This window comes from Gavia stellata, chromosome 2 (assembly GCF_030936135.1).
Source record: "Gavia stellata isolate bGavSte3 chromosome 2, bGavSte3.hap2, whole genome shotgun sequence".
Classification (NCBI taxonomy): domain Eukaryota; kingdom Metazoa; phylum Chordata; class Aves; order Gaviiformes; family Gaviidae; genus Gavia; species Gavia stellata.
Window position 1 is genome coordinate 60,884,443 of NC_082595.1, and position 288,358 is coordinate 61,172,800.

At 39.7% G+C, this 288,358-nt stretch overlaps 4 protein-coding genes and 1 long non-coding RNA gene across 6 annotated transcripts in view; 2 read left to right on the forward strand and 3 right to left on the reverse strand.

Annotated features, from left to right (window-relative positions):
• The first annotated feature begins 4,196 nt into the window (after positions 1-4,196).
• On the forward strand, positions 4,197-33,703 carry TRAF3IP2 (TRAF3 interacting protein 2). Of its 2 annotated transcripts, none has more exons than XM_059835272.1 (10): positions 4,197-4,541; positions 12,062-12,148; positions 12,400-13,143; positions 16,243-16,432; positions 18,673-18,848; positions 20,282-20,370; positions 22,560-22,628; positions 24,629-24,745; positions 25,922-25,996; positions 33,102-33,703. In XM_059835272.1, the coding sequence occupies exons 2-10, from the start codon at positions 12,133-12,135 to the stop codon at positions 33,246-33,248; spliced, it is 1,623 nt and encodes a 540-aa protein (XP_059691255.1). In that variant the 5' UTR covers positions 4,197-4,541; positions 12,062-12,132; the 3' UTR covers positions 33,249-33,703. The 2 variants fall into 2 exon arrangements, with proteins under 2 accessions (XP_059691255.1, XP_059691262.1); XM_059835279.1 differs by having other exon boundaries at positions 24,632-24,745.
• A 28,174-nt stretch (positions 33,704-61,877) lies between these two features.
• On the reverse strand, positions 61,878-69,920 carry LOC132318897 (uncharacterized). Its single transcript, XR_009484410.1, has 3 exons — positions 69,882-69,920; positions 62,781-62,906; positions 61,878-62,076 (listed from the first exon to the last, which is right to left on the reverse strand). It is a non-coding gene; the product is annotated as an uncharacterized LOC132318897 (long non-coding RNA).
• A 783-nt stretch (positions 69,921-70,703) lies between these two features.
• REV3L (REV3 like, DNA directed polymerase zeta catalytic subunit) lies at positions 70,704-195,857 on the forward strand. Its single transcript, XM_059827874.1, has 32 exons — positions 70,704-70,842; positions 117,656-117,845; positions 120,814-120,888; positions 122,362-122,522; positions 126,658-126,754; positions 137,480-137,574; positions 138,116-138,220; positions 139,183-139,267; positions 139,353-139,505; positions 139,808-139,926; positions 142,539-142,776; positions 146,713-146,852; positions 149,810-154,016; positions 154,395-155,377; positions 155,981-156,063; positions 157,086-157,211; positions 158,726-158,918; positions 161,352-161,463; positions 170,791-170,906; positions 176,037-176,155; positions 176,794-176,912; positions 177,930-178,071; positions 181,074-181,318; positions 182,325-182,433; positions 183,312-183,518; positions 185,061-185,170; positions 186,204-186,318; positions 188,121-188,258; positions 189,202-189,392; positions 190,294-190,540; positions 191,970-192,179; positions 194,685-195,857. The coding sequence occupies exons 1-32, from the start codon at positions 70,704-70,706 to the stop codon at positions 194,823-194,825; spliced, it is 9,510 nt and encodes a 3,169-aa protein (XP_059683857.1). The 3' UTR covers positions 194,826-195,857.
• Positions 195,858-199,882: 4,025 nt separating this feature from the next.
• MFSD4B (major facilitator superfamily domain containing 4B) lies at positions 199,883-207,103 on the reverse strand. Its single transcript, XM_059835174.1, has 4 exons — positions 206,888-207,103; positions 206,577-206,745; positions 203,452-203,568; positions 199,883-201,147 (listed from the first exon to the last, which is right to left on the reverse strand). The coding sequence occupies exons 1-4, from the start codon at positions 207,101-207,103 to the stop codon at positions 199,904-199,906; spliced, it is 1,746 nt and encodes a 581-aa protein (XP_059691157.1). The 3' UTR covers positions 199,883-199,903.
• A 3,442-nt stretch (positions 207,104-210,545) lies between these two features.
• The window catches only part of SLC16A10 (solute carrier family 16 member 10), an 82,109-nt gene continuing 4,296 nt past the window's right edge, over positions 210,546-288,358 (reverse strand). Inside the window, exons 2-6 of the mRNA XM_059835255.1 lie at positions 246,977-247,121; positions 242,235-242,673; positions 220,141-220,284; positions 217,199-217,427; positions 210,546-215,973 (exon numbers count right to left, since the gene is read on the reverse strand). Coding sequence (XP_059691238.1) covers positions 215,738-215,973; positions 217,199-217,427; positions 220,141-220,284; positions 242,235-242,673; positions 246,977-247,121 — 1,193 coding nt within the window. The 3' untranslated portion in view covers positions 210,546-215,737. The remainder of the gene's footprint in view (positions 215,974-217,198; positions 217,428-220,140; positions 220,285-242,234; positions 242,674-246,976; positions 247,122-288,358) is intronic.

The window sequence follows — 288,358 nt, forward strand, 5'->3', positions numbered from 1 at the left end:
GAAGGGACCTGTGGCTTCCCTGGAGACCCCTTTGGCTCCTGGAGCCACTGTGCCCCCAGCTGTTGGCAGCTGGTTGGGTATGACTGTGTGTAGCTGCAAATGGGTCTTGGGGTGACCTGGCCAGGGCTGTGTTGATACAGCCCACAGTCCCCTGCCCTGGTGACAACGGAGAAGCAGATGCTAACTCCTGCTCTCCTAAAAAAGCAGGGCAAAGAGCCAAATCAGGAACTGCTTTGCATCTTAAAGACAGAGGACTAGGTACGTTTGATCATACGAGAGCTCAAGTGTTCCCTCGAATTCCCATGCCTCCCAAAAGCAGCACGGCCGCCAGCTGAGCTTTGTATATGACCTCATATACTTCCAGCGTATAAAACATATACAGCATACTGAACATTTGCATATGTTACACGTCTTTTGTTCCACTTGGGTGGTCTTCTCCTCCCCTTCCCCCTACCTCTCGCCCCATTACTCGCCCACGCCGCTTCCCTCACGTTATTCTAGACGTGTCATTTCTGAAGGACTACACATCCTGGTCCTGCGGAGAGTGGGGGCTCTGTGAATTGTCAAACGTTGAGTGGGTAATGATCAATGGATGACTAATTGGAAGCAAGGGGGAATAAAATAGGTATTACTTAGCTTCTGCTCTTAATTAAGAGGATGCATAATGCTGTGGGGAAAACCTTAACAAATGGCAGGAGGGTTTTTGTCATTATGCAAGGTTTAATTAGAAGCATTGCACAAGCTAACATCCAGGTACTGTTTTCTTTCCTTTCAGGTGTCTTTCCAGGGTGTGACTGAAAAATGCCAAAGCAAGAGCCTAAAAAAAAATAAGTGGAAAATATTTTTATAGGCATGTGCCTAGCAATCTAAACAGCAAGACATGGAAGAAAGCCCCAGTTTCCCTCATAGGGCAAAAGCAGCAAGGGGTGAGCTGAATGCAGAGAACCGGAGCGAGAATGTCGTGCGCATTACGCTGAGGCAGATGGGATTAAATGCTCATTGCAATGTCTCCAGATGAATTCACAGCACCGATGTTAAAAGTGGAGCAACGTGACAGTGCTTTATTTCAACAGTTAATCATCTGGAAGCAAAAACATTTATCATTTATTTCTCCAAATATATAGATGCAGTAGAAAATACAAGAAGCTTTGAAATCCACTCAGTAGACAGTGCTGTTAACACAGTTAGCAAAGAGTATCTTTCATCTGGGGTTTGGATTTTTTTTCTCTTTGTCAGGCTGCTAAGAAAGTACGTGAAGCTCAAGTGAGAGGAACTGCTCCAAGTACCTGCTGCTTTCTGGGGTTTGGCAAGTTAAAGGGGGGACAGAGACTGGTCCCTTGGTTGCAGCTGCAGACAGCATTATGTCCATAGGTGTGACTTCTGGGCCTGGAAGGGCTCACACAAGGGCCAGTTTTCACAATGTATTTGCCAGGCATCGTGTCCTTAGCAGCCGGGCTGCTCTGGCTTCTTTCTTTGGGCTACAAATACCACTTCAAATGAAGATATGTATTCAGTGGTCAGGATGGAAATAACCCCAGGAGACAGAATGCTGAGTGAGCTAGTATTAATTCTCAGGGGCATTTCTAGGTGGCCAAGTAAAATGTATGATGTGGAGCTACTAGAGAGACCCCAGTGAAGGACCACAAAGATGATGAAGGGACTGGAGCATCGGACATATAAGGAAAGGCTGAGAGAGCTGGGACTGTTCAGCCTGGAGAAGAGAAGGCTCAGGAGCGGTCTCATCAAGATATATAAATATATGAAGGTAGAGTGCAAAGAAGATGGAGCTGGGCTGTTTTCTGTGGCAGGACCAGAGGCAATGGACACAAACTGAAACACAGGAGGTTCCCTCTGAACATCAGGAAACTCTTTTTTACTGTGAGCGTGACTGAACACTGGCACAGGTTGCCCAGGGAGGTTATGGAGTCTCCATCCTTGGAAATATTCAAAAGCCATCTGTTCATGGTCCTGGGCAACCATCTCTATGTGGCCCTGCTTGAGCAGAGGGTTGGACCACATGACCTCCAGAGGTCCCTTCCAGCCGTAACCGTTCTGTGATCGTGTGTGTGATTCTGTGTGAAAATTAACAGCCTGAGGCTTTACAACTTCTCTGACCATCCACATTCCATATGCTTGAAATGCATGCCAGCCCCCGGCACCCCACCAGACAGGCACCCTGGCCAAGCTCTGCTGGGGCAGGCTGATGTGGGTCACAGCCACAACCAGGCTCCTCTGGCCAGCTGGCAGCTGTCTACAGGGGACGTAGGTGGCCACGGTTGTTTTCTGGGTGTTGCAGCCTGGCGTCCAGGGTGTGACCAGTGGAGAATGGAAGACCGTCCATAACCATTGTCGGCAAGGGAGGCCACTCCACAAAGTGAAGGAAGAGGTGTTTAATGGCTGCACAGCAGAGGCCTTTAGAAACAAACCCCATAAATATGGGTACTGATGCAATGTCCCCATGGGACACTCTGCCCACCAAGTCCCCGTACCCAGCCATGGCTGCCAGCACTGCCTGGAGAGCTGGTCGAGGCACTACAAACAATATGCAAGTCCTTCGCGTAAGCCCCAGGAAGGCCAGGCACTCCTCAGAGTAGCGCTCCCTCCCCGCTCTCATCCTGCCTACATTCACCAAGGCCCCAGTTTTGGCTCCTGCACAGCCTTGGGCCCCTCGCTGCCCTTCCCCACCATGATGCACAGGCTGCAGCGGGGCCATCGCTGCTCCTGGGCAGGAGGCTGGTGCAGAGGCCAGCGTGTGGGGCAGCTGCCAGAGCCAGATTTGGCACAACTCAGGGCTCAGGCAGCCCTGCTGAAAACGCTGGCTGTCGGGGTGTTCATGGCACAAAACAGCGGTGCAGCAGAGCTGTGATGCCTGAGTCCAAACCGGAAGGATCAAACCTTGAGCTGACTCAAATGGCCGTGGTTGTAATGCAGCCTCTCCGGCCACAAGCATCAATGGCCATTCGCATCTGGGTCTGGCTGGGACCCGCTGGCAGAGCAGGGGTCGCCTGGGCAGTCTGGGGGCAGCAAAGGACAACTTTGGGATGCCCCAAAAGGGAGGCTTGGCTTCCTGCTGGCCTGTGCCTCGGCAGAGGAGGGAGGAGGGAGGGAAGGAGGGGGTCAGCACTGCCAGCCGGAGGGCCAGGCTGACGTGGGGTTTCTTCAGGAGGAAGGTAAGCTCAGGCTGTGGGGTGTCACTGCACTGCCGACGATACGATCGCATTTAGCGCTTGGCTGGGGGGCAGGCGTTGCTCCCAGCGGCTTGAATTTTCCCTCCAGAATTGTGGGCAGTCATTCCCTGACAAGAGGAAATAAGTGCTTGGGTCGTGGTTTCGCCCCACGATCACAAAGTGGGGCTGGTGGAGCAGCGGGCGCCCAGAGAGGGCCCGTCCCGGGGGGATGCCAAGCAGGCAGCTCCCTCCTCCACCCCCAGTGCCATGGGAAGGGCACAGGAAGGACAAGTGGCGGCACTGCCTGAGCGAGGGCCTTGGCGGTGGTTTAGATGTCCCCGCATGCACAGGCTGGCCGATCAAGCATTAAGGCAGCGTGCGGCGGCAGCCCACGGACGCCCAGAGGACGAAGAGCCGTGCGCAAGTTGCAGCCAATTCAGACTCCTCCTAGGGTTACACTAAGAAAATGTAGGCTAAAGATCAGGAAGTGCTTCTTGGCAGGGAGATGTGCAGAGCGGGGGGTCAGGAAAGTGCTGTAGGCTGGGACGGGCAGCTGCGTCCGGCGGGCGTGCGGGGACTGCTGCTGTGGAGCCTGGCACCGCACCGATGAAGTGGCCCACGTGGCTTACCGGGGCTCTTTGAAGCCCACCGCGCCGTGCCACTAGCGCCGGCATTACTCGGCTTTTAGGAGCTGTGCGAAAACGTAAGGGTTTCAACTTGCAGGAAACGCGAGTTTCTGCTCCTTGAGGGTGTAGAGAGAAACTTGGAAGTGTCTAGAAGTCTAACCTAAAAGAAAAAAACAGACAAGAAATCCTTTGTTTGTTCTTTATATAGTTCTTACACCCATCATGTGATTGTCTTCAGTAGTCTGAATCACAGTTGATTTACCGTTTGGCATTGCGAGTAAGCGACCGAGGACTGAAAGCAAAGGATGACTTTCCCGGCGAGGCGCACCATTTAGGAATCACACTGGGTTTCCCCTACAGTTACTTTTCTGCGGGGCCCACGCAGAGGCAGCCTGGCTTCCTACGAGAGAGGGAGCAAGCCGCACGCAGGCATTTCGAGAGAGTTTTAAGCTTCAGAGTGTCACTCCCCCACGGAGGCTCTCCCACCGCCGCCGCCACGTTGTGCCGTGCCGTGCGGTGCCGTGCCGTGCGGTGCATGCTTCTTCCACTTCCTGCTGCAGAGCCAGTTCTGCCACTTACCTGGGAGAGGCAGGGAGGGTGTCGTAAACGGAGGAGGAAAAAAAAAAAAGCCCGGCCGGCCCGAGGAAGGAGACCCGGGCACGCCAAGAGAGCGACAGGCTGTGCAGGAGGCACGCCAGCCCTCTCGCTTTCCTCGGTCAGCTCAGCGCGACCCTCCCTCACCCGCAAGGTAAGAAGTGTTAGAGATGCTGCCTTTCTCGGTCCTGTTTGTAATTAGCTGTTGACCCACTTCTGGCTCTCGGTGGGGTTGTTTTTCCCTCAAATTGCTGTCTCACTCCCTTTCCCCCTCTCTCGTGTAAAGATAGCCTGAGTTTCACAGATGGTTACAACATGTTTCAGCCATTTCACTGCAGTTTTGTTGGGTTTTTTTAAATCAGGAGGGTTTTGCGGTAAACACGGGGAATGGACACGCCTGGTGTCGAAATGTTGTCCTGCCTATTTACGTAGCTGCCTGGCAATGCCTGGCAGCCAGGCCTGATCCCGCTCCCGCCCTGCACGGCTGTGCAAGCTCAAGGTGGTTTGTTGGCCGACCTCTCCTCTCCTCTCCTCTCCTCTCCTCTCCTCTCCTCTCCTCTCCTCTCCTCTCCTCTCCTCTCCTCTCCTCTCCTCTCCTCTCCTCTCCTCTCCTCTCCTCTCCTCTCCTCTCCTCTCCCTCTCCCTCTCCCTCTCCCTCTCCCTCTCCCTCTCCCTCTCCTCTCCTTTCCTCTCCCCCCCCACCCCACAGCGCTGCTCAAGGCTGCATAGGACAGGTCTGCAGACCTGGTGAGGGAGAGGTGGCTGGAAAGCGTGAAGAAAACAGGAGCTTAGACCCCATTTGCACCATTCTCCATGGCGTTGGTATGGAAACAGTGGGAGCAAGCTGGTAGCATTTTTTTTAATTAGAATAAAATCAGCCGTATAAAACCCGCTCCCATTTCACACAGTAACTGATTGTTTCAGGACGCAGGTTTTGTAGGGCCAGTGTTGGCTGGGCAACGGGAACAGCAGATCTGGTCTTACTGGTCCTCGACTGCTGCCAGCAACTGCCAGACCAGAAATTCCCAGTTCCTGCAAGCCCTGGGCGGGTTCAAGCCTGGCCTGGCCTGGCCTCGTCCGCGCTGTCTCAGGCGGGCGGAGATACCCCACCACCAGCAGACAGGGCTGCGAGCCCCGCTGCCGGTGATGCTGACGACGGGGGTGCGAGGGGCGCAGGCGGCAGGGCCGGTGCCCCGGCGAGAGCTCGCCAACGCCGCCAGCTCCTGGCGAGCGTCTGCCGATTGTACTGCTGCCTGCGATGCTGTCAGCCTCTGAGGCCGGGCTTGCTCTTGCTGAGCACCAGCAATGTCTTGAAGCATGCTGTATTTTTTTTTGTAATGGGGTTGGGTTTTCCTTTTGTCTTTCTAAGGCAGGAAAGAAGGCATGTGCAATTATGGTGTTCGTGTCTGTCAGTGCCCTCCACCCCCTGCAGTGGCTTTTGAAGTTTGGCAGAGGGTACGCGTCTGAAAGATACATACATTTCTGCACGTTTCATGAAAGCGAGTGAGCGAGGCTGTTCTCACGCCAGCTGAGGGAGACGCGTCAGGTCCCACAGGCTTCCCCACGCCCTCCCACCATCCACACACCCCTCAGCCCTCGTGCTGCGGAGCGCGGAGAGCGGTTAGGGACGAGAGATTCGTCAGCCCCGCAAAATGACAGAGGTTTTCCCTTATTAGGAACAGGAGGGTCCAATGTGAGGCACGAAGCTATAGGAAAGCAGGCTGAGATTTACGCCTGTCGGGATGGTCCCCCTGTCCAACCCCACTCAACTAGCCCCAGTTTCGTGCCAGGATTTTCAGACATACCAGGGTCATGGGATACCCCAGTTTGGGGGTTATTCAGTGCCCAAGGGAGTTTTATCAGCGTCGGAAAAGGGTGGGAAGTAATCCCCAGAAAACAAATACATTTTTAAGGATACCTAAGATCGTTGTAGACATTTTCATATTTCACAAATATTAGAAAACTGGCAAGGCATTCTGCTTATATGTGAGATACCTGTTTGGATCCTGCTTGAGGGTGTTGCACTTCTAGTTTCTTACTACTGATTGCCTAGCATTCCTACTACAAGCATATCGAAGTCTACTCCAAAGACACAAAAAATATCAGGTCTACGCTAGCCTTTGCACCATGGATTGCCCAGTGAAGCAGCATGAGTGCTGCAAAAAGGAACGTGACGTTTGCCATGCAGGGAGGGTTGGAAGTATGTGCTGTTCTACTAGCGTATGTAGACTTTCATGCCATGGCTGCAGAAAATATATAAGAGCAACCATATAGTCAGTGTGAAAGAGGAACGTTGTTTTCATATTCTTTTTCTACTTTTTCCAGAAGTGGTAAAAATAAATATTACCTGCCCTAGAGAGCTTAAAGTCTGGGCTAGGAACGTGACACATTGCCTTGGTCTTCACTGTGGAGGGTACCCAAGGGAGAGGGTAAGCATCCACAATGACAGCAGCCAAAATTCTTCATGGTGAAGTGTGAAACTCTGGAGCTTGGATTTCCTTGGCTGTGTTTATTTAGGTTATAGACCCAAAACAGTTCCCACACTTGCACTTACTCTTCCTAAAAGGATTTGTCTCTGGGTTTTTTTGAGGAAAGTTGTGTCTAGTGTTTCTGTAGAGAAAGCTGCACTTAAGGCAAGTGTACTTACACACATACACTTATCTGACCCCATGGCAACAGCATTTGTTGCAATCTCAACGTGTGCATCCTCACGGCAGCTTGCAAACTCTGCATCCACTTACTTCCATCCTGCAGATGGGTATCAGCAGCACCAGGGAGCTTAAAGGATTCAGCCAAAGCACACAGGAATTGTTTCGAAATCAAGAAATTCCTGTCCATCCCCACCCCTTGTGATCTCAGCTTTGCCTTAATCTATACCCGTGCCATTTCGGAAACGCCGTGACCGGTGAATAAAAAACACTTCCCTTTTGTGTTGTGCACCAAGGAAGGTGAGGTTTCTTTCTCAACCTAGCATTTCCTTTTTTACCGATGTAGACAGATATAACTTTGATCAAAAGAGTAAAGATATTTTTCCCCCTCTCCAGAAGTGATGGGGAGCACAGCTATGCTCATGTTGCAGAGTCTCTCTGCTGTTTCTTCACCGACGGAAGTTTTCTAATCAAAAGCAGATAGATGGTTAGTGTGTGTTTTGGGACAGCATCCTGACAAGTCTTCATGCCGGGAAACAGATGAAGTACCTGACAGATTTTGCAATCAGCCACAAGAAGACTGCAAAGATGAGGCCGAGCCCAACACCCTTCCTTTCCCCGGCCAGCCATCGGACATATTTCTTAAGGGAGTTTGGCCCTTGCTTCGAACTTGGGTGCTCAGGCCCATCTCTACCAGCCTGCAGAATAATTTGTTCCCCTCTGTTTATGCTCTCCCTGCAGCTTTCCAGGAGCTGCCGTGGCCAGCAGCCGCCAGCCACAAGCAGGAGGGCTGGGCAGCCTCCCTCCGGGCTCCTTGGCAGGAGCGGTGGAAGAACCTCTCCAGGTCTGGGGAGCCTCACAAGGGAGCTGGGATGGGGTTTCTTCAAAAGAGCTTGGGTCGCTGAGCACCCATCTGGGAAGGGTATTTGCTGAATTACTGCACGTTACAGAACTGGGTGTATGAGCAGAGGAAGAAAGAGAAGGAGAAGGGGTGGTTTAAGGAGTTCCCTCAGCATTTTTGAGACCAGTCCAGGCCTGGCTACTCTGTCCCTTTAGGAAGGGCCTCTTCACTTTATTACAAGCAGGAATATATGCAACAGCTCCAGCTGATTATCAGTAATCTCCTGCATAGGTGCAGGGGGGATATTAAATTCTCAAAGCTTTCTGGCAATATCATGATCTGACTTGAAGCTGCAGTGTCTTTGGAAATGAGATTGGGCATGATCTACACTCTCCAGCAGCCTCCGTGCCAGAAAAGGGATCAGGCTACAGGTTTCTGAGGGTATTTCAATATACTAAAGCATTCCTTTAGCCTAATTCTTCAACACGGGAGACCCAAGCAAGTTATTTTTCTGTCCTATGCATAACTATACTTGCAGGATAAGCTAACTAGAAAAGTCAAGGGAAACCTAATGAAACTGCAGCATGAGGCAATACAAAATACCGGGATAATGTGTTCAGTGTTGGGTCTTTTTCCAAAAGCTGGGGATCTTCAGCAGAGCAGAAACAACATCCTGAAGCACTGCTGTCGGAGGAAGATGTTTCTGAACCATCTGTAACATTTCCAGCAGCGTGGGGATTTCTCTCGGGAATTCCCATCCACATACCACTGCCAGCATTGCTCAAAAAGTGTTCAGCATGTCCTGGGGTTAATTTATGCTCAGGGCTATCTCTACAGACAGAGCTCTGCTGTTGTAACAGCATCTCTCTCCAACCAGAGCTACCGAGGGAGGAGGATGAAGTCACTTTTCCTCCTTTTCAATGATGTGTCTGTTTTAACTCCAAAGCCCTCGGCCCCTCAGTGCCTCCTACCTCGGCCCTGCGGGAGCAGGGGCTGTGCGTGGGTATCAAAGCTCAGCGTTCGCTGCTCAACTATCCTGTAGCGGGGTCTAAGCAAAATCGTATTTAAAAAAACTAGAAGCTTTTGCAGGTAAAACCACAGGTGAAGGAATCAGGTCTCTCTCTTGTCTGACCAAATTATTTTTACTCAGATATTTGGAGCAATTTTCATAATGTTTAGCTCATGTTACACAGGAAGAAAATCAGGCTGTCATTTAAATTTTAAATTGATCTGAGAGATAAAGAGGCATTTATCCTTTCAGAGGGCTAAACTAATAGGAAAGACGTTTTTAAACTATTCTGAAGTAAGCCATTTGAAGAGTTTGGTAGCTGATCATTTGTAATACAGTTTAATAAAGTCTTAATATCCCTCCTCCAAAAGGCAGAGTAAATACACTAAATAACAAACTCAAAGAAAACAAGTCTGAATTTTTTCTGCCCATGTTCTGCCTTTTATTAGGTTCACACAGTCTGTGCATGATCCATGTCACAGATAGCCAGGTGTTAGCAATGGAACTAAAAAAAAACAGGCCAAAAACTTTGGAGGTTGTAGCCTCCAAAGGAATTTAGTAGCTTTTAAATCCCATCTGACACCTGATCCAAAACGTACTGAAGTCAATAGAGAGATTCCCATTTACTTCACTGAGCTCTGGACTGAGTTCTTGGTTTCTCCACAGAAATCTGCTCTTCTTGTCATGGTGCTAAACTGAAGGCTGTTGAACGTAGAGGATCTGAATTCAAGCTGTTTTCTAGCTTTTTGGTCTGAGTACTTCAGAGACAAACAAAGAAGCATCTTAGTGTACCAGGCATTGCAAATTTGTTTCTGAAAAACCATGTTTGGGTGTTTGCTAAGGATTGTATCTAATGGGGTGGGATGCTCAGACAATGCATGTGGCTGAAGAGGTGGAGCTGTACCCCAGTACCCCACGGCTGAGCTTGCGCTTTGTGAACACCAGGGAGAATTTTGCACAGAGAACCAGTTCACTGGAGGTGCTCAGTGGGGGGAATAAGAGTTTGCAATATGATTTGTGCTGCGCGAGTGTGTGTCATTCAGCCTGCAACCAAATGGACAGAGATATCCACAAGTCGAAGCGTGTCTGAGCAGGCAGGCGCTTCGAGGCCAGATGATCCAAGGGTCAGGTTTACAAAGCTGTTGAGATGAGCAAAAAAGCAGATGCATTGAAGGGAGCTTGACACCTAAGCTTCACAGGCACTTCTCTAGGTCTGGCAGGGGGCCGCTCGGCAGCTTTACGCCCTGTATCGTGTAAATCTGACCTTGCGCTGTACTGTCCTGGTGAGTCACCACCACAGGGCAGTCATCATTTAAACTTCCATCTGACCAAAGGTCCCAGCTAAATGACATTTTGCCATAGCCACACAGGACAGCACAGCACAAGTCCCTGTCGCGGTCCTGTGCTGATTATGAGAGCTCAAGGTTTTCCCTTTCCCATCGTATTGGTTATGACTGTCAGAGAACTGTGACTTAGCAAGCAGGGCTGGCATTAGTGACGTGGCATAGAGGAAAAGGGATGCAGACCGCAGGGAGAGATGTGTGATGGTGGTGAGCTGGCCATCAGGATTTCAAGCCTGGGTGCTCGTATGGGAAGGAGCCGGTTTGGCACCAGACCCGGCGGTCTTGCGCAGCAGGCTGCCGCTGTCAGAGCAGCAGCGTGTTCGCTGTGTTGGTGCAAATAATAGCTGCTCTGAGGACTTGCCTACATGGGAAAATTTACCAGCATAATTATCCCACTGTAATTATCCCAGGGTAACTCTCCCTGTGGACATGCTTATTATAACATAGGATATGTATGAATATATGGTGAATCTTCTTCATAGATGGGTTTTAAGTTACACAGAGGAGGAATATTTACCTTGCAGCCCAGCAGCAAAGCACAGTTTTTATGCTCCTTCCCAGCAAATGTTACACCCAGAATTTTCTATGCCAGAGGTACTTTCAGGGGGAAATACATGTCATTTCAACTGATCGGCATGAATGCAAAGCCTCACTCTTGCCCTATAGCACAGGATACATCATTTGCTTTTACAGAATCGCTGTGGGAGCCAGGGTAAAGATTGGGACACTGCCTTATACATCTCCTTGATCCTGTTCAACTGTTTTTAATACTGTGGTCATTTGAATATGTTCTTCATTTGACCTTTCTGTTCAAGCTACTGTGACTGAAGTTGGGACAAATCCTTGGATCGCTAAAAGCTTCTCAAATGCATTGTGATTTTGACTTTCTTTACCAGACTTTCAAGCCAGATTCTGTTGCCAAACGTTGTCATTCCCATTGCTTGAGTGCTTAGTCCATTCTTCTCTGATAACTCTCCTACTTGGGATTTTAGCTTCTCCAATGTGATAGAAGGAAAACGGCTGGGGAAATGATGAGCACCAGGCTTCTTTCTCTATACTCGACAGCAACAGATAAAATTTGCTGGGAGCAAGCTAATCTGCACCCCTGTATAAGAGGATGAACATGGCTGCACTTTTCGAAGCCCACTCAGCATTCACCCATCACTGCTGCTGTCATTCTGAATGAAGATGGAGCAGAGGCATCCATCATCAGGAATCGCTTGGCTGGACCAAATTTACTGACAGCACCCCCAAAAGGAAGTGATGATTTTTTATGTTTGGGCCCAAGCCAATTCCAAAGGAAGGGAAAAAAAATCCAAACAGTAACTACTGTGTCTAAATTGTCTTTTAATTTTCAAAACTTTGGAATAACAACAGCCATGTGATAATAGGCTGGATGAAGTGGTTTGATAAAATAAGCAGCAACACTTGGAAACAAGCTTTGGAGTTGAAATTACCCAGCTAGGTGTGTGGTGAAGTTCAGATCCAAGGCATCAGTGTGAAACTATTATTAGAAGGTCCGGAGTAAAATATTGCAAGTGATTGTATTCCCTGGAATATGCCTGAGCCAAACCTCCAGACCTAAGCAGCCTGCTCTTTTGTCAGGTGCAGAAATTACCTCTGAGAGACAGTTCATGTGCTTTCCCTGCTCCAGTCTCAGCAGGAACAGTAAGTTCCAGAAATCCCATAAAAGCGTCTGTTTTGTGCAATGCGATTTCCAGAACTCTAACTGGTATTTCTTTTCCAGTCTCTGAGATAGAGTTATTTTAGGATTATTGCCTGTGTGGAACTGTACCATGTTGATTGACAAGAGTACTTTCTCTTGTTTTCCAGTTTGCTGGAAAATCCTGGCCTTGCAGTGAGGCAGCTGACTCTTGTTTCCGGTGAGACTACAAAACTTGGAAATGGCCTCCATGTCAGGTTAGTCCAAATTGTAACTCTGTGCTGGCCACACTCCAGCTAACCCTCTACTTTCTTGCTTTGCCAAAATTCAGTCAGATCTTTCTTGCTGTTTTCTGCCTGTCTTTTTAAAAAACATAAAAATTATGAAGAATATAAAGAATACATATTGCTCTTCAATATTCCAGCTCACAGTCGTTGAGTGATGACTGATGACAGGCATTTGTCTGTGTGGCTGTCCATCTACAGTGTTTCTTCTCCCACTTTTTCAGGCACTTCTGTGGGTCGAAGCATACCTGTCGAAGTGGACGAATCCATGCCGTGGTCCCCATTTCCCGAACATGTCTTGGAAAAGGCTTTGGAGCCTTCTGGAGAGGGTATGGAAGATGAGGAGTCCCAGAGACCGTGTGTTGCTCGAATGCCTCAGCCTGTGGCCAATCCATCATGCCTCTGCAGAGCACCGGCACATCATCAGTCAGCGCTGGCCGTAGAGCCGGACAGCAGTTTGTGGTCAAAATATACCGATCCTGATGGAGATGGACACTTTTGTTCCCCTGGTGAATCAATAGCGGGAGCAGTTCCCTCCAAGATGCATCTTGTAGCTATGGACAAACCAGGCATGCAGCCAAGATCACAGCTTTCAGCTGACACCGGACACAACTCCAGTAAATCAGAGCAGAGTTTGTCTGACTCGCTGGAGGAGAGCAGCCAAGAGAGTTCACGGTCACGGCAGCCCTCAGGAAACAGACCCCCAGCAGAGCTGGGGACTGTGGACACGGGGTACAACTCCCAGTCACGAGACATCATGGGCATCAAGCACCTGGAGCCCCCCTTACCGCTGGTGTCCGTGCTGAACCCCCAGGACCTCCCAGGACCGCTGATCTCCAGAGAGTTTTTTGAACCTGAGCACCAGCAGTGCCTTATGTGCCAGCACTTGCCCCATCCCAACACCTCCTCGCAAGCCCACGGCTGCTTTGGGCATCGCTGCCAAGCAGAGCAGCACCCCCAAGGCCCATGTGAGTAGCACCACTCACCACACAGGAGGTTTTCTGATTCTGTCAATCACAGCCATCATTCACCAAGCTGGTGTTTTCCTACTATATTTCCTTTGCAGCATGGAATTATTGACCTTTTTAAACACCTATTTGCAGTCTATTTTATATTTCCAGATTTTCGGCTTATGCAGCCGGACTCTCTAATGCAGAACCTCAGAGCCAGATAAAAATTTAAAGAGGTCACAGTTACTCATCAAATGAAGGCTAATGATTTTGCCTAGAAACTAGCCTTTGTTGGTCATGCTGAGCATACACAGCCTTCTCCCTGCTGTTATTTCATATTCTAGTCATTTCCTTCCTGCTTGCATCAGTCATTCAGCAGCCTCCTATACCAACTTAATTCCTGTTGTTTTCATAGATTTCCTTGCTCCCACTTGGATCCCCAAAGTTGAGAATTTCCTGCCAGAATCAGGATGGGAGGTTACCCTTGATCTCCGTAAATAGTGTCTCCCAGCATTACGACCAAACTCACCATGTGTTTTATTTCTATGTGAAAAGAGCGTGACATCCATCATCCTCATTTTTTTCTGTTGTTAGCTGAAATGAAAGCTCATTACTTAAAATGGAGCCCTCTCAGCTGCTGGTGATTGTATCATTGAATGCTGATGTGACTCCGTCAATATGGGTGTTTCGGCTCTTGGAGGCTACGACACAGTTTACAGCCTGCTATTAATTAGTATTCCTTTTCAGTCTCTGAGATTTTTATCTGTTATGAAATGAGCTTTGAACATTCAACAGCAATATCATTGTTTAAATATAATTTATATCACATTAGACTCAGGTGAGCCCAACCTGTTTTGGGCTGGCTTTGTAATAAAAAGCTGTAGGCCTGTTCTGATAACCTTTTTTTTTTTAACTTTCTGACTCCACAGCATTTCTATTACATCTGTTTAAGGAGTTTTGTCATTCCAGCAATGAGCTATAATTAGGTATATGAGAGACAGAGGGTATCAGAGCCTTAGTTTTCACCTCTGATCTTTGTAACGGGGAAGGGGCTACAGATGGACTTTCATCAGTGACTACAACTGAACATTTGCAAAACGTCCTCTGGTTTTCTGTCTGTACCTTCTCCGTTCAGCTCAGCTTTAAACAAACAAAGAGCTGGTTGCACAAAACCCCTGACTGTTTACTTCCATTTACCTCCTCCACATGCGGGTATTGTGAGAAGTAGGACATTTACTGAATGAGGCCATTTTGTTTTTTAAGCAGGAACTCTGAAAGGCTTTCTTTAGAAAAATCACTGGCCTTTCAACCATATCCAGAGGGCAAAAAGAATAAAATAAACTCAGATGGCTGGAGCAGATTTGGTCAGGACCAAGAAGCTGGCAACTGTACTCCTGTTTCTCACATGCCCGGTACGGCGTAAATCACCTCCTGACAGCTCCTTGCGTTTCAGATAATTGTTGGGCAGTGGCAATCCACAACAAAGCTCTGCAGTTTGTGTGTTGCAACATGCCTCTCCCAGGGAATAGCAATAGCCTGGATTGCGCCCATAGGCTTTAAGCTGGCTCTGGACACCTGCTATTTGAGATACCACAGCAAAACTGCTTCTGAAGTCAAAGAAATCCTCGCAGCAATGCTATGTACCCAGGGACCATTATTTCAGATATTTACGTATGAGAGCTGTTGGGGTGTGTGGGTACGCACGCTTGGCCATGCTGTGCTTCTGAAGGAAGGGCAGTGGTTGCATCCATTAAAAATACTGTAGCATCAGATAGATCCAAAGGAAGCTGGTGAAACATTGGCCTAAAAACCTGTAAACCACACTGAATCTCCCAGAGCCCTTTCACCTTCCCTGGAGCTGGTCATGAGGAACCCATGAGAAAACCATATTTACTTTCAGTTTTGTTCTCCCAGCCTCTTTCATCCTGTCCTGTTGCAAATGGTTAAGAGGGGGAGCAGGAGAAATCTCCTAAAACAATCTCAACAAATATGATGTTGCCGACTCCCAATTTCATCAGGAATCTCTTTGTAATTGTGGGGTTGGTTGGGGTTTTTTAAAGTACTGGCTCCTGGAATTGGACTATTTCATCAAAGCTTTGTTTTCTTTCTTTTTATTTCCTTCCTCTCTTAAAAAAAATTTAGTCCTCAGGGCTGCTAGGAAAAGGAAAGCATGACCCCAAAATAGCTAACAGGATTTAAAAAAACAATCGGGGGGGGGGAGAGTGTTTGAGTACTGCAGCTTTCAGAGCCAGCTCATAACACCATAATCATGCAGCGCTAATAAGCCCTGCCAGGCTGGACTTTGATCTGCGCACAGCAGCTTGGAAGTGCACAGAGCTGCTGCCTAATGAAAACTGCAAGCAGAAAGACTGAAAAAAAAATAGTTTTCCCCAATTGGGGAACAAACAGCTTACATTGCTTTCTCTTTCAGTTTATGCCAACAGTTCCACTGTACGTTAGTTATTAAACAGCATTATATGTGCGCAGCCAACAACAGTAAGGTTTTTCGGAATTACTTGAGGAAAATTGTCACTTTGGGCTTCCCCTGCAGCCTCCTGGATGGTAACAGGAGCAGCAGCAAGGCCTTAAAAGGTCACTCAGGCAGAACATTCGTACAGGGTGAAGTAACAAACCAAGAGATTATTTTTTCTCTTTTCATTTACAACAATCACAGCCTGTTTAGCCTTAGTGTTGCTAACTGATTTGTTCCAGGATTTTGCATCTGCTTTCATGAGAACGTTGGGATGATTCATTTTGCAAGTTATTGCCAAAAAGAAATTTAAAAAAAAAAACAAAAAACCCACAACAAAAAACACCGAGGCATGGTAAGTGCAGGGGCAAAGCAGCCCTGAATGTTTGACTGTCAGTTGTCCCAACAGCCCAACTGAGGGCGGGGATCTGAACCCTGCCGTATGTGAATGGGAAAAAGGGAACTTCAGACTGTAAAACATTCTTTAATCTGGCTTCTTTCAGACCAAGTTACCTGCAAATGCCTCCAAACTGCTCAGTTTCCCTAGACATGAAGGAGGATGTGCCTGGGAAGGAATAAACATAAACTGAGGCAAAAAGGTATTGGCTGAAATGATAGTTGTTGCCTTTATTGTCTCACCCTCCCAGATGGCAGAGCTCCTTACCAACATTTTGCACATACATCGCAACCACTTCCTCCTGTTCCTGTACCTTGCATGAGAGTTATCCGCCCAGCCCAGCAAGTCATCCCAAATTACTCAAACCTTCGTGCTCCCAAGGGCACTGGCGACCGACCACCCCAGAGGACATCCTCCTCCCCTGGTCCTCCTCGATTCCTGTAAGTACGCCTCGGGGGACGGGGGGGGGGGGTGGTGGTGGTGGTGATGCGTGGTGGAAGCTCCTCTGATCTGATTTTGTGGGCTTTCAACCAATAATTCTGAAGCCTTATAATGTTACCATGCCCGGGCTGCAGCCGTACATGCAAGATGCTGGGTAGTTTTCTTTATTTGCTATTTTACACCCAGCAGGGTCCTGACCTTACCCTAGAGAACTTCAAAGCCCATTGTTACCCGATATGTTGTTACAGGGCACCCTGAAACGCAGGCCTTTAGGAAGATAAACGCTTGAAGGTTAAAGGGATGAGAGGTTGAAAAATATCTCAGTTGAAACCTTAGAGCTCTCCTGCTTGAGAGCAAAGGTCAATTTGGCAGCTCGCTGCGGTCTTCAGCTTTACGCTGTACCAGCCTGTGACACCTCAATCATTGGCTTCCAGTGTTTTCCTTCTTCTCTCTTCTGTAGCGCAGAGAAAAAGGGAGGAAATCTCGTCTGTTGCTGATATATCTCTGCGTTGCAGTTTGCAGCCTTTTCTATGTTTTTTCGTGTAGTAATAAAACACCACATGTCCAGCGCTTTTCATCCAGGGCTTTTTGACTGGTTTTCAAATATTAATTTACCAGGCCTTATATCTCCCTCCTTATAAGTATGATGTCATTAACAGATGGGAAATACTGTTCATGCAGGGTTTTCTGCAGACTCGGCTACCTTAAGACAAATTGAAGCCTCGGGTATTGAGGACATCTGAAATCAGACCATTTTTATTTAAGTGCCACAATACTTTGAGAGGTACTAAACTTACAGGCATCTGCGTTTGAAAATGTCCACTTACGTGACATGGTCTTGGCAGAAAACTGGGAGAACAGGCGGGACAAAAGAGGGCAGACAACTGAAATACCACACTGCTCTGGCCTGTGAAATGTTAGGGGCTGTGACAGAAAAGAGTTTGTATGAAAATGTAAAAATACTGAGGAATAGTGGGTATCCTTTGCAGTAGTAAAATTTAAAACCAGACCTCTAATTTTTGGCACGTTTGTTAGATAAGGTGAAGTTTGGGGAAGATCTGTAAATTAGCCAGAGGGTAGTTTTTTGTGGCTGTTGACGATGTACGTGTTGCTTTTCTTGGTATTTTTTTCTGCTAAAAGAAATCCAGAATGCGCGGGGTCTGTCCTGCGGCTGCGTGGCTGGTGTTCGCATGCTGATTCCAGGAACGGCAGTTATATGTTGGTAATACTTGCCTATAGAGTATTTTGTAACAGAAAACATCTGTACCAAAATGAACAAACCAAATCTTAATGTGACAACAGAAAACATGCTGTGACCAGCCTGTCATCATTCATTTAAGGAAGGCAAAGAAAAAAAAGAGAGTGGGCTTGATTGACTAAACATCACTGCTCCGTGGGGAAAAGCTCTCAGAGAAACCTAACACTCGTCCAACAGATTCAGCCCAGCAGATTCAAAGCACATCTCATGTAAAAATCTGTATAGGTTCCCCTTCCTATTGACTTAAACGGTAAAACCAAAGTGTAGTAGGACAAGAACTGCTATGCTTCCTAAAATCATTCCTTTCTCTCTGTTTGTTACAGACATGAGGTAAGGTTATTGCGGGTCCAGAGCGCAGTTACCTAACGTGAGAAATCCTTATTGGTCTGCTGGTGGTGGTCAAGAAATTAACTTTGTTTCCTTCAGCAAAACTTTGAGTCTTCTCCAAAACTGGAGGTCCTACAAGCTGTGCCAGAGCTGGAGCTGGAGTGCCCTGTACCCCTGTTTTTCCCAATCCCCACCTTGCGCTGTGCTTCCTGTGCTGGACAGGGCATCCTGAGAGCACCTGAGGTGCCATGAAGCACCCTCTAGATAATGGGAAGAGGTTACCCAAGTGCCACCCTGCTCCCATATGTATGTAACAACATCCACAGCACAGCGTTATTTCTCGCTCCGAAATGGCCTTTGCTTCTGCTAACTTCTGCCTTTGCAAACTGAAGAGCTTTCAGCTATGAGGTGCGTTTACTTCCTGTGGCTAATGTTGCTTCTGCAATAAACTGCATCTTGTGGTAGACTGTCACGAAGGTATCCGTTCAAAAGATGCTGTAATAACTAAGCAGAAATGTCGAGCCAAGCATTTCTACAAGAACTTTTCCTAGCTAATATGCAGATAAAGTTCTCAGTGTGTTATTGAAAGAAAAAAAATCTGAATTTTACCTGAAAAGAAGTATTTTAAAAATCCTCACTTGCTTTTTTTTGTAGAAACCAGCTATATAACCAGCTACCTAATGGTCAGCTGCCCCCCAAGGCATGTGGCCCGGATGAAGCATGCTGTTGTCCTTCTGACAATTTTCCATCTCCAGCTGCCGTCCCAAGACCTCTCAGTAACCCTGCAGCCAAGGGAACGCTGAGAACCAGCAATTTGCCGGAGGAGTTGCGTAAGTGGTTAGCAAATTTCTTCTGTGCCAGATTTTACAGTGCGGCCTGACAGCTTTAGGTGGGAAGGCTCCAGGGGAGCAAAGGCAGGGGGAATGCTATTAAGACACAAAGACAACAAGAAAAGAAAATACTGAGTGTCATCACATCTGTAGGGTGCGAGCATTCGTGTTTAGTGGGATGGAATTATCCCCTTGAATCCTGAAAACATAATTGTCACTAATTGCTTGTTATTTTGTTTACAAAAACCAAATACCGTTTAGTTGTTTTCATGGCTTTTTGCTAAACAGGATGTCCCTTTGAGGCAGGAGGCACTGAAGCTTACAGTAAGACTAATAACAGATAAAGCCCTAGGGATAAAGTGTTTCTGCCTGTCCCAAAACAGACAAAAATGTTGAGTCTTGACCTCAGTTTCTCCCTGATCTGGTGAATGGAGAGGACTTTGGGCCAGGAGCCCACAATGAGGGCTGAGGGTCACACAGGCGCTGGCTGAGGTGCTTCCCCTGCTGCCACCCCCTGAAATGCTTTCACCCTTCAACTCTTATGGAGAAGTCACATTTCAGAAAACTGGCTTCCTTCTTAATGCCATGCTGGCTAGCAGGCGAGCTATACCATTACTAAGAACCCTCCACATCTCTTCGGAGGTTTTGATTTTTCCTTTATTCTTCATTTTGTGCACCATCTTTCAAATCCAGAGAGTTGCATCTCTGGCCTGTAGGAGTGAGTTAGATATCTGACACCAGATACCGCTCTTGGCTAAACCCTACTTTGTCAGTTAGTGTGTCCTAGATACAGGAACTACTGGATAAAATAGTGTCATTTGTGATACATGCACAGCTGGATTAGATTAGCCAGCTGGTTTACCCCGACCTGCAAATCCGTGATTCTTTAATTAGTAAGAAAACTCCTTCCATGATGGCAAGGGCAGCTGAGGACATTGCTGTCATCAGCCAGCCATCCTGCCCACACAGGGGGTTAACGCTGCTATAAGGTGAGGCAGTACGGCATGCCTAAGGGCTCCTCCGGCTCTCAGTCAGATCAATGAGGTCTGGCGGAAAGCTGTGCTGGTTGCAGCCAGTGCCGGTGGCACGAGATCCGGGTGAGGGCCCAACCTCACGTATGCCAAAGGGCTGGGGAAGAAGCAGCTCTGGCCGCAGGGCAGGGCAAGCAGCAGAGTGATGTTACCCTCTCAGGCTTCCACAGGCGCTTGCCAGCGGCAAGGTGGTGGGGGCTTAAATCTAGAGTAAGGTTTCTGTACAGGGGGTTGAGTTCAACACCAAGCCACTGCGCTATCCCGCATCCATTTTGTAAATAATCCAAACAGACATAGGCGAGCAGAACCCACAGCATGGTGGAAAAGGAGGGCTATGAAAGTCTCACCCTCCAAATGGTGTATTTTAATGCATTGCATACTCATACAGACTGTCTCTCCTAGGCAAGGTCTTTATAACCTATTCGGTGGACACAGCGGTGGAGGTTATGAAATTTGTGAACTTCCTGCTTGTAAATGGATTTCAAACTGCTGTAAGTATTCCTTCCGGAAAAAATAACTTTCAACCAGGGGAGAAAAGAGACATTTTTTAAAAAAGCAGAGGCGATACACGGTCCATTTAAATTTTTTTCTGTTTATCATTGCGTTTTGTAGGTTAAAGAAGATACAAATAGAATGAACTAGCCTTGGCTTTAAAAGTTGGAACTTAAATGATTTGCCTTTTCATTTGCTCATATCTTAACTGAATTTTATGCTTTAAAATGTGTTTTAATAATGACCCTGGAAAACTTCATTTAGTGACACCAGATACCAGATGGGCAATAGTATGAGGTTTTGTGAGCTATTTCCATTAACATTGTCTCATATTTGATCTGTAATATCAATATTAAAAAGGTCAGTTTTCATGTTCATCCCATCCCAGCTTTTTTTCTGCAGTGCTATTACATCGCTGGTTCTTCAGATGTGAATACCTTTCTGCTAAAAAATGATCTAAAATCAGTGTATTTCACACAGCTTAATGAAACAGCCCATCTCATGGTTTCATTTGCTTTGTTATACTTTTAAAAAGGATTCTAAAATCACTGCCCTGAAGAGGTCTGTGTCCTACTGTTGAATCCCATAAGCCATCCAGTTTTTCATTTAACTTCTTGTGAGTTTGTTTCATCATAACAGCCCTTTCTAAGGGAACCATCCACAGAGGGTCTAGGATTCGGTGTTCATCAAAATCTTGATTCATATTTTCTTATTTCAAGTGCATATACTACCTGACCCCTCAACCTTCACTCTTTGGCTTCAGTTCAGGAAAGCAAGCGGCTATCATTAAACTGAATGAGACTCAGTGGGGGGCTTTGCACACGCTTATTTATTTTCATGAATCTGGAGCACATCTCTTATGAGGAACAGCTGAGGGAACTGGGGTTGTTCAGCCTGGAGAAGAGGAGGCTGAGGGGACACCTTATCGCTTTCTACAATTACCTGAAAGGGGGTTGCAGAGAGGTGGGTGTTGGTCTCTTCTCCCAAGTGACTAGCAACAGGACAAGAGGAAATGGTCTCAAGTTGCGCCAGGGGAGGTTTAGGCTTGGTATTATGAAAAATTTCTCTACTGAGAGAGTGGTGAGGCATTGGAACAGGCTGCCCAGGGAGGTGGTGGAGTCACCATCACTGGAGGTGTTCAAAAAGCGTGTGGACGTGGCATTGTGAGACATGGTTTAGTGGGCATGGTGGTGTTGGGTTGATGGTTGGACTTGATGATCTTACAGGTCTTTTCCAACCTTAATGATTCTGTGATTCTGTGAATTATACTTCGTCCAGCAGTTCTGTACTATGACCAATTCATAAGAAAGCTTTGGGCAGCACGGAAGTATGGAGTAGAAGGCTCATTAACAGCATTGCTGGACAGGCAATTCTTGGAGCCTGCTGAGAATAATAAATATAGCAAAATGGCCCCAAAGCAGGGAAACAAATATGCTCTCTACTTTCAAAAAGGGAAAAAGAAAGACTTGAGAGCAGAACATGACTCCTATCAAAAGCTTGGAGAAGTTAATACTTACTCCATTGGTCACCGTCATTGATTGCCAGTTTCTGGGCTTACTGAGTGTGCAGAGAAGTGAGCGGTGTTGGTCGTATTCAGTCCTATGAAGTCCTCTACCTCTCTGCTGTCGCTGAAGTCTGGGTTACTGCATCCAGTATCAGTGACCTGGCTGACTTTCCACCACACACCCTGAAAATTTAGTTCAATATGAAGCTCAAACTTGACACTCAGTATATACCATTGCAGCCAGAAAATAGTGGACATTTGCAGCTCTACAGATAGAGAAGGTGGGCAGCCATCCATCTTCACGAGGTGTTTAGAGGTGCAAAAAAAGCCGTTTTGCAAACATTGCATATCTAGCATTCACCGGTATTGGTTGTTTCTTGTTCCGTTGAGCAAAAAATGTCTGGGAGTTGGGAGCTGGCAGGGCACGGTGGCCAGTCAAATGGCCGGCTGAGCAGGAGCCCAGCGATGTGCCTGCAGCAGCCCCCCTCTGCCTGCCCCTGCCCAGGATGCCTGTCCAGCTCGACTCTGGACTTCAGGGAAAGGGGAGAAGTTGTGCGTGCACACATTTCTTTCCTAAGGGAATTAGGCATGCTAACTAAGGAAAAGAGCAGGCACCTTTTCAGTGCCACCAAACAGCGAGGAAAGGTGAAAGGGTGCTTACCACAGACTTTCATTCTCTTGCAGATCGATATATTTGAAGACACTGTGCGAGGTATTGACATCATTAAGTGGATGGAGCGCTACTTAGGTGATGTATGTAAAGGCAATTTAACCTTGTTCACAGCAGAGGTGACCTGAGGAAAATGGTTGAATTATTCTAATAGCAACAGGAGCAGAATCAAAATGCAAGACCCTACTATCGTCTTCCCTGCGCCTACAGAAGAGGCCTTGCACTGAGAGCATAGGAAATCCCTCTCACTTCTGCATCTTATGGTCCCAAAGCTCTTTCTTTAAGAAATGAAGTACTAATCCTGGCATTCCTGCCAAATCCCAATGCTGGCTGTTACATTCAGCCTGAAACTGCCATTGGAAAAGTTGTTCTTCCATCTCATTCTTAAATAGTGGGTTTTAACTATGCAGCACAGCTGGACACAAACTGGCAGTGCTGTTGCTCTACACATGCCATCATGGGATGGATTCCTTTGATTTGTGCTTTGCTGGGTAGCCACTGGGGCTCTGAATCCCTCTGGGCAGATCTCTATGGCTCAGGAACAGGATGACAAATTGGTGGGCTCTCCCCCACCTGAGCAAGGAAGCTCAATGATCTGAGACAGCACTACACAGGGTTCCTAAAGATGTCCAGCAGGACACCTTAGCTCAAGTGCATTACCACGCTGACATGGTACTATTGCATGCAGAACCACCTTGGGGCCTCTGCTGCAGCAATGCAGTCACACCTTTTGGGGCTTTCATCAGGACAAATTAGGCTTGGGCTCACCGTGTGTAACGGAGGTACTGAAACTAGAAGCAGGGTGAATTTGCTTTTGCCAAGAACATCATTATCACTTAAAATACAAACTGGCAGATCTCCTTTGGGACTCCTGCACAGTCAGTAGGAGAGACCAGTATGTGCAGAGAGCAATTCCCTGCCTCCACATGAGGGTCTTTCTCTGACTGGCCACCCCAGAAATGTTCGTTTTCCTCCATTGAGTGTAGAGGCAGTTTCTAACTTCAAAATCCTTACACATGCGAGGAAGAAGGGACTGCTTGGACACAAGCAGGGGGATGTGTGCAGCCGGGCATGTCTCTGCAAACCCTCAACATCTGTAAGTGCTTACATGCATGTCAGGCACAAGCAAAAGTAATTCTGGAGTATGTTAAGTCGGTGTAAGGGATAATGGCTCCTTACCGTATTTGACCCTGTGGTGGGGCAAATTCCCTTGATATTGCACAGAAGGAAAGAGTTAATTAGGTGCCAGGCTGACTACGAGCCACAGACTTGGAAGCCTTACACAGCCTGATGTGGCAGGGATGAAAGACAGGCCCTAGGTAAACACAAGTAGGAGGCTTTCATCTGCTGAGCCTCTTCACTGGCCCACCATTAAGGAGGAGGGACATTTCCCAGATATGAAGGATGGCCCCTCTGTGGAAACCTGAGCTCAGTGGGGGGCTGGGATTAAACAGGTCACAGGCGGGATCCGGGCTGTCCTGGCAAGGCAAGGAGCATCGCCCTCAGCCCACTGCGGCAAGAGCTGCTAGGTACCCCTAAACCTGCCCAGGCTGTCCGCAAGCAGCCCACCTCTCTGCACCGCCACCTCTCTGCACACTTCGCTACTAAGATCAGCAGGAAGAGTTGTCATTTCTGTTGCCCAGAGCCCTAGGTGTGGCTTCCGTAGACAAATGCCTTTAGCGGCTTTATGTATAAAAAGCCATAGATGGTTAAATAGATGCATTTTTGCATAAGCTGTTGGAAAACATTTAGGTCTGAATTTGAAGATAAAACTTTTCTGTGTCTGTACATAGACACTCTACACTGATAAAAAGTAGATTTTATTACAGGGATTCCAACTGTAAACTGGTAGCTGCTAATATATCTCTTGACATTTACATTTTCTATATTATGAGATCTCGAGAAATGGTGAGGAGAACGAGTGTACGAGTTCTCCTGTATTTCCTGCCAGAATGAATGAGATCCTCTCATGATTGCCAAGAACATAAAGATCACTTAAAACACAAACTGGCAGATTTCCGATCTGCCTCTACCAAACACGCTGCGTTTCCCAATTTCATAGAAGTGCTTTTCTCCCTAACAGAAGACGGTGATGATAATCATAGCAATCAGTCCAAAATACAAACAGGATGTGGAAGGGGCTGAATCCCAGCTGGACAGGGATGAACATGGCTTACATACTAAATACATCCACAGGATGGTAAGCAAGGACATGCATTTGCTGTTTTACAAAGACTCTCTCTCTTCTTCTCAAAAGACAAATCTGTCTCCAAATGGCAGGTTCTTTGCTTTGTTTTCCCTAATCCCCATAGTTAAACACCCCCCTTTGGAATTCATTAATCCTCCCTCTCATCAGCTCCGTATGCTCATTAACATCTGCTAAGAGGTTCAAGGAAGAAAAATCCTATTAAACACACTCATCTTATTTCTCCATATTCTTTATTGTTCGATGGTTTTTTCCCTCCTTCTTGAGCCCTTGTTGCCCTGTCGTATAGCCCTGAGCACAATCTTATCTAACACTGCCTGACCTTCCTCCCTATAAACCAGCCCCTGTTGCTTCGGCCATCCTGTGACTGAGGTCTTTTTCTGGGCAGCAGTAAAGCTGACTGAAAGGTGGAATTGCAAAGCGAAGGCCAGAGCTGCAAATGAGGGCTCCCGGTGGAGCAGGGTGGCAGGGGACCAGCGGGCGTCACAGGCGCCCATCTCTGCAGTCTGTCACAGGATGGACATTTAGCCCAGAAGAGCCCCCAGAGCCGTGAAACTCATCCTTTCTCCGTCAGTTCGCAGTTTGCTGTCTTTCTCCCCCTATAAACCATCTAATTCCCCAGTTTGAGCCTTCAGTCAAACTTCACAGAAGCTGTCACCAACAGATGAGCTCTCAGCAATACTTTGCTGTCCTTAACCACCCCTGGGATGCCTGTGTCCAGGGACACAGGGGACAGGCTGGGTCCCAGCTCAGACATGGAGCTGGGACACGGGGAACAGGCTGGGACCTAGCTTGGACACAGAGCTGGCCTCTGGCTGAAATCTTTCACCCTGCTGGAGGCTGAGCAGGGGCTTTAGTCAAGTCAAGCTTTGTCAGTTCTAGATGGATTTCGTGGGATTGCAACTGCAGCTAAACCCACAATTATTTCACACTACAGAACTAAATGCTCAAGAAATGTTGACAGATCTTTCCTGTATCCTTTCTGTAGTAATGAAGAATCAGATTAAGTGGCCAAACAAAATGATACTGAGTCCACCAGCAATAGATCAGATCACTTAACAGAAGAGCAGTTTAAGTAAGCAACAAATGTTTTTACGCATAGGATTCAGATGCATGTGAAGAAAAATTAATGTGTCATTACAATAAATCTGGCAATTTGTTCTATTCTAGATGCAGATTGAATTTATACAACAAGGAAGTATGAACTTCAGATTCATCCCTGTGCTTTTTCCAAATGCCAAAAAGGTAACACAGATACATGCATATATACTTGCTGCATGATTAAGCACATATTATTTTGATCACAATGCACCAGATGAAATCTTAAAACCCAAACCCTCAGTTTCTTGGTTCTTAATATCCCACTAGTAATATTCCAAAGCTACATTTTACATTAAAAGTTTATAGTTTTATGTACATACAAATAAAAAACATTTCATCCACAATATAAATCAGTGCATAAAAGTATTTCTGATTATGAATGTATCACTAAAATTTAAATTGTCTTGAGCATTGAAAGAATTTAAATGGAGAGAGACAATCTATGCAGCAAGCATGCTTTTTATATTAACCCGTTTATAATTTTATCCAGATGTAATGCTGATGAGTGAGATAGGAGAGATTTATGACTGATGCGAAGTGAGGATCTGGAAGAGAGTGGTTGAGAATATAAAAATAAAGAGGATAATAAATATTAAAGTACTAGGCCGTTGCTTGAACTTTGATGGGCCCATCAAAGGCAAACTATAAGGTTTTTTAGGACCTGCAATTTCATCTGCCCTCCTTATTGGTTTTGAAGATTCATTTCAGAATAAGTAATGCAACAGATTCCCATACCCTTCTTCCTCACTCTGAGAGAATCCCTTCGATTTTTACAAGGCCAGAAAAGTTAAACGGCTTCAGTTATAGTTGAGAAATTGAGAAACTTAGAATGGATATATTGGATTCGTGTTCGCTTTTCGTCGCTAAATGCTGTGTGCACTGTTTGGTAGCTTCCATGTTACCCCTAGGTACAGCTGCATTTTGGAAAAGTAGGGAAAGATTCTTTATATTTATTTGGGTGCCCAAATTTTGGAACGTAAGTCGAGATTTAAACAATGTTACCAATGATTGTAGGGCCATGAAGTCCCACAGCACTTGTGGATTTGAGTGTGATCAAGTTCTTTATTTAGGCACTGACTTAATATAAGCTCAGAAACTTGAAAACATGTCCCCGGGTTTGTAAAATATGTGAGGTCCTTTGGAATGAATGATACCTCTGGTATCTGTTGGAGGGACAACACAGCAGGGCATAAACAATCCGGGAGGTTCCTGGAATGGATTCATGATAACTTCCTTCTCCAAGTGACAGAGGAGCCAACAAGGTTAGGTGCTCTGCTGGACCTTGTTCTCACCAACAAGGACAGGCTGGTGGGGAATGTGAAGCTCAAGGGCAGCCTTGGCTGCAGTGACTATGAAATGGTGGAGTTCAAGATCCTTACGGCACCAAGGAGGGCGGACAGCAAGCTCACTACTGTGGACTTCAGGAGAGCACACTTTGGCCTTTTCAGGAATCTGCTTGGTAGAGTACCATGGGATAAAGCCCTGGAGGGAAGATGGGGCCCAAGAAAGCTGGTTAATATTCAAGGATCACCTCCTCCAAGCTCAGGAGCGATGCATCTCAACTAAGAGGAAGTCAGGCAAAAATTCCAGGAGGCCTGCATGGATGAACAAGGAGCTCCTGGACAAACTCAAACACAAAAAGGAAGCGTACAAAGGGTGGAAGCAAGGACAGGTGGCCTGGGAGGAACACAGAGAAATTGTCCATGCAGCCAGGGATCAGGTTAGGAAAGCTAAAGCCCTGATAGAATTAAATCTGGCCGGGGACATCAAGGGCAACAAGAAAAGCTTCTATAGGTACGTCAGTGATAAAAAGAAGACTAGGGAAAATGTGGGCCCTCTCCACAAGGAAACAGGAGAACTGGTTACCTGGGATATGGAGAAGGCTGAGGTATTCAATGACTTTTTTGCCTCAATCTTCACCAGCAAGTGCTCAAGCCGCACTGCCCAAGTCGCAGAAGGCAAAGGCAGGGACTGGGAGAATGAAGAACCGCCCACTGTAAGAGAAGATCAGGTTCAAGACCATCTAAGGAACCTGAAGGTGCACAAGCCCATAGAACCTGATGAAACACATCTGTGGGTCCTGAGGGAACTGGCGGATGAAGTTGCTAAGCCACTATCCATTGTATTTGAGAAGTCATGGCAGTCCGGTAAAGTTCCCAGTGACTGGAAAAGGGGAAACATAAACCCCATTTTTAAAAAGGGAGAAAAGGAAGACGTGGGGAACTACAGGCCAGTCAGTCTCACCTCTGTGTCTGGTGATTGGTGACAGCCAGCGTGGCTTCACTAAGGGCAAATACTGCCTGAAATATTTGGTGGCCTTCTACAACGGAGTTACAGCGTTGGTGGATAAGGGAAGAGGAACTGATGTCATCCATCTGGACTTGTGCAAAGCATTTGACACTGTCCTGCACCACATCCTAGTCTCTAAATTGGAGAGACATGGATTTGACAGACGGACCACTTGGTGGATAAGGAATTGGCTGGATGGTCGCCCTCAAAGAGTTGCGGTCAATGGCTTGATATCCAAGTGGCGACCAGTGACGAGTGGTGTTCCTCAGGGGTTGGTATTGGGACCAGCACTGTTTAACATCTTTGTCAGTGACATGGACAATGGGATTGAGTGCACCCTCCACAAGTTTGCTGACAACACCAAGCTGTGTGGTGCAGTCGACACGCTGGAGGGAAGGGACGCCATCCAGAGGGACTTTGACAGGCTTGAGAAGTGGGCCCATGTGAACCTCATGAAGTTCAACAAGGCCAAGTGCAAGATCCTGCACATGGGTTGGGGCAATCCCAAGCACAAATACAGGCTGGGTGCAGAATGGATTGAGAGCAGCCCTGAGGAGAAGGACTTGGGGGTGTTGGTTGAAGAGAAGCTCAACATGACCCAGCAATGTGTGCTTGCAGCCCAGAAAGCCAACCGTATCCTGGGCTGCATCAAAAGAAGCATGACCAACAGGTTGAGGGAGATGATTCTCCCCCTCCATTCTCATGAGACCCCACCTGGAGTACTGCGTCCAGCTCTGGGGCCCCCAACATAAGAAGGACATGGACCTGTTGGAGTGAGTCCAGAGGAGGGCCACAAAGATGATCAGAGGGCTGGAGCACCTCCCCTATGAGGACAGGCTGAGAGAGTTGGGGTTGTTCAGCCTGGAGAAGAGCAGGCTCCAGGGAGACCTTCTAGCAGCCTTCCAGTACCTGAAGGGGGCCTACAGGAAAGCTGGAGAGGCACTTTTTACAAGGGCATGTAGTGATGGGACAGGGGGTAATGGCTTTGAACTGAAAGAGGGTGGGTTTAGATTAGCTATAAGGAAGAAATTCTTCACCATGAGGGTGGTGAGGCCCTGGAACAGGTTGCCCAGAGAAGCTGTGGATGCCCCAACCCTGGCAGTGTTCAAGGCTGGGTTGGACGGGGCTTTGAGCAACCTGGTCTAGTGGAAGATGTCCCTGCCCACGACACGGGGTTTGGAACTAGATGACCTTTAAGGTCCCTTCCAACACAAACCATTCTATGGTTCTATTATTTCATGTCATTCAGCTCCCTTCCTGAATGATCTCTGTCTGGTCCTTGCCTTAAGTGTGAAAAGCTGGAAGACAGCACTGGTGGGAATTGGGCAGACCAAAGGCAGTGAACCAGTCAGCATTTTCAGTTAGTCCTTGCAGCTTGATCTGGGGGGAAAGGGCAGGACTGCTCCTAACTTTGGGGGCTCCTTGAGTGCCTGCCACGCAACCAGACCATACAGCCTGCAGCCACTTGGCACCTCAAGGGTTGCAGAGAGAAGTAGCCCAGCAGGCACTAGAGCTGCCTTTGGACCTTGAGGCAGACGCAAGAACAATAAATTTAGGTTAATTTTGGCTGAATCAAAAGACTATTTAGCATATAGCATTGGCACTCTCAGACAGTGATCTATAAGGAATTTCCAGGGTTGGTTTATTCAGCTGCTCTTATCAAAGCATCAGGCTCCAGGCAGCCTTCCTCCCATCCTCTGTAGTCCACATCACCCTTCAGTTCTTCGAGAGGTGCCTTTCTCATCTAAATTATGCAGATCAGCATTTTCTACTGCTGTTAAGCTTTGCTCTCTTTCTTCACACATTTCTTTGGTACATCATCTACCTTCATCTAACTAATTAATGATAATATAACTGAGGACATCATGGGTGGAAGGAGAGCACCAGAGCCTGAACAAGTAATGAAGTCTGTGGGCAGTCAGAGGAGGTGAGGTACCTGAAAAACGCCACGTATATGTACAAATGGATGATGTCGGCGGGCAAATTACTTTCATTTTGTCATTTTTATACTGTCATTTACATGTTCAAATGCTACTGTAGCTGGCAGTGGAAAAGAGCAGGGGAACAATGTTTGGAAGGTTTCGTTTGGGGACGTGGCTATTGGATGAGTTAATCTCATATGAAGCACATCATAAAGCACTGCTGGTGTGTGAAAGTTAGTGGACCTCCAACGGGAAGGGATCTATGTGATCCAAAGAGTGTTCATTAGGAAATTGAATAATGAGGGGAAAAACCACAACACACAGTTAAGGTAGAACTGGCATTTCCAGCTTCCCACCGTACACTGCTAAAGGAAACCTGGGTCTTGTTGGTTCCAGGCTTGCATCAAGCCAGCCCACAGAAATGTGTCCTCCTGATCTGGTCACCCAATGACCAAAGCATTAAGCCATCATTGCCCCACACTGGAGGCTCCCTCTGGCAGAGCAGAGGCAGCCGTAGGGGTGAGGTGAGCAGGGTCAGTGCCAGGGCAGCCGGGAGAGCTCAAACCATGCTCCGCCAACACAGCCCTGAATGCACAGCCCTGCCCTCTACACTAATACGCTCTGCCCTCTTCCTACCAGTTCAGTCCTCAATGTTATCAAATACTCTCTCTATGGCATAGAGAGAGTTTCCTCTCGGCTTGCAGATACACAGCTGAATAAAAAAATTACAAGTGCGGTAACCACTTTCCCATTACTCCCACCTGCAATGACATCCGGTAATGCGCGGCAAGGAAAAGCCCCCTTCTCACTTTCTCTGCTCTCCTTCTGGATCAAAATAGCAGCTATAGTCACCCCTTTACCCCTACATACCTCCCTCAAGTTAAAATTTTTGCCAGAGTTGATTAGCATGCAGGTGCTTTTTGCACTGGGTTCATTATGGAGGATATTAAATGAAATTGGCTGCAGGAGCAGTTCTGGAAGAAAGGCGTAGAGCATCTCTCTGGATGTATAGTGCCTCTCTCATTATATTCCCACTTGGTGGTTTCTTACCTGCTATACATTTCTCACACTAATTTCCATCTTTTCAAGCTTAACTAATGATTTCCCATGTGGACCTATATCAAATGCTTTGCTGAAGTCCAGACTGACTAAGTCTACTGCATTTCCTTCCTCCAAAAAATGTAGTTTCTTATCAAAGACAGAGAGAGGGCTCATTTGGTAAACCCTTGCCGTATTTCATTGCATTTCCTTCTATAGCTCTTAGCAAGATTTAGTAAAGAAACAAATTTTAGGTAGTAAGGGTTTGCATGTGCACGCAAACATAGTTATCTTTCTTTCTCCCAGTAACATTTGAATCTCTTGGCCAGTTTCAAACAGCTTTGTCAAAGGACTAAAGTTCACAAAGATGAAAATCCATTCCTACGCAAAACCAGACTTGCAGGTGGAGGCAAGAAATCTTATTTGTGCTCCTGCCAAAGCCAATGCTGCAGGATCTTACCCTTGTTGGGCAGTAGGGTGTTCATTTAAAACCTCCATGTTGGGGAGACCATTTACCAAAGCCTATGCCTTCTCAAACACTGGAGAAAGCAGAAAGCCGGGCTTTGTAAGACACCTCTGCCACTCACCGAGCCGCTTGTTTGGAAGCCTATGTGAGGTTGGACTAATGGGTCTGTAGGTGACTAGATCACTTACCTTCTTCTTATACATAAACCCTATAGAACTAACAAAGCGGTTGCATCAATTAACACAAACCACTCCCTGAGCAATGGAAATGATGCAGCCTCATTCCTACAGCTGTATAGGCCAAGGAAAAGGCAGCCAATTTGAGAAGCATGAGGCTTGGGAATGAAAGATTTGTACTGCAGCTAGGTTGGTTGCTGGCAGGCAGGACATGTGCTGCCCATGCCAGGGCATCCCCTGGTGAGGCGCCAGAGATGTGGTGTATGCCAACAGCTTTTTGCTCTGTCCTCTTGGAGCTAGCTCCACTGGCTTGATGAGGACTGTGCTGCTCCTAGCAGGGGCCACCTTGGGAAAATGCTGACCTGCTAAATAAGAGCTTGAGGGAGCAAGTGCTGGATGTCTTGACTGCTCATGTTGCTTACCTGCTGTCTCACTTTGGTGCTGTTCTGGTGCCTCCAACAGCAGCTCTCCAAAAAGAAATCTCCATCTCCACAGTGGACATGAGCTGGTTTTGGTTAAGGATCAGTCTTTGACCCCCTTTTAATTAGTGGTATGATAATAGCCCTTCACCCCTACACATCCAGGCTGTCCATATGGAAACCTCCCAAGGCTGTGAAGACATGGGAACATGAGGTGTGAGCAGGCTCCCCTCCATCAGCCCGCTGCCACTGTCCAGGGCCATGGTGGTCCCAGCTACATTATCTTCCAGGCATTAACCAACCACTCTGAAAGGCTGCATCTTTCCCAGGATGCAGAGAGTGGTGGAGGTTTGACCCTACTAATCTGGAGATGCATTAGCCTCTCCTCAAGCTCAGCATCAGCCTCAACCTCCTGCTCAGGAGGTGGCCAGAGGACACCACACTTGGTAAAGGAAGGTGCAAGGGGAGGGGGGAGAAGGCTACTAGGATGAGAAATGCTCCCCTGGAGTCCTGCTCTTTCCCTATCAATGCTCATCTCAAGGTTGAACATGTTGTGTGGATCCTTCAGCAGCTACTAAGGTAGCAGCCTTTCCCTGGTAGGGGCACTGAAATATCTCCCTTATCTCCTCAATGTTTATTTTCACGAGCCTTTAGATGCCCGTCATTGAGATCAGACTCCCTTTGAAACATGGTGAAATAAGCCAACATGATGGTAGCAAAGAAAGAGAGACAGGCAAGCTGTGAGATCACACCAAGTTCATTTATTTAGGAATCCAAATACAATTCTGAAGCCAAATTAAAATTTCTTGTTGTTACGGGAAGTGCCTAGAACAGACGAAATGAAATCTTGCTTGGCAGGCTCTGATGGAATCTGCAAGGTTCTAGTACAGATTCAGGAGGACTTATGGGATTTTGCTTTTTTTTTTTCTTGTTTTTCAGGAACACGTGCCTACCTGGCTGCAGAACACTCACATTTATAACTGGCCAAAGAATAAGAAGAACATCCTTTTGCGGTTACTGAGGGAGGAGGAATACGTGGCTCCTCCAATAGGACCTTTACCAACACTCCAGGTTGTGCCGTTATGAACGTTATTACGTAAAGTGCACAACAAGCAGTTGTTAAAGGGTTGCTCTTGGCCGGGAGCCAACGCTCTTCCAGATGGCTCTTTTTGATGACAGAAGACACTCTTTCTGCTAAAGGAATTGGTTGTCTTGGGTAACTCAGGCTCGGCTTGTTCTCTACCATGTTAAACATCTATTTCTGAAGCTGATGGGGCAGAATATTTTTCTCTAGATTTTTAAATAAGCTGCAAACGGAAAGAATGCCCAGTTTTATTTTAACATGTTTTTAATATATTCCTTTATTAGTCGACATAGCAAACAAATACCAGAAATAATGTTGCAATAAGTGTAAAATAAAAATTACGTCCTCCTTTTTTATCAGGGTTTCTTTAAAGATATTCCTGCCTTGTATAGCATTATCGAACAGTTAATTTGTATATACACTATTAAAGATATTTGCCTTTTGTAAGGCAACCTTATATATTGCGTCAGCTTTTATTATTGCTGGGAACAACGGAGGAATGGTAACTGTTGGGTAATGCAAGTTTTCCATAGCCTGTCTTGCACAAAAACACTGTCTTCAATTAGAGGACTCTCAGATCTGACATCTCCGGAGTTCCATTTCCTTACAGCTCAGCCCCTAACACCTTCAGCGTGTTGCAGCAATGGTCCACAAAAGGAGAGCTAAATGCATGACTACGTGTGTCCTGTCAATACCACGGAACACTACAGTATTTTTATAGCAGGCCTTTAGCTTCGTTATTGCTCTTCAGCCTTTATTTAGAACACAGCATGTCAAAGCACAACTGGCATTTGGAAAGCCAGCGATTGTTAAGAAAAATAACATTGACTCCTACAACGTGTATGCACTATGGAACAATAAAATAACCAAAGATGTTGGAGAGCCACGGGGTGTTGGCAACCGGGAAGGCTCAACAACATCACATCTGCTAAAATTTGAACTTTTTTTTTACAGAGCACGTAAGTACAACTTTGGTGAGGGTTCTTTTTTTAAACCTGCCTTAACCTTACTGAGGTAACAGTGGACCCTGTCGGCATAAAATTCTGCAGCCCTTATTCTTTAGAGTAGTCGTACAAGAATGCCCTGCTCTGACACAGAGCACTTCATGCCTGCTCAATGGAGGCTCTTTCCAAGATCCTCCTCAGCTTTATTATTTGTTGTAGAATGACCCAAACACAGCTTTATGAAAAAGTACATGTGTTTAGTAGTCTGAAAAGTAAATTAGCCCAGAAGTTGATACTCCTGTTACCTTACACAAATTATTTAATTAGCTTTCCATGAAGGTGGTGCCAGTGTGGTGTGTTGATACAGGACGTGCTTTGTGCTGCTCATGAGAAACAACTGAAGAACCACATTGCAGATACTCTCAGATTTCTCTTTAGCAGGCTTTTGCATAAAGAGTTGCAGCCATTTAAGAGAACTGGGAGAAGGGTGTATCCAGTGTTGCCAACCTTATAATTTTGACTGTATTATTTGCTGTGCTTCTTACAACTCCAATTTCTAAAGGGAAGCTCAACAACTGAAGTAGGCTAATACCTGCCATGCCGGCAGCTGCCTGACAAGGCACAATAAAATTGTGTTAGGTAGTGGTGCTTCGTGTTACCTACTTGTGTGTGGGGAGGGGAGGTCCATTTTCCATGTGATAAAATGAAAACCTAAGCTTCCAATTAAGAAAATAACTTTCTAGCATATAGTGACAAGCCTAAAATTGTGACAGAAATCCTTCTTAAAAGGTCAACAAAGTGAAGAAAAAAGGAGTGGGATGTGGGTACCTCAAGATCGACATAAATGTAGGGTGACTCGGAGTGCCCTACAGTATTGAGCTCAGCCTCCAGGTTGAGCAAGTCTCCTGAAAATGCGATGGCCAACTCAATATGGCTGTCTCTGGTATTTTAAGATATCGGAAGTGTTTTAACACTGTGGACTAGTCTGTCTCAAATGGCTTCTGAGCCCCTTAGCCAATTTCGACCACATTTAATAGGGAGACGCTCAAAGATATTAAGTACCTACGAGTTTCATGGAAATAATTACCTGAGCGAAGAGCTGGCCCCAAACCTGCATGCTGCGGAGGGAGAGGCCGCAGGGGTTCAGGCCTGCGGAGGTCTCTTCCCAGAGGTGGGCAGCTGGCCAGCCAGCACTCACAGCTGGCCGCCCTACCCCTGGGCAGGGCTGGCAGGGGGCTGGGACGACTTTCGGGGTGCGCAGCCTGGGTAAGGCTGGAGGAGAGAAATCTGTAGGGCACGAGGCTGTGCCAGTTTTGCTGCTTGCAAAGCGGCATATCAGGGAGTGCAGTTAAGCATTCAAACTGATTAGCCAGGCTGGGTAGTAAATTCCTTTCATCATTTTGGCTGTCATCCTAAAATATGTGCTCTAGATTTACCACAGATTTGCTTGGTTTGGGCCAGGGAATTTCATTAAGTAACTCCTGTATCATGTGATACACAAGGTTGCATTAAATGGTCCAGTGATCATTTCTATTCTTCTGTTTCAATGATCCTTTTCTGAAAAACAATGCCAGCAGAGTGAGGAAGAAAAACTAAGCATTGGTGTTTAGGAATTACAAAGAGCCCCATCTATTTAACTGCTGGGGCATTATTTTTTTTTAATTGAATAACAATTCCCAGGATTCATTGATCTTTACATTAGTTAGAGCATCCTACAAGGACAGAAACCATGATGGGGGGAGTGTGAGTAATGAGCTAGCAGCCTAGTGAATCATTTCCCCTAAAGCTTTGTATTTGTAGAGAGACAGATGGTGGGAGCTGTGAAGAGGGAGAGGGAGGAGAAAAGCCGTTTTTTGCAAACAACAAAAATAGGGATAGAGGACAGTGAAAAAAAGAAATAATCAGCAGGTAAGGGAGAAGAAGAGTCTGAGAATATACCGTTTGTTTCAAAACTAACACGTTAATGTTAAAATGGATTAGGGTTAAGGGAAAATATAAGAAGGAAATTACAGAAAACAAGAGCTTTGTGGCCAAGAGGGGAAAAATTTACCGAGAGCAGCCCTAAAAATATATTTGTAGATGAATTCTTGAGTCAGTTATTTCTGTGTAAATAATGGGGAAGTAGCTGAAAGTATCCAAGTCTCCCTCCCACATGCTGGCAGGTACCCACAGAGGCAAAAGGCATCGCTTGAACGGCGACAGTAGCACCGGGGCTTTCTCTCACAGTGCCTGTACATTTGCAAGGGGTGTGTGGGAGAGGAAATACACCATCCCTAATGTGGAAAATAAGAAGCAAAGCAAGAGAGTTACATACTTAATGCTGGGATGAGTGCAGCATTAAGATAGAGACAGAGATCATTGAGAAAGAGCCTGCTTTGCGGGCTTGCCAAAGCTCAGATGACATTAATGCATGTAAAGATTTTTTTATGCAAGTCACCTGTGTGACAAAAATACGGTTGTAAATATGGTTGTAAAGTGTACGGCGGTTTTCAGTTAATCCAATAAAGCCTTGCACGCAAGACATGAAACACTGCCCTAAGAGCTCATTTTCTCCTGGTGGGCTCTTAACTGCCATCATTTGGTGCCATTTAAGAAAATAAAGCAGCAGACATCCCTGCAGCCTCTCTGAGACCAGCAGCAAGGCAGATAACGAAGCTGGCTCATTAGAGCAGCCCCACCGAAGCGCACCTTGCTAGGAGCATGCCCCTCCCTCGTCTCCAGCCGGCAACCAGGCTGCGGGTTCTGGAGACGCAGGTATCTTCATAACAGCATCAGTCCAGACAGCAGACTTTGGTGGCGTGGTCAGGGGAGCTCCACAATGAGAGGTACTGATGGAGGAAAAGGAGCGATTGCCACCATTTATCATGCTTCTGGGTTGTCGGATTGGAGGTGCTGGTAAACCTGAGGGAGATACCTGGTCTTAAAAGGTAATGGAGGGGGAGAAGGGGGAGCTTCATGGCCTTGCAGTGCAAAAGGTCTCCCATGGCAATGAAGAAAAACACATCTCAGAGAGTTTCCTTGCCCTCAGCTTGCAGAGCAGGTGTACGTTATCTTTCAAAGCAAACATCTCTCTTGTTACGCTTTGGCTTTAATTTAACAGGTTCCCCGATGCCCACACCTGCAGGAGCCTGCTGCTGTTTAACGCATGTTTGGGAAACAGATCCTGCCTGGAAGGCCATGGCTTTCAGCAGTCTCCCCCTCCACCACCCTTTATCACGACCTTGCTGCAGGAAAGCACTCCCATAATACCGGGTTCGCAGTACCGATGGGCTGGTGCTGCTCTTTCCCCCCAGTCCCTGACACAGGTCGTCTGAAGTCCAAGGCTGGCACACAGCACATCAGTATCATTAGAAATCTCCACTGTGTCATTTCTGCTTGGGCTGTGCCAATAGCTGCTCACGCGGGTCCCCGCAGCTGCAGCCAGCACAAACTGCACGCAAACATCTCACAAAAGCCACTTGGAAAGCCCTTTCTGAGATGCTAGGCCTTCAGACACACACCTCTCCCACCTTTTCTAATGCTATTATAATTAGTGGAGGAAGAACAGTATCTATATTTGTGCGATATTAGTATTAAAACAGTTATTACTAACAGTGAGAGGCGTTCTCTGGTCTGTTGGAGAAGTGTGGAGCGAACAGAGACGTCCATCGCACGCCTGCTCTGAGCCACGGCCGCAGATGGGCACTGGATGCTGCTGCCCGCACAGGCAAAGCCAAACCAGGCCCCAAGACGCCGGCTCACGGGAGGAGGCAGAGAGTAGCAGCCTCTCCAGCACCAGATCCAAATTAAGGCAGGAGTAAGCTGGAAGAGCTCAGCCCCACTCCAGCCTTCGCAGGCTCGGAGCCCGGCCTCAGCCTGATCACGGAGCCGTGCACAGATCACCAGCTGTGTGTCCCTCTCTGTGGCCAAGATCACTTGTAAACAAACAAAAAACTATCTAAAACTAAGTTTCCCAGCCTGACCAGATCTGCCAGCTAGGCTACATTTAAAGGGCTCGCTGCTGTAGATAGGACCAGACAAATATAAACGCACGTATCTTCCATCGTGACTCTAGGCACTGCATGTTATTGTGCAGATCCGTGCAAACTGGATGAAATGCCACCAACAGCAAAGGGAAGGGGTTTTTTTTTTTAAACACTTGTTCTTCATTGAAAGGTATCAGGGACTTCTCCAGTTTCCAGAAGGGGCAAGGGCAAGTGTCTGCCCTCCCACCTAACCCTCGGGTCAGGGGAGCTTCTCAGCAACTTCTGCAGCCACCAAGCCCTCCGGTCTAATGGGCAGATCCCGGGAATATGAGGTGAAACACGGATGCACCCAGTAGGTGTAAATCCCTGCAGGACTGGCTGTTGTGGAAAGGGAAAAGGGGTGGCCCAAATCCTGCCAGGGAGTAAGCAACTTCCCCACACCTAATTTGCAGGTTGGGCAGATGAAGTCCTCTCTGTTGTATTGTACCACTCTTCTAACGGGGGGCGGGCGGGGGGGGGGGGGGGGAATGCTTGTGGTGGGAAAGCCCCAGAAAACTACAAAAGTGGGGGGGGTTTCTGGGGCTGCAGAAAAAGGTACTGTAATGACAGCCATGGGACAGAAATAATGATTAAAATAGTTAAAAATTAAAATTTATTTTAAAAAATCATGACCAGCACCACCTGCAGTGAGCTCATTCTGGCTGTATTTCATTCTTTGGATTTTCCACTTTTTTTTCTGACGGAGTGTATTCTGGAAATACTCTCTTGGAGGCTTTCTTCAAAGCTACCCTCCTTTACTTGGGCTGACAGTCCTTACAACAGGTCCGTTCTGGTTTTCATCAGCTACCTCCAGTTAAAATCCACTAAATGTGATGCTTTGTGACTGGCATGTTCGGCACTGCAATGCTCTCATGTGCTGGCCTCGGGATTTCCAGCAAGCAGCAGGTGCTGCAGTCTGCTGTTAAAAAGCCTGCAGTCTTCAAAGGAAGCAATTTAGTGAGACAGTCTTCTGAACAGACAACACAACTGGGGATTGAGTTGAATGGCCCAGGAGCAGCGAGTGCATTAAAGAGTCTTTCATCCCTAGGGTTGGAGAGAGAATTGAGCCCGGCTTGGCACTGACCAAAGCCAGTCAGGTTAGTATCTGGTAGCATCACTTCAATTCTCAGTGGGGGTTGTGTGCATCTCACTCACACGTGTGAATGCACACAACAGCCGTCATAGTCTTCCTCTGAGATCTTCCCCTCCAAGCAGGTTGTGCAGAGGCACTGAGATCCAGCCTCAGCATCGATACAGGCACTAGTGGTTCCTGAATGCCAAATTAACAGCACGCAGTGGACAACTGACCATTTCTTTTTACAGCAGACTAAAGATATCCCCCCCAACAATGATTCCAGATGCTCAGTACTGGCTTTCCCCATGTACAGGGCAGTGGGTCAGGCACTGAAAAATCATTTGGAAAACAGAAGTTTTATTCTCCACTTTACTACTGCATTGCTGCAGACAGCAGAAAATTACCAACTTGCTCTGCTCCAGTCTCCTTACCTAAGCAGCTGAGACGGTAACAAACTGGCCACTTAGGTAAAGTTATTGGAGTCTTACTGATGAAAGTACTACATGCATACAAACAATATTTATTTTATGGGTCCATTCTCCTCCCAGCCTTACAAGAGAGACACTTTTTTCTTGAAGCACTGGCTGTGTAGAAGCTGAAACAGCAGAAAGCCATCAGTAAGTCTGTCCCAAAAGAAAGATGAAAGAGGGCTCTTTAAATAGGCACAATAGAAACCAAGAGGACAGATGGGGAGTATGATGAAGTAATGAGACAGAGGAAGGGAACTATACTGTAATCAAATTGAAGGAAGCAGCAAAACTAACCAGCTAGCATAGATTCATCTTTTTTGGCTACATGCTTTATTTTAAAAGAGGTAAAATAATTTAGCATTTACTATATTTATACATTTAGCATATACTATACAAAACGGTGTTTTCCTCCAGGCTTTTGTGTCCTGTTTTAACTTATTAGTTGGAAACCAACCTACTAAAGCAGCACAGTCCCCCTTGAGGACACAGCCATACTGATGCCAATTTGGTATATCGGTGTATCAGCAGCCAAGGGACCGACAGCTGCATCAAGACAAGACAGCCAGGTACAAAGTACATGGAAAACAAAGAGGTTTCCTCTAACACAATGAATGAAAACTGCACATCTCAAACCCTCACATCTGTTGATTGATGCAGTCCAGACTCCTTGCTCACTCCAGGCTGGAGTTAATTACTCCCAGGAGTAATTAGCAGGTTGAATTTTAAAGTTCTAGGCTGGACGGACTTCGGCATTGGAGAGACAGGTTTCACCATTCCCTCAAAGTGGTGCTGGACAATGGCGTGAATTTTGTGACCTGTTTCACTGGCGCTACACTAGGGAAAAAGCATCATTCCCCATCAAACCATCTTGTGGTTTTTTGTTTCTGTTGTCCCTGTTTCTCAGTACTGCACACTTCCCTGTTTTTGATGTCTTACAGAGTAGCTTGTCTTGAACTGCCCAATGCTCCTTGTCCCAGTGGCAGTTTCCAGTACAAAAAAAGGTTCATCTGGAGACCCACATCAGGCTCAGCCTGTGCGTCCCTACACAAAATCGACATTTGGTCTGGTGTGACCCTGTACTGCCTTCACACGAGCTTGGAAGGTGAAAGAAGAGGTGTAGCCAAGCAGCACTATTGTATGGAGACAGGGTGGTGCTTGGGAAAATTATTCAGGGCATTTCTACATTAAGGTTGGTCCAAGCGTGGTGGTACCCAAACTGGTCTTTAGCAGATAGCAAGAAGGCAAGCCTTTATGAGATACTGTCTGTGAAATAGCATCAGTGAGAAAATCCAGTGAGTGCCAGAAAATCTGGTGTCACATTGCTTGTGACAGAGCTCGGTAAAATGAATGCCTTCAAGGAGGCAGAGCAGCCCTTGACCTACCTGCTCCCTACGACCAGAACAGTTCCTAGGTACGTCACAGGGAAAGGCATTTTATCCTACCAGATGTACAGTGTACAAACACAGGTTGCAAACAGCATGGCTGCAAGCTCTTAGCTTGTCAGACAAGTCTCAGTATCTCAAACCCTAGCTCACGCTGGGATTTAGCAGGCTCTCAAGGCATTTTTGCATCAGCCCAGGTATCGGCTGTGCTACTATTATGCAGCGTATGTGCTATCGCCCAGCTAAAACCATGGTTTCAGTTCTGATTCCTCTTTTTTCTCACATGCTTCTATTAGCTAACCTCTAAGCAAAAGAAGCAAGTAATTTCTCACGTGTCATCTGTATTTTACAACATTAGAGCCAGCTACATAGATAGCTGCTCTGCGCCTAGCACTGAAAACCAGAAGGCTGTTCTTAGGAAGAGCTTACAGTCTGACTCTATCTGGGCTTTGAGTGGCTAACTAAAATCCTTTGCAAATTATCTGCTGCTTCTTTGTAAGCCCTGCTTCCTTTCTTTACGTCTGAATTTGGACTGGGGATAATGAACTTCCTGTATCATAGACCAGGATACAAGGAAACTCATTGTACACTCACCAAGGAAGAGTGTATCAGTAGCTTATAAGGCAACTCTGAAGGGTCTTGTCAGAATGACTTATTCTCCAAGTTTCAGTGGTTTGATTAAGTAGATCATGTGATAAACACTTATAATGAACTTCTTCAGATGCTGCCAGGGGAAACCCAGCAGATAAAATGCTGAATCCCACGGCATTGCTCTCTGCATAACAAACTGATTACAAAGACGGAAAAATCATGCAATTCACTGGCTTCTCCTACTCAAGACAGCACAACAGTGTTATACAATTTTCTCTCTGCTGCCCCAAATTAAAATATCCTTGCGACTAAATCCAGTTCAAACTAGTGCAATTTTCCTCCTACAACTCACCAGATTACTGCTAAATGTAACCACTTGAGAGCAAGTCTAGTCATGCTTCTGAGTGCTTTCTTTCTTATTAAAGAAAACAAAATAAAATTAAAAAAACAAACACCCAAACAAAAACTGAGCAAAAACTCCCGAGTAACAAATGTTAGTTTGATTTGTTTAAAAAATAAAAATCTAAGTCAACCTGAATCACCACAGGGTAAACCTCATTTCATTGGCAACAGTGAGAGAGGTAAAAGAGCAGGCCATGTTCAAGAGCATTCTCTTGTAGTTTCCGCCAATATCTGTAGGACCAATGACCAGGGTAAGATACCAGCATCTACTATGCTCTCTCCTCACCCACAGTTAGCGGCTCGTTGTTTCTCCTTCTCAACAGCACAGCCTCTCTTCTTTATCCCACTCTCCCAAGTTGTCTCCACATAACAAGCTACAATGCCTCTCCAAAAGGCATCCTGGCTCAGGGACAAAGCATGGGCATGTACTTGTTCCTGCCCCATCAGTCAGCATAAATTATGGCACTGCTTCTCCAAGGCCAGTGCTGTATCCCTGACTCAGGTGTCAGCTGCAGCACGTGTGATGGATGGGGTGCCTTTAAAAAAGTCTTCTTCAGGTCCTGGGACTGAGATGAGGGAAAGACCCCAATAGCCTCTGCTCCCTGAGCAGCAATACCCATGTGCTCCTGCTACTACAGGCAATAGCTGTTTGCACCAGGACATGCATGTTGGGCTGGTCCAATACCTGATTAAATTATCTGTAAAGGCTCTGCTACACAGAAAAGGGCTAGCAGCTCTGCTGGCACTTTCAGGTGTCAGGGTAGAGAGGGCAACCATTTCAGCTGGGTATGGTACTGCTGTCAGTGAAAATGTGGAGAGATACACAAGTGCTGGGCTCTAAGTGAGGTAACTGGTTTTACTTGGGACCCTTAATTCAGCAAAGCGGTAGTGGGGGCATGGATAATGCCCTTCCTTTAAGCTACTGACTGACAGGGTTTCCCCCAGTCCAGATGCCAGACTTTACAAAGTGGTAGCTGAGATGGCAGAAGCTGCAAAGCCAGCCCCCAGTAATGCCTGTCCTCAGGCTACCTCACTCCATATCAGCCCATCGAGCAATCAGCTCTTTAGGGTCACTGGGTGAATCACCTTAAACGGAATTGCTTTGGGAGTTCAGGTGTCAGAAGAAACAAGAGGGTAAAGGGTGGTAAAGAGCATGTCACCTCAGCAGCTCTGGCCTGCACATCACCAGTAGGTCTGACATCTGTCAATGACACACGGTAGAACCAAACTGGCAGTGTTAATTCCTCTACGACGCTTACAGCCCTTGCATTTCCCTCCTGCTCTGCAGCCGTACCGCACAAGGCAAGAGTGGCCAGCCTGGCACAGAAGTGCAATCACTTGTGCATCATCACTAGAAAGCCTGTATGGCCAAAAGGCTGCTTTTGCACAGCACTTAGGAGAACGATCTTGGTTATGGCTGGCATCTCAGTGTGCTCCCCCCTCCAAGTGCTTCTCATACACACAAACAGTCCCACATCGCCTGTCTGGTGCACTGAGCAGCGTGTTAAACCACCTCACTGACTACCAATGTATTAAACCACTAGACATGCACAGATATGCAGATAACCTTGCAGGTGAGGTCCTGTGCTTGCAGTTTACATGGACAGTAGACCTGGCCCAGAGGCAAGCCTTGGAGCATCCTTGAAGTACAACACCAATGTATTAACATGCTGTGTGGGATGAGAGACTCATCACAGCTAGTGCAGCTGTTTGAAAGAGACCTAGGGATGAAACATCAGCCAGGTGAAGAACACATACATGAATATCAAACTGACTTGTCAAATGAATCGGAGCCTCAGACAGGTGGGGGAGATGCCTTGCTCCCTGGCTTGACCCATCAGAATACTTATCCATCAGTTTTGAGGAACTGTCCAGCAGTTATGGCATCTCATAGAAGTCCTAGGGGGTGATAAAAACTGTTTGTGTTTTTTTCAAGCAGCCAACCTGTAAATACAACTGCAGTTTAAAATGCACATCAAGCTTTGTATATCAGCTTTCCTATGCACCATTACTAGCCATTAAGTTTCCCCAGGACATGTTATTTTTCAATTAATGGGATTGCACAGGTGTAATCGAAGGGATAATACGATACCAATCAGCTCTCATCAGTTGTGATGGCATGTGAGAAAGAGGGCCTTATCTTGATTTATTTTGCAGCCAAAGGGAACTCATGCATCTAATAGTGAGAAAAAAAGTATCTTTAAAATATACTTTCTATGCAATCAGTAAGAATCAATAACTGCAAAATTACAATACTGCTATTAGACTCGGTCATCAGAGAACAATGGAATTTTAATTCTGTAAACCAAGTGAAAATTTGCTCTTTAAATGATTTTGTTTCCACTTGACAAGGAAGACTCCTGGAAATGGCTCATTGTCCTTAATCACATTTTGGTATTTTGAACTGAATATACTCCCCCAAAGCATTCCCTTGAATTCCACTTGCAAGTTTAGTATTTCAGATCAGGTATGGATGTTGGACATTAAAGGATTTTTTTCCCCCACTTCATACTTAAAAAAATTAGGACAAAAATCATTTAATTCTAGGAAGCAACTAAAAAGAAAAAAATCTAGTATGGCTTTTATGTTAAATCTGTGTGTCCCAAGCTCTGTGTGCCCAGTTTTAAGAAACTGAACCCCTCGAATTCCCCAAGAACTAAAGGAGAATCTTGAAAATCTGAGGTGTACTGAGGCTAGGTATTCCAAATAGAAAATCAGGCTATGGTACTTCATTTTTCACTCACCTAGCATTACATAATCCTATTACAAAGGTCTATTGTGAGACTTCAATATTTAAATATTTAGCAGCTGATGAGCATCAGTGAGCTTTAAGTAACATTTCTTTCCAACTTACTAATCTTTACCATGTCTCTTCCTTCTATATGACAAAACAGATAAAGGTGTTTGTGGTTTAAGCCACAGACGCTAACCTATCCACGATCTAGTCTGAAATTTTGAATTAGATCAATTTGGAGCACCATTCGGTAGCTGCTTTTTTACTATTCTCATACTTGTATGTATTAAATATCATCCACAGATTTCCTGTGTAGGCCTGTCCCCAGGGACTGAAAACCTGGTGTACACAACTCATAAATAAAGCTAGTGAGACATGAGCAAGAAAAAGCATAGCATACTTCTGGGAATCACTCCAGGAAAATAAATATGCAAGATGGCACATCACCCTACACAAAGCTGGCAAAGGTAAAATAACATTTGGGTTTGAACATTACGGAAAATAAAATAATTCTGTGTTCATATGTCCACTGAAACAAAAGGGCAAAGGTAAGACCGAAGTTTGACTCACAAGAAAACAAACCTGCTGGTAACATTTGTAGCTTATTTAACTAAATTGGGGGATCAAGTCTGAATTGATCCCTGGCTTTCAGAAGGCCCATAAATTCTCTAGAAATAACCACCATCATTTATTTCCTATCTCTGCGTTTCACAACTCTTTCTATCGCATACGCTTGCTTTTAAGAGCCTATCTAAATTCTAGGTATACCTTTCCCTCAACAGTCACAATGCACGACTCTATACAGAAGTAGCATTTAAACATGGTGAAGAACGAAAGAGGAACAATTGTTTTGCTTTCCTATAATGGGTTTGGATGAACACACCCTCCCGTTTCCATCTGTGCTTTACTCTTTTTTTTCTTAAGAGTAGGATATTACATTTACTGGCATTGACTCTCCTCAGAGCTTATCCTTTTGCCCCGCTTCTGCTCTGCTCTCATTTTCCCAGTCTTGTCTACTTTTTTGTGTAGTCTGAATCCTTATTTTCCTATCAGGCTTTGCAGTATCTAGTCCCCAGTTTTGTTTAGTGTTGTTATTTATGAGACATTGAAAAGTTCAAGCCACTTTATATAAGGTATGACAACAATATGCTCATTATTTAAGGGATGAGTTGGCAGAAGAGACATCCTGCAACTATGCAGATTGTAGACAGGTGTCTACCTGTGTCTTGCTTGGCTGTAATTTGGAAATGTACAGAATTCTTTCAGAGCAAATGTTATGTGTTCTTGCAAATTTTTATTTCGTTTTGGATTGGTCCATATTTTTGCTTTTAGGGATGAAGGCTTAAACTGTTTGCCTGGCGATGTTTGTTGGCAATTTTGCTTGCATTCCTAAATATTGTATGTGACAGTAGAATTGCACATTTCCTAGGCAGATATAGCTTTAAAACAAGCTATTTATTCTGTCACATTTCATTAGAAAGTCTTAAAATTTGGAGTTTAAGAATAATATCTTAAAAGTAGTAACTTACACTATTCCAAATGTATTTTGTTCAGGTACTCTTACTGTTGCTTTGTGTGTGGGTTTTAAATCGCTTTATCCTTTGTATTGAACATCCTTATGCTATCAGATATCGCCACCTTCACTGCACAAAGAACTATAGGAAAGCTTTTCATGCCTCTCCTCGAATCACATGAGAAGTTACTTATGATACAGCACCAGGAGTTTGATGAGAGGTATATATGCGTATCTCCTGGAGTTGCACATTTGCATATGGGACTGTGGGGCCTGATATACCTATATAGCACATGTAAGCCTTGAGGCTCCTTGAGATTTTAATTTGGGCAACAGCACACTCAGTGCACCTTGTGTGCATGAGATTCCCAAGTGTGCAGGAGTATAACAAAAAGAGAATGGGGGCTGTGTGGGATATGCACACATCTAGCACTGATCAATTACTGATAGGTAACTCATTTTCTGTTCTCCTCCTGGAAGTTATCTGTATGCAATATATATCTGTATTTCCAAGACAGCATACTCAATAGCAATCATTAGTTTCTTCGATAGCAGACTCAGATTCTTGGGAGGTTGTGGTTGGAATAATGCTTTATGCTGTATCCTATCAAGAGTTGTTAATATACTCTACGTAACATCTGTCGAATTGGGAAGACAGAGCTTCAGGTTGATGTTTTGTAGATGTCCGAGATAAGTAATTTTCTTGTTGAAATTGCCAGCACAGATGCTGCTCTGACAGCATACGATCAAATGGTTTACCCGGAATTGCGTAACAATCTCAAAATAGACTTGCAGTCTGGAATATAACTAGGTAGGAAAAGTCAAGTGAATATCTTAAAATACTTCACTTTTTGTAGTTAACAGCGTACCTGTTATATCCCAAGTGTGGAGAGATGACTCTGTCTCCAGGAACATGTGGTTTGAGAGAAAAATACAGAAAGATGAATTATCTAATCCAGATGGAGTTCCATAACCATCATTGGCAGAAATTGAAGGATGCCATTAAGTGCTCTGTATCCATTTAGAGGAGAGGAATCAGCTGTACTTCTCCCTCACTCTTGTCACCGAAGTGATGGCCTCCAGGAGGTCATCCTAGCTGGCAAAAGTCATCAAGGGCATAAAATTTTTGTCAAGGATGGGGACTCCTGGGACCTGACGGGTCCAGACACAGGTTCCAGTCTGAAGTGGGAGAACTCAGGCTGGATATTAGGAAGAATTTCTTTACTGAGACAGTGGTGAAACACTGGAGCAGGCTGCCCAGGGAGGTGATAGAGTGACCATCACTGGAGGTGTTCAAGGAATGTGTGGATGAGGCATTGTGGGACATGTGGGACATGGTGGTGTTGGTTGATGGTTGGACTTGATGATCTTACAGGTCTTTTCCAACCATAGTGATTCTGTGATTCTGTGAACTAGTATATTTACCTTGGTTGGACCCTTCAGGAAGCACAATTCAGTGAGATGGGAGAAGCCACTGAATATAGACTGCTGCAAGTTCAGCTTCTTTCTACCTTCCAGGATTGGCCACTGCTCTAAAGCCAGAAAATAGTTTAAAATGTTATGTAGCAATTCCTCAAATGTACTCAAGCTATTTCATACCTCTAGGAGGAAAATCTCATTTCCTTCGCCAATTAAATTTGCCTCAAAGAGGTCTTCTTAGCATCGATCAAGACTGAGTGAAACGCAGCACTTCCTATTCTTAACAGCCATGCAGCATGCAAGCTAAGAGAGGGAACAACTTTAAGTACAGATATCAAACCATTCCTTTGTTCTGTGGCTCCAAATGCAGGAAGTCCGTAAGTTCTGCAGATACTCTATTCAGGATATCTGGAAACCAGCACTCTTTTGGCAAGTGGAGATTAAAAAGGTTAATTTTGCTGAGTCTTACTTGATTTTGTCAAGTAATCTGGGCATTAGAAGGACTGACAGTTAAGCATAGAAGGAAACTGCTATCCCTGGAACACAGAAATCATTGTCTTCTTGACCTGTGCTGTGAAGATGTCCATTCAGGACAACTCTATTTTGAGAAGACGCCTTCAAATGTTTTTTATTTCCTGTCTGTGTTTTGAAGAGGAGTGTCTGCTGAAATCTTTTACCCAGCTATTCTGCAGACTAAGCACAACACAACAAATAAGATTTTATGCAAGTGCCATAATTGAATTTCTTCCTGGCAGAGAGAGTAATGCCACATTCTCACACTATTGACATGAAGACATATAAGAAGATTGCTAACAATCATGATGGCTTTTCTGTTTTAGATATTTGTCCACTGGAAACTGGTTTAAGGGTCTGACTTAACTGTAAAGAGGCCATTAAAAAACTGTCAGATGACAGTAACTTTCTGTCATGACTTGTGTGGTGTCAAGATCTAACCTATATCCTGTGAGTTACCCATTACCCACAGGAAATTCATCTTTGTACTATCATATAACAGAATAGCAACCACCTATTCTGAACTGAAATATTTGTCTGCTTTCTAGTGTTTCAGTCTAGCGAGCATAATTCCCCTGAATTGACAGTATTTTTAGAGTAAAATGAGAGGTAAGTGTTCTGTGGCTTGAGGAAGTCAAAGGGAAGTTCAATGTCTGATTCAAAAGCAGATTTCCTTGTGACAATGTGCAAATTGATGGATTTCTGTAGCTTGCTGTCTCCAACAAGAAAAAAATAATTGAGGAATGAATTGATTTGTATTTGGGAAATACTCAGCTAATCTTCCCGCTTGACTTGTAAGAAACTGAGTGATGCATTTTGTGTTTATTTTTTAATCCTCAGTATTTGGAAGCTCCATGTCCCAGGGTAAATGAGACCACCACAGCTACCTGTACACTGTAATGGAACAAAAAGTCCTTTGGACCAGAAGTAAGCATGGTATAATCTGTACCCCCTCTCCCCAAGCCCTATCTAGTCCAGATACATTATGGCAGCAAGGACCACCAGCAGACTGCTTGTGAGCATTGGCACGATAGTGTATTAACCCACCAAGATCACTCAGGTATCCAGATGCCAACATGCTCCAAAGAAAAGGCAATGTGCCTGTATCTGAGGTCAGTCCTGTATGCTTGCAGTATAAAATGTGGGTAAGTGTGATTTTCTGTAAGGTTTCAGGTCTGCTTTCATTTCAGTACAGATCAAGGTCTTAAGTGATTATGCAAATGTAGTAATTATGTAAATCTAGAAGACTTATGACAATTGGAATTAAGGCTGAGAATGTAAATGTGGACCTTGCTATTTGCATTTGGTGAGAGAAGTTTTATTTTTCTGAACAATGTAACACATGAAAACCTCAATTCCACCACAAATCTTTACTAACAAATCAGGTTGATGGGTGGTAGGATAAAAGTTAAGTATAATTTGTGATTTACAGTTTTCAAAGTCTCATACAAATCCCTATGTTCTGAGTGCTAAACTCTTATGCCCCATACATATGTTGTTTGTTTTATTAGACTACATGTGAATGAAAAGAACAGCTGTGACCTCCCTTTGTACTTTGAAAGGGCTCTGACAAAAAAACCCAAACAAATCCTCTTTAAGAAAAAAATTCTTCATTTGAATTCATTCATTCTGCATGTGTAAGGACCCACAGAATTAGTCCACATTTTCACTACATTAGGCAGCTAAGGTAGAATTACACACCTGTTCATATTCTGTTGTGGAGTTATCTCTTAACATTTCAGTTATACTGCATAGTTCACCACCACTGTTTTCTAATCTAGAACCAGACTCATTGTAAACTGATGTGACATTCATGTAAGCCTCTACCTGGGCTGAAACTGTGAGTTCAAGTAATGCCATTTCCTCTTTGTATAACCTTCGGTTACCTAAAATACGTTATTAAAATGAATTTTCTCTTTCCACATATAATTTTAACAATTCTTTGTTGGATTGGGTGTTATTTTTTAGGTGTGATCATTAAGTTGATACAAGTATTTAGCTTATTTTAATAAATTCACTAAAACTACTGTATCTGCACTGCAGGCTTATGTTGCTTTTACTACAGCAAATGATTTCCAAAATGTTCCAAAGAGTAATAGCTAAAGGTATACAAAACCTGGGTGTGCATAGCCCATAGTTAAACTAATGCAAAGCCCTATGTAGTCTTATAAAGATTTAGCTTGTCGATAAATGAAATAATTAATCAGTGTAAGTTTTGAATGCAACTAAAACATAATGATACACATATTTCACTGTTCAGCACTCACAGCAATTATTGATCACCATCCCTTCTCTATGCCTCCTGGACTGCATGCACTCCTTTTTTCCCCAGAAAATACAGATCCTCAAATACAAGCACGAGTAATGAGAATACAACAATAAAACAGAAAAAAAGGCCTCTGAACTCAGCTGAAGATGGAGGCTGCTGTCTCCCCATCAACAAGATGGTGTTGATCAGCTTGCCTTTCTGTGAGGCAGCTGCTCGCAGCTTCTGCTAAGCTGCACACTCGGTATCGGACGTGGAAGAGAGGAGATACGGGTGCTGGGACAGGAGTCTGAAACAGGCAATACTGTAGTTCATATTGTGGTGGGGAGGGAGGTAAGGAAGGAAAATGCAACCAAACAATTGATTTGTGACTCACTGACACTGTGTATTTTATTTGCCTTGTTCTTGGCCTGTACAAGTTTGATGATCTCTGTCTTTTGGTCTTCTTCCACATACTCCCACTGCTGTCTAAGCTTTCCCATGTGTCAAATGACCCAAATGTTTCTCCTCCACTGTCTGTCTTCCAATTTGACTGAGCTACTCCTGTGATTAACAGGCAAGAGGTACATGAACAGTGTGCATTTTCAGTAACGAATTCTGCAGCTCACTGAAAACTATCAATTAATAAAAACATTTTTAACATTTAGGTAGTAGAAGAGATTGATTTGGCGTCTACTAATTTTGTTAATTTTCTTATGTAATCATATTTAAAGAAATTGAAATTACATGATGACTTACTGAAGTCTGTTACAGAATCTCTCATTTTTAAGACTGGAGTAACAGAAAATTTGTTCATGCTTGCTGTATCACTGCCTGAAGAGATACAAGAACAGCAAAGAAAGCAAGCAGAACATAGCTGTAGCTGGCTTTGGTCACGTAAACCAAATATTTAGTAGCCAAACGTTCCTAACAATAAATAAGCAATAATAATCTATTCTGTATCAAAGGATATATTTGAACTCCCTGGGCAAGTTTTGGCTTAAGCTTATGAGGCATGTGCTAGTCGAAAGGAAATAATACACAAAAGAGAAACACTTTCAGAATTATTTTACGAACAAAGGAGAGGGGAGGGGGCAGGAATGACCTACACTGTTCTGTACTTTGTTCTTGAAACAAGCAGAGTAACTCCCCTTGAAGCACACACTGTGAACTGCACAGTCCGGGACAATGTACCAGGCCTGGCCAGATACCCAAACCAGCTCAGCGTGCCCACTTGGAGTCTCGTAATGTCAGTGGGCACGTGAGCTTAACGCTCAAAGGACTGACAAGAATGTATTTATCCAGCCGTGAGGGAAGTGCAGTAAATCTCTCTGTGTCATTTTCCCCCCATGTTCTTCAAACACAGTTACATAAGCCCAACCCACATTTCCCTCTTACTGTGTGGCAAATATAATCCTCTCCCTTAAAAAAAAAAAATCTGAATCTGAAATAACGTTAAAATAATTTGCAGCAATGATTAATAGTTCTGCTGACTGGTAAAAATCTGGTTAGAGCAGCTAGGGTATGATGGCTTTTTAGGAGCAGGATAAAGTTTATTTGATTCTCTGTAATTGAGTGTCCTCAGTTGAACCTACCAGCCCTTTGCTGTGCGAGGATTATAACTCACACTGCAGTTGGATCAGCCTTCATTTCTATTTTTAGTGCAGATCTTGCTCCTTATTTAGTCCTGATTGCATAGCCAGAACTGCATTCTCAGCAGCTCAGTGAAAAGCCTGCCTGTTCCATTTTATAACTTTTCCAGACAAAAAGATAGGAAGCCTGTAGCTTTTCAAACAGTCTTATTTTAGGAGCTTGCAATACGATACAGTCCAAAACCCAAGGGCCACATGAATCCCTGCTGAAATACTATTGATTTTCCTGGAGTTTTACACAACAAGAATTTGGCTGCTTCTAAGTTAACCAGGATATTTAAAAAAAAAAAAAATCAAAAACCCCAAAAACCTTCTTCACCCTAAATACTTAAAAGATATTTATTGAAACAGTAATATACATCTGGATCAAATTCTCCAGAAAACATTTTATCCTCCTTAGATTCATAGCTTATAAATCCAATTCATGGAGGCAACTACTAGCCAAAAAAGAAATAAACAAGGAAAAATGGAAAATGTTGGTTTTAAAGAATCTCTTAGCAGGGATGACCACACAGAAGTAATTTTCTGCCACTCAATTAAAACCATAAGAACATTTTTAGTTTTGAACACAGTTTTCCCACTACTGCAAGGAGTTGCTGTAATTTTGTCAGAATCAGCTACAGTGCTTCACCCTCACTTCTAGGATTTGTTTCTGGAATATCTCCTTAGTTATATATACTTAGTAAGTTACATTTCCATGTGCTGCACTAAATGCATGACTAAAAACCAAGATTAAGATGATCAAGGCCATTGTGAGGCTGTAAACACACAAAATGTAAAAACCTACACTGCTAATACATGTCAAATACATTTTTATCTACATGTACTGAAATACATTGTCAGTAATGGATCTTATTTCCATGTGTGAAGACACTTTGCATCTTACTACACATTGAAATTACACATACCTTCAAATAGGTCTTTTATTCCTAACCCAAGATAGAGAATCATATCCTCGCATGCACAGATCTCTTCTCAGATGTAATCCTAAACCCTTGCTCTCCCACCCTGCCATGAATCGCTAAAGAATTGTTATGCTAGTCAGGTAGTGATCACTGAATTCAACCATCTTTATTGTACGCGTAAGGAAATCCAGCATTCCTCCTGCAGTGGGGAGACTGATTGCAGACAGAAATTTCCCTCCACTGCCCCTGTATTCAGGCCATTGACTAGTCCTTTTATGCCACACTGAGAACACAAAGGCAGATTTAAAAGAAAATTAACTGGAAGAGTAAAGAATTAAAATCAGTGAAGAGAAGGATGGACTAATATTTTCTCATTGTAAATTCAGTAATTTAATTAGCCCTTAGTCAAACACTGGACAAATTACAAAGCCAATACAAAACAGAAGGGCCATAAAAATTATGTATTCAGCAGGTCTGAATTTGCATATGCTGTGTTCCCCAAATACCCTGTTAATTCTGTGAAAATGGAGGGTATTCCAAATACATTAAGTCAAGTTCTGTGTCTTGAGTTAAATGACACAGGCTTGAGAGAGAGAAGTTGAATGCCACAAGAAGTACTCAAGATCACTATCTCAAAGGCAGTAGGTTAGAAACTGAAAGGACTGGAACTTATTAACTGAAAACAAAAGACCTAAGTACTTGAAAGCCTGTTCATCCTAGCTCCTATCAGGAACATTGTACCCTTGTACCCTAAATGGACACTACTAAAATTTGGGTATTTGGGATATGGAATGTCATGGCTGTGCTTCTCAATGTGATACATAAAGTTGAAACTCTAACACATTTAGAAAAATATAATAAAAAAACACTGGCACTGAGGTGCCAATGCTTAAATCAGGGCAATGGAATCATGACGTGTGCCTATAAATTAGGAACAAAAATTTAAGCATGACCATTCTGACACAAAGGTAATTAAGAACAGAGCTTTATTCTCAGAGCCATGAAGGCCACTCAGATTTTTTTCAAGATTACACTGAAAGACACTGAACTGCACATGAAATCCTTCAGAAAATGCCTAAAAATATAATATAGCTAGAGACTATGCTAACTTCCTTTGAGCCCTGTTCAAGAAAGGGCTTTTGAGCTGATGCATGGCAGAGGAGCCCAAGAAGCTGATGCTGAGCTGCAAGGGGCCAAGACATAGTGTGGAAGCCTCTATACCTTTATGAGAATACGCCATTTTCCAGGAAGGTTTGGAGAGATCTTCCACAGGGAGACTCTATGTCTAAGAATAAAACTCAGAGGAAACACCTTAAGGAATCATGACAAGACTTTCTCTAGCAAGCCCCTGGCATGGACTTTTTTATAAAACACCACAGTATAGTGCAAAAAGTATCAATTTGCCCACAACTACATTCTGGACATAATTTTTAATAATAAAAGTGACTGCTGAATGCATTTGGAAGAAATACTGATCTAAGTGTATATAGCTTTGTTTGTAATTCAACACTATAAAGAGTACCCTAGCAAATGATGAGTATTTTGTGTCTGATGTAATAACTATTTCTGTGTTTTCAGTTAGGAGTGACCAGTTCAGTGTTTTGAGCTAGGAAATGTGCATAACATTAAAATAAAATTATTCAAGTGCCATTTTAAATCAAAATGAAGTAGGTTGCTTTGAAGTCAGCTTTGATGGACAGTTTTGTTGTTGGTTTTGGGTTTGTTTTTTTTAAATGAGAGCATGAGTCTGCTCCCTCAGCACCACTTAATCACTGGTAACTTTCATGAAGAGCAAACAAAAGGCCTCTTTTATTTATCCATTATGTTGCTAAGAGGTGAGAGAGGTGAGAACAGCTTGATGCAAATGAAAATCATTAAAGCATTCTGCACTACCATTAACTGTCTGAATATCCGTCTATGCAAATACAGTGCATAACCCACTGAAACTGCAGCCTCATGACCTTCTACATGGAAAATCTGTGCCTTATGACTCTCTTAACTCAACAGTTATAATACTCTCTATGACGTGCCTTTGTGTAAGTGCTTGGTTTGGATAGGCATGGAAATGGAGTGCAAGCCATTACCCAGAAACATATTCAGTTTCAGATACCCCTTCACCCAGACTGGGCAAGGGGTAACATCAGAGATACCTGATTTGTGACAGCGCTACAGTATGAATAATAAGCTAAAATGTGATTGCCCAGATCTGATCCTGCATGCAATTACAGCCATAACTTCAATCAAATGTGTAGTTCCATTTAAGGCACAATGAACATATAATAGCACAAAACCGTAAGTGGTTTGTGGGATTAGAGGCCTAATTAGATATGAAACCTACTGACCTAATTCTTTAGAACTTTGTCCTTTGTGTAGCCATTTATGCCCATGCAAATAGTGTACAGAATACTGCTATTTTCACTAAGCAGCACTCCACCCAACAGACAAAGATGGGTGAATGTATGGAGCTAGGGAGTTTAGCCCTCCAACAGCAGTACCTAGATGCAGAAATGCATCAGAAATGCACCAGAACTCCTGCATTCTTGACAGTTTTAACCAGAGACATACTTATGATAGCTCAGACAGCAGGTTACAGCAGGCCATTTATTGCTGTTCAGTCTGTCTCTCTCCTTGGTGAAATTTAGGTCAGTCATCAAGCACAAATTTACATCTGCTGCCTAAGAGCTTTTCTAGAACTAAGTCTTGGCAGAGGTTAAGGATATCTCTCCCTCCTTTGGGACACATACCTTTGTTGCATACTCTTACATAGCAGCAGAGTGGTTAGGACACCGCATTATTCAATAGCAGCTGAAGAGGAAATAGTAGATTGGATTCTAGGCCTTTCATTGCTTGAAGGACACCAAACCAGCCTCTGCTGTCTCCTAGGAGAGTGCCCCTATCAGCAGGTGGTTGCATGTGAAGCATCTCTTACCTCCAGCTTGGGTTTTTGCCAATCAGTGCTAAGGAATGGAAGACGTAGAGGCCAAAAAGAATAAGGAAGCTTTAATCTCCTAGGCCTGCTTATGTTTTTTCATTAAACAGTAATTATATAGTTCGCATACATAGTATTGAGTGCAGGGACTAAGGACTCTTAAGCAGGGGCCCTTATTAGTAATTTATTTGGATGTTATGAAAAGTAATAAATGTATTTGAAGCACTTAGAAAAGAAAGAAATCAGTGGAACCGAATACCCCTAAAAGTCTTGTTCTTAATTTGGCAAATTGGTACATTTAAAAAGCCTTATCTGAGACACTGCTGCTCTGCCTATACTGTTTAGTGAAATGGTACCAAGGAATAAGCTTGAACACTGGGCTCATCACCCATGCTGTTAAGCTGCTAGCATGCTGTGTGGCAGTTCAGGCCCATAACAACTAGTACCATCTCAAACAGTGCTCCCACACTGCTCAGGGGACAGCATTTGGAGGCAGAGGGACACAGCGGTCTCTCTAGCCCTTTTTTATTTCACAGTATACATGTAATATATGGTAAGGAACATTACAAAGAAGCCAACGATGAAATTATGAATTCTGCTGTCACAGTACAGTTCATGCCAAATCATTTAGAATTTTCAAACCTTTGAAGAAGCAGTGTTATCATTTTATACACGATAAAATTAAAATAAGCTTAAAAAGTTTTGGTTTTATTAGGGACATAGAAATAAATTATGCTAACAACAATACAATATTTACAGAAATGTTCTGCCTCTAACATGCTCATTCACCTCCTTTTCTATCAGAACATAAGAAATAAAGGATATGTTTCCAGGTAGTGCACTTTATCTCTTTTAGCAACTACTGCTGTATTTTCTTTTTATCTGAGCAAAATTTACATTTAAACATAACTATTTAATTTTAAAAATACTAATACTTTCAAAGTGTCGTAAAAAATAAAGCTACTCTGGTTAAGCTTGAAAAATACTGATGCTGTTGATTTATTTTCTTTAAAATAAGCAATTTCTGAAGCACTCCAGGCAAAAAGCAATTCTGTGCCAGTCATGAAAAGAATAAATTAGGGAACTGACTAGTAATCTCATGCCGGAGCAATAGAGAGAAACTCAAGTTACTGGTAGTGAAATCTTCATCACAAAACAGGTTTAAAAAGTTGCAGCTAGAACATGTGGTCTTTAAACATGTATTTTTTTCTTCAACAACAACTAAGAAAAGGTGGAGATTTCTTGGTAAGAAACTCAATTTCCTTTTCAAATAAATAGATACTAAAAAAAAAAAACAACCAACAACTTACAGTGATTTTAAAAGCTTATTCATTACAGTACAAAAATACAGTCTGGTTTTTAATGTGTACTTAAAGATTCACCCAGAATAGCCACCATAACTGCTATCTTTAGACAATGACAAAAAAAAACAACCAGGGGATGCAGGAAAGGTGTCGTCTAATGAAAGACATACCCACTTTTCTCAAAGCACAAGAGGTCTTGTCACTGACAATTCTTGTTTCAAATGCCCAGTCCTAACGCCTTATTTCAGAATGATACGGTTTTGCAGACAAGCCCACAACTACATTTGATTTACTGACTGACTCTCTTCTGTTTCCTTTTAAAGATAAAGAATGTGTTTAAAGCTGAGTGTGAGAATGTGATCACTTCTTGGAAGTCTTTCTTCCCTGTCTGAACAATCTGAGACTCTTTCAAAGTTATTTTTACAGCATAATAATTTCCTATTTTTCCCTGCATATTAGTACTCAACTATCATTTTCTTTTAAAAAAGCATGGTCCTAATGTGAACACATCACTTAATTATTAGAGAAAAAAAAAAATTAAATAGGCCAAAAGCCTAACTCCTGTCCTCAAAAACAGCTACACAAAATACTGTCTCACCAAAATAGCTTAAAAAGTAGCATAGGAAAAGGCAGGTGGAGGTGCAGTGCATGGGGAGACTGGAATATGGCATAGTACTTAATACTTTACAGATTTTGGGGGTAGTGTTATTTAATCTTATTAGCCAAGTCATCCAGTTCCTGCTTTTGAAGGAAAAGAAGTATCACTGATTTTCTAACTAAATCAGCCAAGATTACTCAAGAGACAGCAGGAAACACGCACCATATTATAACAGAATCCAGTCTCAGCCACTTAACTGCACAGCTTCCAGAGAGAATGTATCCGATCTCTGTATTTGACTAGGAGTCCATAAGCAACACACATCATTTTCCTCACAAGAATCTGGAAACAGAATCATGGTACCTCTCTTTTCAATCTTTCCTAACTTCCAATTAACATATCACATTAGATTAGCAGATCTACTCTATAAATTTGTTTTCTTCCCAAGTCTGTATCTCCAACTGTATCTATCATCTCACGCTTTGAGATATAAAATGATCAATATACTGGTAAGAAAATTAATTCTATTTGCAAGACTCTGAAATTGTTGAGGTAGATCTGGGTCCTGAAGAGGCCTTGCATTTTCAGTGCCATCCTTTAGTAGATGCTACTAGAATTGGTAGATAATAATAAATAACAACAGTAATAATAATATCTCAAGTACACAGATAAGTATTTATAAAGGGAATATATATCTAGGAAGACCATATTCTGGATGAACTTCAGCTCCAGTGATCTCTTTTGGGGATTACCTATATACCACTGTTTGCATTGCCTTTTTTCCACATGCCATATGCCTAGCAACATCTTTGTGCATTGCATTGAGACTCTGTAAAGTGAACTTACACAAATGCAGTATTATTAATTAGCATAAATACCAATATTTTCATCTTGAATGTAGGTGTGCTTTGATTTTGGAAAGAGTAAGAAGTGCAACTGTGTTTAACTGATGGGTGTCATACTAAAATAAAACATTACTAGTTTCTGGCTAAATATCATACAACTAGTAAATAGTTCCATGGTATTCTGTGGCTTTCTGCATTTTATGAAGATGCATTTGAGTGTACACAGGCCATTATTTTTTCCCCCTCCTGTTTATATATTCCCGCTAAGATTGCCATTGGAGGAAGCAAACCCTTAAAAAAGTTGGAAAGTCCCTTCTGAGCAAAAAAGAACACTAGCAAAAAGTGCTCAGTTAAGTGAACATTTTTGAAACCAGGTTTCAGTAGTCATAAAATTACTTTCTTAAATATCTAGATAAGAGCACTACCTTTGAAATTCTAAACTACACTAAACTTAATTTCAGGCCAAGCAAGCCTAAAAATATTAGCCTTAAAGGACAACAGAATACCAGGCAATATTTAGCTTACCATATAAGAAACAACAACACGTTCCCCAAAAGCCAGAACGAAATACACTGTGCAAAAGAAATCTGTACAAGAGGTACAAGGACACAAGAACTGTGTAAAAATTCTGAAACTTAAGGAAAACAGTGAAAATTGTAGGGCTCAAGATAAAACTGTGAAAACTGACAGCAAATAATCCGAGGATAAAGGACAAGTAGCAACCTATCTATATGTGTGGTGCCACAGGAACTGTTGTGAGACCTTGTTTTATTTGACATCTTCATTAATCCCTAAGAGGCCACAATGTAGACAACTTTGAGGACACTGAGATACCTCAAAGTAACTTAGTGTGATTAAAATGCAGCCAGAAAACAGTAAAATGAAATTCAGTACAAGAAAAAGCAAACTACTGCTATGGAAAAGACCAAGAGAAATATTCTGGAACAGATTCTGGAATATCTTCAATAGGATGGAAATACCCCAAAGGCATAATATTTGTAAAGGATCTAAGGATAACAAGGAAGCAGAAACTACAAACAGATTTGTAACAGACTACCAACAAAGAGACTAATTTAGGTTTGACATGCATAATTGGAAGCACTGTATCCTGGAGCAGGAAGGTAACAGTTTCTCTATATATAGCTGTAGGGCAGACTGTAGAACACTCTGTTGTGGACAACCAACAAAGTCCTTCAAGCTTCTTGGTGGACCAAACATTAATACCCTCAAGTAATTAATTCTGCCCTACACATGGAGGTCATATGGATGCCTGAAACAAAGTAAAAAACTCTGTCTGGACATAAACCATAAATTCTTTATCCACGCTCTTTACAACCATGCCTGGAATTCACCAATGAGTTCTAGGCATATTACAAGAAAGATCTCTGCAAGTTGGATGGAATTCACATAAAAATAATAGAAATTTTTTGGGAACTGGAAAGACACAAAAGGAAATGTTACAAACCTAAACAGGTGTTACCTTACTTGCTCAAGGTAAGCAAGTAAGAAGTTCAAAATGCTTTTTTCTTAACATTCAGTTTGGTCTGGAAAATTATCTCAAAGGAACAAACCCCAAGAAGGAAAAATAATTATTTGAGGTGATAAAAGGTTATATACATACTTAATTAGGAACAGAAAGATTTAGACAATACAGGAAACATATGCTGAGTTCTAAACTATAGGTAATTGTCCTGATAGAAAAAAATAGCAGACATCTGAAACTGCAGCATAATGTGTACATTCATATATTACAGGGACCAATACTGACAGAGATGGACAAAGCATTTAATGGAGCTCTGCTATCTCTAATTTAATGTTAAAACATTTTAAGTTTACTCTAATGGCGACACTCCTCTCTCTTTTTGGGTAACAGATGGTTTGTTTGTGATCCACATATTGGACTGAGGCTTCTTTCACTTCGTCTGCTGCATGAATGAGGAATGCCTCCCGTAAGACAGACTACATGGCAGAAAAAAATATAGCATCCAAAATTAAATGGATTTCACCACTTACCATCCAGCCCCATTTCTGTGATTCATTCACAGAAACACATTTCACATTTTAAAACAAAAAAAATTCAAATAATAACCACATACTCATATATATTTGGCTACATAAGTTATAGGAGACTGATAGGGCTTTTGGCAGTTATAGTACTTGAAAATTTTCCATTATGAAATCTTTTTAATTACTTACTCTTTGAACCATTTGGGCTGTCTTCACACCGAACATATTTCTCAATTGAGAGTTTCAACTAAATGCTTCAGCTATTTATCAGAACTAGAATATGAAAAATTATGTTTGCTTGCTTTATTAAAAACAATACTTAAAACCATTTACCTGAGCTGCATTGTATGGAATAAAAGTTTCAGAGTTTGGTAGGGATATGTACACATGTAGGTATGTGTACATATAAATTAAATACACTTTTTAAGTTAATAAACCCCACCCAGTCACATATGCTTTCTTCTGGGAAGACGATGGAAGGATCAACCACATGTAGCCTCAATTGGCACCTCTGTTGTAAAAATAAAAGCAATTGCTTTATTTTTACAACAAAAGCTATTCAAACACTCAACCATTTTTCCCTTTATATTCCACTACTTGCCAGTAACTCTCACTGTCGAACATGCCATTCCCACAAACAGTATTAATGTTCAAATGTTGTATGTCATTACACACAATTTTCTCTTTTAAGTCCATACCCAACTTTTATAGTTATTAGACCCAAGCACTAGACAGCAGGTTTTTTAATTATGCTGATTCAGCAATGCCACCCATAAAAACAGCTCTAGCACTACTCCTCAATTATTTAAGACTTAATCAGTTCATCTTAATCAAATTTCAGCTACGAAATTCTCATTGTCATACATCCAATCACTAAACTTCACTTATTACTATACTGTTCCCCAACAATGTGTGTGTTCTTGTTATACTAAACTTAATTCCTTATGCAATCGTATAAATATTTTGCTCTTGACAATAGGTCATTCTCCAAGCATGGGAGGGAACCTCAATCCCTTCTTGACATGTAGAATGCTGTCAGCACAGAACAGATCAGGAATCTCAACTTTAGAATTAAAATTAAGTGTTTACTGTCCATTTTCTTACATTATGCATATGTTGCTTCTCATTTAACTACACTTTCTCAATTTTTAAAAAAAGTGATATAGTTCTACATTGTTACACGTGTAATTCTTTATTAATTTTTACATTTCAGTTTATATAATTTTCTTGAATACTTATGCATTCTCCTGTACACCCGTTCACTGGTAGGTTTTTCTGATATGAGGCAACAGCAAGACCTGAAAATGTTGGAAAAAAATTGTTACTTTCAAAACAAACGAAAAATTGAATAACTTTCAATCAAAACTTCTGTTTGAAATATAAGTTGCTAAATGCAAATACAACCCCGGAAACAAAAATGGTCAGAGGCAGCTTTGCATTTTCATATAAACATTATGTATGTGAATTTGTATACACAACTCATTTACAGATATGAACATATACATAAGGCCACAATATGTGTTGTAACAGGGTTGCATTTTGTGCTACAGTCAAGGTTTTCTTAAACAGAAAGCTATACCATATCCATGGTATACAATGTGTTTTGTACAATGATGATGAAAACCTATTTATCCTAATGGCTAAATTGTCTGCATCGATTAGCGGAACCCACTATCGAAATGTTTGGTGAACTACATGCAATTCTTCTAGAATTTTGATCATCAGGTGTAGTCATGTGCGATAACCAGCAAACATCATATAACGCTTTTCATAATCTCCTCAGCCTCTGTATTAAAACTTGCTAAAATGCTCTGCCCTGCTACTTTTACTGAGAGAAGAAACTCATTCCTCCATTGGTTAGAAACCTTCTTTCATGGCCCATTAATTTCCAGTTTATAACTAATCATTCTACATCAACATTATTCTTTGGCTTAAATATTTTTTCTTCTTGCTTATTCCAAAGTTATGGATGTACTTACAAAGTTCACTTACATTCTCTCACCTTTTGTTTTTCTACATGAAGCCAACCGATTTTTATCTTCTTGGTAAAACAGGCTTTTCACATCTATGATCATTTTCAGAACCTCATTCTGTACCTCTTCTAGTTTAAATTCATCCCTCCTGACAACTTAAAAAAAAAGTCCAAATAAGGTATGACCAAGATCTTGTATAATCACATTAATATATCACTTGCTTTGATAGAAATAACCCACTTTATGCAGTTTAGGATTGTACTTATCTTTTAGGACCCATCACAGGGGTAGATTCATACTACTCTGGCTCCCAGATCTTTTATTCTGTCATTTCTGACATTCTAGTTGAGAGCAGAAAATTCATAGCAATTTTAAAGTGCAAGATCTTGCCTTTCATATGTAAGATGTTATGACATTTCTATTATTCCAATCCAAACCACACAATTCTTCCTATATGATATGCCTGTTCTCCTCCAAACTTAAGGTTACCAGCAACTTTTATTTATATGCTAAATAGGACTACGCTAAAGACATTAAATGGGCGGACTCTACCTGTAGCCAACTTCTAGTTTTATAGTCCTTTTTTAAACACAATCCACTGTCATTTCCCATTAGCAATTCTTTATGTTATGCATCCTACTTAATTTCTCATATGGCACTATACCGAATCTTTTTATGAAGTACAGATGAAATCTACTTCCTTTGTCAATAAATTATTTTATCAAAAAAATACCCAGTTACCCCAACAAAATCTATCTTTACTACACCAAAGATTTTTTTTTTTTTACTTCTATGCCTTTGCTTATCCTATGTTATAATTTGCTTCCTATGTCCCATATACTGCAACAGTTGCATGTAACACTTCCTTGGGCTCTCCTTCAAACACATTTGTTACTTTCCAATCACATGGCACCATTCTTGCCCTGATAGGTTTATTAAGAGTCTTTGCTAAAAGACTGTTTTGATACTTCTAATATTTTCATAATTGAGACCTAGGTTAGTTTTCCCATCAGGTTTCTAGTGGCAAGACATTGTTGGTGTAAGGCCATTGATTAAATGTGTGACTGCCCTGGTTCTGACAGAACCTGACTGCATTACACTTGAGAGCCTATTGCCTAGCCTGTATCTATTCACTGAGAATTAAAAAAAAAAAAAAATTCTCATGAATTAGGACCTTAAGCATTATTTCCAAACACAGTTACCTCCACAAATTAATTCAGCAGCCTAAGTGGCACTTTAAGCCAGTTTGCTATCCACAAGCTGCTCAATTCCTTGCTGTTCACATACTGTCCTTAGACTTTTATCTGATAACATCCAGACAGTACTTGACTTTCCACTGGTATGATGGCATGCACAATGTTGCCTCAAATTCTGGCATATACTCTAATTCTGGAGTATAAGCAAGGCTTGTCAGGACTCTCATATGAGGAATCCTCCTGTGTACCTTGCGTATGATGTCTGGTCTAATAAGCATTCTTAGAACATGAAAGATGACCAGAAACTAATCTTCCCAAATATTTTGCACAGGTGCATTAGTTCATCCATTAACCTACTGTTAAGGCACTCATGTGTGAAATGCAGATCTATTTTCAAATCCCAGATCTGCTCCACTTGGAAGAAAGAGCGATCTTTCCCTGTTCTTTTATCTCCCAAATAAGATAAAAGTTGTACTTGCTGAGGTACCTAACTCTAGGAGAGGACTCCAAACTGAGCATCCTGAGAGAAGACTTCAGCCTTACTTCTTTGGGCAGGGGAATATCCAGTTCATAGTTTCTCAGCATTTCTAGACAGCTTCTCATTCAGTGTATTCACTTTCGCAGACTAAGAGGACCATTTCTTGCACTGAGCGTTTAGGGAGTCTTAGAGCCTAACATGAGACTACGGATTCTTATATGAGGCAAAGTATGTACAGGTTTGGCAGTCAAAAATTACACAGCGTAGCACCAAATATTTTAGTTTGAAGATTTAGACTTTTTTCATTCACTTAGTCTGTGGGGCACACTGGGAAATAAACTTCCTGTGTAATGTAGATGGTCTGATTGTCTAGGTTGGGATACCAATTGGGTGGACCACATATTACTCCTGATCTGCGTGCCCAGGTTTTCTCCCTGTGGAAACCATGTTTTTGTAACCTGAAAAATCAGCACGTGAGAATATGTGGGCCACACCCAGCTCTCATTCTGAAATATAGTTTGAATAAATCCAGAGCTTCCCCAGGCTGAGACAGCACAACCAGGATTTCAGACCATAGACCTCAGAAACACTGAACATCCTGGAAATCAGCAGGAACTCAAACATGGATCCATACATCAGTTCTGAAGTTAAGAGGTACTGTTCAAAATTTTACCTGCTGTGTTATAGTCTAAACTTTTTTATCACCAAATTCTGTAGCATTCTGCTACTATAACTAGATATTTCAAAAAAGTGGCTTTTCTCTAGCCCCCACCATGTCTAGTCGCTAGATGATTCTGTGTCTGCTCATATTCGCATTTGTAATTTTTTTGTGAACTGCAGATATTATTTTGTGACCAGTTTTTTTTAACACAGAAGCACACCGAATCACTAAGATTGGAAAAGACCTGTAAGATCAAGTCCAACCATCAACCCAACACCACCATGCCCACTAAACCATGTCCCACAATGCCACGTCCACACATTTCTTGAACACCTCCAGGGATGGTGACCCCACCACCTCCTCGGGCAGCCTGTTCCAATGCTTCACCACTCTCTCAGTAAAGAAATTTTTCCTAATATCCAGTCTAAACCTCCCCTGGTGCAACTTGAGGCTGCTTCCTCTCGTCCTCTCACTAGTCATTTGGGAGAAGAGACCAACACCCACCTCTCTGCAACCCCCTTTCAGGGTCTCCCCTCAGCCACCTCTTCTCCAGACTGAACAACCCCAGTTCCCTCAGCTGCTCCTCATAAGACTTGTGTTCCAGACCCCTCACCAGCTTCATTGCCCTTCTCTGGACACACTCCAGCACCTCAGTGTCCTTCTTGTAGTGAGGGACCCAAAACTGAACACGGTATTCGAGGTGCGGCCTCAGCAGCGCCGAGTACAGGGGCACAATCACCTCCCTACTCCTGCTGGCCATACTATTTCTGATACAGGCCAGGATGCCGTTGGCTTCTTGGCCACCTGGGCACACTGCTGGCTCATATTCAGCTGGCTGTCACCCAGCACCCCCAGGTCCTTTTCCACCAGGCAGCTTTCCAGCCACTCGTCCCCAAGCCCGTAGGCATTGCATGGGGTTGTTGTGACCCAAGTGCAGGACTCGGTACTTGGCCTTGTTGAACTGCATACAATTGGCCTCGGCCCATCGATCCAGCCTGTCCAGATCCCTCTGCAGAGCCTTCCTACCCTCCAGCAGAACAACACTCCCGCCCAATTTGGTGTCATCTGCAAACTTGCTGAGGGAGCGCTCAATCCCCTCATCCAGATCATCGATAAATATATTAAACAAGACCGGCCCCAAAACTGAGCCCTGGGGGGCTCCACTTGTGACCGGCTGCCAACTAGATTTGACTCCATTCACCACAACTCTCTGGGCTCAGCTATCCAGCCAGTTTTTTACCCGGCAAAGAGTGCACCTGTCTAAGCCACGAGTCGCCAGCTTCTCCAGGCAAATACTGTGGGAGACACTGTCGAAGGTTTTACTGAAGTCCAGGTAGACAACATTGACAGCCTTTCCCATATTGCTATATTGATTTTACTCTATAGGGAAATTCTAACTTTTAAGACAGTCACCAGTTATGATGATAACTAATATGATTAATACTCCTTTTTTTTTATGGTACAGCTGTTTAACTGTGCATGATTAGAAGCAGTTATATATTCAAGCTTGATTATTTTCATGCAAATACATGGCTGGCTAATGGGGAGAACAGCTGCTGCTTAGCAACTGGAGGAACAGGGGGTGACTTGCTTTATAACAGAAAACTGGATAAAACCTTAGAGAGAGTACATACAGAGTTTGGAGATACCAGGGAAAATGGGTGGTAGCGCTCTCTAACCATGATGATTCCTTCTGCAATTACTGACATCCTAGGATGGCAGCATTTTCAGGTAATAAAGGAAATTTAGATATAGTAGATGCATACACACGTGTGCATGAACAACAAATAAAACAAGTGCTGAGGACAAACCCTGACACACAACCTGAAATGTAGGAAATCCAGAAACAGGCTTTGCATCTGTCATCTACTGTAAGGGTTAAACTGACTTTTAGACTTCAGCAACTTAAACTAGTGATCAACTTAACCTACCACAAGCCAAGACTGCTGGAAGAAGTGTTCTCTTTTTCTTCCTACTGCTCAAACTCAGCCCCTGCACTGCCTCCTCCACTGTGCAAGCACAGGCTTTCACACACCTACATAATGAGGCAGATCGGGGACCTGATCTAGGTTAAAACTAACCCATATTTTTCAGTTGGATAACTTTTACCTGGACCAGTTTCCAAATCAAGTTTATTATGCAGCTATTCAAATGCTTGCACTGACGTGAGGAGGAGGGCAGGGGTCCTCCCGTGACAGTGCTGACTCAAACCTTTACTGAAAATATATTCTTACCTCAGTATGATCCTGCAGACTAACTTATTGACTTGACTGCAAGAAGAATAAGAAAGCAGAAGTGTGTTCTAAGAAATGAAGGGAAACTGAAAAGGTAAAGCTCAGAAAGCATGTGAGTTCCATATAAACATCTGCATGACTCTCAGACTACCACCTGGATCAAGCTATTCACATCAAAAAGGAAAGTCATGTAATTTTTTTTGTAACAGTAAAACATTCAACATTTTCAGAAATCAAATTAATACCTCATATGAACAGGAAACTGGCTCTAGGTTAGGTATCAGCTGTTCTTGTCTTAGTCCTGCTGTCTTCCGTTTGCAACAGTTCTTCCTAATTCAAAGCACAGCTCTTTCTGATTTAATAAACAACATTAAAATTTTGTAATGAAATAGAAGGCTCTGAATGACATGCTTTAGTGAATCCTGCTTTATGCTTCTACATAGTTATTCCAGCTGTCTACACTATCCTATTGTGGGCAATTGCTTTCTCTTGAGCAAGACTACCAGATACGCACTTGTGTCTATACCTCACACACCCCACTCCTTCAGAAGAAGCCAGAATCCTCCAGTAGCTTAAATGTCTTGGTTTATATACCAATCCAGCTGAGGTGCAGATACACATCACGTTCTGCTGCCTATGTATATGACAACAGAATATAGTAGCGGACTGGTATTCGCCAGCACAGAAGGGGACTGCGGATGTTGTAGTATCTTAAACTCATGCAGGAAGGGGCACCAGAGCACATTTGCCAGTGTTCAAAGACATTAAGCCATCAGTGACATAAACAGTGATGGGAAAAAACAATGCTCAAGAAGTTAGACGATCATGTGAACAGAAAGACAACAGAGCACGGAATGGAGCAACACAGGAACAGAGTAGTGTCCCTACCAAAGTCCGATGGAAAATGAGGGAAATGTACTAGTTAAGCAGCAGTACAAAACGTATTCAAATAACAAGAGTTAGAGATGCTCTTTGTTAACATGCTTCACCAGTAACCTCCTAGTGATTTATTAGCCTTTGTGAAATTTAAATATTCATAAGAATATTCTTGCAGTTCCAAAGGTTTTCCAAATATTAGCCTTGCAAATGTAAATAACTGTCAAAAAATTAAAGTTATAGCTCAGTTATTCTTTAGATACAATGAAAATAGTTTGTGTTTCCACCCTATTTCAACTACTTACTTCTGTGATGCAAGATTCCTCGATGACTAGGTAGTTTGACTTTTTTTCTGTTTGCATAAAAATGAGTTCAAGGTGGAAAATAGAAGTGAGCTAGAGAAAATAAACAGCTTACAAAGAAAGAGTAGGAAACCAGTTACCCTTGAGTAGACAGGCAAGCTTCCTGTTCATTACAATGAAAAAATGAAGGGTAGCAACATCCTGACCTGTCTTTTGTTCAAATCTAAAACCAAAACATATGTAAGCAAAATGTGAAACATATGTTTTACATATTGGACTTTTGTCAGATTTTATAGATTTGTACATTTGTCTCATATCATCCAGTCTTGCACGCATATGTAACAATATAATTCTAAGTATATGTAAGAGTATTTGGCCTTTTTATAGGCCGACCTTCCACACTGCCAACTCTTTCGATATTTGGTGTGGTTTTTCCCCCAAATCCTCAGCTCTGAGACAAAGAGACTGCAACAGGAATTCCAACTCAAGGTTTCGGTTATCATTTTAAATGAAAACCTGCATGAGAGAGCTGGAAAACACAGAATACGCTCTCCTAAAGGCCCAAGGACCAAATAAGAGAAACCTGAATCCTCGTAAATTTTACCCAAACTAATGACGGGGGGCAGGGAGGCACCTAGCTCGCAGGACTCGCTTCCTCCCGATTAACGCAGGTCTCCGAGGGGCTGTCTCGCCCACTTCTGCGGGGGTTCAAGAAATAGGGAGCCTGACGCCAGCCTCAGGGTGCCCCTCCCCAGCGGGACAGGGCCCGAGGTTGCGGCCTCAGTACCGCGGTACGACAGGAGGCAGCTCCCTCACCCCCGCCAGGTAACAGCGCGGGCAGCTCCCAGCCCGACCTTTATTCCCGGGTCGCAGAAAGGTAACGGGCAACCGTGGAGAAGGGGTCGGGCGAGGGAAGAAAGAAACGCGGTGGCCGTGGGGAGAGCGAGGGGGGAGGAGCGCGGTGGTGGAGCACCCTGCGAAGAAGGGGGGGGAGGAGGCCGCTGACGCGGGGCTGAGCCGCCCAGAAGGGCGGTGGGGAAGCTGCCAACAGGACGCGGCCGCGGCCCGAGCCCCCGCCGCTCCGCCGCAGCGCGCCCGGCCCCGCCCCGCCCCCACCCGCGCGCTCGGCAACGGCACCAACCGCCGCCGCCCTTCCACAGGCCTCGCCCCGCCCCCCCCCGCAAGCCGCACGCAGGGACCGTTACAACCAAAGGGGGCGCAGGCTTCAGCGGAAGCGCTACCTGAGCGGTGCCTCTACGCCCCGCTTCCCCCCCCCGCCCCGAGTAACGACGGCAGGAGGTTTCCCCGTCTCCCTCCTCGCCCCCTTCCCTGCCGCGCCCATTTTTTTATTTCTGTTAGTCCCCGCAGCGTGCGAAGACTCACCTTCCCGCAGCGAGGCGGCTCGGCATTCCAAAATGGCGGCCGACCCAGCTTAACCCCATCGTGTCCCAGCAGCGCTCCCTCCCCGCCCCAACCCGTCCTATCCGCGGCTCGGGATTCCGCAGCCTCACCCCAGGCCGCGCGGCCGATCGCCGAATCACCGAGCCCCTCCCCCCCCCTGCGGGGACGCGGATAAACATTGGGAAGATTTCCCCCACTCCCGCGAACACTCGCGCCCTGTCTGCGGAGCCCCCCCGAGAGACGGAGGGGGGGCGGGTGTGTGCGCTGAGGAATGACACCTCCCCCGCCCATTGTCCCCCCGCCCCAACACACGGCCCGTCCACCTCCCCGTTCCCCCAATGGTTGCGTCCGTGACATCATCATCATGGCAACAACAGCTGCAGCCCGGGGTCGGGGAGCTGCCGCCGCCGCCGCGGTGTCCGTAGTGCTGTGGGGGGACGGGCCCGCGCTGCCCGCGAGGCGCTCGCGGCCGGCCGCGCTCTAGAGCCCGCGGGGCGCCCGGGCCGAGCGCGCGCCGCCGCGCACGCGCCCGGCGGAGCAGCAGCAGCAGCAGCAGGAGGCGGCGGCGGCGCGGGGGGGGAGAGCGCGAGCGAGCAGCGACAGACAGAGAAGGCGCGTGCGAGGGCGCGCGCCTGTGTGTGAGGCTGTGCGCGCGCCGGCGGGGCGTGCGCGCGCGCGGGCGGGCGAGGAGAGGCAGGCGGGGGGCTGCGCTCGCTCGCTCGCTCGCTGCGGCGGGGGGAGCCGTGCGGGCTCCGCGCTCGCTCGCTCCCTCCCTCAGTGCGTGCCTCGGCGGCGGCGAACAACATGTTCTCAGTGCGGATCGTGACTGCCGACTACTACATGGGCAGCCCGCTGCCCGGCCTGGACCCCTGCCAGTCCCACTTCCGAGAGGCCCCGACCAGGCGGGTGCCCGTCGTGAGAGTCTTCGGCGCCACCCCTGCAGGTAAGGGACCGCCGTCGCCCCCCGCCGCCGACGGCCGGGCGGGGACGGCCCCGCTGCGCCGCGGGTCCTCCTGGCGCCGGCCCCGCCGTCGGCCCCCCCGCGGCGGAGGCAGCGGCAGCTCCTGCTCTTTGTGGCTGGGTCGCGCCCCCCCTCCCCACCCGCCGCTGCGGCGCGTCTCACCTGCCAGCGGCGGCTGCGAGGGAGCGCGCCGGGCCCAGCCGGCCCCCGGCGCCGCGGGGCGGCGGCGGCCGGCGAGGAGGGTACCTGCCCCGGGTGTCCCCGCGGGGGAGCCCGGCAGCCGCCGCCGCGGGGCGGAGGTGTCGTGTCCCGCCGCGCACCCCGCCCGCCCCTCCGGCCGGTGGCGGTGGGGGGCCGCGGCGCCGGGCCGCAGGTGCGGGCTGGGGCGGAGGGCCCGCGGCCGCCGGGGCTTTGTGCGCGGCGCGGCCGGCGTGGGGGCTGCCCCGAGCGAGAGGCGGCGGTTGTGCAAACACTGGGGGCAGCCGCCCGCTCCGCGCCCGCCGCCTCCCTAATGGGCAGGATAACGGCGTGTGGGCACGGGGGTGAAGGCGGCACAGCGGGAGGAGTGTTTCTGCGGGCAGGGTAGCGAAAGGGCGAGAGTGCGAGGGGAAACCTTTGAACGTAGTCACAAGTGAGACTTCTGCAGTACTTGCAAAGTGGGGGCTTTATGTCGATCTTACGCTAGCGTGGAACAAATCGCGTAAGACGGTAGGCATTGGTGCTGCACTGCAGAAGGGAACGTCCTAACCGCTGGCCACATGTTGCCCCCTGAGACTTCCTAATGTCACATCCCCCTTCTTCATTGCCTCTTCTCTATGGACTCGTGGTTATAGCCTTCCCACATCTCAAGTATGTTTCTGACCGTCAGAACAAATTTCTAAGGAATTTAATATTTAGGAAAATAAATTTAATATTTATTGTAGTTTACCGATGCATTAAATATTAAATTGGAAAAAAACCCAACTGTTCTTTGGGATGTTAGACATGTTAAGCATCGTTGCTTGTGATCCCTTTATACTTATGTTGTGTAATGCTGACCTTGGGAATTGAGGTATTGCTGCATATTTTATTGACTTACATGTTGAAAATGAGGTATTGGTATGTACAGTAAATGTTAGGCAAGACAAAAAACATGTAATAAAAAAGCATAGTAACAATATCTTTTCCCTCACCCAGTTATTATAGTAGAGCAGGTTTTTTTTGTTGTTGGGGGGGTTGGGGTGTTTTTTAGAATTATCTGTCTGTTCTCTGTTTAGGCACAGAGGAACGTGAGATAGAAAAGCTGTTGTGATTTGATGCATCTACAGCTCCAAATTATTAAGTGGATGAGTGGGATTAATAGATACAATACTGAAATAGTGGGACCTATTTTATTGTAGTTCTAATTTTGCATACAAAGGGGATATTATGTAATAATATTTATGTAATGGCATGAGTAACTATTTCATTATTAAAAAATGTAGAGCCTGAGGTTGTCTGGCAGGTAGCAGGCTTTCTTTGCGTGCATGTGGTTAACTCATTAAGGCTTATTTTCTTTTAAGAAAATGTTTAGGCTATGCCATATCATGAATGTGGCATCATAAAGTAAACAGTGAAGTAGTTTAGTTGTCCAGCTATTAGGAACACCGTAGGAAATCCCTAGCTTCCCAAACCGTAAACTTTAATATTAGTTTGCATAATAGAAGTGTTTCTAATTCGTGTTAGTTAGAGGAGACACTTCACTACGGTCTACAAAGGAAGTGTGACTTGGCTGTCTTCTATTTATTTCCTTGTTAAACTTTTTAATGGCTTTTTTCCTTTCCTTTCTGAATAATGTTTGCTAATGAGCTTCAGGAACTTCTTGTTACATCTCTGCATTATTTTCTTTCATTTTTTTAAAAAAAAGGAGACAAATGTTAATTCTCTCTTTTTTCAGAGATGCTGGACCTAAGCAGTCATTGTCAGAAGTAATGTCTGTGACTTCAGAGAGAGGGCTATCCAATTATTTACTTGAGAGTTGAAATATAAAATGAAATGAAGTAAAATCACTTACATCTGCATTGACATGCTCTTTGAGGAAAAAGAAATAGTGAAACTAGCTTCTAATATACTGTATAAGACAATGGGGTGCACTTACTGTTTGGCATTGTGATGCTTGTCTTCACTTGAGTTGGTCTGGATGAGAAAAACCCTTTCTCATTGGGTTTAACGTGTACCTCTTGCCTGCGGGAAAGGTGCTCAGTTGCCATGCTGCCTACATGACAGCAAACCACTATGCCTGTATAGGCTGCTTCACCTCTGGCACGATTCGCTCTGCATGAGTCTTAGTATGTTTAAAGCTGCGCGTCCATGCTGTGTGGCTAATTGGGAGTCAGGTTCAGAACAGACTCCAGATTCCACCTGCTGAGTGAAGGGGAGGATTGACTGGGATGTGGAAGTGGCTTATGCAGATGTTTGGAAAGTCAAACATTTAGCAGCACTATACCTTGTGTCTAGTATCAGCTATGGACGTTGATTCTGAAGGCACCTGCCTACTCTTTCTGCCTCCTCTTCTGGAGGTGTTGTGCTCAGTGAGGTATATGAATAACAAGAATTGCCAGTGTTCTTATGTTTGAGGGCTTTTATGTAGTCCTGTACTCAATAGTTGATTTGTAAAGGTTTGCTGGTACAATCTATAAAATAAAAGTGGTTTGTGGTGTGGTGGTTGGGGGAGGTAAAACTCAGACTTTTAATTAAAAATAATGGAAGGGTGAACTCCTAGAATGGACTGTGTTGGCAATAACATTTGACAACTGCTTTAGGTCTTTTGAAGAAGAAATCTCATTGTGTTTGCCAAGGCTATGCGAGTCATCTCTTGATGTCCTACATCTGTGTGTAATGAGAGCTTGAAAGGCAAGGAATCAAAATTTTCTTTAAGCCCAAAGATCCGCCTACTGTTTTCTGTTGTTCTGTGAAATACAAAGAGTAAAATTCTTACTACAATAGCAAAAGGTGAAGTGAAGCACTACTAGAATTTATGTTTGAATGCACCTTAGCTGGCTGAGCCATTTCATTGCATTTTAGCAATTTGGTGCTTGAAGCAGACTGGAATGTCTGTTGACTTGGACAAAAGTATAATTTCAGAAATGCCACAACACTGCCACGGTGCTGACAATGAAAGCAGTGTTAAATTCATGCTTTGTTGTATAAGATAGTAGATATTATTTGGTATAGTAGTCTTTGTATCTCTAAAGGAGTCTTGCAATATTACTGCTTATATTTAAAACCAATATATTTTAATTCAGTAGGTAGCACTCAACTATGAAACAAAAGTTTCATTATCTTCTCAGGTAGTATTTCTTTTCTGCTACCTGGCAATTTTTGTAAATGCTTTTTATAAATAAAGAAAAAACCTTTGAGAAATTGCAAGGCCTCTTTATTAGAGTGAAATCGTAATGAAAACTGAATTTTCTGTTTACGTATGGTCTTTTGTTTAATTGTCATTCTTGCTGCTAAGTTGTGGTGTATGGAGGTATCAAAGTTTTGATTTATTTCCTACTAGCTTTTGTCCATTTCAAGCTCTCAGAGTCTTTCCTCAAGATTCCACTGACCACTTCAAAATAAGTATGTGAATGCCCAGTTGGGTATTTCAGTCAGGTGCTTGTTCAACTGCAGGAAGACAGAACCAAACTGTAAATCCATCCATAAAGAAATAGGGGTGAGACTAGATGTCGTGTTAGGAGACACATTAACAAACGAGATGAATTTGCTAAATTATCACTTCACTTAACAAGACTGAGTGCAGGTAGCTGAGGATGCTAATCGTAAACTGCATACAAGATACCTGTTGGTGTATGACAGAGAGTATTGTAAAACAGTTGAAATATTTTAAAAAATCAGAATTCTGATTTGGACGTGATTTGAGGCTGATATAAGTGATAAATTTTACAGAAATAGGTACACATCTTTAAATTGCTTTTGAAGGGTGTTAGGCTGAGAAATGTGTGTCCAATTGACAGGAGGGCCTTTGTAGAAGGCAGATTAGGAATTTACCTAAGAAAAAGCAGTGTGTAATTTGAGGAATAATATAACTCCGCAGTCCTCAACTGCCACTTTATATATTTGTCTCTCTTGAAGTGTTTTGTATTTTACATTATGAAATCACTGATCCAAGAATGAATCTTACTTCAGGGCAGCACAAAAACTCAGCCAAAGAACAGGATGTTTTTAAGTTACTCTTGCATGCTTTTGATGCCAAGTTTTTCTGAGGCTAGGTGTAATTTAGAGTAGGGGTTTACAGTCAGGAAAATCTGAATGCATTTCAGGTAGACGTCTAAGTTTGGTGGCTTCACTTCTTGGTTTTCTGAGAGGGGAGAAAACCAGAGGCAAATGCTCCAGCTCAAACCTGGCTCCTTTCCAGCAGCAGTAGCTCTGGTATGACTCAGTGAGGGGGCCTGCTTATCTTCTTTCTTCTGTTCTTCCCTCCCCTTTCCCCCTTCACTGACCTGGCTAGGCTGTATATCTGATCCCATCCCAGTGTTTCTCTCCTCTGTTGCTGCTCACTTGAGAAGGAATGAGCTCATTGCAGGAACTCGCTGCTTTCTGCGCTCAGCTCGTGATTAACTTTTTTCTCCCCTCATTTTCGCTACCATTTCAGACACTGTGTCCCACAATAGTCATTTTCTGTAGCCTGCTCAGTTCATTATCCCAATGTTCACAGCCGAGCATCTTGCTGCTACTTCCCATATTCCATTTCTCAGAAGTGGGCACATCTCGTTAACAGTCTTCCAGTCCCTTCTGTGGCTTCAAAGTGAGGGTATGAGGATGCAAAATAGGATACAGCCATTGTGGTGAGGCTTATGCCTCTGCCTTACCTTTTCGCACCCTCTCCCAAAGTGTACCAGTCTACAGCTCTTGATAGGAGGTTTTTCTGTGGACTGCAGCATGGCCTAGGAGATTTTCAGCATCGTACAACGTAGCTCCACTTCCAGCATGCCATTTCTGCATCATGCGCTGGCAGGCTTCTCGACTTCTGAAGAACTGTTTGAAAAATAGCCTCATGTCCATTTGTTTCTCTTTTCTGCAGAGGTTTGTAGCTTCTGTGAGATGTGAACAGGGTTGGAGTAGGAATGAGGAATTTGAGATTGTTTTCAGTGTTTGAGTTTTGTCGATGATGTGATTGGAGGTTGTTAGTCTGTAATTTACCTGGTTCTTAAAAGGATGTGTTTTCTAGTGTGTTGTGGGGTTTTTGTGTGTTTGGGGTTTTTTTGAAGAACCTTCTCCTTTTTTTTGAGGCCTTTGTTACATACTTTGTATAGATTGCCTGTTAAGTTGTTTGAGCAATGAGAGGCTGCCTGAATAAACTGTGAGATTCTGCTCCGCTGGCATGAAACTCGTTAAGTAGTAAATTTAGTACCCATGTATATACAGCTTGCTTTAATTCTGTTTCTTATATAAACCTTAAAATACTGTGACAAAATTGATGTTCTAACTAGAAGCTAGATATTGGTTTCATAACCATTCTTCTGTTTGCTTCTGTAGAGTACCTCTTGGTCAAGTCACTGAATATATTTGTGCTTTTGTAATTCAATGAAAAAATACATGAATAACTGACACTACGTGCTTAGAACTCTATCAGCTGCAAACTTCAAAGTGTTTCACAAAGTAGCTGCATCTATATTGGGTCTAATATATAACTTGGGACTGATTTTTATGATCAGTGCCCCTGGAATTAGACTAACAGCTTATCTATATCAGCTACAACTTCCAGTTCTGTTACATATTTCTTAAGGGTGCTTTTTGGCTGCTTGTTGAAATATCTTCTTCAGTGTATAAAATGAACCTCCTCAAAATAACACACTGGCCTGAAAATAGTTCTCTCTCTTATTTTTACCAGAGTAGCACATGCATCTCACAACTGAGGTTGGCAGGATTAGACAATGTGTAAACGCTCAGTGAGAAACAGCTCCTGCTTAGTAATTTTTGCAGTCTGACAAGATAAATCTCTGGAAGAAGGAAACAGGTGTGGTAACACCGTGCTATCTGTTTCTTCTCAGTCTCTCGTTTCAGAGTTCCGGTATTGATCATTTAATACCCTCTTCTGCTAACTGTTGTCATTACCCTGTTTTTGTCCTTTACACTTGATTGACTTGATTGACCTCCGTGTGCAGTGAGCCTCTGAGAAGGATGATGATGGCAATGAAAATGTAACCATTTGGAAAGAAGCAGCATGAACACTCACGCTAAAAGATTTACAGTGGATGTTTGGTCTCACAGATGAAGCAGCTGAAATCTTTCACAGTGATTGGACAGGGTCACTGGAGATTGTCTCATGTTAAGGGAGATCTGCTGATCAAAATCTCAGGACAATTAGCAGTCAGCTTTTTTTTTCTTTAATTAAGCATTCTGTATCTCCAGCTATTGCAAAGCCAGCTTCTGAAAAGCCAGCATCTCATCTTCCTCATCTGTCATCTTTGGATGTTGAGTTGACAACTGATGAACTTGCTTCTTCCTCTCTGTCCGCCATGTCATATGTACTGTCTCTGTGTGTTACAATTGTGTCCATTTTTTAAGTTTCTGCAAATTTCTCCTCTCTATTACATTTATTCTATGGGTAAAAATTGTTTCACTGTCTGTTGAATTGCTATCTCCCATTTCAGGAACATGTTCTTGACAGACAGCAAGGTACACCTGTGTAAGGAAAAGAATGGATTTGCTTAGGGTCCCACATCAAATCAATAGCAGAACTGATAGTACAATGAAGAAGCTACTGTCTACAAGCAGTGTTATTTCTGTGCTACTATCCTGCCCAATAATAAATTAATGTAAATAATAATGTTCTTTTATATGTTGATCAAAGCTATAGTTGTGGTAACAAGTATAACATTAAGGCTTAGGCTTGATTAACAAGGTCCAGGGACTGGTTGCAAAGATCTGCCATGAAATCTGTATAGTTAGGCTGTAATTGTACTGTTACTCATGATACCTATATGTATTCTGGTGAAACCAGTAATTTTGAGGAATGCAGTGGAATAATCAAGTATATAACCTTGCTAACAGGCAGTATTTTTCTGCCTGTGATACAGTTACTTTAAGACTGAGGATAGAGCCCAAAATATACAAGAATCTAAACAAATACCAGAAAAGTTTGTACTAGATGTAGGGACTGTCTGAAATGCCAGTGTTTGCATAGGCTTCATACACGCATGTTTGTTAAGGTTCTTTTCTTTCAAGAGCTGCTTTTTATTATAGAGAAGTTATAAGGTGTGTAGAAGTTTGTGGGGTTTTTGGCAGGGCATTTAAATAAAACTTCACACTTGCTGGCTGGGGTGGGCCATATGTCTTATTAGGGAACCATTTCATGTCCGTATGCTCCAGCCTTTCTGTGATCAGCATGCAGGTGGCCATGTCAGATAACTTCTTCCCCAACTCATATATATGCAGTCCGTCATGTTGACTGCATGTTTATGAGCTCATGTTATGTGACCTTGGTGTATGTGCACATGCCTTCTCAGATTCTCAGGTCCTGGAGTCATCATCCTTGGAGATACTCAGAAGCCATCTGGATGTGGTCCTGGGCAACCAGCTCTAGGTGGCCCTGCTTGAGCATGGGGTTTGGACCAGGTGACCTCCAGAGGTCCCTTCCAACCTCAACCATTCTGTCATTACTGAGATTACTCTTGTCAGCGGTGAGTATCCAGGTACTCTGTACAGCCTGTTCGTGTGTCCAGGTAAACACAGGTGCATCCAAATGGTGTGGAAAGGTTGCCAGGTAGCTGTCTCTAAGTTGATTACCCCGCAGATGTAAAAGTGACTGAAGGTTTTGGCAGTGTTAGTGAAAACTGATTTAGATTTGGAAAGAAGAAGAACAGAAAGAATATTCATTACAGAGACCATTGCTAGGTTGGGTTTGTCCCTCAGTGACAGGTTCTTTTCCTAAAAATTACAGAGAAAGTAGGAGCAGCTGCTGCTTATTTACATTCAAGTTGTGCCTCTGTACTGTTTGCTGAATAAACCAGTGTTTACTACAGCAAGGCTGTATGTCCTATTTTTGGTGCAATATCAACATGCGGTACTCAGTGCGAATATTGAAAGGTCTGTGGAATGTTGCACCTAATCCATAATACTTGGTATTACTCCTCAGGGGAGGTTTACAATACAAGTTTTCTGAGTTTTGTATAATGAGATGTATAATGAGTCTTGCATTTTGTGTTTGAAACTACCTAGGTGGGTTTCTGTATAACACAAATCTTATTAAGCAGTGGGAATTGGAAACTGGTTCAGCCTTTACTTCTACAGGTACTGCCTTCAGATCAGTAATGAACAAATTTTTATTGCTGCCACCCCTATTATATTTATTATCCAGATGAGGTTATTTTCTGGAGTTCTTGATATAGCAGCTTTTATATTTCCTTTTAAAAAGTTACCTATTTAACCTAGCTAAAATGTTACAGAAGACTTTCATTGCAGATGAATCTTCCTTCATGTTCTTGTATGTTTTTCTCCATTGACCATTATGGAAATGGTTTTGTGGCATTCACTTTTGTAAGCAGTGAAACCTATTTTACTGTCTGTAGGAAATTAGAAGAGATTACAAGGCAGTTTCTTACGCTGAGGTAAAATTAATCTATTTTTATAAATAATTGGTATCAAATATTTTAATGTTTGAGCTGTTTGAATTAGCTTTGTAGAACTGAGGCTTAACCATCTTTACTGTTAGACCTAACTAGTAGGAGTAAAACCAACCCAGTTCTGCTGTGAGTATTATCTGTTTGTCTACTTCCTACAATAGCAGTGAGCTTTTACCCTCAGATTAATGTTGAGGTTGGAAGGGACCTCTAGAGATCATCTAGTTATTCCAAGCGCCCTGCTGAAAGTAGGGTCACATAGAGCAGTTCCAAGGATGGAAATGCCACAACCTGTCTGAGTAAGTTCCAGTGTTTGACCGCCCCCACAATAAAACAAAACAAATGGGGGTAAAAAAAAAAAAACAAAACAAACCCACCAAACCCACCCAAAACTTTTTTTTTTTAAGTTTCTTGTGTTTCAATTTGTGCCTATTGCCTCTTGTCCATTCACTGGGCACCACTGAGGAGGGTCAGGCTCACTCTTCTTTACTGCTTCCTACCAGGTATTTATACACATTGATAAGATCCTTCCCCCCCACCCCCAATCCTTCTTTTCTTGAGGCTACAAAACCCTGGCTCACGCGGCCTTAATCATCTTCATGGCCTGGCTCCAGTGTGTCCATGTCTGTCTTGTACTGGGGAACCCAGACCTCAACCCAGCGCTCCAGATGTGTTTCACCAGTGCTGAGCAGAGAGGAAGGGTCATGCCCCTCGACCTGCTGGTGCTATTCTTCCTAATGCAGCTCAGGACACTGTTGGCCTTCTTTGTGGCTAAGGCACGTTGCTGGCTCATGTTCGTCTAGGACCCCTGGATCCTTTTCTGCAAAGCTGCTTTCCAGACAGCCTGCCTCCAGCCCATAGTGATGTATGGAGTTATTCCTCCCCAGGTGAGGACTTTGCATTTCCTCTTGTAGGTCTTCATGAGATTCCTCTCTGCTCATTTCTCCAGCCTGTCAAGGTCCTGCTGAATGTCAGCACAACCCTCTGGTGTATAAGGCACTCCTCCACATCTTATCATCTGCAAACTTGCTGAGGGTGCACCTGTTCAATGTCCAGGTCATTAATGAAGATTTTAAACAATACTGGCCTCAGTATTGACCTGTAGAGTACACCACAAATGACTGGCCTCCGTATTCCATTGTTGCAAGGCTGCTTCTCCTCACTTAAGTTTCATTTCTCTCCCCACTGCATAACAGTTAAATCTGTTTTAGAGCTCTCCAGTGTGTGTTTTGCTGTTACCTCTTCCTTTTTTTAACATGCCATCCTCTGAGGTAAAAGTATAGGCACTTCATTTCATTTCTGATTACAGCAAGGTTTGGTTTGTAGTGTTTCTAAAACTTCTATGTAGATATCTTGGGTACAGTATGACTATGTAAAAGTAATAAATCCTGGGTCTGTATTTTCTGTTTTTTGATGGTATGTTTTACCTAAACAGAAAACACAGGAATGATTTAAAATAACTATAAGTCATCATTTGACTAAAAAGGTATTCTGTATCAGAAATACAGTTTTAAATTGTCCCATGTTTTCCGTACTTCAGAAAAGTGGCATATGTTGTGCATAAAGTAATTTAACTTGCCATGGTAGTTCAGGTAATTTTTTTTTCTTTTAATGTATGGTTCTTAAGGAATTTGTGCATTCACATGTCCATTTGTATACCTGCAGTTCCTGCGCAGAGATGAATTTAGTATCTTTAGAGTCTAGATTCCTGTTTTGAGTCTGATGCATTAAAAAAACCCAAAAAACCACGAACAAAACCCCCCACCTTAGGATAGATGGGAAGAACAGAACGAAGTTCTGCTAAGCATTTGCAGATTGTGCCAGCATGTCAAGTTTTGGTGAGCTTGTGTTCTTATACTAGCAGTTTAAAAGCTAATCAAGGAAATAAATAGTAATTTTTAACCACTGCTATATTAAAGATTAAAGACTTAAGAACACAAACCAGTTACTTTAGGCCCTGTGCAGATAGTAGTGGATGGTCCTCACTCCAAAAAAATTGTTCTGTATAAACAGAGGGTTAAAAGGTGTAGAAAGAGTGATATGTTATGAAAACAGATGGCATGGCAATATTGTTAGTCATTATTTTGAAGTGGAATTTTGTAGGAGGGATTGCCTAAATGGAAAAACAGGAGGATGGGAGGATGTGTTGAAAGGAAAGCTGGGAACGGAAAGGAATACGTGGAGCATGTGAGGTGAGCTGGGGAGGAGGGATTTGGAGGAAGGAAAGTGCTAAGAGCCAGGACTGCAGAAAATACTGACGTTGGAGTTGCAACAACAGGGACCAGTTATCTAAGGCTGCTCCCTTTTGGTTTCACTTGCTTTGGCTCACGGGGCCGATTCATCCCCTGGAATTTCTTATCTCCAGACTTGTGGCTGGAAGTAGATGAGGTGTTATGTGAGGTTTATTGCTCTGTGCAGTGGGAGAAGAGAGAAAGAAAACAAAGTCCCCCCGACTGAGAACTGTCCAAACGTGTAAAACGTAGTGGAGAACTACAGTGTTCTCATGAGCACTGTGCAGTTTGTGAGCACGTTTTGTGTTGCCTGCTTTCATGAAAATTTGTATTACTATTTTTAGATTAAGGGATGCGAAAATGTAAATAAAATGAATTCTAAATAGCTGGTGTTCATTTTCCAGGTGTATCAGTAGAAATAAACTCAATCCATCCAGACTTCAAGCCTGACTCTGCAGTGTGATGCACGCACAAGAAAATACATCTTTTGCTGGCAGAGAAAGATAGGTGGGCCTGCATAATGTAGGTACTGATGTGGCAGATTTAAAAAACAGAACAGAAACCAAACACAGTGAGAAACAAGTCACTTCTTCAACTGATCATCTTTTCTTTAGTGTAAATGGGCTTTCTGTAGCCTGTTCATATGTCATGTTCTTCAGTTGCTTCCATAAAAAACTTACTTGTTTTGTGTAAGCTTGATTTGTTGAAAGAAAACCTTAGGAACATCTTATTCTTTCCAAGTTAGTCTTTGGCTTTTTCAGAATGTCATTCTCTTATGCAAACCACTAGCAATACAGTTTTTCAATTTTATTAATAATTTGGCTTCTGTAGACATCTGACCCACAGTAAACCATTTAATTTCACTGAATGTTTGAATTCTGTAGTTTTTAAAGTACGAGTGATTGCATTTTTTGATTGTAGTAACCTCATGGTCAGGGACTTGGTATTTTGATAGCGGAACATTGATGGTGAGAGGCTGAAGCTTATGCATTTGACAATAAAGTTGTGGAGGTAAAATGGTGATGGAAAAATAACAATAGATCAGAGTGGAGTTGGCCAGAGAACCTTTTGTAAGAAGTTGGTTTAGGAGTAAACCTGGTGACTAAGATTGCAGTGTAATGCTTTTATAATCTGAAGATATGTAATTTGGTATACAAGGGTCAGGAGAAACACAAGTAATGTTTAAAACCAAGTTGTACAAAACTTTGGCTGTTTTTACAGCTGCTCTGCAGCAGCCGTCAGTTGAAACTTAAAGCTTGATCATACTGTTGAATCTGCACATGCCTCTAAGATAGATTGATGAGTTTTCAAATCCAGTAGCTTGCATTTTTTCTTCTATATTTAGTTAATGATGTTAAATGCTTTATGGTGTGCAGTATTGAACAGGAGTTTCTTAGTCCAAGAGTTTGATGCAGTAACCATCACTTTGCATAAATGTTGCTTTCTGAACCCATCTGATTTTATTTGGCTTGTGTTTGGACAAATGCACAGTGTGGTTATTTGTTAGTGCTTTTACACTAGGAAGTCACTTAGAATTGCGGGGAAGGGGGAAGAGGAGGGGAAAGACTGATGCAATATATTTGCTGAGCTGAGGAGGCTTGGGGGGGATTGTTTGGTTTTGGTTTGTTTTATGGAGGTAGACTCAGTTCTGCTGTCCTCAAATAATTGGGTTCTTTGTTAGCACAGTGTAATTGAGGTTTCAACTGTTCTAGAGCTGAAAATAACTTACTGTTTCAGAGTATTTTGTGAGCCGCTTATTAATGCGGTAATGGGTAACTAAAGAAGGGTGGATGATTTTCTACCAGTTGTGTGTTCTGAAATACTGCACACACTGAAGTTTTGCAGAAGAATTCTGCTGTTTCAGTTCATCAGAACAGTAAAACAGGATACTGCTAGTGCTAGAGGTAGTATATTAATGTGAGGATTACAGGAAGAGACATATGAAGAGAAAAAGAGGAAAAAATAAAACTTGGGGAATGAGAAGTCCATTCCATCTGCATTCATGAAGGAGTCTCAACTTTCTTCCTTCTAAACATTATTAAAATGGTTTCTTAATCTCTTCAAGTATGTAGTGATCTGTAACAGATAACATATTCCAAAGTACAGCAGCTGTTTTACAGCATCTTATTACAGTGATTGTTTTTTTCCAAAGCACTGTGTTTTAAGCAGTCTCTAATTTGAGCGTTTAATGTATTGTGATTATTAATACATAATATAAAGGAACTTTATATTCTCTGATATTATTATTTGCAAGCTAGGATTGGAGTTGAAAGGAAAGAATAAGAGGTTTTTGCATGTAAGGAAGCAGTCTTTATTTTTTTTAACCTGTTGGGTTGGGTTTTTTCTATTTTTGGTTAGTTTTCAGTTGACCAACAGAATTCATCACCATGATACATTACATATTTTACAAGGAGAAAAGTGTGTTTTCATCAACCTATGTTCTAGTAGCTGCCAGCATTTAGAACAAGGAAATCTCCAAGCTGATATTGGAGGCTAGCCATGTAAAAGGGTAAGGCGCCAACTGCACGAAGTGTTGTTTTTCTGGCAAATAGCTTCTGTGTACACTCATCCCTAACTCAGAAGTAAATCTGATCTGAGATTGTTTCTGCTTTTCTGAGTTAGTTGAAGTTTAGCTCTGAATTCATGAAGCATAGGTCACATCTGTAGTGAAAATTGTTGCTCTTTGACTGTTTTTGTAGTTGCACAGTGAGGTCAAGAGCTCTTTTTCCATTCAGGAACTTTGGTCACATTTTAAAATAAGCTCAGATGCAACTGGACATCATTGTCTCTCATTGCCAAGCTGTATGTTGAACTATTTAGCTTTAAAAAGGCTTCTAAAAATAGTGTCTCATGAGGCTTAGTGGTATTTCAACATAGGCCCAATCATAGACAAAAGGCTTTACTCCGAAGAGGGTTTGTAATGGTTGGAACTGTTGTAGTTTTGTATTAGAATTTGCTCAAGCAGTTAAGGAATCTGTTTTTTAAAAAAAAAAAACCAACACACAGACATTTTCTACTGTTAGTAAAGAATGTGATGAAAATGGAGTGATCTTTTCCAAGAGTGAGAAATAAACTGATAGAAAAGGAATTGTGGATGCAATTAAAACTCATCATTTCCATTATGTGAAAGGTGAAAAAAGTGCAGTAGATAATGATGATTATAATTAATATTTATTTAGAAATGGGTTGCACTTTTTCCAATGGTGAGACAAATATTTATGTTCTGTAATTGTCTGTTAACAAAGATCTTGATCCCTAGCTGTTGAACGGTAGCAGCCACAATAACAGGATTAATGTGTCAAAAATGTCACATTTAAAGAATTTTTGTTAACTCACCATTGTTGTAGGAAATAATGTATTAGATCTTTCTTTGTTTTAAGGCAGTTTCTTGAAATTTAATAATGTCTCAAATATTAAGGGGCAATTCTTCAGTTGGCTGCAAGGAAGTTTGCCAGTAGATGATATGGCTAATGTGGTTCCATAACACCAAGACTGGATTTTTCAGAAGTATGTAATATTCCCAATTCCTATAAAATCCATGTATTTCTGGCTACCTCCAGGAGTTCCACCCTTACAGTCATTTTTTTATAGAAATGTGCTACAAATGTTTTTATTTAGAAACAATAACTGGAGTCCTGTGTTTTTTCTAATGCATAATTGTCAGGGGTAGTTAGTTATTTGTAGGAGAGAATAAGCAGAACCCACAGTCTCATTTGTGATTTAGGTACGAGGTTAAGTTTTTAGTTCTTTATGACCGTAATTTTTAAGTGATTGCTATTTTTCATGCAGTCGTAACTTGAGGTTTTTGTCTCCCCCACAATTCCCCAGTTCATGTCCTAAACAGAATTTTATACATCAAGACCTGAAAACCTGATAATAGCAAGATAAATCAAAAGACTTGCCATATCAAACCACTGGCCTTCTAAGGAATATGTCTGTTGTTTGGTCATTACTTTGTACTTTGACTAATTAGAGTTATTTTAAATTGGATTAAACTCTTGCAAGAGAATAATTCATTCAAGTTGGCCTTTCAAGATTATGTTCAGATTGAAAGCTGAGAATCATGTGCAGAACCTTTGCAAAGAAATTTGACTTTTCTTTCTTTTAATTCTACTCCTGCAATGATTTTTTTTTTTGAGTGTTTATCACATGTATAGACTGCATGACTGCATTTCTGTCTGAATGCCATGTATGCAGCTAGCGAATGATTTCGTGTTTTAAAATATTTCAGTAATTCTTAATTTGGTATTATAGATGCAGAATCAAGACTGAGGGATTGAATGACTCGTACAAGGTCATGAGGGGTTTGAAGTGGGATTCACCCTTTTCTTGCCTTTAGGTATCTTAATCACAAGACCATCATTTAACATGATAATATGCACCAGTGCTTCTAAGAATTCCTCACAAGACATGTGCCTTTATGCCATAATACTGTGTGCAGATTTGTATAGCTAAACTAATGAGCAATAGACTGGAAACAGACATTGTGGAATATGTATTGAAAAGTCATAAAACAAAAGATGTTATTCAAAGGTTATATTTTGAGGTGAGCTAAAGATGGCTGTGTTCATCAATTTCAGCTTATTTCATTAAAGTTCATGCTTTTTTTCATCACATGTTAAGAAAGATTTTGAGTATTCTGTACTGATAACTGATTTCAAAGACTCACAGCATAGCATTTTGTTTTCTGAAGATTAAAGTTTTGACTGTGCTGTGTCTTCTTTTTGAACCATATTCAAATACAAGTCTGCATACGTGCTAGTGCATTTCCACTTTCTGAAAGAATTGTTTGAAGGCTAGTCCCTGACATAGTTTGGCTCACATGGTTCCTTTCTTTTAAAAAAAAAAAAAAAAAATCCTGGACGGGGAAACTTGGCAGGCAGTCATATTGGAAAATAATAAACACCCCTCTGCCAGAAGTGTTTGAATTTGTTACAGTCATCTGGTCTGGACTAGTAGCTGCTTCGAGATCTATGAACAGCAACAGTAGGGGCAGAGGAGCAATTTTTCTATGGGCTTAGGGTTGAAATGATTCTTATTTGGAAGTCTGCCTTTGTCATCAAAGAGTTAGAAACATAGGTTTGTTTCTCTTAATCTCTTCAGAAAAGAACTTTAATAATATATAGTAATAAACAGAATTTAAAATTTGCTGGAACATTCATTTTGGAACAGGACAGTGCAGAAGCACCCCGATGACACTGATGAATGATTTTCTGACTGAAGCCAAGACAAAAAATAAATAGCCTTACCTATATTTTTAGATCTCAAGGTCTTTCAGTGGTTTTGACGGCAATTCTTTTCTGCTTTTCCTAGAAATGAAGGAATTCTTTGTCTCTTAAGGGGCTAGAGCCCCAGAGGTTTTAATAGTCAGCTTCTCTTTAGAGTTGCACAAGACTTACTGTTACTTTCTCTCAATATGAGGTTTTTGGGTTGTTTTCCCGATCCACAGCCATCACTATTAATACTATGATGTACTGGTCACCTGTGTGAGAAGTTCCTGTTGGTATCAGTTAAGTGTTGGTCTTAACTACGCAAGATACTTTTCAAGCACAGATTTTTATTCCTGGTTATGGCCTGTTTACTCCAATTGTCCAAGTGTTTGAGTATCACCTGGAAGAGTAAGCGTTGAAGAGCAGTCTGATGGTTAGGGTGTTAGAGTTCAGATTTTGTTCTTTCCATCCATTTCCTGTGAGCCTTTGGAAAATGCTTCTAATATCTATAAAAATATAAAATAAAGTAGAAGAAAAGTCCTAATTGATAAATTGGTACAGTGCTGCACTGGTAATCTGATCTAAGTAATTTGAATCTACATTACCATATTTTCACCTTTTGGTCTAATTGTGAATAAAAAAATATATCCTTTTCTTCATTGTCCTGAACTTTGCTATCAATACTTTCTTTTTTTCTGGGTGCCTGAACAAGTTCAAGTGTGTCAGCTGTTTCTTAAACTCATTGTTAATAATCTCATCATTATTGTTCAAAGGATTGAATTAAACCTTTCTCTCAGAAGGACCAGGAGCTGGGACAGCAAAATAGATTTCATTGTCCAGAATAAAAGTGATACCATTAGTACTGAAAGTAAAATGCAAATACTTCCAAATCTGAAACACGAGAATGGGAATATTTGTGATCTGTGATTCTGGTGTTCTCAGAGATTTTTCTATACTTGAACTAGGGCCTCTAGTTACGTAGTACTCTTACTGCTATACAAAACTGGGTACATCCTGAGAATTTTTAAATTTTTTTTTTTTGAGTGCGAGCTGATGGCAACTTTATACTTCAACAGCCCAAAACCACTTTACTAATTAGTAATCTTTATGGACTGTGAGTTAACAGCAGCAATAACTGTCCAACAGACCTCAGGGCAAAAAAATTAGAGGTATGATTTGTCACTGTACTTCTGAGCTTGTATAAACTTCTTCATCTGTTTCCTGACATTGGATGATTAGCGTGAAGTTGTTTCATGGCTTCAGGAAGACAGCCTTTCTTTCAACTCTTGGAAATGTAAATAATTGCTTCTGAGGAAGACTCTTAAGTGCTCTTTTAAGGTGTGTCTTCACTAAGCAATTGGCAGTAGTGCTTTTGGTTCTTGCCCGAAAGTGTATCATACCATTTACATTAACAACCTCAGATTTGGTAAAATTTATTGACTTTAGGGAAAGTCATAGATTGGAATTCAAGCACATTTCTTACTCAAGTTTGCCATGACAATGCAGGTAAAATTATTTGAGGGCCTGTAGTGCTCCAGTCCTCTTGCTGCAGTTGTTCTCAAGGGGCATGTAAGCTGACATAATGTGCTGGTAAAAGCTCTTAGAGAATCTCAGCATGAAAAGTAGAATACACCTCTAGAGGTACATGGATGAACAAAACCAGTATTGAAAATGCAGAATCACTGAATAGTGTTTTACAAGGTTAACCTGGGTCTTCAGATTCAGTTGCTAATCTTTTGAGTTTTCCATGGGGTAGCCAGCTGCAAGGGTATCTAAACACACATGAATAAAGCAAAAGCTATTTTCAGAGAGATGGAGACAATAAATTCTCTGACAATGAAAAGAAAAATACATTCAGTAGCTTCTAGTCCTCTTTGTTTTCTTTTAGGGCTAGCTTCTACTGTTTCAGTAGTTGTAGCATGGGAAAACAATGGTTTGGGAAGTTTACCATATGTGTATTCTTCCATCAGCTGAAAAAAAGACCTAATAAATGCTTGTTTCTGTAAGCCCTTGGCTAAAAAGCAATAAAGCCACTACAGAAAACCAACTAGTATGGAATAAAATAATTTCAAATGTTTACTTTGTAATAGTTTCATCATAAGTTACATTCAAAATGCATAAAATTACCTCTTGTAGCTAATCTATAGTGTTATTGCCAAGTTTTACCTGTTACTGTGATAAGGAGACTTCATCCTGTTTACTTACAAAGTGTACCGTGTCCTGGGAGTTAAATGGGTTATATTTTGTTTAGTTTTGTCCCCTCCCCATTGCTCCCTCTTTTAGCTAATATTTAGTCCTAAAACTCTCCAACGTGCTTTTTGTTGTTTTGTTTTTTTCAGAACTGTAGTAGCCCTGCTTTTGTACAAAAACCCCTCAGTCCATGTGGACCTTTGATTAATGCAGTAAGAAGTCTGTATTTTGTTTGGATGTTGTTATTTCAGTTATCAGGTTGTAGTGAGGAGCTTAATGAAGTCCTATGGGTATCTTAAATGTGGGATGTCCTCCATCCTATTACTAAAATAAGTGTCTTTTAAACAGATTACAGATAAAAAGTCAGGACTTACTTTGATCCAGCTAGATGATGATGATGATTATTTTCTCAGTGCATTAGAAATGCAAGATCTCTTGCATTTTTTAAGCATTCCTGTTGCTTTTGATGTTCCATTCAACTCAAAGGCTTAATACAGTAAGATCTGAAATACTTATATTAAACTTGTGTAGATATTTGATTCCTTTTTCTAAACATGATAATCAGTAGACATAAATTTTCAAAACCTGCCTCAATGAAGTTCTGTTAGTGGAACTTTGTATGCAGGTTTGTATAATATATGCCATTCCTTGCTATCTTCAGTTTAAGCAGGATTTTGTGTAAAGCCAAACTTCTTAGAGTAATAGCAACAATCCCAGGGGACATAAAAGAAAGCATCTTGGGAACACAGGTAGACCTGTGTTTTTCGATTTGTCATCTTAACTGTTTTCAAATGAGAACCAGTTCTGTAGATTAGTTGCAAGGAAACATTCAACACCAAAACCAAGTCAATCCAATCAAATGCTGTCTGCTTGAGCTGTTAAAGAGCTTGAAACAATAGCTCTGAGGTATGAACTAACCCATTCTTAAAACTATGCAAGTTTGAGTGCCAGTAGTGATGTTCTAAAATGTCAGAGTACTTTACTGTTTTACTATTCATTGAGCTCTAGAAAGTAGTACCATATTTATATGCATCTTATTCGGAAGAATGTAGAGCAGATAGTCAATAAAATGAGTAAAAGAAGGTATGTGTGTGGATATTAAACTAAACAGCAGCAAACTGTTAGATTTGGAATTGCTTTTCTGAAATAAGTATTGTAAAACTTTAGACTTACTGCTATAATTACTGTCAATTCAGAATGCTTCAGCTGTAGGGCATACACATGTTAATTGGTGAAGTTTAATAATACTTACTTCCTTGAAGAAAAACTGTCTTCACTGCTTTTTCTTTTGTTTCTCTTTGTTGTTGGGCTTAAGGTTAACTGTGTTTGGATGGCTTAAACATTTGTCAAAATACATTTGTGTAGAAACTGGAGTAAATTAAAAAAACCCTACTGAAATACTAGATGAGGTCATAGGCAATCTGCTTTAGGTGACCCTGCTTTGAGCAGGGAGATTGGACTAGGTGGTCTCCAGGGGTTCCTTCCAAGCTCAACTGTTCTGTCAATTTGTTATGTGACAGAAGAAATGCATTTAATATTGTACCTGCATTAAAATAGGTTTATCCAACTAGTTTGTATTTCAGATTATTTTGTTCTTAGTTTTGTTGAAATACTTTAACTCATTTTGTTGTCTTCAATTAAAAGAAAGAATACCCAAGTCATTTCTACATAGTATTTATTAATGAAATTGAAACTAAAACCAAGTTTTCAGCTCTTTCTCAGTTTTGAATGAATATCATTGATCTATTTGATAAAACTGAAGTGAAGATACTTGTTCTGCACCTGCTTGAGAGAGATGGTCTCTGTCACAAGCTGGGTTTAGAAAAACACTGTAATTCTTGGCCACTTACTTTTCCATTTCCATGGTTTGATTTTCTTTAAAAATGTTTGTGTTGCACATGGTTTCCTTAACTTTTAAAAGCATTTAATTGAAATAATGTTAATGGCTTACAGCAAACATAAACCTCTGTATAAGTTGTTACACTTTTGAACTTAATCCTTAAAAGCTTTACTTTAAAAGGAAAGGGTTTGTTTGATTGTTACTTAAACAGAAACAATCTGGGTTTATGGCTGTCTCCTCCTAACATGACCCTATCAAAAAGTTTTAATAGTTTTGTGGTATTTAGTTGCTAAGGGTTTTTTGGTATCCATTTTGTGAGAGTCAAATGGTACTGCCCACCACTTATTTCAGTGAATTAAGGCTCAGGGCTGGGTTGATTATATTTTAGTTTACACTAATTGGTATTTTCAGACATGTGATTAACGAATAGCGCTGATATATAATTTGTGACACCCTAAAAATATAAGGGTGACAGTTAACTATTTGGATAAAGGACCACGATTTTAACCAAATTAAGGGAGAAATAACATACAGCTAACAGAGATGCACTCTAGTTGCTCATGCTGACGTTCAGCAGCTGTTGCACTCAAGCATTACAGACTTCTAAGAACTATCTGAGTTTGAGGAGAGACATACTATTAAGTCAGTAAGTGATTAAATCTTCAATCATGGAACAAAGGCAAACAGCCAACACAGTAAAATTTGCATAGTTCAGGTTAAGTTACATTTGATTGTTGGCATTTAACAGCTCGCTTAGCATGCAGAGTATCCCTTCAGCAGATTTACTTTTGTCAGTTTTGGTGATTGCAATGAGTACCAAAGAATTTTAAACTACTAATACTTCAACACAAGTGAAAAGAAAAATAAAATAAAAATAAACCTGAGTTTGACAGTGCTCTTTTAGTCCTGCAAGTAAAATTTTAGAATGCAGACATATCAACTGGAGTGCTCCTTATTAGAACGAGCACACCCACATGCTGTAACTACCATATATATAGATAAAATGTACATAGTTAGAAATGTTATTCTGTTCTTTAATATACAATGTATCTTGCATTCAATTTGGCTGGTTTTGAGCTCTGTCATAAAAAATATTCTTGCATGCTTTTGCACATATGTTTTTGGTATTGTTATTGATGCATTTTTATGTTTTTATTCTTCTAGCATTTGTTTTATGGCAGCTTTATTGTTCTTTAGCCATGTGTCATGAAGTATAAGCATACTGGCTTTTTCTGGCCTGGTGAACAACAATATTCATTCTAACGGTAATAAAACTAATTAAAATAATTTATTGAGAATAGAGGACATGGAAGAGCTGCTTGGTGAATTTTTTATTTTTTTTTTAAATACTCACTGCAATGTACAGAATTCAAGGTAGAAGTTTCCTGATAACTCAGAGCATGTCACCTGATACTATATGCTTTCATTTGCTTTGAATTATGTGGTTGCGGACTAAGAGCTGGAGTTTGATTTTATTTTTTTTTAAAATTTTTTTTTTATAGAAAAGTTTAATAACTGTAGGGTTTTCATCCCCTTTAAAGAACATAAATATTTCACATGAGAAGCTACTGGCTATAATATTTATTCATAATAAACTGTTTTAGTGCAAGTTTGCTGTGTAATTAGTTTGTATCAATAATGTATGATGTTGATAGAATTCAAGGGAGGCAAAGAATTGCCAAAAGTTAAATAGTGCAGCAGTCATATGTAGTTATGTAAATCACTTGATAGAGTTTGGGTATTCATACAAAGTGGGATGTTGTATGTAAGAACAAAGAATGTAAGCAGTGTCCATGGTATAGAAAACAGTGACTGTGAAAAGAATTTTGGGTCATTGCTGACAAGCAGCTGAATGAATATCAGTGTGATGCTGAAAGAGCTAATGTCATTTTTGGTTACATTAATAACAGGAGAATGTTGAGGAGGTTGAAGGTAACATTTGTGAAACAGATGTGAGAAGCATGTGTCCAACTCCTGTGCCAATGTATGTTAAATCATGTTGAAAAAATACAGAAGGCTCAGAAGAGAGCTCAAACATGTTTTTTCCTTCTCTAGAGGATATTAAGATATATTTTTGTTAGATTGTATCAGGAGCTTGTGAAGAAGTGATGAGAAGTTCTAGTCTAGTGAAGAAAACCACAGCAAGAACAAATACCTGAAATTTAAGCTAGTCAAATTCAAACAGTTCAAACAAATATTTAAGCAAAGAAGAGTTTTAGAGAGGGGAGCTTAAGGGATTTTGAACTGCCTGTTAAAGTAAAGTGGTAGCCTCCTCTTCTCCTAAAGCTAGACATGGATCTTTCTAGAATGACTGCTTCTGTCAGGTGAGCTACTGGACGACCAGGTTAACTTTGAAGTCTGTAATATCTTGGAAAGCAGATAAATAGATCAAATCTTCCCCCATAACTTAAAAAAGTACATTAAATATCACTCTACTGCATCAATATGATTCAGTGCTGTATCAGTGCAGGGTTGCGTCTAGGTGGGAAGTGCTGCTTCTAGTTCAGTCTCAGCAATGTGGAGTACTAACCGTGGGCTTGTGAAGTAGAAAGATGAGAGTTCCAGTTCTCCATTAGGACCCTAGCATTATCTCAGAGCTTACCGACTTGTGCTGATCTGAGCTGTATGTAAACAGCTGACCCCAAGTATTGGGGATTCAGATAAAATCTATGGGTAGGATTGTGCTTTCTGTATCTTGGAGCTCATGAGAGAGCTCACTGGCTTTGCAGCACCACTCTGATGGTGTTACCCTGTAGTAACAGCTATGCAAACTGTCATGGCAGGAGCAGCTGATACACTGTGAATTTATGTGCTGGTTCAACCTGCTGTTAACTTGTGCATGTGCTCACGCCTCCAGGGATGACAGGCAAAACATTACGTCTGTACTTTCAAAGCATTTGAGCAATCAGCTGTAGTGTCTTCACCTGGTGTCACTGTCACCATGGGCACTGTCACAGTAGGAACAGAATTTCAAGCTAAATGTAACTTTTCTATGAAATGTGTCCTTGGGTAATCAGGGTCTCTCTCTGACATCTTACTAGGGGGGAAGGGAGGTTAAGTGTCATAGAGCAGGGAAGCCTGTATTGTCTTCCAAAAGCAGATGTTAAATGCACAATTTGAGTAAACCTTAGCTCAATAAACCAATTTTTGAGATTGGCTTGTTCTTAGAAATGCATCTGATTAATAATGCAGCATGTGCAGCATTGGATTCTCCTGACTGTTTGTGACCTGAGAGAAGATGCTAGTACTGTGAGTCCTCTCACACCGTGTAGCTCAGGGCATATAGGGCAAGTGGCTTCAACCTGCTGTCTGTCCTTTCTGGTTATAAGAGAGAATCCTATGATGAATGCATACCTTACTCTTAGTAAGTAACTAGTTCAGTTCTTAGATTACAAAATAGATGTGATGTGAACAGAATTTCCTTGCCCCTTGATTCTTTCTCCCTTTCAGATAAGATAAGCAGTGTTTCTTTGTGTAGTAGCATTTTGGCCAGGTGCAAAGCCAGAAATGTTACGGTTGAATCATTGGGCTTCATTATGTATCCATTATTGCTAAATATTTCTGATGCTTATTGCATTTTGGCTATTTCCTTGTTCCCTTTGTGTGAGGAAACCCTTCTCCAAAAGGATGTAAAAGACACGAGATACCTTTTCAGGCAGTGTTTCATTTGGTTAGATCTGAAGACAGATCAGGCAAGTATGTCAGCTTAATAAAGCCAGTATTTTAGTAAACAGAAATGCAGTTTGGCATACCCAGTCTATTTTTATTGAAACCTCTTTTTGTTACGTAAAAAAAGTAACACTGTAAAAAGCAGCTTCAGGAGAGCACAGCATCAGGCCAGACCTGGTTTGATTCCGTACGGTGTAAAATAGAAGTAGAAAGCGTCTGCTGTTCTTTTCTAAAGCAAGTGTATATGTGTTCCTGTTAGTGTTGAGCACTTCAGCATCAAGTGCATTAATGCAAAATACAGCATCACAATATACTTTGAAACAGTTATCTTTATTTCTAGACAGATTTATTTTTTAAGGGCAATAAAAGTATTTCACTGGTATTGCCCTGATTTATGGCACTGAGAGACCTTCCTGGCACAATCATTGCCCTCCCCTCTTTCTGAGACTGTGAGAGGTCATTGCAAAATACTGGTCAGTACTGTTTTGGAAACAAATGTTTCCAAATAGTCAGGCCCATCTGCTGAAAGAAGCTCACCCTTTGCCATCAGATTTCTTACTCAGTCATACTTTACACAACCCATGTTGATGAAATACAAGTCAGAATGAATCACGGGAGAAATCTCAAGTGGAATGGAGAGATAATTGTGGTAATACAATGAGCAGCTGACATCAGCACGTTTACTCCAATACCCACACCAATCACAGGAGGACTGAGCCTCTCCTAGACAACTGGCTTCATTTGTTGTCTCTGAAGTTACATGTCCTTCATTGAATATTCACTGAATTCAGTATTATTCATTTATGTCCTTCATGAAGTGTATACTCCAGCTTGAGTGAGTATTGTTCCTGTTTGAAACCCAATTCTTAAAGGGGAGAAACTAATAAAGGAAGAAATTATTTGCCAGAAGATCACTGCTTTCTGGCCAGTTCAGCTATCAACAATTTGCCTATTGTTCCCCTTCTGTCAGCAGTCTTCATCTGTCAATTTGAGGGTTCAGGCAACTCACAGAAACTCCTAAGCTACAAAGCTATGCCAGATCTTCCTTTTTGAGGGGTGAGAGAGAGGTCTAAAAAATGGGCTTAGCTGAGAGGACTTCATACTCTTTAGTGTCAAGCTATCAAGCACTCTTGATTGTACTCTTCATAAAGCTTCATAGTATAGAATCACTATGATTTGCTTGCCAATGTAAGTTGCATTTGATGTTTCTGATTAAACATAGCTGTGGCTTTGCTTCTTTAAGCACAGTGTGCTCCTAAGAAGACTTTAAGGAGGTGATGACCATTGACCATTCCTCTGCTTAAGGAAGGCAGTGAAACTTAGGATTTCATTTAAAATTTCACAAATATCACAAAGTGATTCTCTTTGTGCTTATGAAACATCATTTTAGAGGTTTTTTCCCCTCAACTTCAAAGGGAAATGATAGCATGACAAAAAGTGGTGCTCAGTTTCTGTTTCATGTTATATATTCATGTAAAGTTTTAGCTTGGGTGGTAATAGGAAGAAACCTGATTTAGTATCATCTGGTAACTACAACACAGAGGTGAAAAGTAAGGCAACTTTAGAACATGGTGGAAAGTATTGGAAGTTTGTTAGAAAATGCATCTGTTGAGAACCTGAAATTTCAGCCAGCTCTTCCAAATCTTAATGCATGTAACATGCTGTAGAATGTAGTTCCAAATTTACATGGTGGGAATCACTTTTCCACCTTATATTCCTATTCTGCTTTCTAGCTGTTTCTAGATGTAGCTCATTGTGCCCCTGAAACACTGGAGAGGTGTTGTCTGTTCAGCCGCTGTCTTAAAGTAGGGTGAATTACCTGTTGAAGGGGTCCATCTGCCCCTACTCCTCTTTGACTTAAAGGCAGCATAATACTTAACTCATTAGACTGGATGAACCTCGTGCTTAAAAGAAAAGGTAGGCCTCTGGACCGACAAAAAAGATCTGTCTGACTCATAGTACATATGTATACTATGCAACTAGCTGTTCCTACTATTTTTTTTATGGTTCTTTCTCAAGACTTGACTTTTTTCTTTTTGCTTGTAGGTCAGACTTCAGTGGTGGGAGTCCTTAGGCTCGTTTCACTGTTAGGTTCATGTAAACAGTACAGTTCTATTGACAATTAGACACATGAAGATAAATGTACTCTTTTTTTCCCCAGGGGACAACAGTACAGAAACATCTTTATGGAGTGAACAGTAGCACAAAGTATATGATACAAGTTTTGGATTCAAGTACATGTTGTGAAATGAGCCAAGATAGGAAATTGTGAATAGAGGCTCACACATGTAGAGAGGATGCATGGGCCCTAAAAGTGTAGGCAGGTAACTAGACAGATCATGTCATTTATACATGGTGTGATAACTACATGAAGAGTAGTTTTATCAGAATATTGTTTTGTGTCTACTTATTTTTGCAATGATTCTACTTCAGCTGAAATAATTGACTTAGGACTAGGAAAGTTTTAAAAATTACTTTGACTGTATTAGCTCCATTTGAAATTAGACAATCCTTTATTAGATGTGTTTCCATTAGAAAAAGGAAAGTTTTATTTATGCATGTTTATCGTGTACACTGGGGGCTTGTCTGCACAATTTTTTCACAAGCAGTGAGCTGCAAATTAGACTGTTAAGTGGTTGTGTTTTTTTTTTAACTAGAATAAAGAGACTTCAGAAAATAGCATGTTTTGTAATACACATCCCTAGAGCTATATGTCTTCTAGTTGAGTGCAGATGTTAATTATTAGTTGGTTAACCTCAAATTTCTCTGGAGCAAAAATGTAAGCCTGGTCACGTGGTAGGCCACAATGTTGATTTCTATCATCAGTACTTCTTAAAAGTTTTCTTAAGAGTAGTTTTACTTTTTTCTGAATGTTTAAGTAAATTGGCATTCTTTTGCATGCCTAGCTACAGATTGTGGTGGGTGTGTCTAGCCTCTAATCCTCTATTGGGGATATTACAATTAGATTGCTTTTGTTTCACTTAAAAAAAGTGATTCGATAAATCATAATTCTGATACAGTAACTGAAAAGTGTGCGGTACTATCCCTGAGGAAGCATTGCTTCATTTGTGCAGATATGTTTGAATCTCCAATGCTGAGCCAATTTCTTGTGCTATGATTTCTTTGAGAACTTTCACGCATGTTTCTTTTCATTGTATAGATCTTTATTTATGAATGATGTTCCCAAAACTGGCATTGGTTCACTTCGGGGTGTGGGTGGGTGGGTGTCTGTGGGGGTGTGGAATTCTTGCTGTATGACACTTTTGCAATGTTTGCATTCTTTTTAATTCTTTTAATCGGTTTGGGAGTCACGGCTGTTTTCTGACCAGTAGGTCTTCAGTAAATCTGTTGTAAAGCGGTGCACTTGAAACTGTACTGGTTTTGTTCATTTCTGGTATATTGTGATCCCATAGACTTAAAGTGTGAACACATGATTTCACATTAGTTATTCTGTCTGTTTATGTTGTCCAATAAATAACTGCAAAGTATATAAAGCTCTACTGGTACATTTCTTGATTGTGAACAAACCCCCTTTTTTAGGACTTTAAAAAAAAAAGAAAGCCAGAAATGCAAGTTTCCCCATTCAGTAGCCACTGTCCGAACTCTGATCCAGTTATATTAACATTGATACAATTACTCTGCTTTTAGAAACACTTAATTTGCTTTACACTCTGGATTAATTAGTTCTTTTTCTCCACGTGAAACTCAAGTCATCTTATGTTGTTTACAAGTTATAAGAATAATAGGATTTGTGTCTTGAAAATGTAGAACAAATCCCTTTCTGTTTTATTAGTCTTTGGAAGTTACTTGCTTTGTACATCTAGTTTGCCAAAACTATTGTAAAATACTGTCTGGCTAGCTTGCTTTAAAAGTAAGGAACATCTAGAGATTGTTACTGTTTTTAAAACCACTTACAATACTGTAAGAGTTTTCTGTCAATAGTTCATGAAGGGCTCACCTCAAAAAAAGACTGCTCAAATGTTTTATAGCAGTTAGTTAACTGGCATTCTAGTATTTCTTTGTATTTGCAGAAAATACTGCTTTTTATATCTCTTTAGTAAAATCCTGGAGGGGGCACAATGTAAAACCTGTATGGGTGTACATATTGTCTAACCATTCTTTCCCACTTTCAAGACTATGGCAGTACAGGATTGTTTTCCTTTGCTTTTAAGGTAGCTAACATTTAGGTTATAGTTTTGAATGCTGCTTACACTGTGTATTAGCTGATGTTGATACTGTATGAAGCAAGAACTGTGCACAGCTGCCCTGTGCAGCTTTGGCTCTGTGTGTGCTGGCATAATAAGTTGTGCAGTTACGGTGAACTTGGGGAACTGATATATGTTGAAAGGGTAATCTTTTTTGCAGGATGAATTTTTAGCCAGATCAGTGTTCCAGCTGACACCAAGGTCAGTGAAGAAGGAGGGGGAGGAGGTGCTCCAGGCACTGGAGGAGAGATTCCCCTGCAGCCCGTGGTGAAGACCATGGTGAGGCAGGTTGTCCCTCTGCAGTCCATGGAGGTCCACAGTGGAGCAGGTCTCCACCTGCAGCCCATGGAGGACCCCACACCAGAGCAGGTAGATGCCCAAAGGAGGCTGTGACCCCGTGGGAAGCCTGTGCTGGAGCAGGCTCCTGGCAGGACCTGTGGAGAGAGGAGTCCATGCTGGAGCAGGTTTGCTGGCAGGGCTTATGACCCTGTGGGGGGACCCACACTGGAGCAATCTGTTCCTGAAGGACTGCGCCCTGTGGAAGGGGCCCACGCTGGAGCAGTTTATGAACTGCAGCCCATGGGAAGGACTCACATTGGAGAAGTTCATGGAGGACTGTCTTCCATGGGAGGGACCCCACACTGGAACAGGGGAAGAGTGTGATGAGTCCTCCCCCTGAGGAGGAAGAAAATGCGTGATGAACAGACCACAACCCCCATTCTCTGTTCCCCTGTGCCATTCAGGGGGAGGAGGTAGAGAAAATCAGGAGTGAAATCGAGCCCAGGAAGAAGGGAGGGATTGGAGGAAAAGTGTTTCTAAGATTTGGTTTTTATTTCTCATTATCCTACTCTGATTTGATTGGTAATAAATTAAATTAATTTCCCTGTGTCGAGTCTGTTTTGCCTGTGAGGGTAATTGGTGAGTGATCTCTCCCTGTCTTTATCTCAAGCCTTTTGTTGTATTTTCTCTCCCCTGTTCAGCTGAGGAGGGGGAGTGATAGAGCAGCTTTGGTGGGCACCTAGCGTGCAGCCAGGATCAACCCACCACAAAGTCATAGGTAATTTTTAAATAAATTTGACATTTTAATTTGGAAAAAAACAACCAGTAAGCAAGTACTTTAACTCAAATGAATCTATATACCTTTATAATGCAGCTTCTGATGAGCTGATATGAGAAGTAATTCTTTAGCAATTCAGCTGTAATACTTGCAACCAACTGCATTCATCGTTTCACCTTTTGATACGCTTGCTGAAGTTGATGTTTTCAGTTGCTGAACATGCAGTACTGTCATAAAACTGGTTTTAGATTAAAGGTCATAAGGAATCTAGTACATTATTCATTCCAGCCACAAGGTGACTTGTGCTGTTATATTGCTCTTATAGGGCTGGAATTGTGTAAGAAAGTATAGATTCACAATAAAAGACAGCATACAGAAATAGCTGAACCAAATGTGGTTTGTAATGTACCAGGTTCCCTCTTTTTGGCCTGGCCTGATCTTGATTGAGAAGATTAAATAGTGTGATAGATGTCAGTTGTGCTGAGGTTGAACTTAATGTTGGTCAATTTGCATTTGGTATAGTTGTTCTCAGAAGTGACCTATAAGAGCTGATGTCATTCTTAGACTGGAAAAGCATATGTGTCATAATAGCATTCATGGTTGCTTAGTTCTGCATGTTCTGGTAATATCTTGCTGTTTCCTATAGGAATTTTATGACTTACAGTAACCTTGAATGTCAATAAATTGATGCTTTGAGCTTGAACACATCTAGCTTTTACTGAGCTTGAACACATCTAGCTTTTACTGAGCTTGAACACATCTAGCTTTTACCTATCTCAAGCTCTTCCATTACTCAGTGTCTTATTGTTAATTGGCTTGCTTCTTTATAGTGTTTATCAAAATATAGTGAATCATCAGAGGCCTAAGCTGAAACATCAGCTTCACCTCGGCAACGAAGGAGAAATACAGGCTTATGGACCCTTGGAAATACCAACAGAAACTTTGATAATAAAGACTTTTGGTCCTTCTGTGTCTTGCGGGAAGGAGCAAATTACTTTAGTTCTTGGTCCAGCTCAGCAAGGTCTGTCAGGTGGCATCTACTGGCCAATTCAAACTGGTTTTTTCGCCTTCATAGAATCATAGAATGGTTTGGGTTGGAAGGGACTTTTAAAGGTCATCTAGTCCAACCCCCCCTTCAATGAGCAGGGACATCTTCAACCTTCAGATGTGCCAAACTTTAACTAGTTCTCCTCCCATCTCATCTTTTCCTTACCTTCTGTAGGAGTTCTGCAGTCCCTGTTTATCAGTGTTGCATATAAATTCTCTGTTAAAAGAACACCAGTGTTGCAGTCACTAAAAAGTGTGAAGGTATGCTAGAAATCTTTTCCCCTGTGTAAAAGCATTAGGATGATTTTCAATAATGTGATCAAATGCTATTTTTTTCACATTCTCTCCAGCAATTAGCATGTGGTGCTTAGTGACTGTTTATCCAATTACTCAGCTGGTAGGCATAATCTTATTTATCATTCCCAGTCAAAAACTTAACCCAAATAAAACATTCACTTTGAGAGGGTTTTTTCCCTGTAATATTGATGTATTTGTAATTTTTTGTGAAGTTATCTGCAAGTCAGAGCTGAGGTAATGGTATCATCTTGTACATGAAGAACTGAGATTCCAAAATGAAGATATTGCATTTAAAAATTTTTGAACTTTTCGTGGGGTCTCAACCTGAAAGTATTAGGGTTTAAAACATTACAGTGCTTGATGATTTAATTTAGCATGGAGATACTTAGCAGTTTTCTAAATCATTTTTAGCTGTCTCAGTGTAAAAAAGGCTCCCTCTGCCTTTTTTACATATGACTTTCTCAGCATCACAATAAAAATTCCAAGAGAAAGGTGGGAATGGTATCTGTTTTCTAGAGTGACATTCATTTGCCTTGATGATGAATTTTTTTGTATGTGTTGCTGCCTGCTTTATTGGCATAAATTTGTAACTACTGTGACAAATTAGATATTCATTATTCAAGTAATTCAACTCATTCAGCATGTAGTTCTGACTTACTTGCAGATTCTAGGTCTTTCCTGTGTATCAGATGAAGTGAAGGTTCTGTGAAAAAATCACCATCAGTTGCACAATTAAATTTTTATTTAATACATATACCTGAGTATCCAAAGGCTTAACTAGTAGCACTTAGTTCTGGCAGTTAATAAGATTTCTGTCAATAGATTGGCTGTTTGAGTTGCAAGTTGAATTCAGGTTGTTATCAGTGGTTATCTGCCAGACTGCTCCATCTCTTTTTCCTGTCATTCTCAGACTCCTGCTCCCTCTTTTCTCCCCATGTTTCTTCATCTCTCCATTTATTTCTTTGCTCCCCCTCTCCATGGGTGGTTTGGTTTTTTGGGGTTTTGTTTTGGGTTTTTTTTTCATTTTTCTTTCTGTGCTTGCTGGGTACCAGCAGTAGGGCTACTGAGAACCTAGGGGGGGGGAGTCTTTGTATTTGATTGCAGTTATTCTGCTCTTGCTGCACACTTTATTAATGCTCTTAGACAAAACCACTGAAGAAATCCCCATTATTGCTCAGATTTTAATTTTTAAAGGAAAACTTGTAGTGTGTAATATATCACTTAGTTACAAAGTATTGTCTTTTCTTCTAGTTGCTCCTACAGTTTAGGGTTATTCCTGTTAATTTTTCTCTGAACAAGGTGCTACGTTAAAGAAAAATTAAACACCTGAACTGTTTCCATATATAGCACTACTTAAAAGTACCATGATCATCCACATAGTTGTTATTGTAAATATGTGGATACACAGTCCATTAAATTGTCAATGATAACAGCGATAATAAGAATCTTTCAGTAGGTGTAGGGTGCATCTGTGCTATTAAGATTCGAGGATAATTCCTAGCGAGCTGCCAGAGTAGGGAGTTCATTCCACAGTGACCTTTCAAGAACATGAACAATGCTGATTATACCCGAAGTATGTATACTTTTATCTTCTCTGCCTCTCTGATTTCAGTCTGCTGTAGGCTCTTCAAAACATGGGATGAAGGGAGCTTCTAAAGCATAGTATCCTCTTAAAAGAACAGGAAATCTCTTAAAGCATTAACAGAAAACTACATTTTAGAAAAAGCTGTGGACTGGTAGTGAAATTTAAACGTCCTTTTTGACAATGCATCGGTGCTGGAAGGAGTTTGTCACATTTGTCACTTTTGATAATGTTCTAGTCTTGATCTTAAAATTTTAAGGTCAAATGTGAGGAATACATTTTTGGGAAGGTTGGTTTTTAACCAGTGTTAAAACATACTGCCTATGTTTCACTGCTGTCGTTGGTTTGGGAAAAGGGATAAGTGGGGGTAGACAGGATTCAGATCTCAACAGAGCAAGGAAGTGACTGGTGTCCCTCTGAGCATTTGTTGTATTAGCTTAAAATGTGAAGCTAGATTGCTGGCTGTTTTTTCTCCCCTTGTTCTTTTTAATGATATATGAGGGGAGAGCTTTTGTTTTCAGTGCAGAAAGGTAGTCAACAATTAGAGTTGTGCTGTGCACAGAATTTCAATAATTTTAAATTTAATAGCCAGTGAGATGACCCTGTAAAATAGGAATATCTGGACTGGGTGATATTACATCAGCAACGGGTACTTCTGAGTTACACTTCAAAACATTTCTTAAAGAATGCAGACATTGCTATAAATACCTTGTCTTGGCAAGTGAAACATCCAGTCTGTGCAGTCTTTACAGCCACTCTGAAGGTTGTTGAGTAAATACAAGACAACCACATGAAATGATCTGTACAAGGCAAGCAGTCTTTGGATACATGCTTTCTGTAAAGTGCTCAAATGTTTAAATTTTTTTGCTGTAGCACTGAGACAGAAAAAGATCTTGCAGTTCTAATTATGTGAAGAACTAGAACAGTGTGTATGTTATCAATTAATGACTGTAACAAGCCTAAGATAAGAGTGCTACAAAGACTGGGCATTCATTGCAGAAGAAAAGCTAAAGCAGGCAAAAAGCCATGAAACCCTTCAAGTGCTGCCAAGACACAGCAGACTTTACAGAAGATGAAAAGAGGGGGATGGATGCTTAATTCAAGATGAGGAAGTAAGTAGCATGTCACAAAAGAAACCAAAATAGAAAGTAAGATACTTAATAGTATTGCAAAATGTGCAGAATAAAATAGTAACACCAGCTGTATTACTGAAAGAGCATTCATTTACATATTTTGTAATATATAAAAGAACAGAAGGGATAAAAAGATCACATTTGAAGAGTGACAGATGCTGTGCCTGCATTTAGCATCTATTGACTTCAGTGGATGCTAAGGCCTTTGTTTACCTGTAGTGGGGGGAAAAAAAACACCCTGCTTGTTAGTTACCACAGCTGAGGGTGTGGCAGAGATCTGAGGACTATATTCACAGTAGAAGACAAAAAGCTAAGATATAGATTCTTTTGAAATACTGTGGATAAATCTGTGGGAAAAGAATAAGTCTAAAAAGAGCTAGTTTCATTTACTTTTGGTTTTAAGGATTTTTTTCCTTGTATAAGACTCCTACCTTCCCATGTCTTTTGACAAGCAAGCAGGCTATCTGACGTTTTAGCAAGCAAAAGTAGAGAAATAACATACTGTAGCATGATTTCTGTGTACCACCCTATTGTAGTGTAAAGGAGGAGAACATCTTTCATCAGAATAAAAAAAAAATATGCTGAAAAATACTGTAATCTGAATTTGATTTTTCTAATGCTGATATTGTTTCTACTGCTTAAAACAGTTATTTTTGCACTTGCACAGTACCTCTCCAGTTAATTCTGAATAGCTATTGAAGATAAGTATAATAATTACAGAACAACTGTTAAACTGGAGCGAAAAGGTTCAAAATGATCTGAAGGAAAAGGGGACGCTAACTTTTTTTTTGTGTGTGCATGTGTGATACAAACTATAGAATTGCTCAGGATTTACAATTCTGTTAGACAAATTAGGATTCAGACCACCAGCTTTCAAGAATACAGCTTCTGTAGATCATCTGTGGAGCTGCTCCGTTTGTAACAGCTCTGTAGAATTGAATTTGGCTGGGGATCAGTTCATAGCAAACCAAAGGCTGCTATATCAGCTGAAAATCATTTCCCTTGTGTGGCTGGTTGAAGGGGTCCTCTCATGAGAACCTTTAGGGAAAACTTAAAATAAGGAATTGAGGTATGTGCAATCTCAATTTATAGCATCTTTTTTGAAAACTTCGATGGACTAGAGCATTTTATCACCCTGTCTGCTTATTGTAGCTTCTTTTTCCCCCACTTGGAAACATCTTGAACATTCTGCACCTCTGTGCATAGCCTTTCTTGGAAGACTTGTGAACAGGTATATCTTTCACTGATACGTTTTTTAATAAATTTGTTGTAAAGGATAATACTTTCTCCCACATTGTTTAATTATTATATTAATACAACAAATGGACAATGTTTATGCCATTACATCATTTAATGTAAGTTATGGTAATATGACTAATTTATGGAAAGTTTATGATTATATATGTTACCATTGAATTGAAAGGTTTTATTACTTTGGGGATTGGGGCTGTATGTTGTTTTTTATTAAGTTAATATGGGTAGGCTGAAACTTCTACACTGAGTAAAGGTTTAAAGCAGAGACTTGCAACTGTAACACTCCCTGAAATCTTCTGGTGAAGTTATAGATCACAAGGTAGCAGGTATAAGTCTACTAACACTAAGACTTGCTTTACTTTACCTTTTCCAAACCTTCTGAAATAGTTTTTAGGCTCTAGAGGTTGATATCCAGGGGATCATTTCTGGTAATGGGTGCGTGCCACATTATACTTGGCTAATAGCCAAATTCCCACCCAGCTACTTGCTTGTGCACCGCACACACACACCCCCCCCAGTAAGGCAGGGGGATAAAATGGGAAAAACAGAAACAGTAAAGTAATAGCTTGAGATAACAACTGGGAAATTGCTTACCAATTACCATTGTGGGCAAAACAGACTCTACCTGGGGAAAATTAGCTAATTTATCACCAATTAAAATGGATTTAGATAGTGAGAAACAAATGCAAACATTAAAACAGCACACCTTTTCCTCCCCCTCTCCCAGGCTCAGCTTCATTCCTTCACTCCAGACTCCTCAAACCACATACCCCACCCTTGCCCTGCAAGCTCACATGGAGGATGACAGGAGGGTTGCAGTCAATACATAGTGCTATCTTTCTGTCCCTCCTTCCTCCTCCTGTCTTTGCTCTGCTATCGTGTGGGCTCTCCAGGGGCTGCAGTTCCTTCAGGAGTATCCTTGTGCTCCACTGTGGGGTCCTCCATGGCTGCAGGGGATATCTGCTCTGCCAAAGAGCTGTTCCTCCTCTTTTCTCTGACTTCGGTGTTCCCTTTCTTAAACATGTTTTGCCAGAGGTACCCCCAGCTTGGCTTAGCGGCTCAGCTGTGCTCTTCGGTGGGTCTGTTGGAGCCGGCTGTGTCCTGCACAGGGCAGCCCCTGGCCTCTTCCCACAGCAGTCACTCACCCCTGCAGCCTCCCCCTCTGCCATCAGCTTGCCACATAAACCCTGAACACAGAGTTAGTAAGATATTAAGAACACAGTTTATTTTCTGGGTCATGACGTTTTGTTCCCTGCTATTACTGTCACACACCATATAGCCCTTTCAAAAGCTTTTAGAGGAATTTAAAAGGTGTCTAAAGTAAGGAAGTACTCCCTAAGTTAGTTGCTACTTGTCCAAAAATGGTAAGCTTAGAACAAACAAAAGATGCTAAGAACTATTTTTATTTCATTAAAGGCTGTGTGCAATAAGGAGTATCAAGTGTCGCAAATTTGCTTATGGGTATCCTAAGAACAGTGCTTGTTTTTGTGGAGCGTGTCAGCTTTCATCAGCTAGAGAAATAGGCTGACATGACAGTTACCTGCAAGTGGGAGATCTTAATGCAAATACAAAAGAAAAGTTCCAAGAAATATTCGTAGAATTAGTTAGCACTGTTTGAAGAATAGAGGAAGAGAAAACAAACAAAATGTGGTGTCATTTACTTGTTAACGTAAACTAATCTGATTCATGAGAGTGTGTATACTCTACAGTGTATCATTTGTTTGGGATTACACAAACTTGGTGGTGTTCAGGAATTTATAAATAGTCAACATTTCTGAAAAGTGTCTATAGAAGATAATAGTGATGAAAACACTGTTAACCTTATCAAAATTAATGTCAGGGGGTTTTGCCTGCAGTTTACAGTAACAAATAGTCTTTGGCAATAATTTATGGTACTTTTTTCTAACTAGCTATCTAACTGACAGATAAATACCTGTTTTCTTCCAGTTGAACAAAAATGTTTCAACTGGTTTTGTCTGACACAGGAAAAAGAGGGGAATTGTGATTGGAACAGTGCATGCTCATTACAGTATTTAATAGGCAGATGGGCCTCACGCAGAGGTGAAAGTTCAAGTTCAGTTACCAACCGGCAAAACTTTTTCTTCTTTGAATATGTATGCACCAATTTCCATTTACATGTGGCTTGTGTTACTTCCATCAAAAAAGACTAAAAAGATACCTAAGAGAACTTGTGTAGCAGTAACAGTCTTTAATGAAAGCTAGTTGAAGGAAATGGAAACAAAAGGCTGTGTGACTACTCTGCTCCCTTTTTTACTACTGACTTATTTTTTTCATTTACAGGATGCAGTAAAGTACACACCAATAGTTTTCTGGGACTAGTAAATACGCTCTTTTATGTTCAGCTATGCTTTGGTCGTTGTGGTCTAATATAGTCTGCCTCTGTTGCATTCATGTGGTTGCTTTTCTTGCTGTGGAGTAGCAGCTTGGCCTTTGTTGCCAGCCTGTGCATGCCAAGAGCCTGGTATGATAGCTAGAATCAGTAGCTGGGGCCAGCTATGTTTTCCTCCTTCATTTTAGCTGGCATCCTAGTGATTTTTGACACTCATTCTAGAAATATTACTGATATTGTCCGACTGCTTACATGAGTAATCTGTCAATAGAGGAAGCAAGAATAACATTTTGTATATGGCTCATTTTGTAGATGGGTATTTAGTTAAACAAATGCCTAACCTCACCTTGTATGTCTACTTGTTTCTACTAAGAAAAAAAGAAAATACTGTTGCCATTTCTCAAAACTCACAAACAATCAAACTTGTGAAGAGTGGTTTGTACCTAGCTCGTCCTTGATCTCTGAGGTGCTTTTTTGGTCTCCATTATTTCAGGAGGCTTGTACTTTTAAATTTTCTTCTGCATCTCTGGATTTTCCTGGTTCTAGTTTGACTGCGTAACAGTAAATTTCATGAGTTATATTTTTCCTACAGTCTCCCCTATGAAGTCAGTTATTTTGCTTGGTCATAACTGTAGGTAATAGCTGTTCCTTTCTGATGATGTACCTGTACATCATATAAATGGCTAGGTTTATCAGTAGTACTTCTGAAATTGTAGACCAGATTGTTTTCTAATGTCACAGCAGGAATTCAAAAAAGGTCCTAATCAATTCAAGGCAGGAGGAGGTAGTTTTATGGAGATCATCAGAATATCTTCATTGGATTGACATATTAAAGATCCTGTCTCAATTTTAATACTTTTCTTGGGGTTTGCTCCTTATTTACATGAAAAGGAATAACAGAGCCTCTCTTGCATATTGGAATAAAAAAAAACAAGTTAAAAATTCTCAATAAGACAAAGAGAGTAGCCCTGCTTTTGGGGCTTACCATTTATATTTTCCATCAACAGTAATGCCCAATGTAAACTCTAGCCTGAGAGGCCTCAAAGATTATTTCTTTTGTAGATACCTCACAGTTCAAAGTATCTAATGGACTTCAGTTTTGTGTGACTATTGCATGGCTTTCTAGACTGGAGAAGACAACAAGACTTGGTGAACCAGGTGGTCTCTTAGGCTTAATGTTTCATATGATTAAGACAACTTATATTTGATATAAAAAGCTGTCTGTGAGCAAATTAATTGAATAGATATCAGTTGGAGATGTGACAACTGAACTGTGTGTACTTAGGCACTCAGTAAAAATCAGTGTTTCAAATGTAATTTTGTTTGGTGTTACCTATGCTGTTATCTTTGAACCTCTGAGCAGTAGAAACATCTGTTCCAGGGTTCTCAGACCTCTGGACCTTGGGACCTGGCACGGTTGCTAGAGAACTTGAGAGGACTTTGTCTTTTGGAAGATAATGAATTCAAGGAAGCTTGTGGACTTCCTGCTTGAATCTAGAAACTGCCCAGAGATCTGGGATTCTGGGGAGAGGGTCTCTGGGCTGCTTTCAAAAGCACAAGAATGCCATTTTGCTTCTGGATTTGGAGGGGGGTGCCCTGTCCCCGAAACCAGTGATACATTGCATTTTCTTCTCATTTGTGAGATCTCCTTATCTGCTTTTAGGAGCCTCCTGAAGTGGTGTGATGCTTATTTCAAATTTTGATCTTTGAATATAGACAGAAGCTTTCCTCATACTATTTTTTTACCTTTTTTCCTCTTGTAGTGGTATATTTAGGCATCTTAGAAGTTTAGATTATTTTTTTTTAAATGTAATTCAACTTTACATCTGAATATTCTGCTTTTCTCTCATCTTTGTTTCCCCCCATAATTTAAGTGGAAGAATAAATTTGTTGACTTACTTTTTCTTGTTGCACTGAGCCATCCTATAGATGGAAGATTGAGGCCATATATTTTTCATGTGGTCAGGTTGTTTCAATTTTGCTCATGCAAGTGTTGAAGAAAGCTGGGCACAATTTCAGGGTTTAGTAGTGTGAGACAAAAGGATGCAGGGGGCCTGCTATTCGAAGAAGAATATGTTCAGTAGTGTGATTCTAGGCCTAGAAATAGCTCGTGAAAGTTTGCTTTCCTTTCTTGAAGGCTTGCTGAGACAGACGTGGCAGTATCCCAAACAGGATACTGCTGCTCATTTGAACACTTTGTCCTATGTCTTCCTAGCCATTGTGTACTCCTAGAACCCATCTTTTTTGTCTCAGAGTGTTCCTTTTGTATATTTATCCATTTAACAGATCTTTCAGATATGAAAGTACTGTTACATCAATTTCACAACAAGAATGTGCATCATCTACGGTAAGTAACTTGCCGAAGGCCGCACATGAAGTCTCCCTAGATGGGAATTGAACTCTTGTTTCTGATTCTAGGCTAGGTATTACTTCAATACGTGCCTAGTTATACAGAGATTTCTAATTTTAAATTACAGATGGAAAACCCAGTCCTTCTCCCTCTCTAAGGATCTCTACATCAAGGGTGAGGAGTAGCCTTGTTGTAATGAGTCACGGGCCCTCATTTTCCTAGTGGATAAGCTTTCTTTTATTTTTTTCTTCTCTTGAGAGTAGAGGTATTGCATGTTACGAGGAACAGTTACTGACTCAAGAATTATAAATAACCGAACACTCCATTTGGATTCAAACAAATGTAATTTAAAAAATAATCTGTGCTGTCCTGTTTACAAATGTTACCGAAATAAGTGTTTTCTCACATGCCAGGGAAAAACAGAAAGTCTTGACACAAATGTCTAATATTATATATGAAATGTTGTCTTTGGGCTCTGTTCTTGATTTTGTTTTGAGGATATCTTGCTGCTGCAAGACCTTATTTTATTACTCTTATTTCTCTAGCATCCAGTGTTTAAGACTACAATGTGTGCAGTTCTCCCTTTCTTCTCACCCCTTGGAAAAAAGCTGACTTGATTCAGGACTCTGGGAAAAGGTTGACAGTTTCACTTAATCACTGAAGAAGTTACATTAATTACAATTAATTTGGTTGGACTTGATGATCTTACAGGTCTTTTCAAACCTTAGTGATTCTGTGATTCTGTGAATGCAATATACCACTAAAGAACTCTTTGACATTAAAAGATTAAGCTCTTATGTCTTTGAATGACATAGCAAATGTGTATGTGATTCATTTGCTTTCTGTGAGAGGTAAAGAATGGTGACTTTAATTTCATAGGCTGTATTAGCACTAAAGTAATTGAGTCCAATCCATTTTCAGTAGCTCGGTTCTGAGTGATATTCAGTGATCAATGTCTTGACAAGCCCACTGCAGTGAGCAACATAGCTTAAATTTAAAGCACCATCTAAACTGTGCAGAAGATGCTCATGTTCTGCCTACCTAGTAGGGTAGGGTAAGTACTCCTGTTATAACTTGATGTTGCTCTCTAAAGCATATTCCTGGAGAAAATGTAAGGCAGATTGCCTATGGTACAGTAACTTCTTTGTGAGAAAGAAATTATTTTGAAATTGGGTTCTATTATTTATCCCACTTACAAATTTTCATTTTTAGAATTGTTTTTCCAACAGGATTGTTACTTTTCCCACTCTCTGTAGTCATGATTGTTCAGTTTGTTTTTCAAAATTTTTTAATCTAGATGGTTCAACAGTTATTTAAAAAAACCTATTAATCTTTTAAAGGTGGTAGTGTCATATCTTTTGGTTTCTAATGACTTTGCTTTACTATTGCTGTTAAAGGAAGGAAATCCCTTATGACTGTCTAGCCTTTTCTGTATCCTGCAGTGACACTTGATGTGTTTGCATGCATTCTTCTGCTAATACTGTCCCTGTTTAATTAGTCCTGTCATTTACAAAACTGCACTTAAAGTACTTTCAATAGATGGCAAGTGTATAAAACGCTCTTTGTCTTCCATCTTCTGCATCCTTTTTTTAATCTCCAGCCAGAATTTTCCTAAAATCTTGGGATTTTGCCATATATTTAAGTGCTGCTACATTCTCCTTTTCACTCCCATCTCATTGTATTTTACAATGGTCTGGGAGAAGTGGATCATAGTTCAGCAATTAAAATAACAGTTTTAGGGAGAGTTTCAACAAAATACATCTTCAAATATACACAGATTTTCATGTGCTGGCTGTGGTGAATCCTTAGGTGCTCCATGTCTTACTTGCTGTCATGGTTTAAGCCCAGCTGGCAACTAAGCACCACACAGCCGCTCACTCACTCCCCTCCTGCCCCAGCGGGGTGGGGGAGAGAATAGGAAAAGTAAAAGCGAGAAAGCTCGTGGGTTGAGATAAGAACAGTTTAATAAGTGAAATGAAATAAAATAAAATAATAATAATAATAAAAATTGTAATGAAAAGGAAAATAACAACAACAACAAACAAGAAAGGCAAGTGATGCAAACGAAAACAATTCACGGAATCACAGAATCATTAAGGTTGGAAAAGACCTGTAAAACCATCAAGTCCAACCATCAACAAACAAACACCATGCCCATTAAACCATGTCCCACAATGCCTTGTCCACATGTTCCTTGAACACCTCCAGGGATGGTGACTCTACCACTTCCCTGGGCAGCTTATTCCAGTGTCTCACCACTCTCTCAGGAAAGAAATTCTTCCTAATACCCAGTCTAAACCTCCCCTGGCGCAACTTGAGGCCATTTCCTCTTGTCCTGTCGCCAGTCACTTGGGAGAAGAGACCAATACCCGCCTCTCTGCAACCCCCTTTCAGGTAGTTGTAGGGAGTGATGAGGTCTCCTCTCAGCCTCTTCTTCTCCAGATTGAACAACGCCAGTTCCCTCAGCCGCTCCTCATAAGACTTGTGCTCCAGACCCCTCACCAGCTTCGTCGCCCTTCTCTGGACGCGCTCCAGCACCTCAGTGTCCTTCTTGTAGTGAGGGGTCCAAAACTGAACACAGGATTCGAGGTGCAGCCTCACCAGAGCTGAGTACAGAGGCACGATCACCTCCCTCCAACCGATGCCCAGCCCAAGCAGTGGTCCCCTGGCCAGCTTTCCCCCTAGTTTATATACTGAGCATGACACCATATGGTATGGAATATCCTTTTGGTCAGTTGGGTTCAGCTGTCCCGGCTGTGTCCCCTCCCAACTTCTTGCACACCCCCAGCCTACTCGCTGGTGGGGCGGTGTGAGAAGCAGAAAAGGCCTTGACTCTGTGTAAGCACTGCTCAGCAGTAACTAAAACATCCCTGCTTTATCAACACTGTTTCCAGCACAAATCCAAAACATAGCCCTATACTAGCTACTATGAAGAAAATTAACTCTATCCCAGCCAAAACCAGCACACTTGCTTGCAAACTTTATTCCAGAACTGGACAATACAGTAAGGTCCCTTATTAATAATTTTCATGTTTTTCTTTTGTACAGAAATCTGTCAAATTTGATCTTAGCTGAAAGAATTTTTTACAAGTTTAAAGCAAAATCAGTTTTTTTCAAATGGTGAAAAAGCACTTCTCTGAGGACACTTGAATAATGATCCTCAGGTTCTCCAGCTTGTTGTACTGTGAAATTAGGTGTGTTCATATGCTTGGGCAGGGGGGCCTGGACCAGGTGACCTCCAGAGGTCCCTTCCAACCTCAGCCATTCTGTATAGATTGCATCTCAGTTTTACCCATACCAGATCATCCTGTATGGCTGAGCATTCTGGTGGTCAGAAGGTGTCAGTTCTTGCATCTTCTTGAATAATTGTTGAGCAACTTTGCGTTCTTTTATCATAGTGGTTTCAGTTCCCTTCTAATTATATTGAAGCTTCTGTCTTAGGGTTGCTTCAGATTTTTCTTCTAATATTTTAAATGATACAGTAGCTCAAGGATTATGCTTGGTGTGTGTTCCTAATAGTAAGGCATATGGCAACCGTCTTCAAAAAAATAGCAGGCTGGCTTTCTTAATCTCTCTCTTGTGAGTTTCAAGTGTGCAAAATGCTATATTTCAGTTTAATACTTCAGTAACGTTTATGCCACTTGCTTTTGTAAGTATGGGTTTGGGAGGTGGGCTCACTTTCTTTACTATCTGAAAATACTGCATTTATATTATTTTTGAAGTATTGATTCATTATTATTCTGGCTATTCATCTATATTGACGTTTAGTTTGCAGTTTCTTCTTTTCAGAGAAAATAGCCAATTTGCTAGTTGAGTATCTCATAATATTTCAAGGTTTTGTGTATTGCCTCTTTTCTATGTTATAGCAGCACTTTTTCTGTTCCTTCATTCACCATTTCATTCAGTGCCTGAAAAAGGCTTGTGAATAAGCCTCAGCTTTCCTTCTAGATTTCTGTATGTTTACTCAGCAGCCCCCTTGAGTCATACACTGGGATGCTTGATCTGTGACCTGCAGATAATTCAACCAGTGCAGACCCCATTCTTTAAGGGAGCATGGGCCAGAGAAATTGTTTGGGCAGCAGCCTCCTCCTGGCTGATAACCCATTATCACCACCAGTCCTAGCATTTACATACACATTATGTTCGTTTGTTAATAGAGACATCATATGTACTGCTTGTGTACAGAATGGTTGTGATGCACGTGCACAGTAGGTCCATGATGAGACCACAGCATGAAACATTTTAGTGGCCTGTCCTATCTGAAAACTCTGGGAATCACTTCCAGATGTCTAGTTTTACATCAGGAAAATCTGAGGAGAGCGATCATATAAACAGTATGGCTTTTCTGCAGAATCTGCTGTTGAACACCACTTCCATTGATTCTACAATGGAAGAAAAGAAACTGATGAATAGATGTAAAAAGAACATCTGCTGGTCACTGTAAGTGGTCACTGTAGCAGACACTGCTGTTCTAGTGGTACAAATTTGCTTCTGTCTGTATCTCTGAGAAGGAACAGAAACATAAGATTGACACATTTAAAGCATAAAACTTCTTAACCTTACCCCAAGCCAAGTTTTTAATTCATGTTAATTGATGAGTCTGTGGCCTGAGATCCTCAGTGGGTAGATCTATTTTCTCCTTGTGACTCTGTTGGAAAGAATCCACTAGAATTTGTAATGGGTTAGTGCAAACCATGGTTGCTATTACTGAAGTCTGTGCTTCAGACTCAACACCATGACATTTGGTGCAATTTGATGTTTTTATTTAAATGATGGAAGCAAGTGACTCTGTTCTTAACACTAGCAGGGTAGTGGATTGTAAATAAAAACAGCAGTATAACCAAATATCATGGTAAATGAGTCAATACTAACAAGGATCAAAGTGAGTAGCTGTATAAACCCATGTAACTTGACAGCTGCTGGCCTAATAGGAGTCTTAGCTCAGCAGTAGCTTGTTTGCTTTCTTGGCAGAATCAAAAATGAAAAGCAGTTCAGTGTGTATGTTTTATAAGATTTCCCTGGGGTTAAGTGGTAATTTAACTCTTTGGTCACTTGAAAGCTATAGTATTTTTCATGGGTTTTTGCACATAAATGGGAGTGCAGGGGAAGGGAACAGAAGGAAATAGAAGGAAGCTTTCTTCGTGCATGTTCTTTTTTTATTCAGCAATAAAATGGCATTTTGGTTCAGCAAGAACTGTTAAATAGCTGCAGTAGAAATGGATATATTGTTTTTTTAAATTTAATTAACTTGAGTAATCAGGTGCTAGCTATAAAAGCATTATTAATTAATTGTCTTGCATAACTTGAAAGGAACCTGAATATAAATACAGTAAGTTTAGACTGTCTGCCAGTTCTGTTTATTCCAGTGCTTTGTAATTTTGTTTTCTGAGGAAACATAAATTAACTGTAATTCAGAATAGTTGGGCAACCATTAAGGCGAAGGTACTTTTTTTTAAGTGTTATCAAAAAGAACAAGAGTTCATAGCTATTAGTGTTAAAAAAAAAAAAGTAAGTGCAGAACTGATTTTGACTGACAAGTTGTAGATAGCAAACACCTGAATTTACAAAATTCGTACACGGATAGACCTATATATTTGCCAGAAAGTCTTAGTCTGTAGCTCCAATATTAAATTTAGGTTGAGGTGTGTTCATTTGTTAAATCGTTTTTTAAAAGCTTCATTCGTATGTATGAATTCATTTGAATTTCTCCCTGAATGTGATCCTGGCATACATTTTAAAAAAACCAACAACAACAACCTCCCCCCCACACCGCCCCAACCCAACAAAAAAAAAATCCAAAGCCCTCCCAAAAAAAACCAAACAAAAAACTTGAATAGAGGAACTGTAGAGGTTTAAACAACTAGCAGTTTTCTGTTAGTTATAGGGGAGGCGGGGGGGGAATACTTTATTTCAAAGTCAGTCCTAAGTACAATCATGAGTAAACACTCAGATTTGTTGGTGACTCGGTACAGAAAATAAATGGTCTGCTACCACTGCACAGATTGATATTCTGTCAGTTCACATTCTACTAATAAATGACTTCTCCCATGTTAGGCGGGCAGAGGTTTTCCTGCCATATAAAGCTGTTATTGTCCTTTATTTTGCCATTAAAAAAAAACCCTCTAGTTTGTAGTTTCCTCTTTCTTTAGTTTCCCCTTTTTCTTAGTGTATTATTATTTGAAGTACATAAGACATTTCTTCTCCTGAAATAGTTTAAAAGCATGGGCAGAATTCATCACAGATGATGACCTCAACATTATGAATGCATATATAGGTTGTATTTAAACATTGCTGAAGAGACTTCACGGGGGTGACTTACAGGAAGAATAAAATTCACCTTGGGAAATGGACTTGTACTACCATTCTTAGAGCAATTTCTTTCACATTACCTGAAGGTCTGATAAATATTTGAAGAAAGGACAATAAATCTGACCCCCAGTAAAAAAAAAAAAAGCTATGCTGTTTATGGTATTTGGAGACATGCATTTCACAGGTGTAAACATTTGCAGGCAGTCCTGATTCTGAAGCTCTGTCCTTCCTGCGCTTTACTGGACTTACAGCTGTCTTCACTGGGTGGCCAGTGGTACACTAATATGGGTATGAATGAGTGTAAATAGTTCAGGTAAGGTCCACCTGCTGAGAAATAATGTCAGTTCAAAAGAATGGACTTTTGGAAGTCTTCTCATTGGTCTTGTGGACCTGTGAAGTTGTGCTGCCTCTTTGTAATATTTATCTTATGGTTGATGAAAACATTAATTACCTTTAGATACTGTTTTGCCGTCTCCATGCAGGGAGTTTATCCAGACAAAATGCAAGATGATATATTTGGCCTATCATTACAGTGCAATGGGGCTTAATCAGAAACATGTGCTTACAGTATTTTTCTGTGAAAGTTTTTCCTTGACCAGGGAGAAGTCGTGAATGATTTTGGGGGCTGGAAGGGTGGCGAGCAGGATCTGATGTTAGTTTCAGCAGTGAATGCATGCTCTGTTGTATTGTGGTGAGGAAAGAACAGAGAACATGAATTACAGTTGAGACTAGCCCCCCAAAAAAACGTGGTAGCTTTGGGAGATCCCAGTCCACATCACTGTACTGCCTTGTCTGAAGCAGAAGCTCAAGCTGTGGTCTAGTACAATGGTTTTCATCGTGAGTTCTTTCGTTCTGCTGTTATTGCAGACTCATGAAAGCTCATGCTGAGAAGCAAGCCTGTTGTTAGAAGGCTAGAGATCTGCATGTGCAGTAGAGGCCTCTCAGGGTTCCACAGGTTTAAAAAGTTGAAAATCACCTGGGTTTTTTTTTCCATATCCCAGCTTATGGCTTAATAACTAGAATCTTGAATGGCCTCATAGATGCTCTGAACGTTCTTTTTGATTTCTGAGAGGTTGTACGCTCATCCTAGTGAGGAATGGGAAGAACTTTGATACGGCAAAATTTTCACAAAGGCTGAGAAACTATTAACCATCCGACACTGACTCAGTATGCAAAATTATTCTCAGAGAGATGTTGTGTTATTACGACAAAGAAAATAATTAGAATTATGCTTGTATAACAGCAGAATTTGTCACTGTGTATGTCATGTAACCCCATCGGTTCTGTACTGCTTTTGTCAATGAATCAAATGTGAGAACTGCTCTAAATTGGTACCTTTTGTTTGAAATACACCTGAACTTGTTTCATAAATTTATCCTGTCTGCAGAACCTGTAAATAATATGAAAAAAATCAAACTTAGGGACTACTTAAAAGAAAAAAAAAGATGTAGTCATTAGAAAATAAATGTTTACCTTTTCTTTTTAGGTCAGAAGACTTGTCTCCACTTACATGGTATCTTTCCTTACCTCTATGTACCGTATGATGGTTTTGGACAGCATCCAGAATGCTATCTTCGTCAAGTGGCATTCAGCATTGACAGAGCACTTAATGTGGCTTTAGGCAATCCGTCTTCTACTATTCAACATGTTTTCAAAGTATCATTAGTATCTGGAATGTAAGTATCACCTGTTAGGATTTTTAGTTATTTGTTTTGAAATATTTTTGCAGTTGTACTGCATAAAAGCACTTACTATGGACTTGGGTGACTGCAATGCTTTTCCTTTTTTTTTTCCCCCCATGTGTGTCTTCATGCAGGCCTGTACAACTACTAAATAATTCTTCTCACTTGCTTTGATTTTAACATAATAAACAGGTTTTCCCCCAAACACTTGACACAACTGTTTTTTCCTAAACTTGGATCCTAGTGTCTATCACATATCCAAATCTGTTCCTTTTAGCTTTTTCTGTCTCTGCTATTACAGCAGTACTTTCCAGACTGCATTTTCTACCTGTCTGGGTTATTCTAAGCTCTCTGTGACCAGACATGTTTTGCAGGAGCCTGACTCTAGGTCTCCTTTTCTTTGTTCATCTCAGATGGCCCCTTTAGGAAGCACATCACAGAGACTGTTAGGTCATGTTTATCCATCTGATTCTCCCAGCAGCACAGGCTATGAAGTGGAGACTCTTAAACATTAATTTACTTATGTGTTAGGCTGACTGTTGTGTTTTTGGTGTAGCTTTCTACTACTGCTGGAACTCTATGCTATTATTGAATGTTAACATTTTAAGGATTCTCTTAATTTTTATTTAACTTGTATAACCAAGGACTGAAAAATACGTCAAATCATAGTGAATAATAGGAAGCTGTCCTGGAGGGATGCAGTCTATACATGCCTTGAATTTTTCATTGCCAAAATAATGTAAATGCTAATTCTCAGTACTGTGCAGCACTATCTTTTACTTTTTTTTTTAATGCACTTTTGAAATATGTTCTTTCTAACTGTTAAGTTTAGGAAGATAATCTTTCTGTTCCCAGCCAGTTTTAGCAGTATCTTCTAGATATTGCTAGTGAAGTGGCTACAATAATTTATTTTCATTTTTAGTCAGAACTTTCTGATGTGTTTTTGCAGTAACAAGGAAGGTAACTCACCAAATTTCTTATTTTTGTTATTTTTGTGAGAACTATATGAATTGTAGTAGAGCTGTTTCATCTCAGCAGTGAAAGCTGGGCAGAGTAAACTGCTGAAGACAATCTTTCCTTGAATCAGTAGAAAACAACAGACAGAGATTAGGACAACCTGCCTTTTTTTCACCTCTCTTGCCTTAGAGCTTCAAAACAGTCACTACTGAAAGTCAGATGCTCATTGCCTCAAAGAAGCATAGGAAAGAGTGTTTCATGTATTTTGTTTGCTTGTGTAAGAGGCTAATAGGAAGCACCTAACAGAAATTGTAATACATCTTCATCTTTACCTGGGTAGATAGACATGCTTATGTAGTCACACAAATCTGTTTGTTTTCTTCCGTTCTCACCTGAATCAGCTTCCTGCTCATCGATATGATAGTGTCTCCATGGTGAGAAACTTGGTGTTGTGTTTTTTTTTTTTTTAAATCTTGGAGATTATCTTATCCCTTCTTTTCTGCATTAGCAGGATAATTGTTATGTAATAAAGGTGTTTGCTAAACCTTTAAGCTTAACATAAGATTTTTGTTGCATTAACTTCCAAACATAGTGGAGGTCCAGGAATAAAAAAGGGATGAGATACGTGTCCATGTGAAGTTAAAGTAGGTGTTCATAGCTGATGTTGGAAGTGTTTTGTAAATCTTGCTCTCCCTGCTGTCATGTCAATGTGAGTATGGATCGCTTGCCGTGCCAGTGTTGCCTTTTTTAAAGTAGCTTTTAATTTACCTGCCTACAGCACATTGTGTCATTATAACTCAATATATATAACCTGTCATTAGGTTTATTCTATCTCTGTAAGGCAGAGATTGATTCATTATACAAGATCTGATCTCTTCCTTTTCAGCTTAACAGCTTTAAGTTTGTTGTTTCAACTTAGTGCAGTTTTCACATCAAACGTTTTTTTAAACGGTTCGGTCTAGCTTTTGGAGATACTAAATGTGTGCATATTTAACCATATTAAGGATAGCAGTATTAATGCTGTAGTTGTGCAGTTCTGCTGAGTTTGCATTTAATTTAGGACTGAAATCCCTCTTACTACCGAACTTCATTTTTTAGACTTAGCAGGTAAGCATCCCGGTTGCATTTTTATAGTATTTTTGATAAAGAGATTTTATTTTATTTTGCAGACGTAACATTTAAATGTATGCTTTCCTGAATTTCTGTTGACTTTGGTTGTGATTACTGCAAACTGTAGGCTTCTTGCATTCACCCAATGTGTTGAATTATGGCCCGTTTCCTTAACATGCTGTTTTACAAGCATGTTAGAATAGGTTAGAATTCTAGATGTTGAAAAGTCAGTAATTCAGTCAAGTAATACCAGAATTAATGCTGCCTGTCCAACCTCAGTTTAGTCTTGACGTATTCATTATGCTATGTATTCTTTAATTGCATTCTCAAATCCTATTTTCTTCAGGATTCATGCCTCATTTAGTGCACGAGATGATTAGTAATCACTGAAAAGGGGCAGCTATTCACTCTTTTAAGCTGTTCTCATTGTTCAGTTATTTATATTACACAGCCAGTATTTACTCATTTACACCTGATCTGCAAAATTAATGTCCTTAAGGACTTTGTTACAGCATTTATCGGAACGGCTGAACGCTGTTTTTGAAGCAATCCAGCACTAATAAATTCGTTAAAAGTACTATTATGATGGTGTGCCATGGGGGTGTTCACATGTGGGGAAGGTGAGGAACAATGTTAAGCCAGAAGTGCCTTCTAATTTATTATCTTTTAGATACTTTGACATGCATAGGGTCTATTTTTTTTTTAATCGTTAACGTCTTATATAGTAATGTAATGCTCCCCTTTGGCCTGACGTGGGAATTTTCATTCTCCTGGATATGCAGTTTATCTTGTAATTTTTTTTCCCTGGATTTTAATATTCTTTATAGTAAAATGTGGTTGAATAAATGTCACAGTATAACTGGCTAGCTTCTTGCTTTTACTTCTTCCTCTCCAGGCCTTTTTATGGTTACCATGAAAAGGAGAGACAGTTTATGAAGATTTATCTTTACAATCCTGCAATGGTAAAAAGGTAAGGATGTGATGATAGGAAGTTCTAGCTGATTTCCTTATATCTTGTTTTTAAAAGTAGATTTTGAAGCAAGATTCACCTATACCTTAACAAAATAAAAGCAACAAAATTATTGTCCAAATTTTTCAAAACACATAAGAAAATAGCTAATTTTAAGCACACCAATAATCTTTTTAAAGCAGTAGCATGTTTGGAAAGCAAGACCAAAATATAGTTGCCTTTAGTTGTCTTGTATTAACTCTAATTCTTGAACACTTGAACAAATTTGCATCAGGTTACTTTTCCTGTAACTCTTAAGGAAAACAGGAGAACAATGTATTACTCTTTCATATATTATGAAGAGAATTTTGGTAGGTTTTAAGTTTTTAAATTCCAGCACCCATTATTAGATTTAAAATATACTTAGAAAACCGGATAGTTGTTGTTATTAGACAGTTTCTCTGTTTCTCAATAGAGTAATTTTCTGTTAAATGAAAGCACAGTTGATCTCAATCTTACTATCACAGTACTTGCAGTAAATTCAGGAATAAATGAGGAGGAATTATTTCTCGAGCATAAACTTGAAATCCCTTGAGTGTGTAGTATTACCTATCTTAACTGTTTTTTTTTAAAGATCTAATACATGATCATAAGATAGGATTGTCTGATTTTTGTTCTAGGCTAGTAAAATTTTGCATGACACTAAATTTCTCTCTTAATGTGATCTATATGCATGCATGACGTGACAGTTATTTTGAACTTTGGAGCTTCTCATGTTTGAATTACTTGTATCCAGTTAAGGACTGACACTTCACTTAAACTATTGCTTTGATTTTTCTGTATAAAACTTTATTTTTTTTTTTTAACCCAGTTTGTTGCATTTAGAAATGCTGAGTGCTTGTCTTTGATTTATAGATATATCCTGTTCCTTTGAGATAAATCTATTGCACCAATTTATAATTACACGAATACCTGCAGTTATTTTTTAATGTGTAGCTGTTTAAAAGAACAGATTTCTCGTGCTTCTAGGAAGTTGTTAAAATACTGCTTCTGTGTATACAGTATGTATCTTTAAAACCATGCAGGACATTTTTGAATATATGTCAAGGAGAACTAAAGAGACTTTCGAAGTTGTTACTGGTGTGTAGGCATACAGCTGCCACAGTTACTCTGCAGAAAGATTTCCATGGCCTATAGTGGGTTTGGATCAGTTGCAGGAATACTACATGGTATGATATTTTTTCAGAGATTTTTGTTTTTCTCTTTAAGCTAGAGGATTCACAGTTCCTTTTTAATTAACAACCAAATATCAAATCCTTATTAGCAGAGATCAATTTTGTGGGTCTGTTATTGTGAAAGCAAAATTCTTAAGTTAAAAATACAACTAAGGCAAAAATTTAAGAAGTTGAAGTATTTTATATTTAGATAAAATCAAATATCAATATTGTTGTACTGGAATTTTTTTGTTTATGTCCTAATTGTCTTTCATTTTAGAGTATGTGAGCTTCTGCAAGGTGGAGCCATAATGAACAAATCTCACCAGCCTCATGAAGCCCATATTCCCTACCTCCTTCAACTCTTTATAGACTACAACTTATATGGAATGAATTTAATAAACCTGGCTGCTGTCAAATTCAGAAAGGCAAGGAGAAAAAGTAAGGTGTTGATTTCTTAAGACTGAATAATTGTTTTGAAGGCTAAAACCTACCATTTTGAACAAAATGTCACTAGCTGTCAGACTTTTGCCGTAGTTCGTGGCTGAATGGGTATCATGTGTTCTTTCCCTATCTTTCTGTGTCAGAACAAAGTCTGTGTGTAGCTTTATCATTTTTCCTTTATCTGCCTGTGTATTGGGATTGAGGAAGCATCTGCTTCCTGAAATGAGATCCTATATATCAAGAAACCTGTGTTCTGTCAGCAATGCGGCTGTGACCATTTTCACAAGATGATCACACCTCTTTTCAAATTAGAAGATTAAAAAGTTGTTATTTAGCTGAAGAACTTACATGAAATATAGCATACTAATACTGTTGCTTTAATTTTTGATGTTTGTTTTTGATCCCTATATCAATTATAATTCTTTTTTTTTTATTGTGGGTAGTGTCTTTACAAAATTATGGCTAATCATTAAGCTCTGCTGACAATTAATGCTTTTAATTAAAACGCTTGTGTTTGTACTAAGGTCATTTGCTCTAGGGTGAAATTTGAAATATAAATGTCTGAGCAAAGGAGGTATTTTAAATTTTCATTTAAAAAATTAGTTTGGCATTTTGAGTGCATACACTTACATAAAAATGAAGTTTGGCAAGAACATCCATAATGTTATCTAAATGCTTCAGTATAAAGGGGAGAATAACAGTGGGGAAAACCATAATGTCTTTGGTACTTCACATTTAGAAAAATAAGTATTGTTTGCTTAAATCATAATTGTTTCTACAGCTAAAGCAAGAGTGGAAAAGAATAGTAAAGTATCTTTCTGTAAAAGCAGCAAGTAAGAATCGTGCTGACTTTAATTTTTTCCCATTATTTTTATGTATATATATTTAGACAGCAATAGATCAGTGCATGGGGTTTCATAACTGACTCTCATCTAAAGAAAAATACTCTTTTCATACTCAACAATAGGCCACACTTTTTGTTGGTGTCAAAACTGTAGGAAGACAAAAGCTCAGCCACAGACAGAACATCTTCAGGATCTTCAGTACTGAGGAAGTATAGTCAGGTATCTTTTGCCTTCCAAACATCCAAAGCGGCCTTCTGGAGACATGCGATGTGATTGTATTGAATAGTCGCTCCCACTTTTTCCGTAGCTCTTTTCCCTCTGTCTGTCAGATGATAGATGAAAGACATAAGCTATTTATATTCTCCTTCATCATTTATTTAAGAGAGAGACCTAGGTCTTGAATGGGAAGAGGAGGGTGAAAGAGGAGCATGGGCTGAGACCACTGGACTTTAACTATCCTCTTAGGAGAAAAACCAGTAGGATAAAAGCAAGAAAATGACAGACTACCTTGTCCTGACTTGATCAGATAATAGCAGCAGTGCTCCAAGCAAGTATCATACTGCTTTGAGCGGCTCCACATCACACACATCTAAGTAGACTGCCTCAGTCTGTTGCAGTCCCTAGGCACAGGATCACTATCTACTACTGGTAGCACAGCAGCTGAGCAACAAATGGTTTGTCCCTCGTACAACCTTACAGAGGCAATGCTGTCAAGAGGCCAGTCCTTGCACAGCAGCCCTGAGAAGTGCCATCCTTTTAAGCTCAGACCTGTTGGAGTGGTGTCGAAGGCACAGCCTCTGCTTATGACTGACACACCTCTCTGATCCACAGCTTCTGTGTCTTGGGGGTGTGCATTTATTTTAGTCAAGTGTAGTTTGTGCCGTGCAGGCCAGGCTGAACATTGTTTCTTAGATGGCAGTGAAAGCCTTTGCCTAAAGATGTGCAGCAAACACTTACTTTTCTTCTCTTGCAGATGATGATACAAAAATCGGTCTGGCAAAGAATAGAAAAGTCAGTAATAGATCTGTTCCTAAGTCTAAGTAAGCAGCCTCAGGAGCCTGTTTCCAGTGGTATTTTTCTCATTGAGATAATTAGACTGTTTTGAAGGCTGAGAGAGGTCAGCAGGCAAATTTGTAGTAGCAGGAATACTCTGCCTTCATCAGCCAGTATCCAGAAGATGCAGGAGTTCTTTTTTTCAAGTTCTTCTCCTTACGGGTAGTGAGGAAGAAGGCAGCAAATTCATTCATGCACCACGTGCCACTAAAACTATTACAAAACTTTTATTTTCAGTAGTTGATTCTTCTTCTGTAATATGACTCTGAAAGACCTTGATGTGTCACCGCTACTGTCTTTAAAGATCTTCATGTCAAGAAAAGGGGAGTATTGAGTGTCCTTAAATCTCTATCCCTATGAATAACTTTACTGAAGAAACAAACTGATCCAGGAATTTGAGCCTTGATTTTTAGAAGTATTTGCAAGTAGGGTTCATAGGGGGTAATGCACTGAAACTGCTCTGGTGTGGTATTTGAAATGCATATGATTTTTGAAAATAATATTGTATATTTTACCAGTTGACCTATAATCTTGCATAGCTGCTGTGATGTATTTTCCTTTAAAATACACATCTATTCAGTCCCATTTCGTCAACTCATAATAATCAAGTTGCAGATGAAAAATAACGGGAGATGTTGCCATACATAGTCAGCTTGCATTTTAATATGGAGAATTAGCTGATATGCCACACAGTAAAAACATGGCTGTGTTTCTTCCTGGACCAGCTCTGCCCAGGGGCAAGTCATCACTTTCGAACAGCACAGACACTAAGCTACGCTAGGTTTGAGCTGGGTCTGTGCAAACAGGATCAGATTTTTTGTGTTGTCTTTCTGGAATCACCTGCTTAGGCATTGTAGTGCATAGACCATCTTACTGCAAAATGCGGCTGAACATGACCTAGCTCCTGCATAGATACAAGCATACGTTTTCACCACACTTGAGTGCCACAATTCCAGTGTGAGTTTAGTGTCTGTGTGCCATGTCAGTGCACTTAGGAGTCTGATGTAGGGGCAGGGTTTGCAGGAACTAGTCTGGGTGCAGTAGGGTTGGTCTGGAACGTATTTAATTAAGCCTGCTAGATTTCATTTCCTTGTATTCATAGCTTCTAAGGCACTTTTGGCATGGTGTTTTCCAGTTGCTTCTGTAGTAACTATATTATTCAGGGCTTTTTGCTACATGAGATATCCCTATCCCTGCTGTTCCAAGTAATGGAATTCACATTGGCAAGACTGTTATGAAATGTACTTTAAAATTATAGAATAAAAATACATATTCTAATAAATATTTCTTTGTTGAAGGCCTCTGACATTTGAATTGTTCAATTAGTGTATCTTTAACAAATGCAAAAGTGTTTGCTATTGCTGAAAGATAAATTTAATACAAAAAAACCTGCTAGTGTGTGACGCCAACATAGCTGAGAAAATTCAAGGGTCAAGCTGGTCTTTCACATAGAAGTGGGAGACTGAGTAATTTTCAAGGTCTTCTCCCATTCCACCTCCCCCCAACTCCATTCCTGGGCTTTTTTCTTTCTTTTCCCACATACTGTGTATATTGTCTTTCCTTCCAGTGAAGAGTGAAGGTTCAGGAGGAGACCACAAGGAAGGTAGTAAATCTTCAGAGGGGACTTCTCCAGCATGACTTCCAAGCGCACTTCCTTACACTGAGACCTCCGAGCAAACTTACATGGTGTTTTCTTTATTTGTAGGTCAGACAACATCTGCCTTCATTGCAGGTTTCCACTTACTGCTACCGCCACTGCATCTGGAATATATTGTGTATTCTCTTTCAGCTTACAGATATGAAAGAGAAAAAGTGTGAACTAGAATTCAGTGTTTTCTTTGGCTTCTAATTTGCATTGGGATCTGACCTGAGGACCCAGACACTTGGGAATTCTGAAGTTTACATCAGACTGCATGATTTACTTTGAAACTCGTGCAAATAGGAAAAGATTGAATTTAGGTTAAGATATGACTAGAACACTGCAAATGTAATTCTAATAATGTCAGTCTGTTGAGAATACATTTTTCTTTTTATATGTATCTACATGTTAGAAAGAAAGTTAAATCATTTAAATGATAGCATAGTTACTTTTTGAAGATGATATCATGCAGTGCTACTTATTCTTTAGGAGCATTTGGACTGGTAGTATTAAATAATAAATGCAGTTATAGAATTATGTGTGTAAAAATATTGGTGCATAAATGAATTAATTTCTCATACTTTTTTCTTTCTAGGTGATACATCAGGTGTAAGTAAACGTCATAGAATTCATTTGCCAGAAAATTCAAACAGCGCATCTTTCATTGAATGGGAAGAAGATGAAATACCAAGGTCAGCATGACAAATTTTTTTAGTATGCTGTATTTTCTTATATACGTCAACTTGTATATATTATAGGGTTCCAGTCTCTTTTTTTTTTTGACTGTATAAAACATATAAGGGTCCTTTAAATAAAAGTGCTTATGTGACACAAACAATCGTTATTTAGTTTCTTTGTATAGTTTTGGTCACCTAACACTTTCTGGTATATGGCTGTAAAAGTCTAACTGGGAGACAACTAGAGGAATATATGTGGCAAATTCAACTTTCTGGTTTTGGAAGATATGGTTCTAGATAATGACTTCTGAAAAGCTAAGCAAGTTTAATAATGGTAGAGAATACTTACACACCAGTTCACAGGTTCTGTTTTTGTAATCACCCTTAACTAACATGCATAGTGTGCTGTCAGAGTATTCCAACTTGTCCATTTCAAATAGTAGCTACATAAGAATCTCAACTTAGAATTTTCATGTCCGTCTCCCATGCTCTTCCTTTTTTCTAGACATTTTCTAGTCTACAGCTTGTAATTTGTAATAGCTTCACTTCTATAAGAGGAATATATCTGGGGTGTTGGGGTTTGGGGGGCTGAGGGGGGGGCGAGAAACAGACAGGATCAGGTGCTACCTTGATTTGTATTTTTTACCCATAACAAGTTCATTCTTTAAGCTACTTTCTAATGTTTGACAGGTCCTGTAAATACTCTGTTATCTAGTAGTCTTCTCAGTCTTTGGGTACTTCTTGTCATTCTTCTCTGAATAGCTTATCAGGCTCAGTATGCCATGCTGCTTGCTAGCATTACGTACTGGGAGCATTCACTTCCCCAGTAGAAAGTAAGTGCCTTAAACCGTACTTCAGATTTTTCTAGTGTGCAAAAACTTCAGCTTATGCAAGGAAGCATCTGTTTTTCTGATTCTACTACTCTTAACTTTGGGGAGGTTTTGAAACAACATTCATCTGATGGTTGTCTTCTGATTTTACTTGTGATCAATTCATATCCAGTTTTTCTTGGGCTATTTCTTCTCCTCTTTGGCTTCATATTTCGTTCATAGTCCATTTCAACCTTTATTTGGCTCGCCTATGTAAGCCAAGTTACTTAACCTTTGAGGGCTTGGATCGTAAGTTAGACCAGGATTATCTCATGTTACTTTTCACAGATCTGGGGAAGGCAGATAAAAAGAAAGCAAGGTAGCACTTCCTGACTGTCAAACCCAGAGAGCGATGAACCCAGCACAGCAGGAGCCAAAGGTGTCTTCTCTGCAGGCAGTCATCCTCATGGCTGTATCCACAAGCCTTCTTTCCTCTTCTGTCCACACTTTTGTGTATGCAGCCAGGGGTGCAACACCTCACTTGTGCCAGTCCTTCTCCAGCTCTCACACACATTCCAGCAGTAGGATGTTAGCAGTAATGGGGCAAATACCAAGCCTGTCCATTTTCTTAACATCTATTCTCTGTACTTTTGCCAGCAGGAATGTCTTTCTTAAATGTAAAGCCTGACTACTACATAGTATACCAAACAAATTCTCTCCAGTGCCGTATGCAATAATACTGGTAGTTCTCTCCCTGATATGCTTTACAGTCTCAATTACCATGTCACTTTGGCTTATGAACATTTTAGGATTTATTAGTACAAGATGTTTCTCCTCTTCCTTTTTTCCAAGTGATAATCTTACATTTGGAATTGCTTATAAGTTCATATAGGGTCTTGCATACCATTTTTAAATTTCATCCTGTTTCTATTATTATACTTCTAAGTTATCCTGGTTTTATTTTGTGATACTGTGATCTGGTTATTTATCCAGTATGTCTGCCTGCTTGCCTTATCAGCATATTTCATTATTACACTCCTACATTTCCTGCCAACAATATTAATGAGATATGAAGTAAATTCAGTCCCCGAAACTGGTCAATATTCAGTCCTACGAATTTTGTATCAACCCTCAGTCTTTTTTATATACCCAATAGGAATTTCACCTTTAGCCAGCTCTTAAAATGCTTTAATAATTTAGGAACTAATTTACATCTCCTCCAACTGAAATTGTTTCCCGTTTGATACTGTGTCACACGTTCCTTTGTCTAGAAAATGAATTATTTTATTAAAGGTGTTCTAGCATGGCTATCTCCTACATGCTGTAGGATGTGCAGGCCACTGCAAAGCAACAAACCCAAACTCCTTTCCGTTCCCTGATTTTACTCTCTTCTGTATCTACACAAAATTAATTGCCTGTTATAATTACTCCTGGATTATTTATGGGAGGCATCAACTTAAAACAGTGTTCTTGTAATCAAACCCATACTGCAGTTTGTCCCACTTTCAGATTACCTTTCAACTTTATTTCCTTTAAAATTCTGAAAATTTGCATCTAGGTTAGTTTAATGGACCTGTAATTGTCGCGATCAACCTTGCAGAGACTAAATCTGACCCAGATAGTATATGAGATATCTATCCAAAGAAACCTTTGTAACTGTTTCCTAAAATGATTGCGACTCAGATTTTTTCCGTACTGTTTTTATTCTTGCGGTCTACAGCATTACTTGATCGCTGTAAAGCTGCCCTTCTGCCTTTATTTCTGTCTTTCCTTAACAAAGTATATTCTGTATTCCAAACATCTGATTTCTCTGTATAGCTATATCAACAGCTGTATTGATTTCTAGTTTCATGTGCAATATCAGCACAGTCCCCTCACTTTATTATCCAGTCTTCTTGAGTTCAAGTTGAGATGTTTAACTGTTTCGTGAATTGTTCAGCAAAAAACTTTTACTTATTGTATTTCACCATTTGACTGCTATTTCCAGCAGCATTTGGAGTTTCTCCTATGTGTCAGTACCGAACTTCTCAGTCTTTGCTTGTTCTTTATATCGGATATGCAGATTTCATAAATCTTTCCCTACCTTTCGCCCGTACACTTAAGTTGTTAGTTTTTCTTTCAAGAAAAAGCAAAAGGTGAAAAGACAGTCAAATGTTGTTTAAGACCGCAAAATTTCTGGGGCTGCCTTGTATTTTTAGTGATTGTGATGTCTGTTTAGACTCATTATCCTTGGTTTTGTGTACATCAAGAATAAATTTTAGAGATAGTCCAATGTGTATCTGCCAAGTCCTTGCTGCAAGTGGCAGTTGAGAAGTTCTCTGGTTTAACCAAGCAGTGCCAGTGATTCGGCATTTCTTGACTTTGGAGTACAGTATACCAAGTGGTTGAAATCCAGTGCTGGATGCCTCCTAGGTAATACGCAAAATATTATTCAAAAGTTATGTATGTAACATTAGCAGCATTTTGAATGAGTAAATGCCAGCGGTGGTTCCTTATTTCAAAAAACATTTGAGAGCTATGCCAAAGTTTCTTGGTGACTGAACTCCCTCTTCAGTACTAGATAGCACCTTGCTACTCTGACACTTCTCCAGAACAGTATTTAACCCAGCCATGTCCTGTGTTGCTCCTGGCAAATCTCTAACTTGCCGCTATAATTAGCGTACTGTATTAAGCCAGGGACAGTTCTTTTCATCTAAGTCTAGAGTGATTCTGTTATGAAGTAGACAAATGTCCAAAGCCCAGGAATCCCTGATGTTGTAAATCTTTTAGGTATGCTATTTGCCGGTGTTAATCAGGCTGGAACCTACAAAGCCCACCTTAAAATAGGCAGTAGTCATTTGGACCTGGTAGTGCTATCCAACAGTTTTGACAAGTAGTTCTTCACATGCGACACCCTTATGTTATCTCTCAGGTAGCTGATAATAAATGATGAAACACTTCCATGAGTTCCAGTGAGAAAACTTTCTGGTAAACATCAGGCTTGGAATAATCTGCTGGTGAAGTCTACCACTTGGACATGATGTGTTAAAAGCAGAATGACTGGTAGAATGCTTTTGAGAAACACTTTGCTTTTTAAATCCTAGATTTGCTATTGAACGCTAGTTTATATGGAAATTGAGGGATTCTGAGAAATAACACTATTGCACAGTCTAGCAGTTATGTAATGTTAAAGATTTCTACTAGATTTGTGGCTGTCATAATTGCTTTTCTCGCTTGTCAGGATATACGTGTTTTTATTTAGCCATTTGATTCTTAATAAAATGTGCTCATTATTCAAGTCACTGGAACATCCTGCAAATAAAGACATTTGCACGTGGGTCAGGGCAATCCCAAGCACAAATACAGGCTGGGTGGAGAATGGATTGAGAGCAGCCCTGAGGAGAAGGACTTGAGGGTGTGGTTGAAGAGAAGCTCAACATGACCCAGCAATGTGTGCTTGCAGCCCAGAAAGCCGACCGTATCCTGGGCTGCATCAAAAGAAGCATGACCAACAGGTTGAGGGAGATGATTCTCCCCCTCCATTCTCATGAGACCCCACCTGGAGTACTGCGTCCAGCTCTGGGGCCCCCAACATAAGAAGGACATGGACCTGTTGGATTGAGTCCAGAGGAGGGCCACGAAGATGATCAGAGGGCTGGAGCACCTCTCCTATGAGGACAGGCTGAGAGAGTTGGGGTTGTTCAGCCTGGAGAAGAGCAGGCTCCAGGGAGACCTTCTAGCAGCCTTCCAGTACCTGAAGGGGGCCTACAGGAAAGCTGGAGAGGCACTTCTTACAAGGGCATGTAGTGATGGGACAGGGGGTAATGGCTTTGAACTGAAAGAGGGTAGATTGAGATTAGCTATAAGGAAGAAATTCTTCACCATGAGGGTGGTGAGGCCCTGGAACAGGTTGCCCAGAGAAGCTGTGGATGCCCCAACCCTGGCAGTGTTCAAGGCTGGGTTGGACAGGGCTTTGAGCAACCTGGTCTAGTGGAAGATGTCCCTGCCCATGACGATCTTTAAGGTCCCTTCCAACCCAAACCATTCTATGGTTCTATGATTTTTTTTTTTTCTTCCATGAACAGAATATGGAAAATTATGTCAAAGTTTGAGTCCTTATCAGTGTAGTTGAGTGACACCTTTCAGATTCTCTGTGGGGTTAATTTTTTATCTACTATCCTCAGTTTGACATTATAAATACCTGAGATGTAGTCATCGCAGAACCTGTTTCCCTAGGCTGTCATTAATGTTGGTGAATTAAGATACTGACCTTGATGTCCATTTTTCAAGGTTTTTTTAAGGGCTTTGATCTAGCTAACTGTATGTGGTGGGCACTTTTTAAATTGTGTGTCCACTGTTGCTTTAATTCATTGCCTCAGCATCTGAGGAACCAGACCTTGGTGCTTTCTTTGAGGACAGGTTTCATTCTACATTATTATTATTATGCCAGTGGATAGTGCCAGCAAACTTTTACTTTCTTCAAAAATGAAGACTGTTCTCAAAATAATTTATTTGGAGCTTTTTCTACAAAGGTATGATGGATTTGTGTTGCAGTTTTTCAGCACAGTGTGCAGGTATAAAAGGTAGTTTTAAATGAATTGGTTTGAGTATCTCAAGTAGCCTAGCCATGGCAGCTCAGTGTTGTGCAACCCTGATTTATCTTACCTCTTAGGAGAGTAAACTTTTGTTCTCTTGCAGCTAGGTTGCTTCCATTCCTGTGCCACCTCAGTTAACCCTGCCTTTCATATATCTGTGTTACAAGTTGTACCTTGTGAATAATCCTGTCTGCATTCTCTTTTACAAAATGAAACCTAGATGCTATGAAAAGCTTTGGCTGGGACTTGTTAAGTCTTCTTTTCTAACCTTGTTCTAATACAGATATTCTCAAACCGTGGGTTTGACATTACATGAAATGATCTTTCTCTTTGCAAAAATGATGCATGTGATGTGAGGCAGGTGGTTAGTCCGTTGTATAGGGCAATCTGTGTCAAACAGACCACTTCTGAGTATCTTCCAAGGCATAACAACTGCTAATGACCTGAAGTAGTTCATATTTTCAACTAACTACAGCTAGGAGACTGGACATATTCCGACTTCTTCATACTGTCTTCTCACCTGCTAATTGCAGCACTGTCGCTGCTGAGGAAATGTGGCTTGATCTCGGAGAGTGGAAGATACAATTGCTTCATGTATTTTCCTGATGTGTTGTGCATGTTTGTTTCAAGTGAGCAAAACCAGCAAACCTAACAGCTGACCAAGCTGTTGAGTACTCAGATCAAATAGTTCTCAAATAAGCATGTAATTGTGTTAAATAACTGTACTGCTGGACAGTTTGTACTCCTCTTTGGAGTCTGCAGTTTTGACTGCCGGCCCTGTCTTAATCCTGAAAACGTTAATGAGAATTATGATGATGAATCCTAAATTTGTTTCAGAAAAGGGCTCTTGTTAGCTCAGTGTTTTTAATTTGAATAATATGCCATGTTAATTGGAATACTGTAGTTTTTGACAGGAAGACTCCTTATCTGTTTGATTTAGAGCTTGGACAAAATGAGCTTTTCTGCTTCTAGTCACCCAAATCATTCAAATCTTGGTGAGTCGCAGACAAAGAACATGCTTCAAATTAGTAGTATTATGGAAAAAGACTTAAACTGGTAGTTGTGCCCATAACTTGGTTTGAATACAGCAATGTTGAATTTAGTGGTTTTTTTATAGGATAAATCCATATTAGAATCTCTAAATAAATAAAAAATCTGATTATTTGGAAAGCTCTTGGCCAATTCTGTCTGTGATGTTGATCAGTTCTCAAGACAAATCACTGGTCACACTCTTGATGGGGTTGTGGAAAAACGAGACATGTTTTTTTGACAAAATGTCCTAACTAGTTAAAGGGAAAAGAATAGAAAGCTGTCTTTTTGTCAGAGGAAAGGCAAATGTTTCGGTTAATGGTTTTAGTCATCAAGCAAACCCTTCAGTAACAGGTTACTAACACTAAAAATATTTTTTGTCTTAAACTTTTCAAGAATTTTCTTTCTTTCTCTCTCTTTTTTTGAGATTGGACTCTTTTTAAAGAGGAAATTATTGGAAGCAGAAAGCTCAGAGCTTTGCTGTTGTATCTACCAGACAAGTCAAAGGCAGATCTTGACCTGATTTCTGGTCACGTACATGTGTGTCATTTAGCAAAGGAAAGCATTAAAATCAGAAACTCTTCTGATATCAATGACCATTGTGTATTGTGGTCCATTTTCACTTGTTCCCAGAAGTGCTTTGATTTCATGAAGGAGGCAGACAGAATTTTTGCAGCCTCCTCCCTCATTTTTGTTTCCCAGTGATCTTGCGGTTCTTTCTTACTATGTGATCAAAATACAAGTTTCAGCTTGCCTGCAGTTCCTCTCGCCTGCCGTGCAGGCAGGCTCTGTTTGAATTCTTTGATGAATACGAGCACCCAAAGTGCATGACATGAAAAGCATGCATTTTGATGATATTATGGTCTTGTTTCTCAGCTGATGGCACGACTGGGAAGGGAGGGAAGTGATGGCAATGGATTGTCCTTAAAGTGTGCATTAGGGCACGGGTAGTCTACTTCTGCTAAAAGGCTGAGCTGCTTTGGTTTAGGACTTCTATGATCTGTTCTCTTAATTCTCACAATAACTCTGAAACAGTACTGCTGACTTGGGAGGGATTAGTAATCATATATTAATGCATAGCATCTTACAGTTGTTAATGAATTCTACATGATAAGTGCTTCACAACTTCTGACAGACTACTTTTGGATGTTTCAAATAAAGAAATATCCTGCTCTGCCTTCTTTTGCTGTAACTGAGTGAAACATACATTTAGATACAGAGTGAAAAATACATTTACTGTATTAATGCAGCCACAAAATGTGACATCACAAAATTTAAAAGTATGGCTGCCAGGAAGTTATTCTAGAAACTTTGTTTTCTCTGCTTTTAAACTATATGCTTTCAAAACGTGAAGTTTCAGGCAATGTCTGCAATTGACTTTCAGGATGCCTATTCCTTTTTTCTTATCCCTCACTCCATTAAAAATCCGATTGCTGAGATTTCTGTTTTGTTTCTTAGTTTCATATTATGTATAACACAAGATTTTGCTTTCCAATAAAAGTTCCACTATTATAATGTGATACAGGAGGAGAGCAAAGATGATTCTTGAAAGCTGAGTCTGCTGTAGAGGGGTTGAGGTTATCACAGTAAACCATATCAGCCTTACATTGGGGAATATTTCTTTCTTACCCCAGAAGTGAAGTTACGCATCAGCTGAGCAATTGAACTAGTAATACAAATTGAACTTTGTATTACTGTGATATATAGAAAGAGTCAATGACCAAATAACTAGATCACTTTTCAGTCCTATCTGTCTTTTCCCTTGTAAGTGCCAGTAAATAGATATTCTATGACTGGTTTATTTTCTGCTTACATTTCTAACACTGTTTATTTCTATCTTGTCCAGTTCTTTGCCTAAACAGTTAGGCTAACAAGCTGTAAGTCTACCAGGGTTTTTTATCTCCACTGGAGATTTAGAGGGAAAAAAAAAAAAAAAAAAAAAAAGGTGAACTTCTTCAGAACTTCACTTTTTTATGGTTAAAAATAATTTTCTGATTTCCTTGTAAGGTCTCAGTGTTCTCTCTAACAATGCAGGAAGCTATTTCTGCATTATGGAAAATGCAGTTGATATTTCAATTGACTGATGTTATTTCTTCATAGGTGGACAAATAGATACAGGCATAATAAAGTAGTTGTAGGCTAACAATTTTACAAAGCAAAGTATTGGTTTTCCAGTTCATACACTGGAAATAATAAATAATTCTTGCTAATTCTTGTGGACCTAATAAATAATTCTTGCTTTTGTAATCACAATCACATGGGTTTGGTGTCTTAAACTAAGTCATATGGTACATTAATACACTTCAGAAATATTGTATCCGTTCTACTGACAGAACTGGGCAGCAGTCAATAAAAGCTCAGGTTGTGTTATCCCTTCAGATAAGTAGCCCTCTTAATTTGTTGTGTTGTATGTGTGTTTCCACCCCGGCCCCACCCTCGCCTTTCTTCTTTTGAAGGTAATATCTCAGCCTTTGCCCTCTGGGCAGTAGGACCTCACTTTGTGGAGGAAAGGGTTGTTCTTTTGCGAGAAGCAAGGAAAGCTGAGGGCCAGGAGGAAGTGAAATGGGAGAAATGTTGCACCTATTTAGAAGTACTCCTTTGTTCTGTACTTCACTTACAGCGTAGACTCTTTACATGTGCTGAGTATCTCAGGAGTTCTGGTGTGATGGTAAAGCGGTAGACCACTGAAGCTGCCATGAACGCAGCCCTTTACCTTCTGTTTGGGTTCAGGATGTTTAAACCAGTTTAATTGCTGCAGTACATTTGAGAAAACCTCTTGGTCTTCTGCTGCTTCAAAGTCAGGAAAAATGTTTTAGAGCTTTCTTGCAGGAGGCATCCTAGCAGTTTTAATTAGCTCTCTACTGAGCAAATCTACACACTTTGCCCATGGATAACTCTCTTAAGGAAGAGCACATGTCTGAACTAGCTTCATTCCTAACTTCATGCAATCTGTACCATAGACCTCTGCAAAAGGAGTTTAGAAGTAAATATTTTTCTCTTCTAGAATATTACAGATTGGGAATGTGATGAAGGGGTCAGTTTTGTTTTTTTCTTGGCATGCTATCTTATCTCTTGGTAATAAATATGATGCCCTGAAGGCTTTCAGAAATTAAAAATATTTTTGTGGTTGAGTTCTCTGATGTTTTCTGAGAAGTCATTAGATTTTTTGCACTTACAACATAAGCGAAGCAGTTTAATTTTACATTTCTTTCAGATTTAATATTTCTAGATAGTTAAATACTTAATTTTTGGCGAAGGTGTTGGGGATATCCAGCTTTTAATTACAACATCTACCTCCTTGTGCTACAGTGGCTTCTATTCAAAGCTTATAGAGAGCATTGAAAATATTAATGAATTATATTCCATGCTGAGGTTTTTGAGGACCTGTGCATGTCAGGGAATGTAGGAATACACGTAGATGTTGTAAGTCACCAGTGAATTAACCTAGACAAAGAGTCCTAAACAACAGCATATTCTAACTGAAGAATAGCATATTTTAATCATGGGGAGCTTTGAGGGGATTTTCTGTGTTTCCCTAAAAATTTTGAAAAGGGTAAACAGGCTTCCACATAAACCTGGTAGAAGGTTTCTGTTTCTTAGCTTACTCCATGGACTCCGTAAAATTAGTTCGCTGACAGCAACAGGTGGAAGGCCGCTGACCTTAGCAGATCTGAAAAGACACAGTAGGAAGATGATCAGATCATTATACAACAAGCTTGGGTCTGTTTCTAGTATTTTAAGTCTTTACCAAGCCAGTTATGCTTAGTTCTGCTCTGCTCTGCTAATACCCTGTTGATATTCATCAGGCTACCCCTAAGCCCCCTAAATAAATAAGTCTGAAAAATAAAACATTTTTTGCTTCACTTCCCTTAGTTGGAAATGTTAAACCATTTTGCATTGCTCTGAACTGTGAATGAGAGAGGAAAATTCTTGCCGCTGTGTTTTCTGGGCACAAGATCATGCGAACGCAGATGGTCTTATTGGCTGAGAGTTCTACAGAACATGTAAACTTGTATTTGAGGAGGAGAACATTATTGTAATTGCTGCAGTATTTAGAGTTGTTTACCACTACTTTCTCTTTTCCCCGCAAAAGAAAAAGCTAATCACTGTAAGTTGAGAAATTTGTATCTTCATCTAATTAGTTTTGGATATGACTGTTAATTTAAGGACTTGCAGGTGACGATGAGAACTGGTAATTCTGTACACAGGTACTCACCCCCATTCCCCTGAAATATTTTAGATGTTAGTCCAGTTAGAAAACATAGATGATGCATGTTTCAAAATCAACATATTGATAAAATTAACCTGTGGTATTTATGTTGTCACAGCTCTTTAATGTTGAGAGGCGTTGAGCCACAGAGTACCTGTGAATTGGAGGTGGATGCAGTAGCTGCTGACATTTTAAATCAACTGGATATTGAAGGTGAAGTGTTAATAACTTTCCATGTAAAATGTTTTAGGACAGGAACTATATTGTCATCTTTAAAGGCTCAGCTTAGTTAAGCCACAATCCAGATTTCAGTGTTAGTGAATTGTTGATCTACAAATTTATAAAGTTTAAAAAAAAACCCAAAAATTGAATGAACTCTGGAAGAAAACAGGTTATAAGAATAGCCTATTGTCAGAGCAATAGAAAGATACTTTTGTTAATGCATAACAAGGTTTCAGACCTGTAAGGAGAGTAAGTGAAATATCAACATACAGCTATACATACATGAGCATACTTGGTGAGAAGACCAGCAAAAGCCAAAGATCTAGAAAACAAATAGGAGATCTAAAAACAAATAAAGTTACACCTTAACTTTTAAATAATACTGAATCCTAGAGTAAGGCAAGAATTGCAATTAAAAAAATAACAGGTTAGAATGACAAAAGAGAAGAAGAGTCTCAGAATCTAATTTGGGGAGAAGAATGCTTTTTGTCACATTAACAGACTTCCCTTCATGTATTATTGTGTATTTCAGCCCAGATTGGCAGGAACCCTGGTTTGCAAGCTATATGGGAAGATGAAAAGCAGCGACGGAGACAGAAATGTGAATCTTCTCAGGTTAAGCCACCTGAGTCACAAGGTAAAAAAACAAAACAAAACAAAAAATTTGTGCAGCAGTTTATCAAAACTGTGAATGAGAAGCAAGCAGGAGGCAGAATTTAAATTGCTATATCAAGGTTGAGGGCTTTTTAGATGTACTGCTGTTTCAGTTACAAGTTTACTGATTGCCCAGTATGTGTATTCCAGTTTTAAAAGCAAGATACCTAACCTTGCCTAAAAACATCTTGATTCAGTTAGCTGCAAAGCATTCTAGGCAGAACGAATGATAATGACAGTTAAGATTGCATGCTTTATGATGGAAAACATTTAAATGTTTAAATACTGACAAAATTAAATCTCTTATCCTGAAGTTTTCCATAGTAGTATATGCATAAGGGCAGTTCCTTCGAATTTCTGTGGAATCATAGCTAAGGTGATGTTAGATAGAAATTCTAAAAGGATGGACAAATCCCTATATTTTTATGTAAAATTCATTGCACAGGGAAGACGATGCTCTGCAAATTAATTGCATAATGAACAGAGCTATTCTCTGTAGAGCCTAGGCTGTGTTTCTTTTTAAAATACGAATAATATTTGGCAAGTAGGCCAGAGGATTGCAAGGAGAGAGTCAGGTTCCTGGCTGAGACAGACTGCTTTCTGACTGTGTTTTTTTTTCCTGTGTTTCTGTGTAATATTATTCAGGCTGCATAAACCAGACTTCTCAAAATGTTCACTGATTGTTCTTTTCCTGATGCTCACCTCTGGTGTAATTACAACATGATTTGTAAATGCTGTTGCAGTTGCAAATGAGATCAATGGAAGTATGTGAAGTATTTTAAAGTGTTTAAATACACTTGAAAAATCAGCCCTCAAATTTGGCACTTAAAATTAGCGGACACTTCCACTTTGAGCCATTTCCTAACAGAATTAGTAATTTTAGCTGCTCTCTGTGTTGAGAGGTCAAAGTAAAACCGAATAACAAATATTTCTTAAATTTTAAAGACCGTGGATTTATGCCAGCAACAGAGAGTGAAAAATTTTTTCAGAAGAGACTTAAAGAAATCCTCAAGCAAAATGACTTCTCTGTGTAAGTGTTTAGCCATTTGCCATAAAGTATAGTATTCTATGCAAACCTTAAATACGCATTTAAAAATTGGTTTTCAATTAACTAGAACGTTGTCAGGATCAGTGGACTACAGTAATGGATCAGAGGAGTTCTCTGCTGAGCTAACACTACATTCTGAGGTACTTTCTCCGGAAGCCTTTGCATGTACGCCAGCTAATATGGTAGAAGTGCATAAAGATAAAAAGATGAACAAAGGTGAGTATTTTTAATAGCATAATTGTTTGGGCATAAATATATGTCATGCTTTGGCTGTTTATACTATTAGCAGAAGTAAGCCAAGGAAGATCTGATTCTCAGTTATGAAAAAATGAAGAGTAGTTTTGCTTTTATTTTCATCATTGTTAGAGTAAGCTTTTTAAAAATTGCCATAGCAAATAATGGAAACATACTTGAATAGAAAAATCCATTTTAACGTGGTTTGCTTTCATAATGTATTGATGTCTGTAACTCCTTGAAGTTTTATTCTTTTGCTTTTTGTTTTTCTTCTAAAGAATCCAATAGGATGCATACTGATAAAGAAGAGGAAGCACTTATTAATGAAGAAGCCATTTTAAACATTGTGGAGAATAGTCAGAGCTTTCAGCCTTTGTCTCAAAGACTGAGTCAGACTACAGTTTTCAGTGAGTATGACTGGAATGTCTTTTCTTCCAGGCTATTTTATTGTTCCTCAGACTTTGTTGTGTTCATTTGCGTTACCAGTCATGAAAGAAATTAGTTTACCTCAGGGAGTTTGTCGAGCAGATTGGGACTTCACACACCCACACACACACCCCCCCTACCACCACCACCACCACTAAAAAAACACCTTTTATTTTCTAAAAATGTCACCAGGACAGTGTATTCGTAGAGGCTACTGTGCTTTACTGGTTCACTAAGCCTGTCTTCTTGCCAGGTCAGCTCAATGCAGTCTCTTACGGATATTGCTCTTCCTTATGCTCCTAGGGTTACAGAACTAAAACTATCAGAATAAAGAGGATTTTGACTGTCTATCCATGATATTCTTGCAGTTGCTGCATCTTTCTTACAGTTATGGTAGAGAACATGCTCATGGGCTATCTTCAGAAGCTCAGCTGCCTGGAGATACTGGGGGATAGTAGGCTGATAATGAGAGGCAAGTTGCAGCAGAGCATTTCCCAAAATTTATGACTACAAAAGAATGATTGAAGGCAAAGAAACAAGAAGTAAAACTTTAAAGAGGGGGAGGAAAACTATGACAGCAAACAAATGTGGATAGCATGAGGGGGAAACAACAATAAAATAAGACAACAAAGTAACTTGTCTGAAAAGGTACTTCAGGTAGAAATAGTTCAAATACTCTAGAGGAGATGACAAGCACGTAGTTCATGCTACCTCTATATACATTCATATGTAAGTATAAGGTATAATGTTAATGCACACTGAAGTTGATACTACAAGTGCAGAGGGGGGAAAAAAAAAGACCTGAAGCCCATAGCCTCCAGTGCTTTTAATACATATATGATGTGAATATGTGCATGGGCAACAATATATGTCTATAGGTAATACGATGTACAACAATATAGAATCTTTTCTTGTAAAGAATGGAGGAGCAGATGGAGTGAGTTTAAGAGTATTTTTCAGTGTTTTATTTTGCAGAAAGTAGGTAAGATTTTGGTTATGGAAGTTCTATAGGCAAGGATTTGGATTTATCAAGAGAACTTTAAGTAAAGAAGTTATGTGGGAGCTGGCAAACATGGGCATTGATTTATCTTTTTTGGAGTAAGAAGGTTGTGCTGAGAGGATGAGAAGTATAAAATAATATATAGGGTACGTCTTACGACTGTGCGTGTGAATTGCTTAACCAAATAGGAGTGCTGAAAGGGTCTCTTTTTTCCAGTGGCTAGGGAATCAAATGGAGATTTTATGACTCTCTCTTTCCTTTTTGTCCTTTTTTTTATTTTTCTTTTTTCCTTATCATGGGGCTGCTAATGTGGTGTCTTGTGTGACCATGAGTAACATGCTGCATCTTTGGGTCTCTTATGCTCTTTCATAGCATGGACTAGCCTTTACTATGCATTTGTAGAGTTGTAGTGTCACAGGAGCTGTGAGGCACACTACTGCTGCTGCTGTGGAGTACCCAACAAGGTTGATATTAATAGGAAGTAAAGGTTGGAGTTTAATGATGGATCTCACAAAGGGCAAAGGAGCCAAGAACAGAAAGTACAACTGAAAGTGGGTTAATTCAGAACTCTGGCAAAGGGGATGGTTTCCATTCTAAATATTTGCATGGTGTCTTGTGAAGCCTTTATAAAATATGGAAAATGCCTTCCTCACTGATGTTGAGACCTATTTTATATGATTCTCAGGATCATTGTAAATCATATGGTATTTCCTGAGGAAGGAAAGTAGAGATTGTAGTTCTTCAGCCAGAGGAGAAGGAGAGAGAAGTAACAAAGATGCCTGGTAGACTGGAGATCATAAGTTGGTTATGAGGTCAGATGAAAGGTAAGCAGGAGGAGAGTGAGAAAAAATTGTGGCTTGGAAGGACGTTTAAGAAATAAAAATAAAGAATGAGAAGGCAAGTGCATGAGTTAGTGTACGCTTGAGTCAAATAAAGGAAAATAAAAAGTAAAATTAAAGGGAGGAGTGAAATCAGATAAACTCTCAGTGTTTAGAGGAACCTAGGAAGAGAATAAATTATGGTGAAAAGAAAAGGGAGATGAAGTTAAGCATTGTAGTAAAGGACAGAAGGAAAGAAGAACTAGTTGGTCAAAATCATCATCACCTTTCATGAGATGCAGTGATTGAAAATGTTCCAAGTGATACAGAGAGAAGCGTCCAACAAAGTTAATGCAGCCGTTGAAATGGTGAGAGCAAGAGAAGGCAATGATGTTTCAGAAGCCGGCACTCATGCTGCAATAAAAGGGGAGAGTGGGGCTTTACTGAATATGAGGAGGTAATGGGAGAGAGAGAGAGGCGCTTCCACTAAATCTACTACAGTCAGAAGAGGAGAGCAGAAATAAGAAAAGAAGGTTGTCAAGATTCTAGATAAAGAGCTAGAAAAGATAACAAATCATAAAACTTGAAAAAATATGAAAAGAGCTTTGTTTCTGTAGCCTGCCTTGCTTTAGACAGTAACAAACTAGTAGATTTTAAAATGTTGAGGGCTTTTTTGGTTTTGTTTGTTTGGTTTGGGTTTTTACTGGTAGACTATAACTAGTCATTTATAAGTAGAACAAAATATAGATTCTACTTGTATGGGCTTTTTCTGCAGTGGACAGTAGTGCTGATGAGGCCATGATTGATCTGTTGGCTGGATTGGAGAATGATGGATATCAGATGGGACATCACAAAACACTCTCTCACCATCGTTCTGTTGGAAGCTGTCGAAATTCTCAGAACAGTGATGATGAAGAAAATGAGCCACAGTACGAGAAAGAAGAAATGGAACTTAGCTTGTTAATGTCCCAAAGGTGGGACAGTAGCATTGAAGAGCCTGGGCCAAAAAGAAGGTATATATGTGGTTTTCTTTTCTTAATGTGTTCTTTTCTGCCAGATCCATCCTCCCTCCCATCCTGTTTTCAAGTGTGCTGTGAGCCCAGTGAGCTGTAGAGAAGTCTCTGTTGACAGCATTAGAAAACTATGCAGATCTTGGGATAGAATGCAGTTGTTCAGATGATGCTTTGAATCATCAGTTTTATATGGAAATAAATATTAAATGTTTAGGTCTGGCTAGACCTAAGCTTCTGGTTTGCTGTTTGAGGAAAAATTGAGTAGGTTTTTTTTGTCCTACAAGTCCAAATACAAAAAAACTTCAGTTGTAACCTCCTTTTAAGGTCACACCTTGGATTTAGTACAAATGTTAAGGTATTTCTTGTACATCTTATGTGCCTGTAACTTTTACTGAAGTGAATATTTAAGAAGTATTCTTGTGAAGACTGACCCAGAAGCCTGAGAAAAACACCCATTTGTTTCCATGCTCAAAGCTTAAATCAAAACATGAATGTTGCTCAGTCTGCTGGACTGCTAAAGGTCAGCAGCTTGAATATTTTTAAGGCCAAGATTCTTGGAACACCTTCTCAGGTTGTAATGACCTTTTGTACAGCCTGCACTGACAGTCATTGAAAGAAGCTATATCCAGTTTCTCTTCAACCCTGCTTTGGGCAGACTTCCTGGTATTTATAATTCTATTTGAAAGATGAGAGACTTCACAGACATAACATTTTGATTTTTTTTTTTTACATCAGAAATCATAATTATACTATGATTCAGAGAGCAAGAGAGGCATAGAAATATTTAATCTTTTCTTTCCTGAAGACATACAGAAAAGTTGTAACGGAATCAGAAGTTAGATCATTAGTCTCCTAGTCCTAGAGATAATTGATCTCTAAAGCTACTTTTCCTATCTGAACTTTGATTGTCTTTGTTTTTTACCCTCACAGTAACCTGAAAAGTTGGAATTTCCATCTAAAACACTTAACTTTAATCTTCAGTTTAGTAGTAGTTTCTGTGTAAAACCAGCCTATATCTTGCAGAATTTATTAGCTCAGGCACAGCTCTGTATGGGCATGACTGTACTGAAGACAGGTAGGATACTGAAACAATTAACTGCTTTTATGCCATAAAGAATCCTAATCAGAAACTCATCAGACTTGATGAGCTGGCTCACAAATAACTCGCTTATATATGCCTACATCTTGATCCCAGACAGAAAGCACTATGGAGAATGTACATACCAGGTGCTTCCGCAGGGAGCCAACTCATGTTCAGAGGGAATTACAAGCTTTCCTTCAGTGTGATCTCTACAGAATTTGGACTGACTTCAGAAGAGAGCATGGGTATCTCCGCCCCCTGCATGATTCTGTTCATGCAGAAAAAGCTAGTTTGAGTCTGACAATGGATCCAACCTTATTCTGCTCAGGCTCATTCTATCTGTACTGCTTCCTAATGCATCCTACCATATCCATACTATCCCTTTTCTGTTATTGCATATTCACCAGTGTTCCATTATCTTAAAAAATACAGTGAGATAATGAGGAGTAGCAACACTCTATTGGCTGAATTAAATGGCTTGGGTTTGATTTGTGCTGACCTGGAGCAAAAAGCACATCAAGACCTGGACTGGTTCATGTATGGTGGTATCATGCTGTGTTACACAAATTTTTCTGGAATCTAAACTGGTGGGCTTGAATGCAGAGAGATCCAGGTTGTTATCTGCAGAAGTTGTGTCCAGCCAGACTGGGTTTACTAAAGTTGATAAAGATCTGCTTCATGCACAGGATTATAGCATAATTTGGGTTGGAAGAAACATGTAAATGCTATGTAGTCTGGTGCCCTGGTCAAAGCAGCTTTGGATAGATCAATTGCTCAGGGCCTTGTCTGGTCAAGGTCTGAGTATCTCCAGAGACAGAGATTGCACTGTTCCAGTGTTTGAACAATCTCATAATGAAGAATGTTTTCCGTGTACGTAACATTCCCTGAGGTAGTCCTGTGCCCATTGGCCTTTTTGTATCACCGCACACCTCTGAATCTGGTTTCATCTTTATACCCACTCATTGGATACTTGGCAAGTGCAATGAGATCTCATCTTAGTTTTTTCTGAAGGCTGAATAAATCCTGTTCCCTTAGCCTCTCCTTATACATCGTGTGCTCCGGCCCCCCAGTCACCCTGGTGCTCCTCAGCTGGATTTGCTCCAGTTTGTCAGTGTCTGTCTTGTAGAGGGATGCCCAAAACTGAGCACTGTACTCCAGATGCAGCCTCACAACTACACAAATTGGCTACAGTCTTGCAGTCACAGCCTAAGATGCAACTGGCCTTCTTTGCTACAAAGGCACACTGCACACTCTCAGGTTCAACTAGTTGTCCGCCAGGGCTTTTGTATCCTTTTCCACAAAGCCACTTCCTAGCCATCTCTCCCTGCCTGTAGCAGTGCATGGGATTATTTCATCCCATTTGTGGGACATTTGGATTTTCCTTTTTTGAAGTCCATGAGTTTCCTGTTAGCTCATTCCCCAGCCTATTGAGATCCCTCGGAATAGCAGCCCTACTCTTCAGAGTACTGATTTCTTTCCCCAGTTTGATATTCATTTCTATATAGAGCTGAATGCCTTTGCACTGTACTTTTCCATGTTTTGGGAACATAGAAAAGGGAGAACTAAGCTCACTTAGGTCGTGGCCACTGTGTACCTAGCCACGCTTCTTAGTTAGGTCTCTCTTCCAAGTCATGCTGCTTCCAGCCTTGAGTTAGTCTGGAAATTATGTAGCCATATTTGAGCCTATTTTTCCTGAACTAAGAAACATGGCTTGATCTAAGTTGGCTCAGTGCTGAGCACATTCAGATGTCTGTGGTGTTATGATACATATAATTCATGCTCTGGTCGAACTCCACAGATGAGAGTTCATCAAAAGTAGACTGTATTTAGGTTATTGTGGATTTTTTCTTCCTGTAACGTCAAAACCTTTGTATTTATACCTTTTAAGGTACTACACAATAATGTTTTGATATATCAAGCTACTAGGATAGAATATTATTGTCTTAAAAACAAAAAACAAACAAAAACCAAAACCACCCCCTCCCCCAACCTCAGTTCCTTAATATTAATCTGGATTTCTCTCTTGTAGCCACAGAATAGCTTATTTCTATGAAGAATTATGTCCATCTCATGCTTTATTTTAAAGAAGAAGAAATGAAATTCCTAAGTGCTTCTAGAGTTGTAAAATACCAGAGGGTTTGGTTTTTTGTTTTTTCTATATTTTTTTTTCTTCCCTATATAAAGCCATGCCACCTTAAAAGCCTGAAAAATTCAGAGAAGCTTTTCTTTGTAGATTCACTACTTTTTTTTCCCCAACAGATTTATGACTGTAAAAATGGCAGTGCAGAACAATTAACTTAGTAGAAGCGGCTTAAGTATTAGCAACAGCAACTTCAGAACGTTCCAGGAGGGATGGAAGCAAACATTGTTTTGGTGGTTGTGCTTTAGTTAAGCCTGCCAAGAGAGAGAATTGTTATAATACAGTAAAGATTCCTTTAAAAAAAAAAAAAGTAAACATCTGTTTGCTAAGAGCTAAACCAAAATAATATTGCACAGTTGGTTTAGTCTTCAAATTTCAAGCACCTTCAAGCAATGAAATTAAATTTCAGTAAAATTGAAATAAAATTAAGCATCTAAACACCATCTCTCTAATTTCTTAAGCTAGTGAATCCTGCTGGTTTTGGCTGTAGTTTTTAAAGGGTTGGCTACCACTGTTGCCTTTTTAAAATAGTAACATTGAGTAATATTTTGAGTTTCTCACTGAGAAATGTAACAACTTTTTGTTTGTTTCCCTTTGCTCCCCCAAATTACACAACCGTATAGCACCACGCCCCTTTGATTTTGAGGTTCCCTGTGGCTATTGGTATTTTCTAAGAGAAGTATTGTGCATTAGTTAGTGCCTTCTTTTTCTCTAGGTCAGCTGGCAAAAATATGCATAGAAGTTCAACAGAAGAGGATTCATCTTCAGAGGAAGAAATGGAGTGGAGTGGTAACAATATGCTCCTAACTAATCTCTCTATACCTCAGTTAGATGGAACTGCAGATGAAAATGGTGGTAAGTAAATAGAAGAACAGCTTTGGAAGTTGAATTATTACCTGGGTCATAATTAATTTTCAGATCAATTTGCTAATTCTCAAAAGTGCTAACTGTTTTCAATTCTTGTTTCGATTGGAAGGAAATGCTCTCAATGGATTGCAGAAGCAGGCCCTTAACATCTTCCTTATAAACCAACAATATTTTAATCTCAGTGCCCTCCTACGAATTACCAGAATCTGCTTTTCCTATTTTATTACTGATCCAAAAAAGGGCATTGTTTAATTTTGTGGAAAAGATAGTTACCTTGTGCAAGGCGTATTTGTCTGTTACTGTTTGTTATGCAAATATGGTGTTAAAATTAATGATTCTGTAGGATCACTTATCCTGCTAGGATTTCACTGTAAATAGTAGATGTATTATTGTGTAAATTTAGATGGTCCTTTGCTTTGCAAGTATTTGCCACGCATACTGTAATACACTGAGCCTTTGTTTGAGCCTGTATTCCATTCGGCAGATTGCGTGTTCACATCTTGGGATTGCATGAGTTAAAACTATGCAGTGGCAAAGCTGATGCAGAAGAAACTGCCTTTCAAAATCTATAAAAAATTAATCTGTAGAGATATCTCTTGCCATCTCTTTATAACCTGCTGTCTTTGATCAAAATAACCTTAGTTAATAGAATGCACTCTTTGAGGTTAGGCAAATATATAAATATCATTATTTGTTTCATTAGACAATCTACATATTTTCACATTTATAAAATTCTCATAGGCAAAACAATGTAAAATGTATGGATCTTGTGGGGAAAAGTATATATCTGTATCCAGGGTTTTCTCAGTATTAGGTTCACTTTTGTTCTTGGTCTAATCAACAGTAATTGTTCTTCTTTGTTTAGAAATGTTGTATTAGTCATACTTCATTGCATTTAAAATTTGAAATTTGTGTTTAACATCACTTTGTACAGAAGCTTCTTTCTTAATCCATAGTACAAACTGGTTAATGTAAAATCTTGTTTGTGCTCATGCATGTACCTAATTTCCTATTACTGCATTTGCTCTTTGGGGCAGGAATGTAATCCTTTACAAAATGTCTGTATTAGTTCGTGCCTCTTGAAGCTATTTGACAAAAATAACAAGCATCACATACTAGTATACAAAATACATATGTCTTTGTATATCTATTAGCAATTCTGTATTAGAGAAAGCGAGCTATATGATCTTATTACATAGACAACTGCAGCTATTCTTTTGTGTTCACTGTTCAAAGCATAGTTTGCTTTTTCCTTTGCTTTTATACGTATAATGGTAGGGTTAATATGTGACTTGATGAACTACTAATATGATTTGGTTTTGCAAAATATATGATTGTAATTTCCTTATTTGCAGTACTTTGTAATTTAATGTAAAAAGGGATACTTCTGGCTAATGAGACTGTATATTAAATAATTGTTTATATTTTAGAATACTTCAAGTATATGAAATATCACATGCAAAAGAAGAGTGTCAGCTTAGAAAGAGTTTATTACTGTGAACTTTTACATCAACATCTTGTTATAAGAGATACAGTAAATTGAAAACAGATCTCAGTCCAATTCCTCTAAATCAGAAAATGCTTATCCACATATGAATCCGTGTCCCTAACATCTGACTGACTGACAAGTATTTTTGCAATTTTTATATCTGAATAGTCAGGTATCTTCCAAGTGGTGGTTGACATTTCTGTAAACTCCCATTTTCTTGGTTTTCAGTTAATCATCCTCATTCTTTGTGTGGACTCCTACCCTCAAAGAATCATAGACAGCATCTCTCAGCTGTGTTTCACAGCTCAGGGACATTAGAAAATGTTACTAGAAACAGATTGAGACTTCGTTTTTTTTTTTTCTCACCTGGCAAAAATAAATTGCTAAGCTGAAGGCAGCATGAATCTAAGATAATCCCCAAATTGGTTGAGACTTACAGTAAAGGCCCAAAGGATCCCGCGTCTAGTACGACAGTGTGCAGTACCTGCTTTCAGATCATACAGCATGTTTCATAACTCCTGTCCCCCTTCAACATTTCAGCTAAACATGTGGACACATGAACAAATTGCAGGAGCGCTGTGGTAACTGCCTCTTTGCAGAGGAATAAATTCCTTCAAATTACTTGGCGTTCATTGTGGTTATGAGCAAGCACACAGTTGCTGCAAACCAGTTGTTAATTTGTTACTTACCACCTGCCTGTCCACACTTACCCTGCAGTAAATGTGGTGAAAGTATCAGCGAAAGAGAGAGAAATCATCCCAGGTATCATGGGATGAGTCTGCACAGGACAGTTACTGCAGCATATGCTGGTCGCAGATCTGTGTGGGAATGTTAATGCATGGATATGAATTCATGATCTAACTAAATGGTGTGAGCTCCTTGCATAAACACCTGAATGGGTGGTGGATTGCTCTGCTTTGTAAAAGTGCAGCAAACTACCTATGCGTAGCGCACAGGACAGTTAATACAAAGCCCTTGCCATGTTGTACGATAGTACTTCAGCCTTCTGTGTAATGACTTTTCTATATGGGGTTAGTAGTCTAATAAGTTCTGTTTTTCAGAGCCAGTGAGTATGCGTACTTCTCAGGGACAAAGCAGAATACAAGCTTTTCTAGAAATCAATCTGTTTGTATTTAGTTACCTGAAAGTGATTTTTAGAAGCCTTCTTTCAGAAAACCAGCATGAAATCTTTGGCAATTGTATGCAAGCCTACCATTTAGGAGTAACTGACAGAACAGCTGAGACACAAATGTACTGATAACGTGATTTTGATACAGCAGTTCATGTACTCGGGGACAGTAGTTGTCATGATCATAAATGCAATGTGATTTAGAAAAGCTTTGTTTCTTCTTTGGATGGGAGGGCTTTCAGGAAAATGTCATTAAAATGGTTAATGCCTTAGGTTATGGGGTTTTTACAGGAAAACTAGAGTAAAATTGCTTGTCTTCCATTGCAGACAATCCTTTGAATAATGAAAGTTCTCGAACTCACTCCTCCGTCATTGCAACAAGCAAAATGTCTGTAAAGACCTCAATCTTTCACAAAGATGCTGCTACGTTAGAACCCCCATCTTCTGCTAAAATTACTTTTCAGTGTAAACACACAAGTGCCCTTTCTAACCATGTTTTGAATAATGAAGATTTAGTAGAAGACCTCTCGCAACCAAACACAGAAACAAGACCTGAACTTTCAGTCCATGCTCTTACAAAAGAAAGCACTTACTCGGCAAAGTACCCAACTCCATTCAGCAATAGTACCCATGCAGAAAACTCTCACAAAGAGAGTAAGATAGATACTCTCCCAGTTCCTTCATGTGAAAATAGTATTTTTGAGTATGAAGATGATATTTCATCTGTGAGCAGACAAATACCTAGTAGGAAGTATACTAGCATCAGAAAGGCTGAAAAGGATGTCTCTTTTATGCATGTGGGCCGCCACATTGGTGACAGCATGTTGAATAAAAACTTATTTAACTTTTCTGATTTGAGCCACTCCAGCCACTCCAAAGGTAAAATGTCCTCTGAAGTAAATGAAAAATCCAGCAGTGCAAGTATAAATAGTTTTTTTCCAGCAACAGTTACAGAAAATTGTGAATTGGTATCTTGTTCAGGAGGCAGTCGAACTGTAATACATTCACTTGAAAATAACACTGATGAAGGTGGCCTTAATAAGCTTAAAATTAGGTATGAAGAGTTTCAGGAGCATAAGGCAGAAAAGCCAAGCCTCAGTCAACAAGCAGCACATTATATGTTCTTTCCTAGTGTTGTTCTTTCTAATTGTCTCAGTCGACCACAGAAGTTAGCTCCTGTGACATACAAATTACAGCAAGGCAACAAACAGTCCAGGTTGAAGCTGAATAAAAAGAAACATAGTTTTATCAATCATCAGGAGCCTGCAAATGTAAATGATGTTGCATCAGTGAAGGAAAGCTGCTATACACAAGGTAATGCTCGTAGTAACATTCCTGATAAGGATAGTGCTTTACCTAGTGACTTAGTTCAAGTTCCTCTTGAGGCTTTTGAAAACAAAATGCCTACAAGCACTGCTAATTATACTGACTGCCAGTTTGCAGATGGATCTCTTGAAACCGAGCAGTCATTTGGATTATGTGGGAATAAATACACACTCCGAACGAAACGGAAGGTAAATTATGAGACTGAAGACAGTGAATCAAGCTTTGTCGCACACAACTCAAAAATTAATCTACCTCAACCAATAGAAAGTGTTGAAAGTTCGGATGGGTCTCAGAAGTCTCGAAAGCGTAGAAAACTTTCTAAAAAATTGCCACCTGTTATTATTAAATATATTATCATCAATAGATTTAGAGGAAGAAAAAATATGCTTGTTAAACTAGGGAAAGTAGATTCTAGTGAGGAAAGAGTAGTACTCACAGAGGAAAAGATGAACTTATATAAAAAGCTTGCACCTTTAAAGGACTTTTGGCCAAAAGTTCCTGACTCTCCTGCAACCAAATATCCTATTTATCCATTAACACCAAAGAAAAGTCACAAAAGGAAAGCAAAACATAAGTCAACCAAGAAAAAAGCTGGAAAACCACAAAAAACAGGTAGTAAAAATATTAAAAGAACTTTATCTTTCAGAAAAAGGACTCATACAATTCTTTCTCCTCCTTCACCGTCCTACAATGCTGAAGCTGAAGACTGTGACTATAACTATAGTGATGTTATGTCTAAGTTAGGTTTTCTTTCGGAGAGAAGCACAAGCCCAGTAAACACATCTCCACCTCGCTGCTGGTCTCCCACTGATCCAAAAGCAGAAGAAATTTTGACCAACCTAGACAGAGAAGCTTTATTTAGTAGGGTGCCCAATATGTACAACAGCAAGACTGTTAATTCTAGTGTAGGAAAAAATAGTCGAACAAAAACTCAGGTTAAGAAATGTAAAAAGAAATTTGCTAGCCCCACTGTATCTACTAAGAAAAAGAAAAAGATTAATCAGGCTGATAAAACAGCAGATGATGGAAAGAAGAAACCTAGAACAAAACAAAGACAAAAAACAGCTGAAAAAGCATCCTCAAGAAAGCGTGTTGTATTTAAAGATGAAAAAGGAAATACCCACTCTACTGCAGAAGTGAAGTTTGTGCTGAAACGTCAAGATCTGCCTGACATTTCTTACACATCTGTCAACTTGCAGCCACTTCATAACCGGAAAGACAGTACTCTTCCTGGCTATTCAGCAGGATATCTGCCATCAGCACAGCTCCCTTCAGCAACTGATGCACAAGGTAATTCATCAGGCTGTTTTCATTCATCAATGGAGATTGATAAGCCTGTAGATGCAGAGTGTTTACCTGCTTCACGAGAAGACCCTCATTCATCTCTTGCATCTACTCCTGTGGCACCTGGAGGGGAAGTAATAAAAATGAGCTCTCAAAGGCCCAGGACTCAAAGTGCTATATTTAGAACGAAGGATTCCGCTCTCATTCAAAACATATTTGATCCATCTAATCACTTAACTCAGGTAACACAGAATGCACGCATCTCTAAAGATAAGAGTTCTGCAAAAGCAGAAGAGATAAAAAATTTGCAAAACAGGTATTTACCACCGTCTGGGAAATTAAATGATGCTCGTGACTCTTTGAACACAGCAAAGATGGATCAGTTACATGCCACTAACTATTTGCATTTTAAAGACAATAATCAACAGCAGATTTTTTGTTTACCAGAGCCATCCAAGCATTCTGATCCTTGTTCTTCTATTCTTAAGTCATCTGAGGAAAACCCTGGGCCACTTCAGTTGCCTAAGAATTGTTTTGTAACATCTTTGAAGAGTCCAGTGAAACAGTTAAATTGGGATCAAAACCAGAGAGGATTTATTTTGGATATGTCACATTTTAAGCCTGAAACAGTAAAACAAAGGTCTCTGTCAGAAACAACCATGCAGCCAAAACCCATCTCCCAGTATAAAAACAGGACTATAGTGGCCCCATCAGCATTCAGCGAAGGACAGTCTAGCCTAGCTGTTTTGAAAGAGTTGCTCCAGAAGAGACAGCAGAAAGCTCAGAGTGCAAATGTTACACAGGAACCATTACCGGCTAAAACACAGCTGAGCAGGAATATATCATGCCCTCTTGAACAGAATAAAGCAATCAAAAGGTCACGGTCAGTCACATCATCAAGAAAATCTCGTGCTCCCAGGAATACAAAACCTAAAGAAAAAACACCAAAACTTTCAAAAATGGAGTCTTTAAGCCAGCAGATCACTAGTCGCATTGATCACTCTGTGTCTGATGACAGCCCCATTTTTTTTTCAGACCCTGGTTTTGAAAGCTGCTACTCACTTGAAGACAGCTTGTCTCCAGACCACAATTACAACTTTGATATTAATACTATAGGACAAACTGGATTTTGCAGCTTTTATTCTGCAAGCCAGTTTGTCCCAGCAGATCAAAATTTGCCCCAGAAATTCTTGAGTGATGCAGTTCAAGATCTTGGTTCTGGACAAACAACAGAAAATGACTTCCTGTGTCATAATGACCAAAAATCTGAGGAAGAAAAGCAGCATTCTTCAAGCACAAGTAAATGGATAAGGTCTGGTTCCCTGAGCCCTGAGCTTTTTGAGAAAACCTCACTGGATAATAATGAGAACCACTGCCATAGCCAATGGAGGAAAAATGTTCATCCTTCAACTTCTAGATCTAGTTCTATTGATACGTCTTGTATGCAAGAGACTGAGGTCTGTTTAAATGAAAAATTCAAATTGAATAGAAATACAGTAAATAAAGAGAGATTTCTTAACCTTCCTCAGCCAACCAGCTCAGACTGGGTTCAAAGCCACATTAGAAAAGAAACCACTTTTGAACCTTGTCAACCACTTGATTCAGTTAATACCTCTTTTACATCTATATTGTCTTCTCCTGATGGTGAACTTATAGATGCAGCTTCTGAGGATTTAGAATTATTTGTTTCAAGAAACAATGAGGCATTAACTCCAACTCCAGATAGCTCACCAAGATCAACCAGTTCTCCCTCACAATCGAAGAATGGAAGTTTTACACCTCGTACTGCTCACATTCTTAAGCCTCTCATGTCCCCACCCAGTCGTGAAGAAATCATGGCAACTTTGCTGGATCATGATCTCGCAGAAACAATTTATCAGGAACCATTTTGCAGCAATCCTTCAGATGCTCCAGAAAAGCCAAGGTACTGTGTTAAATGCATTTCTGTCTATATATGCTTGTGATTATATTAAATTCCGTTTATTCCTGTAAACAATTTTATGCTGTTATGTGGCACAGAGGCATGAAAGATCCCATCTGATATACATATGTTTGAAGTTAAAAATTACTGTACTTCCTGTGTAAATACCCGTTTTCATTCACGTCACTTTGGGGTTTTTTATTGCTTGATATTATTGTAGTAAGTGGGAATGTGCCTGCTTGGTCTGTAAAAGAAAGATACTGCCCACAGGAATTGCATGGTGAGAAAACTAGTTAGCAGGACTCTACTCGTATATCATCTTGAGGACTGCCTGCAGTGCAGTTTAGAACAAAACAATAATTCAAACTATTTTCTTCACAGGGAGATTGGAGGACGGCTTCTCACAGTGGAAACTAGACTTCCAAATGACCTGCTTGAGTTTGAGGGGGACTTTTCATTAGAAGGTCTACGACTTTGGAAGACTGCGTTTTCAGCAATGACAGAAAGTCCTAGACCAGGGTCTCCTCCCCGTTATGGTCACTCTAATGTTAATAAAAGAGAAAGTAATAGCCATAAAACTAGTGAAGACAAAAAAATAGTCATAATGCCATGCAAGTGTGCTCCAAGCCAACAGCAAGTTCAGATATGGCTTCATGCCAAAGAAGAATATGAACATTTCAAGAAATTGCCTAAGAATCATCCTGCTGAGCTGGAGAAGGCAGCTGAGAATTTCAGCTCTGCGGTATTATCTGAAGATAAATCTATAGAAGTAGTAAAAGCAGCTAAAGTTTTAAATTTATCTAGTCTGGAAGATGAAAGACCTGTTGTGCCTACAAAGAATTCTTCTACTTCTGTGGCAGAAACGACAAAAACACAAACTAAGGAAACCTGTGATAAGTCTATAAGCACTATAGGAACTTCTATAAATACTAAAAATGACATAGATGCTAATAAAAATTCATCTGAAAGCAAGACACTTATTACTTCAACACTAGAACATGATAAGGAGGAGGAGGAGGAAGATTATTATATCAATTACAGTTCACCAGATTCTCCAGTACTTCCTCCTTGGCAGCAAGTAGCGTCTCCAGATCCCAAGCAGTCCAATTTAGAAGATACAGAGTGGAAAAGTCAAGATATTATTTTGTCTTCTGTGGAAGGAAATGATGTAGTACCTGTTGGAAGTGCACAAAACTCTCCATCCATCCAAGAGGATGTTAGGACATCCTTTGACAAGTCTCCATTTCCAGTTAATGAGGATCCTGGAAATTCTGAATTCATTTGCCTACACAGTACACCCATTGTGCAGAGAAAAAATCAGGATGGAGTACCTGAAGTTCTTGGGTTGACTCCTTTATCCACAGGTAAATCCATTAAGTGATTCTAATGATACACAAAAAAAAATTCTGAGTATGATAAGATATATTTCTTTTGACATAATAAGAAAATAATTACATCTCTACAAAAATATATCGAAAGCTACTTCTGGAAAGGAAAAGGCCTATGTATTACTGTTAAAGTAACTATTGAATTATGAAAAAAGCCTAGAAGCAGTACACCCTTTTGCTTCCTGATGGTCTTTAGTATCTGAACTCTGAAGTGCTGGTTAAAAATTTAATTTAAAAGTGTAGCTTATTTGGGGGATTTTGAAGTCTTGTTGGTTACATTGCTTGTATTTTTCCAAACACAATCTCAGTGTAGAGTGTAAATAGCATTGCAATGTTCAAGATGATAATCATGCAAGGTTTGGTAACTTACTGGCCTTGTACTATACAGTCCTAAATGTCCATAAATACCAAATTGTAGTAGTTGTTCTCTGGATTGGACAGAGAATTAAGTTCTATGTGTGTATATATAATATTTGTTTATAATGTTAACCAAATGCCTCCGGTTGTTTCCAGCATGTTGTTTAATGTCTAGATGATGTTATTGAGGCTAAGCAGTTTTGCACTCATATATGTTTACAGAACCAAAAGCCCAGAAACTGAGCCACAAGAGGAGAAATAATACTGATGGTCTTCGAAGAGTACTTCTAACCACACAAATGAAGGTAAATTAAGATTTTATGTACAAATGTATTTTTATCATGCCACACATACGCATTCACTGTTAAGATCTTGAAAATACATTTAAAATGGTAGGGTGTGATTCCTGTAGAATCAGCGTACACTTAAAAAGTAAGGAAGAAGAAATCAGTTTCATTTGCAGGGGAGTGAAAAGTTGGATATTGATAGTATGTTCTATGTTTTAGGGTAGTGAGACGCTAATGAAACACTAAAGAGACACTGTGTAAGGATGTTGTTTTGCTCTTTCAGTTACAACACCCTTTTTAGGTTCTATTGCGATTTCCCTTTTATATATATGTGTGTGTGTATTTGTGTCTCTGTGTGTGTGTATTAGTTTTCAAACAACGTTCTAAGCATTTTCTGAAAACAATGTAGGCAGTGAATGGCACTGGTACGCAGAAAGAGTAGAAAGGGAATGGATCACATAAAATGATCGGACTCACATGTTTTCCCTAAACAGTGTTTCTGCTCCCCATGTCGGAAAAAGAACAGTGGGCTAGGTGCATTACCGAAATGACCCAATAGTCTTCTCTTCTATTCTTAACGTACTGGTATTCACCCAGTTTAAGTGGGTACTTAAGTGTACCCGTAATTCAGTGCCTTATAAAGTGGTGACTGAAACAGAGGTTTTTGATGAATTGTTGCTCAAGAGAGAATGGAGATTTGCTGGTTCCCCTGTCCTCAGGCTTCTGAGAAGGCCAGGGGTGGGGGGTGGGGGGGGTGTTTGTGGTTGTTTGGGTTTTTTTAAAGTATTTCAAACTGGCTCTTGCTTTACTATGAGGTTTCATTAAAATTATTCCTAAAAGGCAGAAAGATAAAACTGTTGTTTCCCTGTTGAAACATGACATGAGGAGATAGTGAAAGCTTTTGTTTTAGTAATTGTAGTGTAGCATTTGCATTTTCATTGATAAGTTTGTATTTGATATTGCATATTAATTTAGCAACTTGTAGTTTTTTCAATACTATACTGTGCTTTTTTTCTTCTTCGCCCCCCCAAATTGATAAGAATCAATTTGCTGCCCTCGGCACTTCAAAGAAAGAGACTTCGCAGATTGAAGGACCATCTTTAAATAACACTTATGGTTTTAAAGTCAGTGTGGAAAACCTGCAGGAAGCAAAATCTTTACATGAGGTAACTTACTGTTACACATTATTTTATAAAATGATAGTTTATCTGACCAGTTTTATAATGGTGGAATTTAAAAATCTTTTCCTCCTTGGTCCCTGCCTGACTTAAAATTAATCAGTGTGTGATGTCTGCAACTTTAAGTAGTTGCTCTACTAGTTTCAGCCTGTTCTCCAAGTGCCTTTATTTAATAGTATGGAACTAAATTTCACATTATTTTAAATACTAAGTTTTGTATAAAAACATTACTGGAAAAACTAGTTGACCATAACTTTCATGGATAGTTTCCTTAAGAAACAAGGCATCTGGCATCATTTGGTCAGGCCCTCCTGGCATCTCTACGTGTTGCCTTCTGAACTTGTTGGCCAGTTTCTACTACATTTAACAAAATGGTACATGTCTCAAGGAGTGTTTCTACATATTTCATGTAGATCAGTGGTTGGTCTGGGAAGAGACATCAAAATTAGTGCTGGAGAAAGGGATGCAATGTGAATATAGTACAGCTGTGTTTGGCTGCTAACTGGCCAGCCAGCATGTGTGTGCTCCCAGACAGTCAGCATGTCCATGCCTTGGAATTAGCTGTTGACCAATTCACAGATGAGATGGGGAGATAGACATTTTATGTGCTGAGCAGATGACACAGGAGAAGCCACAAGAAGCCTGATGATTTTGCAGTAAATGGATATAGATCTTGATAGTAAAATTTCATTTCAGTGATGACTGTAGTGATTTAGGCTGCAAATCTAGAGGAAATCAGGCTGCCCTCAGCGCAGCTTACATATTCAGAAATATTTGTAGCTTTTCCCTTGTAGTCCCTCCAACTTGCCCATTAGTCCATATTATCAATGCAAGACAACAGAGCAACAACATAGCATTGAAACAGTATTAGATACTACAATATTTATTGTAGAGTCAAAACTGTACAATATATAGGGATTAGCATTTTCTTGATGCAACCATTCTGCAAAAAGCTGTAGCAACATGATGTGGAAGTTCATTAATGCAAGTGAAGGGAAAGTTAGGTATTCTGCATATCTTCCTGTAAGGGACTTAGTCTTCATGCTTGTTTGCACGTCTTGGGTGAGGAAGGGAAAGTAAAATAAAGACCAACAGTGATTCCTTGTTCTTGATCAGCCTAGAAACTTAATTCAGCTCAATTTGCAAAGCTGTTTGAAAACATTACAGGAATTTACAATTGTTGAACATTTCTGTTTGTTTGTATTTTCTGCTTTTGGTAGAAGATGATAATACTCAGAAACAAATAATGAATTTTAATAATTGTGTATAAAAAAGTATTAAATTATTAATTTTTTTGGTAAGATAATGCTTTTTGGAAAAAAGTGAGATCCAGAGATGCATGTTTAATCACTTCTATTAATTTTCAGGTGTGACCTCTTAGTTACAATATAATATGACCATATAAATATCTGCAATGAGTTCATTTGCACTAATAATCTCCTCGTAAATTTTTTGAAGGAAGCTACAAAACAGACTAACTTACTGTATTTATTTGTTGGTAGGTCCAACACCTTACCCTCATCAGTATGGAGTTACATGCTCGAACCAGACGAGATTTGGAACCAGACCCAGAGTTTGATCCGATCTGTGCTTTATTCTATTGCATCTCATCAGACACAGCACTGCCAAATACTGATAAAAAAGAAATCACTGGTGCTATAGTGATTGATAGAGACAGGACACTCTCAAGCCAAGGTTCCTATTTCTTTTTTCTTAACAGATTTTACAAAAATGCTTTTTTCATAGTAATCAAACAGTAGCAAGCAAAATACAATCGAGTATCTGTATTACTATTTAGCTCATTTAATTTTGTCTTGTTGACTGTTGGATGAATGGCCATATTAAACATAGAGTTTTCCTGCTTATATCTTCCAAAGAACTATTGCGCGAGCTGTAAGCCACAAAGAACATACGCATGTGCAAAATATCTATGTTTGCGTACCTGTGGACAAGCTCCTGCAGTGTTCTAAAAGTATAAAGAGGAAAACTTGCCTTTAGTTTCCTACTCAAGTTGCTGGATAGCTACAAGTAGAAAATGTTAAAAGCAAGACGGTGTGTTTTATATTTTACTTAAGGGTTATTTTTGTGGTTTTATCTGATCCTTTTAGGATCTAAACAGGGGCCCTTATTCTATTGTACCTTTTTGGCTTTGTTTAGACCAGTGATACTCAACCTGTGGCTCTAGAGCCGGATGTGGCTCTTCATGGCCCTACAGGCGGCTCTCGCAATGTAGGCGTCTGATCGGCGCTCCACTCTATCAGGCAGCGCGGGGAGCACTGAGCAAATGGACCAGCAGTGTGGGAGTCGCTGAAGTTCCCCCTCCCATAGGGGGAAAGAAAAGGAGCTGCTGGGATCCCCCCACAGGTAAGAGTAGAGATCACCTCCCACCCAGCAGCTGTGGGGCAGAATGGGGAAAAACTCGCCCTTTTGCCCCTTCCACCCCTCCACCCCACTCCTTCCTAGCAGCCAGAAGGGGTTGAAGACAGAATGCTGCTGGGAGAGAGGATGCTGATGTGTCATGTCGTGATGTATCAATATGTGATGATGTTAAGACAGCATCATCACACATTGAAGTGTCATGATGGAAAAAAAAAAAATCACACTGTTGATACTTGATTTTTATGGTGCTCTACAACTCCATTTAATAAAAGAAGTGGCTCTCCAGCTGTTAAAGGTTGAGTACCACTGGTTTAGGCTAGTAAAAAGACAAACTCAAGCAAACAAAAAAAACCACCAAAAAAAAAAAAAGTCCTCTTTCTTTCAGGGTTTCTTTGGCAATGTGAATATGTATTAAACCACAAAATACTGTCTAAAATTTAAGTGTGGACAAAAACCTACCAAAACTAAATTTAGCATGAAGGCAACAGCTCCTTCTTTTACCAGTTTATTTTTCAAAGTGTTGTAGCTATTGTATCATGTTGAGCTAAGTTCTTATTACTCTCAGTGAAGTTTATTCTGGTATTATATGCTTGTTACTATCTTTAAAAAAAATTATCTCTGTTACCTTACTAAGTGAGATTTTCCACAGTATAGCTACAACAGCTCCCTAGGTGTGTGCCACTGATAAATTATCAAGAAAAAGCTCTCTGTAAAGAAGTCCAATACTATTTTGAAAAAACAAAGGTTCTGATCTGGTTTTGTTAGTGAAATAAAATGATATGTTTAAATGTTATTGTGACATTCCTTGCTTTAATTGATGTGTGCTGTCAATATTTTCTTGGTTAGAACTTTTTGAGTTCGCTGTGAAGTGATTTGATCTTGAGATACACCTTTTTTTCTCCCTTTTTGTATTATTATTGCTTTGTAAGTTACAGTACTCATTTTAACATTTATTTCTGAAAGCACACTTTTTTAATTCTCAAGTTCTTAAGAATGCGTCAAAGTAGAATGCCTTTTAAAAACTCCAGATTGTTGCCTTAACCAGAGATACTGCTATCTGTTGTATAGAGAAAATGAAAAGACAAAGTATGTGTTACATATTATTCATTTTTAGAGGTTTTTTAATATGGAAGGCAAATGCTGAGTTCCTGCATGCATATGAATTTACCTATTATTAACATTATCAATGTAGACACTCTTAATGTGCACTAATGTGCACTAAGTGAGCAGTTTCTTGTGTTTGTCCATTTCTATTATAACTTAGCAGTGTTTTTTAAGTGTACTGAAAAAAGAACTATACTATGTTATGTAGCATTTTCATTCTTCAAAGCATTTTGCAAAGCACTGCTCTAAACTATCAATTAAAATACATATTTTGCGTGAAAACACTGTGTGAGCTGTCATATGGTCCTTTAATATTTCTTATTCAAAAACAATTTTCTAATAGCTGGACTCTTACACATGTAAAATGGTGAAATTTCTCTTGAATCGAATTTATTTATATCTGAGAATTTGTGCAACATTACCACTACAGTAGAATTTTACAAAGTGAAAAGAACAAACTTTTCCACCCAAGAGGAACAAAATAACTCCATGGAATTAATTGTGATAATAATTAGTGTTAAAGATAAAAAGTAGGTTTTATTCCATACTTCTTTTCAGTTGTATGTTTTATTCTAAAGCAATATTGTTGACTGAAGTCATGGAATTCCTTCTAAATTGTAATGATTTTTTTACTTTATTTTCTAGGGAGCAGAGACCAAGCCCCCTTGCTTACAAGATCTGGAGTTACAGGACTAGAAGTCAGTTACGCTACTGATGAAAGAACTCTTTTCCAGGAAGTAGTGAATATTGTAAAAAGGTAGCATATCTGTACGTTCTGCTTTTATTTTTCAGGCTTGGTACAGCAGATTTAGTTCTTTCAACCCTTGCCAGTCTCTCAAATACTGTTTGTTTTTTGTTGTTTCCCTTGAAGGCTTATTTCTAGAGTGGACAAGCATGGTGGTCTTTTGAATAAAAATACTTTTTGCTTTTCCTTTTCTCTGACAGCAAGAACATTCAGATCCTCTTAAGCAGCTGAGTTACAGTCTTGAAACTAATCAGCCATATAAGTAATCTTCTTTAGCATACAACCTTTCCTGTTAATCCCAGAATTCATTACACACGTCTCTCTGAAACTCTCAGAATAGTAGATCTTAACAGTGCTGAGAGCTATAGAAAACCCCTCAGATGGGAAGAATTTTTCTAGGGACTCTGAGGCAAGACAGAAAGAAAACCTACATGGTACTGAAACTGCTATGGACAGACTAAAATAACTGGTAGCTGAAAAATCAGTTTCCTTCATTAGTTTTGTCTTCTCTGAATGGAAATCCCCTGCTCCATCAGACTTGGAAAACTGCTGGTTTTCCCCATCTGCACCAAGGCTGGGAAGCCTGTTTGGTGGCCCTCTTGGTTGGTGAGTAGGTGGAACCGCAGACGTCTCTCCAGGCCCTACTGACAGAGGTGCAAAGCTGTAAAATTGCAAGGAAAAATAAACAGATTTAAACTATGAGTCACCCTGCTGGAATAGAGGCACAAGAAAAAAATGTGTACTAGGCAGAGTACATTTGCAATTCTTTCTCTCTCCAACCAGAAAACCTCTGATGAGAAAGACATTGACCAACCCCATGAAGCCAGAATACAAAAAGAGTTGCTGAATGCAACCAACACAGGGTGGGTCCTGGCAGAGCAGCAGATCCCTGTTCAGAGAAGACAAAATTCAGGTAAGGAACATAATTTTATTTTTCTCTTTCTTGGAAATCTAGTGCTCCATCAAACTTAGGAAAACTACTGAGAATTGGAATCTGTCAATAAATGAAGAATTCTCCACCAGTTGTGTGGAAGTTTAAAACGTGACAGTACATAAAGAGTATGAGAGAGAGAATTCAGCAGTTAAAATATATATATTTATCACTGAAGAACAGAAGTCGTTTACATCTTTACATATTGAAGGCATTACAGAATGAAAAAAGCATGCAGTTTTTGTAGTACTTCAAGATGGAATGTACCAATCATCAGGTTGCTGACTGAGAAATCTCTTCTTAAGAGATCCTCTCTTTCAACACTATGTTAGCATGCCTTTTTGACTCAACAACTTTATCTTCAAAGATCGAGTTAGTTAACTTGTATTCCTGGAAGATAAAAGATTAGATCTATTAATGGAGAGGCATACTGCTGTCATCATCTTAGTTTACTTCCCTCCTAAGGAATCAGACTTCTGCTGAACTCTCAACAAGTATGTTTTTAATACTTGGACCACATCTACAGTTTGTAGGTCTTTTCCCCCTTTATTTTCTGTAGCCTAGGCAAAAGAGAATAAGCAATTTTGCTGGAGTAGATGTTTTCTATTTCTTAAGCACAAAACAAGCGTCTAGGCCCAGAGTAGCTTTAGCTGAAGGAAAAAATATCATAAAACCACTTGATGAAAAAGTGGTGGACTGCAAAAATCTTCCTTAATGGGAAGTGAACAAGCAAGCAGCTTTAATGAAAACTTTCAGCATCAGGAATTATTTTTAAAACTCTTCTGTTGCTGTTTTTAGTGTTATTTTTCCCAGCACAAGCTAGGTACTCTAGTTGTTCTGGTAGGTGCACTTAATAGTAGGTCTGATAGGTTAGAGAAAGAAAACAATCAGGCCATGTTTAAGAAGCATTACCACTTGGGGTTCATGGAGCAAAACACAAAATCACCTTAATTTATCAGCAGGGGACCATATCAGTGTCTTATATACTGATGTATACATCAGGTTAGAGGATAATAGCTTCTTGTGACCAAATAGCAGGCCCAGCATGACTGCAACTTTCTTTTGGTTCATGTTCTTGACCTCTTTGGCTGTTGGAGGGAAGAGTGGAAGAGTGAAATTTCAGATTCCTGGCACAGTGAATGACAAAATATCTATTCAATCTTGTCAATACTAGGAACAGGCTTTATCAACTTGTTGGTGCGCTGAACAGAGGGTACCTCAGCTGTGGGAGGAATTGTCTTATGCAGTCCAATTGAAGAATTCTTGTTCCCATTTCCAGTCATTCTCTTAGTAGTTGGCCTAATTCTTGCTCTTATTTCGTATGTGTGAAATTGTGGAACGTACTCATTTGTTTCAAGTTCCAGCCTCCTACTTCTCTGTTTAGGCCTTTTGTTTTTATTCTATTCTGGTTATGGAAAATAAGAAATGGTTGATTCTGTCAATTCTTGTCAATAGATGTAAACTCTGGAAGAGCACAGTAGAGAATTCTTAACCACTGTTCCCAGCACACAGATGAAGGAAAGGTGATTCCTGGGAAATTTATCACTTCCTGCAATACTCTTAGCTCATCAGTCTCTTTTTCCATCAGAAATCTGCAAGCGTTTTGTCTTCGAACAAGTGACCCAGAGTATCTATGCAAATAGTCTTTATAACATGCTTGTTGATATTAAGGGACATAGCAAAGAGTGATAAATTAATGAGGTTTTAATGCTTCCTGGTGTTTTTATTCTTGGGCTGCACCACTGGCCTTTTGTCACTGAAGAGTGTTTCCCAAATCTAACTTTTTATAGCAGAGCTAAAGTTACTCTGTTACATGTTCACTGAAGATGAGTATTGCTTCAGAAAGTTCACTGGAATTGATGAGCTGAAGTTGGATTCAGTTATGCCTTCACTGTGAAGTTGTTCAGCATGTGCTAGATCGAAATGACCACAGTAAGATTGACGTGTTTCCACCTAGACATCCATAGAGTAAATACCAGGTTAAATGTTCTTCTGTGAGATTAGTAGTTGTTGTCTCTGATTAACTCGGGGCAGCTGGTGAATGAAAATAAGTCATCTTGAGGTCTGTAGACCAGAAGAAGACCTGGTTGTTTCTCTGGAATTGTGATCTGTGATTTCATCTGTGCTGAAAACTAGCAGATTCGTCCAAATATTGAGGGGAATAAGCACCTTGATTTCTAGGAGATTATTACTGACAGTGATTCAGCTATGAAGTGTGAGTACCAAAATCTATGTAGAGACAGCTAAAAGAAAGCACATCATTGTAAAGGGAATTCGAGAATTCTCTTTAATTCTAGAAGGTATTGAAATACTGAGCTGCTTTAGGGTTGAGAGGCAGGAAACATTTTCAAAGGAGGAGCCATAGAGGTGAGTTTGGAGGAGGCAGGGAAGAATAAACAACATGGATTTGCAACAAAGAAAAGCATAATTAAAGTGGTTCTTGGTACCCTGACAAACATCTTAGAGTTTGAGAGGAAGCTTCACCTACATAGGTCCAATTTTCCCTTCTTTGGTAAGCTGTCCTCTGTCTGTAAACAAAAAAATAGGACTTCAGCTCAAAAGTGGCATAAAGCAGCTGAGAAACAACCTCCTTCCCATCCTGTGCAGCCAGTGTGGATGATCTACAAGCACAGAGAGCCAAGTTGTAGGCTCTTTGGAGTTGTCATAGGGGATATTGATTTTTTTTTTTTTTTTTCCCCCCTTGAAAAGGAGCCTGTACCTATATTGCTCTTCTAAAGGATTCTGTCATGCTGCCTTCTTGAATAGACCCTCTCTTTATCCTAAGGTGTCAGCTGCAATGAGTTGGGAGAAAAGTTGGAAGAATCTGTCTCCTTGAAAAAATAGAACAGAACCACCTCTCTGTCTGAACCTAAAGACAGAAAAAAGAGTAAACACATTCACATAGCTTCATAAACCAGTCAGTACAAAACACAGGAAAGCTCGCTGTTTGAGGAGGAGGAGGAGGAAGGGAACACTACAAGAATGTTTGTCTTGGAGATTTAAAAAACGCGGGAAAACTAGAGATGTCCAAGCCTGATGGAGCAGTGGATTCCCATGAAAGAGAAATTAAAAGTCTGGGCCTCCTATACTTCTAATTGTGCCACTCTTCTCTACGTGCCGATACTACCAGATAGCGGAAAAGGGCTGGTCCTGCAAGCATGAGAGGAGCAAATTTGGGGAATTCATGTAGGAATGCACAGTCCCCATCTCTGTGACACACAGAGGATGTGGAAACAGGATGGGCTTGAAAAAAAGTAGTATATTCACTGCTACTTGAGACTCACCAGCTACCCACGGCTCTTTGTCCCCATGGAACTAGTGTCTGATAAAAGTACAAAACCAAAGTATAAAGTTGTATGACTTTTCTTAAAGATTTTGGAGTAAAACATTTGTAAATTAATTAGTTCTTAATACTAAACATTTGAATATTTTGTATAATGTTTTTCTTGTAAAGTACAATGCTAATCAATTTTTTGTTTTGGATACAATGCATTATATTTGTTCTTCTGTAAATGTTCTAGCAACGTTTTCTTTTAAAATAGAGATGTGTTAATCTAACCTTCTTTTCCCAGGCCAGTATCATCTTCTGTGGCGTTTGCCTGTAGAAATCTTTACTTAATGTCCTGTATCAACTTTATGGATTTTTGTTGTCCAAAACAAACTGAAAAAATGTTTTCAGATATTTCAGTTATGTATTTGAGTCACGAAGTATTCTGCTGCTATGCACAGCAGAATTTGTCTGTATCATAGGTCTGGCCTAGGTTTTTTCCCCCTATTTCTGTTAATTTTAGCTAGAAGAAAAATTGCAGTCAGGAAAACCAGACACGTATTAGAAGGGAAGGCATAACTGGGAGCTTTAGTGTTCATTGATGAAAATATCAAATGAGAAAGAGGAAGAGATGGCATAACAGCACATATGACTTAGCTAGAAAGGAAAATAATCGCATTTCTTCTCTCTGCAGCGTGTGTGAGTTGAATGCTAATGCTGTCGTCTTTAAATCCTGCCAGTATGAATGCTGGTTTTCACCTTTGCAGAGAGACTGGCAACAGCATGCAAAGCAGTATCAGTGCCCATCCTTTTAACAAAAGAGCACTATGTTGGCAGGCACACCTCTTATTCCTGTCATGTTAGTCCTAGCCAGCAGCTTTCAAATATCAGTATTGCAACTTACTAGTTTCTTGCAGGTGTAAAAGCTGGTCTTGTTACAATTTCTTTTAGTAAAATAGCTTAAACTGATGATGAAGACCAACTGGATAGTACTCGGTAAAAATTGTGAGAAGGAGGTATGAAAAATACAAAACTTGTCCTCTCCTTAGCTCACAGCCTGTCGTCTTTGTGGTACCACTTGACAACGGGAGAGAGAAAGCAAGAGAAAGCTCAACTTCACTTGAGCTTACATCAGCTAAACCTTGGGTTTACCTGTTCATTTTCCCATTTGGAATAATGTCATCTTTTAGCTCCAGGCATCTCTTCTTCTCTAATAGCAAAAAGAATACCAGAGGAGATCTCAACATATGACACACTGGTCCATTGGTACAGCTGGTACATGGGATCGGTCTGCAAGAGAGGGCACTTCTGCTTCATAAATTGAATCGGAGTTGATCAGCAAGGACATAAGAAGCAATAAAGAGCAGCGCCTCATGTTAGGTGCAAGAAATCTGATAGGTCTGTTAAATCTGTTACATAAGGTAGACCTTATGCATACCATGGTACAGGAGTTTGGGGTCCCAAGTGTTGTTCAGTAGAAAGGAATTCTACTTGAATTTAATCTTACTTTGTTTTTTCTTTCAAAGATAATTGAGATACACTTAACCAAAAATTATTTTGATTGTAAAGTTAAGGAAATACCTAAGCATCCATAAATTTGTTAATACTAATTATTGTCCTTTGTGAATGCATACAGATATTCATACAAAATACATATATGTGTAACTTACTGCAGTATCTGAGCAACTCAGTTGCTGGTAGTGTGTTTATCGTTTTTCATGCTTTCAGAAGAATACCACTTGGATCCAAGTTTTAAGTATGGGAAACTGAGACTAAGGGACTATGTTTACAGGGAATTTACAGTAGGGTTTGAATTCACCATTTACTAGCTACTCTACCTTGATTTTCCGTGTAGATAGCTGTGTATGAGAGTCGTCTGATTGAAACTTAGACATCTATATTTCATTGTCAGTGTCTAAATAGCAACCCTCATCACCGTGTATGTTAAACAGAAAGAACAGGATCTCATTCTGCAAGAGGTGGCTAAAATACAAGGAATAGTTCACCCAAAGAGCTGTTTTTTCTTCAACGACAATAAAGAGACCAGCTTAGAAATCTTGAGATGCCAAAATTAGTTGAAATGAGACCCTCCCCTTAATGCATGTGCAGTGTCTGGGTGGGAAGTAAAAGCAGAGTAAGTAATGCACTGTAAAACGATACCCTATGACTCAGTAATGTACCATTATAGGCAATCCCTAATGGCCTGTACATGCAAGACTGAGTTCAAAACTAGCATGTTTATATTTTTTCTTTAATCTTTTGAGTGATAAACTTTCTAATCTACATGTGAATTTAGATAAAATTGTGTTAAAATATGTAATAGTGAAGTTAGATACAATTGATTTATATAAGGAAATGCATGTATCTGAAAACATAATAAACTAAAGTGGTTTTATTTCTTGTCCTATAAAACATCTTTCCATCTGAAGGATACTAGAGAAACAATTCTTGAGATTATATGCAGATGGTTTACAGAGGTAATTTTATTCATTAGCTTAAAAGAGAATAGTAAGATTAACTCAAGAATTGATGAAATGTTGTATTCAGTTGCAATACAGATAGGGGTATTTGCAGTAGTAATGTAATAGCCCACTAAAACTTGGTTAAGTAGGAAGTGAGGGAGGTAGTGCGCTACTTGGGCAAGGAAAGATCCAAAGCAACTGTCCTTCATCACAGGTGGTAGCTACTAATACAGTTATGGCAACTTGCTGCTTCCAAACAGTATGCTTGTTTCTGTTCAGAACAGGTTTAAAAGAGCAAGCAAATTCCTGGTGAATACTGTTTTATGTACAACATAAGCAGTTCTTCAAGTTTCTCATTCACGTTTGCATCTATCACAGAACCCATCTGCATAACGTCTTGCCCTGTGTAACATCTACTAAGTATTTCTCATTTTGAATGATGTGAAACCAGTTTTCAAATATGAACATAAATGACTACTTCCTTCATTTTAAATAACCAGTAGTGTTTTGCAATATGCTAGGACCAGGATAGTTTAGCTGCAAGAATTAATGTGAAAATATGTTAATTTTTTTAACATATATTCTATCATTATATAAACCATTACATAATTCTTTTTTATTTCAAAGCTTAGATGGAGCTATTCATAATTTTGGAACCTCAGTTAGCAATTATTGTATGCTGTGCGGAGCAGCAAGTGGTCATAACTCTTTTTGACACTGATTCTGCTGCTGGAAGGAACTGCAGGCTAGCTTCATTCATTTGTCCATAAATTGTTCCAAGTAGCTTTGGGTTTGTACCACTGGTAGAATAGGCTTCCAAAATGAGTACATTTACTACTTCCACTTCTAATGAACATTTCCTGTCTCCAAAAACAAAGGATCATTCATTTGACATTAACAGCAGATAGCAAAATACCCCCCCAAATGCAAAGTGCTAGTTCTTTTACTTTCTCTAGAATAGTGAAAAATTGTATCAAAACCATTCCTTCACAGGTAAAAAGTAGGTGGTAAAAGGGATTTTTGCAACTTTTGTTGGCTGGTGCAGAAGCCCAAATTGTAAGAGTGATAGCTGTGCTGAGTAAGAAGTTTCAAATACTTTTCCCTTTTTTTTTTTTTTTTTTTTTTTTTTTTTAACAAAAAGTTAGTGTCTGTGGCAGAAGTGAAGAGAAGCTCTTTTCTGGAGCTATCCTCAGAGTAGTTAGTTACTTCAAAGTGAGTTGTAATCTGCCTTTGGCTGGGACACACAAGCAAGGAAGACACTTTCATGATAAAGTCTGAAGCGTCACTTGTAATGTCTGTGATACAACTTCAACTTAGGATTTAGGGAAAGGGTATTCTATATCCAACAGTCAGGAAATGTTGGCATTTTTTGATGTGTTTAAGGATGCAAAAAGTAGAGAGATCCTGTTCATAAGCCAAGGCCTCTGCCTGCTTCTCCTGTAAACTGAGGTCTACAAGCCTGCATCCTGTTGTGGGTTTGGGCATAGACTCTGGTACAGGACCCTCAGCCTATCGTCCAGCCCTCTACCTCCTGACAGGTGCCCTTTTGTCATTCAGTTGTATTGAATGCTACCTGCCAGAACTCAAAACCCCGTGACTGAACTGCATTGAAAGAAGCAGCTATTCTTCCCTGTGAAGCTTCCTTTCTTTTTTTACTATAAAAATAACAGATATCTGATGTTACTTTGGCCAGTCTCTTTCTGCCCAGCCCAAGAAAATCATTCTTGGGCTCTTCAGCAAGTAACCAGGTCATGACTTCTGGTTTTAATAGTGCCTACTCAAAAGGTAGGTGATACAGGCTCCTCTGATCTAACTCCTACCTGTGCTTTGCCTTTGAAGCCACATCGTTTGTCCTTCCGTCCAGTCAACTTTTCTCTGAACCTGATTAGAAGATGGGCAGTGACTGTGTCAGAAGACAATTCTGACTTTTCTTTTTGTCATGCCTGAGCCATTCAAATTTTCCACCTGGCATGAGACACAGCATAAAACGAGGTTTTCTTGGGTATCTTCTAGAAAGAAGGTTATCTTAAAGGAAGAGGTATTTAAATAGGACTGGTAGATACTGGTTGCTTTTCTCCATGTTTCCATTTTGACACCTCTCACTCAACTGCAAATTGTAACTTTCCCAATAAAGAGTCACCATTTAGGACCAGAATTGTCCTCTGATTATTATAAGCTACACTGCAGTGTTTGTGCCACATTGTTATTTGCAAAACAAGTAGCCTAGTAGGAAATTCTATTCTATTTCATAAAGGCAAATAGTACAACAAAGTTTGAGGACAGGACTGTATTTCATTGTACATCTGTCTTGTGCCGGTAGCTAGGTTTCAGTTTATGCTCGATACAGCCTGAATCCATCGATAAAACCTGATTAGACCTAGATTTTATTCTTTATTTGTAAAGACTGAATTAATAGAAGTATTTTAAAAAACAAAAAATTCTCAGTGAAAATATTCCTTCTAAAAATTTTTTCAGTTGAATGTTATTGAAAATCCTAAAAGATTGTCTGTTTTAAATATTGTCTCCTAGTCCAGATGATGCTTTCATAGAAACCCATTGTGGCTGCTTCTTTTTTAAACTCAACATGATTAGAATGAAATCCTGTTTATATTCTGTTCATGGAAAATATTTTCTTAAATAATACGAAGTTCATTTTCCTTTTTTCCCCCCCTCTCTAGATATGACCCAGACATTTTGTTAGGCTATGAAGTCCAAATGCATTCCTGGGGTTATCTCTTACAGAGGGCTGCTGCGCTAAATGTTGATTTATGCCAGATGATTTCTCGTGTGCCAGGTAAGTTATTGTATAGGGTATCAGTTCAGTTCCAATATAAACAAGTTGAAATCTGTAAGTAAATTAAAAAAATAAATGCAGAGTATTTCTTCAGATGGACCTCTTTTTTTCTAATTGCTGTTGTGTTGTTATAGGTATAATCACACCAAAAAAAATCTGAAATACCAATGAGATTCTGGTTTTCAGTGTTTTCTGAATTTTTAAATTCCTTGTGTATTCCACTTCTGGGTGTGTCCTGTATCCATGAACCTAGACTCATTTTCAGTAGTCATGTGTGTTAAGTTTTCAGTTCTTGAAGGTGCTTCTGCTTCCAAATCTTCTCTTGCTTCTCCTTGGCTTCAGTCATATGTATATGTCATTCAGGGTACCTACCATAATCATTATTTGCGGTTTCTCTGGCTGGGATACGAGGACATAGAGATGCTTCTGCACAGTACTCGTCCTGGTCAGCAGCTCTGTAATAAAATCCTTACTTTCAATAGCCATTCTTGTACTGTGGGCAAATTTTACTGGCCCAAGTGCTGGTACTTTCCTCCAAGATTCAGAAAAATATCTGTTTGGGGTTTTTTTCTTGAAAACCCTGGGGAAAGTTATCCAGGATAGTAGTAAGCCTAGTGTCTATACTTAGCCAATCAATAGACGCTATCATTCTGAAGAATGCAGTTAGTGAACAGCTAAATAAATGTGTTGCACCTGAGAACAGTCAAGATGACTTTGCAAAATAAAAAACTGTCTCAAAAATTTGTTGTAGCTCTTTGCAGTCGTCAAGAAGATGTGGATGAGGGAGATAGGATTTTAAAAATCAAAACAATTGAAAAAGTTGCTTTTGTCAGGGCTCTTGCCAAAGATCTGTACAGAAACTAAATAGCCATGAAATAATAAGTGCTTTCCTGTGATTGTCCTACTAAAAAATTGATCCTGTTACTCTGTAACGGTTGAAAAAACAAATGAAATTTTAGGAATTATGGAGCAAGGAAAATATAAAACAGTGAACGTAAATGTACAAATCTGCAGTGTGTTTGCACCTCAAATACTGCAATTCTAGGCTCTTCATAACCTTTCCCCCATCAAAATGGATACAGGAGAACTGGTAAAGTTGAGAAGGGTAATCCAAATGTGTCTAGTAATTTAGTAAGTTAGAATTCCAGAAGAGACAAAACTGGGTAAGGAAGGTAAAACCCTGTGAAATCTTGAGGGATATAAAGGGAAATACGGCTTGGTTGTTCATAGTCTTTTCCAATGCAAGAACCAGAAATCATCAAATGAAGCTAGCAAACGGCAGCTACAGAATAGGAGTTGATTTTTCACCCCAGGGTTGTTGAACTGTTGAATTCCTTGCCACAAGATAGTACAAATGCTTAAAGTGTATGTTGCTTTAAGAGGAGATAAATTCTTGGAAGAAAAATCCATTGGGAACTATTATATATGTCAAAATAATGTCTGGCCCAGGAAGCTGCAAGTTGTTAGAAGCTGGGAGAGTTGTGGAGAGATTATCAATAGCTGTTTCCCCTGTTCTTGAAGCATCTGCTTTTGGATACTTGGTAGAATATGATACTGGGCTAGTTGCATCTTTGGGCTTACCCAGCATAGCAATAGCATCTTTTATGTTGGTATCCCATGTGCCTGACCAGGAGAACGTGATGTTTTAGAAGAGCTACGTTCACACACTCCTTCCTTGAGGTTTGAATATTTGTGCACTCTTTTGATGTCTTCAAAATCTTGTGATGCTTTTGATACCTGTGACCTGTTTAGAAAAGCTCTGAGTTATAGAGACCTCCCAGGGACAAGAAAACATAAGAACAAATTTGCATCTTCAGTTGAAAGTTGTTGGCCACTGGACCTTGGTGAATTTTTAAATACTAAATACACAAGAACAGGAACACATCACAGTTTAAATATGAATTGGCCATCAAAGGTCACAAGTTTCCTCCTTTGGCACAAAGGTCTCAAATTTGTTCTTCAGGAATAATAACTGATTGCATGAACCTTGTTATTAAATTCCCCTGATGGCTCAAATTGAGGTGATAACACTGGTTGCAATAATAATGCCTCTGGGTACAGTATTGAAGGATGTTCAGAAGAACTTTTGACCCCTTACACTTCATGATTTGCAATGTCTTTGGTAAGAGGAATGGTAAGTGTTGCAGTCAAAGGTTTCTTAAACCTCCAAAGATCACAAAGGTTTACTGCTCTACTGTAGAAGTATGGCTGAACAATCTCTGCAGTTTGGGACAGTGAACTCATGTGTCTCTGCTTTTGTTCTCAAGGATTGAGTCACAGCTCTTGTCTTGCAGGACAGCTATGTCTGCACTGTAGTTGATGCAGAATCAGCAGTTAAATCAGCAAAGCTCTTGATAGTACCCATCTTCATGATAAACAACATGAGCTGTTGTTCACGTTTGTGGAATTGGAATACACATGAAGAGTTCCTCAAAGAAGAAAGGTTACTTCTCTGGGAACTGTATGGTTCTTAATGGTGATGCCCCTATGTATTTCACAGTCAGGCTTCCTTCCCTACACCTGTGAAGTCCCACACAACATTGATTCAGTTCTAGTGAAGGAAACCAGAGTTGCAGCCCTTAACATCTTTGGACATAAAGTTCGAGTGGGCATGCAGAACATAGGCATGATCTCTACAGCACTGGTATTCGTAGTACGGCTGTTCTTGGGTCAGGTGATAGATGTACACCCTGAAGTGGAATACGTAACACTTAAAATGTTCCCAAGAACCAGTGTTACTGTAAGGTAAGTAATTATTCTTTTTTGACTGAACTGCAGGAGAAATATAAGGAAATGTTCACGCTGATAAACTCCTCACAAAAATGTCATGCCGTAAGTGTGGGCTTGCATGCATGACCATGAACGTACAAGTGTTGTGTTCTCTATTGCTTTGTGGCCTCCTTGTCCATGGTTTTGATCCCATCTATGTTCCTCTTGCTTTTCCAACCCCTATGCTTCATGTTTCCCTCCCTTCTTCACATGCTGTATTTTCAGAACAGGAAGTGCTCCTTCAAGCAGTATGCTCCTCTTTCCTCCTCTTGAAATAAAGATGGAAGGTACTTTTCCTTCCCTTTCCTGTGATTTCAACTTAACAAAAAGAAAGCTGGACTTCTCTCTGGTTTTGCTTTATTGGCTGAGTCTGGTGCTGCCTCTGCCATTTACAAGTGAACTATTCATAAGTCATTAGGACACACCACAAGAGAAGTGAGTACTGTGCCTGTGCGTAGTGGCATTTTTGTGTGTGCACTGTGGCCTCCTGTTTCCTCCATTGCATCACAGCTCGAAGTTAGGGAGTGGGTAACAGAGGACGAGAGGAGACTTCTTTTTATTTCATCTCACACACTTGAAAGATAGGAAGAATGTCCAGTTCTGTTTCTTAACTTTGTTTCCGAAGAGGCTCACATGGTTCTGGTGATATATTCCCCACACCAGTTGTAGAGCAATACAGGTTTTCGTAATTTTACGATGTTCATCACATGCAGAGTCTCTTGTTCATCAGGGCAGTGGGTCTCTTGTGACCGCAGTATATACGTTGTTGCCTGTCTTTACCAGCAAGCCATGAAGCGCACTTAAGAAACACAGGGAATCTCCTAGTCAAAAGAGAACTAGCGTGACACTGCAGAAAGTGGAACTAACTGATAGTTTCTGCTTCCGATAAAAAAAAATTGGGGGGGGCAGCGGAATGTAAGTTCCTCACTTTCACAGGAGATCCAGCATGTGGAAACGAAGAAAAGCAGATGAAAAAATATTGCTGCTTGTAGGGCTTTTTTTCAATCCAAACATGAAAAGAGAAATTGCTATTTTTCCTCCTTAAAAATCTGAAACAATGAGGAGGTTAAAAAGATAGTATGCATTTTGATAAAATGTATTAAAGGTCTGCTAAATTTTGTCAAGGTTCTGTGATTTATTGATAAGGTCAGTAAATGACAAATAGGTTTTCTTAACCATATGTTGATTGATATGATACACATTTGAAAGATTGACATACAACGTCTCTATGTTGTTTCACAGCACTTCTGCAGAATTTCAGGCAATTTTTACTGCTGTCTTCAAGGGTAAATGTGCTTCGTGGCTGTCTGAGGAACTAATTGCTCAGTTCTGATCATTATTGCAAAGCATTGTGTATCCACACTTCTATACACTCTGTCCAAAATGTTCTGGTTTTCATTAGGAGGGTACTGTACAGGGTTATCTGATAAATGAGTAGTGGCAGAGTACACAACCAACAGTTGAAAAATGGTTATCAATTTATAATTGTGGGAAAATTGCCTCAAAGTGCTTTCTCTTCCGTTAAACTAATAAGAAGGAAAAAGACTGGATCGAATAATACAGTGTATTTTCAGATTGAATTTTAACTTGTGTTGTACATTTTAAAAAAACATCTATGTAAACTCAGGGAAGAATACCAAAAACTATAGCCTTAGGTTGACTGAAAAAAAACACAGTTTCAAGAAGCATATACCAAAAAGACCATCTTCTCTTGTGTTATAGTATTTCAAAGCATGAAAAAAAACAAGGATGGCAAGAGGATATCTTTCCTGTATTGTAGTCACCACTGTTACAGAAAGACTCAGAGTGCTACCTCTGCCTCTGCGTTTGTTCCTTCCTATTTCCTTCTCTCTCCATTTGTGCTATCCAGAACTCATGTCAACCTGCTCCCACTGCAGTGGGTTTGCTTTTACTGTATGAAAGGCACCGAGTTTTCTCTCCCAGGGCCTGGTTCTGACTGTGTAAGATAGTTACAAGTAAAGCCTTGAGTTATAAACTCTTCAGGGCAGGAATCACTTTTTTTTTATGTTGTGCATTAATGTGTGTGCAGCTAGCTTTCAGGTAACATTCAGCATTGCTTAACCAATATATTCGCTATGGAGAATATATTGCCATGGACACCATTTCAATGAAACTGAAGTAAGAGTTATCTTCAGAGGGGAGGTGCAAGAGCAGAAAAACCTGGGGGAGTTTTATTTAGAGATCGTGCGGAAGACTGGTAAATAAATAATCTTGTGCAATCAGTAACAGTCTTTATGAATTCTTATTTTTCTAGAGAGCTCAAATTGGAAGAGGGATAGCTTGATCTGGTCTTGACTGTCCTATAACTTGTCTAAATATATTCTCTTCTAATGTCTTTAGATGAAAAGAAAGAGAACAGATTTGCGGCTGAGCTGGATGAATATGGATCGGATACAATGAGTGAAATAAATATTGTTGGGCGAATTATCTTAAATATTTGGAGAATGATGAGAAATGAGGTAAAGTTTTTAAAAGGTTGAAGTATTTGACTTACTGGGTTTTTTAATTATTGTAGACTTTGTTGAAAATTTCACGTAACTTACATAACTTTTTGTTCTTCATTTGTACACCTTTTCAAATAGAGCAGTCTGCCACTTTGTGAGAATGGATTTTGCATATCGCTAAAATGTAAAATAGTGAAGCCCTCCTCTTTCAGTAATGTTTCTTAATGATACTACTTTTCACTTCTTTGTGGGTTTTGAGAACAACTTACCTGTCTTAGCAATTTGTCTAGTACGGTGCTTTTACTACATTAAATACTTGAACTTATTTTAAGCTGTCAGAATTACTCATTGTTTTGCTGTTTATGACCTTACATTTGATACTGAAATGGCTCAGTCTTTACAAATCCTGTTCTGACCAAATTCAGACCTGATCTTTGTGATCTACTTAATTCCACATATTCTTCTCAATTGATGAGGGATAATCTTTGCTGACTTGTAAATAGTTAGGGACTTGAAGTAGAAATGTTTACCTTTTTAACAAAGAATACTAATAAAAAGTTAATAAATTTAGTTGTTACAGTTTTTTAAAAGTAGATGTTTCTTTGACTATGAAAGACACGATGCATGTTAACACATCCTCTGTGTTTTTCTAGGTGAATCTAATGAATTACACTTTTGAAAATGTGGGCTTTCATGTTCTTCATCAACGTTTTCCTTTATTTACTTTCCGAGTTCTGTCTGATTGGTTTGATAATAAGGCAGATGTCTACAGGTAATGATCTATTAATCCATTTTGTTTGTTATTTTTAAGGCCAGATTCTTAACATTGGATAGGTGTAAGCTAAAGTCAGCATAGGAAGAAGTAATCAATTTAGCTCAGGTTCTAGAACAGTCTATATGCAGCAACATGAGCTTATTTACTCTACTGTTCTGCTGTGTTCTATTGTGTAGTTATACCCTCAATATTTCATCTTTGTGTATTTTTCTGTTTAAAGTACACAAAAACAAAACAAATTTTCAGTTACAGTTTCAACACATCTGAATAGATGTACTATTTTGAAGTTCTGTACGGTCTTTATTTTGTATATACTATTCATCAGAAAGACTTTTAATGAACTGTCAAGTTTCTGTTTTACTTCACAGTGCATGTCAACCAAGCTAGGCTTAAAAATAGTACAAAACAGTGTGCAAGATGTTAAGACAGTGAGAACAGCTGCTTAAAAATACCTTTATATGACATGTATCACACCAGGCTTCACTTTTCCTTGGAGTGATTTGATATTGTGTGATATGAACAATTCATAAAACAGAGTACTGATGTGAACATCACTCATGACATACATATAATTTCTGTAAAAGTTAAATACTTTTCAACTAGGTGGAAACTTGGTGTAGTGCTGAAATTATAAAATTATGTTTAACTGAGAAAGGTATTCTTAATACAGAAGGATGTTTCCACAGAATTCCACTCGGTTAAAAAAGACATGTAAACAGATTAAGAGAAACTCAACTGTTTCAGTAATCCTTTAGGGCAGTAAGGAAAATAGGATATAGTTTGTCATTGAGATACGCCTTAACAGAAGTTTGCTGTAACACATTCTGTGTATATCTTTAGAATACGTAAGTGTATTTTATGCGCACCACACTTCTCAGAGTGGTATGAAAACGTCCTAGAGGAGATTCTGTTTGCTGGTTTGTAACAAGCTATCATAAAAATATGTTTTTCTTAGTAGAAAGAGCAGCACTCTCCTGATTTTTTTTTTTAATAATGAGGCATTCGCTTTCACAGGTGGAAAATGGTTGATCATTATGTTAGCCGGGTCCGTGGGAATCTCCAGTTGTTAGACAAACTGGATTTGATTGACAGAACAAGTGAAATGGCGAGACTTTTTGGCATTCAGTTCTTACATGTATTAACAAGAGGCTCCCAGGTAAGATTTCGTTTTCCTTACACTTCACAAAAGCAAAGTAGTCCTTACAAAATGTTTTAGTTCTTCAGTATCTTTTCAGTCAGTATATGTATTTTCATGAGGTGACAGAAGATTGTTTTGTATAACATGAAATTGAAACGTAAAGAAAGGCAATTCAAAAGCAGTAATAATGGATTGAATGGTTAGTCTCAGAGATTAAAAATAGCTGTTAAAAATAGAGTGCCCCAAATGTAATCACACCAGTGAGTCTCTTCTACTGACTTTGGGAGCACTAAGTTTTCCCTTTGATTTGGTATTTTTCACATTTAGATGAGTCTGAAAATGAATGCTTTTTAAAACATTAAGAAATATAATTGAGCATGTTTTAGAAAGATGAGATGGTTTTGTTCCAGGCCAGACAAAGCTGTATCGAATATGTTCTAAGTGACATTTCCTGTGAAGCAGACCTCTGAGTGAGATTTGATGATAAGACAAGAAGGGCTCTGGCTTTATTAAGTACATGTGTCATGCAAGATGTGTGTGGTTCTGTTATTTTGATACTAGCATCAGAGGGAAAGGGAGCAGGACAGAGTGAGATTTACACTACTCTTTCTTTGAGACCCCAGCAGTCTCTGGTAATACCAAAGGCTTTTCTTGCCCAGGTTCTGAGTGACTAGACTAACTAGACTGTTTTCATGCCTTCATGTGAGCCCTGAACAGCACCTGAAATGAGAGACAACTACTCTCACTCACATGTGTCTGCTCTTCTGTTGCTGCCTTCTTTCCTACCATCTTTCTGCTTTCTGTTTTAATAGACATGTAGCTGAGCTGACCAGGTTTGATTATTTTGCCAACTTCTGTGGACAAAAAGACAACTTAAAAAGTAATGTCCTAAGTAGACCAGCATTGTCTTAAGCCAGCCAGAAACCGGGAGCATCTGAAGCTGCAGTTCCTTAACAATTCAACCCAATTTAAAAATGTTGCCACCTTTTTTCCTTTGACTGCAGTTGCCTGTGTCATGTCTTGACCCAGTGCAGGTTCTTGTCAGTCTTGCTGGTACTGGCCCTATACTGGGGGTGGCGGCACTGGCAGCAGAACCATGGTGGCGTTCAATAGGTATTTGCCAGTTTAGCTCCCTGATCTGGTTTACCATGTTAGCAGAAAAGTACTGCTGTTGGAGCAAGGGAAGAGAAATGCAGTTAGGGACAAGGAGGGTGGGACTGGCATACTGCTAACATAGATATGCTTAAACTGTCATGATTGCAGCTCACAGAGACTCTTCCGCCTGTCATTTTCTCAGATGGCTGTGAGTGGGAGTGAGCAACAGAAACAAGCTGCATTTTTCTATCCTGACTGTTCTTTTCTCTTTCCTTCTGTGCACGTATGTTTCATTTCCATTGAAACTTTCTAGACGGCAAAAATGGCAGTTGCAACAATTCCCAGTCACCTCAAACCATTTTTTTTTACTCAGAAGAATCATCACTACCTTTTATGAAGATATTCCTTTTCTTCTTAGCTGAAAAAGATGTTAAAATGGAATAGTACTAAGAACATATTTCAGCTATTTTATTTTTCCCATATTTTTGTATCTTCTATTAAGTTTTACAAGACCTTTTTTAAGGTGATTTTTTCTTTTATTTTATTAAGCTATCCTGAATATTCCATAGTAGACTAAGCAAATCTAACAGGAAATGGTCATAGGCATATGGATTATTAGTAAGATGATTGAAGAACTTGCTGAAAACTGGGGGGAGGGGGGGGGGAACGACACACACAGGGACGGACACTAGCTTTTGCCAGTTCCAGTCCCTGACCACCTCATCACACATCCAAACTCATCACTGGACACAAATTAGCGTGCAATTAGTGCAAGGCAGCAGCAGCTTATGCTGCTGCAAAACTACACTTTCAAACCCTGACCTGTTTGTAAGGTGGCAGGATCTTGTTAAAGCTCTTGGTTCTGTAAGTTCATTTATAACATCAAAGTTAGAGAAATTACACCTAATCCATTCCGTACAATGATTGAATATGTAGTGTGTCAAGCAGAGGGCTTTTGAACAGTGATTTAGTTGCTTACAAAGCACAGGATCTTAGGATTATATAGGATTGTTCTTTGATATTTTGGGATTTTCAGTCCTTTGCCACCATGTATGTAATTTTCAGCTACTTTTGTTTTTTATTGTGAATGGACACAGTGAATACCTGGCTATTAGTGCTTTTAAAGTCTTACTAAAGCATTGACTAGTACCAACATTGAATAATAAAAGCACTGAACAATACCAGCACTATTTAGGGCTGTTTTTTTCTCATGTTGCTGCCTCCATGTAAGACATTTTGTGATGTCTTGAACAAGGTGAAAGTTCTTAAACTTTTTGTTATTTTTTGCTTCCTGTACTACTTGTGGCATCATCAGGGAGAAAGCATGATACCCAGTGCAAAGCAGCAGACTTTTGAAGTGGGCTGACGTAGATTCTTCGCTTGGTTCTCTTGCTGCCAAGTACATTCTTGTTACTTCTTATGGTCAAAAGCTTGGAGGCACAATTATCAGCTTATACAACTTGCATGTCATTTCTCTGTTTTCCCAAATGTTGAAATAAAATTGCTCCACAGATTCCTATGGCAAATGATCATCAACTGCCTGTTATACTTTGTTTTCTTCAATGTTCTGCAAGTCTAAGAAAGTACATCTTAGCAAATGCTCCTTCACTGACTGTAGCATGGCCATCCGTATATATTGCTGCAGCCTGTTGGATGTTTATTTTTTTAACCTGAGCTGGGAGTTCATGTTCTCCATAGAAAAAAATTAGAAGTACTTGATTTTCAATCATTAGGGCTAAATGATGAGGAAACACATGGAAAAGTTCTACTATATGTGATAGAAAATATACATTAAAAGAGTTTTTTGTATTTATTTTGGACAACTAGTTGTCCGTACTTCAAATTCAGGAAATGTAAGTTTTAATACAGCCATGTTTATTCTGCATTTTTGAAATTGTAATGATTATATCCAAACTGTTTTGCAGTATCGTGTGGAGTCTATGATGCTGCGTATTGCAAAGCCAATGAATTATATTCCTGTGACACCCAGTATCCAGCAGCGAGCTCAAATGAAAGCCCTGCAATGTGTTCCCTTAATAATGGAGCCAGAATCCCGCTTCTACAGCAATGCTGTTCTTGTATTAGATTTCCAGTCATTATATCCCTCCATTGTGATAGCGTACAACTACTGTTTTTCAACCTGCCTGGGACACGTTGAAAACTTAGGAAAGTAAGTTGTTATTCTTTTCTCACAAAGTTTGATTCCGTAGAGACTTTAGCCTCTTTTCTAAGGTATTCACAACCCTTGGTTGTCAGTGGAAACAGTGAGCATGTATGAATAGCACCATTTTCTGTTACACAATAGAGATGATAAAGATCTACTGTGTGGTTGTGTGCGTGTGTGTATACACACACAGACACACACATATACGCATCAATATGTATTTTTAAATATAGAATTAGAGTCTGTTCTGTTAAAAAAAAAAGTTAACTCTGTATGCATGTGTGTACACCTGTTCATTATTGTGGTGATGCTAGTTTTTAATAGTGCTTCAGAAGAAGTTAAAATTGTATCAATCCACTACCTATTTTCAAAACTGGACTACTATTATTCCAATGTATGTTAATAAATAATTGTTGTTCTCTTTTAACAGTTGTAGTTCACTCTGGTCTTAACTATTCAAAATTAAAAGATACAATGAGTTATTCTGTGTAGCACCTCGTATTGAGCTTAACAGTAATTCTGTTAATTGGAAAAAAATCTCATTGCTCATTATAGTTACCTCTATAAAACAATATTTGGAAGAATGGGAAGATGCATGCAATGATTGCTAGGTGTCACCATCAGGTTTTCGAGTTTCTGATTTGAAATTCTGAATTTGTAGGAAAAAGATATGCAGTGTGTTACTTGGTAAACTTATATGGTTTCCACAGGGGATTACGGTATGAGTACATGCCTCCACTAATTCAGCATTTGGAAATAATGCATTAATGCAGAACAGAATTGATAAATTATGCATGTGTTGGAATTTAGCCATTTATTACTACTTTATTCCTAGAGCCTTTTGCATGTAGCTAAGAAATTTTAAATGATAGTGTGTTTGTTTACACCTGAGATTATAATTGTGATTCTATCCTTGCTGGCATTATCAGCATTTTAATGTGAGTTTATGCTATTGCTTGATCGGGCTGTAAATGAGTGAATTGTCTTCGTATTTAATTTTTCTCTTTATTAGATATGATGCATTCAAATTTGGCTGTACATCTCTCAGAGTACCTCCTGACTTACTTTACCAGATTAGGCATGATATCACAGTGTCACCCAGTGGAGTAGCTTTTGTCAAGGTAATGATATTATTGCTCTGTGATAGGCATTTTCACTTCCTGTTGGTTGACTACCTTAAGATTAAATTGATATTGTAGTTTATATTTTGCTGCATTAAGAGCAGACAGAAGGGGGAAGGTTCAGTCTCTCATTTCCCAGTGTTTTTTGGTATTTGTCAGAGTGCTGAACTTCTGGCAGTTCAGAAAAATAAAATGTCATCTTTATGCTTTCATTTATACTGAAGGCTTATTTCATCTATAATTAAACTGTATTTCACTTGTGCAGTTTAGGGATCAAACAGTAATTATCGGTGTGTAACACTTCATTCTTCTCCTGTTTGTATAGCAGAATGCTTTCCTAGAAAAAGAGTCATGGTTCGGGAGATGAAACTCCCTGACTTGCTTTCTGTTGTTCTCATTTTATGTTATGTGTACTGTTGGCTGATTTGTAATGAATTAATAAATAAGGCCTGGAGCTCTTATAAATAATTAGCCAATCAACAGCATACATGTATTTAATGTAAAACAAAAACTTTAAGTAAAGAATATTTGCAGAATTTTTAAAAGATAATATTCCTTTAGCGTTTAATATTTTGACAATTAATGGTTAAATATTGAAGTCCCATTTTAGTTAATAAGGTTATCTAAACAGTGTATTTGCAGGGCTGATGAAAACAAAGAACAAAAAGCTATTTACCCTGCCCTTAAGAGCTTTGTCTATATTCTAGGTTGCTTGTAATATTTGTGGGAAGAGCCAAAGCGTTGGTGCCTAGGGCATCTTGCTAATTAATTTGTCTTCTTAACAGTGATTATCTAACAGTTCTGTGTTTTGCTTTTACTCCTAACTGTTTAGGCTGGGCTTTTTAACGTACCTTTTTTCTTCGTTCCCTTTATGGCAGCCTTCAGTAAGAAAGGGTGTGCTACCAAGAATGCTAGAAGAAATCCTGAAGACTAGGATAATGGTGAAACAGTCAATGAAGGCTTATAAGCATGACAAGGCTATAACTCGAATGCTTGAAGCTCGTCAGTTGGGTCTTAAATTTATAGCTAATTTTACATTTGGTTATACTGCTGCTAATTTTTCTGGAAGAATGCCATGCACTGAGGTAAGGGTTGCAGATAAAAATGCAGAAAAACTGTGGAAAATACACTATTAATAAAGTATAGTCAGATAACACAGTATTATTATTTGAAACATATTTAATCTAAATACCTTCATGAAAGCTGGGGGTTTTTGTAGTACTGAAAATCAGCAACGGGATTTATTTGTGATCCTTTGGGGGGGGGGGGGGGGGAAGTCTTACTTTTCTTCTTCCCATAAAAGAGCATTTGGAGTTGGCATTTCTGTAGAACTCTTTCCAAAGGTAGACTGGAATACAGTTCTAATAGTGGAAATAAAATAAAACATTGTAACTGTTTCATAGTTTTCATAAAAGGAGGAATCAGCAGAATCCAAAAACTACAGAAAATGATCCTAAGCGATCTTGTCTTGATCCTTACACTTTTAATATGCCTAAAGAAGTTTAAACCAAATTTTCACAGAATCACAGAATCACTAAGGTTGGAAAAGACCTGTAAGATCATCAAGTCCAACCAAAAAAAAAAAACAACAAAAAAAAAACCAACAAAAAAACCACACCACACAACAACAACAAACCACAACACACCAAAAACCAACCCACCCAACACCACACAGCTCCATGCCCATCAAGCTACATCCCACAATGCCACATCCACATGCTCCTTGAATACCTCCAGGGAGGGTGACTCTACCACCTCCCTGGGCAGCCTATTCCAATGTTTCACTACTCTCTCAGTAAAGAACTTTTTCCTAATATCCAGTCTGAACCTCCTCTGGCGCAACTTGAGGCCATTTCCTCTAGTCCTGTCGCTAGTCACTTGGGAGAAGAGACCAACACCCACCTCTCTGCAACCCCCTTTCAGGTAGTTGTAGAGAGCGATAAGGTCTCCCCTCAGCCTCCTCTTCTTCAGGCTAAACAACCCCAGTTCCCTCAGCTGCTCCTCATAAGACTTGTGCTCCAGACCCCTCACCAGCTTCGTCGCCCTTCTCTGGACACGCTCCAGCACCTCGATGTCTTTCTTGTAGTGAGGGGCCCAAAACTGAACACAGTATTCGAGGTGCGGCCTCACCAGCACTGAGTACAGGGGCACGATCACCTCCCTGCTCCTCCTGGCCACACTATTTCTGATACAGGCCAGGATGCCGTTGGCCTTCTTGGCCACCTGGGCACACTGCTGGCTCATCTTCAGCCGGCTGTCAATCAACACCCCCAGGTCCTTTTCTGCAGGGCAGCTTTCCAGCCACTCCTCCCCAAGCCTGTAGCGTTGCATGGGGTTGTTGTGGCCGAAGTGTAGAACCCGGCACTTGGCCTTACTGAACTTCATCCAGTTGGCCTCAGCCCATCGATCCAGCCTGTCCAGGCTAATAATTTTTGATCGCCCTTCCTTTAATTCTTGCTATTTTGGGGTAATGTAAGCAACCTTTTTATTTATTAGATGCATTTAAACCATGCCTCAATATAGTAGTTTTCATAAACAGATCAAGCAAGGTTAGACTATATTTGCCAAGAGCTAGTATTGGGTTTAGCGGTAGAATAAAGATTTTCAATTTATCTTTAACTTTGCAGGTTGGGGATAGCATTGTCCACAAAGCCAGAGAAACATTGGAGCGTGCTATAAAACTGGTGAACGATACAAAAAAATGGGGTGCTCACGTTGTGTACGGTGATACTGACAGGTAATTAATGGTCTGCTTCTTACAGTGTTTTAAAACCATAGTAGTTCTTCATAGATATATTTTTCTTTTGTCTCAATAAGGGGAATTTATGATACTTAAAAGAGTATGTGGACCCTCTTTGGGATGTTGCTTACAGATCTCTTACAGAGTTTGTTTTAGGACTCTTAGAAAGCATTTTGAGGGTTTCCTTTCTTTTGAAAATTATGTGGAACAGAAAGCGGGGGAAAAAATCATGTTTTTTCAGGTGTGAATTAATATGTCTTATTTATCGAATGAGTATTTTTGTGCCTGTTTCTGATGCCATTTTTATTTTGGAAAACAGAATATTTATAGTATAGTAGGCATTGCACATTGATACTTAGAGGAAGGCACTATTTTAAGCTTCAAAAGCAGATACATTTCAGAAGCAGTCGCCAGAGCATATAAAGATATGATTAGGCTGTCTGAAATACATCATAAAAACATCTCTCCTTTCTCAGTCAATCTTTCAATTGTATAATAGCCATGCTCTAGGCGTATCTGTCTCTGGTGCTAGACTTGGGTAATTTTTCAGCCATGGGAAACAAAGCTTGTCTGGCTGTCCTTCCTTACTAACTTGTGAATCCAGTGACTGATTTTAGCCAGATTTGATGAAAGACTTGAAATTTCAAAGATACTAAATTCATAATAGCTTCACCAAAAAAAAAAAATTGTTGGAGAAAGGAAGTAAAATCCTATTACTGCTGGTAGTGGGGAAGAAAAGGGCGTACCCAGAGCTCTTTACAGTTCTCTCCTGGGAACTCAAGTTTTGCAGTGCCGGGGAGCAGTCATGTTCCCTGCCTCACCAGAGAGCCACAGCATTCATCATGCCTTTGGCACTCCTGATCTCATACTGAACACAGAAGTTTCTCAGGTTTTTGGCTTTTCTAGCTTAAGGAAGGGAACAGAATTGATAACAACACCCCTGCCTTGCCACCAGGAAACTATAGCTTATAAGTTTCAGGAACTATGTTGAAAAGATTTGTGCTTATTTCCTATGTCTGATTTCTTGTAGCATGTTTGTACTCTTGAAAGGAGCTACAAAGGAGCAGTCTTTTAAGATTGGTCAAGAAATTGCTGAAGCTGTAACAGCAACAAACCCCAAACCTGTTAAACTGAAGTTTGAAAAGGTAAAAGGAAAATACTTTGCTTCAAGTGCATTGGGTGAAAACATTGTTATCCTAAAAAAAACAAAAAAAAGAAAACCATAAAACAAAACAAAAAACCTATGAAGATAAAAGATTTTTCTGGACACTAACATAGCATAAGGATATACAACAGTTGTGTGCTGTACTGTTTCTGCGGGTGTATCGCAAGCTCCTTGATGCTTCAGGAACCTTGTCAGAGGAGCGCTGCAGCATGAACGACAAAAAGAAATATTCCTACTTTCACATCAGGATGCCTGGTGGCCTGTTGTGCTGGCAGCACCAGGCGATTTGAAATTCCTGTCTCATCAATTTTTGGAAATGTCTCCCTCAGTTTTGTATTGTATACATACAATCAAACCAATGTGTGCAACTTGGTAGAGAAAATGTACGCCATCCCTTGAAGTGATTCCAGTGCATTAATTTACAAGTCTGATATTTATTCTTCAGCCAGCCTTAGCACACTTCAGGATATGTCCATGTGATACATATACGTATAAAATGAAAAATTATAAAAATCCATTCAGTAGGCTTTTAGAAGAAGTATTAATGACAATAAGCCTTTTATAGAAGAGCAAGGCAGTGCGATACTAATTTTGGTGGAAGTTTATCATTGGAAAGTCATTAGCAATCAGTTTAGGTGCTCTAGACATTTTCAAAGTACATACTTGACTCAACAGGTTCAATCAGAATTTTTAAGCAAATTGCCATTTTTCATGGAAAATTCAGTAGAAAAATATTAGCAAGAAAAGTCAGGATACCTGTGGAAGGCATGGCAACTTTTCCTCACTGACTAATGTGCAGGGACCCTTCCCACTTTGAGGCAATTCTGTGTCATTAAGCTGAAGGAGTAATTTGCCAGAAGAAAATACTAGGTGCAAGGATATACTTGAGAAGATGTCAGAGTGCTTCACTTCAGGTGCCCTTATTCACCTGTGGGTCAAAATATTGAGTATTCTCCTGTGGTAGCTTCCTAGCACAGGAAGAGGAAAGTGCCTCAAAGTTGGAGCATCTGTTCAAGAAGCAGGACACCTATGTGCAGGACCTTCTTCAGCCTGAGGCAATCTAAACTCACTGCTCCCTCTTCCATGAGAGCCAGGAAGATGTGGTGTTATCCTAGTAATACTGGGAAGAAATTGTTCCCCATTCTTTCTTTTAAAACTGGTCAAGGAGTGCTGACACAATCAAGAATGAAATAAGAGGTTGGAGAAAACAAGCAAAATGGACTATGACCATAAAAATCCATTCATGAGGAAACCATTCTCCAAGCATAGACGTTTAAAAAGCATGCTTTCCCCAAATCAAGATACTGATTTTAGGCACCTCATAACTAGATGAAGTTTGAAAATAGAAAGTTCAAAGCCACTACTTTTGCTGGGAAAGTTTTCTTCTCTGATGTTTAAAATGAAGATGTTGTCTCTTTAAGAAAGAGAGATAGTACAGTTACATTAAAAATGCTGACAGATGCCATCCAGAAAAGTAAGGGTACTCAAAAGAAGTTATACTGTGTGTCACTTTTCATCTGAGCTTCAGGTTGCTTAGCCTTTTACAGCTAGATGAAATATAAAGTGATTTAAGAATGGAACACCACTGAATCCCAGCTTCCTTAGCCATCCTTTAACAGTCCTTTGATCTAGTTTATTAGTTTTAATGATTATTAAACAAACAAACAAACAAACAAAAGCAACAACAAAGCAAAGTATTCCTTAGGAAACCCTCTATGTTCAGAGCCACCTTATATTCCCAACACATGCCAGATTGGGCTATCTTCTTTCTAAACATTCCAGGTCTACTTGCCATGTGTCCTGCAAACTAAAAAGAGGTACGTGGGTTACATGTATGAAACACTGGACCAGAAGGACCCAGTATTTGACGCAAAAGGCATAGAGACAGTCCGAAGGGACTCCTGTCCTGCTGTTTCCAAGGTAAAATACTCATGCATTTCTTCCTGAATGAAATTATAGTGTTCTGTTATTTCATTGTATATTTGTCCTTTCTCAGAGTTTCTAGTCCTTGTGAGTTGTCTAGACTTTCTAGTCCTTGTGAGTTGTCTAGACTTTCTAGTCCTTGTGAGTTGTCTAGACTTTGTCTGTTTTTCTGGTATGAGCCATTTAAAAGATAAATTGAAGATCTTGCACACCATTACAAGGACTTGCACTTTCCATCTTAACTACTATATTTCAGCCCCTAAAAACCCCATAAAAAGCCCTCAGCCCCGTGCAAGTTCTCTAGAAGACCATTCTTGATCCAGTTCACTTTAACTGGAAGTAATTATTACTCCAAGATGAGTGGGGCACATTGATGTGTCTGCTAAATAGCTCACTTACATAAATCTAATTTAGCTAAGAATTCATTTAAAATAAACTTCCTTGCCTGTTTATTTTAAACTGTGTATTGGGGGATTAAAAAGAAAAGGCTCTTGTTCTTAATCAAGTCAAAACAAATTTATGCCAGTAAGAAGGGTAACCACTTAGGAGGATTTACTTCCATTTTTCGTTTTAATCCCAATTCTTCTGTTTGCTGAGGTGGTCAGAAAGTTGTGGCAAATTATTTTAGATGACGGGAAAAAAATTCTCTCATACTCTGGAAAACCTCTGTAATTGTTGAAACAATCTTAGTGCCCCGGAGTATGAATAATGTCATGAAAGGTGTGTCAAACTGAGGAAGAAGTTGTCCAGTAATGTGTTTATGAATGTCTTTGAGTGGAAGAGAATGTAACCTGTTGTCATATTAACATTCTAGTTCACAACTGATACTTTTTCTAAGCAGTGTATTAGTATTTCCATATAATATACTTAATTATTTGGAATTAATTATTTTTTAGTTAAACATACGTGTTTTTCTCACCTTTCTCCTTTGGTTGTAAAGATACTTGAGTGTTCTATCAAGCTGCTATTTGAAACGCGGGACGTAAGTCAGATCAAACAGTACGTTCAGAATCAATGCATGAAGTTACTGGAAGGAAAAGCCAGCATGCAAGACTTCATCTTTGCAAAAGAGTACAGAGGCAGCTCAGCTTACAGGCCTGGATCCTGTGTACCAGCCCTGGAAATCACCAGGTAATGAGATTAAGAAGTGCTAATCATAGATATTTTTTTTCTTGACCTTTGTACTGCCAAGTTATGGGTAGCAGTGAGATGTCTCCTTCAGATATTGTTGCAGCAGTTGGCTCTGACTTTATTCTGTGTGTGAAGAGAGATCAGGCATCAGATAGTCCTAGAAAGCCATTTCGTAGTCCTGGAAAGAGCCACACGTGTTCAAGAGTAAAGTCTCTTGTCAGGACGCAGTAACGTGTTCACTGCTGTTACTTATGCTTTGGTTTTTGTACAAGGGCTTGACTCTCCAAGAATGCTCATCAGTCACAGATATTAGATATGTTAAAAATTGTAATAGTGATGTCTCTCAGTGCTGTGAAATACATTACCAGGCATAATTTTTCATTTTTTAAAAAGTACCTTACTTAAAGTTAGTATTTCATCCTGTTGATATTGTTTATCAGTAATAGATAATGTGAGCTGGCACATTTTGCCACCTCGCTTAATATAAAAAGTCTTCAAATTAAGCCATGCTTTTTAAATAAAATAAAATTCAAGTCCTGGATTGATACCTGTTTCAAACTGAATTGTCCTTTGCTTTCTGGGTACTTGAGCTCTTTTTAGTACCCTGGCTGCTCTTTTTTAAAATATTTCTTTAAGGAAGGGGTAGCTAGAAAGCAACCTGCACGCAAATCCAGGTGACCTGAAACAGAACGTATCTTTAGGGCTCATGTTCCAAGTTCTAAAATTTGGGTCTGATCATGAGACAAATTAAAAATGAAACAACTTGGTCCTGTGCTTCATAATAGACACTAACTTCAGTCGTCTGGAGAGCTACTAATATAATCAGATGGGGAAGTTTACAAGCAAGTGAAATAACTATGAATTTGTCTCTAGATGCATTATAAAGGCTATTTTTAAACAGGAGAATGCTTGCCTATGACCGTCGCTCTGAACCACGAGTTGGGGAGCGAGTGCCCTACGTCATCGTGTACGGCATGCCTGGACTGCCCCTGATACAGCTGGTCAGGCGGCCCATTGAAGTCCTGCAGGATCCCAACCTGAGGCTGAACGCTACGTACTATATTACCAAACAAATCCTGCCACCGCTGGCTAGGGTATTCTCGCTTATTGGCATAGACGTCTTCAGCTGGTACCATGAGTTGCCACGGGTAAGTGTTTGAAAACAGATTACAAACATAGTGCATCTATACAGTGTTTGGTTTTATCGTGACTTTTAATGGAATGAGGTTTTTATGAGGCAACAGCAAAGGTTATTTTACAAGGCAGTGTTTGATGCCCAAATATGCAGACCTGATTCTTAGACTTTCTGTGTGGTTTTTTTCACTTAGTAAATAAATTTTTTTGGCCAGTCCTTCTGTGCAGGGTTGATCACACTGTCACCTTCTATTTTCTGACCCCTTCCATACTTTAAAAGACTATTTTGCCATAACTCTGTGTTTTTAGCAGTACTTGTATATGCATCTATTTGACTGTACCACCTTTTAAATCTCTCTATAGTAGATGTTGACAGTCCTGTTTTTCCAAGATGTTCTGAAGATCTTTCCACTTTATAGAAAAGGTGGTAATGCCCCAGCAGCAGGAACACTTTTTTAAAAATCTGTATCACCAGAAATTTTAAACTAATTCTATCCAAAACTGACTTTCCTAAAAGCTAAAGAAATCATTGAGATGCAGGAAGAGAAGTGTTAGATAGCTGGATTTTAGTTTGTGATTCCTCTGACAAAAAGGGATGGTGAAAGATGGTGCATCCGTGTAGTTTGGTTACTCTGCTTAGTGTAGACTTGAGCAGCGTAGTAGTACATCATGTTTCCCACTGCAGACTTTTAATATAGCCTTGATTGTCTTCAGTTCTGCTTCTTTTCTCTACTTTCCGATGGCACTATGACACTCACCTTAAGTATCTCCAACAAACTGCTCTAAAAAGGCAAAAAGAGACCTGACTTTCTGCAAGGCCAGGGAGCACCAAGGAGGTCATGGGGAGCAGAGCAGCTGGGTGTTTGAAGCAGGAGAGTGAAGGATAGCACAAAGCGCGAGTCATGCAGTGCCAGGAGCAAGTGCAGAGAACAGACTTCCCTAGGCGAGGCGGCAGCGGTGGAGCTTTGTCCGGGGAAAGCAGAGCATGAGCTAGAGCCATGGACCAAAAGACGGTGGCAGCTCTGTGACCAGGACTGCACCAGCACCGAAACTCGAGGGGAGGCAGAGGGGCAGCAGCCAGGGCATGTTTGGATGTGAAGCAGATCAGCACCTACAAAGGAACAACTGCAGGAGGCAGAGTTTGAGATAAGATCAGGAATTTAGCATGTGACTGAGGATTTCTTTGGTTACTCTTTCTCTTTTCTGCTGAGATTCCCTGTGAAATAGGTGTGGGTAGGCTCCGTTCAGTGTGTCACTTCAAGGCAAGTGCTATGCTCTTCAGAGTGATGTGATCCATGTTAATAATTTGTGTATGAACCCATGCCCTGCAGGCTGTGTTGCACTTTGATGCTCCTTTAAAAAAAAAAAATAGGCTATGTAATCTAGGAATAAGGTGAGCTGCTCTCTTGAAAGTTCATTACCTCTTAATTATTCTTTTAACAGATTCAAAAAGCTGCCTCGACTGCCTGCAGTGAGCTAGAAGGACGCAAAGGCACAATCTCCCAATATTTCACGACCTTACACTGTCCCGTGTGTGATGAACTGACCCAGTATGGGATCTGTAATAAATGCAGAAGCCAGCCACAGCATGTGGCAGTGATTCTCAACCAAGAAATCCGAGAGTTAGAGCGTAAGCAAGAACAGCTGGTCAAGGTATGATTAAAGCATTGTCAGGTGTCTGTCAGCCAAAGATAGGGGCTGAAATTTCAAAGCAGCGTGTTACTGAATGCCCCCAACAGAAATGGGAAGTACAATCTGGGTGTTAAACGTATTACAGCTTGTTTGCTTTTCCCATTGCTGTTGAAGGCAGTATAGCAGCTATTATTCTCCTTAGCACAAAACTGAAGGCAAAGGGTGGGGATCAGAACAGAAGATGCTTTTCTCCTTTTCTTTTTTTAAGAGTATCTTACATGGTTTGTAGGTGCTTTTTTATAATGACAGTGATGGAGACTTGTAAAACTATGAAAGATTCACCTTTTTTGCATGAAAATTACTGATGATGTTCTAGTAACAAAAACATTTGTCCCAGAAAATTTATTTATTTATATGTATAACACAGATGTGGTTTAGCTTGGGGGTTTTCTTGTTACCTTTCCTCTCAATCAGAATTTTCCAAGCTGGTTTTTTCCCTTGAGATAGAAGTCAATTAAGAGGGTAGCTGACTGTCCTTACAAATATATTACAGCAAAGCACAATGCCTCCCCTTGCAGAACCATTATGCATATTCTCACCTGATTTTCTTACTGTTATATTTTATAATTAATAAATATTTTTGTTAAAATTGATATTTAGCACTAGCACGTGAACCGTTTGAAAGACTTGTCTGAATTGCAGGGATATAAATGTTCCTGTAGTCTAGCCATTGATTTGACAGGTTCCCATGGGGTCCTGTTGCTGGAAAACCATTATAATTCACTGTTTATAAATCTTGCATTACTGAGGTGTGGACTTCTAGTTCTGGCTGTATTTTGTAATATTTGCTCTGATCTGCATTGTAAATGGCAGTAAAGGAAGGTGATGCATGTTATGCAGTTTCCCTGTGGTACTCTGAACCATTTACATTGCTTTTGTTCTGGAATAAATCAGAACTTGGCAGACTGGTCCAGCCCCACAGAAGGATCGGGGGGTTGATCAGAACATTTTCTCATCCCTGCAGCATGCAACAGGTCGGCAAGGCCTGGGATCCCATTCCAGTCAGTGTTTGATGACTCAATCTCTCTGTAAGAGCATCTGTCATATTTTAATATGAAGATGTATATATCCTTCACAGCTTAAATTCTTGGCCCTCCTAGATGATAAACACGCTGAAGGCAGCAGAAAACTGGTAGAACACTGAATCGTACATTAGTTTAAAACGTACTTAAAAATTACATGCCATAGGCTAAGGCCATAGACTTCTCCCCTCAACACAAAATGAACTTAGAAAGTGTCTCGAGTATCATTTAGTTTGGTCCCTCGCGTTCAAACCAGCCACAGCCTCTTTCCAAAGAACTAGGGTAGACTTATTTCTGAGGTTCTTCTAGTGGTTACAAACCTGGAACAAACTGTTTAAATCCTGTTCCTGTTGGGTCACGCTTGCAGGTCAGAGGACTGGTATCCTCTGAGATGCCGCGTGTGGGAGCTGGACGAGAGGGGTGCTCTGCTCCAGCTATTGTCAGTTTGAGTTTCTGGTCTGCCGGGATTCAGTACTGATACAGGTCTGGCTGAGAGGGTCGCTGGTGCCCAGATAATTTTCACATGGAAAGAAAGAAAAGAATTAATTTTAAAAGCAACAGATATGATTTTGACTTGTTGTTCAAACTATGGAAACAGTAGGATAACGCTGTGTAACGCTTTGATGTTACAAAACACAAGTGTGGTTGGAAGCAAATTTCTGAGGTTTTGGAAAAACTGTTGGGGGTGGCAGATACTGGAAAGGATTAAAAATAAAAGAGCAAAGCAGGGGACTTTAGTTTTCCGATAGCTACCTTTGGAAAAACTGTGCCTGCTGCTATTTTATTCCATCAGGTATCTTGTGGGAAAAGTACTTTGAAGCAGCATTAACTACATTAACGAGTAGTTCCATGCAGGAGGTGAGCAGTGGAACCTGCCTGCCTGTGTATTTCTGTCTTGGGATTGATCAACTCTGACTTTGAAAGTAAAACTCTACTTGAAGCTTATTGTGAAACAGGAGTAGTTTATTAAGTCCCTTTCCTGTGTAGGGAATAACTACAGAATAAAAGTTTTGTCTTTTTTCACTAGGAAACTTTCATACAGGGTAATTTATCAGGAATATAACACGCTGCCCCACTTAAAATCCACGCAACTTATTTACCTTATTTTTCCAAGTGCCACCACATACAAGTAGAACTTAATTAGCAGGATTGAAACCCAAGCTGTACAGTCAGGCTGTTGATCTCTTCCCAGTTCTTGGTGGGTGATGCTGCTGGCCAGGCACCAGCAGTAAAATGAGCAGTCTGGCACTGACAGGAGAGGCGGCGGCAGACAACGGAGCTGCTCCAGATCCCTCTGTATCCGGGAAAGGCTTGGTGCTGGCTGCCTCGAGGGCTGTGCCCGTTCTGCTGATACAACGTCAAGGACTTAGTAGTCCCAAGTGATTTATGCTTTGCTTGAGTTAAGTTTAAAATAATCTGTTTTGCTTTTTTACATGAAATCTAGATATGCAAGAACTGTACAGGCTGCTTTGATCGACAGATCCAGTGTGTCTCCCTCAACTGTCCAGTACTTTTCAAGCTGTCCAGAGTAAGCAGAGAACTGTCAAAGGCACCGTACCTTCGCCAGCTACTTGACCAGTTTTAAGTTATCTGTGTTACAGGATTCCAGGTGCTATTTTTATTTTTTTTTTTTCAGTGTTTACCACACTAAGACTATTGTGCATGGTGCTTTTTCAATTCTCATCTAGTCCAGGATTTCCATTTTAACTGTTGGGTTTATTATCTGAAGAATAATGAACGCTTATCCTAACTAAATTAAAAAACAAAACAAAACAACATTTGTTGACCTATGAATAGCTCACTTTTTAAGATGTACAAATTTCTTCTTTCTTTCATGTTTCTAACATAACTGTTTTATAATGCTGATGTTGAAATAGCTATGTGTAACATCTTGTAAATCCATTTCAAAGTAGAAGTCAAGTTTACTTCCTGGAGGAAGGAGCACTGAAAACCTCTTGAAACGATAAAACCATTAGTGTGTGTTCTTGAACTGTCAGTATCAAGACGTGTTACTTATATATTATCCATTCACTTTATAATTTTGTCTGCGAAATATTTTGTAAATACACTTTTTTACTTTTCAAACAACTGAGTAAAATAATGTGCAATGACTTTTATACAGATAATTTTAAAGTCGGTTGGTATATCTCCTCCTAAGTTTTGCTTGATTCCAAGTAGATTGTTATTTTGATCAGACTGTGCAAACAGTAGTATCATGTGTAGCATTTTGAAACATTATTTTCTAAAAATTGCTGTCTTGCTTTAGCTATTAATGGGGCATTGTGAGGAACTGTGCAAAGACATTTTTGTTACAAACCTGTGGGACTGTTGCAATACTTTAAATATAAAATTTTATTCCATTTTTGCTTGTTTTGTATAGACATTTCTATTGCTTCTAAATATGCTTAAAATATTTTCTTTCCTTATGTACTGTACAGTTAAATCTTATTTGCCACCATCTTGACAAAATGTGTATTTAGAATATTTGTATAACTGTATAAAATGGAAAAGGAATTATGTGGTCAGTGCATTGTTTTCTAAACTGGAAATCATTTTGTTTTAGAAGTTAATAATGGAAACCATATTAAAGTTGAATAAAATGATATGGTAAAAGTTATATGCCTTTTTTTATATTTATGCTCAATTGCAGACACCTTTGTTTCCCTCATTTGCCACACAAATAGTAATGTAAACAAGACTGCTCAAAGAAGAGTTAAGAATCCACAATTCAGTTTCCAGCTTCAGCTTTAGGATCTCAAACCTCGGTATCGATTCTTGGAGGCCTTCCCCACGCCAGAAGAGAAACATTTCCAGGTTTCCATTTGTCAAAACAGGAGTAAGTTTTAAATTTAGAAGTCCAGAGTAGCTTTGAAAAATAGAACAAAACTTTATTTACATCAAGGAACCTGAGTGCCTCTTCCAGTTAAGAATTTATTACATTCAAGATACAAGTCAGTCTATTAAATTTCACATTATACAGTACAATGTAAACCCACACCAAGCAGAATAAAAACTATTAAATATATCATAGAACATCCACAGACTGCAATGCGCTTTTATGCAAAGTAACTAAAAAAACCCCATCGAGGCACAAAACTTTTGCCTCCTCTTGCATTCTAGCATTGGTCATGTACAGAGTAAAAGTGCAAATGCCAGGACTAACGTGTTAGTGCTTGTGGTACAATCCAGCATTTGGCAGTGCTTCAGTGATAAATAAAAATATTAAATGACGTTGAACTGCAAGAGGTTACTTACCTTTGACACTGGGGTAAATGGGCAAGTGCTCATCTTCAACTCACTCCTGGCTTTATGGACAAAAATATGATTCTTAATAAATTCAGATATCTATTCTAACCCATGGGCCATAGTTCTTGTCCTGAACACAGAGATTACTTTACCATTGCCTTGCTTACACTAGGGAAGTAATACAGTTTACTTCAAGTAATTTCAACCCATAACATGTAAGTTTAACTGTTGAAGCTTTCTGGAGGATCTGTAACTGAAAAGGCACTGTAAATAGATCCTCACTTTAACTGTGTATGGCAGCAAGCAATTTACTTTGGAAGGAAATTTAAACATGTAAAAACTAACATTCATTGTCTAAAAACAAGCCTTGAGAACACCAAAATCCAAGAACTAGGAGAGCTACAGCCTTGAACATCAAGGATGGCTGGAGCTGCTGCGAGCTGGGCTCATTGCTAGAAACATCCTAGATCTGTTTTAATCTTAAATTGCTTTAAAGATTTCATTTTCATTAAAGGGCAGCCCCTGCTATTAAAAGCAGGCTTTTAGGGGATGAGGAGAACAAGTTCTGCAAGTATATTCTGTTTCAAGTTTGAGGCCAGAACTAAGACAGTGAAGACTCTAAGTGCTCACTAAGATGACTCAAAATTTAGACATCATCCAGACGCAGGCCTCCACCTATCAATCGGACTTGATGCTACACGGTACCTCTCACGGTAACTATGTGAGTTCCACTGTCTTCCTGCCACTGCTTTTTGGATCCTTTACCTTCTGCAACAGGCTGCTCTTACCTTGGCATTCCAGGCTGTGGCTCCATTTCTACTACGCAGGCCTCCTGCTTTTAAGGGGAAAAATGGGGATGAATTCACGTGACTCACACAGGAATTAATACAGCCAGTAAAAAAAAAAAAAAAATCTTTGTTTTGCACAGTATTTTTTACATTTGTTGGGAAGACTTTAGTCAGAAACACAATTAATGTGTATATACAAGCAGTAAGTAGATAAGGTTCAAAGAGGTTACAGCATATTTACCAATGTGGCTTTCATTTTCTGTTTTTTTAGTACTTGATTATGCAAAATGTGTAAACTATCCCTGAGAACAATCTTGCATGCAGGACATTCCAGTTTGGAATTTCATTCCAAAAATTAGCGTATGAATTGGGGGTTACTTAAAACCTTCCTGGTGTCAGGTGAGTTTCTTAAACTAATTTTCTTCTGGCAACATGATCTCGGGTGTGGGGAAACTTTTTTACATCACCATCAATTCAGGTAAAGCCTATGGATTGCGGTTTCAGTGGGGAGCTGCCACAGAACCATTTCCATATCTTTCTTTCTTTGTCCTGCACTGAACCCAGTTTCTACCAAAGGAAACCTGCAACCTTCCGGGGGTGGGGGGCAGGGACTCCCACCAAAGCAGAGCCGAAGCAGTTATCACCCCCTGCCATCCACCAGCAGGATTTGTCCTTACCATCAGGTAACATCCCCTACTGCTGAACCCACACTCGCTGAAGTCGCTCCCTCTGCCACGCCACTCCCTTTGTTATCGTATGAAACGAACTGAACGCACAAGGCCATACATGCTGCCACACGTACCTAGAGCAGGACTTGGCCTGGTATTTAAAAGCATTTACCATTGCTTTAAGCAAAGAAGAGAACCCTCATGTAACAAGTGAAACAAGGCCATATTTTAAAGTGCAGGTTCATGCATTGCACTGGAAAAGATGCCACGGGAGGGCATGTACACACAATAAAAAAAAAAAAAAAAAGGCAAAAACACAATGGCATTTAAGTGCCGACAGCGGAGGGAGAGGGAGGCCCTTCGACAGGGCAAAATGCAAAAAAATAATGCATTTTTCACTACAAGTTGATTCCTGCTTCTTACTAACTTCTCAGAAGAAAGGAAAAAGCCATGAGGTTCTGGGTTGCACACTCAGAGGACAAGAGAGGAAACAAAAACACGCTGAAAATACGCTGAACACATAAGGTTCTGTGCTACACTACATCTAGAACTCTTTTGTTAGTAAATCAAACTTCTTTTAGCAAGAAAAACACTCACAACAGCGCCAAGTAAAAAAATCCCTAACAAACATGAGCACGTTCTGATCACACAGCCCTAAAAATTACTCAACCTACAAATTTGGAGTTTCAAGCAGACAAATGGCAAGACTGATGCTGGTTGAGTCAGATTTTTGCCATTAGCTGCTGCTGCTTCTGCGCTTCCTGGGGAGGGCTTGCTGGCACGACTGGGCCCTCGCGGGTCTTCCTGCTTAGCAGCAAGGAACCTGCAAATACAAACCACTGCCGCTCCTCTAGGAAGAGTCTGCCTGTAAGTCACCACCCAAAGAAACAGAACCCAAATGACACACCAATCCAAGGGGCAAGGGGCAAGTGATGGTACAGGACAACCTGAAAGGACTGTCTCATCAGTAATTCCCTCTCATTCTCAAATTTTCATTTTAACACATCACGATGTTGAAGACTGGCACAGGAAGCCAGAACAGTTATTACAACCTTAATTTAAACAACTGGCTTAAAAATATCACAGCCCTATGTCAATACCATATATTAAGTAAGTAATCTGTTTATATATAATTTTATCATCTTATTCATACATTTCTTGATTTCAGTGGTAGTGCAGTAATTATTAAAATCACAAGTACAATCATCACAAGTACTTCAGACTATTTAGATTTGTCACCACTGTTCAACTAGTAAATCAGAGTTAGGCATTACAGCAGATTAATACGACCCATTTTGTCGCCCTTCCCATACACTGCTTTTAAATGACCCAAAGGCATGGCTCCACCCCTAAAAATTAATTTTTAATTTTTTCTCATCTTAGTGACAGAACCAGAAAATTATATAGTTTGCTGATAGGCCATCCGATTTACAGCTGCTGGACATCACCTGACATTTGACTGGATTTCCTGGTTTACTTCACACAAACTTTCAATGCAGTAGAAACATTCCTCTTTCACAAGATAAGCAAGCTCAGCGTCACAGGTAACAGATTTCTCTCCTCTCTCTTGAAAACATTTTGTGACGAAGCACCTCAGAACTGCACTCTCCGCCCACCCCCCAAAAAACTGACTGGTCTGAGCAGTCGCTCTTCTTTCCTAGTTAGTTCTTATTACAGCATATATTACTTAAATGCATGCCTCGCATTTAGAAAATGGCTCTTGCATTTTAACATTTTCGGTATAGTCTACACATTTTATCACGTTACCCCATTCACCTCACGGTAGACTTCCCCACTCCAAGGTACATCGCTACAGACTGAAAATGAAAGAGGAGAAAGGGCCGGACAAATGCAGAGATGAACACGCTGAGCTCTGCGCCACTATCAAAGGATTCTTGAACCACTTCGACAATTCGATTGCATTTCCCTTTTTAAAAAAAAAAAAAAAGCCAGCTTTTACTTTAATCATTCTTCTCCCGGTCAACATTCACATTTTTTCGCCCAGGGGAACCACCACCAACCACTGCAGAACCGCGCAATACATCGTCCAGGTGGGGCTGGAGAGAGACTTTGGCTGGAGAGTCCCCGGGTATCTTACGGGAAGTCTCTATCACAGAGTTTCTCAGCGTGTCATTCATTTCTATTACCTCAAAGTCTGCTTCGTTCCACTCTCCCGCATCCTCCTCATCCTCTTCATCCTCATTAAGCCCAGAGTTTGACAGCAACGCTTTCCGGTCCTCGCTCTCACCCATTTCTTTCAAGTCGCTCTCATTGGGAGAGTTGGCCAACGTGTACATCAGAGGGAAGAGTACAACTGTCATTGCAGAAGTCACCAAAGCAGCGTACATAACCACAGGAACGTGGTGAAACCTTCCTTGCAGATGCCCCACCACGGCAGGAATGCTCATCTCGCCCAGCGCGGCGCCGATCACAAACAGAGAAGCCGATTTTCCTTGCACTACCGTGTACTGTTCTATCCAGGAAATGCCACTGGGAAAGATGGTAGCCATTGACGCTCCATACACAGCGGTTCCAACCCACAGCGAGGCTGGGTACGTCGCAAAGAAGGCCAAGCACGAGGAGGAGACAGCAGAGCCTATGATACTCAGCAGGATCATGGTGCCAGGGTACAAGCAAGCAGCACAGAATATTGCCACTCCTCTGCAAGCAGCAAATGCACCCCAGAAGACAGAATTCAAAGCGGCTGCTTCATTTTCTTTCATCTCGGCAAAGACCTTTGCGTAGGTAAATATGTAAGAGCCGTAAGTGACCTCCGCTCCCACATAGCAGAAGAAGAATATGAACAGGAGAGTAATAAGGGCATAGTGGTATTTGGCAAATGTGCATTTCTGCAGAGAAGCCTTTGATTTGTCTCGAGCTGAGCTGCCCTTTGAATACAAAATAAAAAAGAAGAAAGAAACAAACAGAAGATAGGTCCCTATGACAACATAGGACCACAAAAAATCTGCACCAAGATGGTGTTGCAGTGTTGACGCAGCTGATGCAGCTGATGCTGTTGGCACAGACCTCGGAACAGACTGGTTTGTCTTTCCAGTTATGGGAAAGTCTTTAGATTCAGAGCCTCCCAAGGCCATTTTAGCCAGGATCGGAGCCACAAATGCACCGACAGCAAAACTGAAGTGTAAGGCCTGCATATGTGGCCCAGCCTCTGCTCCCCAGGTATTCAGTGCCAGTACGTTGCCACCTGCAGATCGGAGAGAGGAGGATTCAGTTATTTTAGTCTGAAACCAGACACTGGTTTAAAATCTTGGGGGCGGGGGGGAAACACGACAAAACAAACCATAACCTGTATAATTAATTCAATTTGCAATAATACCAGATTTAGCAAATACAATGTGCAAAATTGTAGTTAACTGAAAGAGTTAACTGAAAGTCTGCCTGCAAGCACCTCAAACCAACATGATACTACTTGAGCTTTAGGAGGATAGTCACAGCAGTCAAAATGAAGAGCCACACACTGGCTTAATCCAGCAGCAATGGCTGTACTTCATTACCCTACTTGACAATTTGCAGCATTTTTCAGCCTTTTTTCAAAAGAGAAAATTTAACTGCTTCTCATTTCTGTAAGTTTTAAAAGCAATGATGCACAATGCTAAGAATCAGAGGCCTCATTAAACAACATCCCAGAAAATACCAAGAATTGCTTGCTCCTGATGGGCTGGGACTACCCCAACTGCGTTCAAATGACTTGTGCTATTTCCAGAAGTGGAAAGGTTTACAATAATACCACCACAGAGACCAAACTACAACACCCTCCGATCAAGAATAATGCTGGAAAATAAGATCTCAGAGAGACATTTTTAAGTAGTCCCTGAGAAGAATGCAGGAAAATAAGAACAGTAACTAAATTTCTGTGCTACAGTACAGCAACCCCTGTCACGCAGCACTAACACTCTTCCAAATTGATTCAGTTACACTCTACTGCCTTGCTCTTAGTCTCTCCTGCTGGGAAGTCTCCCTGCCTCAAAGGTCTGACTTCCAAGCAGCACCCCACCCACTGAAGGCATTTTTACAGTAAGCCGACAGGATTTTCCCACATGAAGAATTTTTAAACCAAGTGCCATGTATCATGATCCTACCAGAGGCAGCAAATAGACCTCTGCACTCAGGTTATTTAGCATAACCTGTGCCATGCAAACCCATCTTTTTTCACTACTGGATCCTATACCACGCTCTCTTCAGTGTTAACAGAGCTCCCTCAAGCTCCGCAGAATTAGGGCAGATGGTTCACACGTGCAGCCATCGCTCCTCTGTGTTGCCTACCAGCCCAGCCACTGAAACCAAGCCCTGGCTGGGATGCTTCCAGAGCTGTTTGGATAGCTAGGCTAATTCATTAGCCAGCTTTTTCTCAGAAATGAGCCTGCCCCGAAGCTGGTTAACTGGATCCAGTTGTACCTTGCTGGCTAGTAAGTAACCACAGGCTCCCTCAGTAAGCCAGGAAAGCCAGCACACTGCTGGCACATCGCTGGAGAGGTGCCAGGTGAGTGGCCGCCTGTTGCGGCTTCACCACCACCTTCTACAGCAATGCCTGAACACTCCACTGCTGACGTATTTTTGGTTGTTTCCTGGTCCCCATCTGCACGTACGCCAGCGTCACCCGCTCATCTCTGAGCATGCTTAGGCCTCTTGCTGTGACCTCACCTCCTGATCCAAGTCACCTGCTACAGCCAGCCATCGCTAACTCACCCTTTCTAAGCCATGCCCAATGAACTAATTTCTATGGGAATTTCTTTTTCATACCTCTGGTGAAACTGACCTTTCCAACCACAGCTGTAGACTGCAACTTTGCTCTGCAACTTCACCGGTACATCTTCCTCCAATAAGGAGCCTCTACTGAGAAACTGGTTTTCAACAGGTTTCCAGCAAAAGTGTTTTTTCAAGTCCATTCATACGTGCCACAGACTTACAATTTGGGGCACAGAATAAACCTGTATTCCCAAACACCCTAGCAAGGCTGGCCAAGGGCAGCAAATATCCCTTAATTCAGGGAGACGGATGCCATGTTGCTGTAAGTGAGCTACGGCAGTAAATGTCTGCTGTGAATCCCCAAGCGCCACCTGGCCAGCTTTAGGTGGCCAGCTCTCCAACAGAGCAACTGTGAGAATCTCTCTTGCAAACACCTTAGTTCCAGCTGGCAGTAATGAACCGTAACCCAAACAGCTTCCTGTAGATGAGTAATTTAAAGAAACCACTCTTTAAAGAGCATGTGACACTTTCTTTACGACTGTTAATTGCCCACTGAAATGCGTATTAATCTTCTCCAGGAAACAAGAGAAACCCAGCTCCCCAAGTCCCTTAAGGAAGGCCTATTAGAGAGACACAAACACTGGAAGTCTCAGGACCAGAATAATCCAAGAATCCCGGCCAGGTAAAACAGCTCCCCTCTTCTAATTCAAGATGCGTCACATGAAATACCAGCAACAGTTTGGTGAGCTCGAAGTTTCCAATTAGTTCGGTGAAGGAACTATTGGACCACATGGTCCCTTACCTGTGTCTAGAATTCCCATGGAAGCTCCAATAACTGACATCAAGACAGTTAACAGCAGGGATTTCTTACACCAGGGTATCCCATAAAGACCAACCGTTGTTCCAAACATGGATAATGCTGGAAAGGTTAAAAAACAAAACAAAAACCCCACAAACTACAATTTCCATTTAAACTACAAAACATACAGAAGACCAAGAAATACAAATACATTCATAATTATTAAAGTTACAGATAATCCTAATAGGTGATGTAACCTAACTACCTCAATTCACTATTAGCAGGAGCAGCAAGAAAGTTCAATAGACTCATTTTTCACCTGGAAAAAAGGAACTTCATCCGAATACAAACGTTACATGAAAAACCTGTTTTGCTAGAGGTTTATTTGCAAAGGGAGTAGCATCTGCTGCTAGAACACTAAGAAGTCGTCTTCTGCAAACTTTTGATTTAGAAGTGCTATTTCAGTAGCTTCTGCAAACTTCTGATCTAGAAATGTTACTTTACCATAAAAGAAGTAAAACATGGTTTTGAACAGTATGAAGTTTTTCCTCTAAGAACTACAGAGCATTAAATTTGGCTCCATTTTAAAAGAACCCAAATCACTAAACTCTTAAAATCCTATAAAGTGATGGCACCTTGGCCAACAAGTGACCTCCATACAAAAATGCTGACTTTCATTTATATTCTGTTCTCACATGAGGGATGTATTCCAAGGGATTTCTGGAGTTTTAAGAAACAGAACTACAAAATTTCTCATCATAAATTTAGCAGCAATTCATTAACTGTGTTAGTTTTGCTATTATTAACTGCACGTACAACACACCATTTCAAAACATATTTTTTAGCAGATGGAAATTATTTTTATTACAATTTGGAAGGAAGTTCAGCAATTAAATTCTATGCTCATAATCACCTTTGTAATAAAATAATCTGCAATTAATATCTTGACTATACACTATTAGGTTTTTAGAAAGCTTGTACTAGTTCAGACGTCTCTATTATTTTTCAAATCAATGCTTGATCATTGGTGGGGCAGACACTTAAAGATTAATGGGGATTGATATAATTAAGAACATAGGTTAATTACAAATAAAAACAACAACAACAAAGGAAAAAATAAATATCCAGAACCCTAGAGCCCTAGCGAGGTGTTTTTGAAGGCTAGCACACTGAGCTGTATAGAAAAAAGGCTAAACATGGGGTCTATGAAGTACAGCTTCTCAGATGCCCCACTCAGAGCTGAAAATTAACTTCTCAGCAAGTTCTCAGTTGTCCACTTCAGCTCTTCACCTGAAGACTGGTACTTAAAAGCTTCCTTGACAAAGACAGATTATGTCTTCAATTTTTTCTCTGTACAGTAGCAGAGTGTCAGCAGTTGAAAGATGGGAGGTAAAACTACACGAGCAAAAATCTCTTACAGGCAGCCCTCAGATGATAGAAATGAGAGAAGATGCAGGAGTTCAAATTGTGGTTTTGCCATAAACGCTACCAAATTGCAAAGAATTGAGAGATGAATCAATTTCCAAGCATTGTTGATAGACAGCTATCCCATGTGATACATCAGGAAAACAAATAAATACCAAACTATTTCAAGTTCATACTTCCACAGGTGAATTAATTCTATTATGGAAGGTAAAGTCTCAAACGTCAGACACAGACAACTCTGTCAGATGTACAAGAAGACTAAAAGAAACCCACTGTACAGGTGTTCTGGAGGAGAAGAATAAAGGGAGGAGACTAAATAAAGACATCTTAGAACAAGAGCAAATAAGAGGAACTGGTCCAGTGAGGGGAAGACAAGAAGAGGGCGGAAAAAAGAGAGAAGAAACAGACAGACATTACATGACATGACTGCTTCTGATAGCAGGAGATAGACATACAGGGATAAAAAAAAGACTTAGTTCAAATGCTAGCAATGGAAAATGGACCTTCTCATATTCTCAGAACCGCCCCCGTGATGACAACACGGTCCTCAGGGGATGCACAGTTCTGTTTGAACCTCCCTGAGTACAGGTATGGGAAGGAGAAGGAAAAGAGTGAGCCCTGGTATCTGGTTTAGTCCCTAACTTACAGCATGAACGCACACACTGCCATTACTGCACTTGAAAGGAAGAAAGACAGGGCTTCCACTATTTTAGGTGTGCTCCGAGAGGCTCTACCTGAATGAGACACTGAAGTGACTCAAATGAACACCTCATTTCTGGATGCTGAGCGTGGCTCCTGGCGACCTGACGGCCAAGCAGCCCCGCTCTGCCCAGATAAGCCAGTCCTGTGCTCCTACTGGAGAGTTTCCACACGTCCCAAAAACTGGTAAGATCATAAACTGTGGTTCTTACAGAGTTTAAACATTTTCATAGGTAGGCAGCAACTGAGCAACAAGTTTCCACCATCACGGGTGGTATTTAATATTTTTCCACTTGAAAGAAGTTCTAATTTGATTAAGGCCCTCCAGTCAAAATCTTAGTACTTTTGTCTGGTATATGAAAATGAACACTTCTGCTAAGCTTTAAGAAGGGAAGGGTTTTACGAAGCTCTCCCCACAGACGTGTCCCTCAGCATGACTGCAGGAGGTTTCCACTGGGTGCACATGAAAGCCAAAACACAGCTTCCCCTTTTTCTCTGTGCCTTTCACAGCGCGACGTCATAGAAGCCTGTATGTTCCAAGAGGACCTATACTAAGCATATGACTTGATACAAAGAAAAAACCAAAAACCCCTTGTACTTTTTTTGCCCAAACCAAAGGCACCTTTTGGTCAATTCAAACAGGTTTCGTCAGTTCAAAACCTAGTACCACTATTAACCGGTGCGGCGAGCCACCCGGAAGTCATGCTGCACAGCAGTAATGCCGGACACGCGTGCTGTCAGAAGACGAACGACACCGCCGATCGCGATCGCGAGCGGCAGCACAAGCGCGCCGATTCAGGGGGAACAGCCCCACATGCCACAGGCCCCCGACGTCCGTGTCTCCACGCCGCCGCACAAACGCGACGCGCCTCCCCCGCCGGCCGCGCAAGGCGAAGAGACGCGCACGCTGACCCCAACCGCTTCTGCCGGAGCGATTTCCCTCAGGGGCACCGACCGTTACCCAGCACGGGGCTGCGGTGCGGCCGGCTGGGCCCGGCACTCACCGAGCAGGAGGCGGGCGTCCATGCAGTCGAAGAGCACCCCCCCGAGCAGCGAGCCGCCCAGGTAGCCCAGGGACCGGCCCACGAAGATGTAGTAGATGTCGCTGACGTTCTTGTGGACGTTGGCGGCCAGGTTTTGGAAGGTGGGCCCCAGCACCGCGATGCTCATCCCCTGCAAGACATTTCACAGGGGGTGACCTCGCGCGCCGCCCTCCCCCGCCCGCGCCGAGAGGCGGCCGAGCGGCTCCGGGCCCGCCGGCGGCGGGAGGGGAAGGGGCCGCAGGTGCCGTGAGCCGCCCGCCCCCCGCGCTCACCAGCCCCAGGAAGGCCGCGCACAGCGCCCCGGAGATGCACCACCGCAGTGCGGCTCCCTCCCCGCCCCGGCCGCAGCGCCAGCCGCCGCCGCCGACCACGGCCACCTCCGCGTGCGGCGCGGCGGGGAGGCGCGGTCCCGCCGCCGTCGCTGCTGCCGCCGCCGCCTCCCCCGGGGCGGCGAACCGGACGTGCTTCTTGCGCTCGGCGCCGGCCATGGCTCCTCGCGCCGCGGCGCCGGCACCAACGGCCGCTGCGGCCCGCGGGGCAACGCGGGACCGCCCCCTCGCATGGCGGCGCGGGGGGACTACAGTTCCCGGCGTGCTCCGCGCCACGTGCGAGCCCCGCCCATAGCCGTTGCCGCGGAGACGGGCCCCCGCGCAAGATGGCGGCGGCTCCGCACCGGCCGGTGGTAGCCGCAGCTGGTTTTGGACAGTTTTCCACCGCCTGCCGCCTCTGGCCGGGTTTTTAAGACTGGTTTGCCGGGGCAATTAACAGGTGAGCTTGCACACTGCAGGTGGCTACAGTCTTGTGCCATACTGCTTTCAGTATACTGAGGAGCCAATTAACTAGAAGGGCCCTTGTGAAACCGGAAACAGGGGGCGTTATATGCAGGCCTCACTGAATAAAACTGTAATAATCAATGTGAAATGTGTTCATCTGATTCGTGTCAATATGAAACAATGCTAGGGTCACATGATGAAATGTGACTTTCTGTCCTACATACCCTTGTTAACCATAAGCCTAAGAAACACAAAGTGGTTAATGTATATAGTTCTTGTATCTTGCAAGGGTTGCCTGACAAATATTCCAAAACTGGTTTTGTTGCTAACTGCATACTATTAAGCAAAAGAAGTCTAATGTGAGGGATACCCCCAAAAGCGATTTTATGCGAGTGTGATTTGGATTTCGATCCGAGTGGCTATAGTCACTCGATGGATAATGTGGAATTTGGATAATGAGGTGGGATTCCTGTGCACAAACAGCTGTTAAGACTGCCCTTGCTATCTCTTGTGCGACCCGGGGGAGTGGAGACTCGCCCAGCTAACACAGGGTGCAGATAAGGAGGGGGCCCTGTGGAGGCAGGACAGCCCTGCTTGTGGTCAGCAAAGACAGTAAAATAACAGGAATGTGAGAGGTCCTTTGTTCTTCGAAAAGGCTTCGTGTCCGATAACTGACCTTTGCTTCATTACCTGTGAAATGCATATTACAACTCACACCCTGCATATGCTAATGAAGATTATAGAGGTCATGCTAAACATATATGACTATAGCACTCGTCTCTCCACCCAAATCATGCTACATGTCACATATGGGGGGGGACCTAATTAATTTACAAAGACCAACCTTTCCTATGAATATGTAGCAGCAAGGGAAATATAAACCAAAAACAAGAACTGTACGGTGTGCGTCTTGGTGGAGCAGAGACTCCCGGCGCACCCAGCGCTGTTTGCTTGCCTCTATTCGTTTAATAAATTGTAAACTTTAATTGCAATCCTATTTGGGGTTCAGTCATTTATCACATCAAGTTTTAAAATAGATCTAAAAAATTCTAATTATTTAGGATCCCCTTTTATAAGTTGTTTGGGTTTTTTTAATACTCGTCCTACCTTACAGAAGTAAGATCTTAACAGACCCCGACAAGGCCCAAAGCTCACTCTCGGGGGCCCGCGGCCTTTGGCGGGCAGGCCAACACCAGGCCCCGTTTCCAGTGTGACACAGGAAGCCAGCGGAAGCCACAACTCTTGCACTTATCCCACCGTCACCTTGCGTGCTTCTCCTCAACATTGCTTTGTTAAACCGTGGCTTAGTTTCTCTCTCTTTACGTGGATGGTGTAATGAGCACGCAGTGAACACTGCAGATGATACATTTTTTTCAAAGAAGTCATTTTTTGTATTTTTTTGACAGAACCTCCCTAACATTAAGTCAGTTTGCTCTCAATGCATTCCTTGTATCCACTAGGTCAGACAAAGCAGGTGCTGCCTTTTTTTTTTTTTTCTTCTCCCCTCTCTAAATCCGTGTTATCACATAACTTACACAATACTGGACCTTTCAGAAAACTTAGCATACAAGGTCTTTGTCTTCTACATCGCATGTGTCATGTCACACTTACAAAACTTGCCAAGACACACAGAGTTGTTAGGTCTCCTTTTATATTAAAACCTATATACGTTTCTACTACTTGCCAAGAGCAGTTCACAGGCTTTTCAAAGTGTTTCATTTCATTATTGCTGTTCAGCACAGAGGTGCTACTCTCTATAAGAAAGGCTTTAACTTTCAGCATACTTGTTATTTTTAAGCCTCACGAACAACTCAAAGATAATTCCAAGTTGGGTTTTTTGTTTTGTTTTCCGAGTTGTTCAGAACAGAAATACATGCTAGAATACAACAGCCACTGTATGTAGATTGCAGCAACCTAATTCTGTTTCTCATGGCACTGGTTAGCATGTTGCAGGTACAGCTCCAGTTCAGGATAACCTGAGGGAATGGATATATGTATTAAGAAAAAAATCTAGCTACCACAAATAACCATGCAAGATAACACTCAAATCTGATTGTTCATAGCCATATTAATACCTTTGCAACAAGTGCAAACCCTTACTATCAGGCATCTGCAGCACACTGCTGAGCTTCTGTTCATAGGTCTGCAGCTAGAGAGTATTTCACAGTAATTTCAAGTATAACAACAACAGTATTTCTTTTCTGAAAATCATACACAAGTCAAACCACATTCCTAGATGTTAGTATTTTGGCTTGTTAATTAGCTTTCATGATAAATACTGGTATAAAAATAGGTTCCTGAAAAAGGTACAAAAGTATGTGAAAGGTATTCCATAGGCTTCTCCTCATTTTTGCTTTAGGTACTTAAGAAAGAGGTTTTGTACCTTGAGAGTGTACAAATGGCAACAGCACTCAGGCTCTTATAAAGGTTTCGGGCATCTTTTTCAAATTTTAATTGGAAATACAAGCAGTCTCGAGAATAACCCCAGGTGGAATGGGAATGTTTCCCCCTTATCAGATACATTTGTTAAAGAAAAGGAAATATTTGGCCCTACTACAAAGGAACGGTGAATGAACTCCGGTGATTTACTGAAGCTGTCAATAAGGAAACATTTCATACTTCATAATGCCAAGGTAATTCAAGGTGAAATTGGTAGTAGGCCAGTAAATGATCAAAGGGCCACTGAATTACACTGGCAGTTCATGAAGCAAAACATACAGAATTCTTTTAAAACGCCACTGAAGTTTATTCCAACACAGTTTCCCTCCCTTCCTCAATTTTACTTCTGCCTTTTATGAATGCAACTGTTCCGTAAGTTTAATATTAAACCCCGGAATGGAAAAATAGAGTAGATAAAATTTTCAGAAGCACCTAACTCTGGAAGTCAGTAGTTTAGGTTTATAAACCTTTGGTCTTAAAATGGATCGTCAGTGCCATCAGAATGAAATGGGTTGCATATATTTAATTTAGGAGCAAATATAATAGGGACATTCCAATCAGAACGCAGTGGTAATAAAAGTTGTAAAGGCTTTTATACAAAAGTCTGCACATGAGATTCAACAATTATCAGAATATAAACACAAAATTACTTTTAAAAAATGACAAGTTTTACAGGAGAACGAGACTAAAAATTACGCATGCAGTAACAAACAGGGCACTTAAGAACTACCATCTTTATTCTGAATAATTTGAGACTGATCACAGTTACTTTAGCACCATGAAAAACATTATCGACATTCATTTCTTACCCTTCTAACAAAGCAGAACTTTGGAGTTAAGGCTAGCAAAACATATATCCTTTAATATCAAAAACAACATACAAAATATGATGTCTATAAAGATACTTAAACATGTCAGTGTTATCAATATTATCACAAATTTTTAGTATAAAATCACTCTAATCTTAGCATACACAGTTCTGAAGCATTAAAAATGCTGACACTATATATGTAAGACTAAAAGGCATACTGAAAATATGCCAAAGTTTACATTACTAGAAACTCACTGGCTGGCTGGAACTGTAATGGTGCTGTGCTTGTCAACAGTGAAACACACAAACGAAAACAATTACTTCTTCCTCAGCTGTCTCCCACATTCCAGTGCTACAGCTCCTGTAGTTAAAGCAGAATGTTTGTGTATGCCCTGGTCAAAATACTTTGTATTTATCTATACACGCACACACACACACACGCACTCTTTTAGTATCAGAGGGACAGTTCCCACAGAAGAGTTAAGATACCTGAAAGTCAGCTTCCATAACACTTCCAGCTCCCAGGCCCCAAGCAAGGCAGCACCTCTGTTCCCTGCTCAGAAGGGACGGCCAAGCCCCTCTGTGTGGGCTGTCATGCAGCAAGCAGAGAAGCAGGGAGCTGCCCTGTGCCAGCGCAGCAAGAACCCAGCTGCTTAAGCTAACCCCTAAGGATGATCCTAAGGATAGTAGCGTTGATTCCCATCCTTAGATACTTCCTTTGGGGCTGCAGGGGATTATCTCCTGTCCCTTGGGCATGTACTATCTGACGCAAAAAACTGAGCAGGGCATTCTGCTTTAAAAAGGTAATGTCCACCTTTTACATCCTAAGGGTGTGATCAAAGCATCTAGTATGTGCAAGAACTGCCTTAGGCACTCTTCTGAGTTGATTCAACCCCACATCTCCCACTTCACAAAAGCTTGCCTAGTCTATCAGGCTATGGTTATTCAAAGGTTTCATGCAGGGAGGATGTCTGAGAAAGGAAGGCTGGAAAGTACTATCCATTCCCAATACAGTGTACATCAGCTTTGACAATCCAGTGTCTCCAGAGGGAAGGGGGGAATGTATATGCCCAGAGATCATACATCAAGAGCCAAAGGAGAAAAATGTCAGTTGTCTACATCATCTGATACTGAATATACCCTGAAGGATGGCCACAGAATGGCTATGTCATCTTGGACTTCAGTGACCAATTTAGGAAGGCCCATAAATGGTCACTGAAAGTAAACTTAGCAAAATAATTTTAAATATTAATGCTGAACAGACAAATATCTGAATTACATTTTAACTAAGAGTATGTTAATTTGAAGTCTTGGTTTGAGACTTGTGCAGGTCCTTTAACGTAGTCAGAATAAACCCAACAATACTTTATTAGTTATACATTGTATATTGTTGCATAGCTTAGATGTAAATAAGAACCTGAAGGGTTTTCATTATTTCAGACTCTTTGCTGAACAGATGCATTAAAATTTACAAGGCTCTCATACCTGCTGAAAAGACTTAAATGTCAGCCATACATAAAACCAACCCCTTGCTCAAAATTAGTCTTGGTTTCAAGATCTGGTGTATTAAATTATAGCATGAAGTAGGAGTGGAAATTTCACACTGCCCTTGTAAGTGAACCTCTTTCCACCCAATTTCTTCTGAGGCTTACTCTGAGAACATTTAATGAAAAAAGACAATTACTGTTTATAGGATGGGAGATCAATGTCTATGAAAAGTACTCTATGAACTGTTCTCAAGAGAGGGATACATCTGAATGATTTAAGTGGTTTCTTGAACTAAGCTAATATTCTAATTTTAGAATCTACCTCCAACAAGATTAAATCTGGCATGCATTAGGTCACTAAAATATGAGTTCAACAGGTATCCCATGAACAGGTTTTCACATTTTTGTGAAATATAAATTGTTCAACATAAATTGTTACAAAAGTTTATTTACATTTACTCAGTCAAAATAAAATTGAATGGTCAGTGCTTTTCTCTCCTAGTTTTCAGAATAGCAACCATTTCTACATTATTCAATCATTTTTTCATGTATGTACTAAAGAGTTGTTTGTGTTGGGTTTTCTGTGTTTTGGGTTGGGTTTTGTTTGTGGTTTGTTTTTTTTTTAAAGGGAGACAGCTAACCTCACGTTTAAAACCACAGGGCATACAGAATTCAGTATGTCTCTAAAGTTTCTCAATGGTTAGCCAGTGTCACCGCTAACAATCTGAACTTTACTTTAATTTCAGCTGCATCTTATCTAGCTTTAGGACACAATCTTCTTATGCTTATGTCCAATAAAGAGCATTTTCCATTGGATATTTCCCCCATAGATACAAGCTAACAGCAAAGGTGCTAAAAGAATTCTCACGCATTAATTTACTTTTTTCTTTTAACCTTTTCTGAAATTTTGGGTTTTTTCTGAAGCCTTCTCAATTTTACCATTGTTGTAAAACAAGCACTGACAACAGAAACAGGTTCATTATTCCAACATCATCACACAAGCATGGCTTTCTACTCCTAACTCTGCTTCCCTCTTGTCTGACATCCCATTCACTAGCTGGTTTTAACATAGTACTCACTCTTAAACATCAACTCATCATACCCTCCCTCCTCCTGGAGTCTCTGGGGTTTGGTTTGGTTTTTTTTTTTTAAAATGCCATCCTTCACATTTGTGAGCATAATTCACATTTTTAGTTACTCAAATTTGAGAGTTTGGATTTTTATGTACAAATACATTTTTAAAGGGTATGGCAATAATTAATCCATACTATTTTGTTATACTATACTATATACTATATAATTTCTAAAACTGAACACTTATTTTATTTTCTCTCCCAGGTAATTTATATAGATAGAGAGCAGCAAGTCAGGAAGATGCCACAATTACATCAAGATGTCTGGTCACAATGATTTCAAATTGTATTAGTGCTAAAAAGCAGCCTTGTTTTTGGTTAAAAAACTCAAAGTTAAAACACATAAAATGTAAGATCTGTGATGAAAACTAATTTTTCATAACAAAGCAATAGTAAACAAGAGGCTTTTACCATACTTACTCAACACCTTTTGCATTGCCCAAATAGAAGATAATACTGAATAATGTGTTCTACAGAAATACTCCAGACAAGAACAGCATAAGCTAGTAACACCATTTTTGTAAAGAAGGCAGCATTTTGTAGTTGTTTTAATTAACAATACTATGAATATTTTAATGACATTTTTAGAAGCACTTATGAGGTGCAGAAGCACAAATCCCAGTGAACCTAGAGGGACCTCTGTTTTACAGAATGTTTGGGGTTTTTTTCCACCTCCAAGTCCCTCCATACACCTCTAACATTTTAAGATTCAATTTTTTTAAACCTCACTCATGTAAAAGCAGGGATTGAAATTCTGCAATATAAAAGAGGTATGAGCTTTGGTCTCCAATAACTAGGATGCTTTGCATTATTATATTTAAAGAACTTTTATAAGTCGATAGATGTAAACATTCTAAGCGATAGTATTGCTAACATAATGTTTTATATCACAAATATGCATGGGCTTTATCAGCAATTTACTACAACTCTGGAGAAAGAAAAATAATAAAAATAGAAAACACAATAAAGGTTATCATTTGAAAACAGTATGCCTCTGTGGTTTATGTGAAGAACAGGTTTCGTTACTAATTAAGAAAATGCATTTCAGTGTTCAACATTTAGTTTACTCTTTGCTATGACACTTCTAAACAAGAAAACAAAAAATAATAGTATTGAATGGACCTGAAATAAAGAATGATTAAGTACTCCACTGCATTGCTGATCCATATCCAGAAATAAACAATATACTTGGAAGTGTTTTATGATGAACTGAAAAGCACTGTTTTCATCTCAAAGTAATATGCTTTCAAACATTTTTCAGAGAATGAGGTTTTCAGAAATACCTGCTTGACAAACAGTGCATAATACCTAAGAATATGTAAAAGTAATAGGGCCATGTTTAGTATGTTAAGCAAGAAATAGGACATGCAATGACATTTCTTTATATTTGAATAAAATATGGAGCTATATCCTACACAGCTATAAAGACCTATAATAAACCTGCATGTTCACTTAGTGCAAAAATCTTTAATTGTTGAATGTCACTTTAATAGCTCGTGTCTATTTCCACGTTAAACCCGACTTATTATTGCACTTTGAATGTATTCTTTAAAGCTGTCTTGGTTTTACGAATAAAAAAGAACCTAACAAGTACAACAGAAGAATTTGAAATTCAGTGTAATTAACAATACTGCTCCAAAGTATCACTGTCAGTACAATTTCAAAACTATCAGCTATTCTGAGGTTTAGCTGAAAAAAAAATTACACATATACATTAAAAGTATTGCCTTCACCAAATAAAAAAAAAAAATCTATCATTCAAGCAGCTTTACTTCTGAATGTGTTTGCACTCAGAGCTTAGTTTGTGCATATTCAAAGTTATGCCCATCAAAAATTTCATCCTTGATGTTCTTTGTTGGGGCTGCTGTGAAAAGGTGAATCAATGCAAAAACAAGTGAATGTTTAAGCAAACCGAGCAGGCTGGTATATTTAAAGAAAATAACACAGATGTTTAATAATTTAACTCTTGCTGAAATCATTAGAAAGCTAAGGGAAACAAAAAGATGCATATTTGAGTTCATAGTATAGAATTGTAGCAGACTGTAAAACAGCATGAGAAACTTCAAAAAACAAATCAGTCATAAGAGCTACTGCATTTCCCAGTATAAACACCCACGGGTATGCCTGCATTGGATGGACCATAACAGTTACTGAAGAATCCTGGGTCAGTGAACCAAAACCAGCTTTCACACTTCCAGAAATAGGTTCTGATGGATTAGAAAAATATTCTCTTCACACACAGAATCACTACGCACGTACACACTAATGCTACAAAACTTCAAATAACTTGAAAATGTGGCTTGAAATCAAACTCAACGATTCATCAAAAAGAAGTTCAATGGTATAAAAGATTCTTATAGCAGTTTCGCGATTTGAGCAATAGTTCAAGACTTCTTCAGTATCATATAGTATCTTCAGCCAAAAAGTACAAATCTAGCTTCAGTAGAGGAAGGTCGGGCTGGTACAGGACAAGAAAGCATCAAAAACCAGATTCCATTTCTTTGACCGGCTTTTCTGTAGTGTCCGATACCGAAGTGCTTTTGTTTTCCAGCATCTTCTCAGTAGTTTCTCCATCAACAGGTTTTGCTCGCTCTTTTAACTTCTGCCGTTCATGGACCCAGGGGATGAAACACAATATAGCTCCGCCAATAAGGGGAGGGACTCCCGCCAGGTAGAATGCAACATCATAGGTGCCGAGGTGATCACGCAGCAAACCTGGAAAGACAGAGTTAACACTGATAAATAATGGGGCCTCAGGAATCTACAGAAAACATGTCTTTTCTTTGGATTCAGAAACTTGAGAGCTGGCACAGGTTATTATAACCACTAATCTGACTACCGGATGACCAAAATATAGGTATATTTAGGTGGAAAGGTATTCCAGAATTGATTTAAAGATTCCAAATAACAAAAAACTCAGTACATCACCACTCGACTGCTTAATTACCACCCACCATTAAAAACATGTACCATATTTCCTATTCGAAAGTTGCTCATTTCAGCTTCTCCAGCACTTGAATCTTGCAATGACTTGGAGAAATTCTCCCTCTTTTGGCAACAGTTGCCTTTGATCAAGGTGCCTCTTAATCTTATTCTAGATATACTGCATATATTGCATTCCTGGTAGCCTCTTACTAAAAAGTGTGTTTTCCAACAATTCACTCTGCTTTCAAAACTCCTCCAATTAATCAAATTCTATTTAAGTATTAATAGTTGTGATAGTGTATCCAGATCAGGAAGCACGTAGTCTGTGCTGTTCTAGCTTTAAAATTTTGTTCTTTATAATGCTGCATAGTTCAGTTACATCTTACTAAGTATCTTTCAGAAGCACTCACAAGACCTTAGGGTAAGTTATGATTGAAAGGGCAAGTTATGATTGAAAATCATCAGTGATAAGGATTATAGGTTAAGCTATTTCCACCTCCCAAAGAACTTCCAGTTTTCATCTTCAAAACCTGTACTTTGTCAAACAGTCTCCCACCAAAGAATGGAAAAAGCCAGTGTTCCTACTTATTAGAAGCAATTAAAGTGACTGGAGCTTTTATCCTCACAATTGTTTTTGCACGAGCAAATTTTGGAGTCCAATTAGTTTTCAGATTTTAATTTGGAGTCCTTCTGTAACACAATCAACATATAGGCTGTCACCTCAACAGCATGGAAAATGTCAGGTCCTCAGTCCAACTGGAAACCTGTCTTTCTTTTGAGGAATGTTTTACATCTGCATAAGCTAATAGAAAAGACTGAAGCAAACTTTAAAGAGTACAGTAAATTAATAACCCATGAGCAGCAGTTAAATTCACCATATATTCTGGAGCACATACCAAGAAAACTTCCAATGTAAGTGCACTGCATATGATGTAGGAACAGAAAATATGGCCAAAAAAAAAAGTCATGCAACCGTAGAAACATATTTACAGCTACAGACCATATCTATGCTTACCTGCAATGGGTGGACCAACTGTCATAGGTATTGACATGAGTCCTAGTAGAAATCCTATGGCCTGGGAGACATCCTGAGCCCCAACAAGCTCAAAGGCAATAGGAGCCATAATGCAAATGAAGCACCCATCAAACAGGCCCATGAAGAGACAGACAGCAATGAGACCTCCAAAGACATGGCACAGTGGAATCATCATAGACATCAACCCAATAAAGAAGAATGAGGCCACCTAAACATGACCAAGGATAAAATACAAAACCATGTTGCATCAAATCAGCAAAGATAAAGGGAACAGATGAGCTTTCTTGCATTTGTAGTGAATTAAATTGTCTGTCTGCATTTACTTTAAAATAAATATAAGCAGTCTCCATGGAATACCACCATCAGAAGTTACATACCAAGATAAACCAGACGCATGTAACTGTCATGCCATGCAATCAAAGAAATTCCACTACTCATTTCACAAGTTTTCAAAATGCATTTGTAATCAACTTATGATTGATTATGTAAGGTCATTTCTCACGCACCAACATTTTTTGAAAAGTTACTCTCTACTCTTTTCACAAATGAAAGCCACAAAAATACTGAAAGTTTAATATAGCTAAAACACTATAATTAGACTCCTCACTGTTGTAATTTAAGTAAAAATATCAGTATTATGAGTGATTACTTCAGGGTGCTTGTATTCAACAAAGGTGGTATTTGAAAGTCTCATTTCAATTCTTCCACATAAAGGCATCTTGCTGTATTCCTGTAGGCATGCATACTTACAAAGATTTTCTATTATAATCTTAGATTAAGATTATTATTTGTTTGATATAAATTAAAGGAATAAAACTCTTATCTTTCAGGAAGATGAAGCAGAATTAAATAGAAAATAAAAAAGGTAAGAGTTTTGCTTGTGCACCATCCATATGTCAGCATAGGAATCCAATGTCCCACGTGACTGCACAAACACATTTTCCAAACAAGATATATGCATTATGCATAGATCACTTGTAGACCATTAAAAAAAACAAGGTCACTTAAAAACTACTAGACATCACAATTTTTTGACGGGTAAGTGACATCAAATAAATTACTTCATTAGGAAAAGCCTTTAAGCAGACAGCTAGAAGAAACTTAATTTTCAGGACAGCAAAACAATTCTTTTAAGTAACGTACTTTATTTAGCATACTAAAGAAAAACTGTTGTGAAGCATCTGAGGTATGGTACAGAAATAGAAACACTGAAGAACTGGACTCATTACAGGAACTTAAGGATAGATGTGAAGAAATTCTCAGTTCTGTGTATTCTGATACAGAAAATACAAATATTATTTGAGATTAGTTTATATCTAAGTAGTAATGTGGTTATCTGTAGACAAACTCTAAACAAGATATTGTTGACCTGATTCTTTGTATTATCTATCATATTATGGTAAAAAGCAGCAATAAAACCAGAATCACTAAACTTTGTATCCAGAAGAGACAGAATGCATCATTCTGTTAAAGACAGAATTTATAAAGCAAAATCCAGCAAAACAGGTCCTTGAGAAAGAATGCAGAAACAGAAAGATGAAGGTTGAACTTGCTGGGTAGAACTCTTATAAATTGTTCAATTATGAGACAGTAAAGTTCTAAGAGGAAAGAGGTTTCATTTGCATTAGTCAAAATTAATTCTTAAATAATTTTTGCATGAGATAAGACAATAGTATGAACTGTTGGACAATCCAGAATAATACTCGAGATGAATATTCACTTTCCCTCAAAAATGCTGATTTGAAACAGGAGAGCTGAAGATGCTGGGGCATGACTTAGCAAAAGTGAATGTGTTTTTCAGGCTTGAAACTAGGTGAAACCAACAGTACTCAGAAGCATCCTAGTTCATGCCCTAAACAGAATTCCATAGTTTTCAGTTCTAGCTATTCAAGGAAAAGAATAAAAAAGCTTGTAGTTTTACTGTAAGTTTGGTATTTGTGTTTTGTAAATCATGTGTAACATCTCAGTGCTACCTTTTCCCTTTTTATCTTAATATTGACATTTCCTGAAAGTGTAACAACAGGTATTAAATCAATGCAAATGAATGAGATAGATTCCCTGATGATAAAGACTGGGACTGTAACTTTATGTAACTATGGCAACAAATACTCCATCTTCAGAAAGATGGTTCTTTCCTAAGAATTTGTTTTCAATAACGTAGTACAGATAATAGCCATTAGATGTCTCCCTTGTTATTCATTTTAAAACAACAAAACCAAGAACACCCAGTGGTTGGTAACATGCAAGTTATTAACTAAAGCTTTTCCAAAAATCTACACTAACACTGCTACTTTCTCAAAAAAAAAATATCGTTTATAAGTGTGGAGGGAAAAAGTGTATATCCTCCTTCATCCCCAAGCTTCAGTGTTTCTGGAAGCTGTGACTCTTTCTGCAAGTAACCCTCTTCATTCAGCAAAATCTCCTCAACTAAGCACCTCTTATATTCCCATGGCTTTACCAGTATGCACTATGCACAGAACATATTTGACACCAAATTATCACCTATCAAAGATCAAGAAAAGAGATCCAAAATCCTTAATGGAAGAACATATGAAAAAATTAATTTTTCTGCAACCATTATGAAATCACGGGATAAAACAAGGAAAGCAGAATCTAGAGAATCCTCAAAGGTTTTCTCACTCACATGCTAGTGATCAGTAATTTCTTTCATTCCCAGCTGAAAACAGCCAGCAGGTAGTAGGTATGTTTCCTTAGCATCAAAAAGAGAAAAAATATCAGAAATTCATTAACTTTGCACCAAAGGCTCCTCGTATCAAAACCCATACATCGAGTTTCCTAGAGTTCTGAAATTTCTAAAATTTGAATCTCCAATCAGTTAATTCTGCTTACTTAATAGTACCTGCAACCAAAGCCTTCAGAGTATTGTTTGTATATTCCTTCAGAACAGTGTGAAGACATACCTGTAAATAAACTTTTTTTGCACCAGGAATATAATCTGCAACTCTGCCAAAAATCAATCTGCCAACTCCTGAAGTAATGCCCAGACACAGTAGAAGCACTTCTTCTGGCACGCTGTCACCAAATCTGTCTTTTACATGCTTCATCTGTTTTAAAAAGAAGGTTGAGAAAATGAACTAGCTTTAGAATTAAAAGGAAAACAAACCTTAGAAAACTTCAGTTAAATAGGAGTAATCTGTGAATTTCAGACTTATAAATATGGCTACAAATGGTCAACTAACTTACTCTGCTATTACAAATTTTAGAATAAGTTTTGCACCAGCTTATCAGTATTAAGTGCAATACAATAAAAACAATCTGAAACATGTTGTTGCTTTAGTCACAATTAAGGAACTGAATTCAAGAAAACAACAAGGCTGCATCTAATACCAAGAAAACTGAAGAGAACCTAGGAGTGTTCTCCCCAACCACACTTAATTTACTAGTCATAGATTTAACATAATGCAGAATCCACAAGGACTGTGTAGAACTGGTTGCTTCACTGGCTAGGGCATGCTCTCAGGTCTGAAGGTACTGAATGATCAATGAGTATCACCACAGTACTGTGCATTAAGACAAGAGATACAGGCTACCAAACTTCTAACATAGCTCAGGGCAGCAGCAAGAAGCAGAGGAGCAGAGAGTTGGAGGCCAGGCAGTGCAAGTAGGAGGGGCCCTACAGACTGCCTCATCCTGACATCCATGATCACCATGACATCCAGGGGCAAGGAGGAAGAGGAGCAGGAACCACCTGCAGTGCCAAACACAACAGCTGAGTACTTCCAGAAGAGGGTGCAGCTACAGCAGCAGTGAACAGGGCAAACTGGAAGAACGATTTATTAGCCACTTCAACCTAAAGAACTAAAGCAACTCACCGACAGTCCTGACAGTAGATCAACTACAATGTGATGAACTACCAGTATCAGTAATTCTAACCTTTCAAGTCATGTTAAAAAAAAAAAAAAAAAAAGACTGGCTTGATAGATTTGGATTTTTTGTATTCTGTCTGGTTCCACAGGGTTTTTTTGTTTGTGGGTATTTTTAGATCAACCACAAAGACTAGAAGTTATCCATAAGAAAAGACTTTTTTGCACAGTCGCTTTTTGAAACACACTTGGTAATACCAAATATGCCAAAGTGGGCATTAGAAGACGTAGAAATCATTTACGATGAGCGATTTATGAGCGATTTCTGCGCTCATAACTAGATCTGAAAAAGAAACTATAAAGACTCAGCTGTGACAAAGCAAACAGAAGAAACTGATTTTAAGGAAAGATGTAGTAAAAACATTTGAGAGACAAGGTGACCACAGGCTGACAGACCTGGATAGCAAAAGCTGCACACCAATTTTTGTTACTAATTCTGATTATGTGATATCACTTCAAACTAGAGAACCCTTATTCTCCTATCTATAAAATGGAAAAGTTCAGTTTTAGTAGATACTTCTAGAGCAAAATAGTCAAGATTCTCTCTTGGCTAGAGTGTTAATATACAAGAGAGCCTTTTTTTCCAACATAAACAGGATTTGCTGAGTGATGGTGACTTTCTTAAGTATAAAATCAGTTGGGTCTTGTTTATATGTCACAGAAAGTCTATAAAATCTAATATTAATTTGTCCAATATAATTGATTTTGTCAGAAAGGAAATAAAAAATGAGGGTTAGTGGTTTTGTTTTGTTTTTTAAAGAGTAACTTCTAGCTTCAATCGAAAACAGATGCTTGGCTCTTTCTATTTTTGAAGTGGTTTGGGTTTTTTTTTTTTCTTGGCTTTAAGACACATTTGGGAACAGAATTTGATGAAATTTTTCTTCTGGAATGATACTTAAACATAAAAAGATAAGTTGTTCTATTCATTCCCTTTCTGTCAAAGGTGAGAAGAGGAAAAGCTGATAGTTTTCCCACCCCTACCTTTATGTGCCTGTCAACACCTGCTGGCCCAGCCAGTGAGAGAAGCCAAGGTATTTTCTGCCATTCTTGTCAACTGTTCCACTTCATGTTTCTGCAGCCTCTAGCTTGTTTAATTAGCAGACCCGATTCATCCACTCCCCCAAGGCTTTTCAAGAGATAAGATAAAGCTCTACATCTAGATAACTATTAGCCCTGCATCTGCAACTGAGTAACTGGATTTCTCAAGCAGCATTCAAGGGTGAAATCCTCTTAGATCAATGAGGGAAAATTCTGGATTCAGTCAACTCCTTAAGTAGGAAAATAACCACTACTCATCTCTTATCTTCAAATACCTAAATTAGTATTTATTTTTTAGCTTTCGCTCCTCTTAAGCACGTCATAACCTTAAAGAGAGTTTCCAACTAGATGTAAGGAGAAATTTTTTCCCCAGGAGGGCAGTAGGCAGTGGCACAGGCTGCCCAGAGAGGTTGTTCGGTCTCCTTCCTTAGAGTTTTTCCAGACCCAAGTGCACAAAGCCCCGAGCAACCTGGTCTGATCTCAGAGCTGACCCTCTGATCCTTAGCAGCATATTCAATCTTCAGTGACATAGTCACTAAGCAAGCTGTAAGTAACTGCAGTATTATTAACTGAATATCTGAAAATACAGCAATTCTCGATTAATTCAGTCCTGTAAGTGCTAACTCATTATAGACTTAGAGACATTTCTTGTAACTATAGGTCAAATACATTTATTCATTTATGAAGTAGCTTAAACGAAATTCATATTTTCACAGATGTTTAACTGATAGAACTACTCAAAAATCCCATGATGGGCAATTACTTGTGAACTTTCTCAGGAACATTCTCATGCATTAACGCTCTTATCACTGCAGAACTATACAAGCCATAATTATATGACTTTTTAGGCATTATCTACATCAGTCAAATGGGGACCCAGGCACACAGCAGACACATCAAAGGCCAAAGCATTTCCCTGTGGGTTTTGCCTGTTCTCAGTAATACAGCTAGCTCTTCACTCTCATTAGAACTGTGTGCATGCTGAATTGCAGGTCTGATTTTTCCAAACATAGAAAAAGCCTGTAATTTTGCCCAAGCCAACCAGTACAAGATTTTCCAGACTAGCATGGCTTCTTCACTATTGTTATCTTTGTACAATGCAATTTTCCAAATTAAGACATAAACAGTGGACAATATAACTGAATGTATCCCTGGCACCAGCATTTTACCATATACCCTTGCTCTCTATTATCAGGGTAATGCATACAAACAGAGACCTTGTTTTCCAAATTCTCATTACTGTTAGGATGAGACTAGAAGAAATATTAGGTACTTAGTAGTGGCTGGAATGCTTTCAGATATAGTGCCTTACCTAACCTCTCTCCATCCAACCAAGACACAGATTTTGCCAAGAACTTCCATTCAATGCACACACATTTCAGGTATATTCACACACTGAACCAAAGACAGAGAGAGCAATCTGAGTATAGCACCAGTTCCTTTTTCCAAACACAAAGTACCTGAATCTGAAAGAAGTGGTAATGAACTAGTAAGAAATAATTCTTTCTCTGTCAACTGCTTTCCTCATGTGTATATTCCATTTTGGGAATTCCCAATGAAGTAAAGCTTTAGTAGGCTAAATGCAATGCAATCTTTCTCACTGAAAGAGATGGCCAACAGCAATATATAACCTAGAAAAGTTTGAGCACATAAACCCCACTATTTTCTTTAAATCCTGATGCAAGTCCTGATGTCTGACACTATCCTTACACTGGTTCTGAATGAAAAAAGGAAACATTTACAGAGTACTGCTGGTACCATTTATGAATTGGAGATACTATTCCTAACTGCTCCAAATTAACAGTTTTCTGAAAGCACTGAGGGAGGTTCTTTTGGTTTTGATTTTTCTTTCCCAGACAGGAAAAGAAAAAGGATAGCCTACACAAACTTTTCATTCTTCATGCTTTCCAGAAATGCATGAATTCTATAGAAATCCAAGCAAAACTGTGCTTCCTTGAAACGCAAAGTGGTGAGCCATGCCTGTAAGTAACAAAGATAAAGCTTTGCATGTGCTGTCAGATGAGTCTAAAACATAACCTTACAGGCAAAAAATATGATCAGAGACTGAATTGATCACAGGACTCAGGGTATGGAATCTGCCCTGAGGTATAAACACTTGTAGTATCCAGAACTGCTTTAATAACAATGTTATTTCAGTACTAATTGGCCCTCCTAGCCATGCAATATTTTTAAATCCAGACACCCAAAATAATTCTGGACTTGTATGATATATGAGACTTCGCCATCAATCTAGGCTTGGTGATACCTCCATAATCTATTGATTTGATTATTACTACTGTGGCCTTCAAAAAACCATGCAGTATTATTAGACGACATGATGGCCTTGTGATTCCATCACTCAGATTCCCGCCCCCCCAAGCTGCAAGTGCAAAAGAGGCAAAAGACAAAAAGAAACTAAGTGCATGTCCAAGTAAGGGTATTAGCAACTGATGGGACACTAATGGAGTGGGTATATGTAGAAAAATTATACTGGTGCTCATCTTCAAGACTACAATTAGATCTTCAAAGTTTCAGAAAACTAGGAGCTTAAGTTTATTTCACACACATCTCCTGAGATAAGGACAGCCTTACTGATGATGTACAGATCTTTCTGTACTGTTAGTGCCATCACAGAGTACTGCTGGTTCCATTTGTAAATTGGAGAGGGTTGGTCTCTTCTCCCAAGTGACTAGTGACAGGACAAGAGGAAATGGCCTCAAGTTGCGCCAGGGGAGGTTCAGGCTGGATATTAGGAAAAATTTCTTTCCTGAGAGAGTGGTGAAACACTGGAACAAGCTGCCCAGGGAATTGGTGGAGTCACCATCACTGGAGGTGTTCAAGGAACATGTGGACGTGGCATTGTGGGACATGGTTTAATGGGCATGGTGGTGTTGGGTTGATGGTTGGACCTGATGATCTTACAGGTCTTTTCCAACTGTAGTGATTCTGTGATCACCCAGCAGCCTTCCTTCAATGAACAAGTCAATCACATGCCAGAACAAGCCAACTCCTTCAAAGGGCTAGAGAAAAATATTAACTGTTGCTTTGATAAAGATATATCAAGGAGATTTTCAATGGGAACAGAGCAGGCAGCTGAAAGCAAGTCTGAGACATTAATTAGTTAATTAGGGTAAAAATAAAAAGGAACATGGGAAAGACAGGAGTCACAGAGGCTGATGGGCACTTCAGCTGCGGAGAGAGATATGCTTGTGCTTCCCAGTGTAATGTTTTGTTGCAGAGACACACACCTCCAGTGAAGAGGTGTCATTGGGATTAGCCCCATTTTAGAGGTGGGAAGATTGAGGCATAGGAAATGAGGAGAACTGCCCGTGGTTAGGCAGCGTTAGCTGGACGCAGATCTTTCCAAGCCCTCCTTTTTAATCCTCTGCCTTAGCTGCAATAATATCTTGGGATTTTCAAGGCTCTGGGGGCTGTCAGTGAGGCATGATTGTGCTGGCAGTGGCAGGTGTTTCTGTATTGCATCTTCTGTACACGAAGACAGACTTTTCTCTGTCAGCCTCTGGGGCAGGGGTGGGTTCCTAACATGTGTGCTCAACCACCTGTACAGGGTCCTTGATTTTGCTAGGGGCTCTGCTGTCAAATAATTAAGCATTTATTCTTTTAAACATGAAATAAGTATTCGGATTAATTTAACATTAAATAAATGCTTAATTCCCCTCATCAGCGGACTTTGGCTGTGCTAGAACTAGAGATCTAAATGGCTGCAAGTTGCGTCAGGGGAGGTTTAGACTGGATATTAGGAAAAAATTCTTCCCTGGAAGGGTTGTCAGGCACTGGAACAGGCTGCCCAGGGAGGTGGTTGAGTGACCATCCCTGGAGGTATTTAAAAGACGTGTGGATGAGGTGCTTCAGGACATGGTTTAGTGGTGGACTTAGCAGGGTTAAGTTTACAGTTGGAAATGATGATCTTAAAGGTCTTTTCCAGCCTAAACGGTTCTATGATTCTAAGAACTTTGCAGTGAACTGTCCTGGAAGATTGAAAGTTTCAGGTTGTGCTGAAAAACAAAGCATAAAGTAACTCTGGTCAAATCATTCTTTATTCTCTAACATAAGGACTCACCACAAAAATAGGGTGTAGGGAGTGGCAGGTGCAGGGAATCAGAGAAAGAAACAGAACTGTATGATACTAGGCACTGGGAAGATCACTTAATGCAAATACATTCCTGGTCCAAACTCCAAAGAAACTTTTACTTATGAGCCAAAAACTAGCAAACAAAGCAGCAGCTCCTGACTCCTGAACATCTACTGAAACAACATTCTTCATGTTAAGAGACATGAAACAGCATTACTAATACCTAATGCAGATCCATTTTTAAGGGAGTGCCATTATCCTGAGATAGATACAGTAGCATTTTTTAGAAATTAAGTGTCTTCACATGACAATATGCATATATACATCTTGAAGATAATTCCTGTTTACATACTTGCCAGAACAGTGATACTTTCTCTATCTCTGGTCAATGTAATCTACGTAATGAACAAGGAAAGAATTAAAGAAAGAAGGCAATTATTACATGGCAATCAGGAAATTTTCTATTATTCCACTAAGCAAAGCAGATTAAACAGAATAATCTATACAGCATGAAGACTCAGAACATGTATAATCTGAATTTCTGAAGTAAAACTGAACATAACAGTTAACAGGTTAACTGTTAAGCCTATTTAACATAAAAAAGGTTAAGAATTCAGATTAGATTAAGAAAAACTCAGGTTGACAATTACATAGTTAAAATAATTTGTTTGGTTTTTCCCCCCAAAATAGCTAGTCCTGAAGAAGTTTGCCCTAAATAATAAAAATAAAATCTGAGAGCTGTTATCTTTAAGAGCATGTGGAGGATGAGTATGATCCCAGAGATCAAAATAAGCAACCAATAGCAGAAAACTTAAACTGGAGAAACCAAGACAATGGTTGTTAACCAATAAACAGTTTTCTACTTAGACTTACAAATGCTAATCAATTTTAAAGCAATTAAACAAGTTCTCAGTTCTTGAGAGAGTGAATGCCAACTGGTAGGCCTGAAAGATATTCATGGAATAGCACAAGAAAGCATGCTGGGTACTGAGAAAAGCCTAAAGCATGGGGGACAACCCCTACACTGCAGCACAAGACAGTCCATGACTTCTGCTCTTTCCCTCTTCCACTCCACTTCATCTCAGGATATTTTCAGGTCCCACCCTCCGTTAGTAGCTCCTGGAGGTGCCAAGACAGACTGGATGCCACCGGAGCCACAAAAGACATCATAAAGAAATGGGCACAAAGATACTGGTGGATTGGTGTGGCTTGGGCAGCAGCAGCAACACAGGTAAGGTACACGTATCTGGGGAAGCTCACCATGACTGAGAACAAGGATGAGTAATAAAGCCAGGAATATGTAAGAACTGAAGCATTACATACACATGAAGACTGAGAGTTAAATTGTCAAATAACTTACACTTTGTAAGCATTTTTTAAATTGATTCCCATTTGTGACTACAATCCACAACTTAGAGTCTTAGTTCTATCCATCCCTTGTGGCCCTAAAGCAGTGCTTCCTGGGCCTATCTTACTCTCAAAACTCAGCTAGCCACTGTGTCCAAAATTAGCTACTATCAGCAAGTCCTAGAGAGTTACAGGTCAATCACATTAACTTGAATTTCCAGAATAACAGCAGAAAAGAAAACAAAAACAGAACTTTTCATAAACATCTAAGAGGTAACATCATAAGCTAAGGATCAACATAGATTTGTGAGAAAACAACCAACCCTTATTTTTCTCTAATACATGATAGGTAGCAAACGTTGACAACAGAGGGAAGGACAGATGAAACAAATCTTGACCTTCTCCAGCATTTTGAAATTCAGTCAGATGTAACAATTCTTATGAGCCAGTTTGGAATACATTACTTAAATGGAACAACTGTAAAGATGGCTGTTCAAATGTTTGGAAAAAACTGTTTTTAATTGGTGATTCACTGCAAAATTGAATATGCTAAAGAAGGCTCCATAAAAACCTGCCCAAATCTACTGCTATTTAACATTTTTATTAATGATATGGACAGTGAAATAGAAAATATACTTATTAAATTTGCAGATTACATCAAATGTGGGTATTGCAGGCACTATAAAGAAAAAGACTGGAATTCAAAATCCTCTTGGTAACCTGGCATTTCAGTCAATAGTGCAAAATAATTGATTAGTTTCCGTAAAAACATTATGAGGTAAATAATATTCAAAAAACACAACATGAGGTGAAAATCAGATGCATGAATATAAGATGGAAGAATAATCTGGCAACAGCGCTTTAGAAAGGGAACTGAAGGTTTAGCAGATTAAACTTCAGCATGTCATCATATTGCAAAAGTAATAGAATATATCAATTCATGACACAATGTGACCTTCACATACTGCTCAGTACCAGTAAGGCTTCAGCTGAATTATTATGTCCTATTTTGGTCATTACTAATTATTAAAGACATGGACCATGTGTACAGAATTCAAAAGAAAGATCTGGCAATAAGCAGAAATTTGATAAGCATGACTTATGAGAAAAGATTAAGAAAAGAAATATTTAAAAAGGTCCTTTACCAAAGTAAGCCTGTACTCAAAAAACTGGGTAAGTCGGGTAAAGTACTGGGATACATCCAGTCTTATTTTCTATGATTCCTGAAGTGATTTGATGGATGTCTTAGTATAGTCACAAATACTTATTTATTGAGCGTTATAACTTGAAAACTTTTTTTTTAGCTCTAGCTTGGTAAAGCTCTCTTTGATTTAAAGTAAACTTGTGACTGAAAGAAAGCAATTTCCTGACATCACCACTTAAATTTTAGAAGCATAATGTAAGTAATTCTTTTCAAATCATTGTGGCATTTACTAATGTGATAAAGTGTTATCAGGTTACAACTTATGTAATTAAAACTGAGCATATGATATGCTATGATTTAGAAATTATGGAATATCAAAACAATGGATTAAGATATCCTGAGCAAATACCCAAAGTAAGAAGAAAATACTTCACTAACCACTGATGATTAACACATTGTATGCACTGGACTTACTAAAAAACACTTTAGCTAATCGTTCTAAACACAATTTAAGATGTATTCTCAAAGCAACTAATAGAAGTAAAGCAACTAAAACCTAATATAGCGAGTTCATCCTCTTTATAATATTAAATTAAAAGCTTATAGTACGGATTAATTTTATTTAGCATACTTAAATAAAATTTTAATACAAGTCTGCTGCTACACATCCAGTTTAGTTTTCCTCAACTTTAAAAAAAATACAGCTGTTGTACTATTCTGTCTAGTGATGATAACACCTTGGCCTTGACTTCCAGACAAATAAGGTCAAACTTCATGAGCCTAGCTTAAAAAATAAAAATAATGAAAGAATACTGAGAAGAGGAATATAACAACATATGCTACTTGTCCAGAAATAAGTGCAAAGGTATGCTAATGGAAGTGTTTTTTTTTAACTAAGAACTGTTAGTAGTTTAGTTACTTCAGTTAAATACCTAATTTCCTTCCTTATTTTGCCTAAATTAGATATTGCTGGAAGTATTACATAATTTTATAGAAAGCATATATTTAGCTTTTGATAATTCAGTTCAAAGCTGAAGGTAAGCTTACAGTTGACTATATCGGAGCACAAGTGAGACTAACTGTGTATTAACCAATTAAATGAAGTAGTAAGTGGAAAAAGGGAAGTGCTAACACCATTATAATACAACAAGACCTTTATTAGAATATTGTGTTAGCTACAGCATTTACATGTCACAAAAGGATGTCTGCCTTAGCCAGCTAGTCTTCCTAACCAATATAAAAAAAAAGATTATTTGAGAGGCAATTCAGAAACCTGACCCTGATGCTCCAAATTGCTCTCTGGAGAAGCTTCTTATTCTTTAGACCATAAGGACTAGTCAGTCAAACCAAAGGTCTTCAAGCCAAGTGAGCCTGAGTATCCCTTCAGCTTGAAAAACGTTTTGAAAGACAGCTACAAGACTGATTCAAGGTCTCTGGAATCTGCTATACTGAAAAACTTATCAGGAGAGAGCTCATGTTCTGTAACTACTCAGACAAGAAGATGACAAAGGCAAAAAGAAACACTGGAACCTGGGCTAAGATCAGAATGAAAATAAGTGTTTATTTGCATCAGTGAAAGTAATTAGCCAGGAACAACAAGCTTTTACAAAAGGATGGGTTTCCATTTTACCAAATAATGCTGTTACCTCAAGTAAATTTTTCAACTTACCAGTAGAATTACTAATAAGATTACCAGACAAGATTGTATGACTCATTTGTGTGAAAAGAAAGCAGCTTATTACAGTAGCCCCTTCTAAAATTTACAAACATAAAGACTGTATTTCTTACCTATCTTGAAGAACAACACAATAAGCAACTAACTTGGAGTCAACTGGTTATTAAAATAGGGATTATTTCATCTACCCACATGTTACAACACTACTGTCATCTCCTAAGAGAGTTTAACTTCCTTATTCCACAACAGAATTTGTGCTACTTTCATCAAGTCTCTCAGGACTAAACTCCTTAAACCATAGGACTTAGGTAAATAAAATCAAAACACAGATTCTCAAACCTTTATTCAGCTGCCACATAAATCTGAAGGCATCCCTAACACTTTGATATTAGAGATCTACTTGTGAACATGGTCATAATCACCTCAGCTTTCACAGAGCTGGGTGAAGAGCCGGTCTCATTCTACTGGGAAACAGAAGAAAGCTCTCACAGGAGTATCAATTCTAGATGTAAGTCCCAAGTACACTGCCAAATATCTACCAGATCAGGGCCCAGAGAAATTGAATCAGGTAGTCATTTTTATTTAAAACACAAAGATTATAATGATAGTCTCCCCCCCGCCCCTTATACAGAGATATAGCCCTTACTCAGGATACAGACATTTATGTTCAGTTTTCTTTCCTGCCTGGAGCAATCCAAAGCCACTTCTCTCTTCTCCTAGGAAATATTCTGCTCAGTAGCAATGACAAATTTTAACTCAGTCATCAGAAAATAACATGAAAAATAGCTCACAGCTTGATAATTACTGGCAATCAAATGGAAAGAGCTAGGTTCCAGGATTTCCTCAAAGGAAAATTCAAAATACGTGGAAAGAAATTCACAACTCTGAACAGGATTTAAGAAGCAAAGAAGGTTTTCTATGCAGGTCTTCCTGGAGCTGAAACTGGACACAAAAACTGGTCTGCATGAGTAAAGAGAGGTTCTTCACTTAATTTTGATTATTAGTTTTCTTTACCCTGTATCAGGATAGCAGGAAAAAATGTCAACTGTGATCTCTTGTGGAGCCTGAAGAGTTTAGTTCAGGTCAAGATGCTTCAAGCATCCAAAAGACACGATGCTGAATTTACCATTAAAATAGCATTTAAAAAAAAAAGACAAACAAAAAAACCTTTACAATTTAATCTGACTTCAAACTATATGCTCTGTTTGCTATTAGAATAGCTTGTATTATGCAAGAGTACATTAACTAGTGTGCTGTTAGAGACTGATACAAAGGAAATCACAATGTAACTCAGACCTTTCAATGTGCTAGTATTGCATAGACCTGAGGAAGACTGCTTTGCTCTTACCCTTCAACATCATCTTATTGTTTGTACCTGAGTATACCTGCTACCTAAAATATTTTTTTGTAAATATTTTTTTACTTCTAAAAAAACAGAAAATATTTGTTTCATTCTTTTCAGTTTCTATTCTTTCTGTACTTATGATTTTTATTCTTCTCCGGTACTTATTTGGAAAACATAGTTTAAACATGCTTTTATAACAAGTAGGAAATAATTTATTTCTTTTCCCACCACCCCCCCCCCATGTCAAAAGTGGACAATCTAGCCAAGAATAAATACTGCCAGATCAATATTGAGAAATACTGGGAAAGAAATGGGTGCACAGGATAATTACAGAAGTGGATAAAGGGGGAAAATTTCACTAACCTGGGCAGTCAAACTGCAGCAGATGTTGAGATCTGAAGGGAGATAAATGCAAAGATTAGAAAGGCAAGTAAAGCATGGGGAGCCACTGAAGACTTGGGGTCTCAGAGATACCTGCTTAATAATTTCATTGGACCTTTACAAAACCAGTGCCTTGTTAGTCTTCCATTGGAGACCGAAATATGGTAGATTAAGTGGATGAGAAATGTAATAGTGCTAAAATTGACAGCTGTAGCTACAGGTTTAACTTTTTTAGATTATCTACAGTATAGAGAAATATCTGTTTGACACACAGTTATCTGTTAGTACTGGACATAATTTAAAAAATACTATCCTATCATTACAAAACAGACTAACATCAGATTCTGGGAAATAAAAGATATAGTAGAATTCAGACAAATAACTGATGTAGGAGATCTGAAAAAATGAACAGGTTTCTTGCCCATAAAAGCAAGTGAATGTAGTGATGGAGACTGATTTTTTTCCAATTTGAGTGAAAAAATCCAGACATACCAATTAGATATTAAACAAACATTTTAAAACTAGCAAATTTATGTCATAATACAAGTGGTTCAAAAAACACTGTACTTACCTTACAAGAACTGAATTTCTTCAAGATGTGCTATGCGTATGCACTTTACTGTGGATATGCATGTGTTTTATATGTTTAAGTTTAGAGATTTTTGTTTACTAGAGTCTATATAGTATACATCATACTTTTCAACACACTTTGCGCTCAGACATAAAGGACAGCATTTGTATCTGTGCTTCTATTTGTCTCCACTGTGGAATCCAGGGGCACAGGATTTAAAGGGAGGAGAGAGGTGCAGGATTAGGACTGTGCACACAGAGTGCACAACCTGAAGAACTTCACTTATTGCAAGGTATGTAATTCTTTTCTACTATGGCTCCTTGAGCAGATGCATGTCCCACTGCAGAGAATACAAAGCAACTGCCACCATCTATGTGGAAATGACCACTCTTGCAAGGACAGCAACCAAAACACTGGTTTCTCAAATGAGGAGTCAGTCTAGAGATGTTACACCTGACAATATTTAGGGAACACAACATCAGTAGGCAGGGCTTGAAGAGTTACAAAAATACTTGTAAGCAATATTATGGATGACTAGGGACTTGCTGGGCAGAACGTCAACTACCGCAGTGAGATTCATCCTGACTATCCTATGGCTTGTCCAGATATAGCAGCTCAGATCTGCTTGGAGAATCTTAGGTGGTTTCTATACCCTTCATATTTTCCAGTATAATTCTTCCTAATGACCCAAAGCTTTTGCTCGGGGAGTGTGCAGTTTACAAGTGGAAAATGCCTATTTTTCTGAATGGGCAGAATAGAGAGACTGTTCTGTCCTGAATAAATAAGGTCTTTCAAAAACTGAGTATATGGAAGTGAATACAGTTTTCAAAGTACATAGTAAGAATTTCAAATAAAGTCTCCTAGAAAAACTGTGGGTACAGAAGATCTCATGAGAGCTTGGCTCTTCATTTCTTCAAGTTGATTGCACAGGAAGACAGTTCTTATTGGCACATGTTCTAGGGGGCAAAGGTTCAAACACTGAATGTGCTCAGCAGAATCTGCTCTCTTATTAAGAAAAACAAGGCACATTACCAATACAGAGTGAGAAATGGGTAGTGACAAGTCAAAATAGCTGGCTGATAAAGAGCAGAGCTGAAGGACAAGTCATCCTCGTTCAATTTAAGAAGGCAGTCCAAGGTGATAAAACAGTTGTAGAATAGTTAAATAACATGAAGGCAAGGACCTTGTACGACAGAGGGGAAAGGGTGGAATCAAATCTGGCAACAAAAATCCGCGTATCAGCAAGTCCTCCTGTTCACTATGTTGTTTCTAAAGTGAAAAAAAAAAGATTACTTTTCTTGGCTAAAGAACAGGAACAAAATGGATATTCCAGCAAAAGATAGTAAGTATAGACCAGTAGACAGCGCTATCTTTTTGTCCGAGGATAGACTATGTGGGCATAGCACTAGACCCCGCAACTTCAAAGTAACAAACATAGAAGATCTGGAGACAGACTAAGCCACACAGAGGACAGACTAATGTTTATCTAAGCTGTCTGATTTTGTGATGCAGCTTAGAAAATTAGTTTGTTTACATGCATTAAAAAGTTCTTATGACTAACAAAGTACTTTACAAAGATTCCAACCATCTCCATGCCCCTTCCCAGGAATAAAAACATGTGTCTTGTTAGGATGGTGAAGATTTTGAACACAGTTTAGCTTCCATCTGAGAAGCAGACTGCCTAAATGATCTACCCTTTATGTGCCCGTCATCTGTTCTGATGAGATGTATCTGAAATACATCGCTTTAAAGCTTCCCTGTACAGCAGAAGGACCATGACCTTTCCCTCTGATAACAACTGCAGTATTGCCCATAGCTATCTTTAAGCACAGAGATTGTCTAGAGAACAGATTCATGAGTTCTGAAAGACAGTTTACATTGAGGGCACTGTACCTGTTGCTAAAACCAGTGAGGTTCCCCCAGTGAACTAGTTGCCCTGGATGTCAGAAGGAGGTTCCTCACAGACACTTACTAAACTCTTCTAGAATTTCAAGAAGGCAGAAGCATATATATAAGAAAATACCTGCCTGTGGAACAGGCCAGCCTTCAACAGCCCATATGTGATCACAGATCTAGTCTGGCATGTGGCACAATGTACATTTTCACTGTTGTGTTTTGATCTGCAAGCCTGAACAGGCTCTAGAACTTACTGCAAGAGAGGTATGCCCTCGCAAACATGGAAACCAGAGAGGCCACCCATAACCTTCATTATGCCAAGGGAAAAGGTTTGTCTTCCAAGAGTTTAAAAACCCTATTGAGCTTTTTGAGCAGGTCTCTAAATATTTCAACACTAAATATTTTCTGTAGAGAAGATCTGTCTGTATTAGTCAGCTACCTCAAAGACCTGGGGTTAAAATCCTCAAAGCTGTCAATAATTCAAATTACAAGGGTTCTGGTATTGTTAATGGTTTTGACCTAACACAAGCTAAGGAACTTAACACATGTGGTAATGTAATGGAAATGTTGAATTCTGAAAGTTAAGACATAAGAACTAGTCTCTCAATTACATTTAGCTTCAGTTTGCAGATGAACAGGTTTACCCAAACCTATTCTTTTTTTGAGACAAAAGTGAGTAATTTCTTATTTCCCAGGAAACTTCCTATTGTAAAAGATATCATTGGAAGGACAGCTGAAAGATCACAGGAGGTAATGAACAGGAAACAAACTGAACTGGAAAGATTATCCAGATGAAAGAAAGCCCAAGATGACTAGCCATGCTGGGTAATGCTGACTCAAATGCTCAAAATGGTCCAAGTGGTCTCCAAAGGATAACACAGCAAGGCACTCAATCTGTCACAGCTGTTTGTGGACTGAGCTAAGCAGGGGATTACTGGCCTGGTAAGAATGCTTGTCATCACTAGCACTTCTTCCCAGCCATTCCTAAGGTCAAGAAAAGGAGAAGGCAGCTAAACTGATTACCTTCATGCAACATGTAATACTGTGGGAAGCAAGGAATCTCTGAATTCTTCCAAACATTGTGTATTCCTGGTTTTCATAGAGCAAAGCACAGCACCTCAGAGGATGTATATACTATGGTATATTTTTATTTCCCAGTGAAAAACAGCTACAACAGCGTCCACTGCTGCCAGCCAGACTTATTTACAGGCTAAACCTTCACTTCATTGTTACAAAGTTTCCCCAAGGATCTGAAAAGGCAGCTTAGCAGCGGAGCCAGCAAATCTCGTATTTTCAAATAAGATGCCAGCAGAGCCTGAGAGTCTGCACCTATCAATAGTCCTGGGGCTGCTGTATCTTTTTGCAATACATTTTAGCTGGCCAGCTGATGGGAAGCCTCTTTGTTTTTCATTGCAAGATGCATTTTCTTTTCCAATACAGTTAATTAAAGTCTTATAGCAGAGTCCAAGGTGATGCTTGGTTTCTCAGTGGCAGTTTCTAGAATCTGAGGCAGTATCTACCTATTTTTTTCCAAGCATTAAGTCTGCAGTCTCACTTCCCTGTTCCTTGGAGGTCCAGCTGAACCTATTCCTGGCACATGCAGATTCAGAGAAACAATGAGACACTGAATCTTCAGTATCTATCTATGGAAGAGAACAAATCAGGTATTTAAATCTGGCTCCCAAGACAGATTCTCCCAAGGAAGTTGTTGGAAAAAATGACAAGAGACACACCATTTTTTCATATCTTAAACATGAAGCACGCAGACACAGAACACATGCACTCCACATAGCTACTGCTAACCAAAAATCTCTACATATGCAAGTATGGAATCATGGAATATGAATGTAGGTAAGCATCAAAAGGAAAATTCAGATTTACACAATAAATGAAGAAATAGGCAGCAAAGGAAGGTGAGAAATATTGAAATCTATTTTTCCTGAGCTATTCTGAAGTTTTAAGAATACAGGCAGTGTTATGGTATCTTTCACATTGCTTATCTATTAATGGGTAGCTTTGTATACAAGCCTATAAAAATATTTAAACAATAAGCCTAATTTTCAAATAGATTTGGCCATTCTTTAAGAGTATGTATTTTCTTTATATAAAAGATTTAGACTTAGAAAGGTAAACTTTATCAATACACATTTTTATTGCATTGTCTACCATTCAGGTTTTTTTAAAAGTAAAACATGTAATAAATATTTGCACTATTTTGTTCAACTATACAGTTGTTCAATTCAGTTTTTCATCTTGCAAGGTGTCAAACACTATAAATAAGACAGGACTTATCATTACCAAGAGGCGTTTAATAAAAGTAACTCCTAAACCAAACCATGTCTTTATTTGAAACTGAATTAATGGAGATACTGTAAATATCCCAAAACAAATTACTACAGGACTGAAACATTGCATGGGAAGTGTTATGATGATATTCACAGTCCTACCAGTATTCCTCATAGTGACTGAATATTGCTATATCAAAACACAACACAATACTGGGCCACTTTTTTGGTAAATGTGTCATAATTAATATAGTCCTAAACCTCATACTGAACCTTAGTAGTGACCTTAGTCACTGCTTTGAAAAGAATAAGCAGTGACAACATCCATTTTAAGTAGCATTTCTTTTCTCCCTGCTAAATAAAGCACAAAAAGCAACAGTGTATCTTTTAAACTACCTAACGTGATCTTATGTCAAATTTTAACAGAATTGACGCAAAAAGCTCATAAGAATTAAGGATGTATGATCCTGATTCAGTAGATACTTTTTTTTAAAGGTAAGACAACAACACTAAATGCCTAACATTAGACTGTGAACAGAAGTTCTCTGTTTAGTAGCAAAAGCAGCACAGGACAAGAAGTGGCACAGAGACTAGGTATTTCTTTCTTTCAAATATACTTAATCATTTCCTTGTGAGATAGTCCTTATTAATGCAAAACACTAAATTGTTTTTAATCTAACAGATTTCTGTTGTGGACTCACAATTTAAACCTGAATGGACGAAACTAGTTTTTTTTATTTGGCTATTTGCCTATTTTAGAAAGACATCAAAAGAAAAAAAAAAACAAACTCTCAATTACTGCAGTTTAGACTGGATTTAAAATTGAGAGGAATAACCATTTGATTTAGTAATCCTATGAATTATCAATCAGTTTGCTATTCAATTTGAATTAATGCTAAAAGTATATAAGAAAATTAAATCAAAACCTATTTATAGTATTTCTCCCAACTCAATTCCCCAAAAACACACGGAATAGAACACCTACTAATGGAATTTGACACCAATTAAACTGGTATAAAAGCTCTCCCTTTTTGGTTTTCCCCTGCAAAAGCCAAAAGGAATATGATGCCTATTTCGCATGCAGCTGATATCTACCAGTCAGGGACTGGTAATTCTTGCCAGCTCCTTGATATGAATCCTATCTAGCATACCATATAATTAATTTGATGATTTGTTTAATTTTAGTTAGAGCCTAGTTTACTAGCAGGTTGCTTCCTCTGGTTTTCTATTCTATTATTCCAAAGCCCAAAATGAGCTTTTATTTCTTTTTTACTTCAAGTTTCATAACATACATTGTCCTTTCCAATATGCTTCAGAAAACACAAGAGGGACAAACAGAAGTCAGGGCTGGCCTCAGAAGCATTCAGAGACCATGCCTGGGACCTTACGGTCTCCTCCGCTGCGCGAAGTTGGCAGACAGCAGCTGGTGTGCACTGACTGGAGCACACCGAGCCTGCAACCCCCAGTTACCATGGACCCAAGTGGTGACAACCAACCACCCTAACCAGTAGGGCCTGTGGCACCTGTGTTTCATCACATAGTCAAGAGCACCCAACACCACAGCAGAAACTGCCTTTCCAGGTGGGAAAAATGGGACTTGATAAGTACAGGAACCAAATCTGAAGGCTAAGGGTGAGTTGTGGGCTTGAGGCTCCATGTATAGGTGTGTTTTCTTAGGGCACTTGCAAGCAGCATCCCATTCTAGCAGTCTAGCTGTTGCCAGCCATCCCTAACAAGGAAAATTTCAAGAGTGTTAGCATAATGAAAGCTGTAACTTGTCCAAGTATCATACCCCTTTTCCAGTATTGCTACTATTTTAAAAATGCAGTAAACAATGGAACAATAGTAGCTTTCATTTTCAAAAGCTAAAGAAAGTAATCTCTTGTTTGGTAGATGTACCAGCAAAAAGGGTTTTTTTGCGTATAGCCTTTGACTTATCTGGAATTATGTACTTTTATGTACTTCTGGAAGTACATAAAAATGTGTTTTTTATCAAAAGCAGACAAAACTAGGATAAAGTCCAGAGCTATCTACTGGAGTTCAAGTATCTGTGTTGAAGGGCAGAATCCATGCTGTTCCTTCATAAACACTGGTCTATTCACTTTCTCAAATACAGATCCACAGAGACTTTAAAGGGTTTAAATAGTCCCCCCAGCATACATCATTGCCCACCAGCAATTAATGCTATGTTTCTTCACTTACTCACATTTCCATAAAAATAAATACCTCTTTCAATTAAAAGATTTCCCTTTCTTTTTGAAAGTATTAGATTTAAGTTAGAGGGATGAGTGTTTGCTTCGTTCTAAAAGCAGAGCTAAATTCTTGAATGAATTTAGGTTTATGTAGAAATAATTAAAGAAATGGTGGGTTTAGCTGCGAGAACACTTCATTCTTTAAGCCCCAAGCAGCAAGTTTATTGCTAGTCCTGTGACTGCATCCTCCAATCCAGTAATTCGAACACCTGCTTTCTGTCACAAAAGATTTCTGCTACTGAGGATACATCCGTCCTTGGTAAATCACATACAAAATAATTATAAAATAATCTTAAATATATAACCTGCAGCTATTAAACTCTTTTCATCCTGATCACTTATCCAAGACTGAAGGTTAGAAAAATCTTATACATTCTCAAAGTGGAAATACTGTTATTTATGAAATTCAAGTTTTAATTTTCCATTTCAATATCAGTAAAGCTAGGGATTATTTTAGTAAACTATTTGTAGGTCAAGATTTCTGAAAGATTAGTGAGCACTTACATAGTACTTAATGGACCATATACATAAGCAAACAGAAATCTGACATTGAAGGTACCTACATAGTTTCTTAATCAGTCTAAATAAACACATGAAATTATATTCCAATTCAGACTGTTTCTTACCATCCCTATCATACTCACTGATCAAAGTTTGGTTTGGGCTTTAAATATTTCGGAGCATGGTCAAGAGTCCTCGGTACATAACACAAGTGAAGTAGTACCCCAATCCTCCATGGATTCTTTGCATATATTGAAAAGTACCTAAATTAGATTTTTGGATAGAAATCTGACTCATAAATAATCAGATGTTTTAAAAGATTAAAGAAAAAAATAAAGGTATTTTCCATTTAATAATGCTATCCGCAAAGCCAAGAATGAAAGCTAAGCTTCTTGTTTATAACAGTTTTATTTTAAATTAGTGGGAGCTTACAATACATTGTTTAAGAAGATTTTTCTCTCTGGTTTACAGAAGGACCAGAGAATTATACAGTAAAATTGAGTATTTAGAGACAAATAAATTAAAACAAAAGCTTGTGGGTTTCAGGAGGGGGTTCTGATAATAAAAAAAAAACTTTTCAGTGAAGAGTTCGTAAGAGCTGGTGAAGCTTCCCCTCAAAGTGGCATACAAAGCAAACTACCAGTGAAGATTTTATGTTATAAGTAGTTAAGCTTCATGGTTCCTCTGAATCTCTGAGCAAAAAAGTGCTGGGATTTAAATCTCTTACTATAATTTTGAGGTAATCTTTGAAATATTAGATTCTAAACTGTACTTTGGAATAGTTTTATAGTGTTATCAAACAACATATTAGAAACAGCCTTGATCAAGTTGTTTTCATGTACTGGAGATGTATTTTGCAATCAGAATTTGCACCGATCTGATATGGGGGGGGAAAAAAGCACTCAACAGGAGTGAGAGCACACTATAAAAAGAAAAATTATATTATATAAAAGATAGAAAGAGTTTTGTCCTCTAACAAGTCAACCAGCAGCTTTAGTCCAATCTAGAAACAAGAAGCATTCGTACAAGATTTTCGTAAAAAATTACAAGCTTTTTGTTAAATAAATGTATTTTAGAGGTTCTATGTGACTGCTTGTATAGCCTTGTTCTTCAGTCCTCTACAAGTGTTAACAACCATTTACGACCTATCCAATAGCTTTCTCTACAACACTTCCCTTCTACTCCTCTGAACACCATTTTATTTCAAAAAATCTCTACAAAACTTACGGGGAAATAGCATAAGGTCTTACAATAGCCTAGTCATCTGATTGTCTAGTCCTTTGAAATATTCTATAACACTTAGAATTAGACTAAGGTCTACATGACTGAAAACTAAGTAACAAGAACTAGCCATGAATAAAAGTCAGTTTATGGCTGCTCAAAAACAAACCAGCCGCCACCCTAAGGTAATTTTTAAAATAAATATCTGATGCAGAGTCAGTAATCTAACCAATGTATTACCAGAAAGCAGTGACACCACTTGCTATATTGCATACAAACCCACGGGCTTTTAAAAGAGTTGAAGTTTTTGGACAGAATTCAAAGACATTTATTATCATGAATCTTACTGTTCTATCATGGATGAATAATAAATATTAACATGATCCTTCTGTTTTCATAGTGGGTACTAGTTCTACTAGTCCACGCTTTTAATCAAATACTCTTGAATATGAGGATGTGTAATGCTCTAAAGAGAGCATCCCATTGCAGGTTGTGGGCTTTTTTTCCTTTCCTTTTTAAGCCTTTTGGTTTGCACCGCTTCAGTTTAGACAGCACCACCAGGAAGCTGTTCAGAAATAATTCACTATTTAAGTAGTGCAATGAATGCCAGTCAGATACTTTTTATGTAATACGTCTCTGCAGTTGCATCAAAATTTTTTAGATTATCAGTGTACTACAGAAAAAAAATTCTGCTAGGGAAACAAATTAACTTTTTCGCACATGTATAAGAAACAGCTTCCCCATCATAAGAAGCTAGAGCTCTATCAGTTACTGTAGACAGCAATAAAAACCAGCTGAACTGGCAGCTAGAAGCACCAGGTAACAGGATCACTTACATTAGTGCTATATAGTGGTAAACAACAAAGCTGAAGTTTGAGAGACAGAAAAATCCAAGTATTTTGCTTTTAATAAACCTGGAGAATGGTCAATATACTCTAAAAATCTACATTTTAACAGACATACCTCAATTTAAAGAAACAAAAACTAGAAGTTTTACCTGTTTTCTGTTATTTACTCCTTCCACTATTACTCTGAAACACACAAGTATCATTGGCAATGTATGCAGCTGAGTACCAAAATAAAGAATTCTCTTCAGAATAGTACAGAATACTTTTCAAATGTATCTTTTCAGGGTTAAAGTATTTTAAACCTTAGATTAATAACAAAGAACTAAAATTTTAACTGGCTCAACTAATAGTTCTGATTAGAGCCCTGGAATCTCTTAATCACAGACAACATCAAAAATAATTTCATGTTTCTCCCCAACACAAATTATACTTTACATATTGCTTCCTATCACCAATCATTTTTTTAGTCCATAACACAAAGGAAAATAGCTGTAGTTTTAAATACACCATATGTAGGAAGAAACATGCACTTACCAAGTGAACATAAGGCACAAAGTATCCAAAAAGCGCAGCTGGGATCCCAAAAGCCCAGATTCGGTAACTGAGAACTTTGAAAACGGAGAAATTGCAAATCTTTTTATCAGGAGGAAATCTGAACTTTCCCTTCTTTACTCCCTCCTTGTCTTTGACGTTGGAAACAAGAGGTTTGTATGTAAAGCCAGCCAGGAACAGAATAAACATAAGGATGCACAGGACCCGCAAAGTGTTGTATAGGCCAACAGAATCAATCAAAACTCTCAAGAGGAAGGGTAGTGACACAGTGAACAAGCTGCTGCCTGCAGTGACAATGCCATTCACTAGTCCAAGGCGTTTCTTGAAATAGTGCCCGAGGATGACCAAGGATGGCTGGTACGCAAATGAGCAGCCACAGGCAAATAAGACTCCGTAAGTGAAATATAGAGGTTCAATGGTGCTATATCAAAAGAAAAAAAGAAAAAAGAAAAAATCATTAGTGTTTTGTACAACGCTATGCTCACATTCACCTACCATATGCAACACAGTTTTTCAATGAATTGACATATTTACAGAAGTGAGTTAAGACTTTGTATGTACTTATAAGTTGAAGTAAGTTGAGATATACTGTATCAGCATATTTCACCAATTATTTTATTTTCTTCCACTGAATATTTCATAGAATTCACTGAACAGGTAAAAAAGCAAAACTATATTTAAGTATAATTACACCAAACAGTCTGACTAAAAGAAAGTTTTAAAAATCATTGTCAGGGTGAATTAGCCAACTAAGTTCAACTATTGCTGGGTTTTTGGTTTTTTCTTTTCTGAAGAAAATTATATTATTTTGATTTACACATTTCTTCACTATGCTAGCAGTTCAAACGTAATACTGAACACTCCTCATGAACCCTGAAAAATCAAGTATTTATGTAGTTTATTATGAAAATACAATAGCTGTAAACATTAATAGTAATGAAAAATAAAACACAAAAATACTGTCAAGTTTTAGCAATATAATACGTTACTAGGAAATGATAAGACTTTTTAGGTATTCCTTTTTTTTAGGCAAATAATTCCCTTTTTACTAAATATTCTAAATTCAGTGTTTTGATCAAGATATTGGATATGCTAAGAAAGAAACAGGAAAAAAACATTAATAAAGAATGAAACATTTCAGCTCATATTAAGGACGATCTTCATCACAAGGTTCCCCACCATTACCATCCACTATACAACTGAAATGAAGCAGAGCCATTGTATTAGATTGCAGGCAGACAAGTGACATTAAAAGGTACTTATGCAAGAAATCTTAACAGTATGAAGTAAGAGTGTTAATATAATCAATTAAATTAGTATTATAGTATTAATAAAGTCAAAGGACACTTTTTTTACATTTAGATGAAGGAGGCAATGTGTGAGAAATGTTTTTATACAAGATTTCTGAGGTGGCAAGTGATGATTTATTTTAATACTATGTTTTCAATGAACCATGGGCTCCTTTCTATCAGCTAACACCTGCTTTTAAAGCCGCTATAGAAAACTATTAACCTGTTAGCCAGTATATTAACTTTTTTTTTTAGTATGAATGCTTTATGTAGTGCTTTTCATTGTGCTACCAGCATCCTTCTATACCAAAATAAACTCTGCAAGCTTCCCATGCAATTACAGAAGTTCTTAGAAAATAGTATTTGACTAACAAAGGTCTTACACCAGGAACTCTGGCTTTGTGTATTATTCTGAAAAAGAATATTTGTGTAACATAATATTGTTGCTTTCTACATTAAACTATGAATTTCTAAAACTGATTATACACAAGGTAAGCCAGCAGAAACAACATAAGGGGGAAAGACTGATTACCTTTATCAATGGAAAATATCCAAGAAAAATAAAAACAGAAGTTATGAAATGAGAGGAGGAACATAATACAGTAAGGACAGGAACTTCTGTTTTTTGCAGAGTTTGCAGCATGACATACATCATAAAATATTTTCCTGCATTACAAATAGTCTTACATCTCAGCTCCCTAAGAGATAAAATTTATATTAAGAAATCAGTATGTAACAAAAGCAGAAAGTCATATTTACATTTATCTACTGTACAATATTTTACTTTTAGAACATTGACTTCTGTATCTGAACTATACTCCCTCAATTAACTGATAACATCATAGGTGTGATAAATGACTCAACCCCAAATAGGATTGCAATTAAAGTTTACAATTTATTAAACGAATAGAGGCAAGCAAACAGCGCTGGGTGCGCCGGGAGTCTCTGCTCCACCAAGACGCACACCGTACAGTTCTTGTTTTCGGTTTATATTTCCCTTGCTGCTACATATTCATAGGAAAGGTTGGTCTTTGTAAATGAATTAGGTGTCGCCCCCCCCCCCCCATATGTGACGTGTAGCATGATTTGGGTGGAGAGACGAGTGCTATAGTCATATGTCTAGCATGACCTCTATAATCTTCATTAGCATATGCAGGGGTGTGAGTTGTAATATGCATTTCACAGGTAATGAAGCAAAGGTCAGTTATCGGACACGAAGCCTTTTCGAAGAACAAAGGACCTCTCACATTCCTGTTATTTTACTGTCTTTGCTGACCATAAGCAGGGCTATCCTGCCTCCACAGGGCCCCCTCCTTATCTGCACCCTGTGTTAGCCGGGTGAGTCTCCACTCCCCCGGGTCGCACAAGAGATAGCAAGGGCAGTCTTAACAGCTCTTTGTGCCCAGGAATCCCACCTCATTATCCAAATTCCACATTATCCACCCTGTGACTATAGTCACTCGGATCGAAATCCAAATCACACTCGCATAAAATCGCTTTTGGGGGTATCCCTCACATTAGACTTCTTTTGCTTAATACTATGCGGTTAGCAACAAAACCAGTTTTGGAATATTTGTCAGGCAACCCTTGCAAGATACAAGAACTATATACATTAACCACTCTGTGTTTCTTAGGCTTATGGTTAACAAGGGTATGTAAGACAAAGTCACATTTCATCATGCGACCCTAGCATTGTTCCATATCGACACGAATCAGATGAACACATTTCACAATAGGCATAAATCATTGCACATTAACATGGCATGTACTCTAATGAAAATTCACCTCTCCTCTCAAAGTGCTCCTCAAATTCTAAAACAAAAATCAAATAAGCTAAAATACTTTTAAAGCCTTTACAAAATAACTCTTTTGCATCCCTCTTCTGTGCCCTTGTTCCATTGGATATCAGGGAAACACAAAGATGACAGCATTTTGTTCAAAGGAAGAAAACATCTTTCCTTTATCATGAGGTTTAATTTATAACAACGAGACTGGTTTAGTATTCATCACTTAACATACTATTGGGAAGCAAGGAGGAAGAAAGACTTTTTCAAGGTGCATTCTTTTAGTTTTTACCTCACATGTGGTAACAAGTCTCTTAAAACATATCAGGAAGTGGGTTTTTTTGTTTGTTTGCTTTAATAAAATGAGTTAAGCAAAATATTTGCCCTTGGCTTAACCAAATAATAAAATAAAAATCAGAAACTTGCTCAAGTAATAAGAAAACAAAGCTTTCTTTTTCCCCATAAATATAAGTTATTCCAAGAATAAATATAAACACTAGTCTCAGTACCTAAAACAGGACTATTTGTCTTCTGTTCCTGTAACTTTGTGGATATGTTTTCACATCAGTTTGGGCATATGCCCAAACCAGACGTATTAGCTCAGTGCCACACAGTGTGGATATTCATTGATCCAGATCACTGCCAGCTCATGTCTATCTGGTTCAGAGCACAGGCACAGGAAACATTTTCAACAAGACTGTCTGTATAGATACATTTTCATTTATGTAGGAAACTCTTCTGAATTTTGCTTTTGATTGTTCATGTACTTATTCTGCTAAGGGTGCAAAAAAGCAGACTGAAAACTAGAGGTAACTGTGACTTACTTTCTTGCTATTTCTTACCCCTATCTTCACCAATTTCTGCTGATGACTAGAGTAAGTGAGTAAATCTCCTGTTTCCTCATCTTCTACTGTGCATGTCTAACAAATCAGCTGTTCTTGAACTTCTTAGGATTTATTATGCAAAAGTTACAGAAATGTACAAAACTAAGTGTAATCTGGAGAAAGAAAACCTCAACTACTAATAAGGTTTTTTTCAGTAACACTGAGAAAGAATCGAGATTTTCTTAATAAAGCAAGTAAGCCCTAAGTATATATCACTATACCAACGCTGTCACTATACCAAGGTTTTCACTATCCCGGTGTTTGGCAATTGGACCAGTAAGAATAGAAGAAAACATCAAATTTGACTGAAACATTAACGCCTTCCTGGAAGTCCTACTGCATATTTATCAACATTTAAACAGTGTTTTAAAAGCAAATGGGGGGAGGAGAAGAGGAAATAGAAACAATGTTTATGTACCTGCTAAAACACAGCATGCATCAAGAAAACATCCAAGAAGCTTATCCAGAACAATGCTCTTGTTCTTATAGCATTAGTCTGGCTGTTGATACATTTACATATAGTGGTTCTGTTTAAATAGGGAGTGCTGTTATGAGATTATATTATATTTTTTAAATTACCTTTAAAGTTGAAAGTACCACTTGGAGCTTCCACAAGTCGTAGTTTGAAAGACAAAAATGAAAACAAATAAAACAAGGTTTCTACTCTAACAGATAATATAAAGTAGCACTGCTTACTCCTTTATATTCTGTTGATGGGACCGTGTAAAATTGATAGAATACTTTGAATGTAAAGAAAATAATTTTACCTTACAAAAGAACTTGAAAGGAGTCCAGCAAATCCTACTGCAGCTCCAATAACAGCTACTTTTCGACAACCAAACAGGTCTGTGAATATGCTGACTATTGGAGAACAGAAGAAGACCATTCCCATAGAAAGAGAGTTCACCCATGCTGCAGAACAGAACAAGACAGCATTTTAGAAGACCAAGCAATTTCAGCTTTCAGCTATTATTTGTTTTAGTTCAGCAACACAAGATCATAGATAAAAGTGAAACAATTGGGTAACTATTTTCAAAATCTTTAAATACATTTTAAAATGTATTTACCTAACATGGTAAAAATTAAAAGCCTGACCAATTACATAATCAACTAATTTAGACTTTATCAGCTCAAGGAATGCAAATAGCTACAGAAGTTATTATTACTTCTTTTTTCTTTTCCCCCTTTTTTTTTAAACACAAGTATTCCTCCAGTGAGTAACCTAGTATTCAAACTGATGACTAGGCCATTAAAGATACCTTTGAGGGTCCATATCCATTCTGACTTCAATTAGCACATTTCACTTGATTTAATTCTAGACTTTAGTAACTTGGAACAGCTAGGTTTGCTGTAAAAATTAACAAATTTTAACTGAATTACATAGATCTAGATCATACTGAACATTAATGAGTAAACTTACTTCAGTTGGCTTTTATACTGTAATACATATGTTATTAATATGATTTTAGTTTAAAGCTAAAAGAAATTGAGCTAGTACAACTATTTCCATATATGATGGAGAAATGTCATTACATCTGATACTGCTCTGGTTTTACAGACATTGTTAGAACTGTACTTTGTTTATAAATTAGTCTTTAGATCATTAAGATCCCGTTCAGGTGAGTTCACTGAAGTTTCAGCCAACAGTGTGTTTTTTACTCCAAGTGTACCAAAAATATCTTCAAATAACTTAGGCAGAAGAGAATTTGATTAATTTAAAATTAAAAGTCAACTTTCTGCTTCACTTCATACAGGTGTTCAGAACCACATAATTTACCTGCTATCATCTAATCATTCTTCCAAATATGCAATACTAATGTTACACCCAACAGTTCTCCCAGGGCATAAAGGTAAATCAAGCTGCTGTAACACAATATTTACAACAAATATACTCAGGTGGGTAAATGCCCCCATCAATTTGAAAAAAAATTTGTCTAAACACGTAGTGGAAAAAGCTGCTAATGCAAGATGCATTTGAAAAAATATTCTAATTTTTTTTAATTGTACGAAGATGAAAGAACTCTTTCAACTTGGAATGGGTTTAAATCTGTGTAACTGGAATTTTGTTTAGAATATCTTTCCTAAAGACATAGCTAAATCATTTAATTGTGATTCAGTCATAAGGGCAATTAAAATTACCTGGAAAAAAAATATAACCAAGAGACCTAATAAGAATATTTGCAAGTATATTTATCAATACCAAGACTTAGAATTAGTGTTGTTAAAGCCCCAATAAGCCCTACGCATTGAAAAAGACCCCATTGTGCAAGGCACTAAAGAAAACAGAGCAAAACAAACAAGCAAACAAAAAAATTGTTTCTTCAAAGAGTTTACAATGTAATGAAAAACAAAAGAGAACAGATGGGTAGAGAAAAACAGAAATGAGAGTACAAGAAATAAAACCTCTATTTTTGGGCAAACAATGATCTCAATGGACCATGACCTAACCGTTTGGGGCAAGGGGGGGATGTTATTGGGGGTTTTTGACAATGTGATAAATATAATGGCATTTGAAGGCACAATTTGAAGAAGAGTGAGGTACTTTTATGGGCATTTGCTGCATTTACTGGATATGACTAACCCAGACTTGCACCTCTGCAGCAGAAATATGAGCTGTATGAAGGGAGAGCAGGAAAGACTAGTGACACTGACTGAAAGGCAAAGACCAAATTTATGAAAGGTCTGTCCTTTCTCTTCCTCTGCAGTCAAGGAAGGCTCAAATGCACCTTGGATGTGGCAAGAAATTACTTAAGAGATCTGTCCCATGTTATGGCCCAGATGGCTCCTGATGTCGCAGGATAACATTGTACCAACTACAATTTGTAAGCAGGAGTCAGAAGGAGTAAATAGTCTCACACAGCCTGGAGACAGCCAGTTGCAAAGCTTCTAAGAAGTCCAACTTCTACAAAACTCCTCATCTTTTTACTTATGTGGGGGTACTAGTCAGCTAGACAGCCAGCTGAATATTAGCCAGCAGTGTGCCCAGGTGGCCAAGAAAGCCAACGGCATCCTGGCCTGTATCAGAAATAGTGTGGGCAGCAGGAGTAGGGAGGTGATCGTGCCCCTGTGCTCAGCACTGGTGAGGCCGCACCTCGACTGCTGTGTTCAGCTTTGGGCCCCTCACTACAAGAAGGACATTGAGGTGCTGGAGCGTGTCCAGAGAAGGGCGACAAAGCTGGTGAGGGGTCTGGAGCACAAGTCTTATGAGGAGCAGCTGAGGGAGCTGGGGTTGTTCAGCCTGGAGAAGAAGAGGCTGAGGGGAGACCTTATTGCTCTCTACAACTACCTGAAAGGGGGTTGCAGAGAGGTGGGTATTGGTCTCTTCTCCCAAGTAACCAGCAATAAGACAAGAGAAAATGGCCTCAAGTTGCGCCAGAGGAGGTTTATATTGGATATTAGGACAAATTTCTTCAACAGAAGGGTTATCAAGCATTGGAACAGGCTGCCCAGGGAAGTGGTTGAGTCACCACCCCTGGAGGTATTTAAAAGGCGTGCATCACAGAATCACCAAGGTTGGAAAAGGCCTGCAAGATCATCAAGTCCAACCATCAACACACACCACCATGCCCATTAAACCATGTCCCACAGTGCCTCGGCCACACGTTCCTTGAACACCTCCAGTGACGGTGACTCCACCACTACCCTGGGCTGCTTGTTCCAGTGTTTCACCACTCTCTCAGTAAAGAAATTTTTCCTAATATCCAGCCTGAACCTCCCCTGGCACAACTTGAGGCCATTTCCTCTTGTCCTGTCGCTAGTAACTTGGGAGAAGAGACCAACACCCACCTCTCTGCAACCCCCTTTCAGGTAATTGTAGAGAACGATAAGGTCTTTTCTCAGCCTCCCCTTCTCCAGACTGAACAACCCCACTTCCCTCAGCCGTTCCTCATAAGACTTGTGCTCCAGACTCCTCACCAGCTTCGTCGCCCTTCTCTGGACACGCTCCAGCACCTCAATGTCCTTCTTGTAGTGAGGGGCCCAAAACTGAACACAGTATTCGAGGTGCAGCCTCACCAGTGCTGAGAGTACAGGGGCACGATCACCTCCCTGCTCCTGCTGGCCACACCATTTCTGATACAGGCCAGGATGCTGTTGGCCTTTGTGGCCACCTGGGCACACTGCTGGCTCATATTCAGCCAGCTGTCAATCCAACACCCCCAGGTCCTTTTCTGCAGGGGAGCTTTCCAGCCACTCGTCCCCAAGCCTGTAGCATTGCATGGGGTTGTTGTGACCCAAGTGCAGGACCCGGCACTTGGCCTTGTTGAACCTCATACAATTGGCCTGGGCCCATTGATCCAGCCTGTCCAGATCCCTCTGCAGAGCCTTCCTATCCTCAAGCAGATCAACACTCCCGCCCAACTTGGTGTCATCTGCAAACTTGCCAAGGGAGCACTCAATCCCCTCATCCAGATCATCGATAAAGATATTAAACAAGACCATCCCCAAAACTGAGCCCTGGGGGACTCTGCTTGTGACCGGCCGCCAACTGGATTTCGCTCCATTCACCACGACTTTCTGGGCTTGGCCGTCCAGCCAGTTTTTTAACAGCGAAGAGTGCAACTGTCTAAGCCACGAGTTGCCAGCTTCTCCAGGAGAATACTGTGGGAGACAGTAGATGTGGCACTTAGGGACATGGTTTAGTGGTGGACTTGGCAGTGCTAGTTTAACAGTTAGACTCGATGGTCTTAAAGGTCTTTTCCAACCTAAATGATTCTATGATTCTATCTTTCCCAGAGTGAGCTATATAGACACCCTGCAGTTCTGCTATCCAAAGCAAACTGCAAACACTAGGAGGAAGAATGTCCATGTCTTCCCGTCACCCCCCCAAATAACTGGTAGCTCCACCACCATCAACAGTCCTCAGCACCTCTGCACGACTTGCAAGGCAGCACTAAGAATCACAGAGTACCTGTGCCACCTGGTGCATTTGCAAGGCCAAGAGAAAAGGCAGCTAAAACTTGAGAATTGGGCATTACAAGACTCACTGTCATCAGATTTACAGTGGTATGAAGGTATCAAGGAATGGTTGAACCTCCTGCCACCCTTCTTGCCTAGGTATGAGAAGACAAAGGCAACTGCGGCACTAGACAAGCCCACCAGAGATTACTAGTTATGGGAATACAATCTCACATGGTCAGGTACGTGCACCCCACTCATTGAGACAAACAGGTAAAGAAAACTCTGTTTCAGTTGCTCAGTTAAGTAACTTGAATAAAGTCAGACTAAATTACTTCAGAGCTACAATTAGAGACCAGCAGTCCTAATTCCCAGACTGTGATTCAAGTAGCATTCTCCTTAGTGTAATCAAATAGTTTACAGTACTTTTTAATGGCTTATAGAGCTAATAAAATAATTGGTATACAAAAGCCTGAGGTGAAAACATTCAGCTCGAATTACATTCAATTAACAACATGCTGACTTTGTCTCTTTATGCTTCCAGGTACTAATGAAAGAAATATGCCTTTCTTATCACTTGATTCTCTCCTTGTTACAACGAGAGGCAAAGCCTAAAAGAGAAGAAAGGTTGCCACTGATTTTCAATGCAACAGACAGTTAAGAGGAAGGACAACGGCCTTATCTGAAGCATTTCAAGAACAACACTGCGATTAAAACCACAGAAGTGGGAGCCTATGCTCTACCACTTACCTACCTAATGGAAGCTGGAGCCCTTTAACTTATAACTTGAAGTTAACACGAGGCTCTTGGGTCCTACAGAAATGTAACTTGAAGAGATGTTGTTGGCATGTCTCATATGAACAGCTTTACTATTTAAAGAAAAGAATGTTCTTGAAGTTTAGCTTCACATGTACACATAGCTCAAGAAAATTTAGTGTATTCATCCTCTGTGATGAAATCTAGCACCAAAAAGAATTAAGATATAAACAGAACAGCATATGTTTAAATTGTTCATTTCCTTAAGGCAAATAATTCTTGCTGCAGTATGTTGATCCCATGAAGAAATTGATGGATATAGAATATATTCAATAGATCCAAGTAATTTTTCGCTTTGCTCAAGTAAGTTTTCAAGCATTCTTACACTTTTTCACTCAGTATGAAAAAGTTACAATGAATTGTCTTCCCCATTTTTTAAATAGAAATTACAACAACTGTCCCAAATAAGTAATATGAAAAATTACAAATGCAGCTTGCCAGGATAATGAGAGCTCTCTAGAGCAGTTATTACATATAAATCAAAACATTTCTCCTCCAGGCTATTGGCTGCTTTCCTGGCAACAAGCTGGCTATATTCCAGAGCTGCTAATTCAGATATTAATACAGCACCTAATTGTTACATATAACTGCATTCATATTCATACACAGAACATTTTGATTGCCATAGAAGAAAAGGTATTCCTACTTTCAGGACTTAAGCCTTCCTTAAGGCACTGGAAGTTAAGAAATAGCTCCTCAAAACATGTAATTGCAGAATAACCAATTCCTGAGCTTCCCTAGAAGCTGTAACAGAAGTTATCCTTAAGATAAAAATATCAGACCAGAGAGCCTATTGGTAGCATCTACACAGAAACAGACTTTTCAATGCCATTGAAACACATAACAGATTACAAAAAACCCCTTTATTATAACTAAAATTATTTGAAAATGAGAGGTCACAGCTACATGTTCTTTTCTTATCAGTTCACTACAAATTTAAGTACTTCAGTTATAATCTGAGTATATGCTCTCATATTTCTTAATTAAGAAATATTATCTGTTCAACTATGAAACTATACCACCTACTCCACAAACATGCTGCCATTTTACCATGAGTTTTTAAAAGTCAGCTATATTTTAAATAGAGTGTCTTTTGTCTTCAGCAATAGATATAGTATCCAATATCTGAGTGTTTACAAAATCATTCCTATCATCACATCTGGATTACATAATACATATTAATCTACCAAACTGTGAACCCAGCTGTTGAATGTTTTAGTTCATTCTTTACACTCAAGCACTAGGACTTACGAGACAACAGAAAAGTAAGCATTAATACCATATCGCACTGGAATGCTTTATCATGCATAAATTTAAATAAAGGCTACTCATCCATAGCATTCCTCTTTACAATCAAATTTTTTTCTATGCATTACAGTAAGAATCTTACCAGCTTTATCCTCACAAGTGTCTTTCAACTGGTTGGCTTAACACAGTAATAACACCTTTCATTCTTTAATGAACTTCAACAATTATTTTTAGTATCTTCCCCTTAGAATTTTCTGGTTGAGACAGGGAACAAAAAGCTACTGTCTGGAAGACAAGTAATATGAGGCAAGCAAAGAGAAATTGAGGATTTAAAATAAACTCAAAAATACTGTGTTTCCCCACATTAAAAAAACAGATATGTGTGTTTGTGTAGCTCATGAAGCAAACCAAGACAGCACTATAATTACACCTCACTGGATAGCTTGCAGAATAATCTGTTTGGCACTACACATACTAAGACAGAAGCACAGACTGGAAAGTGAGAGCAAAACTTTCTACATTTAATATAACAGATTCTCATGTGCAGAGACCTATAGTTACACTGTTTTTAAGCATTTGCAGAATAGATTGGCCAGCCATCCCCTAAACCAGTACCTCTGCTCACTGTCAGACATCCTTCCTAAAAATCAGTTCTCCCACCATCTCATTATGTAACCAGTACAGTAATTCAGTCCATACTACACTGCTAACACTTTTAAGTAAAAACTATAATGATGCTGGATAATGAGAAATTCTTGTGTTAACTCATAATGAACAGAAAGTACAGAATCAGAGAAAAACTGCTTCAGAGTCAACCTCTTGATTTATAAGGTGGAAATACTACTTCTCTCATACTGAAAGCGTGTGAAATTCTTCGTTTTGGAAAGTACTCTACAAAGCAGATTTCTAAGAAATAATTCTTTTCAAATGATTGTGTAAAATAACACTATAGAACAAGTTATATGAATGGCAGGTGTTTAAAAATGTTTCATTGTCTCACACTGAGAAGGTTTGTGCAGAAGTAGCCTATTACAGTAAAATCATAATGCAGAGTTAATATAACTGCTTATATAAAGGCACTTAGCAACTTCTGAAAGTTTAACTTTAACAATACTTAGGAGAGTTTTTCTTGTATTTTATAAAAATACTTGAAGAAAAAAGGAAGAACAACGTTTACAATATGAAAATCATCATGTTTCCATTAAGTTATTAGTTATGATTTGTGCAAGAATAAGGAAGCCTATATGTACTCTCCCAGCCTCAAACCATGAACAGGTGAGGGACTTCCTAAGCCAGGTTTTTTGGGTTTTCCTACTAAATCCTACGATTTTGGATATTACTTTTTTTTTCCAGTGTATTTATCAATATTCTGGTGATTTCTCCTCCATGAACTGTCATCCTCTCCTGGAACACTTCATACATTTTCAGCATCCACAACATCTTACAGCAAACTACTCCGTAACTCAATTATGGGCTATGTGAAGGACCTCCACTTCTATTATGGCCCTTTACATACAAGGGTATGGTCTTCAGCAAAGCAGAAGATTGGCTTCCTTAAGAACAGAAATTTGGGAGATCCTGTTTTGGAGGAAACAGAAGTGACTGTTCAAAGTTATTTCTGGAGATAATTTGCTCATCTCCAGCTAGTATTAATAATTCCTTGCCTGGATAACCACATTTACATAGCATTTGTTTTTAAGAACAAAAGAATTGCAATACTGTGTAGACTGAAGACTGATTTAGCCCAGTATCCTGTTTCTGACCATCACAAAATACTTAGACAAAGAACATTTGAAGAAGCACTAGCATCCTGCAATACTTTTTCCCTGGCTATGTCCTCCCAACATCCAGTAATAAGCAGCTTAGAAACCTCCTAAGCAGAAAGTTGCATCTAACCATTCCTCAAGAACATTTAGTTCCATCAATATTACTTTGGTTTCATTGCATTTTATTGTAATCAGTTACAGAACATGCTCAGGCACCAGCACCACATAAAAAATAAAACTCCCTTTGTTTTGAACCTGTTCATACTTTAATTCCTCTGCTGTAAGAAATACGAACTAATCATCCCTGCTAAACTTCCTCTTGCAACCTATGATTTTATATGCCTTTCAGATCTGTTCATACTAGTTTCTTCTCTGAAATGAAGCATCTTTTTGACTTAGTCTGTCTTTGTATAGAAGATACACTTCCTCCTCAATATTGAGTTTAATTGTACTATACTGTTTCTGAGACAGGGTAGTCAGAACTGCATACAGTATTTAACATGGGACAAGCAATAAGTTTTATGCTAACATAACTTTTTCCATTCTCTGTCTCCTAATTACTTTTTTTTTAAGCATTGCAACTGTTTCAGAGTAAGGATGTTTAGAAAACTATCCATGACCTTATTTTCCCGCTAATGGTTATGACTGATGTAGAGGCCATATTTTTTTCCAGCACGTTATGGATTATATGTCTCCTCACCACACACATATGTACACTGAATTTAACCTGCCATATTAATAACTCAGCCATAACACAAGAACTCAGCCAGTCTTATGTTCAGCCACTAACATGCTCACATATGAGGACACGCTACAAAGTTAGAATTTGTTCAGCCTGCAGATGAGAAGACCAGCAGCTCAAAAGGAATTTAATTAGTACCTCCAGATTATCTAACGGGTGATTATTACAGAATATAAAGCTAGTCTCTTTTCAGTGGTGCACAGTGACAGGACAAGAAACAACTGGAACTGCAATAAAGGATATTCCAATCAGATGTTATGAAGGTAGTCGAACACCAGAATGTGTGGTCCAGAAAAGCTGTTGAATTTCCATCCTTGGATATATTGAAAACTTGACTGGACAAGGCTGTGAAAAACCTGATCTAACTCAGAAGTTCAATGTATTTTTTTAACTTGGACCTGCTTTGAGTGAGGGGTGTCAGACCAGATAACCAAAGACAACTTAAGTTGGAAGCGACTAAGACACTAATTTATGGAAGAATACTGTTCTAAACGCCCGCTTCTTTAAAAACTGGATTCTGAAGATCATGTTAAACATTAGCAGTTCTTCAGAAAAAAAATCTCAGTTGGCAATATTAGGCTGACCACCAATCCCTTGTTTGTGAATCTAGAGAGATTTTAAAACTCCTTCAGGTAAGAAGAAAAATAGAACTAAGCAATAAGATTAAAACTCTTCCCCCCCTTCCCCCCCCCCCCCCTTAGGAAATGGGAAGGAGTTGAGGGTATTCTTCAATTCTAAGCCAAAGAGATTCTTACAAGTAGATCTCATGAAACCTATTGTTAGCATTATAGATGTAAGCTTCATTGCTTAGAAGTACTGTATCTCCCTCCTACTGATGCACTTTTTACCATCAATACTGTTTTATTCTTTTTGCCTGCACCCAGAAGCACAGGGTTACCCTTGTATCCAGATACATCCTCTTTTATCCATTGTATGTTTTTCTTTCTCCAGGGAAAAGCCAGTAATTTCCAAAAGAGGGAATTGTTCAACAGATGTTACATAACCAATAGAGCAACAGAACCATTAGACCCAACAAGTATCAGAATATACTCCCATGTCCACAGAGAGCCTCTGTAAGTCAGCCTCCTGGAAATTGCCAACCTTATTTTTATCCAACCTATCACTACCCAAAGATGACATCAAATGCCTTGTGCTACATGCCTTGCTTACAAATGCCTGTGAAAATTGTTTCAAACTGCTCAGTAGCTTCTCATGAATTCTGAGGAATTTCATTAGTTGTCAATGCAAAAGGGAGAGCAACTGAATTTCCACATAGCTGTTCCCATTACTGAGCAATCCACAGATCACAGAACAGTATGTCAGTAGAAAAGGAAAGCAGATGTTGAAATGCATGTATTGACACATTTAGAATTCCTACTGTCAAAAAAGTGCACTGCTTGTTCTATTCAAGAGATCTGCTGATCCCATTAGAGAAAGTATGTGTTTAAGGACTAAAAATAAACATGACATAATGCTGCCACAGGAAGTATCCTATACTCTGAACTCAGATTACATGACTACAGCTTTCAGTTTGCTTATTTTCAAGTGTCTAGTTTGCAGATGTCTGAGCTAGGCTCTCCCTTAAAGCAATACTATCCAAAATCAAACAAAAATTAAATCCCAATTTAAATGAAAGTTCTAAAATATTTTGGGCAAAAAGAATTTAGTGCAAGGAAATACCATCTCTTTTGGACACCAAAGCTATCTTGAACAGGCTTTAAGAATCAGAATTATCTATAAAGGATCTAACCAGATTTTCACAACACACTCAAAGAGATCATGGCCAATACACAAAGATTTATGAACCAGGGACTAGTGGAAGTATCCAACAGGAATATAAGATGTTGTTCCCCCCCCCCCCCCTTCTTTTTTTTCTTGTACCTGAGGAACAAGTCTGCTACTGAATAACATTATTACTGAAAGATACTAGTAGTTATAATGAGTTGGAAACCAAAAGCTATGTATGACCCACTGGATCCCAATAAAGACATCTTTGAACAGACACCCTGTTTCCATATCACAAGCATGAAGGCGTAACCTCTGTTTTCAGCAGACGTTAAGTCATTCTCAGACAGTCTGAATTAGTTTATTCTGAATGAAAAAGACTGAACTCAGAGATTTTACAAATAGCTGTAAGCTTTCCTGCGCTTATGCATAGCACCTCTTCAGTATACATGCCTTGTGACAGTCCAAAATGGCACATACAAACCTGAAGTAGCATTTTGATCTTGATGCAACAAGGTGGAAAGAAGCATAAACTTGCCAATATGCTGTAAAATTAGCAAGATAAGCTCATATAGTAGGAGTAAGAAACAAAAACAAATGTTGTATCAAGTCAGAACATACACTGATTTCTTCCAAGGCTTTATACACCATAAATGTTCTCTGACATGATGCGTGACAGATGAAAGACCAAGCACCGGAAGAGATTCACATATATCCTTAAAGCAGTGACCCTCCCCAAGCGTGCCATTTACAAAAATAGGACTAGACTAGTTTCACCCTCTGTCTTCACAAGTAATGACAACACAAGATCAGAATTTCTACTGAGATCAAGTCCTTGTGAGCATAAGCAGCAGGAAAACAGGAAAGTCAGAAAAATGGGTATTCATGCACTGACAAAACATCCCATATCACTGCAACTAGCTGATTACTTAACTACCATCTAATTTACACTCACTATAACAACACAAGCTTAGGCAGAGTTTTGGGGGCTTTTTTGCTTGTTGGTTCCCCCTTTAACAATCAACAAAACAGATAGTAACAGTGAACCCAAAGTATCATGGGAAACTGATCATGACATTTTCTTCAAACTATAAGGCACAAAATAGGAATCTGAAACAGTTAAAGAAAATTTCCTATAGGCAAACAACTTTTACTACTAGAGACACTGCAGATCTACATAGTTGAAAAAGGTAGAGGAAAATAAACAAATGCTTAAGTTAGTAAAAGCTAAAACAAAAGCTCAAAAGTAAAAGGTGCACTGTTAGGCAAAATACTGCTGGTAGAGATTATAAGTATCAAGCCTTCAGGAACCTTTAAAGGAAGGCTGAAGTCAATCATTAACAGAAAAACACATGCATTTAGATTTCATGGCAAACCGAGCTTGACCTTTGACACTTAATAAAGTCTAAAAATGCTGTGGTAAGAAGAGTAAACAAGGAACAAATTGATAAGAAATGCCTCTAACCACTTGTTTTTCCTTTTAGAAGTCATACAAGAATGTTTTCTGCTGACTGTCTGACACAGTTTTCAAAGCACAATGTAATCACATTTTTAACTAATGGCCTAAAATATTGAATTCCAGAACTGATTTCCACGCACATTTTTATCTTTTCTTTCCTCCCCCCAAATTAGCACTGGCTTCTTTATTCACTTTTTTAAATACCAAATAGTCGAACGCCAAGGATCACGTTCTATTTTGATTTAGGCTCAGTAGCATTCTGCGTAAGAAAGTATTAGCTATTAACTTCAAAGATGACAGCCTGATTTGCCAGAAGGTTTAATTCTAACTGCTCTCACAAACAACAGTTACAACACATATTCTGAACATATCCACAACCAAACATGTCATGCAATGATCTCATGTTTTAGAGCTATAGCATAGATTAGACCTCAAGACCCAACTTCTTAAGTTCTTAATGGAGCTACTAGTGGTCTTCCTTTCCCCCACCTCACTTGCACGGGGGCAAGACCTGCAAATCAAAGTTGCCTTTTAAATGCCACAAGCATACATTTCACTTCTACAGCATCAAAAGTCCTTCTGAGACCATGATGAAGATAAAAACAGACAAGATAAAGAAATCTGACTTCACAAGTAAGTTTGGTACACTATTTGAAGTTCAGGAGTGTAGTTTGCCATCAAGCAGCTCACAAACTAACCCTAACTTTTGACATGCAAAGATCCTTCTGAACCCATCAGAATTGGCTAAAAGACCCTACCACATCTCAGTAACTTCACTGACCATCCTCAGGACAGATTGTAACAACCTGTATTCTCTGATTACATCAACATATTCCCCTTATGTTCTATAGGTCCCTACAGAATAACCAAACTTAATTTGGGTCTTAAATCCTTATCTTCAAGGCTCAAAATGTTACCTAGAAGATCTCATAATGTTACAAACCACCATTCCCCACTATCCACCCCAAAGCAGTCATTAAGAGCATCACATTTAGGGCTTTATAAGCAAATAAGTCCCCATTTTCAGCAAGGGACAGGCTATTTATCATAAAGAAAAAAGTACCCTAACCAAACCCAAAATACTATTAAACAGAGCAAATAAAACAGAAGAACAAGTGATTTTAGGAAAAACCATTCAGATACTGTAACAGGTAAGTATTTTTCAAGGTAAGATCTGATTGTTAAATTACCATCTGCTTCAGAGGGGAAGAATCTGCATTTATACAGAAACAAAAGTGTCTATTTTGAAACAGGACATTTCAATCCAAAAAACAGACAAGTGTTCAGAGGCATGGGCTTGCACTTAGTATTACAAGTACAAACATTGAAGCACACAGCAAAATTCTGTCTTTGCAATTGTAACGTTATTTTGTGCTATAAGTTATGTGGAAGCTACATTTTACTTTAAAAGAAGCAATCTTAAGGTAAAGTGAGGTGACAAATAAAAAGTTCAATATGTTTATCTTTCATAAAGAGTGCTTACTTTTTTCCCCGATATTTACATATAAATTTATCAGTCTCATCAAATATACTGCCAAATAGAAATACAAGTCCAAAACTGGACTATTTTTAAGTTACTCCAAGAATTAAATGTTGTTTTCACAGGATGAGGGAAAAAGAGGATTTAAATACATCATATTTTCTTTCACCTGTATCTCCTACCCTCTTCCCTTCAAATATTGAAAACTACCATAAGTTTTTGCACAGCAAACAAATGGACTAAAACATTGTCCCTTTCAGAGGATTAACAGGAAGAGGGAATCATTTGCATGGAAAGTTTGGTAAGAGCAAATACAAGAAAAAACATATACAACAGGGTAATTCTCTATGTCAGCATGTGCCCTTTATATCAGTTACATGCACACATTGACTCAGCTTGTGCACTCTGTCACCCTTGTAACCAAGTGAACCAGCCACTATAACTCTTGACCTTGTTCTTCTACCTCATCTCCATCCAAAATTTTCAAGTCTGCCAATATCAGTCACTGGGACATTGAACTATTTCTCATTAATTTAGATAAGATAACTGCCCGAGTAGTTGGATACTATCTGATTTCCAGCAATCCAAATGCCCAGGTTGCCACACATCTAGAAAACCTGAGCAAATTGCTACTTTGCACACATGCAGTGTCACATTCATGAGGGTTTATCAGCTGTGTATCTTAGATAAAATTACTTCATGTGTGCAAAGTAGCACATGTGATATTTCACATATGCAACTTAGATATATCAGTCTGACAGATACAGGACATATAAACTACAGCTTGTTGAAGTACTTCTTAGCAGATTTGGAGTTCACATCTGTCCCAACTAGTCTAATATCCAGTTCACAAAAAATCAAAAGCAAGAGGTCATAATACTAACAGGAATTTGATTAGAGCCTCTGGACACTACAAGTACTTACAACTGGTAACAGTTGTAATTTAGATTATATTTACAGTTAGTAAAGTACAAAAAATTTTAAACAAAAAAAGTTTCTGTTAAGCTGTTGAATCACAGGCCCCCTCTCCCAACCATAAAAATATTTTCTTCTTAGGAAACACTACTGAGTCAAACATGAAAGCAAACACCTCCTCAAAACTATTCTAAAAGGAGCACCATATTTATTTTAAGTTCATACTATACAGCTGAGAATTTCAATTTGTGGTGGGTTGACCTTGGCTGGATGCCAGGTGCCCACCAAGGCCGCTCTGTCACTCCCCTCCTCAGCTGGACAGGGGAGAGAAAATATAACAAAAGGCTTGAGTGTTGAGATAAAGACAGGGAGAGATCACTCACCAATTAATTTCCTTCACAAGCAAAACAGACTCGACTTGAGGAAATTAATTTATTACCAAATCAGAGTAGGATAATGAGAAATAAAAGCAAATATTAAAAAACACCTTCCCCCACCCCTCCCTTCTTCCCGGGCTTAACTTTACTCCTCATTTTCTCTAACTCCTCCCCCTCAGTGGCACGGGGAGGACAGAGAATGGGGGTTGTGGTCAGTTCATCACACATTGTCTCTGCCACTCCTTCCTCCTCAGGGGGAGGACTCCTCACGCTCTTCCCCTGCTCCAGCGTGGGGTCCCTCCCACCGGAGACAGTCCTCCACGAGCTTCTCCAATGTGAGTCCTTCCCATAGGCTGCAGTTCTTCACGAACTGCTCCAGCGTGGGTCCCTTCCACAAGGTCACAAGTCCTGCCAGCAAATCTGCTCCATCACTGGCTCCTCTCTCCACGCTGTCACAGGTTTATCCAGGTCACTGAGTTTATCCAAAAAACCAATTTACTCAGTTTTTCATAGCAGTTTTCACACAACTTCCATATTTCACTTCCAACAGCAAAACATAGCCATCTCATTTTAAAATAAAAGTAAATGAACAAGTAATTGAACTACTTGAGCATTGTCTTATAATTTTAAACTACAATATTTATTTTGAGCTAAAATTCTATTTAATTGAGATAGGGCACAAATTTTATTCTGCAATATTTATCACATATATAGGTACTCTTTAGCATTACTAAGTCTCCTTTATCATACTGTATTACTCTGCAAAAATTATTTTGTTATGCTTAAGACATTCAATCAGTTCTCAAAATACTGAGTATACCTCTAAAGAAAAAAAACCTGAAGGAAATATTTTAAGTTTTATATAGGTAAAATCTAGTCAAAAAATAAGGGAGTCGTAAAGCATATATATCAAATATAGAAAATAAAAAGCATATATAAACAACGATATCTGGAATAAATGTGTTGTTTAACTCAAACACATCTATTTCAATAATATTCCTACTACATTACTTATTCTTCTACTTTGGATCCACCTATTAATGATCCTTTACCAAAACTATGGTACCTGCTCCCACAAAAACCCAAACAAAGTTCAGTTAGCAGATACAACTTTCTGAAGATCCTTTTAAAGAAATAATAGTTTTTGCTTGATAAAGACCCCACTATCTTAAAAACAAAAGCAATGGTTTTATTGAATATTTTGCTGTATTCTGAAAAAATATCAGAAGTCCAAAGCTGCTTTTTACAAAATAAGTAGGTACACCAGCACAAAACTCTGAGCCAATCATACTGCTGGTTTATTTCCTCCCCCATTTTTCACCAATGCCTTTAGCTCTTCAAGCTTCTGGGTGGCTGTATTAAAAAGACTCTTTGTACCCACCATGAGCAAACAGATACAGGCACATGCTGTCTAGTGTAAATTTTTTCTCCGAAGCCCTGGATTAAAACATTATTACCTTCCTTAAGGTATGGAAGTCTCTTTTAAGAGAAACTGTAAAACTTAGTCAAGAGAACTGCTGGAATCAGTCAACTCCTCCAAATATCTGATGAGGGTTGGAAGACCTTAGGGAGTTTCAATGCCTTACTCCTTAGTTGTTCCCTAGAGAATCTTTATCTCTGTATTTGTTGAAAAGAAGCCTAAATCCACCACTCTACCTAGCAATTGCAATAATCTTGCTTAAGCTGCACAAATCTGAAACACTCTTTCCTGCAGTGACTCAGCCATTTTTGTTGTGTCAATGGCAAGAACTGGTATATAATCACTACAGAGATTTTTTTTTTCCCCAGTGACATTGCATAATAGTTAGAGAAGAGTATAGAGTTGTTATAGAGAAGAGTATAACAGTTGTTATCAAAAAAGAAAAGCACTCAAGCCTTTCTGCTGAAGGATCAATCTCCATTCATTAACATTGCACTCTAATTTCTTGGAGGAGTCTGAGCATTTTAAATGTGTTTTTATTTTATCAGCTTGCAATCTAAGCACCAAGTAGCTTGGCTACTGGCATTTCTACAACCATGTTTACTTTAATGCTATTCCCAGAACAGTAACCCCACTAGATCAATTAAGGAATTACACCAACAATTTGCCATCTTCACAGTCAGATCTTAACTCCCAGTGGATAAGTGAACTATTATTCCCTATCTCTATTTTTAAGGGGAAGGAAGAGAAGGACTAAAAATAATATTAAACCTAACAAAAATGCTATTATATCATAAACAGTAACTGTCACTAGGCAACGTGTGAATAATGATATTATCATTATTAATAACAATGTGCACATAATACATAGCCACACTTCACAGAAAACAGCCATATTACATATACAGGGATTTTCAGCCTTCTAGAACATAAAAAGAAGCAAGCTTCTAGCTCTTATAATGATCTAAAAAGCTTAAGACCCATGGCTATTTCCACTGACAAATAAATTACAGCTTCCAAGAGAAGAAAATGCAGAAAAAGCAAGAGAATAAGTAAAATTGCTGTTACATGTATTACATGGAAGATTACGAACAAAGTCTTTGAGTTCTGTTGCTCATGGAGTACAACTCCGTTCAGCTTGGTTAAAGGCCTACTGCAGGCATCACTACTGACCTTAACAAGTATCAGACTATGTCTTCCATCAAGCTCCATCTGCACAGTGTTGGGTTATGCAATGAGAGATCACCTGCACACCCACGAAGGGGCAGAGAGTGGCAATGGCAGGAGAGGGAGCCCAAATAACATCCTGCCTTGGCTCCTCCCAGGCCCAGGGCTGGAGCATTCAGCCCGATAGCACCAGCCCACTCGGTATGCCCAGAGGAGCACAGGGGCAGAAGGCAGGTGGGAACCCAAGCTACAGGCTCAGAGGAGGGGACGCCCTGTCCAGTGCCTCCCGGGGCTCTCCCAGGAGAACCTCAGCCCCGGTGTTGAGGTGTGACACCCATCAGGATGAGTCAGTGTCAGGGCAGTTTCAAGACTGAGGGGGATTACTGCCTTGGGGCATGGGACACATTGGGGGATGCGGAGGGGTGGGGGAGGAGGGGAAGGGAAGCATTTCAGGATCACACAGAACTTACTATGGGATGTTTAAGGGAGGAACCAGGGAGGGATTTAGGTGATCTGGGGAGGAGCAAGTGTGGGGGGAAAAAAAGAAATAAAAAGAGGGATAAGAGAATAAAAAGGATTGGTCACACATAAACAGTTTGCTGGTCAGTACATTTGTCTGGCCATGCCCTGCGCCTGATCAGCGCAGCCTGTCCTGTCTTCTTGCTAACCTTTTCCTGGGCAAGGGACTCTCCATCTGTGTGCATATGTGAGTGTCTGAGCCCAGCACCTGGAGGGATCCACATTGCAAACATGTATACATGTATTATAGATAGATATAGATACATATACATACATATTCTCACTAGCAGACCTCCATTCTGTTCAGCTAGAGAGGGGAGCAGGATGAGGCCACTAGTGCTGTGTTCATTAAGTGTTATTTGAGTGTCTGCCAGTTCATCTATGTGGCCAGCCATGTATACATGTGGTGTACATGTACACTCTGTGTGAGCGTGCCTACTGGAAATGCTTTTTCAGCCTCGCTGCTGGCTAGACCACGGACGCAAAGCTGCAGCAGCCTCACTTCTCTCATGCTGTCGGATCTGGCCTAATATTTTCCCAAAAACTTACAACTAAAAGAACAAAATACCAAAAAAGCTATAGTCCTATTTAAAATACACTAGTCCTTCCCTTCTGGTCCAAGCTTGTATTTTCAGGAAGTTGCACCTGTCATACATGAACAGTTAGTTCTTTCTTCTATAAGGTCTGGTGAAACAGCCAATGAAAAACCAGTCACACAGTAAAGCTTAGTAGAGCTGTCTAGAGAAGACAGTTCCAATTTTGAAAGTTCACTTTTAATTCCACCATCTTAACAAAGGAATTTTCATGTACAGTGTCCCTTCAGAAACAAGCTTATCCTTCTGAAGAGCTACTGTAGCACTTACTTCCAGCTACTAGAGAGCTGACACAGCATCAGAAGCACTAAATTGTATCGGGGGGAAGAGAGCATCTCAATTGCACTAAAATAATGCCCTTCCCCCAGAGGTCTCCCTGTCAGTTAAATCCACAAGTAGCTTTTACATGGATAAAAAGAGTACTTGCTCATATTACTCTACCATAAATAAAACCTCTGGGAAGCTCTGCACTTCCTCCCAAGGACTCTCACGGTGTAAAAAGAGTTGCTAGAACACAACACTTTTGCAGCAAGTGGAATACAAGTTAGGGAATTCAGCAGCTGTTCTAAACTACACCAGCCAAAGTATCCAAGAAGCAAAGTCCAAAGCATGCAAAGGATAGCAAAGTCCAAATAACTTTATGGAATAAATAACAGACTTCCATGCACTGATCCCTAATCAGAAACGGAAATTTGGTGCACGTAACTTCACCTTGATAGCATAACATGGTGTAAACCAGCATTAGGTAAAAGTTACTGAAAAGATTCTCTCAAAAAAGATACCCACAGGTGCAATCAAAAAGCAAAAATCAAAAACGTGAATCAATAGTATGCCTGCCCATGAGTACCGTTTGGAAGAACTTTCAAGTAAGACTGCAAATAAAAATTTTAATGCAATAGACTTCACAAGTAATTAAAGATTGGGAGTTTGGACAGCAAAAGAATCTATTTTTCAATTATTCTGAAATTATTAAAAACTAAAGCATACTGCAAGCATTCCTTTAGCTGAAGTGCTTCAAAGAAAAACTGTTAACAGTCAGCATCCTCTAGCCAGCCCAAAGAAAACAAAGAATCAACAAGGCCTGCTTGCTTTCAACTCACCCTGTAGACTGGCAGGCAGAAAGCTCTATTGCTTGTGCTTTATTTAGTAAAAAGCACTAAGTGTCAAAGAAGGAAGAGATGAGCAGCAATGTGAGGAGCCCTTGGCAGTTCAAACCTGGTAACAACTACCCCACCAGTCCTCTAGGACTCCATCTCCAGAAGAAGGTGGCTGCTCCTCAGAAAGTTTTGGAGGCAAACAGAGGTTTACTATGCAAGGAATGCATATGCAGCCTATGAGAGGAAACTGATCAGGAGTCTAAGGCACAGAGAAATTGCAAAGTATTGAGCAGGTTAACAGGACTTGGGGATGGGGAAATCTGCATGTATGAACAAGACAGGAGCCTGCAAGAACAAGAAAAGGATTAATCTGATAAGCCCCAACAGCTAAAGCTAGTGTGGCAGCAGAGTCCTGGCACCAGCAAAGTAGAAAAATCAAGGAAAGGGGGAGAAGGAAAAGTAGAGATTTCTTGGATGACAGGATAGGAACAAAAAGATTCTAACAAACAAACTAGAGCCCCATACAAGAATGGGTAGTAGAAGATCTGTTAATAAACAAAGAATGAGTAATTTTAACAAGGCAGACAATAGGTCTGATAAACCACCAAAATATGTTTAAGAGGTAGTAACAGATTAGGAGCCACTAGCATATGAAATAGAGACAGGTGTTCCCTTTTTGTACAAATGTAGAGACACTTTGTAATAGAAACATTAAGACTGACCTATACGATTGGACAATGAATGGGAATGCCTGGGTGTGGAAACACCAGAAAGAGTGGCAGAAGAAAGGCCTTAAGAACAGCATGTGTTGATGACACCTAGATAAGCAGATCAAAGATCACAGTACAACTAACATATCAGCTCCTCAAAATACCCAAGTCAGTAAAACAAGGACTACATTTACACTAAAACAAGGGGAAAACTGTAGACTTAAGTCGTTAAAAGATAATGGTGGGAAGATAAATAACAGGACTGAAGGCTTAAGACAGCCAAGATAGGGAGACAAAAGACTGAGTAAGTCCTAATGACTCAGAGGTGGAACAGGATGAAGATATTCTCATCACTGTCAGCTCCTATAGGGTACAAAAGTCACATCCCAATTCAGCACACAGCTGCTGTCCTAAAAAGAACCCAGAAGACATGAGGATTTGATAGCAGGCATCTGTCATCCTTCATTTCATTGGGAGGATTTCAAGCAAGACCACTTTGACACATTCACGTGTGGTCTGGTTGCTCGACAGACTACTTGGATACATGTGTCTCAATGCTCATGAGTATGCGGGTATGACTGTGTGAGTGTATAAAAGCATGTGTGTTGGGTTGGATTTTGGTGTGGGTTTTTCAGTTGGTTTAATCGAAAATCACCTCCCCCATCCTCCTAAGGGCTCACCATGAGCTTTGCTACAATGTTATTCATATGAAAACAGAGGGGGATGAATGGGACAGGTAAGAGGAAAAAAAGATATTATAGCAACCAGGGGAACCATCCACAACATCCATCCACATATAATCCAGGCATTAAGGTATCGCACATACTAATGTTAGTACAGACCATTTTATGTCTGACTCATCATTTCGCACTATTTGACTGGGGGGAAGATTTGGTTGCAGGAGAAATTTCTGCTTTCTGAAATAGTATATAACACTAGTTTATTGTGGAAAAAACTGAAACAGCAATTTAAATGCCAAACCACTCCAAATTAAACATTCTTTTATAGCTCCAATTTAATCAATTCTCGCCCTGGGTATTCCTGGCTTATGAACCTCACAATTTAAAGACCAATTCAGACAATTCCATACACCAATACAATGATGTTGCATTTTAGTACATACTTAGACAGTAACTTATATGTGGTGCCTTCCATTTAAGCTAAACAATGCAACATCACATGTCACTTGCACCCTTCAGTCATTTCTTAGGATTACCCACTCAACCCAATGGAATTGGCAAAAAGTAAGACTTCTTAGAAAACAAGTGAAAACAAAAACAAAGTAAAGCTTGTTAAAAAACAAAGGGAAATAATTAGGACAGGAATTTGATCTAATGAATTATTCTGCATGAATAATGATCAGCTTGTCAAAATTCATAGCGTTTGTTCATGAAGCTCACAGCTGGAAACAGCAGAGATATTTCAGGTCAAGAATGAGGTTCTTTGGCAAAAACTACACAAAGAAGTTTGCATAGCTCCTGCCAACACGATGCTTAGCTTGAGGCAATGCTTTTACTTTCAGGAGCTCTGAAGTGACTCAATCTTAAAAAAAACATCCTTACTAACATATCCAATAATGAAAACAAAAGGATTCTGGTAGTCCTACAACCAGTTTACTCTTAAGAATATTACAGACTTCATGTGAGAAATTACAGAAGCTTGGAAATGAAGACTCAAAACAGCAACGTTTATGAGTATTTGTGGGACATGGTTTAGTGGGCATAGTGGTGTTGGGCTGATGGTTGGACTTGATGATCTTACAGGTCTTTTCCAACCTTAGTGATTCTGTGATCCTCCTTTGGTAAATGCAACTAGGGACAGGCCCTTAGAAAACAGAGGTCAAATTCACTAAAGTTTCTCATACTCTAGACTGCTGCTGTCAAATGGTGTCATTCCTGCTCTTAAAAAGCCTACAAGGAAGAAGACATGAGAGTATCCTTCTCCCTTACCCCTCACCCCCAATCAAAGAATATGTTCACATAATCCTGCCAAGGCAAACAGATGATGCCATACGCTTCAATACTGGTGACCGTAAATAAGTTTTCCTGACAGTCAGAACTAAATGTCTTTCTAGGGGCAGGCTGGTAGGAGCTTCATTAAGAACACTTACCTTTTTCACAGGTTTAATATAGCCAGATAAAATAAAGGTATTATTAAAGAAACAAAAAAGATGGGGAAAAAATTTTTATTCTTGTTTGAGAAAAAAACCACAGCAATTCTGCTCAGCAGAGATACAATTAGGAACTGTTGTAAAAACTAATCTTCTAGAAAAAGAGGCACTTCAGTAAATAATTTGAGAAATGGTATTTTTAAGCATGCTTTCTGCATTTTAAGAAATAATAAAACAAGAGAAAAAGTGAAAGTTATTTTATTCTTTTACAAGATTTATTTTATTTTATTTTTTCTTCCCTTTTTTTTTTTTGGGAGGATTCTTCCCCCCCCCATCTAAATTTTATTCTAGAAAGCACTGAAACAAAACAGAAGTATTTCTTCACCATAATGAAGAGGTCTCCTCCTCTGATGCAAGGCCTCTTCAAAGTAGCTGAATATCATGAGCTTTTGTATACCTAAATGCAGCTTTAAATACTTATCATTCATCAAGCAATCATGAATCACATAAATAACTTTTTATTCAAAATATTTTTTTTAAAAACAGTGTTTAGATATAATCATTTACTGAGAATTATCTGGATACACTAAAGTAAACATGCCATTCAAAATAAGTCTAATGTTAATTGCTTAGAATTTCTTAGAGCTTTCAACAAAAGGTTCATCCACCACAAAAGATTCTTAGAAAAACAGTTTCCATTGGACAAGAGGAAAAAGCCCTCGGAGGTACCCTCAGAGGTACGAATAAACTGGCTAAAAGAAACAAGAAGAGGTCAGATTACCATACAGAGAGCAGTTACCAGCAACATCCAGAGAGAATCCATGTTGATCCCCTTGTTGTTTGGTAATATTAACAAGTCACCTGGAAAAAGGAGAAGGACTGAAGTGACAAAACTCCTTGTCTTAGAACAGAACTCAGGTGACTGCAGCTGAAGGGGTTTTTGTTTGGTTGGTTTTTTGAGGGTAGGTTTGGTTTTGGGGAGTTTTTCCTATTTTGTTTGTTTTTAGAGAGAGAAAATATGGATGATGCAAGAAGGAGAGATCTTTTATGTCTCATAAAAATGGTATGGGACTCTAGGGATTGTTTTATCAGAAAGCACATTTAGAACACAAGGAAGTGTGAATTATGTTAAGAAAGTAAATTCAACGGTGCATCTTCTACAAATGAGCATTCTGAAGTCCACAGGTATTAAATTACTTTGAAAAAAGGCAATTGATATGGAAAGACAGAGAAGCCCACTCTAAGTCCAAAAACCACTGAGTGGCCATAGGGAAGAAGATATATAGCAGGAAGGACCACTTTTTAAGCATCAGTTACTAGTACTGGGTACAGAACACTGGTTTAGATCAATTTGAAGTGTGACCTATTATTTTTAGGTAATTCTGTTTGCTCATGCATGATAGAGTCATGCAATATGTAGTGTTATAGCCTCTTTCATTAACACCATACATCTGGTTTTTCAAGAGATAATATGCATGAAAAGAAAGACTTCACATGCACCAAGTCTGGACAATACCACATCAGAAGGGGCAACTGATATGTTGAAGGACAGGGCTGCTATGTGCAGGGACCTCAACATGCTGAGAAATGGGCCAACAGGAACCAGAAGGAATTCAAAGGCAGATGTAAAGTCCTGCACCTGGGATGAAAAACAACAGGAGCCAGTACAGGCTGCAGGTCAATTGCAGATTTGCAGAAAGGGACATGGGGGACCTCACGGACACAAGTTGAATCCAAGTCAGCAGTGTGCCCTTCAGCAACAAGAACTGACTGCTTTCCAGGTTGCATTAGCAGAAGTGTTGCCAGCAGGCTGAGGGACACAGGCATTCTACTTTGATAAGGCTGTATCTGGAGTTGCACTGAGTTTTCTGCTCCCCAGAACAAAAGGCAGACATTGCCATGTTGGAGTGAGTGCAGAAGACCACCAAGATGATTGAGCACTGGGGCACCTAATATAGGAGGAAAGACTGGGAGAATTGGGTTTGTTCAGCCTTAAGAAAAGGCTTGGGAGGCAGGAGCAGTGCAGATATTATTGCTGTCTGCAACTACCTAAAAGACAGAGAAAAAGAACCACACTGTAGCTCCTGATTCCCTGTGGAAGAGTTTCCTACCACTGAAGATGCTGCTTTAAAAAAGGCAAAAAGTTGAACTCAATTATTCAAAAAGCTTTATGATCAAGTTTAACGTCAAGATTGTTTGTTTTCTCAACCATAGTCATGCCACTGAGCACACTGACAAAAGTTAACCACTCATTAGTCACAACAATTCAAATCCCATTAAAAAGCAGTAAATCACATGGTCAGGGATGTACGCAACCATTTGTGTACAAAATAAACCTACCACTGCTTCTTACGATGCCATGTTCTCAGTTTGCATTCAAAAGTTCAAGTACGGATAAAGAACAAGTTTTGTCTCAAGCATTTTAACAGCTAAGAACTTGGAAGCCTGTGAGCACATGAATGGAAGAGTTCTAAGGAATCCAAATTCTGTCTTGCACAGTAATCCAAAACAGTTATGGAATTAGCATTGATTTATTAATAACATTAACAGCTATGTATAAGGAGTTCTTGATTTTTAAATTTAATAGACTTCTTTATCCCTTAAGTTATGCGGAAAAAAGATCTAGGACACGTTAATCGTCAAGACCCAATAACACTTTACCTTACTAGCTAGAAAGAGAACTTGGAAAGTGAAGCTCAGCATCAGCAAGAATAGCAGTCACTGCATGTCATATTTGCAGTCTCATTTGGAAAACTTTGTGCAATTTGACAATTTAAGTAGCTGGTTTATATAAAAATTTGCAACTTCAGGACCTACATCTACATTTATACTATGGTGCTGAACAAATGCTCTAGTCTACCACACAAGCGTTTTGTTTTATTAAACATGCCAAATACTTAAATTCGATATATACATATAGATTCTTTTATGTAAACTAACTTCTTTGTAAAATTCAGAAGTTGAGCCATTGGGTTTTTCAAGTGTTCAAGAAAGGTATAAAGCAATTCTAATTAACTCCAAATTAGCAACAAAAAGACATTAGGAAATACCAAATCAAGTAAGTTTCTATTAGCAGTAGTCCAGGAAAGCAAAACACTAAAGAACCTACAAAGTCAAGGACAACATTGGGGAAAAAAGTAACACAGTTCCAGTTGCTCTGCTTCTGATTAAGCTGTGCACAGTGCGACACCCCTAACTACTGAAAAATGCCAACCATAAGCCATTTTCTGGTTTGCACACAACAACTGCATGTGCATGGTACAGGAGACCCATAAATTTGAAATCACATACCTCTGCATTTTATATCAGCCTATTCAAATAAGTTTTGAATATAATTATTACTCTAATCAATATTAATATCAAAATTCAGATCTGTAATGACAAATACATATAGTAATATTGACCTCTTTCCCTTAATTAACATATTTCCACTGCATACAAGTTTTATGAACAAAACACTGGAGCTGTGTCATGACAGAAAGAAACCTGAAAGCAGCAGGCTGTGTTTGATTCGGCTTTTACACTTCCCGAAAAACATGTATGTGTGTGCATTCAAAAATTGAAGTTCCTGTGTGCAAAAGGAAATGCCATTTTCTGTTTGTGTGTTATGTATTTGCAGCAAGTATCTGTGACACTACATACCTTTTACCACTACTGTTACCAACCCGGGGGTGTCTGAGCGCTGAGTTCTAAGCCTCCATGCCCACTCTCCTCCTGCTCCCCCTGCTCGCTGTAAGCATTCTCCATAGTCTTTGGGAGTTACGTGGAGCCGTTAGCACCCTTTCCTCCTGGAGTGGGGGGAGTACAAGTGCTTGCTGTAACCTATCTCTGGAGAGGAAAATACGCATACACACACACCCTTTTTCTTAGCGTGCTAAGAACAGCTGTAAAACCGACCCACTCAACTGAGGGTCTGACCATGGCTAGGTCTAAGGAAAAGTAGTTTCAAAAGCACAGCTAGACCTACCTCAACACTAGTGGTATATCTGTAACTAGAATGTATTTAAGATTGTGGAGGATACCGCTATAGTCCTTAGGGGTATAGAAGCATTTGTCTTCTTGATGCACAAACCAGCTTCACCAGATGAAATCCATTAAGATTCAATATGTTTTTTCCCCTATTATTTAAAATGGCACTCTGAAGACAAATTTATAGCAGTATTAACATGAAATTCTGTGACAACTCTAAACATAAGTCAAGCATGGCTTACTGAGATCACTGTGTCCTTAAAGAATATTAATAATAGTGTCCTTATATGGCAAGTCTGCTATATCCTGGTATTTTGACAGTAATTAAAATAAATGGAAGGAGATTAAATAGAGCCTACTTCTTTAAATTGAGGAAGTTTCAAGCAGAGATTCCACAATGAAAAGACTGTCTACAGGAAAGAAGTCCAGTTCTCATTGACAGGCAGAAACATACTGCATTGAACAATTACTTCCAATCAGAGTATTTAATCTGAGTTAACCAGGATATTGTTATTCCTTTGCCAGAATCCCTGTGGTATTTTGATCAAAGATGTAATGTAATAAATGTTGTAATATACAGTGTAAGAGAATCAGAAGGAATATCCTGTAATTTGTAAAGACGAGCTGCAGCACAGGAATTTGACAGAGGCAAATGCAGATTTTTATAGACTCAAAAAATGCATAAACTGCCCATAGAAATGATCTGCAGACAGTAAGTACCCATCAGGTCAGAAAGATCCAGGAACCACTTAAATTACTCCTTAGTCATCCTGCAAATACAAGATGTTGAAAATAAGTTAGCAGGCATTGTATTCTGACAGAGTAAACTTTTAGGTGGTTTTGAGGCTTGCTTATTTAATTATTTTGGGGCCCTGAATGTTTCCAGATGTATGTGTGGGGGAGGAATTGTGCTCCTAGACAAAGTGAAAGACTCCAGCGAGGTCAAAGCAGTAAGGGTGGCCTAAGGCTATGAATAATGACTCCTAACACCATCTTTCAGGCTGCTCTCCAAAGGCAAAGGAGTGATGATCACCAGCGACAAGGAGCATGACTTTCAAATACCAACACCCTAAAGACATAAATCACAAGTCCAGCCAGTTATGAAGAACAAAAAGGCTTTTGAAAGCTTACCTGCCTAAGTTATGTAAAATGAAGGAGAATCAGGAAAATTACAAGTATGATATAATGTCACAGGGTAGAATGTCTAGAGCTAAAAAGCACACACCTTCCTCTATATCTGGATTAGAAGACCAATCCAAAATGAGTAAGAGTTACTTCAAACCCAAAATGGTTTGGTCATTCAAAACAGCAATACATACTGTATCTTATTCCACATACATCCTAACTCCATGTTGCCAGAAACATTAATACAAATTTCAGTCTTCAGCTTAAACTTCGGTTGTTAAGTTACAGTAAAAGTCATAAGGGGAAAGATAATATCTATCTCCACATGCTATGTATACCACAAGGTTCAACTGCAATAGTTATTAATAAAAAACTGAAAGCTCAGCTTCAGTTCATTCATGGTTAACCCTTTTAAATAGTTCACTAGTTCTGACAGTTCTATAAACTTATGAAACTAATTTCTTTAAGAGGTAAGATCTCCTGCTCAGTGAGCAATTATCCAAAGATTAGTGTCTGGTAATTCATTTATTCCCTTCAATGAGCAGAAATAATGGGGATTGGGTTTCTGTGACTTTAAGCAGCTCATGCTCAGTTACTACCAGATGCTCAAAGTCATCACAATGAATCAGAGCAGGAAAATACATTAATTGGATTAAGTGTTACTTTTACCTTTCCCTCTTTCCAATTGAAAATGGAGAGTATTTTACCTCCTTTAATATGAGGAATGTAAAAGTAAGTGTAACAAGAATAATAGTAAAACAACAGAGGAGTAATTCCATTTTCCTGCATTTCTTCTCTGGTTTGAGGGCTTGGAAAAAGCAAACGGTTGCAAACAACTCAGCTACAGAACCCGTAGAAACCAGTGCTTCATATTGGCAATTTGCATCAGTAAAGTACTGATAACTGATACATACAGGAAGTCAGAGACCTTACATCTTGCTGCTGAAGATCAACAACAAGAAAACAAAATCTTGAGATGAATTGTCTAGATAACAGTCTCACTTAAGGGGAAGAAAGAACAGTTTCAGAAAGAAAAAAACCAAAATACTCTTCAAGCCATTTTCTAATAGAACAGCACTGACCTTTCCAGATGCTGCCCATATACAGACAATAAATGTTAAGAAAAGAAAGAAGTGGCCCTTCATTTGCATGCAGAACCTTGGAGTGCCACTGGTTGCCTGCACCTGTTTAAGCCAAAACCAGGCAGCATGCTATTCGAATGATCTATTTTCATAGCAACTGGCTTATTTTCAGAGAAACTGAAAGCATTACAGAACAAGAAAAAGTAGAATGCTCAAGTTAAATAAAGGATAAATCAAAATAGAAACATTTTAATGTATCATATATATTCATCATACATAAAGTGAGTACCAATGTGAACATAATCAGGACTTCTTACATCAAGAGATCAGCATACATGATGTCTAGGCTTTCAGATTCAGTTTTTCAGCTGTTGTTCAATCTAACCTGTAATACCAACATAACCCAAAAATATCTACAAATTCTGTTACAGCTGAATACTCTCAAGTTATATTTGCTACAATGTTTTCTTAGAATAAGAAAACATTACCAGAATGCTTCCACTTGTATTTGTTTATATCCAGCTAAATCTTAGTCAGCTAACCTACTTAATAGACAGTTTCCTCCTAAAAAAACTCCAAATTTCATTTACAAGTATTTGGTCATCTTCATGAGATAATTAACACATGATCAAAAGTCTCAAATAGCATATTAGCCCAGCCAACACTTTAAAATTAAAAAAAGTTGACTGGCAAGTACCAACGGGCATCTCCCAGATACTTTGGCAAAGCATTATGCCCTGCCATGACAACTTTCACAGGATCAATGCACTGCTTCAGAAAGGAAGCCATTTTCAGTTTCTAGCTCCTACCAAATGTGGGGCTCAGCATGAATTCCCTCTCCCGGAGACAGGACATAAGTGACTGGCACTGTCTGGCCTCTATTGTATGCCAGGGGCTCTGTAATCCTGCCAAGATCAAAACTGGAAACAGAAAGGTTACAGAGGCAAAAATCACACTGAGCTGCTATACCTTGCCTCTGAGAACATGCTTTAGAAGTCTACCAATGTTGGCTGGTAAACTACTTCATCTTTCTTGATGTATTCACACTGATTATTTTCTTCAGCATAGCTTAACTTTGCACATCAACAAACCACTGGCCACAATCATGCCTGGAAAAGTTGCCTGTAACTGACTCTTATTTGGAAACAGCTGAAAATAATGAAGCACCTACAATTATAGGCTAACTGTTGGGAGCTACATAAATGAATTTAAGCATTTCAACTACAAGATGAATTTACCTTTACTTCTGAGGAACAGAATCATACAAAAGCATTGGGCACAGAAACTCAGCATCAGCCTGTTTTCCATATGCACATGAACTAAGTTCTAGAACAATTAGAGGTTGAAGCTCATACAACATCACATGGAAGACAGTTCAGCAAATACAGATAAATTAGTAACTACATACAACATCAGAGCATCAAAGAGTTCTATGGGGCATTGTTTTCTATACCAATCTTATCAGGCTCTGATAAACCTTCAAAAGGGAAGATAACTTTGAAAATAAAACCCCTAATGATCCAACTAACTGGGTTTGTAAATGCGATCTCTAACTAGCAGGCACTGGTGTGCATGTTGGAGTGTGGATACTGTTAGTCAGAGCAAAGACAGTACAGATGTAGCCCATACTCACAAGTGTATGACAGTTTTTTGTTGTGCCCACCAACAAAAGTTAAATGCTCAGGGTCAATACAGGACACCTGGAGTTGGATTCAACTTCCACGTTAAAGCACCCAAGTGTAGATGTCTGTGAGGAGTCAAATCTCCCACTAGAGTCAGTGGAGATCTAGTCAGCACAGCTAGGGTAAACTGTGGAGTTTCAGTACACCCTAAAGTTGAAGCCTGCGTCTGGCTGGCTGAGTAACTCTCCAGATTCCAGTGAATGTACTGAACTGACTAAATCTCCATCTACTATAATCTGCAAGTTGAATCCCATACCTTGCCAGTTCTCTCCTGGTGTAACATCACTCTTGCATATTTTATGTCACTGGATGAAAAAACCCAGGTCACTCAATATCCCAGTGCAGCAAAACAGATAAGCAGAGCAAGGCAAAAGAAAAAACACCAATAAAAGCAAAATGCACATTACTGGTCCAGCGTGATGCCAAGCATCACTGAATGACTGGCACCAGTGCCATTTAGGAAGGCTGCATTGCACCTCAGTACATATCATGCCTTTCAGAACACAACAAAACCCTCCGACCATTACATTTGCTTCAACAGTCCCACAGCGACACAGACAAAACAGGAAAAAGAAAGGCAGAGGGGAACAACTATATATAGTTCACCTATTTATGATTTTAGCACATGCCAGAAATAACGCCTGAAGGCAAAAATGCAACTATAATACTTCCAAACTGATACTCCTTAGAGACAAGCATATGTACAGACTAGCTCTAAAATCCTATGATGCTGTTTTCTATCACAAAACACTTGTGATACCCTTGTCTTACTAAACTGAAATTCACTACTTACAGAATTTCAAAGGATGTGTGCCTGTCTAAGCTAAACCAATTGCATGTAGAAAAAGGCTTTACAATTATGAAATTACTTCATAAGAAAATGGAGAGAGTAGCTGAAGACAAAAATTAACCGCTAAAACAAATGACAATGCCAACAGCAAAGCATAGTGTAATCAAAAGCAGTACAAGTCAATTCGGAAGGTAAGAGCTTATATAATCAAGCAAATAAATCTGTGTGGATGCAGCATTCTCACTAAAGGGTGGCTTAACAAGACATGTCCTACCTTTAAAATAAGCAGATTGATTTTTACCTTTGATCTCTTCTTCCCCAGCCCTAATAATTGGTGGAGGCTCCTTCTTCCTTCCTCTGCATTTACACTAGTTCCAAACTCCCCTAATTTCAACTATCTGTGTGTAAGCACTGCTAAACCATTCTCTAACTACCTCTCAGGTTCACACTGAACATCCATGCACTCCCCCGATCACAAACCCTTAATCCCATTCCTCAACGTCTTTGCATTATACAAAGCTACACTCAAAACTTCACTAAGAGGTTGGCCACCACAGGCACTTATTAAAGAAAATGAAGAATTTTAACAATCATGCAGTTTCACAGTTAATGGCAAGATTACCTTAAAATTAATTGATCACACTCCCAAGATCCGAGTTGTGCACAGAGACAGGGGTAGTTCTGGTGGTAATGGCACAGGGAGCCTAAGCGAAAGAACAGTTTATGGCCCTTGTGATTCTTCCATCAGGAAATTTAAAGTTAAGAAAAGGTAGAGTGTACAAACTGATGGAGGACCCTGCATTACAGAGCAGATGCACTGCCTTTGCTAAAAATAAAGAGTAGGCAGTGATGGTCTATAGTTTGTTAGGAAACAGATAAGGTATATACAAGATACAGTGGCTATTAGAGGGCAGCCTCTCCCCCTCCTCTGGTTGAAGAGTTTATGGGCTTTTATGTCATATAGGTATAAAATTAATAACATAATACTTTGCTCTGCATCCTGCTTAATAGATAAAGTCAAAGATGCATCTTAAGCTCCAGACTGGGAAATATTATCAGGATTGATTCTTAAGTATATTAATTTTTATTTTATCAGAATCAACACTGGTTTATAACACAGGAAGCAGTGCTAAAAATTGTGTGGACAAAATGGAGCATTTAACTCAAGCATGATTTACTTAAATTCTGAGAAGATCCAATAAATCTACTAGTCAGCTACAATCACATCAGCCAGAGATTTGCAAACTAGTCACCTTGTCCACATTACTGTTACTAGCCATTTCTAAGTCTAAATATGACCAACGCTCTTAATTACCTTTTAAAGTCTATTGAGCCTCTTCTATTTCAGATTTTAGTTTAGAAAAACAGTGACCAGGTTTTAAGGCATTATGACCAAGCTGTGGTATCTCAGTCACAGAAATTGTTCTCTTCCAGAAAAACAGAAATAAGTATGTTGAAGAGGAACTACAGAAATTACAAGAAGCTCAAGAAAAGCAGAGCTCTAACCTTGTTTTTAAAGCAATGTCTTGACAAAAACAAGAAAAGTCTTTCCATTCTAAGGATACTGTTTGTAATACCAACATCTTCTGCACCATAAAAACTGACCAGCAATCTCTCAGGCTGAGTTCCTATCCCAAAGAGCTAGCACTCGAAGTTTCCACAGGATCCATGCTTCTTACAAACAAAAAGCTGTGAGAAATGCTAAGATTTATCACCTTCAGAAGGCAATGTAAAACTTGCAGCAAATTTTCATCTTGAAATTAAGTTTTATCCTTTTCACTCTGAACCTTAATTTGAAACCTACAGAAATGCTCTCTCATTAAGCATCTACATCCTTTTTGTTTGAAACTCCAGAACAACCACATAGGTCCAGTTGTAGACAGTCTTAAAGATATGATGCAATTTTTCACCTGGTTTTTGAATTTACTGTTTACAGCACCATGCTTACCTACCCTGCTCAAGAAAATATGCACCTAGAAGACTTGGTAGGTGGGATACCTCATAAAACAGGAAGGAAATCTCAGTTGCTCACAGGTAGCCATGACTGTATCCCAAAAAACAAGCAGCAGAGTAGTTTGTAGAGTATCTGCCCATCCCTACCTGTATTTTCCCAATACAATTACCATTAATAAATACAGTTAGATTATTTACAAAGTATTTAAAAATATTTTGACCAATTGCTGAAATACCTGTAGAGACTGAACTTGTATCATATACATTAATAGTAAATTAAGTGTATTATACCACACATACAAAAGATTAACACTGTCTGAAAAACAAATGCACTAAACAGTATTAATTTCAGGATTAACACTATTTGAAATTAGAAGCTAATAAAAGCATTTTGTCACTTTTTTTTTTTAAAGTATTTACATTGGCAAATCAGTTTTACAACTCTGAGGTAGCATGAATTGCATGCAACATGCTATTTTCTTTGCCTAATATTAGAAAAAGCAATAAAAATCCAGAACACCAAAGTTAGGTCATGCTGACTAAACTTCTGACTGTGCATACAAAAGACTAACATTGTCCATACTGATTTTGTGCAGTTCTACTCCAGCCTTCCCACTAAGCTACCCAATTCTGTCCTCGTCCCCCCACACACACCTTCAAGGGTCAGTGATTTCACTGCATGAAACTAAATGTTCATTAAACTGCTGCACTATGAACAAAAGACCTTGATATCTACAGAGGTGTAAAAAGCTGTTAATGCTCATGTTTCAATTCGTAAAAAATGGGGTTACTCTGATAGGATTAGAAAATACATCTCAAGCTTGCACACTTTATTTAAGCTTCCAGAAAATTTCCTAGTGTTGATTTAATTTTCTAGATCACTGCCTGCACCCAGCAGTGTCAGAAATTATAAATTGAGAGTTCTAACTTCTTTCAAGTTTGGAAAGCAGTGTTGGGTTTTGAAGAGCCTAAGCTACATAAATATTTCAAAGGTAGGAAATTACTTGAAGGTATAAAGAACAAAGCACAATTTCAAATTCCCTATATGTGCCAAAACCATAAAGGCTTTCTTAAAGTACAAACCTTCAGTTTTGTCACACATGACAATTTAAACCAATTAACTCAAGGGGCCACAGGCAGTATTTTTGCAAATGAATTGAAGAACCCAAGTCATTGTATAAATTGCACACTCAAGATTTGAAAAAATATTATCTAGCAAGACTACATCGACTTTGAGAAGGTTGTTACTCTGAACCATGACACATACCACTGACAAATGTCCAAGATATGCACCATAGTTCAGGTTCTCGATTTCATTCTCACCTGCTTTGAGGTTAATAGCATCTTTAGGTAAAGCACCATTACCACAGATTCTTTCTTCTCAAAAAAAAGCAGCATTATATAGCAGTCAACCAGTTCAAACCACTTTGAAACTACTATAGTATGTGCTAAGCATGGAGCAAACTGACAATAAGTAGGCTTTCAGTCTCACCTATGTAACCCATTGAGATTATTCCAATCCCAGCATGTTCTTTCTCCAGCATGTCTAATTATAACACAGGATCAGGTTACTGTCCAAGTAAACCCTGGCTGTGTGGCCCAAGAACACTCAGTACTTCTGACTCTCTTGATAGGAGATACAGGCCTCCTTGGGCAAACCAAATTGGTTTGTGTTGAACACCAATGTCCTTGTTGTTCAACTGTTCATTCTGTATACTGCTTAGCTGCCATCCAGACTTTAGTCTAGAGCAAACTAAGCAGCTCCTTAGGAGACATCTGGATAGTACATGTCTGTGTATAGAAAATAAACAAGACAGTCACAATAGTCAGTCCAAGGACAACGGGGAGCTCTGGAGTGCCAATACCAGAGACAGCACAGACAAAAGCCTCCAAAGATATGGCCCATCTCAACATTCACCAAGGATCACTTTTTAATGAATACTAACATTCTCTTTTCTTCTTGAATTCTTTGGCTCTTAAGCATCCAATGCAATACAGTAAGAGCTCAAACTAGGACTCCCCTAATTAGAAGGATCCCTTTTTGGTGTTGTAGTCAAGAAATGTGGGTTGTTGGTTTTGGGGGTTTTTTTTGCAAAAGAGCAGCTTTCCTACCTTGTACATAAGAACATTGATCCTGGTCATCATATAATGAACTTGCAATTATCAAAGCTGTGTTTTGTTCCGAAAGAAAGGACTGTTCATTCCTTCTAGACTGCAGAAGCAGAAAGCTTAAATATCACAGTTTATTTAGGACATTCTACCATAGTGTTTTATACTTTCTCAGAGTTACAGCATTGATAAAAAAAGAGTTAAATTTATTAAACATTTTAAAAATCTGCCAACTGTGGTATCAACATACTTCTTTACAATGAACTAGAAAGTTTTTGGGTGCTTACCCAATGCATTTTCTATTTGGAACCTTATTATTGAAGCACCTGGAAAAAATGACTAAAATCCAGACTGTGAGCCAGAAGACAATCCTTACTTTTTACAAGTCACTTCCAAGAGGACAATAGAGATTCAGGGAATTAAATTAATAGCTAAAATGTTTTAAATTACTTCTTATTCCTCATATATACGTATGTTCTTAAAAACCACAAAAGAAAAAACTATTTTGAGGTACTTTGAACATATACATAAAGTATAGCTCTACTGAACAAAGCACACTGTTTCATTATTTCTGCTTATTACAGCAAAAAGGCAACAAGAAAGTTGCTTTACAACTTGCAGTTCAAGTACAACCCCACCATCTAAGGGACACCATGTTCCATGGGATTATAGACATGCTGCTGATAACAGCAAGAGGCTGGGCTCAACATGCCAGTAATCCCTTCCTGTGTGTGGCAACTAACACTGATGATTTTTAAATTGGTCCTATCCTTGCTAAAGAGCTGCTACTCTAACTTAGCTATTAGAACAAGTCATTCCTATCCAGTTCCCATGCAAATTAACTGCAGGATATAAAACAGAGCTGCTATTATTGTAATAAATTAGATTTTTGGAAGTAAAACAGATAATGTAAGATCACAAGGGAATGTTTTCTCATAGAATTATCCTTTCTGTACATATTTGCTGAAGGTTAAACTGCAGTAGTCTAAGGCTGCATTAACTGTGTGTGTTCACAAAACAAAAGATTAAAAAATCTGTGGAAGGTATATGAAAGAACCTTTATTATTCCTTCTGCCACAATGAGTATTCTAAAATAAAGCAGTTACATTATCAATGCTACATTAGCTTGGATGCAATTAATCAGTACATCTTCTTCCTTGCAGTTCACAGAGGAGAAGCAATTTTGAATTGGGCAATTACTTGCTAAGCATTATAGATTAATGTTTATTGAAAATCCTTATTTTCTTTAGCAACATACAGCAATTTAAGTTAGAATTTTATGAATATTCCTCTCACTTCAAAGCATGGTCTTTGAGGTGTAGGATTCTATTAAAAGTTTTTATTCATAATTCAGACCAAAAACCCTTCTCATCCCTAGATGATGTAACATTACAAAGATTTGTAAAAAAATTGTCTTAAAATTCCAGACTGAGATTCATATAGGTTTTTCTGAAAACTAAAGTGAAGAATTTTTTTGTTTTACATACATTTTGTTTAAAATTCAAAGGCTAGAAAATATCAAGAGTTCCAATTACAAAGTTTTCTTAACATTTAGCAAACTAAAGATGCTTTCATGTCATTGATCACACACTTATTCCCAAATGTTTTATAAGTATTAATAAACTAATCCATAAGTCTAGAAACAAGGAACTGAAATACAGATTAGGATAGTTTCCAAGAGTATAAGAATTCTACAGCTAAACCTGAACAGCCACTCAGTTCCTCAGTTAAAATTATCTGCATGTGGCTCTTCAAATAGTAAATAATATCTATATAGTATTTAGAAAACATGAAATACTAGATTTCATATGACTGTTGAAGCCTCACATTATTAAAGGGGCTGGCCTAAAGCACAGCTCCAACAGCACAGCCAAGGCAACCAGACATAGCAGTTTGCACAGCAGCTAGACAACAGCAGGGCATACCAAAGAAGGCCAGCAGCTCTTCTCAGAACAGCAAACACTTGCTCAGCAGTGGTGGTGCCACAGGCCACAGCCCCCAGCAACAGCGAAGCAACTGTCCCTGACACACCATAGGTTCTGACCCAGACTGTGTTCCTGAGGGAGGATGCATCTGAGCAGGTCTGGGACCCCTCAGGGAGGCAGCAGGAGCCAGACTACTTGCCTGCAGGAGGTGTGTGCTGGTGGAGGAGGTGTGTTACCAAGTGAAGGAAATGTGGGAGGAAGTCAACACACTGCAGAGCATTGGAGATGACAAGAAAGAGATTGACCTTATGTTCTCTGAGACCCTGAAGCTTCAATAATCTGAACCCCCCCAACTGTGCTGAAGGAGGAGCAGGTAGTCTGCTTATTACTGAATCCAGTAAAACGCTGCAAACATGATCAAGGAATTGGAGCATCTGACATATGATGAGAGGCTGAGCGAGGTGGAGTTTGTTAGGCTCAAGAAGAAAAGGCTCGGGATCTTATAAGTGTGCATAAACACTTGAGGAGAGGAAGTAAAACACAGACTGAGCCAAACTTCTCAGCGGTATTCAGTGAAAGGACAAGAGGCAATGGACACAAATTGAAATGCAGAGAATTCCATTTAAATATAAGAAAAATCTTTTTTACTGTGAGGGTGGTTGAACACTGGCACAGGTCACCCACAGAGGCTGTGGAGTCTCCATCCTTGGAGATGGCCAAAACCCAACTGGGCAAGGTCCTCAGCAGCCTGCTCTAGCGTGGCCAGAGAAGGGTGACAAAGCTGGTGAGGGGTCTGGAACACAAGTCTTATAAGGAGCGGCTGAGGGGAACTGGGGTTGTTCAGTCTGGAGAAGAGGAGGCTGAGGGGAGACCTCATCGTTCTCTACAATTACCTGAAAGGGGGTTGCAGAGAGGTGGGTGCTGGTCTCTCCTCCCAAGTGACTGGCAACAGGACAAGAGGAAATGGCCTCAAGTTGCACCAGGGGAGGTTTAGATGGGATATTAGGAAAAATTTCTTTACTGAGAGAGTGGTGAAACACTGGAACAAGCTGCCCAGGGTAGTTGTGGCGTCACCATTACTGGAGGTGTTCAAGGAATGTGTGGACGTGGCATTGCGGGACATGGTTTAATGGGCATGGTGGTGTTGGGTTGATGATTGGACTTGATGATCTTGCACGCCTTTTCCAATCTTGGTGATTCTGTGAGTAGACATTGCTCCAAGCAGAGAGGCTACAACCTTAACCGTTTTGTTATTATCTGTAATTACCTCAAAATGGCTAAAAGAGTGAATGGACAAGCTATGCTTTAACAGTTTGAGAACAGTCTACTACATTTCTTCATGCAAAACTAGTAACTGAATAAAAGGAAGAGAGATGACCAATAAGGTTTAAACTTCAACTTGGCCTTTAACAACACGCCTCTCAAGAGACTGAAGAAATCAAATCATGAGAAAAGAGACAGAATATTATCAGGAAACTTAGTTTGCTTTGCCTCCAGACAAAGATAAAAGATAAAATCATCTTTATGGATAGGCAAACAGTACCAAGCACTGGTACATCTTGCTAAGTCTAAGAAGAGGGTGTATTAATAAACATATATGTTTTGCTAACTTCCTCTTTAGACAGCAGTTATTTAGGCTGACTCAAAAATCAGGAAGGGATTTGAGGAACCTCAAAGAATTGTAGCCAGAATGGATGAATAAGATAACATTGAACAGACTACAGGGACCAATTAAAAAAAACAAAGTTGAAGGCTAAGGAGCAATGCACACTGGAGAACTTCAAAGTCAGCTAAACTCCACTGAATGAAGGTATTAATAAAAAGCAGCAAGAAAAATACTAGGTTATGTAAATAATGCAAACTAGATAGCACACTGTCATCATAGTATCATGTCATGCCACAAAACAGCAGAGCCTCATTTGGAATATGACACACAGTACCTTTCTTATGCATATTACAGGTTATGGAAGCATCAGAGACTATGACAAAGAAATAACATTAACTGAGAGTATGAAAAACGTTCCACATGGAAAAAAGCTGTTATGATGTGAAAGATTCATCCAAGGATAAGACATAAGGAGACACACACGAAAATATATATACACACACCAGTTCCAAGCCACTTTGTCTGAAAGCAAAATGGCAGATGACAGACCAGCAAGCCATCTACATAAAGTATCTTCAAAATGAGGGACAAAAAAAGTTTCTTCTGCTACTTGGAAGTCACACCAAGTTTGAGTCTACATCCATCTGCAGAACAGTCTAACCACATGATACTGCTGCTTACCTGGATTAGAAATGAGAGTGCTCAATAAAAAGATTTACAGACACCCTTTAGAAATTGCCATTTAAGGATGAAGACTGGAAAACAGACAGTTTTAACACTATCTTAAGAACCATCAAAAAAAGCATTTCTCTTATAAATAAAAATAAGCCCCAAAAAAGTTTAATTTTAACACTTTCACTTAATTTTTTAAAGATGTTTTGAACTATTTTAACCTCATGTTTAAGAACTCTTCCATTACTTTAATGCATGTAACTAGACTAGCATAGCTACAGGCAGGCACTAATACATTTTGCTTTTTAGTGTTGTAACAATGTAATAGCTTTAAAAGAACTTCATCTTTACTGACAAGGTTACACTAACAGCAAATTACTCTTGAGGACATGCAATACCATTTTGCTTTCATCCAACTTTTCACCTCATTAATAAAATACAGTAAACACTTAGTATTTAGGTGTTGAAGGAGATTTTAGAGGATACAGTTTTGTCTGAAAGGCAGCACACAAAACATAACTTGAGCCATGTGCATTTAATGCAGAGTGGTGGCAATAGCCAGCCATCTTTAGAATTTTATAGGGATGTTTCATCCCTGTGAAATTAAAGTACTGCCTCTAAAGAAGCCCACAAAAATAAAATGGTAACTGGCTTTCAGACACATTAGGAGGATTATTCTCCCTACACAATTTGTTGCAAGTTAATCTGCAGTTGGAACAGGAAAAGATCTAACCAATGTGAATTCCAGCAAGTGGAAAACCACAAAAAGACAACCTAACTAGCAGGCACAAGGCTAAATCAGTCTGCAGACTAGTTATCAAGAGTATAAGAGAAATGCTCCAGAGCTGGAAGCATAAGATATGTGTGTATGCGTAAACAGTAGTGGTATTGACTATTCTGTCCTAAAGAGAGACAGCATACTAAAGAAACTACCTTCAACTTCCTAGTTTGACCCAGACATAATTTCAACTACTCCAGAGTCTTCATTTACATACATATTTATAATCACAAAGCCAGGTCAAAAGAGGACAGAAATATGACTGCAGCTGAATTAAACAAATCATTACTTTTACATCAGGTTAGTTTTCAGCCAATCTGCTCCTGTTGCTGGTTCCCTGCAGTGGTTTCAATGGCCACACAAACATGGCAAGGAAGGCGGACTACAGCAGCACCAATACCCATTGGTCCAAGTTTTTGTGGAACTATATCCTTCATTGCAATGTAATCCTTACTGGCCAAACTGTTACACAGTTATGTGCTTTCTTGTACCTCACAAAAATTACAGTTCTTGTGCTCTGATAACTTCTATGTTCCAAATTTGATTTATTACTTCTGAAAAAAAGAGAGGAAAAGTAGTCAACTGCTCTCTTATAAGCCATGTGACAGAGTTCCAGCTTGCCAAGCCTCCCAATTTACTGGAAACCACATCCCATAGAATTAGAGATGAAAGTGTGGTTCTGAAGGACAGATACTGAACAACATCTTGAATTATAACAAAACTGCTGATGGCGTTTTTATCTCTGAAGCAAAGCTCAGGAAGATAGCAAAATATTCAAGGAAAGAGTAAAGGAAAAACTTCTCAACTTCAAGCTATCCTGTTAAATTAAAAAGCCAGTCCTGCTCAGCAAAATTAAGTTACCATATATGGTAGCAGTTCACTGTTCTCAACACTTGCAGATCTTTGTCATCATCCAACATTATTTTCACAGTATCTGAGTTATGACCTGGATATGACAGCAAAGGCAGAATTCTCCTCCCTGCCCCATCAGACGGGCAGCAATCCAGCTCCAAGAGTCCCGATGGTGCTGACGGTGTCAAGCCAGTTCAGTGAACTACCAATCATTCCGATATCCAGATGTATCACCAAAGGCTGCACCTTACAAAGTCAAACCAAGGTAGATACATACAAAGACACAGATAACCAGTTCAGGCCAGCTGATGCACTGTCTTCTAATAACACTTGCTAACACAAAACAAACATGAGGATGCAGAACAGTAATGACAGTACACACTCACTGTGCAGGCCTATTTGTACAAGTGAAGATGAACAAACTTACAGAGAATAATCCAGTGGCATTACAGAACCAGCACTGTAAAGCATACAAAGAGGAGTAATTAAATTAGTAGAACTAACATTTTTATCTACCTTTTCTTTAATAAAACCCAATATTCTTCTCTGTTGCCACTAGTATCTCA

Excerpts from the sequence above, each read along its gene's own strand:
- TRAF3IP2 (XM_059835272.1), top strand. Across the intron at positions 16,433-18,672 it reads CCTGGTCCTCCTCGATTCCT|AAACCAGCTATATAACCAGC; the intron begins GTAAGTACGCCT and ends TTTTTTTTGTAG. Across the intron at positions 25,997-33,101 it reads TTTTTCCAAATGCCAAAAAG|GAACACGTGCCTACCTGGCT; the intron begins GTAACACAGATA and ends CTTGTTTTTCAG.
- REV3L (XM_059827874.1), top strand. The coding sequence starts at position 70,704 with ATGTTCTCAGTGCGGATCGTGACTGCCGACTACTACATGGGCAGCCCG. Across the intron at positions 70,843-117,655 it reads CTTCGGCGCCACCCCTGCAG|GTCAGAAGACTTGTCTCCAC; the intron begins GTAAGGGACCGC and ends TTTTCTTTTTAG. Across the intron at positions 188,259-189,201 it reads CCTGTCCTGCTGTTTCCAAG|ATACTTGAGTGTTCTATCAA; the intron begins GTAAAATACTCA and ends TTGGTTGTAAAG.
- MFSD4B (XM_059835174.1), bottom strand. The coding sequence starts at position 207,103 with ATGGCCGGCGCCGAGCGCAAGAAGCACGTCCGGTTCGCCGCCCCGGGG. Across the intron at positions 206,746-206,887 it reads GCGCGGCCTTCCTGGGGCTG|GGGATGAGCATCGCGGTGCT; the intron begins GTGAGCGCGGGG and ends AATGTCTTGCAG. Across the intron at positions 203,569-206,576 it reads GGACGCCCGCCTCCTGCTCG|CATTATCCATGTTTGGAACA; the intron begins GTGAGTGCCGGG and ends TAACCTTTCCAG.